General features: G+C 42.0%; 2 protein-coding genes across 2 annotated transcripts; one reads left to right on the top strand and one right to left on the bottom strand.

The window, feature by feature from the left end:
* Positions 1 to 15059: 15059 nt before the first annotated feature.
* Positions 15060 to 41862, top strand: LOC127012656 (MARVEL domain-containing protein 3-like). Its single transcript, XM_050890890.1, is given in 5 exon segments — positions 15060 to 15111; positions 22684 to 22714; positions 23351 to 23506; positions 26972 to 27141; positions 40981 to 41862. Coding segments are annotated over 5 exon segments (1116 nt in total). The 3' UTR covers positions 41688 to 41862.
* A 12741-nt stretch (positions 41863 to 54603) lies between these two features.
* PHLPP1 (PH domain and leucine rich repeat protein phosphatase 1) lies at positions 54604 to 197879 on the bottom strand. The gene is given in 21 exon segments (XM_050890888.1): positions 54604 to 56670; positions 58617 to 58845; positions 61047 to 61241; positions 62181 to 62285; positions 65875 to 66005; positions 70800 to 70962; positions 71974 to 72174; positions 81076 to 81231; positions 85091 to 85186; positions 87104 to 87164; positions 88785 to 88987; positions 91021 to 91251; positions 91806 to 91952; positions 103116 to 103282; positions 117739 to 117864; positions 119907 to 120103; positions 195126 to 195362; positions 195365 to 195403; positions 195406 to 196543; positions 196546 to 196646; positions 197639 to 197879. Coding segments are annotated over 21 exon segments (5292 nt in total). The 3' UTR covers positions 54604 to 55542.
* Between the last annotated feature and the right edge of the window lie 26155 nt (positions 197880 to 224034).

Here is a 224034-nt window from a genome sequence, read left to right as displayed (position 1 = left end):
GCAATGTTTTCAGAGTGCTTCTGTCAGAAGTGGGCATGCTCGTGTAGAGTTCGTATGAAAAATATTTGAAATGGGAGCAACTGAATATTGTGGATTGAGTGTGGGCTTTGGTTTTTTTCAGCTTCCAAGCCGAATTTGTCTGCAGCCAATTTCACAACTGGAATTGGCTGGTATCGAACTAATGTTTCATTTCACAATCTAGTCTTCGTTTCAATTTGTGCCCATATGCCCATTGAAGTTCATGAACTATTAGACCTCAAATTGTTTCAATATTGTTTATTTTATTAAAGGTTTACATTGTCAAAAGTAGTAAAAGAGTAACTATCAATTCCAGTGCTGCTATACTACCAGGATAATTTGAATGGGTTTTATTTTTTAATACCTTCCAATGGCAAAAGTTTTTTAAAGCTGCTTTAGAAATAATATGAAGAAGACGCATGATACACATTTAAATAAATACTGAGGATTTTGTGTTCTGTTGTGTCTACTCACTGGACTTCCCAGTGTATTAGTTAATACCAGACAAAAAGAGGAGTCATGATGACTGTTGATGATTTTATTTTATTAAAGAGCTAATGGAGTTTTCCCATCCTGACTGCAGAATAGTACAGTATTGTGGCTGCATTAGGTATAATGATAGTTGATAATACATTTAAGAAACGTATTAGAAACATTGAATGTATATAAAAGCTTGAACTTCTTTAATAAAATCCTCTCCTCTCACTCCTGCATTTCTTTTGCAATAATTCCTGTCTTTCCTATTCATCATTACACTTTCACATAAGATTTTTTTCCCCATAAAATGCCTTATAGACTTCCATGCTCCAAGACTATGCTTCAGTGAAAATCCATCCTCTGTCACTATGTATGCGCACACAGCTGACCACTCCCAGCATATCCAAGTTGTAAAAGCAAAAAATAAAAAAAGAGGGACACTTCTGAAGTTGGTTAGGTGTGGAAGATCAGAGGACAACAAAGGAAGAGGTCAAGAAGTGGAGGGAAACAAAGAGATTACTGAAATATCTCCTTGGTTAAAGATGACTGTTACCTGGAATTTGTTCATCTCTCATCCTTTCCCTTGAAAAAGGATGATATAAGGGCAGAATAAAAGATTACAGAGACCCCACAATTATTCTTCACTATAAAACTTTGTTAATTCTGAAGGCAGTCTTTTGCAAAACAGGAAATCTGTAGGATTTTAAGAGAAATACTTGATTTTGCTGTATTCAGTTTATTTGTCATTAATTCTTTTTCACTCCATTTATTAAGAAAATAACAAAGGAAAATATTTTTTTCTTTAAAAAAAAAATCTGTAAGATCACCTAAGATCTGTTATAGATCAGTAACTTAGGAACAGATAAAAAAACAAGAAAAAAATTCTGCAAGTTAAGTATTCTGAAATCAGAGCTGACACAGAGGACATTTCTTAATAGAACAAGCACTGGATCCACCAAAGGAGTAATGGGGCTGTCGAGGTAACAGAGAATATACAGATAAGGAAGGGGGCTGGAAGATACGGAGAATGACATTGGTATGTAAGGAAATCTCGAGTTTCATATGATGCAGGAGTTCACCCAAGATGGTCTGAAAATAACTTTTAACTAAAGCCAGCTACAAATGTGTGCACTACATGACTACAATGACTAAAAATTTTCAGTTATCGAATTATTTGTAAATTATTGTAAAATTATCCAGTCGCTAGAAAAGTTCATCGATTTGCTGTTGTGATTGGGGATTACACAGCCTGAGTGGGGTTGCACTAATGAGGAACAATTACGAAAAAAAAAATGTTTCTCTGAAACCAGATGTGCAAAGGAAACATGAAGGTGATGCAGTTCAAAGAATACAGACCCAGTACCCCCAATCCTTGCACGCATGCAGTCTCCCCAGCTGAGGCAGTGGGAGTCAGCTGTACGCAAGGACTGCAGGCTTTGACCCTGAAGCATGACACTGTGCTTAGCTGTGCACCTGCACTCCACTTCACAGACCTAGAAGTCTTATTGATTAAAAGTATAGTGAAGTAGCATGTTTAAAGCCTATCTTTTTTTTTCCTCTATCTTTAAACAAGCTAGCAAAATGATTCATTTGTATTATGAGTTTATGGCTCAGTACTATATGAAAAATTAAACATCTTCTGATTTATGAGTATAAAAATTCTTTCTAATTGCAAAAGCCCAGCTTTGTTTTTCACTCCTATCTCTCTTTCAAACAATGCTAAATACAAGGAAGACAAAAGAGCTAATTTAATCTGTACTTGGTTTAAATCTCACTCCTATAGTAATTTAATGCAGCTTCATCACACAATGAAATCTTTTTCAAAAAGTTATACAGCATTAAGATTTCCACACAAAAACTGTATATTTTTATAATTTAAATAGCATATTTTTTTCTTTTTCTTCTGAATATTTGAATTTTAATTATCACCAGCATAAATGTACATAAGCAGATAACGTTTATCCAGTACCTTTGGATGATGTATGTATGGTAATGTAGTTTGTCAGTTTATCATCATTTAATATGATTATGTTGTTCTTTGTCTTCAAAATGTTATAAGAACATGCTGCCATTAAACTTTCCATGTCTGTCTAGTTAATATTGTGAAAAAATAATAAAGCACACTGTGAGTTACTTGTTTTGCATTTGCATTGTTTAGGATTTGTTGATAAAAAACTGCTCAAACATTTTGAGTGTAATCCCATAAATGAAACATAATGTTTCCTTCCTGATAGTTCTATTGACATGTTCTACTCAATATTGGCCAGTATTCGCCAGCCTTCCTCAAAGGCCTCTGTGCATCAAGATGGAATAACCCAGGTTTGATTGATAAGCTGCTGCTGTGTGAAGTACAGTCGACAGGTGTACCATACGCTTTGGGACCCAAGGACAGTGTCACCCCTTCTGCTGTCCCAGACATCTGATGTCTTGTGCAAAGTGCAGCAAGACTCTTCTATTTATTTGCTAAAACTACTTTTCGTCCTTAGAGAAAGGAGCTGGAAAAGCATATTAGCAAGTTTCAACAGGAGAAAAAGAAGTATTTTTGTTACTGCTGAAGGTTTGTTACAGTTATGATTGGTTTCCAGCAGGTATTTAGGTATTTTGCTTCTTAAAGGCTCGTATTAACTGGCCCTCAAATCACAGTTGTTGCCACATACCTTCTGTGGCTTTAGTTCATGTAGAGCATAGCTAAATGAGCTCAGGTAACGAGTATTTAACTGCCCTAAGAATTTACCCAGCTTCTTGAGTGGGTTTTGCAGCCTAGCATGTGCACTGTGCTGTCATGGATGTACTTGTTGTGAGTGCCTAAGTAGTTTAATGCCTTTCAGGGACAATTCAGACACATGTGCAAAACATCTACCCCTCTGGCTGTGTCCCTGAAGACAGAGAAGGTGAAGGAAGTCAGCCTGAAACTGAAAGAAGAAGGAACAGCAGCAGAACACAACTAATAGACTCTGGGCTCTGGGATTAAACGGTCCAGCAGAGAGCAAGGTTACTAAATCCTTTGCAAGGCAGAAGGCAAGCAAATTTGCAGTTCTGCAAGTACTGCCATTTTCCCCCCGTTATTCTGTGACTGAAAAAAAGAAGAAAAGGACTTGGAGGAAAGTAGCCTCACTACTGTCTTTTTTCTAGCTAAAACCTAACACAGGAAGATGGGATTAAGTTTCCCTAGGGAGGCAAACAGAGTTCAGCAAAAAGGTAAACTAGTTCAGTGATTCTCCTCTTTCTGCCCGGTCAGATGACTCCAGTTTTTCTAAAAAGCTAACCGATTAGCACCCATGATTAAATGCTGACCTTACCACTGGGACCAAGCACAGTGAACAGATGGGGAGAACAGAAGAGGTCTGGATAAAGACAAAATGAACGTTAGACCTGATAACTAAGGTGGGTTTCGGCTATCTGAAAATTAGGTAGGAGGACCTTTAAAACAAGTTTTGCTGAGCCAAAACCAGAAAGCTCCCTTCTCAAAATACACTCAAATGGTTTCAAGCACTGTAAGTCTCCACAGAAGCTGCACTGCTGGCAGTGCGCTGCTGTCCCTCTGCGGCGGCAGGCTCTCAGTCCTGTAGTCCCTATAGCTCCTGCTTTTGTCCCCCTAGCTTATTAAATATTCAATGAGAGACTGCAAATGATACAAAGTGAAATTTATTCCAGTATGAATGGCCAGATAACAATTGCATGCCATTTTAAGTTTTACATAACATCTGACCCTAAGAGGAGTTAGCCGCCTACTTGTAAGTAACTTTTTGCTATCAAGAACTGCCTCTGAGGACATTTTACTCAGGGCAAAAGACCAAGTAGTCAAGATTTGTGCACTGCAAGAAACTGACTTGCACAGATGGACAAACAACAAAGCAGCTCTTCAAGCATCCCATCATAGCCTGTAGTTTACCGCACCCCAATACAATTGGGCGCGAGTACTGAAAATGTTCAGAATGGCTCTCTAAAACCTCAAAGGGATAAAGACGCAAGTCAGTAAAAACCATCAGTGTCTCATTTTTTTCAGGACTCCTTAAGGTGCAGGCATGCTCCTTGCTATCCTGCCATATACTGAAAAGTGTTTCAGGATTAGTTCAACCAGAAGATGCCTCTTCCTTTCCAGTGGGGATACCTATTCTGGTACTGACCTGTGCAACTGATTTTAAATGTACTGAGTTGCCTCTTGGATATCCTGGAGAAATGTATTAGTGTGCCCTCTTCTGCATGTGTCCTCCAGAACTCCCATTACAAGCATGACCACAATGGTGGGAATGCAATGCCTTGATTATAGTGAGAAGTTCTGAAATCTGCACTCAAACTCAAACAAGGTCCTGGTCATGCAGATAAAAATGTGCATCTGGAGCAGACAGTACCGGTGCAAAGCTTTATAAAGCCACAGGTGAGAGAAATAAAAGCCAGCGAACCTATTTATTTGCAGGTGAAACAGAAAAGAAACCTCCTTCCCTTTCTTTGTCCACCTGATAAGCTATAGCCCCTTACCTGCCTATGTGGTCAGAGATGCTGTCCAATGCCCTAGTTAGTAATTTTCTTGAGGTCACCTGGAGTTTCATGCAGGTTTAAATCTCTCCCCACCTGTACATTCCCACTCTAAAAAGATTACTGATCCTCAATATATCCAGTAAGTAAACTTTTCCCTTTCCCACCTGTGCCTTCCAGAATATTACTGTTCTCACATCTCTGGGAACACTAAAGACCCTTTGGCAGATAAGGTGTAATATATGTGGATGATACTATTAGTGGATTATTAGCAATAATGTCCAATGTGCCTATCTTGGGCTACGCTACTGTGATCGTAAGCACCGTGGTGGTCTCTGCATTGCTAGATCACTGAGCTGAGATAGTTTCATCCAGACTATAAAGAGACACCTGATGCCATTTCTGTCAAAGCAGCCACAGCCCATGCTAAGGTGTTTACTCAGGAGGATGGGGGGTGAATGACACCTGATCCAGCATCATCTAGTTAGAATGGCACAAACAGGCTTTATCCCATTCACCTTAAAGTTCTGTGGCAGAAAGTTAACTTACAGTAGGGGAAAAAAATTTGGTCAACTTGACCCAGCAGGGATTACACTGGAGCAGCACTTCGTGTAATGCATTTATGTAAATGCGTGCCACGCAACTACTTCATATTCCTTGAAAAACTGCTCTTTCAGTGAAGTATCATGAATCCCAAAATTGGATTTATTGTACCACTGAAACACAATAAGCTTCATGTCTTATACACATGAACTGACAAGCATATCTAATGCAAACACATAAAAAGTCAATGCACGCAGTCTATTACTGACCACTGACTGAGGCCACAAAGTTACTCATTCACATTGGGGTGGCAACAGCTTTGATAGACCCTTAATCTTTGTCTTTGTTGGGGCAACAAAGAAATTGTGAAAGGAGAAAATGCTGTGTTCAGCACTAAAACAGACAAAAAACTAGACTGTACATTATTGCTGCAGTGGAAATAATCGTCCCTGATTTACTAAAAGCTTACTCAAAAAAACTGAAAACAACTCACTTGTCAAAAAGCTGCTTTCTCTCTTCTAGGGTTCAACCCTCCAAGACACTTCTGTGACAGCACATACCTCTAGTTGTCTGAGCGTGCTTAGCAACATTCAAACTGCACAGCACTTCATAAAATCAGAGAATGGTTTGGGTTGGGAGGGACCTTAAAGATCATCTAGTCCACCCCCCCTGCCATGGGCAGGGACATCTTCCACTAGATCAGGTTGCTCAAAGCCCCACCCAACCTGACCTTGAACACTTCCAATGATGGGACATCCACAAATTCTCTGGGCAATCTGTTCCAGTGTCTCACCACCCTCATCATAAAAAACTTCTTCCTCATGTTCAATCTAAACCTACCCTCTTTCAGTTTGAACCATTGCCCCTTGTCCTGTCACAATCTTATACATCTCAAATCTTAACAGCACCTCAGAACTATTAAAAAAAAAAAAAAATTGGCATTGTGACTCCTGGATATTTTGGAAAGAAAACAGCAAGAGATTGGAAAGTGAACCCGTGAGCCACATGAGAAACCCTAACAGGTGACAAGGCAGTTTGGAAATGCACTTCCTTCAAGACAGTATCACTGGAAAATGCTGAGAGGCATCACGCCTCCATACCTGTTACTATGTGATCCCACAGCACTGCAAACGGCAAATCAAAGTGACTTTGGCTAAACAGCCCCTCTTCCTGACCCGCGCCACATCCACTGCCCCCCTTCCCACCAAACAACCGAGGCACCCACCGGCAGGACCCAGCAACGCAAAACACGTCAACCAACCTCCAACGCGTGTTTTGGCAAGCCCACTTTCGTACCGTAAAGATGCCAGCACCCTGTAACACGCCTGGCAGGCAGAGGAGAAGCCACAGTGCTGCAGTATAATTAATGTTGCTTTTCAGCGGGGAGCCGGGGCGCAGACGGACTCTGTAATGGTTGCAGCAGAGCCCAGCCAGCAGCCTGTGCCGTCTGCTCCACCGCCCAGACGGCGTGGCCTGAAAGGGACTGCTGCCTGCACTGCTCTGTCCTCCGATAATTTTGCTTGAAGCCAAAACTGGCAGCAAACCAAGGTGTTCTCTCATGAGACTGTAAATTAATGTTGCTGAAGGAAACTGGCTAGTAGTTCATGTGGCTCTGGGTTTGCTTTCCATCTGGCGTCGAACTTCCAATTCCCTCTACAGCTAGGAATAAAACAGGTGAGGTGCCTGGGCCACTCAGCACCCCCTACACATTACTAATTTCCTTTCATCCAGGCCTTTAAAAAAAAAATCCCTGATCTTGCTACAGTTTTGAAATGTTACAGGGGTTTTTTTTGCACTTAAAAAAACAGCTGTTATTTCTCTACAGGCTTTGCAAACATTCTTCCCATTAAGTAACTCATTTACTGCTAGCAGCAGGCACAGCTTCCTCCAACACACAGCTCTAAAAGAAGCTGATACATTTTACACTTAAAAACGAGGCCATGGAAAAGAAACAGAGGTATTTTAAACAAAGGTGCTCATGTTCAGCTCCTCCTCAATCCTCCGCCTCACAGACAAGGTATCTAATAAGCCCTTCACTCTAGCCACTGACCACCTAAATCAGCACGATGAATTGTCCCAGTGTTTTCATTAGGGACATAAAATCAATCTTTAACCAAGGACAAATAGCACTGCTTCCAGTTACATCCCAGTCACAGCCTCCAGTTCTGGAATTAGATGTCAATCCTGTCACTTTGCGGCTGCTTCCTTGTTTTCTGCCAAGATGGAGGGGGAAAGGAAGGCTAGTCCAGAGGTCATAAAAGATATTCAGGAAGTATAAAAGGAAAAAAACTATACAGCTACCTCCAACAAGAGATGAGACAGCATCCGAGGTTCAGATAGGTCGAGGCTCCTCTTCACATCACACACTTTTCAAAGCATGCTACCAACTCGAGAACTACTCCCATCACCATCTACTGGGAAACTCTCGTTAATATCAACTGGAGCTAGGAAGAGATATTTTAGTACTTGCACTGGAAGTGGAGCCATTGATAGCTGCAGAACAGCTTTAACGGCTACACAAGGTTATTCAACTACCTGAGAAAAGTATGCATCTTTCTTCAAATATCTTTACTTTTCTTAAGTTCAAGCCGATTGTGGTGGGAAGCTCTGTGGCTGGAAAAAAAATCAGAGAGCCATCCTAAGTACAGCTCATCCCTTATGAGGACAAAACTCCAGCTGTCCCTTTACAATACTTGCAAGCCCCTTTGAAAGCAACACCAAAACCTGTGATACAGTCAGAAAGGTATTAGGAAAATGGAACATGACACACAGCCGCGACATGTATCACAAGTGAGCACAACACGTGCAAACACAGATGTACCCTGGTCTAAGCGGTATCGGTTTCTTTGCTCATTTTGCATGCTTGACAAGTGACATTTTACCTCATGCTTTCCCAAGTCTTTCTGGAAGTAATTTCTCTATGCATCTCCACAATGCCACCAACAAGGACATGATCAAAAAGTCTCCATTCGCTTGCCCTAAGATGTTCAAATTCTCTCCTACGGGAGAAAATTTATTAAAAAAACCAAAGAAGTCCTTGGTTCAATTCTTTTTTTCGATTTCGTAGTTACTTGGAAAGAATTAGAGAGTCAAAAAATATGTCACTTTTGGCAAACAGAAGTATACACACCCACGTAAAAAAAAAAAACCTGTCCTTTATTTTCAACTGTATGTCCACTGCCGAATCATCCTTTTCTTTAATTACAGCTGACAATTGCACAGATGTCTCCAATGCAGTTTGCTCATAAAGACACATTCATTGCAATGAGATACATGACAGACTTCACACTTAACAGTTGTCAACATAACTTCATTAGCGTGTCTTGAGTATCCATTTGCCCACCCCCACCCACTTCAAAACCAAAATTAAAACCCGCTTTTCTTCTGTCATCACATCCTCCAACAACTATCACCACTCACTCAAGTGTTAGGAAAATAAGTCACCGCTTTTTCCATAATCTCCATCAACTAATACCACTTCCAACAAAAGCAGTGTACAAACAAACTCAAAGTCACAAATGAAAGAAGCCATTTTAATTTCCCAAAGACCACATCTATTTATCTTGTTGACCCATCCAATTAAGTGGTATGATTCACCAATGACTGGTAGCACAAACATACATTCATGTCTTAAATTCTGTCAAAACATTACAAAATTAGACAGCACAGAGCAACTACCGTTGTCATTTTAGTGATGTGCCCATGATGACTGTAGCTGGCAAAACAAATGTTCCAGCGTTATATAAGCCCTTTTAATACGTAAAGTATTTCCTATAAAAATAAGCTTGCATACTTAGAAGACAACGGGGTGGTAGAGGTCAATTATAAAAATTATCTTTACTGGGTAGAAGAGACCTAAATGTTCTCGCTTATGAATGTCAGGCAAGCTTATCTTATGCACACGTGGGGCCGCAGCCCCAAATGGAAACAACAAAAGCTATGGGACTCTAAACAGGAAGAATGCCCGTATTTCGTATTTATCTAAACAGGAGCTGAGCACATGATGGAACATGGCTACAGATGGAACCAACTCTCTGAAAACAAGAGATGTTAGCAGATTTCATTTTTCAAGTAAAGACATTTATCAGTCAAAACTACTTGTGACTCATGCTGAGATTAAGTTTTATATTAGAACGATCAATTAAACCAGCTGTTTGTGTCATCATTGAGAAGACCGATAATGAACCTGCACACATGAACTTTGCTGTAAAGGTCTATTGACAGCAATAACCAGGGACTTGGTGACAACACTACTCATTTTTCATACTCTCACAGGAGCAGAAACAAAATCTTCAACTCCGGTACCTCTTTATGATTACTTGAATGGAGGGAGGACTATAACGTAGAGCAAGTTCAAGTAGGATTCAGTAGGTCCTCCCTGCTCATGAGTCCTCCCTACTCATATCAGGCTTTGGATTTTGCAAGACGTTTGCATCTTTAAATCCTAGACGGAGCTAAGGGTGTTGTGAACCTCGTAAGGGTCAAGCCTTTGGTGACCTGCAGAGCCAGGAGAGCACTACAGCCTGAAGGGAGTATCGATGCTAGGAAGTGGGGCACCAGCAGAAGGAAATTTCCCTCCTTATTGGAATTTGGCTTAGGAGGGAATCCCTTTGAATCCTTCCACTGGTGTCTCGCTCTGCTCCTTTGCTGTCTCCTCTCTTTTGCACTGCAGACGTGTGCACATACATAGCTGTAACTTAAGACCCCAGCACCGATGAATGTCCTCCTTATTGTCAGACAGGTCTCCCTGCTGCTGGGCTACATAGAGAGCATTTACCGTCACAGGTTAGTGCCCTCATGAAACAATCAATGTTGTCAGACAACTTTTTCCTTGAGTTTCCCTCTCTCCTCCAGCCTCCCTGACCTTGTTTGATGGGAGGAGAGAACAGGGTAATGGAAGGAAATTGTACAGCTGGAAGTTCCCCAGGAAACCTTGGAATAGTTCTCCGGTGGAAGAAAAACATCCATGGAAGTTATAAAATCACTTCTAAAACTGATATCTCTGTATTGCAGGAAGTATGTGGTGCATCTTTCTTTGTAACTGTGATTTGAATATATGTAGGCAATACAGTAAGACAAATTCAAGTTCTGGCAAATGAAGATTTTCTATTACTATATATACTCTACTAAGTAGAAATTCAAAATTACACACAAGAACATGAGAAAAAAGCAGTTATACTGACAAAAGTGTTTATTTAAAAAAAATCTGTTTATTTTGCCAAAAATTCCATCTAAACGCAAAAGCTTAATATAATGTTAACTATGGTGCTGCTATTCTACCTGTGTAATCAACTTAATGCCTCTGAAGATTTAAAGAATAGTGTAGCAATTATGTGATTGCACCTTAATGCCAGCTTTAAAATGAAGGGAAAAAATAACTTCTGTATGCCTCACAGAAACAAGTAATTGCTTTAAATCCATCTTCCTTGAAATCAAGCTGTAAACTCTCCAATTTCAAAACAGACAGATGAATCTCACGCAATTTGTCTGGTTTCTAATTATTAAGATAATTCATATTAAAAAGCTGGAGGGGGGAGAATTAGGTGCTAGGGAAAGATGTTTGGGCACACAGCAACCACCAAAATGGATAGAGATCAGATGAAAAAGAGAGAACAGAATGGCTGTTAAACTTCTGCCTAGTCTTCACTGGGGCTGTTGTTATAAACTTTGAGTACAGCTGCACTTAATGAGTTTGTGTAAAAGCAGACATCACACAAATGGGAGAAAGTAGGAACTTCATCCAATTAGATAAGAGAATTGGCTGGCAGCCTCCAATGAACTGAAAAGCTCTTCCAACTTTAGGGATGAGAGCTAATTATAACTCTATTTTTGTGTGTGCGCGATGCTACTAAATTACTAAGAAATATTGTCCTGTCAAAAAACTATGTCATATGCACTGACTTGATTATTACAGATAGAGTATTTGCCAGAGACAGGGCTGGAAAGTGATTAGCCTTGATAACAAGAGAAGTCGTTCTGCCATCAAATTTCAGGGTGCAAATGGCTTCCCTTTTTGAGTTTCTCCCAAAACTTGGGCAACGGGGTGGAATAGCAAGAATTTCTATTTCTTCTTCTTGGTAGTGAGGATACAAGGAAGACATATTGACATATATAGTTGTGTGCCTGTTCAAGAAAGGTAGCTCAAGAGATGTTCACTGTTGAAACTAACACACAAACTGGGATATTTTTCTCCTTTTTTTTTTTAACACACAATAAGATGGAGAATCAGAACTGAGCTAGACATGAACGGGCAGAAAGGTTCTCGCTGTTGCTTGATAACAATAAGTACCTTGACCAGGGAGTGGACTAAGCTATAGAGGAAGCAAGAAAATGATTTTCCTTCTCCTCCTCCTTCCTCACCCCCAAGCATGCCTCCTTAACACACTACGCTACAACTACTTTGGGCGTGCAACTCCCAGCAGCCATGGCCCAAACAGCCTTCTTGGCTCCATGGGCAAGTAGGTCCCCCATACACCTCCAGGCAACACTGTCCATCAAGTCAGGCAATTTTCAAGAAACAAATGACATTTTATGTAAGGAGAAAAAAGTGTGAGAGGGCATGTGCTCACTCTGTGAAAGTGCATGCTGAGGGCAGCAGGGAGGGGAAGTGAAATCAGAGAATGTATTAATTGAATATTAGAAATCAGGTTCAAACTCCGGACCCTGCTATTTCGCTTCACTCGTGTCTCTCTTGGAATAAGTGCTTATGACCACTGCCAAACAATGTCACTCCTGATAGCTTAACTCCCAGGTTCTGTGCTCACTGACAACCTGTGCAGACCATCATTGTGAGTATGAAGCACAGCTTGGTTTTCTTTTCAGGACAAGGTAGAGTCACTGGGACTCCCTGAAAGAAGCCAGAAAAACAAGACAAAAAACCGCCCAGAGCAGACAGAGCGCACCAGAAGGCTGAGACTGCTAATGGGACAGCTGTAAACAAGGATGAAAGACTCAAATACGGGATTAAAAAGGACAGTGGGAAGAGTCCAGAAAAGCGGTGTGTTTGAATCTATCCAAGCCATACTTCCAAACTAATATATTTTAATTCAATTATCCTAGAAGCAAATAAACTAATTAATTTAGATTTGTATCATCAGTAACACAACAGAGCCAGTGACATCTCAAGAGACTTACAGCAATCTTTTGAACTTTGAATGAAGGCTACCAGTGCAGCTCCTAAAACTAACACAGGCAAGAGAGAGGTTTAAGGCTTCTAAACACAGATTCAGCATGTCAATTTAGAAATGCTAAATAAAAGCAGTGGTGTCTTATTAAACGAAAAGCAAATCACCAAGAAATCAGCTTTCAGGGATCAGCTGAACTGCCGCATTGTACTCGCATGGAAAATTACCCAGCAGCTTTTTCTGAACCAAGAAACACAAATCAGTTTTGCTTAGTGAATGCAGGAGCCAAACTCTTCTATTGTGAGGGTTTCAATAGATGCTCAAATAACTTTGACAGCGTGGAGGGGGAAGGGTGTCTCTGACCCAGTTTCTGTATTACAGCGTCGCTTGGGTGATGGTGGTACGAGTGTTCACAGCAGAACCTCTTTCGGTAATTTTCCTCTCCTGCTTGCCCACCATCGCTTTGTTTAAATAATCCACAGATGTTATCGTGGGCTCAAGAATAAGATTAATTGAGCTTAATGATTGCTGGCGACTTCTTATACGCATTCAGCTGGTGATGTCTTCAGCACAGAGGCCCTTTACACAGTGAGAGAGGACAATTTGCTATTTTCTTTGGCTTTCTCATTTCATAGCCATTTTGAAAGTAGAGTTCTCATTTCTTCCTGACATCTTTGCCCAAAACCTCTTAACATGCCGCGAGACATTTTGACAGTTAGACCCTCTTCACCCAGTAGAACCTAAATGATTTTTTTCTAGGCTCTCCGCCAAGAAGTTTCTTGCTACTTCTCATGCCACTGATCCGGGAGAAGATGCAACTGCTCCATTCTGTAGAACAACAAAAGCCTACAGAGGCAGGGAACTGGACTACTGAGCAAGGGGATAAATGCCTGAAAGAAAGGTTCCACGTGCACAGGTGGCAGGGAAACCGGGAGTCCACGTGTGCAGGCACGTAAGGGCAGTGTCCCCGCCAGACACCCGGGCAAGAGATGTGACAGATGAACTGGGATGAAAACACTGAAAATCTGAGTAAAGGAGGCGAAATCCAAAGGATGCACGTGAAGCTAAAATGACAGGTTCTTCCCACAGCAAGGGCTGAAACACACTTACGAGTCTGAATATCCACAATAATAATTTTCTCTTTAAAAAGCCCTCACTGCTAGCCATGTTTCAATCTGGTTTTCAACAGATCTTGAATTATTATGAACCCTCGCTTGTCTGCTTTGATATGTCACAAGCCATCACTAACCTGACAGCTCTCTGGCAGACTTCCAAGCATCTTAAAAAATACAAAACCAACCTTGCTTCTAGTGCTTCCCCCACTTTCAGCTCCTAAACCAAAATCTAATTCAGGGGCTTGAAAAGCGCAGAATCAGAAATAGAGCTCACCAATGTCCTGATAAAGAAAGCTGAAACTAAAAAGTTACACTGTCAAAAGCAATAGAATAAAGGGGAAAAGAAAGGCAGGAATAGTTTTATGTCAGCCCGTAGGCTGCACAGCAGTGTATGCCACAGCAGGGGTAACCAGCCCTTGAAGAAGCACACAAATAATTCTGCTATGCATACACTGGGATTACACCAGGTGACTCCCAGCACGGGTGCACAAATTTGGGGGCTACTACGCAATCTGAACCCAAGCAGTGGAAGGAGGTGAGCCAGCAAAAACTGCTAAGGAGATCCCTGTTCGATCCTATCGGACAGTAAAGCAGCCAAAGACCTAAGGAGCTGCTGTTGTCAGCCACAAGACCTCTTCCCAACTCTCCCTCTCTAACTTTTCTTGGCTAAGGAGTGTTGTTCAAAGTGCTGGTGCATGTTTTTTAGGGTTAAGGACACTGGTCACTCTTGCACTAGTCAGTTATACTCAGAAGACAAAAAGAAAAGACTGGAGAGGGGAAAGCCTGAAGAAAAGATGCAATGGAGTTTTTATTTTTCCATCAACAATACATTTGTATTCTCATTCCATTTGAGAAACCAGGTCCCTTTTTTGCTTTCCTCCCCAAAAGGTTTTCTTCCTTTTTTTTCCACTGGGGAAAAAAAGATCGATTGGAACATTTACATTATAAACCTAACTCATTTTGGTTTGAATCCAACAGATTTTAGTTCACTTTCTCAAAATACATGCATTTTCTGCAAGCATTTTGTATCATTTGAAAACTCATGTTTGTTAAGAAAATAGTGATGGTTAAAACTTTTGAGCATTTCTAGTGATTCCTTCTTCAATGAGAATTGTGGCACTTCCCTGGAAAACGTTAGCTAGTACGCTAACTTCAGGACTGTTACGTTCACTCAGGTGACAGAGGCATAATTCCCTCTGCTGCCAGAGACTTCCCTCTTGACTTTGGGCTATTCACTTTGCCTCTACGCTCCTCAAATCCAGCTATAAAACGGGTATTATAGCAACTTGTACCTTACAGAAGCACCATGGGCATAAAACCACTCATTGTGAAGCTCTTGCATACTGTGGAGGAAGAAGGTATAGAATATATAATAACCCACATGAATTACGCTTTAGAAAGATGCTGCAGAGGATGATGGACTTGACTGAACTATGATGTGCAACTGAGGAAAGCAGTGTTATTTCCTGAACTACCAAAGCCTTAAGACACTCTTATTCTTGCAAATAACACCACAAAATCTCTAATAGATTACAGATAGGCAGGACTTCTGTTTCATATCTCAGCCAGAAGACAGGAATGATTCTGCTGCTCAGTGGGCTAAAAACATGCAGTGGGTCAAACAGACCAAAAGGGAAAGCAGCCAGTACCATAGAGTCAAGACCTATGGAATAAACACCATCATTCCTAAAGCACTTTAATTTTACCTCCAGTGGAAAAGCCAGGCTCAGCCTTGCTTTGCTAATGGCATATGAAGAGTTTGCTGCCTGATGTTGATGCCTGTGACGTTGCTCCAACGCTGGACATTTGTAGCTCCCCTCCTGCAACTTAAAGCATGTTTTCTGAACGCAGCCTTAGCTAAAACCCTTTCCCGACAAGAACTGATCTCATTTACTTGTTGGTCTTTGACATCCCTCGTCTAGATTCAGGGTGGTCTATTTGCCTTTCTCTGAAGGCTCCCTCCCTTCACACACCGGAGCTGAGCTGGATGTGGTGAGGCCGGTGGCATCCCGGCGCAGACACATGCTAACAGGGAACGGCCGAGAGCCCAGTGCCCTCCTCCTCCTCCTCCTCCGATTATCAGCAGTACCTGGCATCGGAGCTGGCGGGGAAGGGGAAAAAGAGTGAAGAACTGAGAAAAGTGAACCAGATGATTAAGGAGTAAAGAATGGCAGATGAAACTAAAAATAGTCCCCTCGGCAGTTGTAAAGGAAATTCGTTTGACAGGAGGCTGCTTCTTTTGTCGAGAGTGGTTTGTTATGCAAGAGACGATACCAACACCGGCTCTTCTTATCTTGGTTGTCAGTTTAACTGACAAAAAGGAGCAGGGGTTAACATCACTGGAGCCACAGCCAGTCTTAACATTTGTTTGTTTTCATGCATGTGCATGTTTTAAGAGGCAGCCCAGGGATTAATACTGGCAAGAAACTGTGGTGCAAGCTCAGTTAAGCAATTTCACAAAAATCTTAAGAGTACTCACTCGTTATTGAAGGCAACAATTAAGCCCCTGCCTGCTGCTGGTTTTGTTCCCCTGCCTCCTGCTTCAGCCAGCCCAAGAAGGGGATCATGGTGACTTTCCTGCACAACAGAAAACTTAATGCTCACAAGTTCTTCCACGCACAGGCAGCAGGGGACAACCTTGCCACTACTCTGCTTTTCCAGTTCTCAAGGTAGATCACCCAAAATATGCAGAGCCTTCTGGATACAAGAAAACGCAAAATTAAAATGAACAAAGTTGTTTCATTTTCCCCCCACTCCTTCCTGATGCTGAGCCTCCAATAGCATTTACACCTCTACGTACGAAGGTAAGAAGTAGGAAGGAAGAGGCTTTAAAAGACACCACCTTAACATCTCCTCTCTTACAGAAGAGAAATCACTGTAAAACCAGGAGGAGAAGAGGGAAAAATGAGGCCATCAGCAGGTTCCCTGACAATTGCCCACAGGAGTGCAGGTGAGCCTGTATGTTCCTCATTAATGTGCCTTCTGGCATGACTGCAAGCTTTTAGAGAGCCTGGTGGTCACGGCTGCCAATGTCTGCTGGTGAGGAGGTAAGAAAATCACAGTCTGGCCAAGTTAAACAAGTAAAGGCCAGGACTTTGAAAAACTCCAGAGACACACACACATGCACATACATGGTGTGTGGGAGCGAGCACTCGGGTGTGATGTAGGTGCAAGGGAAAACAACTTTTATTAGTCTTCTCTTCATCAGACTTTCCTGAAACATTCATTTTTAGACCAAGTATGCCGCAGTAAACAGTGGGTTAGTTGAAAACAGGACACTCGCAGTCTCTCCTCTATTCCTCTTTTCTGAGGAAACGTTCAGCAGCACAAAGACAGCAACACAGAAGTCCTGTCTCCTTGGTAGAAAAATAAGCAGCAGAATGTAAGATAAGTTGGTGGAAAGCCCCTGTTGAAAAGTAGATGATAGCAGCTTTGTACTTCAGGATGAAAATGTGTGCCGGGTTGAAATACTGTGGACTTCTTTTGTAAACTAACTTAGAAATAACTTGATCCATTTCCCGCTCGGTGCGGGAAGACCTCGGTGGCGGATTCTGCCCTGCAGCAGACCCACCTGCCATGAACTGCTCGGGCCACAGGATGCCACTGTTGCATTTCTTTTTCAGGAGGTCAAAAGAAACTGCGACAAATTGTTTGCATGAACTGGACACCTAAATTTAATGCCTCTTTTCCCTTCTTAACGCATACAATTGCCAATGTTACAGCCCCAGACAGACTGACCAGATGTAAATAGCTCAGAGCTATGTGTTTTGATCAGGAACAAAATGTTTGGATACCTTTTAAGGCTAGATTACTGAACCCAGCATCTCTGTGCGTTCATAAATTTTCTATGCACAAGAAATCTTTCCAATGACTGCCAGGAGTGTTGACTCCAACCCTGATCGTTTTGACCGCAAAACAAATATCCCCTGTTATTGGATTTTATCTATGTCCAGATGAGAAAAGAAAAACGCTAGATGGGAGAGTAGATTAAATGAGAGAGAAGGCAGACTGCTTGTAATTCCTACCTCTTGTAAAAGAGACAAGAGCTCCTACCATGTTAATAAAACTTCATAAATATTTTACTAATATAAAATGGAACGGAATGTACTCATGCCAGGAGACAGGGAAGCGGCGTGAGCTCCCAGATAGCTCCTCTTGCTGCAATTTTGTGCAATTTGCAAGCTGGCACCCAGAATCGTAAGCCCAGGACTACTGAGACCTCCAGGTCAGTCAAGACAAAGGCACCTCACAAAGGTCCACCAGTGTGAATTTCAGAGCAGTCAAGACTGCAAAGATCTCCACAGGGTCTAAAGGTTCTCTGAAAGCAAATTTCAGTCCTGAAATACTTCTACATTTAAGTGGTAAACTATTATAGAGAACTAAGTATAGGATTGCAGATAGTCTCCAAGATCTACTCAGACAGGGGTTCCCCCAAGCTCAGCACAACACAGATGGAATTTGTGAGAAAGGACTGTTAAGAAATGAGGGAGAGATTTTAATGCTAACAGTTTCTCAGATTTCAAAAGCTGTTTTGGTTTTGCTCATCATTTTAGAAGGGGAAAAATGGCTTCAGCCTACTACAACTCCGCTTAAGAACAGGGAAAAAGAAAATGAATGATAAGGTTTCAGATACGGCTTGGGTGGCCAGCAACGGCAGAACTTGAGGAAAGTCAGCATGAAAGTGACAGCTGTGGTGATGCAGAGCATTACCGAGGCTGGTGTTACAGCTCCGTACTTCAAGCTGATGTAAATACGAAGGGGCCCACAGATAACAGTCTTTTGGGATTCAAGGCTTCAGTAGGAACATCCTCACTGCCTTCAGCCTGTTTTGGATGTCTCCCAGAAGCTGGCTATTTCCCAGCCAGAGTTCAGATTCAGTGTGACAAAATCCTACTTTTCAGAAAACCATGTTGTAAGATCTTTAAATCAGAAGCAGGCAATTGCTCAGAAGATGCTGGGAAGGACCCAGCCTTGGAAAAGAAACAACTACCAACCAATCAATTCACACGTTACCAAAGACAACAATAAAAGAAGCCTAAGGACGGTTTCCATTGCTTTTAAAAGTAAGTATTTGTAACAGCACATACCAAGGATACAATATTAGTATTAAACCAGTCATGATTGTTTACATTTCTTTTGCTGAAGCAGTATTTGGTGTTCTGATGGTTTTTTTTCACTAGGACAGAAAAAATTGACCAACACATAACCAATTACTTAGTTCCCAAACTCAATTTACCTCCCATTCCAAAGACCAGGGATTTCAAAATCCCTGTAAGAAAAGAAAAAAGAAAAAAAAAAAAAGGAAGCCTTCAACCCAAATTCTTTTCTTGTTGTTTATAACAATAAACAACAGATTTCATGTAAAAGCAACACCAAGAGGGTAGAAAAAAAATGTTCCAAAGCTAATTTTAGTCCTGCTGATCTCAGGAGCTTAGTGTTGTCAGACTGAACAGACTCCAGTGGTGCCCTGCCTGCCTGCCTGGCTGGAGAAATCTGTCCCTGGAGGTCTATTTATGGCAACTTGTACCCTACACCTAGATTGGTTTTTAGGGGTTTTTTGTTTTGTTTTGTTACACTGGAGCAAGTATCCAGGACTGTGTTGATCCAAGACACAGATGTGACCTACTCAAGTAAATTACCAGGAAAAAAAAAAATCAAAATGGTTCACACTTCATTTTCTGCAAATCAGTCCCTCTGGACTTCAGCAGCTAGCCAAAATTCAGCCCCAAAAGTTATTTCTATTAAAAGGAGAAATTGATGACAGAATCAGGTGTATCTTTGATACAAACCTGTCTGCTTACATACAACACAGCATCCTTTTACCTGCAACAAGGTAAGAACAAATGATGAGATCTTTTTCCTTGATGGTTCTCATCCAAATTCAGCCATTACCATATCCAAACTCTTCATGAGCTCCTTCTACTTTTTTCTCCTTAGAGACACATTCCTACTGCTACCTCTGGCTGTTTCTCCCTAATCACCATTTTCTGCAGCTTGTTTCACTGCTTCTTATGTCATATATAGGCAACTCCAGCAATCACTACCTCAATGCCTCATGTTTGCTTTATGAGTTCCCAGGGAAAATCCCTTTGGTCACATAGTTAAGTTTTTAATGTAGGTCTCACCATGTGATTCTGGGTCAGTTGCAGCCCCGTTATTTCAACTACCTGGTTCCATAATGACTTCAACCACATTTTGAACACTTACCTTGCCCATCAGCTTCACTGAATTTTACCCAGTCCATAATCGTATCCCTTCAGTTCCACCCAGCCTTCCACCAAACCAAAATGGCCACACCCTAACCCTTTCAGCCCAGAAAGAGAAATGCTTTAACAAAACTACTACTGTAGACGGTGGCTGTCAAGGTACTTTCATATTTCAGCCCCCCCCCCCCTCCCCCCAAGTCTGTTTCCAGCCAGGTCTCCTTGTGATTTTTCTACTGTTTGTATGAAACCTGCCTACCTGAAGGGAGCTGTAATTCCTCATGCCCCCCATCAAGAGCAGACATCCTCTGCTGGAAGCAAATGAAGAATGTATTTCCCAAATGTTTATCATCTAGACAGGAGAACAGAATTCATGCAGGCACCCTGATCTTCTTCAGGGTAAAACCTCTCAAACTTGTCTAAACTACCTTTAAATAGAAACAGTAAGAATTAGAAACAAACAGAACTACAAAGCAGCAGAGCACTCCTGCTGTTAGACTGCCTTTGCTAGCAGGATGATGGCCCCACACTGAGAAGGCGTAGCAACTGATGGGTAGTAGTGCCTCAAACTGCAACTTCACATTAAGGCTTCAGTTACATTCACCACTCGCTGCTGCCAAGAGAGGCAGCCCTCTCCACCCAGCACACATTTGATTGCAGCACAAAGCCAATTCAACTCACTAAAACAGCAGAAGGTAAATTGGTTTTGGCTGGGAAGCAGGCTGAATTGGCTTACTATGTGAGCACCAGGGTTGGTGCAAGACAGAGAGAAGACGAACTGTACAGCTGAAGGCAGGAACAGCAGAAGAGGTCTAGGCGAGGTGAGAACGGTAAACAGCAAAAGAAGCTGTTAACACAGCTCAACCGGAGCAGGGAATCACAGCCTTACCATGGTCCAGCAATTTACAAAACACATCTTGAGTATTCAGTTCCTGTAGATATCTCCTCATTTCAGGGACAGCAGTTCCTCTGATACCTGCATGTTACTTAAAGGGGATTTCAGATTTAGCCCTAGCATGGGACTGCACTAAGTAACTGCACAGTTATGTATCTTAAGCCCAAATTCAAGAGGCACTGGTACCCCAAGTGTGCCGCTGTGTAAGCCCTGGAAAGGAAAGGGATTTTCTGGTCCCAGCTCTTGCGCAGGGTAGTGCCACAGCCTAGGGAAGCTTTCGAAGGCTCAAGATTAGCTGGCATGGCGCCCTGGTAACACCACCGTCCTGCTTCTCAGGCATGGATTGTTTTTGTGTACAGGACTGCACACGGAACAAGTCGTTCGTTGCAGTGCTGGTTCATGGGTCTGCCTCAGGCTCTCTACAAAAATAGATCTATCTCCAACTGAAAGCATCCTGAGGGGACCAGCGCATTGTTCCTCTGTAAGAGAAACATCACAGGCTGGCAGTGAGGAGACAAAGCCCCTGGAGATCCACCACAGGGAGGGCTTTCAGCAGAGCACCAAAAAATGAGACTGCATGCATTCAAATGGTCAATTATCTAAAATGTGCCTTTACACCAGAGGAGAGTTTAGTTGCTTACCTCCCTTTTCAACCCATCTAGCCTAACACGGCCTCTTCCCACCCCCTTGCTCCTGGGGACACGTTTCCCCCATTTTCTTTTATCTTCTATTCCCCGTACATCTTGTACTGCAGGGCTTCCCGCCCCGAGCACTGCGAGTCAATGAAATTGGCTTTTAAAAAACAAAAGGCAACAGGTGGGACCCTTGAATTTTAACTTTATTAACCTTCAAGTTTTATATCCTCTCAGGGCTCCGCTTACCAGATTCTTCCTCAGCACCATGGTGCACGGGGACCTCATTTTATTAAAGAAAAGCCCAGGTTGTCGCACGCTCCCAGACACCAGCTCTCCCCCACGGCCGGGCAGGGCGGGCGGGAGGCAGCACCCCTCCTTCCCCCCGCCACGATCGTCCCCAGGAAGGAGAACAGGCCCCGCCGGCGAGGCCATCCGGCGGGCAGGACACCACCTGCGCCGGAGGCCGGCCCGCCGCAGGAGGGAGGTGCGGCGGAGGTGGGCGGCCTGGGAGGGGAGGGGAGGAGATGAGGGCGGGCCCGGCTGCTCCCCGGAGCTGCTGCTGGGCGGGCCGGAGCTCGGCGCTCCCCTCAGGTGAGGGGCGGCAGGGGCGGAGGGCAGCTGGCCTTCGTCCCCGGGCTGCCGAGGGACGGGGTGTCCTCAGAGGAGCAGGTGGAGGGGAGGCCCGGGGCCGTTGCTGGCCGGCGGGTGGGTAGCGAAGGGCGCAACTCTTTCCCCGGCGGGACGTGGGGAGGTGCCCGGTGTGCGCCGGCCACGGGGCAGCGCCCGCCGCCTCCGGCTCCGAGGCCCCGCCGGCAGGGTCACTCCCGGGGGGTGAAGCGGGTTTCGGCTTGCTGTCGTGGTGCTGAGGCGACGGGACCGACAGCAGAAACCGCCCAGGGGGAAGGGCGCGGGGCTGCTTCTTGCTGAACGGCTTCTGCCCGGAGCAGGGGAGCTGAGCTCCCCCGGAGGAAGGCGCTGTCTCTTTCTTTGTTAGCAGTAAACAAATACAAATTAATTTATTTCTTTAGTGACACCCTAAGGAGATGGAAGAGAAGTCATTAAGCAAGTCCTCAGCTTGATCAGTCAAAATTAAATCGACTGCAGGCACTTCTGCAGTGATGCTGAAGGGCTGTGATGAAGGCAAATGAGAATAAAGATTGCTTAGACGCTTAAACTCTGTGTTTCCGTACTTTACAGGTTTGGGCTTAAGTGTACTGCACTTCAAAGGGTAAAGACGCTTTCGGGAAATAACATCCCTGTAATATTTAATACCAAATTATCAAGGATGTATCTTCTCACCAACTTATTTTTGGCCTAGCACACCTTTGCCTGTACCTAACATTTATCCAAATTACAGGCAACATTTGGTGCTGCATCTGTTTACGCTGATGGGTGCCCTCCTCTTAGAAACTTCCAGGACAAAGGTCAAAGCGTGCGCTTTCATGTTTGCACTGCCATCAGTGGCAGTTGTATGCACGCTCATGCAATGCACTGGTGTTTGCTAGCTTTAATACTTTATGTAAGAGACAACATTAGAGAAGCCAAGATTCATGTTTAGTGGACACCATGCCTTGTCCTTGCAGCAAAGGTAGGAGAGTCAGTAATACAGACCTAGTAAATAAGCTGAGCACAATAAATGTTGAATATAGAAACATTACAATTACTCGATGAATAGGAAAATGTAAAGAAAAACTTCCTTCTTTAATGAAGTTACTTTACTTGTAGTTTAAAGGGTTTTACTTCCTTCACTTCTTAAGGAAGTCTGTACTAAGTCTTGAATTGGCATGAAATGGATGTGAGTGCGGGTCAATGAATAACTTTAAGTAGAGCTATAAAATGAACCAGTTTTATTTCTCTGACTCAGGAAGTTATTTTAGAAAGAAAAAATACATGTAAGAAACAAGATGTCTCATGCTGGGAGACGATACCAAGATAAGCAATACAGGCACCATGAGAACCATGGATCTGATAGATACAAGGAAGACAGAAGAGCAAGAAAACCGTACCCGTACAATGCAAGGTATGTCTTTATCACCTTAAAGAAACATATCACAGCAGGTCTATAATGTCTGTTGTCTTCTTTGTTTGCTTTTAAATACCTTCATATTATAATAGTAAAGAAAGCATTTACTCAGCCTTGAAATCATGAAGCATGGGCATGCCACATTTGGAATCAGTGAGCTATTTTACACTTAGAAATTTAACCTTTTTCTTTGTATTGAGCTCAAGAGGGGGCAGAAAGATAGGCTGTGTGACACAGGCAGAGATGTGAATTTCCTGGGATTATCTGGATCAAATTGGGTCACAGGTAGGTGAAGTGTGGCCATGTGTCTTAGTACAGTTCCTGAAGAGGCTGGTCAGCAAGTGACGGCAAGCCATGGCTTGCCAAATAATCATTGCTTAAATGAGAATGTTACATGACTGAGACCAGCACAGGGACTTACTGAACTCTCAGGTTGCTCTAGGTCAGCTGTGAACAAGTTCATATTAATCTAAAACAAAATTAATTTCAGTAGTTGCCGTCAGTAAATGAGTACTTGTTTAAGTGTCTAAGGCTGTTCGCGGCACTTGATAGTGGGTCAGCCCCTATCACCACAATAAGCAGATCAATAGGTTTGGAGTGACAAATAAACACTTAGGATATTACACTTCTCCTTCCAGCCTGGCCAGCCTACAGCATATTAGACGTGAGCTTAGGCTGTTTTCCTTTAAGGGCATGCCAGTGGCTGCATTGTAGGAGAGAGGTCTGTAGCTCGAAACACCACTGGCAAATTGGCCATGGCAGTAAAGTGTTCATTGCTCCCATTTAGTCTCTAGGGGCATGATTGTAGGGCAATTTAAGAACAGAGCCAAAGAGTGAGAGGAGATAAATATAATTAAGATTATTGAAAAGCTGAAATACTGAAGCACTCCCTGATAATATGCATTTTAGCAAGAAAAACAGGATGAGAATAAAAGCAGCAGTGAAGAGCACTGTGTGGACTAGAAGGAGTACTTATGGCTAAGTATAAAACATTTGGATGGTGGTAATCCTATTGTATTATGAAAATAGCTAATGAATTTTTCTTCTGGCTCTCTTAAATCATGAAAAATTGGAGAGAAATGGGAACAAAGGTCAGCCTAAGAATCACCCTCAGAGGCTGAATGACTACTTAGCAAAAGCAGAGATCAGGAGCATATATAGTTAAATTATCTTGGACATATTAGAAGTGAGAGCAGCAAATGCCAGGAATGTATTAATTGCACTGTGGAGAGAAAAAAAAAAAAAGGATGGGTTTTTGGTTTTTTTGGTGTGGGGTTTTTTTCATATATAGCATAATATAAACAATGTGTGAAAGGGTAGTTATAAATTAAACCACCACTTCTTAATAAAGCGCTTCTCTGGACTTCTTGTTTTTGCTGTTAGTTTTAAATGATTGGACACGTAGACTGAAAATTGGTGGACAGACCGTAAAGGCCAACAGACCATCCCTGTATCCACCAGGGCTTAGAGGAAGGGAAGCTGCAGCTACAGATCTGTAATAGCCATGGAGATAATTCTTAGAGTCAAGCCGAGAATCTGGGGGGCACCAGCCCTCACTACAACTAATCGAAAAACTTTTCCATCAGTTGTTCTGATCAAGTTTGGCTTAACCTAACAGCATTTCCCCTGCTTAGCTCTCACGACAAAACCAGCTGCTTTTGTACGGAAATTTCAGTATTTTGGTGAAGACTTAGGCTGATTGACCAAAAGACCTCCAGATACTATAAGGAGATAGATGGGAAGAGTTTCGTGGAAGCTGTAATTTGGGTGCCTAATGCTTCCATCCCTTACGAGCAAGACTTTCTAGCCAGAGTATTTCTCTTTCCAAATGCATTCCTGTCTGAAGCTCCTGTAGCAAGCTTCTTCTCATTGCTGAGGAGAAAGAGTTGCATTACCCAGAACTGGAAAGTCCTGAAGGAAAACAGGCGCAAAGGTGGCCAGAATAGTCCATTGTGAGAAAAAAAGCATCTAAAAGAAAGAATTTTTTTTTTCCTAATTGTACTCTGTTGCTGAACGTTAGGGGGTTTTTGTTTTGTTTCTTTTGTTTTGTTTTCTGGCAAGTAGCAGGATACAATAGAGAGAAGCAGCTGCATCAGAAGTACCAAAGGGATTGCTTTCAAGTTAACTGGAAGTCTTATAAATCACATAGCTTATTTAATTTATGTGACACAGCTGCGCAGGATGCTTTGGTGGTTGCACAAGACACAGGACAAAGGTCAGAAAAATCAGAAATGTTTCGGCCAAATAGAGCTGTTGGCAACTACACGCGGAGATGTTAGCATTGGTCTTGTTATTGAATGTCTTAATTAAAATGTAAAAACTACAAAGAACATGATTTAATGTGGATGAATGCGATAATACTTGTAAGTTGAATCTGGAATTGGATGAAGATAAACCTTAGTGAAGTGCAGTGATACTAGGAAACAAAACTACAGTTGAAAATGCTGATCTGTGGATAAGAAATTCAAGATAAAACCTGAATAGGAAGAAGACTTTTAAAAATAATAATGCTGAATGAGACTTAAAATACCCTTTAATAACAAATTTAAATCATCCAGCTGTACCTTAAAATAGGCAAGCTCCAATTCTCCTTCAAGTGAGGGAGAACATTTAGATTAGACCAGACACAAAACAATTTACAGCCAATGTTTCTTTTAACCTGAGTGTTAACTCAGTTTAAAAAGGGCAAATTGCACTTTTCCCATAGAATAAATCTCACCAACCTTGAAAATCATAGGGCTTCAGATGTGGAGCTGTATGTCACTGCAGCAAAGTGGACAATTCCGTTTTGAAGTATACGAATGAAGAGTCTAATTGGAGACACGAGAAATTGATTTTTTGGGGTCGATTTTAGATTTCTCTTCAAATATCATCAAAGACCTCAAAAAAAAGATAAATATTTAAATAGGCAATTTTTTCCTCACTTTAAAATCTTCATCTGTTTCTTTTAATAGCTTTCATTCTTTTAAAAGGCATCTTTGTGAGACACGGTAATTGGAAGTAGAAACTTGACAAAACGCTTACCCATGAAATAGTTGTGCTACTTTACACATTTATTATGTGAAAATATTTCTCATTTTTATTCTCTGGGCTGCTATGGACTAGCTAAAAATGTTTGTTTTTCATGAAGAAGCTGTTACTCATTTTTATGGGAACAGGAACTCTCCCCACACCCTCCTCCTCGCTACCTTTTGCAAGTAACCTAAACAATTCAGCCCGCCTACTCAGTGAGTACACAGTTTTCCAAAACAAGAACGATCAAATGCAAATATCCTTGTGAACATGGATTTATGCAAGTATTTGGGATATTTGCTTTCAAAACATGCAAGCAAAAAAGATCAGATACATATGAAGCAGGCTAGCTGGTTCCACTAACAGGAGTGTCTGCCAGTTTCTCATGTTCTAATGTTCAGGAGAGAGCATGATCTAATTAATATACATTACTCGTTTACTCCATTGTAGATCAACAGAAGACATCCGAGGTGGCCAGCACTCAAGGACTTCTACTGTTTGCTCAGACCCTTACTCTAAAACCTCAGGAGCAGCACGGGAATATTTTGGCCCACCACCAGAGTGTTATCCTCCCAAGGAAACCTTCTCAATGAAGTGTTCAAAGGTATGCACAACAAGAGGTATGTGAGATTCTTACTGCCTGCCATCCACCCCTCTCCTTCCAAGGACTTGTCTTGGTTTTGGTTTCTGTGTTTAGAAGCACAACAAAGTAAAGTTAGAGGAATATTAAAAAAAAAACAAACTGGGAGAGTTAAAGTTAATGAACAGCATAACTGCGGGTTACTAGCACGTTTTAGGCATCTAAAGGCAAGATTTATAGAAATATTTAGATACTTGAAAATGCATCTCCAGCATATGCATCCACAGCATCAGAGTGGGTCATGTGTATAATCACCCAGGTTGTGCAGCAAGAGTTAACCTTTGGAATTTAGGAATAAAATAGAGACTCGCATCTGTAGATAATTTAAAGATGGCTGTTGAAGCTTTGATGCTGGTTCGTTTCTCACACATTCTTCTCAGACTTTTTATCAACTCTGGATTCAACCCAGTCATCACTGATACATCTTTATAAAGCAACATTGCGGGAGACAAAACTATTTCCTGGATGTGAATGCAATAAAACAGGTCTTGAGAAGTTTTTTCATAGCCAGAAAGTGACTGCAAGAAGCAGAGAAATGAGCATTAATGTGGGAGGAAATCAGCCTTAACACTTAGTAAACTTGTTCCTGTAAACTGAAAAAAAAAGTCACTAAAATATCTATTACTCCTTTAAAGTTTTCCCTCTTCCAGGACAATGAGCATTCTCACCTTGTTTGTAGGAAAGACCCACTGCAGTCTGAGTTGAAACTTGCAGCTAGGTGCAAAGTCTTTGGCCGAAGTCTATAAACAGCCTTTCAGTGTCCTCCAGTAGAGAGACAAATGAAGAGTTTAGTTGTTGGAAGTAAATTAAAATACGTAATGTTAGATTATTTCTTCACTCCATGAAGGAAAGTTAAATAACACACTCAATTTGCTCTTAATATTTCTCAGTATGTGAATATGTGAACAATTTTAAGAGTGAGCTGAACTATTTTCTCTTCTAAATATGTTCTGTGTATTTGTATGCAGTTTGTTTTTAATCTCGAGATTTAACTCCAACAGTTGGTAGAGCATATTTAATGATAGAGCCATACTGATATTTTATCCGTGATAAAATTGTATCAGCAGTTTCTTCTTCAACAGTACTGAATTATTTTAACTTGTCTGAGAAGCTCTAGAAAACTCCATGCCTTATTTTATCATAGCTTTAGAAAAATGAAGTGGCAAGTTATTTTTAGTTTTCAGTTTCACTGGTTGTTTAGACTTATGGATAGCTTAATGTGACTTGCTGGGGGTTTTTTCCCCCCGCATTTGCTTCTCATTATTTCAGTGCATTAAACATCATTAATGTTTTCAAAATGTCCTAGTTTTGGATGTATCAGTTGACGATGATGATTTCACTCCCACCCCTCCCCCAGGTATTGCTCAGTGTTTTCCAAAAATTTAATGTCTGAGCTTGCAGTGGAGGAAGGAAAAGAGACTGTGTAGAAATAGACCCTTTTATTAGCAGTTTTATTTCAAAAACTGAAAATATATTGGAGGTTGATAAGATTATGAGAATGTTACTCCCCTGTTTAATTTTTGAAAGTACCAAGATTTGGCAGAATTTTCTAGAATTGTTTTGCAGAATTTTGTATTCCCTGCAGTCATAGTAAATGTTATAAATGAAAAGCTACATAAATTGTTTACTAAGAAGTCAGTATATGTGAGCTACAACTTCTTACAGCATGAAAAGTTCCTGTAAATACTTCTTAAACATCTCTTTCTTTTGGCAATGATTTATCAGCACTCTGGTGAAATTCCCCCTTTCCAACCACCATAAATCTAAAACTAGTATCAAACAAGGCCGGGAAATCAAGTGATGTACCACAGTCTTTTCCAAAGCAACAACTGAAATGTGAACCTTAGTTTCTGACCATGCATTACTCTACTTTCACTATGGTTTGGTTTTTCTTTTCTTTTGCCCAGCAAATACACTTATACTCTTTGTGCGTGTTGACCAGTTTGGCAGACTAGAGAGGAATTCTAAACAACCAGAGCCCTGAAAAGTATTTATTTGCTTCACCCAGATACTGCCCTCTTCATCCATGCTTTTCACCAGCAATATCCCAAAAAGCTAAAGCTGAGTTTCAGAAATAGGCAGTTATTTTTGCAGGGATCCTTTGAACACGTTAGCTGCAAGCAGCAGCAGAAAAAAAGGACATCGTTCTCCTGTCTTTGTTATTCCCATCTTCCTTCCCTAATCCCCGCCCCCTTTTTTTTCCTACAACCACATTAAGAAAATAAACCCAACCCAAATATAATGGAAGAAACCACTGATACTGACCCCTTTTGCCGGTAGGAACATTTGATACCATCTAAGAAACTTCAAAACATTCTGCTCCTTTCTAATCCTTTCATCTTGAAAACAGAAGGAAAAAAGTCTGCTAAAATATTATATGAGCAATACCTATTCAAAGCCTTTCAGGAAGCATCATGTAGCTAGCAGTACTGGATCATATGAGGCACCTAATTACGCATCCTCTCAAACAATGTACTAGAGTGCAAATTTAGGAGGACCGTCAGAGTTTGAACCAGTAGAGAGTGAGCTGTCCTCTGGAATACTCTCCAAACTTCAGACTGGTGGAATTTTCTGAGTTGGAAAACTGTACTCACTTCTGTTATGTTTAATACCTCTTTACAGACCTATCAAATTTGTTTAATCCTTTTCTGAATCCCCTTTTGAATGTTTGGCCTCCACATTATCTTATGACAAGGAGTTCCACAGTTTCTTTGTGCCACTTGAAGAAGTACTGTTTTGTTCCTTAAAACGTTTTAAAGAAGGTGTCTCTGATTCTAGTGGTATTCAAAATACCTAACGATAATCTCATATATGCACCTTCTCCATGAGATTGATGATTTTAGAGTGAAGTCTTCGCTTTCTCCCTGTCACTGTGTTCCTATCGCTTCTTTGTAGATTGAAGGATAGTCAGTTCTGTCCCTATCAAGAGCGAAGTCTTTCCAGTTCTGGTTAGCTTGCCAGCCTTATACTTTTTCCAGATCCATCATACCCTTTTGAGTTGGGCTGACCAGAACTGCACTCAGAATTCAAGATAAATTCCCAAAAGAATCAGACATCTGCATAAAGGCTCTGGTTCTGTAGTCCTATCCTAATGCTTCCTAGCTTTTCGTGTGGTGTTTGACTACCAGTGAACACTGAGCTGATGTTTTCAGAGAAGGGTACATGATGTCTTTCCTGAGTGGAAATGATTTGTTTAGAGCCCGTCTGTGTGCTCTGTAGATGGGCGGGGTGGGTACATGCATGAAGTGTGAGGTTGCATATTAAACGCTGATTTCATTAATTTCTCATTCAAGAGCTTGAGCTCCCAGCAGCCTAGCAGTTTTGCAGTTGGCAATCATGAAGAATTTTTTGTGATTATTATTAAAACAGACTTCACCATCTCACTTTTCAATCTTTTCAATTCATTAGTCTGTGCATCTACCATAGTTTTTTGGTGTGTACTTTTGAGCTGAATCTCTTTGGAGTCCCCACTTACAGCTCTTTGGGCCATGTTGCAGAGCAGTCTCAGGATGCACAAATTGTATTTCCTTCGGATAAAACTAAATGAGAGGGTGAGCTGTAACTACTAGCAAGCACTCTGTCCTTTGGACCAAACTAGAGCTAAAATGAAGTACTTACTTCTCTCTCCCCAGAAAATGCCTATCGTGTAGCTCCTAGGTCTTCAGCTCCAACTGTTTGACTCTACAGATCCACTCCCATTGCACTGCTCACAGTGGCATAACTAGTGACAGGCAGCACAAAACAGATGTTTCTCTCTTAACTCTATTTGTCTGAAAACTGGTTGTTTCCTCTTACTCTTTATTTTCTTTTAACCACTACTAACCTGTGAGAGGATCTTTTATCTCATAGGAGCTTGTGTCATTTAAGAGCACTACCACTTGGGTTGCCTTTCTTCATATATCTGCTGATTCTTTCAAATGGCTTCCCTCTAACAAACTTTTGACTCTTCCCTGCTATGCTATCTTTATGTCTAGTTTCTATATGTTTTTTTTCATAGGGATCTCACATTTGTGGATCTGGAGATTACAGATTCAAAAGGCAACAGAAACACAGAAGTCTGCCACCTTCTGTTTCTGTAGTAGTGAAGGAGACTTAAGGAACAGCTTATAGACTGATGTCAAGCTGTCTAGATGCTCTATATAATTATATGGGAATTGGAAATAAACTTTTGTGATAGAGACAAACCTTTCATCAACAAAGGAACTACTGCTTGCAATAACCATTTCTTACAACCTATGCGCAATAGCGCATGCCATTTAAAGCAGCACACGTTGAAAACGACAAGAGTTTTTGGCCTGGGGATACTTACAGCTGAAATTCTTTCAGAAGAAAACATTCAACTTGCTTTTCACAGCGCAGGTAAAATTTCTGTAGTTCTCTCTTTTGTGTAGAAAAACTAAATTAGTAATCATATTTGCCTTTCAAAGGACCCCCCTCGGGTCCTTTGACAATATAACCAGATTCAGTGCTTTTGGTTACCAGAGGGAATGAGAGAAGTGTTCAAGCAAGGCTGGTTGCCATGCTGCTTCCTTCACCTTAGAGAGAGCAAAATCTGAGTCAAACTCAAGAGTGAATTGCTGATCTTAAATTGGTCATAGATATTTGGTCACTTGACCTTAAAAACTTTTCATTTTCTTTTTATTATGTTTATTGGTGTGAAAGAGGTGGAGCAATGCAATTCCAGGATAATACTTCCTTTAGTTTTGCTTGAACAGTGAAGGTAAACTAAGTTTGTCCCATCTTCAGTCAGTATGCGACTCAGGAAAAGCCTGCCCTTTTGCCTTGTATAGAATTGTACTGTGCCGGTCATAATTTCTGAGCTAATAACTTTTTTTTTAATTCTTCAATCCACTTGGCATTTAAGGGAGACAGCACTAAAAAGGTTAGCAAACAGTTTCTGGGGGAGCAAATATAATTGAATCCCTGTTCTTTGCTGCCATGAATACCGCTTTGCACCATGAATAGTGTCAGATTTCTGAAGTATATTGTAGGCACTTCCAAACAATCATGCCTTTAGCCTACATTCTAACATCCACGATATTGTTAAAAACTTCAGACCAATTTCCTCTCAGAAAAAGACAGCATTATGGTTTGTAACAACAAGAAAAGCGTCCAATTTCAAGCATAGCCAGGAGGAAATATCAAACTGAATTTATTTGGAGGAGGAAATAGAATTAGGGAGTAACAATGACTTTCTCCAGGATATATTCATGCATTAACAAGCCAGCGTTAATTCAAATGTAAACATCTATAAGCTTTTGTTTTTACAAAACACAGTCAAATTTTTTTTCCTGTAGCTATGCATGCTGGCAAATACTCACAGACTGGAAAAAATACTGAGATGAAAAGTCACCCTAAACACAGGGTTCACACTAGTAGACATTTGGTTTGAGTTATGCCATTGTTCATAACCATTATACTGCTGCTGTTATGTTGCTTTGTTATATCCTGATACTGTTCTTCCTGGAGTCAGTCATGGGAGCAGGAGGGGAAAAATATTTTGCAGAGCACTTGTATCCCTTCCAGTGCTGTGGAGATGTTGGGGGAGAATAGTGGTCTGTAAGAGGCATTGGACTGAAGTAAAAGACCTCTCTAGCTTCAGTTATGTATGTTCAAAACCACTGAAGGGTCATTAAACATGCACAATGCAGGTAACTTTGTGGATGAAAACGAGCATTTGACAAGTACGTTCAGCAGCACGTTAGATCTTTTCAGCAGTGATCAGCAGGATACTTAAATTTCTGTGGAGGCACCCAATAGGATTAGAAACTGCTGTATTTTTTAGTCACCATCTTCACATTTTGCCCCTACAGTCTGCCATGCTTAGCTCCTTTAAATTGTGCTCAAAGCTGTCATAGACTGTTCCTGTGGCAGTTAATTTCAACATATTTCTGCTGTAAGAAGGGAGGACCAAGGTCCCCTATAGTCTCATTGTAATTAGATGGCTTCCCTCTCCTATCTGTTACGAAGTATATTTTAAATACAGTGTGACTAAAAGACTGAATTTGCCATCAAGTTTTTTAATCTTGTAATTGTGAAGACAGAGGATATTAGTAGTGGGAATTGGACAGAGCTGTACAGATTAAAATAATCCCAGTTATTCAAAATGCTTAATTAAAATTGCACAGTAACAAGATACAGTGGCAGAGCTGCAGGTAACCTTCCTGTTCTGAAGTTAAAAGTGTTTCACTTGGAGGTAAGTCCTGTCTGCTGTGAAATGCAAATAGCCATGAGCAGTTAGCTCTATAAAAACATGCAGGGGAGCTACACTAGTTGCAGATGCCAAATGTTACCTTTAGGAAACTGTTGCCCTGCCAACATATGGGACTTCACTCTGCCCACATCTTTATATCAATTTTTTTTCATCTACCTTTTGGCATTGTGCTAACATGTACACTATTGTTTTTAGAGAGCGGAGAATACAACTGAGAACACTCACTTAAGTTGGCAGGGGAAGATGCTGGCAAAGTTGATGTTAGCTGTTGGGTATGTGTTAGACTCTAGTCTGTGCTTCCTTACTGGGAAATCTTAGTTAAGTCTGCTCTCTACCATTACAGAACAGGAGTTGCACCATCTTTCTGTCAGATGCCTCCCCACATCTGACCCAAATTCTGGCAACCAAGAAAAACTCTTCCCTTTTAAAAAGTGGCTCTCAAAGCTCATTGATACAGCAGACTGACTATCTGTTGAATGTAGCTCTGTTTCTTGAGCAGGTGATCTTAGCTCACTTAAAGGAGAAAAATCCACCCAGTCAGGAATGTTGCTCACCAGGAGTGACAACCTACAATTGGTACAGTGAATGAGAAGCTCAGGTTCACAGGTGCCTCCAACCTGACCTACCTTCAGCCAGGCTATGATTACTTAAAGAGATATAACACCCCAATCTTTGTACTTTCTAAAGGCGGCTCAGTTTCAGTTCAAACAGAGGGAGTGGCTATGGAAAGTTGGCATAAGGAACAAGAGTGTTTCATTGTTTTCTGAACTCTTTTAAAAAAAACCTCCTTCAAGTCTGCTTTGATACCAAGATATTTGTTTACTACTTGAAAGAACTATAGGTACATTAGGAAGAAAAAAGGCCATTTCCTGAAATGCAGAACATGAGGTGACCGTGCAGAGACCTACCAGTGCTACAAATACATGCACAGCCTTTTACAGCTGTTGTATTTAAATCACTATTGCCAAGTGCTACAGTTTAATGCAAGACCTTTTGCTTCCCACCCTCTCCAAAATTGTGGAAGGTTACTCATGCTTGGTTAACAGGAGAGGAATCAAGAACATGCTAGAAGTGATACTTTAAGGAACTACTGGGAACAAGTAAACCCAGGCAGGGGCTGCGTTGTACCGAAACTGTGTCTCAATGACAGGTAAATCTTAGTGTCATACAGGGTTGGGAAACTGTATGGCGATAGAGGCTGATGCAGTAGTTCTACAAATTAAGTCCACCCTTTCCTGTGAAAATTGGACAGTACTGTTTAGAGGATGGGAGGGTATTAAGCAGAAGGAATAGAGCAGGTGGAACAGTAGTTCTTTTAAGGGAAGATGATACACAGCAAAAATAGGACAATACATTTGTATCTGAGCACTGATTGTGAACATAAGGCTTCTCAGAATCATTAAAAACAAGGCTGGCCATCCTTTGAGATTTCCTAATGGAGTGATTATCTTGACTACAGAGGGACAACTTATTAAAAGATAATAATAATGCTTCTTTTTAGAGCACACTTAATTTTCCCAGTTTTTAACTGTTTTTCCATCTGTTTCCAGTAAGATGGGTATCTCAAATGAGCATAAATGAGTTGGGCGCTTACATGCCATTTAAATTCAGTTGGCTCTGAGTATGTGGTTCCCTTGGGTCCTTTGAAAAGCCAAGATTCAGTGAATAACTGTTGGTGTTACATTGCCTAACACTCGTGTTTTAGGGTTGGGTTGTGGTTTCTTCCACCTTTGAACATCATTACTCCATTAGGGAGAGTTTAGCATAACTCAGTGAAAGCTAAATCCCACCACTGGCTGAAGAACACAGAGACCTACAAAAACAATGGTGGGGTGGGGGCTTGGGGGGGATTTGTTGTTTACAACAAAGCTGTGTATTGCCCTGATCCTGGATCAGTGAAGTTGGTTGAATTCTTGTTACTGGTTTCGGTAAGATCTTGCTTTGTACTGGTATACAGAAGGGCAATAATACCGTTAGCAAGATGTTTTAATACTTTGCATCCAGATTTAATATTTTTAATCTGTTGTGACTGTTGTCTCCATTTCATTTCCCTTGTTCAGTTCTCCTCCACTGTTTTGGTTCCTCCCCACTTCTGTCATGTTTTTGTCCCCTTCCAAAAGCAGAACAAAACCCCTCCTTCCTTTGACGTTTTCTCCCCCTTCCCCCTTATCTATTCCTCCCACCAGCGACTCAGTTTAGCAGAGGGGTGACCAAAGCTGCGCATTGAGCTGTGCCTTTACTCTCTGGGGAATGCCAAACCTGCACTGGCAAGTGAAGTTCAGCGTTTGAGATCCTTTTCAGGACTGACTGCTGCTTTTGTAAGTCACTATATATGGTCAAAAGACTTGTCTGCTCCTTTGGAGAAGGGCGGGGTGGTGGAAAAAAAGATTACCTCTGAAAAGCAGAAAGCTACCCAAACTGGGAAAAAAAACAAAAGACAACTTGCAGTGAGAAAGGCTGGGAGAATGATTTTTAATGCGTGTGTTGTAGCCTCTGACTCCTCTCTTCCCTTCTCCTGGAGCGACCCCTAAGGGGATGTGACCCAGGCGCCACCGACCTGTGCGGCTCCTAGCGCTGCTGCCCTGCCGCTGGGGTCCTGGTGTCCCCGGGGGCTGCTGGCTGGGTACCGCTGGTCCTGGTGGTATGTGGCCTGCAAAGGAAGCAGAGGGAGAAAGCAAGCCAGAATGGAGAATGGCAAACATAAAATATCTTAGAAGTACACAGGGATGTTAACTCCAGAGGAAAGAATGATACCAAGAGTCAGGAGAAAGAGTCCATGTGCAGTCAACAGAGGAAAAAAGTAACTACGGTGCCAAGACGCACTGGAGGGAGACACTTTGAAGGCCTCCTCTATTAGTCAGGCCCTCATGGGGTCAGGGGAGTTCAGTAGAAACAGCCAGAACTGACTGTCCTAGAGTTTGATTCTTGTCAGCTGCAGAAATGTAGGAACAAACATGAATTGACCATTTTACTTTATGTACACACGTACATACACACACTGTGATCCTGACACCTGAAGACTGGGGCCGTCCTGCCACGTTGCCTGGATGAAAAAGCCTCTTCACAGCTTCCAACACATGAGACTTGAGCACACAGTTGAGTTACTGGGTACCACACAGTCAGCTGCAGTGTAGTTTTATGAGGCAGAGCATGCAGATTTAACAGCTCACCTCACCTGAAAAGGAGAATTTCTGGTCTTTCGCTGGTCCTGGCTGTGTTATTTTCCCTGCTAAACTCGTGCCAGCATGATTGCTCATCAGATACGCTGTGAGTCACTTCAAGTTGCTAAAGTTGCAGGAAAAAACAGCACCACACAAGAAAAGAGTTGAATCGTTTCCTGGTATTTTAATTTATTAAAACAGCTCTTGGAAGGGCCTAACGCTAGGCCGGAGTTATTAGTGGGCAGGGGAGAAAAATGGTGACTGCCCAGGCAAGGGTAGGAGCCACTAGAGTAAGGTCAGCTGCCTGTGGATCTGTACCCTTAACAGCCTGCCTGGCTGCTTTGGATGTTTGAGCCCACCATTTGACAGAAGACAAAACCATTGATCAATTGGTTAATACCATGGCAATAGCCCGGCATGCACGTGATATAGAAGGGAGAGAAAAAGTGAATAGTAGATTAATAGTATAAATTGGAAGGCTGCTGTTTGTTATAGCAGGAAGCCTACTCACAGCAAAAAAAGACTGGATTCAAACAAAGTTAACGAGTACGATACATTGAAGTTACTATCCATTGCGGATTTAGATTTTATGGAATGAATGAAACAATTCTCTGCAAAGCTCTGGCAACACCTACTGTTTTTTAGATTGCAGCCATTCTCCTCACCTTCAGTGCTGAAAAGCAGTGCAGGAAAGAAGCATGGGAAAGGAAATGGAAATCCAGGAGCCCAGACTTGAGTCTTGTTACTTGCTCGGTATGGAGAGGGTTAGTTCCCAAAGCCAACTGTTCACTGTGCTAATTTTAATACAAATCAGTAACATTTTAGATAGATCCCAAGATTTTGAACTTGAGAAAGGAAAAAATAACCAAACCAGTGGAATTCTGAGATTTTCAGATCTCCTGTCATTTACACTCAAGTCTTGCAGTGTGTTCATTGTTGCATGGGATTAGGGAATAGTTGTAGAGATAAGTAACTTCCCTGTAGGAAGACCTTTCGGCAGTGTAGTTTCTGCAGCTATAACTCTAAGATGACGTAGCTAACCGGCCTGTGAAAGCAGGAATGGCAGCACAGACTCAGAAGCGTGGCTTTTAACTCAGCCCTTTCTGCCAGCAGTACACTGCTCGACATAGGTCACTGCTAGTATGTGTGCGTTAGCATACCTTGACAGAGCTAAGACTCAAAACTTAACTGTCCTTTTATTCCTTATTTCTCAAGTCTGTCTATCCTGTTTATACTAGTATAGTAGTATTGGGTATCAGCTGGTATCTATCACAGATCAAGGTTGCATGAGGCTTTTGGGGTGTCCAGGTCAAGATCTGAGCATGCTGTAGGGCTTAGTATTTCCATCAAAGCCCTGATGATTGTACAAGGCCTTAGGGATTTCCGCTAATTGTCTGCTACTTTCACAAACCCTGTGGGCTCTCATTGTAGACCTGTAATTCACAGCTTCGTTTGACATACTGCATATCATTTTAGGATTTTCTTTAATACAGAAGGCTTTGTTATTGCACTTTTTTTTAAAGTTAATCCATGTGATGCAAATAACTGGTGGAGTAACTGCTAATGAACTTCTCTCCACTGTGTAGTTACTCTAATCAATTCTGCAGCAGGCGTGTGTGAAAGCTGTACAGGTACACACAAAACCTGTCCAACCTGAATGCCCTGTCTAAGGAAATTTTTCAAGCATGCCATTAAAGCATCTACTGTTGCAGTTAAAAATACAGTAGACCTACATTGATCATATTTGTCATCCCATGAGCAAAGAGACATGTTCTGCCAGCCCTAGTGTGATACCAGCAATCAGCTCAGTGAAGTTAAGGGGTTGCATACAGAATTTGTGTGAATACATAGGAAGTTTTGGAGCAGCGTCATTGAGGACTGGGGTCAGTCAAAAATGTGGGGAAGTTAGCAGCAGGTGCTGACTACTTTGACAACAGAAAATTGCCTTTTCTAAAGCTCAGCAAGGTGACGTACGGGAAAAGTTGATGCTCAGCGGGTCAAAGTGCCTCACCAGTCATAGACGAAAAGGAAATTCTGAAGAGAGCAGTAGAAGAAAGCTGACTGGTCATGAATTCCCAACTTCCAGGTTCCCAAACATACTTAAAATTTATGTTTCCCTTAATTAAATGGTCTTTCCTCCCTGTAGACTTGTAAGAACTGCTTCCTGATGGAGCATCTATGAAATCAGTAGTCAGCCCTTAAAAAGGGAAGTGGCATTCTGCATCCAACACTGTCCAGGGGCCCTGAGGACCTAAGTTGACTCCCTGTATTTGGAAGGCATATTGTACCACTCAACTGAGTAGACAAAAAAAATCTGATACAGTTCCAATGAATGTCCTGTACAGCTATTACTCTTTCAAAATATTTTGAATAGTCCTGGTAAAGTGATGACTCTGTACCCATTAAAAATGTTGAGTCTTGGCTGCATTGTTTGAATTTGGTACAAGGAGTTCCAAATCCTGTCTCATGGACCGAGATTTAAATTTCTCTTTACATTTAGCTTCACAAATATTTCCTTTGAAATATTGGAAGCCGCCTGAACAGATTTGATTGATAACCAGCATGTTTATTGTCCTGCTTCACAGAAATGGTTGTGAGGAAGGGTCAAGGAAAAGGCATGTTGTCATGTAGAAATTAGCATGACCTCTGAAGAACACGTACATAGAACCACACGCTTAGTTCCTCCTCAACAAGAGCACTTTTTGTCTTCTCTGCCTGCTCTACCTAATTCTTTTTAGGATATGAAATCTGTATACATATGCACTTCTGTGTGTATGTGTATATATATATATGCATGCATGCATGCAAACTGAAACATACCGAGCCTCAGATATTCTATCCCCAGGTATTGCCACCATTATCACTGCTCCCCTTTGTGCTTCTGGGATGGTTTGCAAGGCCACGATGTGAATGGGCTCAGTACCTACCTACAGCTGCATTAGCAGAAGTGAGGGGACCAGTCTGGGTACAGGTGGAAGCGGGAACTCCTGAAGTGGCCAAAGGCCCTTGTCAAACCATTGCAAGCACCTTTCTGTGAAAAGCAAGCGGCAGCAGGGAGGTGCTCGTTACCTCAGCCCTCTGTGGAGGGAATAAGAACGGGCAGAACGGCAATATCTGATGATCCTTCATGGTGGCTGTCACTGGCTTTCTTCAGTTAGAAGCATCTGGCAACACAAGAGAGGAATTTGTCTAATTCCCTTGCATGCTGCTTCAGCCCTTTCTTTTCAAGCCTCTACAGCCTTGACAGCAACTGAGCCATTGCTCAAGAGGAAAATGCCATGCTGATCAACATTAGCAGCATAAAATGAAAGTCTGTATGCAAATCGCAGATCCCGCCCCACTTTAAAGACAAATATAGGACCACTGTGTCGAGCATCTTATGTTCTTGGCTATGAGACTGCAGTGGAATAATAAGATTCACAATTCTGTAATTAACTTTAGAACTTGAGGAGCAACATGCATGATACACTAGGGGTTTTCATTTCCCGAATAGGCAACTCTAGCTGTGCTATGCTTCAACATCCGTCATGTTTACTAATCTTAGTCTGACCCCTAGTGAGCTGTCACAGAATAATCAAATTTATCTAACAGATGCTGCACCTTCCTGACAGGCAACTACCACAAAAAGAAGTCATTTATCCACTTTTTTTTTTTCTTAAAAAACCTTGGTTACCTTTATCAGTAGCATAACATAAGAAAAACAAGAGAAGAGTCAGCTCAGAAGTCATCAGGCTTTCTTCTAAAGGTGGGGGTGTGGAAGAGAACACATCACCCGGTACCAAATTCACTTAACTTACCTCTGCATATAAGGTGGTTTTTGCCTCCTTTCCCTCCTCCTTTTTTTGTGCAATCAGGAACTGCTTCTTCAGATTTATGAAGAGATTTTTATCTCTGAAGGAGATGAAGTGGAAGTTGCATCTGGTTAGATAATAAGTTTAAATTAACAAACACTTAGAAAGACAAAAAAAGGGTGTAAGTTAAAGCAGCAAACACATTTTTAAGGACCTAAATAACTTGCACAATTTTTTAAGCCATTAGAAGTTTCTAGGTTTTTGTCAGCTTTAACCTCAGCATTTTGTTCATACTGGATATTTCTTGCTCAGTGTGTTTATGCCAAGTAGTTAAGGCCAAAATACAATCACTGTGCGCTTGCCTTGGCAATAAGACAAGCACAGTAAAATTTTTATGGATTTCTTTCCCTGCATGAAGATCCATTTATCAAGCACACTGACAAATTAAAAAAAGTAATTTGCCCAACCTCTGAAATGTACCCACGAGAGCTCGTGCTTCTTCTTTTTTTTTTTTAAGCAGCACTGTAGCTGTAGCCAAGAGGATTCTCTCAGTAATAGTGCTCTCTGTCTATGGTTTTGGTGTACTTCTGTTACCCCCCAGTTTGCACAAGACGTGATTTTGACACCTATTCCCATCTTTCTGCTCCCTACAGGCATTTTGAAGTTTGTGGAAATCACGGTTAACCTCCTGGTGCTGATTTGCGTGGGCGCTGCCCAAGCCTCTGTTGCAGGCTTCACGTCCCTTGGCGGCTTTGGCACTGGATCCTTTAGCCTGAATTCGGCCTATAGCCCCTTTGAGGGCACGGAGCTCCAGGAGGCGAGGGAGCTAGACATGCAGTTCACCCAGATGAGAGCCCCTTGCGTGTATGGCGGAGTAGCCTTCAGCTTAACAGCAGCAGTACTTACCCTTGTCTTCCTTGTTGTGGGGGCAAAACCCATCCAGCAGCTCAGGATGGGGCTGCTGGCAGGCGAATGTGCCTTCAGCCTGCTGGCTGGTGCGGCATACATCGCGGCGGTCGGCCTCTACCTGCATTTTGTCAGCCAGGTGAACTCCACAGAAGTTTGCAAGAGGCGCGAGAGGCTGTATGCGCGTCGTGGTTATACCTCCATGAACTGCGTGGTCCAGGGCGGCGACGCGGCCGTCGGCCTTTTTGGTGTTGCTGCTGCCTGTTTGTACTTTGCCAGCTTTGTGGTCTGCATCCTTGCTATCCGAACTGTCCGAGCCTTCCAGAGCCACGTGGCCAAGGCTCAGCACAGCCCCAAAAGTGGCATTAGAGACAGAAGCATCAGAAACCACCATGCTGTCCACAGGACCTCTGAAAGCTCCCACAACGTCCAGGCTCTTGCCACATTAGTGTGAAGTCAGCTCTGGGACCTTGCCAGAGAGCTGGAGCTTCAGCAAGGGACCGACACTGGGCGTCACATGCTGAACAGGCGACCAGTCCACAACATACTGTCCCACAAGGTGCCGAAGCGTGTATTGAATCACCAAATGTAACAGTACTGCTGTAACATGATGTAATAAAATTGACGTTGAGCGGATGTTTCAACAAGGTTTTTTGCATCAGTCTCTCAAGCTGGACTCCTGCATTTAAAATGTGTTTGATTGATTGATTGTAATATTTTCATCCTGCACAGAGCAACTCCAAACAGCAATGGGCTGTTAACAGGTTGCAACTGCAGTGCTGCCAAACTTGTGCTAACAACCACTTCCTTTCCTCTCCCATGACATAAGGAATTAAACACACAGCTAGGATGGGCAGCCTTCAACAGATCCTGCGCCTGTCGATGCATCCTGTTGCCTTGTGCCACACCGCTCACAAAGCAAAGGACACTCAAGTGCTTTGCGGAATCACAGCCAAAGCTACACTTGTGACCTGTTTCGCTTGGGCTAGTGAAGTGTTTTATCTTTTCAGTCATGGGGGTTGACACATGCCAATCATGTGCTCCCTGAGGAATGCTGCTGGGAGGAACTAGCTGCAATTTCAAAGGCAGCGTTTGGGTCCTCCTCCAGTTTCCTACTACATCTTCCCCATCTCACTGAGCGCAGATCAGAACCTGAGAGGCGGCACAGTGGTCAGCTATCAGCTTAGTAAAGATACTGCTTGCTTCTGTAACCACCTAACCAAGTGTCGTGGTTTAACCCCAGCCGGCAGCTAAGCACCACGCAGCCGCTCGCTCACTGCCCCCCCACCCCTGGGATGGGGGAGAGAATCAGGAAAAAAAACTCGTGAGTTGAGATAAAGACAGTTTAATAAGACAGAAAGGAATGAAAAACAATGATAATGATAATAATAATAATATGACAATAGCAATACTAAAAGAATTAAACTATACAAAGCAAGTGGTGCACAATGCAATTGCTCACCACTCGTTGACCGATGCCCAGTTAGTTCCCGAGCCGCGATCCGCGCCGCCCGGCCAACTCCCCCCTGTTTATATACTGGGCATGACGTTCCATGGTATGGAATACCCCTTTGGCTAGTTCAAGTCAGCTGCCCCGGCTCTGCTGCCTCCCAGCTTCTTGCACACCTGCTTACTGGCAGAGCACGGGAAACTGGAAAGTCCTTGGCTGAAGATAAGTGCTACTTAGCAACAACTAAAACATCAGAGTGTTATCAACATCATTCTCACACTAAATCCAAAACACAGCACTGTAACAGCTACTAAGAAGAAAATTAACTCTGTCCCAGCTGAAACCAGGACACCAAGGTTTGGCTTGCTGACTCCACAGCTGGTGGTGGGCAGAGCCCGAGTCGGGAACACGCTGGCTGCCCTGGAGTTTTCCATGGGAATGCTGTAACAGTGACAGAAAGTACATGTGTCCTTCCAATATCTAAACACATAAGGCATGAGTGAATAGCAGCAATTGTATGCCCCCAGGGTTGAGAAAATAAATTTAAGAGAACATCTTTCAAGAGTCCTTTGTTTGAGGCAGATGAAATAGGTCACCGGTCTTCATAGATGAGGGAGTGAGAAAAAAAGGCCGCTCTTGAAGTACGTAAGATTTGTCAGCTTGAGAGGAGGGGAGAGGCAATTTTGATTCTGGCTGTGCTCACTCTTTTCAGTTTTGTCTGGCTCAGAGTCATTGCCCAGATGAGGCTCTTTTGAACCATAGTAGAGTTTATTCCTTGTATACTTCATATGTATATACACACACACACATAGATCTCAAAGGATTATGTTTGAGGTAATATAAGCCAAACAAGAAAATGTGGTTCTGATGAGAAGTGATTACATGAGCCTTTGCAATAAGTATTTATCATTTGTATAATACCTTAAACATCTCTTTAACACCTTGAACATCAACAAGCTTCATAGCATTATTATGCTTATGAAGAGACAGGAGTGAAGAGTTTTTCCAAACTTGACATGGCTCACAGTAGGGATAGAGTCATGAAATATTAAGACTTCGATTTCTAGCTCTTTGCCCAAACCCAGGCCTTCACTGGTATGATGTAATTGGCTGGGAAGTCTGTTACAGGGATGTCTGACATGCAGCTAAAGCCGCAGCTAGCCACTTTGTTAGGCATTCCTGCCTGCACACTTGTTCCTGTGGTACCTCTACATCTTGCACATTTTGAATGCAGGCTTAGTTACATGATGACACACTGTTATTAACTTACACAAACAACAAAAAGCAGCACCTTGAAGTGACACATTCAAAAGATTAGAAAAGGCTGCAGGTAAGAATGTATAAATCTTAACTCAGTCCTTAAATACGTGTGCAATATGAATTTTAATCTCAGGGCTTCTTACTCTGCCCCATTCATTTTTGAATGCTTGCCTGCCATCACTGTGCAATGGCAACAGTCCTTCGCGAGCATTGATTCTGTCTCTTTTTTCCTTGTGTGTGGGGTAAAGGCCTCATTTGTTGCAAGGTAATTCAGTCTTGAGAAAAAAGTGCACAGAGTTTCCCTGTGGACTATTGCTGTAGTGTTCCTCCCTTGGACACTTGGGTTTCTCACAGTCAATCCATTTTGGGTCCCTTTCCTGTTAACAGGAACAACTTTATGCATTTTATGGGGAGAGTCAAAAAGTAGCTGCTAGTTACAGGTGCTCGGTTGGAGACTCCGGGGTCCTGCTCGCTGCCCCAAGCATCCGGTCAGTCCCAGTCACGTTCTCTCAGCTCCTCACCCAGCTGCCTCCCCGCACTCACCATCCCCTCGTGTTTCTAACCTCCGCAGCCTCAAGTTGATTCCTTCTATCTAATCTAAATCTACCTTCTTTTAGTTTAAAACCGTTACCCCTTGTCCTGTCACTACAGGCTCTGGTAAAGTCTCTCTCCATATTTCTTATCAGCCCATCCACCAGTATCCCCAAGTCCTTCTCCACAGGGCTGCTCTCAATCCATTCATCACCCAGTCTGTACTGATACTGGTGATTGCCCCAGCCCAGGTGCAGGACCTTGCACTTGGCCTTGTCAGAACTTTGGGAGGTTCACGTTGGCCCACTCCTCAAGCCTTGAGACCCTGACAAGGTCCCTCTGGATGGCATCCCTTCCCTCAAGCATACCAGCTGCACCACTCAGCTTGGTGTCATCCACAAACTTGCTGAGGTCCTGAAGCACTACAAGCAGAGGGACCACAAAGAAAGCCAAAGCCCAGTGATTGCCAGCTTCTTGAAAGCTTTGTGCCTCAAATTTGTTTCCTTCCGTGCTACCATGAAGAAAGATCACTAGGAAATCATCGCAAAGAGGAAATAAACATCAGAGCTGTTTCCTCCACTCACCTTCATGGAGGGAAGTGTAGGAGAGGAGAGGGGAAAATCCCAGAAATAATCCTCAGAGGACTAGGGTGGGGAAGAAGCAGCTTTCCTTCCCCTCGGGGTGAAGGGCAGGCCATATACCATCAGAGCAATCCAAACAACCCTGCTTCCCGACTGTAACAAGACCATGCTTGGTATCCTGTAGCCGACTTGAAAATCTTTACTGTGCAAGCTGGGAAGGTGTAATACAAGAGCAGAGATTTTTCTGGCACACACATATGACTGAGGCTGCAACAGGCTGTCATCCCCAGCTGCCGCTGCAGGTGGTCCTACCCTCCGGGCCAGATTAGCCTTCCCACCGTCTGCTGCAGATGGCTGTGCCCCACTGTTACCTCTGCACAGCGACTGCCAGTTAGTACGGGACAATAATCTGCATTTGGACCAGTAAACAAAGGCAGGGCAAATGGCTCCTGTCAGCCCTACCATTTCTTTTAGCCTTTCCCTGCTGCCCGCCCTGGGCATGCATGCGTGCACCGCCTGCATGCAACTTTCAGGGTCAGCACTGAAAATAAACTCACCGGTTTCTTTGACGCAGCCCCTCACAGCCCAGTTTCACCTACAACCCAAGGACTGCACACAGTCATCACTCTCAGTCCCTCTTTGGTGAGAGGGATCCTCAGGGTGTATCCAGCTTGCCCGCTGTGACCACCATCAGCTTATCACCTGCTGCGAGGGAAACAGTGATAGCAAAAGGTCAAATCCGTGCTTCCCTGAGAGGTTGTCTTGTGGGTAGACAGTATGGCCTCTCTCAACCTAAAAGCCTTGGGGGCCCCACCACTGGTGCAGTAGGAAGCCTTCTGGCATGCCAAGCCTATTCTGAACCTTCAACAAGAGGGATAAAATGGCCACCATCCCTGGAGATGGTAGGAAACAGATGCAGGTTGCCGGGTGAACTGGAGCTGCCTGACAGGAGAAAAGCCCCGCTGCAGATGATGGGTCACCGGTGCAAGGTGCTGGGGTGACTTGAGTAGCTCATTTATTTCAGAGTTACCTGCGAGCCTCTCAGCCAGCCCCTTTGGATTTAACCCACCAATTTGCACATCTCCTTCAACGTGGGAGCAAGGAGCTTTAGTCTGAGAGCAAAACCTCCAGCTGAGCTCCCCAGCCATTAACTATCCACAAAGGGACCCCCACCCCACAGAAGAGCCTTGGAGAAAAACAATCTGTCTTTGAAAAAAATGTGTCTCCATGCCCTAATCCGGAGGGGAAAATAAAGGGCATAAGATATTTAGGATGACTATGTTAAAAACAAAACAAAACCAAAAAAAAAAAAAGGGGGGGAGAAAAGAAAAAAATCCACCCCCTTGATCCTGCATCCCACCGCTGATGGGATTTCAAACTACCATGAAAATTTTGTCATGCTGGATTGTGTACCTTTGAGCACTCATTTTCCTGAATGTCTCCTTTATTCAAATAATAGTTCATAGAAGTGGCTCAGTCTGGGGGAAATCTTGTCCAGAACAGAGCAAATCAGCATCCAAAGACACAGGCGTCTTGTTTCAATGTAAAAGGCGAAATTGTGGGGGGTGAGGCCAGAGAGGAGAGAGGATATTTACTCCTCCAAATAGGCTTAACGTAGCCTTTACATTTACCAAATAATTCAGGTATCTGGAACTGTAAATCCAGCACTGCTGGAAGATCTGCATGTGTTAGGGCGTTGCCCTCCTGCTGCTGACCAGCTGTAAGGAGGAGGGACCTTTGTACCCATCTGCAGAAAGGAAATTTTCAGGTAAGCACAAGCAACAAGTTTTCCTATTTTCTTAATGAGTTTAATAAAACTTTCCTAGAATATATTGAATTTTATCACAATTTAAGCTTTTTCCATTAGTTCTTCAGAAGACTTTGAGTGTATCCGATGTAGAGAAACAACCAGAGACACAAACTGGTTGTGCAACAGCAGAAATTGAATTCAAGGCTTAGCGTTAAGAAAAGCTGGGATCTCAGTTTACATGAGAAACTCCTTTAAAGTGATGAGAATACATACAGGGATTAGAGTACCAAAGAACAGTCTGAATAGAAATTGTTCTTTCATAATCCGTGCATTTTACTCCCAGTGCAGATTTGTCTTCATTAAAGCTACTCTTCTGGTAGTTTTCCACCACAATTTACATTCACCTGTAAATTAAGTAAAGCTATAGATACACAACAGACCTTTGGTAACTCCGATCTCTCAATTACAATTTGCAGAACTTGGGTGTCTCCTTTTCTTTTTCAAGACTCAGGTAAGTTATTGAAGAGGACTATGACAACGTTGTCTATGACAGCTGTGACATTTGTCGCCACTCATCTCTTTCACAACGTCCATTTCCAAGAAAAGGTGGCCACTCAGTGTATTGCAGCAGCTTAATGCCAGCATAGCGTAAAAAGTGTCACAGACGCTCACCATCACCTGTCATAAATAAAACATGAGACTCCTTGCAAGGTCCACGGGTTGTCAGGGCATTTGATGTAATTGGTTTTGGCGTGTGACAGTGCAAAATGGGCAACTCACGGGATGCCCTTCATTACTACAAATGGTCTATTGATTTCCAGCGATGCCATTCGCACACAGACCCGCACCTGCTACTGGACTTCCCGAAACCCTCAGGCCGTGTTGAAGAGCTCGAGTGAGGGAAACACACGCACGCGTTTCACACGTAATTAGCTTTTCAGAAGGATGTAGAAAGGCTCATGAGACAGATGCACACAGGTAAGGACCATATGTTTTAAACAGGCTTTAGAAAACTCAGTTATGGTTCGGATATATTACTTTCAATACTACAAGAGAAACTGTATAATGGGGGTGTTTAAGCATGTATAGGTATATGAAAACCTTGACTTTTTGCTATCCCGTACTGACTTCCAAGATAAATATGGATAATGAAAGTGCAGGAAGAAAAAAGGAGGCTTGAATTTGCCCAGCTGTTTAGTGAAAATTGGAATTTCATCAGCTGTGAAGACTCTATGTACATTGCATATACATTACTCATAGGCTTCCCACCATACCCAGATTTATAGATTTAAGCATAGCTTTGTACTATCATCTGCACACCCACACCACTTCTCGCCCACACCACAGCAGCCCGTATCTGCAAGCGTGAAGGACCCACCACAGTGACTTCCAAATATTCAGTATTTTAGGGCAGGATTCTCAGCACAGAACAGTGGAAGCCATGGGACACTGAAAGAGCTCGTGACAGAAAATTAAGGAGTTTAAGACTTTCTAAGTGGAGGTTAGCTAGCATTCCTAGTCGCCATAAGGGGGGGCACAAACAGTAAAAAGGGTGTTTTCCTTCCTTCAGATTGCAAAAATAACTCCCCAACAAGATGGCCCTATGTCCCTGAGCAACTTAAAGGAGATTCAGATTTTTACACTGTTGTGGATCAACTCTGATGGTGAAGATTAGGCAAATTATTGGTCCAAATAAATAAGGCACGCTCTGATCAAGATCTCATTGCCCGTCCGCTAAGATGCCTTGAGAGCTCGCTGAGACCATCATCTTACCTGGCAGCATTGCAGATGCTCTACTGAGCAGTACCAGGTCTAGCTTCCCTGGCTCCCTCAGCCCTCGCATCCTTGTTTAGACTCGCAGCAATCGCTTCCAAGGCTCAGGAGGCTTCAGCGTGCACCAGAGTCCTTGGCCTGTACGAAGCAGCTACCTGCTATGTCAGCGTCGCTGCCTTGCTGCCGTTTGTTCAGCTGAAGGAAGGCTTCTCCGGACCACTGGTGTTCCTGCATGATTTCACCCGACGGTGTGTACACAAGGGTGTAAGATGCACTCGTTTCACTGGCACCCTCCAAGGATGAAGATGCAGCAATGCTGGTCCTGTCCTGCGGTAACACGAGGGGGAGCCCTTGCAGTTTTCAATCAACAGAGACAGCAGCAATACGCCTTTTCCTACCCCAAATACAAAGGCTCGGTTCCTAATCAGAAAAAAACAGGAGGCCTGAAAGCCATTTCTTATCTCCTTCACAAGGAGATTGCTTCTGGTTCAAACAAGTGCACGCCACAGATCACTAGGAGAGAGGAAGGTCACTTGCTACGGATCCCCTCCCCACACGTCCCCATTTCTGAAGAGGGGCCAGGAGGCAGGATGGACTGTGGACACATTTTCCCATGTTCTCATCTAATTTGTCATTTCAAGGCATTCCCGGAACACAGGGGAAAGACTTTGCTGGTACCTGGGTTGACTCTGAATAGCCCTGTGCTCAAATTTTGCCCAACAGAAATGAGAGAATGGGATAATCTCTTTGCCCCTCGTTCAATGACCCTACCACGGGTGACTCGTCAATAGGGCTCACCGAGCTTCCTTCTGGGGAGCTTTGCTGCTTTCAGGAGGACAGCTTTGGCCACTTCGAAAAGACACAGCAGTTTTTGCTCTCCCTCACCACCCAATTTTAAACACATTTGAGCAGAGTACTTCACTATATATTCTATGCATTATTCTGTGCACAATATGTCACTATATATTCTATAATTCCACTTATATATTCTGTTTTTCAGGACCAAGATAAGTACTAACTGGAAGTGCACCTACTGCAAGATTTTTTTTTTTTTTTTTTTTTTTTTTTTTTTTTTTTTTTTTTTTTTTTACACAAAATGCTGGCATCTCTCTCCTTAGGAGGGATTACATGAAAAAGCATCTTATTCACAAGTCACCAAGTTGCATACTTCTGCTACACCAGCCTTCCTTCATAGTTCTGTGTCCCAATTTTCTTTAAAGCATTCAACAGCATATATTTAATTAGCAAAACAATTCCATCTGTTCTGTGAGTCAATACTGACAACTTTACTGTTAAAATGCACGTATTTCTCTTGGTGCAGCTGTGCTTAATCTGACAGGGAGGAGAAGAGCCTGCTGTGCTCAGAGCATCATGTCTAGTGCCCAGGCTCCCATTGCAGGGCTGCAGCCCAGCTGACACCGGGGGCTCCTGAAGGCCTCCACAGCCCCATCCCTGGCCACTGCTGGCCCCTGGGACCCCTAAGTCACCTACATACCCTAAACACAGGCCTCCAAAGGCACTTCCACAGAACCACTGGTAAAAAAATCCCTTTTTTGGTTGTTTGCTTCAGTTTTGGCAGGTGACGCAGAAGCAGCAGCTCAGATGAAAGCATGAAACAGGCGCCAGGGGCTGTGACAAGCAACAGGACACTGGAATTGAGACCCTAATGGGGGACGGGGCATTAAGAGCCAGCTAAACCTCATCCACCAGCAGGCACTACCTCCCAACCTTGGTACTGCCGGCTTCAGCCTCTCCCCCCAGCCTGAGGTGCAGGAAACCACGCTCTCTGGTTCTCCTACAGCAGAAAGCCTCAGGGGCTCATCTACTCCTGGGTCTCCCTGCTGGGGAGCAGACCAGCCCTGCCTGTCCCACGTCTCTGTCACATTGCCATTATTATACCACAGCTTCCTCACCGCCACAGTGCCGTCATGCTCCTGACGAGCTCTTGCAGATTAAGCGTCTCCCTTCAGCTTACAATATTAAGAAAATACGGAAAAAGATGAGATAGTGTCTGCCCCATTCAGATCCTGCCTCAGTCATAACCTAGAGGACAAGCTTAGCTCATTGCGGGAGATAAAAGGTAGGATGAGGTATCCAAGTCAACCGCAGGTGAATCCCAGCTTGTCAGCCTGAGAAAGGACGATCTAAAGGATGAACTGTTGAACTCAACAGGAATGGAAATATAAATAAAAAAGTCTGGGGAAAAGTAGGGACCAATCATTTAAACCAGGGACTTGGAGCAAACACAGGACTTCTTCCCCCACTGATGTCCTAGATAAATGGTACACTGGTTCTGCCCTAGGGCTGCTGTTAATCTATGAAATATTTAGGGTTTTTCTACCCCCACCTTTTGATTGAAATGGATGCGAAGGGTTTTACTTGTTCTCAGGCAGCAGATGAACTTTAACTTTCATCTTCCCATAGAAGCAGCAGTCTTGTTACGTAGGGCATTTGTACACTTACACCATCAGCGTAGGACGCAGCAAACCCCTCACGAAAATGCAAGCAACCAAGAGGAACACATTGGTTCATGCAGCACTCCATGAAATCCTCACCGCAAGCAGTGCAAGCATGCAGGTAATGATTAAATCAATAAGAAACAAATCAATTAATCCAACAATAGTGAAATAAGTTGGCCCTGAAGCAAGCCAATTGAATTAACAAAGCAGGACAGTAAAGCAGGTTAACAGAAAAAAGTAAACGTAGAGTCATTTAACAGACACCAAGACGTCCTGGTTGCAGCTGAGCCCGAAAGCTATTTTTACCAACCTCTGGCCAGGCAGCTCCCCCTGCAGCCAAAGCTCTGAGGGACCTGACCCTACTGCGCTGCTGAGAACTGCTCAGCTTGAGTGCCTTCTCCTCTTAGAAAAGCTCATCTCTTCATCGATGGCAGGCAGTGTCCAGGGAAATCAGGCTGACCAGGCTAAAGTTACTGTTCTGTTTACTCCTTTGAATCCTACTGCTCTGCTTGAATCAATTCAAGCCCTTCTGCACCCCAGATTGATAAACTGTTCCCTAGGTTATCCCAACCAACCCACTCAAGTGAACATTTGCAAGCTCAGACCTGCAAGGTTGAACCCAAAAGATATCATCTATGACTAGGGCAGAGATGCAGAAATTACCTCCAAAGGTGTGTGTAACACTTCATTAACGCCCACCCCCACGTGGATGTGCTTCCAAAGTAGCAAAAGTTATACTTAATAAATATGTACAATTTCCTAGAAAATTACATGTATAAGCATGATGGCTAGTGATCAAGCTGAGATCGCTACAAGGAGACTACTTAAAGGGCAACATATGGGGTGCTGCAGGAGCAACACATTCTCTAGTAGTGAGGGAGACAACCTACATGGACATGGCGCACTCCAAGAGCAGTAAGCCAGAGCAAGGCAATGCCACCACGGCACTGGTTACCAGCAAGAAGATGGTGCCACGCGCTGAAGGCACAAGCAGAACGCCAACAGGTTTTTCATGCACAACAAAACGCCTTGTGAGAGCACTATGGCAGAAAGCCAGAAAAAAGCTTTTATGCCATGAAAAAAGGCTTGCGTATACAAGCACATAAGCAACTCAGTTACTTCTGAACACCATCATAGTTTCCTATCTAAAGTTATTTTCCAGGAAATAATGTAAATATGTTCATTTTTCTGCCACCAGCCATCGACCTCCTCCTGTTCGTGCATTTCTGCTTGTCTCAGATACGGCCATCAGCAAGTTTCAAAGGACACGAAAGGTTTGATTATAAAGGTAATACGGCTCTGCATTTTCCTCAGTTGGAAGCCTTCCTTTCTTTTTAGCCTCCAGTCTTTGCCCCTGCTACAGCTGTCAAGTTCTGCAAACAAATCCACTTCTCTGTTCGAGCCAGATAGTTCCCAGTAGGTCAAAATTGTGTAAAATATACCGTGCACATAATCATAAAATCACGTACGACAGTAATGCACCTAGATGAAATCAGTGACTTCTGCTTCAGTCCTCACGAGATAAGAACATACTAACCCCCTTTTGTAAAAGAGGACAGCGATGTCCAGAGAAGTCACAAGTTGCAAAAACTGTACCTTGTTTTCCAAGTCCCAGTTTAACGCCAGAACAAAATACCCTTTGCCCTTGTTTCAAAATAAATGCTAAACTTTCCAAAGATGCTCCCAGCCACCCAACCTACTGATGTAGTTCAGCACGTTATGGAAAGCCCAGCAGAGGGATGAAGTCGCCCCTATGAATGCATCAATCCTTCACATTATGACTTGTTAAGACAGGCTACTACCACAAATGTCTTCTTCAGGCAGACCAGAAATCCAAAGGTCCAGCTCCTCAGCCAAAATCCTGTCGCTTTGATGCTACAGAAGCCCTGACTCCAGAATGCCGTTAACTTTACAGAAGGTACCACGCTGAAAGTGGCAGGCTTTGGTGGGCTCTTGGTTTTGACCAGCTACGCCTCAAGGTAAGGGCATAAGGAGAGAAACCGCATTGTTGCCTGTAAGCTGCTAATGCCACAGGGGCTGGCAAGTTCTTGGTGTTTGTCTTTCAAGTGAAGGGAACGGAAAGTCTTTATGAAGCCTGTGTGCATATACTCCTGTTCCCATGAGAAAAGGGCACAGCAGGGAGTGTCAATTCTCAGCACGGGGCCAAAGTTTACCTCACGTGAAATGGTTCCCCTTCCACCCCTACCCTGACCTCTGCTCCTCTCTACGGAGTACCACACGTACAGCAAACCAGAGGCACCTTACCATGAATAGAGACCACAGACGGTGGCAGCAAGATTACTCCTCCACAGTAGCAGTGGGTCCTACGTGGAAGAGAATTGCCCTTTTTTTTTTTTTTTTTTTTTTTTTAAGGTACAGAGAATTTTCCAGCTTGCTCAGGAAACCCTAAACTCGTCATCACTTGCCTAGGCCATGGTAGTGTCCTTGCTAGTTATCACCTTCAGACTCAAGCAACATCTGAACAGAAGGAAAAAAAAGATAACACTTTCCAAGGACACCAAGGAAAATGAATCACTCAACAAAATTTGAAATACACAAACTGTTTCCCAAAGAACACCTAAGAGTTACTAGCCAATAAACCATAAACTTTTTTTGTTTAAATACATTATTTAATGAGTTTTCTTTAAGAAAGAGGTATTTTGAAGCTCAAATTACAATAAAGTACAATCCTCTAGATCTACAGTAGACAGTGCTATAAACATTTACCAAACCAGGTATTTTCATGTTTGCTCCTCTGCTGTTATTATTTAAGGAAAAGAAACTCAAAATCTCTTGTTAACAGCAATCCTGTCCTAACTTGGCTATTTCACCCCCTAGAACAGAATAAGGACAACAGCCTGTTACCACAGTCCTCTCCCAAAATACAGACCAAATGTCAAGCAGGAGCCAGACACTGTCATGATCACACAGTAATTCAGCTTTTTAAAGAGTGACAAGTAAAATGGAGCAGTAGGTTGGAGGCAATATTGAAAAAGGGTGTTGCTCCTTTCCCACAGGAATCACAAAAAAATGCCCTTTTGCTACCAAAGTCAAACTGCCATTGAACTCATGTTCGTTCAACACATTCGAGCAAATCTGAGTTTACATAGGTAGCTTTGAGTTCACTTTTCCACCTTCTCCTTATATTTTCCCTCTTCTCTCCGTATCCAATGTTTTCTTTCTCCCCTTTCTTAGCCCGCGTTATCCCTTCATCATTCCTATCGTCAGTTACTCGGTCCCAGTGGGACAGAGCCAGAGCACTGCTCCTCTTCTGTCTTCTGGCATTGTCAATACTGTGGCAAAGGGCAAATCAATAGTGCTGAATTAGTACTGAGAAAGAAAAGAAACAGGTCAATTCCTCAGAGAGTTGTTTCGTATCTTAAAGGCCATTTTGCATGGCCTTTAAATTCTAAAAGTACACGTCAGCTTCTGCAGTTAGTGTAAAAATGTGATCGAGCTGAAAAAGTTTCAACACTTCTTGGTTTAAACTGAGCAGCACGCTGATGAAGCACAGCAAGCTACTGTTTGAAAGCTGCTGCTCAGCTATTCAGACATAAAAGCAGACATCAGGTGTAAATTTCATATTTATTATAACAAAAATTATGACATGTTCATTTGTGCATTCAGCTTTAATATAACTCTTGGTATGTAAATGTTCTACAGCAAATGAGCTCTATACAATCATGCTGGTTGTGGCAGCAGTAAGGAACACAAACAAAACGTGTCTGTAAAAGTAAGGAAAGAAAGAGACCAGAGGAAAAAGTGGGTTTCTTTAAATGGTCTACACCATCCTGGCTCTAGCTAACTTGTACACAGCCACTCAGTCCGTTACGCTCAATGACCATGGCCCAAAGAGTTGCTTAAGAAAAAAGGTCAATTTTTCAGGTTGTGTCCTTAATGCCAAGGCTACAAAACGTGTAAGCATCACTATACAACACTGAGCTATTTACAGGAATTTCCCAATCAACTGTTCTCTCAGAGAAAATTAGTGAATCTCAGTGACTTAAGTCACCTGAAAGAGTAAAGCAACTCCTAGGAGTTAGTCTCCATATTCTACAAATGTCTATCATTTTCAAGACCAAAAAAAGCCTTTTCTCTCAAAGAAATACAGTATTACAATATTACTTAAATCATTTAGCACTGGCTACTGCCCTGCTTTTCAAACAAAACAAACAAGCCATTTTAAAAAATATTACATCATCATCTGTTTCTCAGCAATATATTAAACCTTTTTATTATTTTTTTGTTTTTTGTTTTTACACTTGATATGTTAAGGGAAGGTTAACTATTTTAAACTTTACCGGTCAAGCGTCTCTAGAAGAAAGTCAATGAATATTAAACCTAACAAACCGAAAAGCTGCAGTTATCTGTAGTGGCAGGATAAGGAAAAGGAAGAATATAAAGGAAAAGGATAAGGAAAACCCCTGCTGTAATGCGAGCCCACTGGGTCCCACACTCAAGTCTCCTTGTTTGTTAGTTTATTTCTGAGCAGTAAATAGAGTGGGTCATAGTGGTGTATCGTAATAGTCTGCCAGGTGGTCCATCGGATACTGCCGCTGCTGCTGCTGCTGCTGCTGCTGCTGTTGTTGTTCCTGGTGCTGCTTCATAATCTCCTTGACCTCCTCTTCAAGCTCTGGTGGGATGATGAACTGGTCGTCGGGATCGGGCTGTGCTGGAGCAGCGAAGTAGCCCCCTGTTTTTCTGAGCGGCGCATCCGTCGCAACTTCAATTAAGTTATGGCTCCTCTCTTGTGGCGCCACAGAACCGTTGCCCCGCCGGCGCCCTATTGTGCCCGTGGCAGAATATTCAGCTTTCCTGGGAAGGCCGGGCTCGTCTTCATTGGCACTGATGACGATACCTTCGTCACTGGCTTCCACTGGCACTTGGAGAAGCTGCTTCTCCTTCGCTCGGCTGCAGTGGATGTCCACCTCCACTTCCACGCGGCTGCCGTTGGTGAACACCCCCTCAATCGGCTCCTCGTCGTCGCTGTCAAGGCCGTTGTCGGAGAAGGCGCTGGAGAAGGTGGCGCTGGAGAGCTGCCGCTGGAAAGAATTGGACAGGCAGACGGGGTGCAGCATGCAGCGCTGCTCCCCTGGGTAGGCCGGGCTGTTCTCGTTCATGGCTACCTGGGGAGGCTCGTCGGAGGCCGTGGACCCCACCTCACTGCTCATTTCGGAGGTGGAGATCTCGCTGCTGATCTCTGAAGCCATGCCGCTGCTCGAAGACGGCATCCCAAGCGCATCTGTTGGCCTGTCCTTGATGACCACGTTGACAGACTGGGGGAAAATGCCTGGGCTGGGGGGTGGGACCCCATTAAGTTCACAGCAGCAGAAGCTGTCTTCTGTCACGTTGAGCTGAACCACGACAGCGCTGATACTGTCGTTGCAGCCATAACTCTGGGCCAAAGTGCAAAGCTTCTTCGCGGCTGCGAGTGCATCAGGCACATTTCTGACTGCCTCCACTGCTTCATCCATCGAGAGGCTGTCCCACAGTCCCTTGCTCCCCAGAATGAAGAACTCATCTTGTGGAGTTAAGGTGATGGACTGGACGTGAGGACGTGGCACAACACTTGGGTGAAGGAAGGTATACCCCAAGATTCTTGTTGAATCCGTCACACCATTCACTTTGCCATCCTGAAATTAGAAAGGACAGGAGATTGGAAACAAAGCAGACAAGGGTACATGGCACTTGCATCTCCTTGCATTTTGCTGATGGCTGTTTTTGCAGTACCCTCAACACTACCATTTACAGACAAGAAGATGGAAAAGCAAAGTGACTTGCAAGGAGGTGACAGAGCTGGGATTAGAGCACAGCAATGGCTGGTTTGCAATCCTGCGCTATGCCTCCTACACCCTACTGATTTGTCATCAGCATCACCTATGCACAGACCAACAAAGCAGAACTCTGCAACAAAGAGCCGTCTATGCTGCTCCCGCAGCTGCGAGAGCCAACTGGACTAATGTTTTACCAGTGAGTCAGACTTATCCCTCCTCCGCCCACGATATCTGGCTTTATAGAGGGCAAAGCCACACACAGCTCCATTTGATATAGGGGCAGGTCACTCAGTTATGACTCTTCTCTTGCAGCTGTAACAATCATAGGTTTCATCTTGGCTCATCAGTTCGGAAACAAAAATTCATTTAAAAAAAAAAAAAAGACTTTAAATGAAGCATGCAAGTCAAATGCAGCAGAGAGCAAGTCTGCATTTCTCAGTCAGCTGAGTTGTAGTGAAATGTTTTACATGCCCCAATTACTTACTATGTTTCCACTTAGATATGACATTTCCAAGGGGAGGTGGAGTAATATCTGAAGGGAAATGTCAGTAAAATTGGACATATTTGAGAAGTAAATTCCATGCATGTCCAAATCCCAGGATCCTGTCCTGGTTAGAATCCAAGCTGCCAGAATAAGCAGAGCAAGTGTCTGAAACAGCAAGCCTGGCTACCTGTCAGCCTGCTGGGGATAGCTGCACCCTGCTAATTGCATGTTCGAGAAGAACAACAAAGGTGAGGATTTACACTCATTTGGTCCAGCTGATGACTGCAGTGGTTATTATAAAGCAGATAACCACAGAAAAGTGAACCAAGACTAAAAAAGCTTCCCCTTTAAAACCACTCAGAAGAAAAAAAAACCTTGTCGGCTTGTTAACTTCCCCATTAGAAGGCTGACGGCAGTGATAAGCCATCAACGTGCATGAAATCAGTGAGTCATCTTAAGATTCAGCTCAGAAATTTCCCTTTTCCTCTAAGGAACAACACAACGAGCGTGCCTCGGTGATGCACACTATGTTGGAGTGACTCCCTTCCAACTTGTCACGTTTGAGATCCCAGTCGCCACCTTTCCCTGGCAAGATCAATAGGCACATGACTTATTCAACACACACACACATGCACACCCTGCTCACGGGCATACAGCAGTGAGTTTTCTGCCCATTCCTCCACCATTAGAAGGATTCAATATTTATCTATTCCTATGCATGTGTCACACAAGGCAAAGCAAAACTGACAGCAGTGGCTTCAAGCTTGTAAGAAGGCAACAAATAGTTTCCTCCCCTCTCATGGTTCAGATGAGCACAGGATGGGTTTTCCTTTTGGGCAAGTGCTCTCTTCAAGAGCCGCCTGTCAAAGGGCAGCTCTGGGAATGTAGGAGTTCAGACAGCGAAGTCAGCCTGCCAGGAGCAAGGAGTCTCCTAAGGGAAGGACGGCATTGCTCCAAGTGCTCTGCCCTCTCATCCTTTTCAATTGGAGAGGCTCTTCATGACAGCTCCAGCACAGCAATTCCTCTCCCCATTAGGAGGAGGGTGTCCGCTTTCCTGTTTCAACGCAACACGCTCACAGTTGCTCACTCTCTGAAGCTAACCAAAATCCAGCATGGCAATGGGATGGAAAAGCAACTTGATTGCATGATAACTTGATTGTACGATATGAATCACCTTGAAACAAAAAGTGCAACTCTGGAACCCATACCATTAACACTACCTCTTAGAGGTTGCTAACATCGATATGTAATCTCATGCATTGCTGTGCAAATACTCTCCAAGGAAGCCGCAAGTTGCAACAGTCCCTAGCTGTTCTCTAACCTCTGTGATAATGGCCTTATGCTGCTTGATCCTCTTCAGCTCTTCTTCACAACTCATCACGTAACACCTGGACAAAGGCAGAGGTTTCCCATTCCGGCAGAGAACGGTTTGGCACTTCCCCACGTTTGCTGAGGTTAGCATGAAGCATCCACCAGGGTCCATGGGATCATGTTTTATATGGCAAAGGACAGCAGAGCCTCCAAGTTTTTGTCCAGCTGTTCCGAGTTTCCTGGAATTTAAACAAAACAATGATTGTTCTTTAATTGGAAAACAAGCGTTATGGGTACCATGGAGAAACAGACACTGTTCTGCAGCCACAAGCACTCAGGGCATTGACTCTACTGGATCACTGGGACAGAAACAGAAGTCTCCACTGAAGGCTGTGATGCTGCGGCAGCACTGCAAAGAAATCTCATGCAACTCTCAGGCAGTGTGTTATTTACACATATGCAGATACTCAAATCTGCTCAATTTTAGAACAACAACAAAAAATCTTTGCACTTTTAAGAGTTGCACAGTTGTCTCTCTATATCTTGAAGACGTTTGTTTTAAACGTCAGATTACAGAGGGAAACAGAGAGGATTAGAAAAGTACTGAGGATTATTAAATGAGCTTAAAAAGGGGGTTCATATTATCCAGCTGGTTCTTTGGCTTCTGAAGCTACAGAGTTTATTATAAAAATAATAATTCTAACTGTAAACACTCTATTTTTGAGCAAAAAAAGGCGGCAGAGGTTCACCGTCTTGTGATGTCTTCAGAATAATGCTCTTACAGTATCAAATGATGACCAAAAAAGCACAGTGGCTGTTAACTCCACTGTAAGAAGTCACACTTTTCATTTATCCTGTCAGTTACTAACCTGTTAAATAGGTTCTTAGAAATATTTAAGCCTGCTGTTTTAGCAGGAGTCGTAGTGGGGAAAAAAAAAAAAATCTATGGATAAAACGGAAGTTTTCAGAATCCTGTCATTAGAATGTATATTCATTTCAATACTAGACTGTGAAAAACCATCCATCCTTCCCAGTATCTTGTTTATCAGGGCCTTCTCCTATAGTAATTAAGAGTAATTAGAATGCTAATTATAGAGGTTACTAAAATTTATATTAAGGCTAGGTATAGCTGGCAAGAACTTTTGGTTCAAAATCCTGCGGAGAGAATACACAACTAATTTGTAACCAAGCTTCAATGTGCTTTTTGATTTTATTTTTTAAAAATACACTTCAGGAGTGTTGCATATCACCTGTAATAATCCTCAAAGAATGGTTAAATGCAACTGGAATGAATGCTATTTCTGGTTCTCCAAGAAGTGGTTAGCTTATTTTGACTTGAGAGATTAAAAAAAAAAAAAAAAAAAAAGGCAGCTTTTTGTAGGAATGCCACATTCCTGTGAAATTGCATTAGTAGTAAACAAAACCACTTAATAAGTACTTTTGATACTCAAACTTGTTATTATTTTTTAATATTTTAAGTATATGGTAACCACCTTCTCAGCTACCGGTCTGAGGCACTGTTATAAGCAATTACAGGAAGGAAGCATTCTCTCTCTTGTGTTTGTAAGGTTCAATACCACCCTACTGCTTCTGTATCTTTCCTGATACCAGAACTTCAGTATTTTTCCTTTCCAAAGGTGCAGCAATTGAACAACAAGCAATGCTACTTTTAACTTGATCCATTTCCTCAGTCTCTAAGCTGCTTATTTGCTTTCTCCTTTGTTTCCCTGACCTCTTCATTCTCCTTTGTTCAATTCCCTTCGTACTCCTCCTTCACTCGGTGTCTCCCCAGGCACAATTTCTTCTTCTGTCAAGAACAGCATGCACGCTGGTTTCCAAACCACTACACAGAACTACTATTACACTCACAGCTATCGTATCACAATCTCTTTGGATGGGTCCTGCTCAAATAATATTCTAAGGCCAAAGGGATGACAGGAGATAGACATTTTCAGACTACATGTTTTAAATATTTGTGTAGCCTTAAATAATCTGAATTGGTACAGAGAAACAGAAAGGATCAGCCCAGGCTTTGCAGCCAGTAGTAGTAAGGAAGTTTAAAAGATGATCAAGAGATTCATACCACTGACTTGGTTATGGCCAATTGTGAATCGTAAGACTTAAAGAAGATACCAGAAAGGAGTAAACCTCCACCCACCACTTAGTCACGAGCATTTAGTAACTTTGCAAGTGGTTTGGTTTTTTTTTTTTTTTTGGTTTGGTGGGGAGGTGTTGGGGTTTTTCTCCCCATACCTGAAAGGAACAGAGGGCAATATTCACAAAACAAGCAATAAAAGAAAACATCGTAGCCAGATACCAAGACTTTTTTCCCCTCTCACATTTTTTTGAAGCAAGAAAAGAGCAGGTGTCTGACCTGAAAGCAAACAAACTGCCCAGTGAGCACACACAAGATAAAAAAGGCTTCAGATTCAAGACTCACCTCTGCATAACGATGAAAGTGTTGATCATGTATTCCTCCTCATTTTTTGTTTTCTGCAGCTCTTCTGCTAAGATGTCGCTCATTGTGCACTGCAGCAGATACGGCACTTCCACGTTGCGGTCACCATCAAAAACACCATAAAGTGCCTCCCGGTTGTCGCAGAAGTTATTGGCTGAAAGTGCTGCCACACACAGCCTAGAGAAAAAACAAAGCAGGAGAACATCAAGGTTGTCACCCACTAGTAGTTTCTCATCTTGTCATTCTGACCAGAGAGATGCAGCCTGGTCTGAGAGCTAGTTCTAACGACCTCTGTTCACAAGCATTTCAGGACTGTTTTCTGAGCTGTGGAGAAGAGTCAGGCCCATCAATAGCACTAAGACGTGGAGAGAACTATACTGGAAGTTGAAGCTAAGCCTTAAGGATTCTTCCTCCTTTTCAGCACGTGAACAAGTCCCTTATTTGTAGAAATAGAGGGAAAAGTATCTCTGAAACAACATCAGTTTAAACTGCACTTGCTCCTCCAAAAGCCATCCTTGTGATTTAACATGCTGACGATCAAGTTGTGCGTTTAATCAGTTAACAGTAAGTAAAGGCTTGCTGGCACTTGCTACGGAAACCTAGGTAGCAGAAGATTTCTAAAAAGGTATTTAAGGAACAAAGAAAGATTCATCACATTGCCAGCAACACAGAGACTAGCAGACTCTTGGTACATTATTTGTCAAGTGCTGCCTTAGTCACAGAAGCTCCGCACACTATGAATATTCAGAGTTTTGGCCATTCTGCCTCTTCCTTTAGTATCTCTGATTTGCTTGGTAAACATCCTTTGGTTGAAGATAAAGAAGCTTTGCAAAGAGAAAAATGCTTTTAAACACTCAGATCTTTTGCAAGTACCGGAGTCTTGCATAGACAAAATGTGTCGGTTACACTTGTATCTTAGCAACTTCCCTAACAAAGACGAAAGTGGAGAGCCAGGCAGGGGCCCGGTATACAAATATAGAGTCATGGCATGGCCTCTGCCTTTGTGAGGCCCAAAACGTCCCCAAAACTTTCACTGAAAAAAGGATTTCTTTGTATCAGCATAGAGGCGCTCTGCTGCTAGGATGCTCATATAATAAAAACCACGCCAGGTCGTACTTGTTCTTAACGCCCGACGCTTCTGTGTAACCGTGACTCCACACCGCCGGCGCTCCTGAAGCATCGCCGGCCGAGGGCTGGTCGATCTTGAAGCAACGGATATTGCTGCAAGGAGAAAGGAAAGGGGAAAGATGCAATGGACTGAAGTGCTGACATGATCCAGCTTTAAAATGCGAAGATAAGACCTTTTTTTCCCCTCCCAGTTCTTAGTAACACATTTAATAGAAGAAAATGAAGCAGGACATCCAAACTGGTTACTTCTATGTATCTGTATACAAAGAACAAAAAAACCAGTAAATAACTGAGCCTCTATGAGGGTGTCAGCTGCACTGTTTTGCTTAGCCAGCTTTTCTTTCCCTGCCCTCACCCCTGACCTATTTGTTTCAAACCTGGCCCAGTAGGAATACAAGGCAAATTTGTCACTAGCTTGATGAAAGCCAGTACAGGGGAGTGATTTTTTAACTTATACATCTCTCCCACCCATTTTAACAACAAGTCTCTGGCCTCTTCTCATTGTACTCAAATGAAACCTCCTGTATGACCCACACCATCCCCTAAATGAAAAAAAGAAAAAAAAAAGAAAAAAAAGAAAAAAGGAAAAAAAATTCTTTAGAAACAGCAACGTGCAGTAACAGCCTTCCATGACAATGCCCACAAAACAGAAATTCCCTCCATCCTGGTCCTGCACCAACCTGCAAGAGCCAGCCTGCAGTCCCGACAGCAAGCACAGCCCTTCTGCCTTCCCCAATTGTGCAGTCCCATTTTTACTTAGGCCCTTGATCCTCTACCCTCCAATTTACTACCAACATAGCCTTTAGCCTGAATTTCAAATATCTCACGCAGTGTAGTAAAGACTAAAAAAAGGGCCCAGCCCTCTCTGTTTATACCCTTCTCTTCACAGCCCTGCTTTGCTGGGGAGAGATGACCTTCCCCCTGCTCCCTACCGCTCTCTTCCAAAGGCAGGGAAAGCGAGCTCCTCATACGCTGCAGACACTTCAAAGGCACCCGGAGCTTTCATGAACCAAATGAATCATAAAAGGACACAAGCAGAAAGGTCTAACTGTTCACTCCGAGCATTCATTTTTCTCTATCCAAGCCCCCACCTGACCTGAACACACAGAAAAGTCCTTTCAGCATTGCACAGCCTTCCTCAAATAATCTGAAATAGCCACATCCAGTTCGATTTCTTTTTACGCTAATAGTCAGGATGTACATCAGCGAGGGCAGATTAAAAGCAGACAAATGACATAACATTAGAACCACTGGTGTTTCAAGCCCTTGGTTTTGCAGCCCTCTGTGTGACGAACAGGAGGCAAACATCTCGCCATGAGCATTAGAAAAGATTACCTGACCCCAAATCAAACCGGAAACCTGGATCTCTTCTAAAGTAGCAGAGATTTTAATTCTGTCTGCACCTGCAAAGCACTACACACACAAGCAAACACACTTTCTTCGCAGACTTCTCATACAAGGCACTTATCCTCCAGGGCAGAGGAACTCAGATCAAAAAGGTTTTTCTGTTTGTTTCTCTTTTAACGAGGTTGACTGACCCCTGGTCCTTGGGCAGGTCAAGGACCCAGAGTTGTCTCAAGGCTTCCCAGCAGTGGTGAAAAAAGCTACCATTGCTTTCAGCTTCCGCAGTGGCACCACTACAAATAGACCACGTGCCTGGAAAGGAATTATATCCAGCAGCACATCCTATGCAGGGAATATGGGCTAAGGCTTCTGGACAGCATGGTTTGTTTCCCCCTAATTTAAGATGACTGTTACAATTGAACTAGATGCTCTTTCCTAAAAATCAGAGTAGCAGCATCTTTTTTTTTTTCTTTTTCCTTTTAATTGCTACCAAAAATTCTTACATCCAATAAATCACTTGGCAACATCCTCCTAAGCATGCAAGCCTCCTTTAAGATCTCCATACATATTAAAAAAGCAAGCATGCATGACAGGACTCTTCTTCTCACCGCCACTGAGAATACATATTAACCTACTACCTGCTTGAATCCTGCCAGGGCACAGATGGAGAGCTGCCTTTCACATGCAGAAGGAAGATATAAAAACTACCAAGTGCACAAGTATTTTTGTGCCTGCCATAAAAAAAAACAAGTGAAAGGCGCACCTCCTCCCTCACAGTCAGTTATAGCAGTATACCGTAGAAGTCAGTGTAGTATATCAGCACAGACACTAAGAGACCCCTCAGGAGTCCTGAAACACCTGACTGCGACTAACGAATATTAGGGAAGATAACAGACCTGAAGTCTTAAGAATAACTTATTTAAAAAAAACCCAAATAACCAAACAAAATGCACACACAAGAGGAAAGAAGTTTTCTGTGAATTAAAGACAACGCATATGCCAGTGAAAATACGGCATGTAACTGGGCCACACCACTCTTCTGCTACTTAGGACTTAAATTTGTACAATACTGCTATAGGGCATGATGCCTGAATACTAAAGTGGCAAGAGATTGGTTTGTTCATCTTGTCTGCTGGGTTATACATAAGAAAAGCTGATCTTTCACTTTTAAGTTTTGACACAATTCAATTAGCTTTGCAATATATGTATTTTTTTTTCCCCTATGAACCAGAGCAACATTACACACTGCTTCTTCAGGAAGATTTCCTGTATACAATAAAGCAGCTCTTAAAATACAGGAACGCCCCTTTTTTTCACTGTCTGCTGCAGAACATGGACTCTTGTTTTTATCTGTGAAAACTCATCATTATTCAAATTTCCATTTAAATTTGATAAAAACTGCTGATTCAAGCTAAAAGCAAACTCACACTGTAAGTTTCCCTTGCTTGCACAACACATGAGGTTTACTACTCCACTGTCTGATCTTAACCATTTAAAAGCAAACAACATGAAGCAACTGCTCAACCCTTAAAAAGTAAATCAACCCTTCTTGGAATCATTCAATATTTAAGGATCAAAGAGACTTAGAAGGGATCTCAGAGATGGTGCAGTTCCCTTCAGGACATAAGAAAAGCTCAAGGCAGCACTACTGTCCACAGATGATCTGGTTTAGTGCAACAGTTTCCCAACACACTGAAGAAGGAGGCACAAGGCACTTGGTGAATTTCAGTTATGGATGACACTTAAGTCCCAGGGCAGGAAACAAACAGGTAGACGGGAAGGAAACAGAGGGTCCCAAAGCAAGGGAACTAGCTTTGCTGCAAGCAGAGTGGGAGATGCGAGTCTTCAGGAGAGGTTTAAATATGAAAAATATATATATTTTTCTAGGACAAAAGCAGAGAGGTACGAAGGGTAACAAGAAATAGTATGTGAAGAGGTAAAAAGCAGCACAATGGCAAAGATAGACGCAAGCAGATGAATGTGAGCAAAAAAAATACAGTAAGCAGCTACTGGCATCTCAACAGTGGAATAAAGTATTTTGGTTGCATCTAATGTCAGAAGTAAAATGGAGACCAAACTGGCCCAATAGTGGTTATACCAGACTAGCAGACCCCCTCAGGAGTTACAGCTGAAAGCAATTGCACTGAAGTGAGTAAAATCATCCTCTTCAACGAAGCATCAATTTCTGACCTATCGACATAATCTGTTACTTTCTGATCCACTGACAACAGGGAGCCATACTCCTTAAAAGAGGTTTACACTTCCAAGTATTGTGGTTTTGTCACATCCTAGTGACAGGAGTCATTCTGCCCCCTCCCCACTCTGTAAGGTAACTTACTTCAGCAGCTCTAGGGTTTTGTGATCCAAGGCTAATCTGGGATTTCCAGTCAGGTCCAGCTCTTGTAGTTTTGGAGGCAGGTTTTCAGGCAATGTGACTTCACTCAGTTCATTGCAGCTTAGGTCCACGCACTGCAAAAGGAAAGCAGCCAAATAAGCACGAGAATTCAGCTGTCATCACGATCATACAGATTTTGATTAAATGTAGTAATGCATGTTTCATGAACAATAAAGGCTGCAACTGAGACCTAAGACCGTTCATTTAAGTAAGTGGTTCTTACAAAAGAAATTCATATGGCATTTAGCCAACTTACCAGATGTCTGGGACACCTAGAAATATGTTCCCTTCATTTCCATCTCTGGCCAGGTGTCATCTTGTTACAAAACTAGTAAGTTTTGTCTGCTCTTCACAGAGACAAAGATGGTTAGTGTATTTTCAAGTATTTAAGAAAAAATGTTACCGATGAAACCAGTCTTTTAATAGATAAAGGAAATGGAGATAAATACAGTTGGGGCTTCTAAGCCACTGGCATAGCAGTCCCTCCTCCGAAGTCAGTTTAAACCAGCGTGAGTATGAGCAGGCTCTCAGGAATTCAATATTTACTGAGAGATATTAGAATAAGCAGGGTTATGAATGTGTGTGGAGGGAAGAAGGAGTAGAGGGGGAAAGGAAAAAATATTGGAGCAGTTTTAAACATGGTTTTAATTCTTGTCATCTTAGATGGATTCATATTTAAATATGAAGTCAATAAAATGAGTGAAAAAAACCTAAAGCTTAAATATTTCAGAAAAAATATGATACAAAACAGCAGAGAAACTTGCTGACTATCCACCAGCTAAGCACAAATTAGCTAGAACAAGTGCACTAGAATGACAAAATCCCCAAACAAACATCGTTTAAAGCTGCATATCCAGATGAAAGTCAATACACAGGGAAAAATACCGCATTACAGAACAAAACCAACTCTCCAAACCCTATTACAGGAAGGACCACCAGTGTAGCATGCACCAAAAATTGCAAAAAAAAAAAAAAAAAAAAAAAATTTTTTTTTTTTGGAGAAGACAGAGCAGGCTGGTATTTAACAGAGGATAGAATAACAATCCACATCTTTCAGAAAGACTTTTTTCTACTTTCAACCTGCAAAAAGAGAAAGACTTCAAAAACTTTAATAAAACAGAAAGCTGAAAGGGGTGAGGGGAGCCTTTTCCTAGCTGCACATTTTGACCATTATGTAATTTCCATTGATACAAGCAAGATACTCTCATTTTTGTAGACATATTCAAAGAAATGGGGTCCTGAGCTGGAAGAAGGCATAAGATAACCTAGTAAAATCCGGAAAAGAAAAATCTCCTAACACTTTATTAAATACACGCAATGGAAATAACGAATTTCCGACCCACATCTTGAATCCTGAGGTTGTCTAATATGGAGGCCTTATTATCTATGAAGAACAAACTGCTGACGTTATCTCAGCCTGATAAGGAAATCAGAGTTTAAATCTGTCACGCAAATAAAATAGTAGTCAGCTTAACAGAACAGTTATTCCAGCAAGCTTTTTTCCTCTGCGCAACTCCTTGCTGCTTCCAGAGAGCCAGTAATTACTTTGCAGATTAAAGAAGCTGCCAGCAGGCCTTGCTGTGTTCCACACCTCAATGCCATTACAAATTTGATGGAAGAGCACGCTGGAATAACAAGTACAAAAATCGGTAAAGTAATTTCATCGTTCTCATTAAATGCCCAATACGCCAAAGGTAGCAACACTCTACAGCAGATCCCTTGGTCCCTAGGCACTAGTGAAGATAGCTTATTTATCAGGTCAGGATTTCTTAGATTTTATTTGTACTATTTGAAGAACAGGCTAAGAGGGATTTTCTGCATATCTATGTTAAATTTAGTCCTTATTCTACTCCTCAGGCAAGCAGGAAAGCATATTTCCTAACTGATCCCAGTTTCCTCATGCATTATTTTAATGCAAGCTGGTTTAGCCCCACCCGTGCAGCATCAGAAGAACAACTCCTGCAACTGCACACAGGATTTTGCACTGGACGGGCCAGCTGGAAGACAGGGTTTAATATTCAGCATTTGCTTACACTGCATTTACAGCTTTGTAACTGTTTTGTTCAAGGCTGGAAGGGACTTGAGTTATCTCCAGTTGCGACTGAAGGTGGCCATACCGATACTAACCTATTTAACTAGGAGAAAAACTACCAAAGATCGAGAGTTTCATCTTTAAGATGCTACTGCTACTAGATCTTCACTTATTTCAAATCTCAAGGTAATGCTCCTGTGAAAGATAAGCTTGACCAAAAACTGCATCAAGAAACGTCCATATCGCCCTCACCGCAGCAGCCCAGCAAGACAACCACAAAAGAGAAGCAACTCATCAGTCAACAACAACTGGATGATAAAGTAAAGCCAGGTCCCAGGTGGGAAAAGCAAGCCTGCGTCGCTGAGCTCTGCTCAAGCAGTAAGGACTACTTAACTGGTTGACTGCGAAAGAACACCAGGATGCTGGATAACAACTAAAACAGTAACCTTTTTTATTTTGTAAGGCAAGGAAATTGAAGTCAAACAACGGCTGGAAGGGTCTGCTGGGGCATTGACTCAGGTGTGTGTGCTTCCAGCTGCTCGGCCATTTGCAGAAGACATTTCAATGTGCACAGATAAACCTAACTCTGACAGTACAAATAACTGTCGTAAAATACAATAAAAACCCTAAAAAATGTATTGTATAAGGTATCTCAGAGACATCCACTAGGCTTTTTAACACAGAGGACAACATATAACTTCTGTAGCCTTGACTGTAGTGTGTAAAAAAGGCTTAGAGACAATTGTATCACTAAAATGACCTTGTGTTTGGAAATCCTGGAGTTACTGCAAGTGTAAAAGCATCATCATTTATACTAGTTTTCCTTCTGAAATGATTTCAGACAGCAGAGTAACTGCTGCTACTAACTGTTCCAGTATCACTGACTCTAAAAACATAACATGTCAGCCTCTCAGGCTAATTAAATACAAGCGCAAAACAGCCATTACCTCAGGTAACAGTTTCCCCAAGAAGTTTAGAGTGTTTGAACGCCACCTCAGTTAAAATTAACCATCAAATACGATATAATCACAGAGGTGACATGAGACTCTACAACTTCGTGCTTTGCTACAAGCAAGCTTATTTCACCAACCAACCACATCCATACTTAATCAATAAATTCTGAACTAACTTTGGCACATTTTGAATGTTCTTACGTACCTAAGAAGGAGCTCTGGTTAAGCTAAGTAACGGATACAGGCAGCCAGCACAAGCTTGACCTCCAAACTGACAAACACCAACCCTGACCTAGAGAAGTCACCAAGAGGCCAGAAGAACCCCTATGCCCAACGAGGCACCTTCCCATCTGGTAACTATATGAACTCATCTCACACAAGTCAAAACCAGCCTTGAGTACTGACCAGGCATTTTCTTTCCACAAAGGTGGAGTCCCAGAGCACTGTGCCCTCTTAGATGAAGTCACGCATGCTATCCCTGCAGTCCCAAACCAGTTAGTGACGTCCATGCCTCTTTCTTCTGCTCAAGAGAACTAAATAAACGTAGGGAACGTCCAGCAGGAAGAAACTGCCAGGTCTTCCAAGAGCATTCTTCTGCTAAGTGTTGTGGCAGAGTAGCACTTTAAATACTGATGCTTTTATAAAACATTCAGCTTTCCCCAGAACGCACGAACAAAAGGAAAAAGTTGATTGTTCCCTATCAGTCTGTTTACATTATCCTTTTTTTTTTTTTGTTAACACCACCCTCATATTTTTAAAGAAATGTTTACTGTGCAGAGCCTCGCTCCCCCACCCCAATTCTTCCTCTAAGAAAAAAGGCTTTGCTTCTGATTGATTCTAAATGGCCCTCCGCTTCCTCTGACCATTGTTCCAAAGAGGGAGGAGTATTCAAAAACCCACAAGTTTGTTTGAGATTTCCTGGCTAAAACCACAAAGCTCATCTTTACATGTACTCGCTGTCCAACAGAATTATTGCTCCTGCTGCTTTGCCTGACCCCAGACACTGAGGCACACACAGCAGTCTGGGAACTTAGCCTTTTGACTTTACAGAGCGCCCGAAGGACACTTGAGTTGTTTTGAGTCCGTGAATAGGTAATCAGTTCTCAGCCTCGGAGAACGACAGATTTTCTGCCGTATCACAAGATTTGTACGCTGTGAGTTAGCTGTCTCCCAGCTCTGGCCAGCGGAAACAGCATGCAGCATGAAATATTCTGCACTACAGCCAGGCAAGAAGCAGGAACTCAACTCACAAAAGGTAAAGCAGTAGTGCTCTTCAGCATGGTCAAGCAAAGAACACGTCCCACAAAAAGAAGTGTCAGGAAAAGTACAGAATTACTTCTGGAAACACATACAAGAGACGGATTAAGCATTCCTCCGGTTGTGCAAAATATGACTGCAATTAGGAAAATTAAAGTAGCTTGCCTAAACACTCAAATCCTGTGCTCCTGGAATTTATCTCTGTCCCCAAGGCCTATCCTATTTTGCAGCTTCAGCGGTTTTTAACACGCGCTCTACACAAAGTCCATTCCTACACAATCAACCTATTGCCAAGGCAGCAAGAGTTAATTACGCATAGCTCTTGCCAAATGTTTAAGTTGTATCATAACAGACTGTCACAGGAAGACAATTAACACTTATTTGGCAGAGAAGATAAGATCTAGTGAAGGTGAGTGTAAAATCAGATTTTGAGGCTCTTCTTCCATCCCACTCTGAGGCAGCACAGGGGCGAATATTTTGCATATGTCCTCAGAGGAGGAAGCAGCTGTCAGATCTCCGTAATTTCTGAGAATATGCTATCCTGTAGCAATGAGAGACCTTAGGGGAGAACAGAATTGGTAAAGTCGCATTATACTTGCTTCTTTCAAAGCACATTCATTCCCTACCTTTATTTCAGAAAGCTGCATAACTTCTGGGAAGACTTCGATGCAGTTGGAGTGAGCAATTACAGTATGCATACGTCTGCAGTTCATGATGGTTGTTGGAATGGCTTTCAGTTTGTTCCCACTAATATCAATTTCCTCCAACTCTTCCAGCTTGGCCATTTTGCTATGAAAACAAGAGTTTGAGAATTTTTCTTTCAATACACACGCACATTTTATTTTGAAGTGGTGATAAGGGCAGTGGTTTTCATTATTTTAAGAAAATAAAATCGCAGACTTTGATCCTTGTTCACAGCAGTGCCTGTCACCTCTCCTCACATCAGATGCTAATACAGTTGTGGAACAAAACGTGTGCTGCTTCTGTCAATGTTTTGTTAATGCTACTTTTCAAATGACTTATTTTGCTTACACTCCCCCTGCTCACCAGCTCACTTTCACTCTTTTTCCTCCTTTCTTCCCCTTTCTTTCAACCCTAGTTTCTCACTTCATTCCAAATTTTCCTCTCCACCTTCTAGCATCCCACTCAGCCCTTCCCCCTAATTCATCTCCCTCCCTCCTCCTTGCTGTTGAAGCCCAGCTGCTCAGACCATCACACAAGAACAGAGATGTCTCTTCCTTTATTTATTGGCATCTCTTTTCCAAGGTTGTACCCCATCAGCTTTACAGCACATCTTACACTTGAAAGACTTCTGATTAAAACAGAGTGAATTGAAAGTACAGAAATTGCTGCCAAGGCAGAATCTCCTTCTGGAATGAGAGGATTTTTCCCTAGTGGAGTTTAGTCCACTTCCAGAGGACGTTTCCAGACTGCTATGCTCACAAGTTTCTTGTAAGGAGAAGCCCACCAGGTGTAAGCAAAGTGACCAAGCCAGGGAAAACAGAAGACATCCTTGCTTGACTTCAAAAGCATGCCACAGTCATGCTGAATTAGTCCAGTTGAAAAGAGTTTCAAGTGCAATCAACACACACCAACATGTAGCACTCACTCGTCTGTGTAATGCAAGAGAGGGTAGCAACATGCAAGAGGGCATAGCAGGTGAATCCACCCACTGCAGGATCACTACCTTCAAAATACAGCCTGTGCCACCACATTTCTGTGCAATTTAGTTCTTGCTGCGAAAATGTTTCACGATGCCCACCCGCTGGTGGGCCAGAGGCAGTGAAACCAGTTACTTACCTCGCAGGGAAGCTCTGTAGGCGATTGTAAGCCATGTGCAAGATTTTCAGGTGTGGATGGCCTGTTAACAAGGGTACGCATTTATCTGTGAGGTTGTTATTGGTCAAATACAACTCCTGCAAGATGCTATGGGTTTCTTCAGAAAGAGTGGCTGGAGGAAGCATTTCCAGTTTGTTGGCAGAGGCATTAAGAAATCTCAGGCTGCAAAGAGAAGTTGCATAAGAGAGTTCAGTGAAACATCCTGCAGGTTTTGTCTAGAAGTATAAATGAAATCTCTCTTTTTAAGATTTAAGTTAAGATTGTTATAAAGCAAAGGTCAAAAGCAACAAGTTCACAACAATGGATAGAAAGACCAAAAGTCTAGCATTATATGAACCAAACTTCTGATCATGCTTTTAAATTAATACATTTGTACGAACAAAACATCAGCAAAATGAGTATGTCAGAATGTCTCTATCCCCTTATCAAGACCTCAGTACCTCCAACATTACTACAGATGTACCTACAGGTAACAGCAATAACAAACCACATCATTTCCATATTCATTCCACATAAAAATGAATTCTGAATTCCTCATCAACGAACCATGAGAGTATAGCTGCCCTTCAAGTGACTAAAAGAAGTCATTGGTAAAAAAGCCAGCCAATTTTTCAGTATTTTAAATACTGGCTAGGGTGCAGACGGTATTTTGTTTAAACCTGCAGGCCTGAAAGCAACTACAAAATACGAAAAAGTATTCTTTGAATATTTGGATAACTAAACATGCACCAATCACAAAAATAACCCTGAGACCAAGCAGTAATTTGCCTTTTAGATTTTAAAGAGGGACAGTGCTAACAGTAAATTAAATTTAAAAAGTTATATACTTGCTTGCTGATGTATGCAGCAAGACAGACAGATCTCTATGTAGTTCCTGAGTGCCCTACCCCTACTCCCCACAGTAGCAGAAGCCCTTGTCAGTATTTTCTGCAGTCCCACCACAAGCAGCAAGGACTGAAGAAGCACAGAAATGAAGTTATTCTTTCTGCCTCAAAGCACTTTTTCCAGGATGGGAACAAGACCTGTTGAGGTATAGGCACTGCCCGCTCTTGCCAGTCAAGTTCTGCGGGCAGAGGATTCTTGTTTCTTTAGGGGAGTTTGGTGATCACAGCAGCACTGGAGGAATACACACTGTAGGCATCTTGAGGGCTAGAATTCACACAAGCAATTCCAAAGAAATGGAAAAATAAGGCTATTTATCCTTTAGTAACCAACTCTGGCATGACCATGCCGTTTCAACAGAAATAAGACCTCTCTCTTCCTTCCTCCTCTTTTCAGAAAACACTGCCTTAGAGAACTTGTGATACAGAAGTAAGTGTGTGCCTGCCAGTCTGCAGTGACTGCGTTCAAACCAGGCCGTACTGCTCCTACCAACTAATAGGAATGGACAGCTGCAATGGGCAAAGTTGTATTCAAGAAACAAGACTCAGAAATGAGCTGGCTGAAGCCTACAAAGCCACCGATCAGGACACAAAAGGTAGGTGCGCATCTGTCATCGATCTTCACAGAAAGTGATAAAATATTGATAGCTTCTCCCATGCACGCAGGAATCCACACTGACCTTTAAGGTCTATTAATGAATGAAATGGATTTGCAAGAGCTGCAGCTGCTTGAAACTTGCTCAGCAGCAAATAAGGGTCAGACATGCTACAGGGGAGTCACGTGGAATGCCAAAGGATTAAAAAAACCACTATTTCCATTAGAAGCAAAAATCTCTCAGCGCTGCACAGAACTGAAACTAGGTTAGCTGTTTCACACAGACAGAGGAGTCCACTTCGGAGAAACACAGTGTAATCCTCAGGCTCATTCATTATTCACAAGGGTGGTAAAACTCCAGAGGAGGAAGGGAGGAGAGGGAGGATTAATACAGAGAAGGGAATAAGCAGCTGAAAGGGTTTTTAAAGTTATTTATTTATTCTAAAAAGATGCTGCTCAATTTCACCCTTTAGCTATAAACTAAAAATACATTAAGCTCATTCAAAGCTGGATTATTAAACTGAAGCATACCACATCAACAGTTCCTGTACTTAATTAAACACCAGCAAGCACACTTATTGCTAAAGTACAGGCAACTATTACTTTGGTAACTTCAATCTAACATGTGTGATAGTCTTCCCTCTCCACAAAAAAGGCACTTTGATTAACATTAAAGCCACAGTACCTTTTGTATCACTCATAGTACAAAATGGTCGTCTTCAGCTCAGCCTGGAAAGGCTTAAGTAATAAAAAGGTTTAAGGCTGCTGGGAAAAGTGAACTTTCACAGGAATACAATGGGCATGAGGATGTGGCAGCAAAACATCCCCCAAGAAAGGGCATATTCCACTACCCTGAAGAGGAATCTGTATTTTACTTATGTTCCTGCAAGCTGCAGCACAATAACCTGGAGTGTTTCACAGGTACCTTCTTTTAATAACCAAATAGAGCCAAACAGATAACCTAGAGAGCATCCTATGGCTATGAAGTTCAGAAGAACATAAGTTCACTCAAGTACAGCTAGCCCAAAACACAGCTGAAGGCTTCAAGTAAGAAAAGGTACATTGCTCTCAAAGCTGAAATTAATACAGTCTACTATACTGAAGCCATTTTAAATTCAAAAGAAAAATGCATCAAACAAAAGCTCTTCTGTTTTTAATAAACTTTCAACATTGGTGGAATACAACAAGAAATTTCAAGCTGTTCCCTCACTGGTATTAAAAGTAGTCAGAATCTGCGTATTCCTGCCAAAAAAAAAAGTTTTGATGCATATATTTTCCAATGGGGAGAGAGGAGAGCTATTGCTCTGTACCCCCCGCCCTTTTGCCAAATCTTCCAGAGTGATACAACAGTGTTGGAAATAAATCCCCATCATCCTGACCTACGGTTTAGTGCCTTGATGTGAACAAGGTTTAGATGGCTAGCAAAATCTTGCCAACAGTCTAGACCAGGGACCCTGTGGTAGCAGGGTATCTCACCTACCCGATATGTAACAACTCATGGCTGGGTAGCACTCAACAGTCAGGTTCAGGATAGTCACATACTAATCTCTGTCTGTAGCTGACATCATTAAATTAACTTTTTAGAAAAGAGTATGCTGCTTATTTATGTGTTCCTTTTGACCAGCTGTTACATTAAAATGGTAAACACATTCTGAAATAATAATTCTTTCAAGATATTTTCTGGATTAAAAAAAGGGGGGGGAGGGGACGGACATACAGACGGACAGGACACCATTCTTTGGGCAGAGAACAGAAAAAAACAGCAGATCGCTACTGCCAAAGCTTTGTCAATTCTGTGCTATAATCTTACGGGGGGGGGGGGGGAAATATCTGTACTTGCCCATCAGGTTTTCCCTCACGCTGATTTAACACAGAAGTCCTCCTCCGGGTTATTTCCACTCCCCTATTTCTTCATCCTTGTGCAACACGCCAGCTGCTACCTTAGAAGGCACATCTTACAGCTGCCCTCCAGAGGAGTTGAAATTTACTTGGGCACAACTGTTCCCATCTCTCTTGTGCATGGACTTAAACTGATTCATGTTCCTTGAAGATATCCCACTCATATTGCTTATCAGATGGAAGCAGAATGTCAAGTATTAAAGCTCAGTCCAAAATTAATTGTTTCCCTTTCCAATTCCACCCACACACTATACCACAAGCTCATGAAAAAAGTAAAGCATCACTACAAAGACCTGATTTCAGCAGCCTGCGCACATACCAGAGTATAATATAGCAAGGAGAGCATGAATTAACAAGTACTAAAAGAGTGTTGGAGATTAAGAAAGAAACGAAGGCACTGGCAGGGAGATACCAGAATTCTTCAACTTTGACAAGGTGCAAATTCTCCTCTGGGGTAATAATATAAACATCGATCTCTGGCCGGAATAAGTCACCTTCGGTTTTATGGGGTATTAAAAGTACAATCCCTTGCTGGATTTAAATTCTCCAAGAGACAAAATAGAAAAAACAGACTGTCCCAAAGAATAGGCTAGAATCAAGGACATGGATCTAATTCAACAAAACAGACCTAATACGCAGTCACATGCATTCCCTATTTAAACCCAGAGGATTCTGATGTCAATTTGAACTTCCAAAAGCAGAGGAAGAAAATCTTCTACTGAAAACTTGCAGAAGGTTCGAAATTTTTTAACACCAATGCCTACCTCTAGCGCACAGAAAAGCTGAATATAGACCATTGTGAGAATACACATCTCCCAATTCCTCACCGTTTTCTGAGGTAGCTTGGCAAACTCGGCTTGCTAGTAAGACACAGCCACCACTGAAAAATGTAAGTCCTCCAAAAAGCTCTAGGAATGTTCAACATTAAAAGGAGCAAGAGACAACTGCATCCAATGGCAAAACAGCAGCAAATCAAAACCACTGTGCTTAGCTTGAAAGTACTAATAAGAGTTGGAAAGAATACTGCAGCTGCAAAAAAGAGAGTGTGCAGAGAAATCAAGATCTCCACTTTGGCCTGTGCCCCAAGATCTCCATCAGCACAGAGCAATCAAAATCAAAATTTCTTCTTCAGTCCCTTCTGCAGAGACATGCCCTCAATTTCTGATCGCCTAATCCTAAAATAATTTATGATTGTGGTAGCAGGTGTGTGAGGAAGAATCCTGTAAGCGAAGCGTGTCTGGGGGGAAAAAGAAAGGCGGCGGGGGGCGGGGGGGGATCAAGGCAGTTTTGCCAGCCCGTGCAAAAGAGGGTTTTTCTTCTCCTTCAAAAATAAAATGAAATAAATGAAAGGACGGAAACATTCACGTGAATCCCCTTCCTGTTGATGGGCTGCCAAAAAAACCACTTAACTGCTGCTGTCTCCTCAGCTCTTACTTTCTAACCTATCTTTAGCTGTTTCATTAACTGGGATTTCCCCAGCTTCTAATATATCTGCTTGCAAACCCTAACCTACCAGCAAAGAAACAAATGCAGCTAAGCATTTCTGCAACAAAAGTTATGTGCATCAAACACTCAAATAGCTCTTTTCATTCATTTGACTTTGTTTCCTCCCTCACTTCTCCTGCATCCACAATAGGACTGAATACTTGCAGCAAAAAGAAGCAGCCACATTGGGTGGAAATGGAAAATCTCAAACAAGAACAAGTTTAAATGGGTCACCTTCCAGAACTCCAGCAAAAAGAAAAACCCCAAAACAAATTAAATCAAATCAAAACAAAAAAATAGTAAATCAAAACAGGTAAGAACAGCTGAACAAAGCTGAAAACCAGAGTCATGCAGACAAGAGCCTAGATGGGCTCTGAATAGCTGGCACTGGCTTAGCCACCACAGCTGGCTACTACCAGACACTACAAAACAAAGCCCAAAGTTTAAGCTGTACACATCACAGCTACATATCTTCACCACACGACTGCTTTAAATAGTCCGATGGCTGTTTCAAGGGTTTATACTGAAAACATTCACACTAACTGGAAAGGAAGCTTAGGCAAGAGGCAAACCCTCGCCCTTCACCACTGTGTCTCCATTTTTAAACCTCCCTGACCACTGCCACTGCTTTTCTACCATACCCAGCTAAAGCTCTTGAATGCTTGCTCGTCTTATCCAAAGAGCATTTTGTACAACAGTTTTCATGCCATTAAATGGTACTTTGCTGCAAGCTGGTCAAGGAAGGCAGTAAAAAATCTGTACGAGAATCAGACAGAGCGGGAAAGGCATCACAACAGATGAAGCACTGGATAGAAATGAAAGGCTGCAGGAATGCAGGTGCACAAAAAAAGGTTCAGGACTCAGCTTGGGAGTTTTCCCCATCAGTCGTAGCACACTTGCATGAATTCTCTGTTTTTGCAGCATCTGGTAATGAGAAATGAAGAGATTATCTGGCTGCCTCTGTGGCGCTCATCTTGCCAAGAAAATCCCCACCCTACAAGAGAAATCCTTGCTAACATGATCAAGATGTGCATACTTTCAGTGCAATAAACAGAACCAAGTTCTGTCTTGGTCAGAGAAATGTTTCATAGGCTAGTCCTCAATTTCTCCTCAAGGAACAGTTTAAAATAGAAAATTAATAAAAAAGCAGACCAACAAAATATCCCCAAATTATACTCTTCAGGAGAGAAGGACACCTTTTCATTGGTTTTTGAAGGATTAAGGCAGAAAAGCAATGGTCATTGACTCTTCTATGAAGAGAACAGAGGTTTTTCAGTATTTTTTTCTTTTTTTTTTTGTGAAAGTGATATTCTCTCTTTGTGCACCAATGCACCGATTTCCCTCCCTTCCTCAGATGTTCTAGATGTCAAAGCCTACCAGTGCTTGTGCTGAAGTTCGCCCAAGGCACTTCACACCCACTTTGTCAAATATTCAGGATTGAGAAGGAGAAAGCGTTTATAATTCACAGCATGAGACTTCGTATCCAGACAAGGTATCATCTGTCAGTTGCACAGACCCGAGTACCATTCCAAAGAAATAATCTTTTCAAGGCTGCAAAAGGTAAGTCATTTTATGGAGAGATAAAGGTTTTGTAAGGTAAAGTGATTTGTCCAACATTACACGCTGCGTAGAGACCATGGCAGACCACTCAGGAAACCCAGTTCTCTTGGCACGTCTGGCAGTACAGATTGTGCTTCCCAGGGAATGCTTGGAGAACAGAAGCATTTTACCTTTTTAAAACAAAACAAAACAAACCCCTGAACACCTTTCCCTGGCCCAGACCCATTTCTGTTGACACTTAGCTGCTGACAGATGCAAACATTTGAAAACAAAATAAAAAGAAAGATGTTTCCTGTAGGAAATTCCAAACTTAAAACTCGGCCATTGTGCACTAATCTGCACTGCTGTTTTCCTTCACAGTTACCACTTTTGCAGCAGTCATAGGAGCACCAGCACGGACAAGCCATTTGCAAGCCAAGTCATCTAAACCAGTAAAGGGGTAGGGAACAAGGGGGAAGACCCCACCCAAGCCGACTGCTTCTATTATCATCACAAGCGAGGGAGGCTGCAGCAGCGATGAGGTGCCAGAATGAGTAAGCTCTGTTCACCTCCTGCGACGGTAAGTGACTTTGTTAATGCCCGTAGAAGACGTTGAAAACACGTGCCCTGTACTGCTTGAAAGCTGCAGAGGGGAAAAAATCCCCAAGCCAGAATCAGCCATTTGATGCTGTTATTCAACGTATTTTTTAATTCTACCTCTTCTCAGCACGCTTTTAGCAAACTTCTGGAAATCTACCCCCAGTCTTGGTTTTAGCCTGTACTTGTTCATCTTGGCATTACAAAAAAAAAAAAAAGGGGGGGGGGGGGGAAGCTGTCTACAGTTTTGTAGCTCAGTTTAGAAAGATGAGTTGCAGTACAAAAAATTCAGGTTCTCTCTCACTGCCAAAATTGCACTAATCTACATCCTAAACCTACAACCTGTTTTTTATAGAAATTTCACAAAATTATTTCTCTTTTTGCTTTCAAAGATGCCAGTAGCTTTCTGAAACTTAAAGGTTTCTTTCCTTTCCAAGTTAACAGACAGGAATTTCAACTTGGGACCTGTAAATAGCATTTTTTTTTTTTTGACCTGATTTTGCAACTTCCTGTAAAAAAAGCTTTTTCCAAGGTTTCATTTCTGAATTTCATACAATCTCTAATGTAAAATAGTTTGAAAAGTCATCCACAAGACAATTATAGCTGCTGATGTGAAATATCCTTGCCACATGAACAGGCTATGAATTTCACCACTTTTAAACAGAAATGTGCCAGATAATTGCAATTATTACAGTAGTAACATTGCTAAGTTTCAATGCTTTGATTGCACTTTTATGTAAAGTCTCAACTGAAACAGTAAATTAACATCAGAATAACTTTGTTGATAATTAATTTATTCCAAAGGTGGTACCCTACACAGGCTTGAATGTGGACAGGTATGCAATAGTGTTGTTCAAAAAAAAAAAAAAAAAAAACACAAGTAAGTAAAAATTATTGTAAAGGTTCTTTACAGCAAATCAAGGCTGAAATGTCATACTGGTTTCCAGAACCAAAACCCTGTCCTAGTAAAGTTCACCTTTTGAAAGATAATTTTTAACCTAAATGATAAATTCCTCAGAACATTACTGTTCAAGAGTAAGTCAAGTTAAGAGTTCATTTAGAAACCATCTGAACCACCACCCTAATTCTCCAACTGGCAACACTGTGAATCCCAGCAACTTTAACCAGAGTTTATGACAGAATGAATAACAGTATAAAAGTAGGGGTTTCGCAATACTCTTAATTGGGTGAGGAGCTGTGACAGTGAGATCACCACTACTTTTGCTTCTCCACCTCTCAAGAAACCCAGGAGCTATGCGTTCCTTTTGTCACAGCTAGGATCAGAAATAAAACCCCACAGCACACAATCTCACTGTTAAATTATGCATGGGTTGAGCACTCAGAAATCCCATGACTATACGTGGAAGTGCAGAGGTGCAAGGAACAGACACCAAGCGGAGCAAGCCCATCCACCATCCCCAGACTATGCTACTAACCTCCCATATTTCAATCACAGCCACTTTACAGAATATGTTCATACCCAGGAAGAAAGATTATGAAGACTGAGACTAAAGAAACAGCAGCATAAAAATAAGAATCCAGAAAGCAGATCAAGTGGTGACACCAGCTAAATTAGTGACAAACATTTGAAAAGCATAAAAAAATTCACAAGGCAAGGACAGGGGAATAACTGAGTTATTCTGACAGCCTTATGCACAGATTTTGTTTTGTTTGACAGGTATAAATAAGTTCTAGCCTCTGACTGAAGGGGAAAAAAAAGCTTTCACACTCCATCAAACAAGCCTAAGAAATATGTATTTAAAGAAACTGCCACTAACCCATCTCAGTGTATGTAGTAGAAAATAGCATGTGCTTCACTTTACAGCTAGATTTCAAGAAGTAGGTGTTCAGCAGGAGCTTGGTGGGGAAAAAGAAGCAACCATATAAGGCAACGAAACCAGAATAAAAAGAATGTGTTTTGGTGAGTTGGGCAGACATCTGTTCTTACCACACAAGGCTTGGCAACTTTCAAATTAGGGGAACCTCAGATTACCCTTTCAGCTAGGAAGTAACACACAAAGCAAGGTTCCTCACACACAAGTCGAGATCAAATTTCTTTATATTTACCTGTCTGCTTTCAAAAGCAGGTTAGACGGCAGTTCAAGGAGCTGGTTGTGTTGCACGTCCAGGACCTCCACTTGCGTTCGCTCGAGCCGATCTGGTAGCCTTCCTAACATGTTATGTCCTGCCAGCAGCTTACGCAAGCTACTATTGTAAAACAACCTTAGAGAAATAAAAAACACCAAAAATGAGAAAAATCTAAACTGAAGAGTTGCTTTGAGAATTTAGGTGCAATATCACAGTTCATTACAAGAAAGTGATTCAGCCAACTGATTAGCAGACATGGTATTAATTACGCACAGATCCAAGAATGTCTTCCCACTCTCCACCAACTTCTTGAAAAGGTTGTTCAGAGACAGGGAAGAAGGTTTAAGGATGATTCAGGAGTGAGAGTAGCGAGAAAGGGTTATCTTATTGCACTGTATAAAACATGAATATAGAAACATGACAGTGAAGGAAGTAATTGCTAACAATGGCTGCAGAAAACTGCACATGTGGGATCCCCCTAGCTAATGGAAGAACTTCAGAAGTGTGGGTGAAATCACTAGTCACCCCACAAGCTTCATAGTGCTCTATTCATCATGTGCTGACTCATAATCCAATGCAATTTCCCACCCCTCCATTTTCCTTTTCTGTTAATACCAGACTAACATAAAGCCTCCTTTCCAGTTCTACAGCGAATGAAATTTATCTAATCGGCTTTACTTTCTCGAGCTTTTACAAGCAATAGATGACCTGGAGTCCCATCCCCCTGCACCATTTTGGGGGGAGGGGGGGCTGGCAGAGAAGGGGAAGGGGAGAAGAAGGCAAGGTAAAGAGACAAGAACAAAGAGCTGTTTTGATCAAACAGTAAAGCTAAAATTTGCAGTTTAAACAACGTAATAAGGAGTTTAAAATCTGCACCTAAAGACCTCAAAAATGGAGCAACTCTTGATTTTGAACAGGAATCACTTTCAGCAAATTAAGAAAAAAAGATTATTCTTCATCTGCCACCTGTCTTACATTCCCACTATTGTACTGTTTAATCTGGCGAACCTGTGCATCACGCTGACCTATTTCAACCAAAGACTCTCAAATTACTCAGCATTAAAGCAAAAATCTTCTTCCCTCTGTTACAATGACCCAAATACACATAAAGAGCTTCCCTGCCCCTTCCCTACAGTACATCAGGTCATTGGATTATTGTGCCAAAATAATCAATGAAGTATGCTGAGTATTTTCCCCTTGACAGATACAGTCATACGCCGTATCTGTGTGCCAGTGTTAACAGTTATCTCAGTTGGCTGGATCGTCTGCGTTATGACCGCGGATACAAGTCAACAGCCAGCCGTATCATTCCAGAAGGCTCAACTCAGTGTGAAAAGACTCACCACACAGTGATAAGCGTATCTATTACGTTTTCGTCATTTAACCATTTTTGTTTCACTCCACTTTTACTTGAAAATCTCTCTCAGTTATGGATTTGCCTTTCTATTCTATTTCCTTTCCTAATCAAGACTGGCCAGTATCATCAACACCAAACACTATGGGAAAAAGCAGAATTGGTTGACAACGTCTCCAAAAAAATTTATCACTTTGGGTTTTTTTTTGGTTGGGTGGGGGCAGTGCCATCTTAAAATACAAAAAAGTTCAAATCATGGCAAAAACCTTAGCAATTAGCTTCTCCATGAAAATACATTATAAATAATTCAGAAGAACTGAGTAAGTCTCTGGAGTTTTGTTTGTTTGTTTGTCTTCTCTTATTTTCCAAGTTACACAAGCACCAAAGGAACTGGGCTGCCTGAAGAGAGATTGAATCACCAGCATTTAACTAAGCAAGCTCCTGATGAGCCCGGGACATGGTGGGGAACCAGGATGCTGGGACTCCTCTTCCCTATGGGCAGCTTTCCCACTTGCCCAACTCCCACTGGAAGTTTTGACAGGATCAAGAAGTTCTAAGGACTATCACGTCGCTCAGCATCAGCATCTTCTTAGAAAACATGGTTTGGTGAAAGCATTCAACCAATTCCTTTAGTAAGCAACTGTTCAGGAGAACACATGTTGAATACAAATAGATCTTTTAAAAAAAACAGACAAAAAGGAACAAAAATACATACAGACATTTGTTCACTGGTGGCAGCAAGGTCATTTTGGCAACTCTTAATTGAAGCATTTCCATTTTATTTGGGGAATCTTTGGCAACGTCAGGTTTATGACAATGAATTTGTCCTGCATAGCTAAGACTAAGTACCCTTTTTGTTATTTTTCAGTACTTTTAAAGCAGAAATGGCTGCATTACAGCCCAGTGTACATTGTTCTCATTTTCTTTAATTGAGACAAACGTTAATACACAGTCCTCTATCTCAACTGCTTCAACTCTTTGTCTTCAAGGATTTTTTTTCTGTTTCAAAAGGCAAACGCACACAGCATCAACTGTAGTTTGTTTAGATTAGGTGCAACCTCCAGCCTTCCAGGAAACTGCTGGTCCGTCAAGGCTTGAACATTTGTGGTTAGAGTTGCAAGCATCCTCCTAGGAGAGTCCTGCTCACTCACTTCACAGGTTTCCAGAGTGCTATTCTATGTAGAAGGAAAAGCATACAGCACTGCACATGAACACACTTAATGGGTGCTAGTATTTACCTGATACTTAACAGTAGGTCTATATACCTGAGCCATTTGCATTTGAATCCAGACCCAAATTTCCCTGAAGTTTAACAGACGTTCAAAGCCTGTGTTTTGAACTGGGCCTTAAAACTGATCTGACTTATTAGGAGCTAAGCTATCTAGACACATACTACAAAGAAGAGCTTTCAAAGATAAGCTGTTTCCTGGGGTTAATGATAAGATGGCAGGAGAGACAAGTGGGATGTTGACTGTACCTAATTTCAGCTAATCATTAATCTCCCAAAGATATCTGGTATGCCTTGACAGTCCTTGCTGTTATGAAGTGCAAATGAAAGGCAAATGAACTTTTGCTCCCCACACCTTCTGAGTAGGCGCAGTTTCACTTTGGGTGAAAAAACAGAGGGATTAATAGTCTGCATGTTAGTTTGCTCGGTAAATCTCCTCACATCCTTTTCTGCCCACATTTCTGAAATCTATTCTCTTCCCATTTCTGACACTAAAACTGCCAGTTTACACCATATGGCACATTCATCTGACCCAGACAAAACTATCCTTTTTGGTTTCTGATGCTCTTCTGTGCTGTACAGCTCCGTATGGAAAACATTCAATAGCTCATCACATACTAGCTGTCTACAATCTTCAATGGCTCTGCACATCCCCACGCAATTTCACCCTTTGTGCCTAGTATGTTCTCCCTCTTTCACAACAACTCTTTTGAAGCGTACAGAGCAGCCAAGAATGACAGCTCTCTTCCAGTGAAGTCAGCGACTTAAAAATTCTCAATACCAGCACCTGACCAGTATACTCACCTGGAACGGGTCTCTCTAGAAAAGAAAACTAGTAAGAACCATTCATTATTTAAACTCAACTCCTATTTTCATTCCTGTTCGCTTGCTTTCCTATCATTTGTATTTATCAATTTGAAGTTCAGACTCCTGGAAAAGAGATCATCTTTGTAGTAAAGGCAATTGCTCTACTTGCAGGAGTTCACTTGCTTGATGAGGCTTTATCTTTTCCTCTCAACCCTTTTACACTCAAACAGGGCTGTGAACTGGAGTCTCTAGGCACCACTGAAACTAAGTTACAAGTTCTGGATCTCTAAACTGTCATGCAAAGTTATGGCTGTAAATATTTAATATTCAGTATTAAAAATGAAGGGCTTTCCTGCCTGAACAGCCACATACAGCTTCAAAATTTCCACCTGGAGTTCAAAGTCACTGCTTTCTCTGCATGAAAGTAAAAGAAGAAAGGCTGGGTGGAAGCTTGAGGCATGACGACACCCCACAAGGTAAAAATAAAATCAAACAAAAGATAGAACGGGCCTGACAGTCACTGGAACAAGCTAAACACTGAATCAGCAATTCTTTCCGAATTGCTTATCCTGTTCCACATTGTGCAACTGGTCTGCAAGACTCACCGGGCAGGCAGTTCACGTATCTGATTGTGGCCAACATCCAACACTTCCAGTTTCCTGCTGTCACATACCCACTCAGGCAGGTTTTGCAGGTGATTTCTATGAATAAAGAACACAACAGGTATAACTAAACGATAATCGAGATGCAAAGGCTATTAAGAATACAGCCTCAAGAGAGATACAGATACCTGCAGGAAATAAATCTGCTACATAATATGTTTCCTATGAGACTGCATCACCCTTCCTTCTCTAAGGGCACTACCAGTGCAGTAAGGTCCTGAGTGAGGGGGCAAGAAAGCTAACAGCATTATTATCTCCCTAGATGTGCAGCCACTAAGAAAATGGAAAAAGCTGCTTCCAAATTATTGGGGAAGAAGCATTAAGAGTATCAGAATATTGAGGATGAAGAAGTCTCTCTATGGAGAAGAAAATTTGAGATACTCCTCAGAAGATATTCACACCCTACACAGCTGAAACACACCTCTCTGATCCCCCATAAATTCAATCCTGAAACCCACTCTACCACTCTTCAGCTATCTCATTGAATAGAGCAAAATCTTCTTCGTGTGTATCTTTAAAGTCAAGTGTTTTGCTTTTCTTGCATTTGTCTTCACAGAAACTAACCCTTCTAAAAATTAAGTTCTTAGAGGTAAGTTTTTTCCAAATATTGCACTGAAAACATGCAACAAGGCACAGTGGGGTACCCATGTATTCTGCCTTAAAGAAAAAAATTTAGCAGTACAAAATACATGGAGGAAATTGTGTGCATGTGCATTCACATAACCACTACTTCAGTTATCATACACAGATGCAAAACTGGGCATCAAATAATATTCAGGCACTCACAGACTTGAAGTTCAGGAATAGGACCCTTACACAGCATGAACATAAATCAATGTTCATGCTCATTCATGTACTTTTACCCTATAGTTTATTCACGCAAGAGCCTTTAACGAAAATATGTAATAGCAGCCCAACCCCTCTTACCCTCACATAGCTTCCCGTTCAATCTCAAATGGATTTCCCAAATTCCAAGTGAGCCGAGAAGCTAAAGACACTCTACCCATTTAGTTACAATGCCATCACTGAACTGAGGCACAAAAAGAGTTCTGTGATCAAAATCATGCATTCTGCACCAATTTCATTTACAGCTAAATGGAGAAAACAGCTTTACAAAGAATGCTTTTCAATAAATCACACTTATTTAGTCACACCTGTGTGTTACATTTAGGTGCACAATGCGAGTAACTCATGGTTGATGAAACTTTGAAGCTGATAGCCACTCGCCCAGGTTAACTCACTAATTGTTACGATCACCCTCAACAGCTTAAGAGTGCTTTAAGCAGGCTTTTTAACGAATGAGATTATCACTTCAATATGCAGATGAGTAATTCCTTAAATAAGACAGACATTAAGCACATGTATAAAGTGTTTTCCTGATTCAGTCCTTAAATTGTAAAACAAACTAAACCACCCATTTTCCATTTCTTTCCTTATCCCACCCCCTCGTTAAGGTGAGATTTAAGGATGCATTCAAATGGCAACTGCAGACATCCCTGCAGCAGCCAGGGCTGCGGAGAACAACAATGAGCTGCAGGAGCTGCCGAACTGATGAGTAAACTATCAAACCATCACCTACGCTGGGCTTGTGACACAGACATATCCAGAAAGGAACTTCTGTACATGTCTCATATTGGTTCACGTTTGAATCATCATGTTATATCTCTATAATATAGGAAACCTTTAAATCAGGGAAACTCTTTTCCTTTAACTATAAAGGCACATTTTGCTTTTAGCGCTAAAAAAAAAAATTAAAAAGTAAATCTATAAGAATGAAACGGGGAAGAACTGGCCAGTAGAAAAAAGCCCATCCTCTAACTCTGAAAATCAGTCTTCTCATATCTCAAGGTCCAATTCCTGCCCCTACTCCCTCCCAGTAAAATACCAGTGAATGTCATTTTTCCATAAGCCTCACTGATGTATATTTTACAGGCCCAATAAAAAACATATTCTTACCTAGAAATATCCATATAAGCCAGGCAATTAGGAACTGGATACACATCAAGGTGAACAAGTTCTAGGGGGAAAAATATATAAAAACAAGAGTGGTGATAAAGATTTGCACCTAAAAATGGCTGTTCCATAAGAGTTACTTTAAGCAGCTAACACCCAGAGATTTCAGAACAAGTCAGTAACATAAAAAACTTCTGAGGATCTGGACCTTTGTGAACTGAGTTTTGTTTCTTCACTATGTCTGAGTATATCTGCTATATTACTTTGTACTTGCTATGACAGACACTGCATAACTGATCAGAGAGGGGAAACTGGAGGATTTTAAAAGTTTCATGGCAAATTCTCATTTTTCCATTTTTGTCCCAGAGCTGTAACTTCACCCCTGCCACCCTCTGCCCAGAACAGTCAGTCACAAACCTGCTCTACTTTTTTTCACTGGTCACTAATGGTACCAGCATGGGAAGGGAGACTCCCCACTCTGGAACAGCAAGCTATAGAATACCCCAGAGTCCTCCAGGTCATGGCAAGATCCAGAGTATTTTTCAACACATTACATGAGCCTTTGCATGCCTGTGGAGTTCCTGGTTGCAGGCAGCCTTACGGACTTTTCATAGCATCTCAACTACTGCTAGTAATGTTATATTTTGATTGCTTCAATAATATTTCATATCCTAAGGTTTTTAGGTAGCTAATGGTTAGCATTAAGGTTGAAACAAAACCAGCAGACATTTATTTAAGCCTACAGAAAATCCACTAAAGTGAAAGTGTAACAAGCATGATGGTTCCTTTGGAAGATGAGAGTAAAACAAGGTGGCTGAGGGTGCAAAGAGAGGATAGCCAGAGGAACAGCAAGACCAAACAGGCAGTTGATTGCAAGATACGGGTTGACTTGGGTTCTCAGCTCACATTGCACAGCACATGCTCAGATTATGTTAACTTTTCTCAGCTACAAAGATCCTAGCATGAATACTTAATGAAGGCACAGGCTTGGATATCGTTAAGATGACAGCCTTTTAAAGGCAGTTCAGACTGTTCATCAAATTCACAGCTCTCTGAGCTTGCATTTTGTTTATTCCATACCAAATTACTCCAAACAATAAAAATGGTGGTGAAAACTGAGTATTTTAAGGAATAGCAGCTTCCAGAGACAGATCAAACAAATCCTATTCATGGAACACAGGAGTTATTCAACTGGAAAAGGCTGCACTATTTTTATTATCGAATACAAATGAAGTTACTCATTATAGATTTCATAGCTTTCTGGCCAGAGTAAGCAGCTAGAGGTAGTAGCAAAAATATATATTGTCTCACAAACAGCCACTTGTTCAAACTTTCTCAACTCCATGGAGAAGCAATAAATTCCTTATTTGCCTTAGTAAAGCAACACATTAATACAACCCAAAGAACTGACAATTTCAAGACCCCTCACTGCTGACATAGAGAGGAATTTCAGCCCAAATTCCAAGATTTTCAGTTTTGAGAGCTCCAAATCAGTAGCCCAGTGTTATCTGAAAGTCACTTGACACAGCACATATGAAACTCTTTTATCCAAGGGTCATGTCAAGAGCCTCCTGATTCCTCCCGATTACGAGCACTGCACTCCACAAGCATCCCACAGAGAACCAGGTACGAAACCAGAAGTCAGCTGACAAGACCACAGCTGTCCTGAAAAAAACGCACTTACCATTCGAGGAAGCGTACAGTGCTTTGAGAAAATATCCACTGACTTTTAGGGTTACCAGTTGATTCCGTTCACAGTGTAACACTTCAACGTTGTTAAAAACTGTTGCATCCAACTCCCCAAGTTTGTTGTCTCTGAGATCCAGTTGGGTCACATGGTGCAGAAAATCTATTTCATCGGCCTCCAATCTCCTAATTGAGTTCAATCTTGCAGACAATAAAGGAGATTAAGTGTAGTTACGTGGCAGGCTTCTGCTGACACACCAATGCTCACTCTACAATCAGTTGCACTGGATTAAACTAGCATGCCTCCAGGTTCTGATCAACGTTAATTTTAAATATTTTCCCCTTTGTTATGGTATTTTAAAAGCAGGATGGATCCACTCTGTTGTTTTATCCATCATGACAAAGGAATGATGACACCAGGCTCCTTTCTAAACTACTTTGAAAACTACTGATAAAAAGCTCTGCAAGAAGTTAAGTATTACTGTTATTGTGTCTATAAAAATAAAAGATGATCTGGCTGTTATTTGTGCCCAATAGTTTGGAAAAGAACAAAACCTCTACAGTTCCTGCTGGCTTATCATGAGCATCTGCTGGAAAAGCCTGGCAGATGCGAGTAACCTGCAGATACTGGAGTTTCTTGCCCTATTGAAAAGCCAAATTGAGATTTATGAATTCCCATATATTTGCCTCTCGCATCGCCATGTTCCACAGCAAGCAAATTCAGAGACCTGAAAATGGGTGGTGAAAGAAAACAAAGCAAAAACCCAAGACGAGTGGGTCTCTCACATAAAGAGAACAGGTTTTACACATCTTCACTGCAGTGCATTGACGCTGCCAATACTCAGCAACTTCCCCGAAGTTACAACTAAGATTATAATTCTCATATATAACTATATATAACTATAGCCCAGCCATGTTTGAGACTGTAGAGCACTCCAAAGATTTCAGTTTCAAATTCCCAGCTCTGACCAGAACACTAAAATCAGTACAGTAACTTCTGCTGGCCCATTAAGCCTCCCTAGTGAGGATAAGGGCAAATACCTACAGTTCTGTTGTTGCTCTTGCTTTCAAAGAGTTGCCCTCTGTGTAACAGTTGTGTTTTCAGAGTAGCTACATTTTCCAGTTAAAAGAAAGTGGGTAATAGGTCCCCTCCAACACCACAGCCTACTACTTTTGTTTTCAATTTACAAGCAGTGCTTCCTTCTGATTTTACTGAAGCAAAGCACTTCACTGTGCAGCAAGTACAGTTTACAAACATGTTTGACATTTACGATACCAGGTAGCGTTACAAAGAACCACTGTTCGCTGCTTGGTACAGAAAGGATGCAGCAGACAATGAGAGGGCTGGAACTGCACCGCTGGAACTCATGGCCAGCTCAGCCACAGCATCCCTACTCTGAGGCTAATTTATTTATTTGCTTTTAACATACACACAAACACACAGACATATTTTAACCCCGTCATAAATGCTTCAGAATTCATCCATCATTTTAGCTGTTTTCTTCACTTATGCTGGTCCTTCCTTGATTGCAGAGTCTGACAGCTACACAGCAGTATGGTACACTAAGTTTTAGCTTGAATAGCTTAACTAAATGGTTCCAAAAGTCATCGTTATTTGGACCTCATGGTCCAGGCTCTGAACTGAGCCTTGCCCAGCTGATTGCAGAAGCTGGCTTCCCCAAAGACCGTAAGAATAAAGAACCACCTCGTACCAGAGCCATTTGTAATAAGGATCTGTTTAGACTCTGCTGAGTGCATCAATAAAATAATGTTACTCGTGGTGGACTAGGCTTTTTAACATACCAAGAAATACTAAAATATCTATTTTTGTCTTTCACCTTCACTGCCCTTTTCTTCATCTCGCGCATCTAACATTTCAGACAGAAGCTTTTTGGGTCAGGGACTATCATTTATATTATATTAACACTGCAGCAACAAGAACTGCAGGAATCACCAGCGTCCCAGGCTCTGTTTTGTTTGCTCTTTCGGTGTAAATATTAATTTCCCCCAAAACTAATTTACCTATCTATTGAGCCCCCTAAATGCTACCTCTTCCTCAAAGAAGAGTGCTAAGTCACAGCAAGTGCTGTGAGTTACATAACACTGCCAGAAACACGGTTCAATGGACTAACACAAGAGATTCATACCCGGGGGCTATTCTGACAGCCAAGGAGAAACCGTTTCAACACCAATAATTTAGACCCACTTATTCTTCCCCTTTTCCAAATACCTACCTTAGATCCACATGTTTAATATGAGGCATCCTTTTTAACACCTGTAGGTTCAGGGTATCCATGCAGTTTCCTGACATGCAGAGCTTATCCATGGCAGTCAGCTTCTCCAGCACCCCTGGGATGTCGATGAACTCATTGAAGGACAGACTCACGTAGCTGAGCTGATGCATATGCTCCAATTCATCAGGAAGGGACTGGAGAAAGTTGCCATCCAGCAAAAATGTCTGCAAGCTATTAAAAGCGGGGGAGGGGAAGGGAGAGTGAAGAAAGTGAGTGACCTGTTAAATCACATCTCCTTCCTACAAACACACAAATCTGCTGCAGTTACAGTGACATAAAATATACAAAAGGGCAGAAGAAAGAAAAATGTTAAGGAATAATGCTTCAACATCCGCTACAGAAGATATCAACCAAATAATTAAAAGCCTTGGCAACTACGGAATGTAGGCTGTGTTAGACAGTTGTATGGTATCTTCAAACAGATCCAGAACTGTGACTTGTATGATGGCTGAAGCACATAAGCAAGGAGGTTTAAAGATTTTCTTCACCGTGAAGGTGACCCTTGTGTCAAATGCTGGGGACTGGAAGAGCTTCAAGACACAAAGTGTGCTTCCCCTCCATCCACAGCTCACAACTGCTTCCATACAGATCTACAAGTCGGTCTGCTCTGACAAAACCCAGTAAGTTTAAACTGTTTCTCATAGCAAGATTATGTACAGAGTCATGAAACTGCTTGTTGCCTTTATTATCAGGCTGTGTACATTAAGTTTTAAGAAAGTACTTGCTTGTGCATCTCGCCTACAACTGCTGGAACACTTCTGAGGGCATTGCAGGACACGTTGAGTTCAGTCAGGGTTGGGATACTGCAGACTGCCAGTGGGAAGTCTCCCAGGTTATTATTGGAAAGGTTAAGGCTCTTCAACTTGGTGAATCTACAAGGAGATAAGAAAAAATAAAGGAGACAAATAAGTGGAGCATAAACCACACCAAGTTGCCTTGCAATAATTACTACAAGGTAAGTTTGGTTATGTAAATGCAAATCACAGGCATTTTTAGTTTATGTACTCAGAACCACCAGGGAAACTACTAGACACTCAAGTTCAACACCACTTGCAAGAGTTCACTCACATTATGCTAGCATAGAGAAACAGGCCCTCCTCAACAACACGCTAAATATATTTTCCTCTGAGTGTAACAAAGAACAAAATCCTTGCCATCCTTATGATACATGTTGTTTCTTCTGTGGCATCTCATCCTGTACTAAAGCATTGGATTTTTCTGAACACATTTCTTGCTAGTAAGACTACCCTAGTGACACTAGTTACAAGGTGCAGGAAATTCTCAGCCTATTTGAACACTAAATTTTTGTGGTGCAGCTCAGCTCCATTCATGTGAGTCGATACTGCCTTTCAACCAAAAATTCTCATTAGAATAGGCTGGTTTGAATACAACAGGGAAATGTGCTGAATTAAAGCAGGATTTAGCAAGACTTCTGTAGTGACAGAGGCAAATTCTTATGCTCTTGGTTAAGTATGATGTCAAAGCTCAGACAGATTTCAAAATTTTGTCCTTGACGTATCACGGAACTCTTAAAAGCCCCTTGGTTTATCACATCAGCCAACGAAGCAACTTGCATGTGCTTGCCTTATTAAAGATGACCAAGACCGTTTGAACAAAAAACCCAAGGGGACAATCCAATTAGCCAGCCTGCATGTTCAGCAACATTATTATGGTTGCCTAACAACCACTGGGAGGTATGCCTAAAGGCAAGTAAAAGGCTGAATGAAAAGATTTGTGTCAGGTTCCGATAGATGGGAGGAAGTTTCTTTTCTGGCATGGTTTATACCAGGACATTTTATTTGGACTTCATTTTCCCTTCGTTAAGGCTCAAGTCCTTTATTTGTGCAAGTAGGCTTTTATATAACACAGCGATGGAAGCAAAACTGCACCTATGAACGCTGCTATTCCACACGAAAATAATCTCTGACAGCATGTGCCAGTGCATCCACAGCCTCCGCATTGACCCAGCACATTCTTACCTCAAAGCACTTTGTCCTCCCCCGACCAGAAAACACGGACAGAAAACGCATCAAGCATTAAAAGGTTAAAGATTTTTAACACCAAAGGACTCTTAAAAATCCTTACCAGCTACTGCAATCAACTGGCACACACCTTTAGTACTGCCTAAGTCAAACTCATGTCACTGACTAAAACTCCACAGGAAAATGTAAGCAGCACCTTCGTATTGTATTTTAATGGGGGTTGCAAGTGAAGTGTGGATTTTACCCCAAAAGACAGGCTGTAAATACACCTAACATTTACACAGGCTTTCAGCAAGCAAGGGAATGCTGTATTCTCTATTGGTATTTTGGTGCAAAGATGGCAGAAGAAAAAAAAAATGGAAAAATCATGGCCAGAGTTATCACAGATTTTGAACACCCTGTGCCATGCTGGAGGCAGAAGAAGTTTGGAACAGAGTTAGATGGAGACTAAACGAAATCTTGCAATCAAACTACTGCTGCAGGGAAAAAAGACGCTACTGTGCAGAAACAATGACTAATGTATCTCTAGAGGGAGAACTGTAAAATAAAAAGGAGGCTAGGGTAAGCTAGCTGATGTTAACGAGGGCTGCTAGCCAGAACAATAAATGCACATTTTAAACACTATACCTTCATATTCCTCTATTTTGAGAGAAAGGGCTTAAAAATCTTGAACCTAGAACTGAAATGCACAATCCTGCATTTATCTCGAAGGTAACTGTAGATTTAGGCCACAGATATACTGCCTTGAAATTTGGGGTGATTCTGTGGTGGAACAGCTGTCCCACATCTTCCTCAAAGTCAACTGCAAATACAAACAAGAGTGCTCTAAGTAGTGGACTCCGGGGCCTTTAGAAATTACATTTTTTTTCAGTGTTTAGGTAAGTACAAAAATAGTAGTGAAGACAGGAAGATTAAGTCAAAATAACTAAGCTGCTGGAGAAACATCAAAATGCAACCATTCCCATTTTCAAGTCAGCCACGAAAAAGAACTAACTCATTTAACAATCAACACTGAGGCTACAGCCTTTACCTGTGCCGCTCTGGAGTCTCAGAAGAACAGTCTGAGGGCTTCTGCCCACTAAACAAGTGAAAACTACAATCTGCTAGAAGACCCCAAATACAATCTTGAAATAAAATTACAGAAGATCAAGCTAATACACAGAGGAAAGAGGACTGACGGGGGTGAGGGGGTGGTGAAGGAAGCTAAGAAATACATTAACTAACTCCAATGCAGTGTTCAGCTTCAAGGTTTTCTCCACACATTCGTGTGTATAATTGTCCTAGGTCAAAGGGGCGGAGGGGGGAAGGAAATCACCACACCACCCCCCCAATATATCTGGATTACATCTCTACTACCCTAATGTATGTTTTAATGTGTGTTCCTAAGGACATGAACTGAACTGGTTAACAGGTCTATACAGTATGTAAGGGAGGATGAGTAGTACATCCAGTATTGGATATACTCATAGAGAAGCTGAAAATGCACATGTAAGTGTATGTCAAATAATCCACAGAGGAGAGTTCATTGTTAAATCACATTTAAAGAAAAACTGAAAGACAGACACCATAAGCTTAGTTAAAGTCAAGAGATTAATTTAAGACAACTGGCAGGAAAGAGATATTTTCTTCCTCTTTTGTAAACATGTTCATTTACAAACTGCTGAAGTCACATTTCTTCTCATGGAGCACTGTCAAGCACAGAACATTACTAAGCCAAACCAGCAGGCATTTGCTCAAAGTTAAGATCTAAGTCTACCTCTCATCTTTGGCCACTTGCTTCCCACTATCCACACTGCAAATGGGCTGGTGCACTTCCATTATGGAGCACTGCCATGCCGCACATTTAAAATGCTGAATTGTTTATAACGCTTCCTGTATCTAGATAGATTTACAGTCAGTAGCACCAATATCACTTGTAGCATCAATATAAATAAGGTAGGAAAGAAGTATTTTACAGACTCAAGTTTTTTGTTGCTGCTGAGTTTGCACAGTGTCGGGCTTTAAACACATTTTACAGAGCAACATCTTTGCTGTTTTCTCACACCCAAATCTTTACTCCTACCAGAAGCACGGGCACACATCGATGCTGCCCCCATGGCATTGCTAGAAAGAAGAAAATGCACAACACTGCTAGTTTGAGGCATCACAGTGTAATAACCTCATATCAAGTCCATACATATGCTTTCCTCCTTCTTCTCCCTCCTTCCCTGGTTCTAGACTTTGTTATCTGTTAAAAAAAGTCAACCTGAAGAACAGCATCTCTCAACACGCTATGTGCAGTTAGCTTACTAAGCTTTCTGTTGTAATGACCAATATATAAACACTCATTTCTCTGACCAAAAATAGTCCTACTTTAAGCTAGAGCAAAATGTTGATGTGTCAACTGTTGGGTTTAAACATGCAATATGACTGAACACTAATTGCCATAATTGAGCCAAAAAATGCCCATTTACTTAATCCTGAAGCTGCCACTTCAGGAGTGGTTTAGTTTGACATATGCAAAATGAGGAGAGGGACTAACAAGAGAAGTTTGTATCATGGCAAAGCAATGAACTGACACGCTAATTTCAAATTCAGATCTACCCGATGTGCACAGCAGAGGAATTTCCATTACACAGTACAGCATTTGTGTTCCACTATGTTTGGCGCAGGGAGAATAGTATATTCGAATTGGCCATACACCGTCATTGAAATGCAGCCATAACAGACTCATCTGACAAAACTAGCCTTGCCCTACTCTTAGCAACAGCAATTAAAAAGCAGTATTTTACTACACCCAGAACAGAAGACATGGCTTAATAAGGGACTCAGTTTAAGGAAAACAATCGCCTTCCCAATACTATCTCCAGTATTTGGGCTGTCTCATGACTATGCTGCGGTTGCAGTTGAACATCATTTCAAGCAACAGCACGACCATCCCTCAGCTTCAGCACCATTTCCAAGCAGATCAATAGCACTTGCCTAGCAGCACTGTGGCCCCCAGTGTTGGAACTGAACTACAGCTTGCCACCTTCATGAATGCCTGCTACTTTGGCCACTAACTTACTCATGAAGAGGACTTCCATAAACCGGACACACCAATTTCCTCCTTGGAAATAAAAGGTCCAATTTACTGCCTTTTTGCAGTTGCGTCAGATTCCCCATCCATAGCCTTATCACCTAAGGGAGCAGCTAGTCTAGCACCAGAAATACTGTCATAGCATTTCCCTTCCCAGAAAGATATCATTGTAAAAGCCTTAAATTAGTTAGACAATTAAAATGGGCTGTTCCAGCCCTCCTGCCCTGCTAAATTTGTTGAGACAGCTGAACAGAGGTAGACTGTTTCTGCACCAGCTAGGGAGATTCACTTGGATGCTACAGGTGAAGGCTTTGCCTAACTAAGGTCAACAGCAGCCCTCCCCAGCTGGGGTACAGAAGAGTTTTCAACAGATAATATAGAGAGGAGGAAGGAGGAGCTCTGCTGGTGTTTTCCACTCCGTTTCTCTGGACAAGACTCCTGTTCATCCAGAAACCAAGTAGCTCCCATCACACCGTACAAAAACAGATGGAGTAAAGTAATCTTAGGAAAGAGGGTCACTTAGTTTGAGGGCAAAGATTGATTCTGGTCAAGTCAGAAGAAACTTGAACAAATTCACCCGTTAATCATCAATTTCTCCATCAGCTGAATGAATAAATGAAAACATAGTTTTATCCGAGGTTTTATTTCCTTCCTCCTTTCTTAAATCCCATGGGGGAAAAAAAAAAAGAAAGAAAAAACCAGACTGATAGCTGCAATTTTGGTATCTTCACTACCCTTTATGCCAACACACCAGGAACAGTCATCCTGATATTTCTCCCCTCTACTTGCATTTAAAACTATAAAAGGCACAATTCTGGCATACAGACTTGAGCCTATATGCCAAAATTAATTGGTAGATTGTATTAATAAATAGATAAATAAATAAATAAGAAAACAGACTGCACTGCACAAAAAGGAATAACCTTAAATCTAGGCAGTTACTTTTCAAAATATACAAATAATCACAAATGTTAAGTCAAATTCAGACTACCTCCAAACTTAAGACAACAATAAAGCTTTTATTCTATTACACAGTTCATAAGATGACCATAAAGAAAAACAAAATGTAGGTTTTGTTAGCAGAAATAATCTGAACCTACATTACTATACCTTGCAGTTCTCAATTTCTGCACACACTGCTTCATTAGGGGGGAAACTATCCTCAGAGGAAGAACAAAATTCCTAGGAAAAAAGTGAAAATATATTCTCCTTCTCTATATTGGAAATTTATATTTGAAATACAAAAGCATTAGCTAGGGGTGGGCTTCCAAACTGAAACATACTTAAATACATGAAAAGAAAACCCTTACTTTGGAAGCCATATCAGAAAGCAATACAGAAGTAAATCGGAGTCGGCTGATACACAATAACTGGATTCCATAAATATGTTCGCTACTTTTTTAAGCACCATTTGGAAGAGATACTGCTGTACTTAGCCTAATAGTTCCACTAAACTGAATCCAATTAATAACTGCAATTTCTACTTTTAGACTACACTATTTTTAAAAATGTTATTTTATAGCATATTTCTTAGTGTCATCTATTTTTCTCCTACCACTATTAAGGAGTTCACTGTTCCAATTTAAACAATCCAAAAAATCCAATGTGTTTCAGGCACTAAACCAATTTTGCAATCTTCCCCACTTAGTCACTAGTAGCGACTTGATTTAGCAATTTATTTTTCTTTAATCAGATGTCACCGATTTTTGCTGAGCATTCACATGAGTGTACTTTCGTGACTTCAGAAAGGTACATAGGAGATACACAGAACACAACCAGCCGTGAAGATCTGGAAAGATGCACTAACAAAACCAAACTCTTCCTTCAATGTCTTTACAAGCTGAATAAAACCAAAAGCAGTGAAGTTACATGAACAACATCTTCCAAGTGTCGTCTTTAGTATTATAAATAGCAAACAAATATTCCAAGGCTACAGAGCTGAGAAAAATAAACGTAGCACCAGAATATAGCAAACACTGGATGGAGTGTTACCAGTAGACCTCTGGTTGTCAATATTATGCCAACTTCTTCTTGCCCTAGTGCTTAGATGGCTACGCTTCAGTCTTTGGCTTCAAGTGAAAGAGGAGAAACGAATATAAAAGTAAGGTTCCCTGGCTCTGAGATCATCAGAGCGAGAGAGAGAGCTCCCAGCATCTTCCCACACTGTGGAGCACGCAGTGGCACTTCATTCCTTGTGGTAGCACACTCCCCATGTTAGCTGGATTCATTTAAATAACTTCAGTAACTGTGTGCATTTAAATTCCTTTCCAGAAGAGCATCCTAAAAAAACCCCCCCAAAACCAAAACCAAAAACACCCCCCCACCCCCCCCAAAACAAAAAACCAAAAACCCCCCCAAAAAACCCCAAACCCAAACAAACAAAAAACCACCACCAAAACACAAAAAAAAAAAACCCCAAAAAACCCACCCCCCACCCCAAAAGGAAAAAGCTCAAATCTTTTCCAGTGCATCTACTGGCAGTGCCCTGTGGGGCCTGGCACGGGGGAAGATGTATATTTGGCATGTCATTAATCCATCCGACTTTCTTCGCTAACCTCAGTTTCCTACACTAAAAGCAATAATCACAAGGAGCGCTTCAATGCACTTTGAGACCAACCAAGTGGCAGGCTGGAGACCTTCTTCCCTGCTCCTCAATCTCTAGGATCAAGCTAGGATCAAACTACATCTCACCCCGACTTCCAGCAAGCTTGTCTGCTGGATTCACACCACTTCGGTCGCTAATATTGTTCCTCCCTCGCTGCCTGGGAACCTAAGTGTTCTCTGAGCAATGACTGCATTTCGAATTACCAACTTACTGCACAACGGGTTTGTAAGGAGGGTTTAGCTTGAGGACCCCCCAAATTCTGGGTTTTCAGATAAAAACAGCTATCCTACAGCTGGAAGTAGCAAGGGATTTCAGAAACACTTGCATCAATATCTCAGAGTCCTCTAGCCTTCTCACACCCTACAGATGCAACTTCCAAGTTACTGCCATTAGCCGACAAGAGTTTCAGCTGAGATGCTAGAGAAGACAGTTCATTTCTAAAGAGGCTCTGGGAGAGAAAAGATACCAACTGATCTTAAGATAAAAATCCATATAATCACTGTTAATAATTAACAACCATGATCAGAATAACAACTTGTTCTTCAGATAAAATTGGCAAGCATCATTTTGTTTATCGTTAAAACAAACTTTGTGGCTTATTACATCGCTCCTTTCTTTCTTTCTCCTTTTTCTTTTTTTTTAAATCTGCAACAGGCTTGTACTAAAAATCCCCATACTGATGACTTACTTTTCAATATTAACAAGCAAACAGTGTTCTTGATGCCAAAAGTTTTTTCCAACAGCACTGACTGAAACAATTACGTATAAACATAAAGCATGCTTAGCCCAGTGAAGCAGAGTAACAGTAAATAAAGACTATGTTTTACTCATTTGCTTCAAACCTAGAGCAATAGTACTCTGCAAAACTAGTAAGCCTGAACTCTTGTTTGCATTTCAGAACAAGAGCTGTGAAGCTGCATTGTAGATAAGGGGAACGTGAGGTTTGGGAACACAGTGTATACATAAATCTCAACTTTACGGTTAAAAAAAAAAAAAATCCACCAACCAACATTAAAGGAGTGTAGCAATAAAATTTGTGACAACTTAAGACAACAGAACATCGTCAGTTGCTCCATTTCCAGTATACAGGAGCTAAAACACCAAGGGCTTTAAGGCAAATTCTGACTCAATGGGGATATTATCAGTCACTTCTAATACTGCAACAGCTGGGCAATCTTTCAACTGGGGAACCTCCTCTCTCCCCCAGAAGAAAAACACCCTTTCCTATTATTTTAAAAAAGCTACTGTGAGGGAGAACAAGTACCAAGATTTGCTGTATTTTTTTTTCAACACAGATGAATTTTCAGACTGCCTACTTTTATACATAGTATGAAATATGTATTCCCTGGTAAGTAGGAAAAAAATACAGGTAGCTGTATATACCTTTCAACATTTAGACCGTTCAGTTACAGAAGTTCACAGCTGCAGAGTACCTACAGCAACAGAACTTAAAGTTTGAGTGGACAGTAAAGCAAGTGAAAGTGTAGCTACCTGGGAAAAAAGTGCATCTACACCTCTGTAAACCTTCACACGCTACCAGGAATTTAGTTCCCAAGATGGAGATTTTTCACTTATGCCATGTACTGAGCAGAACTAAATATTTTATTCAGAAATGCAATAAATTACACTATTTTAACAACTGAAAGAAGTAATTACATAAGCAAAAGTAGGAATTCTTGGTTTTTTCCCAATCCACTCCTGACTGTACCTGCCAAGTCAGCGTATATGTCAGCATCTCATTACTATGACCCAGCTGCTTGTAAGTCTACTCAGTGGGTAGCTGAAAAGTTGGTATTTTCTTCTTTGACATACCTCATTTTGAAATCCAGCATTCACAAGCATGTTAAATTACCACCTGAAGTGATTTATTAAGAGGAACCGTTAGCACCAAAGCTGCTTATAGCAAGACAAATTTTCCCAGACTGCCTTGCTAACCAGATTTTAATCAAAAATTGTACCAGGAAGGGTAGGTATATAAATGCCAATGCATTTTGTTCACAACATTCAAGCACATGGTTATTTTGGAGCCTTAAATACTTCTGGGCTTGATTCACTGGTGCTGTGCCCTGTGTGCGGCTGCAATTTAGCAACTGAGAATCTGGTATAAAAGCCAACAGTACCAAATCAGAACAGCAGAGATTTTGTAATTGCTTTGCAGTGGTTTGAAAGAATATGGGTGAACAAAAAAAAAGACTTTTGGTTTATCCAGTCAAGTTTTACCTCGTGTAACCCCCAAAAGATCTGAAAATGGTTTTATGAAATTGGATTAAAAAGAAAAAAAAAGTCATACAAAGAACTACTTGTGTTCCCAGGAGTGACTGAGCTTCCCTTACTTTGCACATGCTTTCATACAGGGATTCACTAATAATTTCAAAAAGATACAGTGTGCCCTTCTTCCTAGATAGTTGTGTATTTACTCACTACAGAAAAGCAGACTTACAGTAGCAGTCGAGCTGGCTCAAAGCTTTTTGGCAGCACAAGTAAAACTCAAGTTTTCCCACCCTAAGGAGGAGAAGCCAGCACTGTGTTTCTTAGGGCAGGAAGGAGCATGGCTTGGGAGAGCACTCCAGGGCCAGGCTTGTGCTTTTGCTGGTGCTTTTGCTGCTTTTGGGAGGCAAAAGATAACCGATGGGCACTGCTCTTCCTAACCCTCAGCAGGAACTACCACCTCACACAGCCCTTTCCACTGGCACAGCAACGGGAACAGCAGCAGCAGCAGCTTCCAGCTACTCACTGCCTGGGTTGGATGAAGATAAGGCTGGAGGACATCAGCAGTGGCAAAGGGAAGGTCAGTGCCAAGGGGCAAGAGTTCATGAGGCACTGGCTCTGATCCACTGAAACAGTGCCGTGTAACCTTCCTAATCATTCATTTTTTTGCTCCAGAAGTTCACAGACCTTCCCCGTGCCTTCTTGACAAGCTCAAAGCAATGGAGGCAGAACAGACTATTATTCACTGACAGAATAGGACCAGCTCTCAGAAGAATGAGACACTTCATCAGTTTTGCACCACCTCAGGTATATGCCACTTCTCCAGATTTTCCTGATGCATAATCTCAGAAAACAGGAGAGTTTTATTTGGTCACTTGAACTCTTTCACTCTTGCATGTTCAGGCTCACATTAGCGAGAAAAATTTTAACAGTTTATTAACTTTCAGCAAGACTCTTCAGCTGTTCCTACAATTGCAGTACCAAGAGAACATTAAACAGACAATGAACATTGCCCATCACATTATTTATAAATTATTTCTAATCCCAAATAGAATTAGCTGTATGAACATGGACAAAATATAATCAAGTATCTCCTGTACACTTTCTGATATTTAAAAAGGAAAAATGATAAAAATTCATTAAAATCAAGACATTCATTATTTGTTCATGTTCATCACCTAACTTATGCTAAAATTCCACTTGCTATCTGGAGACCTATACCGACATTCACAGAACATTTAATCCAGTATTCCTCTCCAGACTGTGTTCATAAGCTCTTGGAATCACTGCCTGCTTTGTTTGTGAAGCAGACCTGCTGGGTTCATTCATCTTCCATTATGCCAAATTTTTTGTTTTTCCAGAATGAAATTGGAATTATATAAAAATACAACAGCCCACATAATCCATCTTGTATTTTTCAGTTGTTTTTCAAAGAGGAAGGGATTTAGAAGTGTGGTTTAAAACATTTAGTTTGAACAGGACCATCCATAAATATAATTCTGAGGTACTCTGCAATTCAGTTACCACTGAAATTAAAATCACAGTTTTATATTCAGTATGGAAACATTCCTCTTTCTGAATACAGAAAACCTGCTGATTCCACAGGACACATACATTAAATCATTCAGATCACTGATCGTGCTGCTGTCTAACCATTTGTTACATTCTCGGATGAGCTACAGTGGAAAGAACTGGAAGGTCACAGTTACTAGGAAAGAAGAATTAGGGTTGAGCAGAGTAGAAAGAGGACAGGAATCAGGCTGAATTTATTAAATCAGGGCTTTCTTTGCTTGGGGGGTAACAAAAAACTTCTAAGTCAAGTCACACACAGTACTGTTCCTACCTAGAATCCATCCCTTTGATGGGCAGCTCACCAACTCATATTCACTCACATGAGTCAAAGACTGAAGAACTACAGTCTGGCCTCAGTAGGTAGATAAAATCAACACATTCTGAAAACTGCATTTTGGATTGAAAATAGTCTTCTATTTAGAAGAAAAACATTAAGTTTCTTATGAAAGCTAGTCTGTTGCTAACACACAGAGTTAACCAATTTCTGAAGCATTACAGCCAGGCCAATCCTCCACAAGAGGAGGCAGTAATTTTTTAGGAAAGTTCCTGCAGACCAGTGCTTACTTTGCTCCAAGGGCAGAGGAAGACCGGTAGAACCATATCACTTTACCTTTGTAATTCACTAAGCGCTCTACTTGTGGATGGGCTAGGGTTTAGCCTCAGGAAGTTCTGCTTTAAATTGAGATGAGTGAGGTCTTGGCTATAAAACAGGTTGGCAGGCAGGTGTTCCAGGCTGCAGCATGAAAGATCCACTGAGCTTATGCGTTGTGATGCAACCTGGAAGTCAAGAGGTACACCAATATGTTAATATTGTAATAAAACAAGAACATTTCCTTCACCCCTACTAGCACAAGATAAACTGTTTTTAAGCACAGCAGAAGTCAGTGTCAGCATATATAGCTGATCTAACACCGTTTACATCGTTGCTGCAAGTCATGCCACGATCTCCTGCTTTGCCTCAGTGCTAAAACCAGGTCCACAGATGGCTAGCAGGGGGAAAAGCACAAAGGTTTGTCAAACTAAGCGAAATGGATTCATTTTCATCAATGAAGTTATGCTATACTCTACAACCAGAAAAAAAAATAAGAGATTTGACATAAACTTTAGTCTTTTAGTTAGCAAGTAACAGCAGCAAAAACATAGCGCAGAATTCTTCTATATTGCTGCATGATTGGTCAGTATACACAAGTGAGTGGAGGCAAGGGCCTAACAGTCATCACCCTATCTTGGTTTCAAGGGTCAAAAGCAGGTATTAAATGGCAGAAGAAAGGGTTATCCCATTTGTATCCTACTGGAGAAAAAAATACCACAGCAGCAAAGCACCGAGCACTCACCTCTTCTCAGTGAATCACAAAACTGTCCAAGAGTGATAAAAATGTGACAAAGGCAAAACTGAGATTTGGGGGCTTAACACTGTTTTCTAGAAAGGGGAAGGTAAAATAAACACAGTCTATAGAGGCTAAAGAAATCATACCACCTAGCACTACATATAGCTAGCATCACTCCACGGAGACCTACAGGCAACAAATTCAAGTAACAGCAACTCTGCCTCTTACCAGATCTTTAGGATACAGCTGGGTGAACTACTTCCTGCTGCTTTACTTATTTACTAGTCTTTATTTTTAAAAAAACCCAAAAACAACACTGCAATGTAGAATTCTTGTATTTTCTGTCCAATACTATTAAAAATATCCTTTCATAAAGTAGAGTTGTGGAGCTAGCTACGTGACAAAGCACCAACACACAGTAGTACAAGGCAGTGCGGATGGTGGGCAAGGAGGAGGGGTCAAATGCTAGAAGGATGAGAGGCGTTTTTGGAGCAGGCATGGCTTAGATCAAAGGAGGAGAAGCAAACAACTTCACCACCGTTTTAGACTTCTGGGTCTGCACAAACAGTGCTCAAACGGTTACATGCTCACACTGTCAGCTGCTCACTGCAAGAGAAGCAATCATTTCATTTTGTCATTGGCACTTTTACTGGCCTCACATGTTACGGTTCTGGAAGTACAAACACCACGTCTAAGGGACAAAAAGAGGAAAAAACCCAACAACTCATAATCAATGTCCAGTGACAGTCTATAAGAGCTTCTGAACTCCGATGAAGGAGACATCACCCAACCTTCTGGGCACAGATACAGCCCTTGCCATAAAGTACCCTGAAACTAGAGACATCAGGCTTTACTGGCATAAGTGAAGTAGCTTGCCACTGAAAGGAAGGGCAAGGAGTATTTTCTTCCTTTTTTCCCCTCTCCAATGCAAGCTACACAGGCCTCAGGATAAGTGGTCTCTATTATAAACACACAGCCATAAGCTTCGAGAGGAACAGACGGTGCAGTGTTTTTCTCTAATGCGACCGTTAATAATCCAGTCCTCCCACATCTATTAAAATGCTCGAATTTTTGTTACTCAATTAGTTCAGTCCTTTTGTTACTGTAGCTACTATTTTTCTTCCCCTTGTAGTATTAGACAAAAATTATTCATAGGCTATTCTGAGCAGTTATTTCTGAAAGCTAGGCATTCAGTCTGTTTATGGTGCCGAACCTGCCCGGTACAGTACAGTTCTCATGACAGTGAAAACACCAGAGATGAAAAAGCACTGACACCCGTTAAATTAAAAAGGAGAATGTGTAATTTTAGGTGTAATGCTTACATACACTGTTGCTCCAACTACTTGTTTGGAATGCAATATGAACAGTAATAAGCAACCCAGCAGTGCTTAGCAAGGCATGTTACTCTAAAAATATCTGAAGTACCAGAACTTGTAACTCTGAGTGTGAACCATGATAAAGCAGCCAAATCCAAATTCTACTCTTGTCTCAAAAAAGGATGCAAATCCTTTCTCAAAATCATGAAGCCCTGTGAAAAAAAAACTACTTAAAAGTAATTTTGTTTTTACAAGTTGTATGTTCTGGTTATTTTTTGTTTGCTTGTTTGTTTTTTCTTTTTTAAAGGAATCACTTTTTTATATGAAGGATTTAATTAAGATTTTCATGCAATTGACATATACTGAATGATGCCTCTACCAGAGAGATAACTGTAAAAGTTAAAACCACATTTTAAAATGTGTTAGTTCTGGAATCAACTGTAATTTTACTGAAGTCTTTTTTGTTAGCAAAACAGTACTCTAAGAATTAACTTCTGAATTGTTACAAGGAATACTCATATAAACACACACAGTTGTTCTCACAGGCAGGAATAAAGACTTTTCTCTTTTCACTGCTCAATACTCTTCTGTATCAAATTCCTAGAGAATAGAGGAACACGACGAAAAACAAAGAAGAGTGATAAAGGAGAACAACATCTTAACAATACTTTCTTTGGTTCACCAGAAACTTTCATCAGTTGTTTTGAAGTTGAGTATTGAAATTCTGAAATTATATTGTTCCCAAATTGAATAATTAAGGGATATTTCAATCTTGCAGTCTTCTTCAATTGACTTAAATGCAGTAAGACTGTGCATGTGTGTGTTTGCTATTGTTTATTAAGAGCAAAGCATTTTTCTAAAAGATGATACAGTTTTTAATAAAGCACTGGGTTTCCTTGACTCACTGTGGGGAATCACTCCAGAGATAAGCTGATAAAGGGTAAGAAAATGCTGACTAGAATATCCCTCAGTCAAAGAATAAAAAGCATCCAGAGGAAGGGACATTATCTGCAGAAAGTAGGGTTTCCACTGGCAGAAAAAAAAAAAAACCAAGACATTCCACTGTAAATAAATACCTCAACAAGTTATCTGGGCTGGGTTCAACAGACCCATGCTCCAACAAAAACAGTGAAAAGAGTCAGTATGGTAGCAATGCTAGAGGGAAAGGCTTTCTAGATACATGTGGAACCTGCATCAAGCGCTCATTATAGCTTGTTTGGTGTTTTCTTTTGGAAAACTTAAAAGTATAACTGTTTTAAATGCTTTACATGCATATATAAAAATAAAAACACCAGCAGCACAGTTCACAACTCCCCAGGCAGAAGAAGCCATTGCCCAGACCAACTCCTCTGGAATGTCTTCTCATCACATCCTAAACTGCATACATCCTTAACACTTGTTTTCACATGAAACCCCTGTTGCATTTCCAGTACTAATAACATGGGGGAAATGGCTGGGGCAATTACCTTCTTGAAAGATGTTGTATGACATCCTCTCAGTTATGGTAGCTACAGTATAACCTGTAGAGTCAACGCCTGTCTTTGCCAGAGAAGCAAGACATGCAACAGTCTGACAGCGGGGTAGCTCAAACACATAGCAAGATCTTGTACTTTTTAAAGTCCACTTTTCAGTTGGGATTTTTAATCATCACAAATACAAAGAAACAAGATGAAACATGTGGCTTTCTCCATTCCCTGGGTATGATTTTTAAACACTTTATGGCCAATCATTGTATTGCAATGTCTCCCATTGTAATACCAGAGGAGTAGTAACGGGGTAAGGCCAAATTCAACTTTGCACATCAAACCGCAAAGTCCAATGGAAGACTTTTTTTCCAGTTCTTACGGAAGAATTTTCCAGTTCCTGTTGCAACCTCAGTTATGCAGCCCTGGCATAGTGTTTTAAGTTCTTTTTTTTTCGGTCTCCATGTGAGTATGGTATACTGAAGTGCAGTTTCAAAGAAGTTGTATACAGCTATAGCACATGCACTATGAAGAGCCCTGGATCTACCCACTGCAAACACCAAAAAGCTGTCTTTTAATTTTCCCCCCAGCAGCAATAAAATGCAGCTTTATTCTGTGAATACCACTACAAATAATGCTGCCAGAGAGTGCTCTCCCTCCCTTGGGCAGTATGTCTTCTGCTACTCCCCACCTAAGAGCTGCACACGTGGCAAAGAACTAGGAGCCTCCCAAATATGAAAACTCACTTTTAAACGTGTTACTTGTGCCACAATAGTACTTACAAGTATAAACAATGATTCACAAAAGCCAGCAGTACCTTAAATAAAAAAGGTTTTGCCAAGGTGTTTCGATTTTAATTTTTTTAATTATTATTTTTAAAAAGGAAACAGTATTTCAAGACTGGTGAAAGTATGGTATGGGTTCACCGTAAATCTTTAGCAGCTGGCAACAAAAATACAGAAAAATACTTGTATCAACCAATATTCTTGCCTATTCTTGCTACACAGGGCTAAAAAATCACTTGGCTTTGTCCATCAGTATAATGCCACCTCTGTCACCAAGCTATGCAACAAGACTGATTACCGTCTTTGTTTTAAAGCCTTGGCTATACTACAAAAATGATCTGTTGCTGACAATGGATGTCAGCAATGGACACAGCTGAACCCAGCTGTATGGACAAACACAAGCCTTGTTTACACAACGACATCTTTTGGTGTGAATTTAAACCGATGTAATTATGCCTTTTTCCTGTTTACCCTCATCCCATTCCCTATAGCTCTATTCAGGTAAGAAATTACTATTTAGGACTTCAACAGAAGACAATTAAAATAACTAAACAGCCCACACTCTACAGGCAGCCAAATTCCCAGTCTGTTTGAACTGAGTTGACGATGTTAAATTACACCTGCTGTAGACATGCTAATGCAAAGGCAGTATAATTTTTCTCCTTTAGGATTTGTTTTTAAACAGTTCGATAATCATCACATCCCACCAATGCCTGCATAAGGCTTAACTAAACAGTGATATATATGCTTGAAATATCTAAACTAATGGCTTAGAGCAAACAGGTTCTCCTCACCTCAGAACTAACCCTGCTTCAAATCCTAATCCTCCTTTCCATTCAAACATCAAAGCCCCGCTTGGCAGAGAGGCCTCTCTCCGCTGAGCTGAGCTCCACAGCCAGGAAACACATCGGTGCCCTCAGCCACAGCCAAGAGCTGAGGAAATGTTCAGACTAGTAAACAAGCTAACACTAAAAATCTTAATGAAGGAGGGGAAAAAAAGAAATAAAAAGGTTTTCTTTTTCTTTAAAGCCATATATTTCCATTTTTAAATGACAGCTTTTAAAACGGGTGCAGTCCAAAGGGTGAAAAGGTAATGGCTTTTCTGGCCTCTCCTTTTTGTTTTCTTTCAAACGTTAAATTAGATGCAGGCTAACTCAAGCTAAGGGCTTTGCAAAGAAAAGGTAAAACTCAGCAGAGGCTTGAAAGCACATCACTCAGATTCACAAACCCAACAGGCAATGCCATAGGTAAGAGCCATAATTGCCTACTAAGACGAAGGGCAGGAGCACACGCTGGTGTGACAGTGTTCACAGGGCACACACTTCTCGCCCCATCTCTCCTCCAAAGGCGATGCAGCCAAAAAGCCTCTGGTACAAACACCTCATGCCAGCGAGACTCGGGGGCACGAATATTATTTAACTTGTCCCTGCTCTCCTCTCCTTAGCTCTAAACAAAGATTTATATAGCATGCAGAAATAGCTCCCTTCTACTTTTGGCCCTTGTGCAAAGCTGTAACAACTTAACTGAAAACAGTAGTAGCAGATGTGTGTGGGGAAGGGGAAACGCGGAGGTAATGAGGCAGAAGTTGCGCTCCTTTACCCTTCATGATAGGATTCCAGAAGAAATTTCGTAGATGTGAAAGTCGGTGTCCCAGGTTTATCATCAAGATCTTGGAAGTGAGAATTTGTCAAAAAGTGACGTTCCTCAGCTGTCATTTGGAAATGTTTGGTACTATCTGCAGTCATTACCAGAAAATGAGTACTTTTGTTCCTCCACATGGAGAAGTGCTGCTCTTTTAGAGATCAGGTACTGGTATCAATATTACACAGGGAGTGATATCAACACTGCTACCTTGGTGGTAGTCACGCTGGGATGTTCACATTGATAAGATCCCTGCAAGGACAAGGCTTAAGATACAACTTGGAGTTAAGGGACAGTAATTAGCTGTAGCATTAAGCTACTTATAATTCAGACATGTGAATCTCCATGTGGTGGAGCAAGGAATATTAACATCCTTAAAACAGCTTGACTGAAAACAATTCATCTGTAAATATTGCAAAACAGGTGACAGTCTCACAAAAATTGAGAAACACCCCTTTTTCTTCCTACAACTTGTGTTAGACTTAATTTTTTACCTTGACAAGGTGCTATACTGCCAGCAAGCAGACTTCGCAATGAGCAGCCCTCCAGCAAAGACTTTCTTTCAGCATTTACTATAGATTTCAGACTCTTGCCAGTGAGACTTCCAATAGATGTTCACTTGTCCAAGTGTCCCCAGTCCCATGTGGAGAGGGTTGTGGGGTTTTGTTTGTTTGTTTTAAATAAGAGGTTATACTAGGTCCCCAGTTTCTGACCTACGTTCTCCTACACAGCTGCATCATATGGATTAATTCTACAGTGAGATGAACTCTTTTCATGCCATTATTTCACAGTAACTCAGAAAGGCCTTCTGACTCAAGTGTTTTATAATATAAACAATCATGAATATAGCTCTACTGGCCCAGGGCCTAAAACTGGTCTCCAGCACTCATTCCCTCTTCTCCCTGGAGACCTTCCTCCTTCTCCACTGACTACAGAAGAAGCCTAAGGAGACCAAATGCCCCTAAAATTAGGTTTTGCTAATAATTCCTCTCCTTTTTTCCTCCCTGATAGACTTTGCTTGGAAAGGTTCTCATTCAGTGTTACAGCCATTCAGTTTCAAGACCAACTCAGTTATCACCTTACACGTACCAAAGTACTGTGCAATATGTCAGTCCCTGCAACCCCCTCCAGTCTCATGGGATCTGCTCACCACAGACACTTAGTTCCCCTGAGCTTCATTAAGAGCAAAGTTACATTCCTCCGCTCACTCCCACCCCTTTACCCCCATAGATTACTGAAAACACTTTGGGATCCTCCTGGATTGAACACAACTTAAAAGGTAACATCTGTAACACCTCACTGAGCTTCTAGCTGTAAGCCATGGCGATACTTCCCTGAATTTATGCAAGAGCTGCAAAAATTCAGCTTCAATAATATCAGAACCTGATTTAGAGGCTTCAAAAGACATTACTTGAAAGCTATTCCAGATGTGTGGGCGATACCTAGTTTTCCGTTCTCACTCTTGGCTGCAATACTTCAATAACTACTGTATTATTAACTGAAGGCAGCAAGTCCAAAACAAGGACCACAGACTCTCTAAATTTCAGCACGGAAAAAGAAAAAAATTAAAATAGTGAAGCTATAGTTTCCTTACAACAGAAATTAAGAGAAAAGCTTGAAGTCACCAATTACACCACTTTGGAATCAGCTGAACTAGTTTGACACGGAAAACTAACCAGCTGAGCCAAAACACCAAGCTTCCCTCCCAAACCATTAAGAGAGACTACACTGAAACACACTCGGAAGTTCATTTCCAAAACATCAACTAACCTCTAACAACAAAAGACGCAAAAGAATAGGTTTTGTGGGGAAAGAGGAGGAGGAACGCTTTCAAGTGTTACCATCAAAAGAGAAACAAAACTGGCTTCAGTTTTGTTTTGCCCGAAGTTTGCTTTGCCCAATCTTCTGCTTTCAGACTTGAGATGGCAAGAAGCCACCCACAGCAAGAATGACCAGATATGACTGCAGAGCAAAGGTCCCAAATACTGAAGATTTCACGCACACACACAAAAAAGGAAGTCAAGTTCCGCATGGAAACCAGAGGTTTGTTTATGTTCGAATACTTGTAATCACCGCCAAAAGGAAGCTGTGGGTTTATTTTTAGGGATCTATTTTTAGAGAAAGCATTATCTCAATATTGTCATTTTATGGTATTAGAGGAAAAAATGGTTTCCTTGTACTAAACTTAGAGTCATCACGTTTCCTGTAAGTAAGGATCAGCTCAAAAAAAAGCCCCACTGAAAAATGAGAAAATCTTTCAGGGTTCTTTTTTCTTCACTAGATGTTGAATCAACAGCTGCAAACAGGCTAATGGCGCTTCTTAGTCTCACAAATGTGAAGAAACCTGGATAGTTGTTATCCTCAAAGAAAACAGGCTTTTTGCAGAGCCTTGGATTTGGTTAAAGGCTATTTTCAAAAGATGCCACTGATGTTGGCATTATACTAAACTAATTTTTAGGTTATACTAGTATAGAGACTCTTTTTCAAGCCTCCAAGTGCTACTGGCATAAGAAACAAACCAACTACAGCATGGTCACCCTCTCAGCGACCAGCACGTGCCTGACCTCCAACCTGTCCCGAACACACACATAAACATGGTTGCCCAGAATCACGATGGTACATTCAAACACATGGACTAAGACTACAAAGTTATAAGCAAACGTCAGAAACTCCTAACTGCAACACAAATAGTGTGTCCGTTGCACACAACAATTCTCTGGAGAATTACCAAAGGTAATAACCAATAGCCAAAGGTAAAACCAAAAATACTCATTTAGAAATTCAGATCTCATGGAAACTAAGGTAAAATTCTCTATAGTTTTCCTCCAGAAGAGGGATATCCATTGCTTAGCAGGCTAAACAGACACCTGGAGAGGAGATACTGCATCCAGTGACTCTAAAGTATGAATTGGCAGCACTATAACCAGTAACATCCCAAATAACTTAAAATAAACTACTTCATCCTTCCATATGATTTTTCCCTACACTTGCCATTGGCACTGCTCTGTGGTCAAGGCTTTCGAAAAAGGTATTCCGAGCTGGTTCTGACCAGTAAGCATTAGAAAAGCCTGTCCTCAACGCCTCCAAAGGCAACTGAGGTTTGGTAATAAAAATTGCTGCAATGATGAACTCTGTAAAGACGTTACAGCTCATTATAGTATCTAGGAACACATAAAAAACAGGTCAATCAGGTAGTGGGCAAGCCAAGGCAAATACAATGTAGGGCTAATTTAACCATGAGACTAGTGACTTCAAGCCTTCTTTACAGGCTGAAGGCTGTATTTTGTATTAAAAAGCTCTGCAAAGTCTGTGTTCCACACTGAAGCTGGAATCTGCACTTTAGTCTTTCTCCTGGTTGACGATGCCTGATATGAGAAAGTCAGACGTTAGCATCTGACATTATCTGAAATAAATATGAAGCTATATGCACAACTGGATATGGCTTATTACCCGTCACTTTAATTAACGAGCATAATCTTCTGCGCTGAAGGAAAAGGCAGTCCCGCAGTTGATTATCTTTCACTAGCTCAAAGGAGAATGAAGCACAGCTGAAAAGCAGGTACATCTCTAGCAGTAACGCTCAATTGTTGCTCACTGCATTTCCTCAGCACCATTCCTGTAAAACGCTTGCACAAGCTGATCATCTTGGTCTCCTATTTTGGAAATATATTTGCAGAACTGCAATCAAGTTCAGGAATTCATTTTTAAATTCCATAGAATTTATTTATATAAATATGGTCTGTAACACGAAGCTCGTGTGCAGTCAGGACTCGGACCTTTTTTCCTCAGCAGAAATAAAAATCGTATTACTAGATTCATACACCAGCTTTGTCCTCTTCACGTGGTTCAGACTCATACTTCACAACACAGTCTTCGAACACACTCATCAAACTTGTACTGAAAAAAATAGCTAGAAGACTGAGGCAGCTGGCCAGAACTAGGTAACTTTAGAGAAAAAAAGCTAAAAGTTAATTTCGCACTGCTACTTCAGGTAGGTCTCTACACAAGTTGAGGAAAGATGGAGACTACTGCTGTAGAGGCTCCTGCATTACTTGTATAGTATAAACTAAATTCAAATCTGTTATTTTCTGCTAGTTTTACAGTGCAAATAAATGTATGAAGAGAGCATTCTGCACTGACATGACAGGAATAAGACCAATATGGCAGCACGCCCTTCTCCCTTGAATTTGCTATTCTTGCTATTTTTAGCTCTTTTTAAACATAATGTACACTGACATCATAATTTAGTCTCTCCTTTTTCACAGCAGACTAGGGTTGTCTGAAACACCACACACATTTCCACTGCAGACTTGAAGACAAAGGTGACTGAAACAGGGAAGGGAAAATACAAAGGCATTCAGGAGAAAACTCTTAAGTTCGATAGTTTTTCAATGAAGGATCTCTTTTTGGATATTCCTCATATTTTAAATGGGAGGATTCTTTTGTGTATAGGTGCAAATCCACCCTGGCACCTAAGCCCCACACAACAGCTTATTCCCCACTAAACATGCTGTCACTACAGCCACAGCTGTGCAACTCAGCCTGGAAGCAGTTGATGGCGTGCACACACATACGGCTGTGTGCCTGTACATCTCTACCTATCTACATGTGTAGTACGGCCATGCACAGGCAGCTTATGTGAGGCAGTCATGCGTTATTTATAGCCCTTGTCTCTCATCGCCTCTCTTCCTCTACCTGCCCGGTTGAACCGAGCACTAAAGCAGGAAATAATTGTCACATGAAGCTGTCGACACACTTCCTGCTCTTCTAAAGCCAAGAGGGGAGAAGTTCTGTGGGGTCAGATAACCCGTCTCAGCATGCCCAGTGATGCACACTATTTCCAAGATGATGAAATTCTGTAATACGTCCCTGCTTAAGCTCTGCAATACTGAATTTCTGAGGCAGACGTTGACATCCCATTTTAATTGTATGTCTTGGAACATGGAGGACTGATAACCCTTTTTACTCCAGAGAAACCATCCATGTCATGAGTTGTGTAGTAGTCAACACTGACACAGCAATTTCACATGCTGAAAAATGTTAAACTAAGTTTAGCCGTTACAAGTGTCAAACAGCAGGAGCTCGCCACCACACCCCAAATATAAGCCTCACAACAGCCACTTCTACCACTCAGTAACACCTCTCTCTCTTCTGCTACATTAAGAGTAGCTTTTTAGGTTTTGGAAGTGACAAACAAGGAAAGCCCTCATTGTGTCCTCTTCCCTGTTAACTGCACAGTCTTTGCCTGTCCTTCCGCATTTAACATTCAAATAGTAAACAGTGGCAGATCAGAATTGCTCTGCAAGTAATTGTGCAGGTTCCAGAACCATCATGCCAACTTTATGTAGACAAAATTCTTTAAAGCCATGAAGATGTCCCTTTCTTCCCTCTCCGCTCCTCCTCCCAGTTGCATAACCTTATTTTTCAACACTTGGCAACAGAATGAACATATCAGATCACAAAGGACCAAATTTGTTGTTGTTCCTTTGGAGCTTCCTTAATTAGGACTCCAGTATTTGGAAAGCAAAAGGAAAGAAATGCACTGTGGTATAGAACTATCAATATTAACAAACAAGCCACATTTCCAGCTTTTAAAAATATTCTGTTTGAGGCTAAATCAGCATATCTAAAAGTGACCTATTTGGAGTAAGTATGTCACCAAGTTTGATATTTAGGTCAGTATTTGTGCAATAATTCCAGTCCATCCTGAAAACAGGAATTCTGTTCCCTTCAGGATACGCACATACAGGAAAACCAATCCTAACACCTATTCACAAATCCCTTCCAAAAATTTACTGGGGCAGAGCACAAGATAGATTTCACTGTTAGAATGAATCAGATTATGCAGCAGTGATGCTCATTTTTAATTAAATTGAGCCCAAGTCTCTGCAAACATGAATTCAAATCTTCTCTAGCATACATATATTTATTGAAAGAGTGATGCGTTAGGATTTGTCTCATTCTGGAACACCACTAAAAAGTCAACATTGCCAATATTCTGTGGGGAGGAAGACTGCAGAGCAAGCATTCTTTGCAAAGTCTCCTTTCAAGATCAAGCTTGTTATTTAAAAGTTAAAATAACATCATCTTCTAGCTCTTTTGAAGGATACAGAAGACAGACATGAAAATTTTTTTCATAGTTAAAAACTGAATTGAGCAATTTTAATGAAATATTTTACCAGGGATCTCCTTCTGCATTAAAATTTATAATTAAAGCTTTCATTACACTTGTAAGTATCAGAAGCCTCAGTTTTCAGCAGCACGCATCAGGAACGTGAAGGACTGCAGAAAAACTACCACTGAACATAAGTTAACACGAATGTCAGTTTCAAAACAAATGCCATTAAATAACATCTATATTTGAAATACAGTCTTAAATATTACTCATAATAATTCACAAAAGTGCAAGTACTATATACAACACCACGACTAAAGAAGAATCTGTAAGCATCATGTGACCTAGCCCATAACAAGCAACTAGAAGCTCAGAGTGAGAGAGCCATAACATCTCCCTTCCTAAATTTGCTTGCCTTTAGACATACAATACTTTACATGGTATTTTCTTGGTTAGCAAGAATATTTCAACTTCTTTGAACTTGAGTAGCTTCCAAACACCTGAGGCAGAGTAACTCATATAAACGTTGGGGTTTTTTTCTGCATGAGAATGCTAGCTTGCCTGAACTACAGAGCTGAAGATTAAACTCCTTCTCATTTATTTGTACATGTAAATCAGGGATGAATGTGCTTACAATGAAGGACTTGGACACGAACAGCGTCAGCTGGAGGAAATTTGAGTTACTTTTGCAGCATTACTAGTTTCTCTGTTTCTGTTCTTCAGAAACAGTGTTACTGCACAGTACTTCCCACACAACTGCCTTGCATACAATCATGCTTGTCTCTGTTTTTCAGTCTAAGGATAGAAAACCCAAACATTAAAAAAGCAACCTGAAGTGGCAAAGTACTGTTTCAAAATCCATGAATCCAGAGCTCTGAGTCTCAGTTTTTGGGGCTGGGGGGTGGGGAGTTGGGGTAAAGGAAGCATCGTTTTTTCCTCTAAGCATGTTTTACCAACAAAAAGAACAGCATAGCGAGTTTCTTCAGTTCTGACAGTCTGAAAAGACACTTGAAACTACCTATTTTCTTTCTACTCTTACATAAGAAAAATGGGAGGTTATCATGAGTGCATGGGGTATGTTCTCATGCTGGCTATCATCCCGATGCTGTTAGTCATTTGGGTGAACCAGAGAGAAAGAGAGAAGCACAGCATGGCACAGAACAAGCTTATGCTGCCAGTAATTCAGAGGGGCTTTCTGGCCATTTATCTCTACTTCTGAAGTTCATTGTTTTCCACTGTTTTTCTCACTCATTAGATTTGCCTTTCATTTATCCGATGTCAAAGCCTCTGGAGATGAAAGGGCACTACTCTCCCAGAGAGAGCCACAAAGCGGCAAGAACTCGAAAACCTGACAGACCATGCCTCACCGTCTCATAAAACATGCCTTGGGGATTTTTACCTTCAGGCTTAACAGACCTGAGCAGGGATGCCAGAACAGCATCTTTAAAAAGAATTTTAAAACTCACTAGAAAAAAACTGAAGGACATTTTAAATGATGCATGTGTTGGGAGGTGCAATAGTTACTGCTCGAAGAAAGTTTGACGTAATAATCAAACCTCTTAAAAAAGCCCACAACCCAGGTTGTACCACTGGCAATAGGCTGGATAATACATTATTGCAATCTAAAAAGACAGAACAGACCTAGTGTGCCATAAATATCTCTAAGTAGTACTACATAAAACCAAGTTGCTTTAACATAGGAAAGAGCATGAACAGACAGCCCTATCAAGTATAAAACTAATGGACATTTTAGGCCCAACTAGAAAGCCAAAGAGAGAGTGCTGACAGCACAGAAAAAGAACTTGCATGTTAAAAATATAAAAATACAATGGTTCAAGACACGTAAATTACTTTAGAGAGGATTTATCAAAAAAGTGGCAGGGATTAAGAGATAAAACAGGTAATTCCAAAAACAACCTTTCAACAACACAAAGTGGAACTGAAGAGTCAAACAAAATAATATAGGACCTAAATTCCCATAATAATTGTGCTCTAAGCACAGTATAAAATTTGGTTTACGAAGGCTTTAGTTAGTAATTATTTTTACTGATATAAAATGATTGCTTATTTAAAAAAACCCCCATCAAATAGTTATAAAACTACAGAAAGATTCAGCAAAATTTCCAAGCAAGAAAAAAATGCTTTAATTCTAGCAATTTAATCTTTAGGCTCTGTGTAAGGAACGAATTAAAAAAATCCAACACTATTTTAGGTTTTATTAACACTGAAACAAAGCTTTTTAAACTGAAATTTTGACAGTTAAATTTGTCATCCTTTTTGTTCTAATGATCTCACTCCATCCGTCCAGCTGGATCAAGATGAGAAAAGGGAGAAAGTCCAGCACAGCACTTTGCTTACAGAACCATGGTAGAAAGAAGTCTCAGTATAAATGCAGAAAAATTCACCTCCCTTATTGTCTGTTACCAAGAGCTCTCAAATTGAGTTTTTTTGTGCAACACTAACAGTAGCAACAGCAGTTCATGACAACGAACCCAGAAGAGGGACTATATTGCTGCATGGAAAAGACAGAACTGGGGGAAACGCTATGAACATCCCATTCAGGCAGGAATTGGCACTATTCTCACCTTTGATGCTTGTCGAAGCCATCGCAAATATTCAGTAAAGTTATCGAAACAAATGTAGTAGGTCTGGCTTTGAGGTCCAGAGGAGCTAAATGCTAAGCAGTGCTGGTGCTTTTTCACTTCTTCCACCTACAGTAGAGACACAAAACTGTTAGTGAACAAGAATCAAAAGCCTCTTTGCAGAACTCCCCATGGCAAAGTTAAAGTGTGCCCAAGACGGGCTCATCAAGTGAGTTGGACTAACCCTCTCAAGCACTCAAGCTGGATCTTGGCTGTCAAATATTCATGAAATCTGCACAAGCAAGGAATGAGAACAGAAGGACGAAGGAACCAAAGGAGAAAAACATCAACAACATCAACATTTTAAGAGAGACTGAGCACCATAAAAGGTTTCCCAGTGAAACACATTTAAGGCTGTCTTTATACAACCTAAAGAAGTACCATTTATACTCCTGGTTATTAAAAACAGGCTTAACAAAATGCTTCTCTTACAGCCCAATTAAATTCTTTGGCATTTCTCAACTTGCTAAAAAACACCCAGAATACATCATTCTGCTACCGTACATGAGAAGTCCCACACAACTTATGGTCTCAATATCTCAGCACTGCATTCTGGAAAGCCTTTGCAAACCAGGAAGTGCAGAGTATTTATGGGGTTCAGGAACAATATTTTTTGAGCGATAATTTAAAAAACACTTAGTTCTGTGCCAACCATCCTCCTCCAAAGCTTTGTCAGCAGAAGCCCTCAGTACATTTTTTTCAGCTTGGTTCTCCTTTTCTTTTAAATTCGTTGTCAACTTTGTGCTTAACACAATCTGCATGTTTTACATTACATGAGGCATTTCTGTGCAAAAACAACTTAGAAATTCCATGTTAAGCAATTAAAAAAAAGTACACAATCTCCTCTCTTTTTAAATTTTTAAAAAAAGAAAAAAAAAAAAAAGAAAAAAATCTTTTTCATCTCAAAAGAGAAGGCCGATGGGGACCTGAATCCTGCCCTCTCCAGTGTGCTACAGCCAGGAATACAATTTACTGTCAGAGTTCACCCACTGCTCCTAAAAGAGGACAATGTCTCTACTTCAGTACCTCCAGGGAAGAGTTGAAGAATCATGTGAAGAATCATGAAAGGAGATAGGAAAAACAGTTCCTAGAAGGCGGCACTACTTTCCACATTGCTAGTACAGAATATTAATCAATCAACTCTAGTCTGCAATATAACATTGCGAAGCTTGTTTCTCTCCCAATGTCTCTTAAGAATCAAACTTATCGGTACGCAAGGTAAAGGAACATTACTTCAGGTCTAAGTTCATCCTCAAGTTAATGATTCTCTTCCCATTACCTTGGCTAATCAAGCCAATAATAGTGTACTGAAACCCTATTTAGGTCGAAATAGTAACGTTGTAACCTCACGGTTTCACAGAATCACAGTATAGTTGAGGTCGGAAGGGACCTCCGGAGGTCACCTGGTCCAATCCCCCTGCTCAAGCAGGGCCACCTACAGCCAGTTGACCAGGACCGTGTCCAGATGGCTTTTAAATATCTCCAAGGAGGGAGACTCCACAACCTCTCTGGGCAACCTGTGCCAGTGCTCGGTCACCCTCACAGTGAAAAAAACCAAATTTTCCTTGCGTTCAGACTGGACCTCCTGGGTTTCAGATATAATCAATCAGAAAAAAGTCCAGTTTCAGCTTTTCACAAGCAAAAGTGTCTGTTGCTGTTAGCTTACAACAGACCACTACTCATACAATGCTAAACACTCAAAAAACCCCCAATGTTCAAAGTAAGCCCATGCCCTTATTGGTTAATTTTCAGATCTTAAGAGTAACCCAGCATGGATAAAACCTCGATGAGGAGGCATGGTACAGATCATACACAATACAGCTTCATGTATCCTTTGGCTGTGTACTATTGCACATATAAAACATTTAACACTGCACACAAGAAAAAAACTGAATGTGTTTCCCTTGCTTTTCTTTAACATTTTAATCCAAACATTGTAAATTGTTAAATATGACTCTGACCATAATCAAAAGTCATTTATATACTTTGATAATCCCATTTACAACCCCATTTAGCTTTTGGGGGGTCAGAATCATCATAATTGAATGCAGTCTTCTCTGTGTTAAGAGACAGGGGTTAAGCAAGCAAATACATAAAATACAATATCTTACTTTTCCACCAATTAAAGGGAGGACATGCATCTTTCCAGTCTGGCTTTCTTTTACTGATGAGACAATTAGGCATGTTCCACAAAGGATAGCTTGGCGTCTTGTCCATCTGTTGACTGGCAAATGTATTTTCCCTTTTCGAACATTGTACATTCCTGAGAGCTGAATTCGTTCGGAGCTGCCAATGCTGTGGGGCTTTCCTGAAATAGAAACAAAAGCATCCACTTAATCACAGAAAATCTTTGCCTCTTTCACTCCAGTCATCCTGAGACTTTATAAGCAAGTTTTCAAGGTACAGACTACAGCGCGACAAATGAAACACAGCTTCAAAACCATGCAAGCAGGTAATTTAGTATCAGCTTCAGTACAGGCTTCTTTCATAGGTAGAAGTATATGACAGGTTGGTATCATGGAGAGCAGACCACATTAAATAATCTGCAATAGTCACAGAAGTACCAATTAATGGTACCAGTCTTCTCTACGGGACCTGGAAATCAAATATTCATCCTCATCAATAAGTAATTGGTTACTGTTGAGCTCACATTGACTGTTTGGTAACTGCAAAAGGGGGTGGTGTACTGCATGCTGACTTGCACCTTTGCACTTTCATGTCTCTTCTGGCTATCCTTAAGGTCATGGTCTGAATAGCTTCAATAGCTTCGCAAAGAATACAGTTCCTACTCTCTCCAGCCCACCCTGTTCAGTCCAAACCCCATAGCAGAGACAGTACACTCAGCCACAATGTAAACAGATGCAACCTAGATGAAACCCCTCAAAGACCCTGCTTCAGTCCCAGTAGAGCTTCAGAAAGAGTGAAGTTTTTTTGTCTGTATTACCATAAATTCGCTATTTATAATAATTCAGATTATTAGCAAGACTACCAACTAGACCAAATCTGTTAAATAACTTTAAATGGCTCAGACTCTACTAATCTAATCTATTAATAAGATTCTACTCTACAGAAACCATCATTAACAATGGCAACACGAAGACAAGCATCTCTTGTCTCTGCTCTTACAGGACCACGTTCTTTTAGGATATAAACGGGAAGAAGCACAATTTACTCATTCTAATCTGAAGTATTTATCCACATCAAGTTACCCTATCAAACCCTAAACAGTCCAGCCCAGATCTGAGTCATTCAAATACATTAAGTCTTCTGCAAACAACAAGAGGTCATCGTTTTCAAGTTAAACCAGTTCCAATTTCTGTAAGAACACCAGTGTTGGTGAAACTTTGGAAGGGAGCTCCCCTGGATAAACGAACCAAAGGCTACATTAATTCCAAGTAGCTTCCCCATCATGATAAAAGATACATCACTCATTTTCTTACACTAATCTTTACCAAAATTCTTAAAAATCAAAGAATTAATAACTAGTTAGGACACCAGAAAAGCAGAGAGTTGATCCTGTCTTCTAACCCTGATGTTTCAGACCAGTGCCAATTACACTGCAGCAGTGACAAGTACTGCACACTATTACTCCAACTTACTATCACTCCTGCTTGTATGACAGCTCATTTGTCTCAATGAGTCTGCTCTTGCCTTCAAATTATCTATGGGAAGATAGAAGACACCTACCACATGGCCTACCTACTGCCGTTCTCTAACCCATGCCTACCCTGCGCCAGTTCTTGCCCTTATCTTTAAAAGCAGACTTCTTCAATCTTCCTGCCAGTTTAATGAGCCAAAACTTGGCATAGCTACCCTCAAGCCTTGCTCTGCTCTAATAAACACTAGCATTTAGGCTACCAATGTCTGCCAGTTTGGATCTGCAGGAACATCGCTGTTGCTTGAAGCTAAAAGACTGAACCTTTAATGCCCACAGGGTATCCACATCTAATACAAAAATAGGTGCCCCAAGAAAGCAGTGATTTCACTGCCAAGCAAATTCAAATCCAACAACAGAAGCTGTGGATAAACACTTTGCCCAACGGAATAGAGGGAAACAGGGGACATCCATTCTATGCAAAGCTACAGAAAGACTGATAGGGAATACAAGCGAGTAAAACAGAGCAACTCAGCCTTAATTAAACACAAAAGCTGAATCAAACTTTACATTTAGAATACGAAAAATGTGGTTGCTAAAGTAACTGATAATTTACCCAGCTTGTGCAGAATGATGGACTCCATGCCACAAAGCATTGATTGAAGAATTAACCACACACAGAAACAATAAAATCTCTGTAACGGAGTAAAAAGTGCCTGGTTAAGTATTAATAGTATGGTTGTGCAAGGAATAGTTGTCAGGGGTGTGGGCAGTTTCACCTCAAAAATGACATTTTACGGTCATCTTCCGGGGCCTGTTTCTGGCTGTATGCCCTCTAACTTCACTGGAAAAGCACAACCCACTGCTGATTGAACCCCTTAGGATTGCAAAGCACAACCTCAATCCCTTGGGAAGCCAAGCTCATTTAGCATTTTAATACGGCCAAATGCTACTTTACCCATCCAGGAACAAAGGGCATAATTCACACTTAATACAGGCAGACTTGTGTCCTGGAAAACACCAAACCTCATAAGTTCTTTGGGATTATGGTGGATAACAAAGAGGACGAGCTCCCGCTACAGTGCTGCAGCCAAGAGGCTTGGCAGGAAACACGACAGCATTCAGGAGCAACAGAGAAGTAGCATTACCCTGCCTAGTCTAGTGGTAAAATGACTACCACACTGGGTGCCCACACTTCACAAGGGGTGCTGAAAAATTAGTTTTCAGAAAAGTTACAGGAAAAGAAAAAAAATCAGAAGCCTGAGAAACCTCCTTTCTAGGACCAGACTCTCTTGGACTAGCTACATGAAGTTAGGCACAGCTGGACCCGCAAAACTACTCAGAAGTCTCTAAAAGATAGTTCTTCAAATTTCATATACATCCACAGAGGTTGTCAGTCACAAGTCACAGTTACAATTAGTATCATCAGTAAATGTTTAGTAGAAAAGCCAGAACAGAGCTATCACTAAAAGTATTCATGCTAGGTACGAACTGTACTTTCTCTCAAACTTCAGATTTGATGGGAAAATGACCATGGTAAGAATCTTCAGTTATTCCTACAAATATAAAAAAACTAAACAACAGCTTCTTCAAATTCTAAGGATTTAAGGTGCTTTTTCCCAGCAAGTACTACCCTTTGCTACGTGAAAGAAGGCTCCTGATGAGAATATACAGAAATAAAATACTGGGCCTATTTCATTAAAGCAAATGGTTTCTCTCTTCCTATTCTTGTCTACTTCACTACATAATCAACCATCTGGTTGGACCAGATGATCTTTCGAGGTCCCTTCCAACCTGGGCTCTTCCACAATTCTATAACTTGCAAAACCCATGTCTAATATTGGATCACATGTTGTTGCCCGAGACACAATCTGCTCGCATATTCAGTTTTCTTCCTGCTAAACGGTTGTAATCATTGAGATTTGATAGTATCACAGTGTTCTATTATCATGCGGGGGGGGGGGGGGGGGGGGGGGGGGGGGGGGAGTCAAAAGCCGCTGGCTTATTTTGATTTTAAGCAGAGGTTATTCAAGGACATACCAACTAGTTGTGGAACCAGACTCCTAAATCCACAGAAGTTTTGCAGGTAACTGTGAGCAAAGGCTGTTTCACAAGAAGCAGCCTTGCCTACTGAAAGATAAGCTTGGACAGACTGCAGCTTTGAAGAGCTCAGATATTGGCTGCCAGGAGAGCACAAGAGCAGGAAAAGTTTAAATGACAGCGCGCTCTGCCACAACAGAAGCAGGATGGGATTTGGAGGCAGCGTGAAGCGATCCTAAGAGTGGCTGTTCCTCACTTGAGGGAGGAAAGCAGCAGGTGGCAGGGTCTCACACCGCCCCACGGCGCAGCTCCTGCAAGAGGGCTCATCCCTGACAGGCTGGGGAGCGGAGGACAAGGGAAGGGCTCAGAAGTGTACACCTGCCTTTTCTATGGCCTGGAAAATAATCAAATAGGAAGGCAAATGACCTTTTTCTTCCAAGTTTACAGGAGGGATGGGGCAACTTGGACTTCACCAGAATGCCTTTAGGCTAAGGATCAAAGGCCACAAATTATGGCATAACCATAGCGTCACCACCAAAAATCAGTTGGTTTTGAGGTAACCTACCACTGCCAGTGGAAGCATCATTTTCAATAAAAGCATCAGCAGTTCTGAAATTACATTCCTCAACCTGTCTCACAGACCTCCTGTTTGAGATTTTGAAGACTGCGTGAGATTCACATTCAGATTTTTCTTCAGTTTTAACTATACCCAAAGGGAGCAGATGAGTTTTCACGGGGGCCTGAGATATTATACTGAAGCCAACAGTCATGCAGGTAAAATGGTAACGATGATCCTTTGTCACTTGAAACACAAATTTGAATCCTGCCAAAAACTTACAAGATAATTATCGTTGCCTTGATCAGAGTGGAGGCAAATATGCCAGCACATCCAGGAGAGTCGCATACCAGAAAATATTTTTCAAATGCAAAGCCCAACCAGAGCAGTTTGAGTATTTTAATAAGAAACCATAAAAAGATTATTTTTCATTCCTGTCAGGACTCCAAGACTACAGCAACTCCTAAGCACCCCCACAACAGGACTTTTGTTTTGTGCAAGGCATTAGAGGAGATGCCTCAAGGAATTATGAGCAGACCACTCATTTGGCTATCTTGACATTCATGGTTGAATTCCTCTCAGTTTTAGCTTGTCCCAAGTCCTGGAGGGAAACTAGTGGTATTTAGAACAAGGACAGAGAAAAGCAGGGAATTTGATTGAAACCGCAGGACTGTCATTGGAACCACGAACCCTACCCTGCTTCGCAGGAAACATGGATGGGACACCAGCAATCTTTCCATGATGTTAAAGAACTAAGACCTCACCATGAGCAGGCCGAGGAAGCTCTGGGTATGCAACATACTGACATCCTGCCTAGTGCAAAGACTTCAAACCTTACTAAATAAATACCCATATCCACTTGCTTTGGATTCTGGAGTAAAGCTCTTTATCCCAGCAATGGAAGGCATATGGAATACATTACCATCAGAAGTTATAAAATACCAGCTCATTATGGGACATAAAAGTACTTGGGAAAAGAAACCTCTCTGCAGCTATACGGCCGATTAAGTTGCAAGTACTTATTATTCCCTCCTGTTTGAAAAGTACAGCCAATAAAGTCTGCCTCTAAAGAACGATTTAAGACATTACCAAAATAAGAGTGCAGAAAAGTGTTGACATAAGAAACGCGTTCACTTCTGTGCAGTGGGTCTTATTTTTATTACTAATATTGGTCTGACGGAATGAAAACTAAAAATTCTGAGACCTGCATGGTGCAGCCAGCCCAGCCAGCTGGAGAGACTGCCCGCCCTGAGCCGTCTCGGGTATTAAGCAGTGGTAAGAGAGGCTTAAGTTATTCAGTAGGAATAATGCCTAAGTTTGAGGCTTTTCAGAAGTGACTGAATGACTCTGAGTGCCTAATTTAGGGATGTCCTTTTCCTGCTACAGCTGGGCCAGCTACAGAGGTCATCATCCTCATCTGCACACTGTTGGGCTCCTGGCCCGAGGCCAGCGTTGCATCAACCCTACTGCATCAGCTGCTCCTCGTAAGCTGTCCCCAAGCCCTTTCAGACAAAACAGGCTGCTTTAATTTCTTGTGTCTCTTTTTGACTGAGAGGCCTTAGGGACAGCTCATGGTGAGTAGTTCAGCATGGAGAGCAGAGGAATGGCACATAGGGGCCAGAGCTGTAACACGGTGGCTGCTGCTGGAGAGGATATGTAATTAAACCCACCCACGGCTTTCAGCAAGCCTTTTCAGAAATAAGATACTTCACACGCTAACATTCTGTGAACATCAAGTCTTCTATGCATTGGAGACAAAGAAAACCCCAAAACTACCAGTCAGTTTTGAAGACACTGGTCTGAATCCACTAAGGAAAGCAGGACTATTTCCTAGCTGACCAGGTGAAATCAGCGGGGTGGGTGGCAGCCTCTCAGTTCACACCTGGAGTACCATCCCCACCATCCCTCTGAATTGAAATCAGGAACACCTCACACCCACCTTACCTGCAAACCTGCAAATCGAGGCTCAGCACTGGTCTGGCCTAAATATAAGTGCAAAGAGGCCTCAATTAGCTCAAAACACTGAAAGCCCTTGAGCATCTTCGCCCACCCTTCGGGAAACTGTGCCACAATAGCTGTTGATGAACCCTTACTGCCAGATCATTCTGCAGATTTCTACTTTTGCCCAAACCCTTTCATTAAATACACATGAAGCTACTGCCTGCAATGTTTTTGAAGCTTCTCAGTCATTTAAGGCTGCTTCCCCTTCCATTCTTGTCAAACTAAGGACAGCAGTGATGACTTCAGGCAAGGCCCAGCACAATGAGATGTATAAAAATAAAGCAGCAAGTTGGATTAGGGGAAGAAAAAAAAAAAAAGAGGGTGGCAAAGGAAGCAGAAAAGCACAAGTAAAAACTCAAACTATTGTACTGCTCTCATTTTTATTTTAAACTTATGAAGAAAGCCTACTTACAGTTACATGTTTATTAGAAGTATTTTCCTTGTGAAGGTCCACACTGTCATAATTTAAGAACAAAGGCACAGAATTAGCAGGTTTTATATTTAACTAAGACCAAGGATTCACCTCGTGGTCTCTACCAGCAACCAACTGAGGATGCTTTTGCAAAGGTAACAGACCAAGTGTATATATAGCAGAATTTCACCTGACAAACCATTCCAAAACCAACAGTTGAATTTTTGCACTCAAATCTACTTAGACTCTTAAAAATTCCTGTAAGATTTAACACAAGGCTGCCGATTGATTCTGTATTGTTCTGTGGAAGAGGGACTCAATCACCATTATGCTGTTCTTATGGGCACGTAACTATTAGCATAGACTTTACTCATTGTACTCCTCATTTTGCTGCACTCTGTATTAATACAGGCGCTGGGGGAAGCTCTGAAGTAGTTAAGTTTCTTTTAGGAATTAGCAGTTCAAGCTCTACTACTTGAAGGCTATTGTTACCTTTTCACCTGAGAAACAAAAGCAGATCACAAATGTTGGATTTCACTGAACTGTGTTAACTCATCTTTTTCTTTAAAGAAATGTTCACTACGAGACAAAACTGGCAGAGTAGAAGACTGACAAGCCTTTAGTCTTTGTGAAACATATTCCTGCTTTCAGGAGGATCATCCTTAAAGGCAAGCATTATCGCTATATGATGTGATACAATAAAACACAGTTACTAGTTTTACAGCAATAATCCTGCCTTCCACTTATATTAAATCCTCACTGGAGGAAAGGTTTGTATGAATTTCATAATGGAGAAAACATCCCTCTTTTTTCCCCCCACTGAGACAGAGTTCAATGTTTGTTCACTTGATCACTCCTTGTATCTTGTTCTCACAAGACTCACCACCTCCACACAAGAGCCCTAAAAACATGGTATCAACACTTAGAAAGATACTGTAGGCAAAATTTAACAAAGATGACTTCTTTTTAAAAGCTTTTTTATCAAGCGTCACATATTTATGAGTGGAAAATGGCTGCAATAGCTTTATTGTCAAAAGCTAAATATCAACCTGCATAAGCAAAAAGCTTCTGAAGAAAAACCTAACAGTGATTCAGCAGAATTCATTTAAGAGTCATTGTTAACCAGCACAACTGCTACACCAGGATGACTTAATAAAGGCAATAGGCTAAAGTAGGTTATGTAGTGGTGAACAGGACACCACTTGCAATTAAAAGCAAGGAAGCACAGTGGAAGTTCATCAGATTACTATGTAGAGGCAGCAAACCCAAAGCCTTGGAATCCAATTGTTCTGACTGTAACTAGTGAATTCCAGATCTAGCTGTACCAATGTATTTTGACAGGTTTTACAGTTGAGTACAGCATGTATAAGCAAAATCTCAGCAACACAGTCACCGGTGTGTTTGTGTCCCCCCGCCCCAACAAACTGAAAACCCACCTGTTCTTAAACTCTTCATCCCATCTATCCCTACAGACTACTCCTGCTGCTGAAACATGGGTCCTTCACATTCAAACTCTCAGCCCTACGCATTTCCATCTGCCTCACTTGTCTGCAGGAAATTCAAGCAAGTTACATGCAGGCAGGTTTGTTTATCTCAGCAAAACAATGAGGCTCTCAAGGCACCCTTGATGTCCTGACTTCTGCTTGCATTAGAAATGCAATGGGGTGCAGGCTGAATTCTGTTGTTATGTCCAAATACTTCATTTTGAAGAAAGCTCATAAAGGGGAGAGAGTCGCCTGCTCTTCAGTAGCAAAACTCAATACCAACTCCTTTGGGAAAGCACCATATGCCACCTCTGCAAGGAAAAATAACTGAAATATCCTGAGAAGGAACCATCAAGAAAAAATGTCATCTTCCTCCTGTGCTGTAACAAAGTTGTAAAAAGCTGCAATATTGGTCTAGAGGCTTCCAGGAAGTACTATCTAAAACAACTTTCTCATCTTGAACTTAGGATTCATTTAAGGAAGCTACTGAAGAAGTTCTTCAGTGAGATCTTTACCAAGTGTTTTTACTCAAAGTAAATTTAAAACAGAATTAGTCTTATACTGAGAAGATGTGTGCTAGTATCTGATCACATCCCTTACTTATATTTCTTAAAAAGAATACTTTAGCAACACATTTCAAATTATCCCTTATTAAGATGGCCTCAAGAAACTCAACTTTCTGAACAGTTTTACAATTGCGTGCACTGATATTAAAGAGGTGAAAATTGAATAGATAGGGCCAAAAAGCTAAGCCTTACAAACTTGCCAGTAGTACCACGACTTGTGTAAGAGCATGTACAGCTTCTGTAGGATGGGACCCAATGAATGCTCAACTGATCTTTCCCCTTTCTCCACAACTCAGCCCCCATAAAGCACAGCTCAACAGAATGCTGGAAATGCACATTTATTTTTGTGAAGTCATGCAAAATTGAATTCTACTTGTTATACTCCCAATGCACAATAAAGCCACAAGCACAGTAAAATCCCTGGCATCCCAAAGGATACTTACCCTCTCTAAAGCAATTGCTGTATTGGCAAAAGCTCTAAGCTAACCAACTGTTTTAGGCAAAGCTGGAGTCTTGATGGAATTCAAGAGCAAAATTGCACTGATGACCACTGAAGTTAACAGCGGCTTTCAGGTTTTATCAGTGTTAGATGCTCAACCTGAAGCACAGCAATGTAAGCTCAAAATAACTACTTGAACGCACGCTCCTCTGAGAAGGAACAATGACAGCCCCTGGCAGAAGTTCATCTGTATGTCTTAGTACTACAACAGAAAGATAGAAACCCGTGCTCCTTACCAGCAAAAGCTGAGCAAACACCACCACCCCCCCCCCCGCCCCGCACCTACCTGCCTTGCCCTGAGGATGGAAGATGTGGGTAGTCAAACGTTTAAAAAAAAGTTACAGAGGAACAAATATGCACACTAGGTCAAGGATTGTTTCATATGAACTTCATATATAACACAAATGCCATCTTCCAATGTATTCTAGACTAAAATTCCACCAACTGCAAGATGACTAAACTATTTTGTGCACCAAATGTATTCAAGTTCCAAGTACAATGATTTTCTCCTTGCTCTTTCATCAGAAGAAAGAAGTCAGGTATTCTACAACATATCTAAAAGCATGTGGTAATCTAAATCCTTGTAAAGGTAAAGCATTTTAAGTATGACACTTCCTACAATAGACTACTGTACCAGCATTCTTGTATAATCAAAATCTAAACTCAAGTTTTATCATAGGACCCAGGTGATAAGCAGCTTATGTCAAAACAATTTGGTACAGTTTTGCAAGGCTATTACTAGCACATCTCAATTAGGTCTAGTTTAAAAAGTCCCAAATAATTGTGATATGGAACAATACTTAAAGATGTACACTGTCTGGTCAAGTCCCTCCAAAGTTTAGCACTGTAAAAAGAAGGCCAGAATGCTGGATTTGGAATTGTCCACACCTACAATAAAAAACTGCATTACCTAATAAATAATTTAAAAAAAAAGGAACTAGTAAGTAAAATTGAGTGACTGCTTTAAGTTGCACAAAGACAGAGAAATACAAAACCCAGAAGAAACAGCACGAGCACATTAGTCAGAATTATCTGTCAGTCTTAAACACTAAACATTTCAAATTCAGCTTCATTAACATGAGATTTCCATGCTATGACTAGAAGGAATTCAGGCTGGGCGATGTCCCTATAAGACAGTCTTACTCCATCATATCAGCCAGTCTGCTCATAACTTGCTAGGTAAGCTTAGTTCATACATTTTTTGTCTATACCTTGGCTGCCTTCCCCACGTAACAGTAGCCAGTATTTGTGTGTGCATGTGATTTTATGTAGTATGTTTATACAAACCTTTTTTTCAAATAGCTAGTCAAAGCAAGAGCCTTTTTAGTTTGCAGCTTTGAGTTCACTAAGCGGCACAGAGTACATCTTCAGCTGAAAGTGAGAGCTGCAATAAGCCAGGAGGACTCTCTCTGGTTGCCTCTTTCCCCCTCTCTCCTACAACTTCGTAGCTAGAGACTGTTCCTAACAACACTCCTAAGAGCCCTTCTTTTTCACTTCTCTCTTATCAGCAAGAGCAGCTTCAAAGAATCACACAGAAGCCTGGATGATGCAAAAGGAGAGACAGGATCAGCAGCTACCTTTGGAAAGCTTCACTATCCCAATTTCTGCCTGCTTATAGCCGACAACCTTGTTTTGTTGCTGAAGAACATGCACCCTTTGATTCGCTCTAAATTGACTTCTGCAATTCAAGTGTTCGCTTTTTTTAAGTTTACATGACAAAGGTTGGATTATGTTGACATACGTTAAACTTCTATGTCAACGCATGAAAACACGCAGCAGTAAAAGGCAACTTGTATCAAAACTCTGTACTTCAGACCGCATTCCTGAGAAAAAAGAAAGACAAGGGAAGGAAAGCTGATTTTATAAAGTGAGAAGAAGGAAACAGTGGGGAGTAAGAGATATGTATCATGAAGAAACATGAAAGGGAACATTTTCCCAATGCCCTTCTACCCTTGGAAACAGAGGCAGAAAAGATTTATCGCGTGCCCACAGATATCAGGTTTGACACCGTTTCTTCTCTTTTCTACCACACAGACTAAAAGTAACTGGATAGCATATGGGAATTGTCTCGGAGTGCACGTCATACGGTTTTATTACAAAGGAGAGGGAAAAAGCAGAAGAGATTGGCTTTTTCCATTCCCTTTTTAAATTAAATCAACTATCACACATCTGAGTCATCCCCAAACCCATCAGTTTTCTGTCCAAAGCACTCCAAGGGTCTGTGAAAGGACAATCACAAGTGCTAGCTCATAAGGCTGACTACACTCTAAGGTTTCTTGTTTCATGCTACACATCCCTGTAAGAAAAATGTTGAAAATTTCCACACCCGTAGCAAGAAGAGAAAAAGCCTGTACAAAGGTCCCGTTTTACAAGTACACAGTCTGATTTAGAGTTCCTGAAGCCTCTTTTAAGTCAGGAAGTTATCTAGGAGAAATCAAACCAAGTTCGTAAATTCAGCTTTGACAGGAAAGTGAGCGTGCTAAAAACAACCCCAGGAACTTGAAAATTCATCAGAGCACCACTTTAACTCTGGTTCATGATAATTTTAGAAAGGGATCCATAAATACCCACCATGAGTACTTTGTACAACACTGGTAGGATCAACTTGAAGCTGGGGCTACTTGTCAAAGCTTTCTCCTCCCAGCGAAAATACCCAGAAGAGTCTGAAGTGCCCATCTACGTATATGAGGACCCCATCCTGAAAGCTGAGCACCTTCTTTACTGGCATTTGAATCCAAGACCTCTTAATACCAAGAGAGAAGAGCAGTCCAGCTGGACAGTGTTCAGTATAATACACAGCACAGGAAAGTCTGTTTAAGTATATTGATTGTGGTCAGACCATAATAGTATTTCATTCTTCTGCCATAGAAATGAATGCTTTCTCTACCATTGGGAAAAATATTGTGGCTATAGAGACATTGTATTTAAACTGTTTACTCTGAAAAAAGCAGAGCAACTGAAACTGTTCCACTCTCCATCCATGTCCAATACTAGCATCTAAAAACAAACAAACAAAAAAACCCAACAAAACCAAAACCACTCCCCCTCCAGTACACATCATTTTAAAGTTCAGCACATCTTAATCTTATTAAAGAACCCTCCACCCTGTAATCAGGGGAAAAACCTAAAATATGCAAGATCTTATTTAAGCAGGCTCTCCATTTTGATCCACCCACTCTAACTGACCAATTGTCTTAAGTGCCTGGGTCCTTACAAAGGAAGGGATCACATCACATTTGTTTTTCTGAAAGCCATTTATCTCACAAGTCACCTCCATGCAGAGGAATGCAAATGGCCCAGACTTTACGACCACATACCCTAATGGCAGAAATCTTCTCCTGTGCTATCTCACTGACTGCTCTACTGAACTGAACAGAGGAGGAACAAGAGAAGGTGGATCAGAATCCCCTCCTTTGCCTCCCCTTTCCAGAGACCTACTGCATGACTGGACACAGCAATATGTCCACAACATAAAGGCGTTCTTCAGAGATCACTGCTAGAGCTGACCTCTCTCAAACACGTATGAAGCTTCACTGTCAGAAAAAAAACCACAGGAAAAGTTTGTGATGCTCTCTCATTCACAAACATTCACAGGATTAAGTTTTAAAAGCATTTCGATAGATTTCTAAAAGAATCCTTCCCAAAATACTATCTTTTTGATTCCTCTGCCCACTCACCCTCCTTTGAGGGAGAACTGAGACTCCTGAAGATATTTTTTTCTTTGACACTATCTATTTATGTTCCAAATATCTTCATCTCCACCCCAGCAAGAAAGGGAAGGAAGAGGTCAAGGATATATTATACTCGCAAGCTGTTTTTTAATCTTCTGTGAATTGTCAGCACTTTAGTTTCATTTATAATATCACAGAAACAAAAATTTGTTCAGTGAAATTTATTATTAGGAGTAAAACAATCATTAATTTTAATCACAAACGAACTATTTACTTTGCACAAGGGAAGCATGTTGGGTACAAAATGCCAAATGTTGCCAACCTCCAAAACAGATATCATTCCATTATACTTCAGATCAGTAGTATTCATATTGATGATGATGGGGTTTTTTTAATGGAAGTTTCATATATGGCATTGCCAAGTTAACTGATTTAATAGATACTCTAATTAATTTCTAGGCATTTTAAGTAGTAGAAGATTTCTAGATAGCTAGACAGATCACATTCAGCTATGTAAAGGACAATGAGACTTAAGCTGAAACACCATAAAATTATTCAATGGAATGCTTTTACCAAAAATAGTGAAAGATGAAAAAAGCAATCAGCTTTATTTTCTCCTATATTTCATTCATATTCTGGATATGCACAAACCTAAAAATGAAGGATATGTGCTTGAAAACAGCTTCCTTTAAATCTTAAGCAAAACCAAGCAGGAATAGAAGAAAACACATTGGCTAGCATACTAAGTGTGAAGGCATATATGAGGAGATGGCACTCTAAGAAAGGACACTGCAAAAACAGGAATCGGACACAATTATTTTATCAGCAGCAATTTAAGTCTGTTGTTCGACAGCTGATGAAACTCACAGCACTCTGCAGGATACAGGGGACTCACGTAAGTCCCCAGAACAGGTCCATTACTCTGTCCTCACAAACCTAAAGTGGTGTTGGTAAACACATCTCAGGGCATTAGGCAACAGGCCAAGTTTGCCGAATCCACCCCCCCACCTCCCTCAATGCCAGTTCGCTAAAGAAAATGGGGAACAGCTGCTCAGTCAGCTATTGCTGCCCAAATAACTGAATCTGTGCTAACTGAGCTGGGACTGCTATTGTCACCATCATATGGGGCTGCGTGCCTGCATACCCACATATGCATGGGCGCTTGTGCTCATGCGTGCGTACGCGGAGAAGGACAAGGTGCTGAAAGCAGGCCTTCTCTGGCTGGAGCACTGAGCAGGGAACCTCTGCTGCTACCACGAGCAGAAGCAGCTCTCCAAGAGCTCGGGGAACCAACCGCTCGGTGACACAGGAAAAAAGCAACTATGGTCATCAACAACTGCTTTCGGCTTCAGGAGACACTGGCATCAGTATTTTGGTTTCGCTATCAAACCTAGATGATGAGAGGAAAGCTTACGAACAGTCATACAGTACGGGAACATCTGCAAAGGTTTAACAAGAAGTAGGGATGAGAGGGAGAATTGCCCCTCCAATGCAGGAAAGTGAAACGCTTCCCCCGATTGCCCCAGTTTATCTTGCTCAAAGTCCTACTCATAAATCTGAGGTTTTGCAGTGGCCTCCTGCTGGTTTTTGAAGCAAAGTAAGCCAGTGACCTGGAATGTAATTAAGGGAAAGGAACTGTGTAGTTTACCTCATCCAATTTGCATTTTGCATACTAACTCATAGTATAAAAAGCTGTTTAGACATACTTTCTCTTGCTGCTCCACTGAACTATTTGTCATTAGAATTGTTACTATAATGTAAGAACACACAAGGTGAGTTTAAAAACATTTTGGTTCAAGTTTCCTCTAATTATTTGTCTTTTTCCTACAAAAGCATACAGTTGTCTTGACTGTTCATAAACAGAGAGGCTTTGAGCAAGCATAGTAGCTGTACTCAAACATTTATACAACTTAGCATTTCAACAAAAATCACTCCTGCAAGTTTCTTGGCCTCTGTTCTTGGGGAGAATGAAATCTTTTTCCTATAATCACTGTTAGTTAATACTTCCCCCCCCCCCCCCCTCCTTGAAATGCTTTTGCTATTCCTTTGCCTCAGGTTTTGTTACTTCCAGGGCAGAACTCACCACTGTCTCCACAAGTTGACTTCAGCAGTGGTTCATGTGTTCCCCAAGGATGAAATGAACAGACCAAAGTCCTGTTAGGAAGGCTTATCATGTAAACCAAGACCACAGTTACTTAATACGGCAGAGATCGTTTCCCTGAAGCTACCTTAAATTCATGGTAAAAATGATACAAAGCACATCATTAGACCAAAGGTCAACCAGGAACCAAGAGTGCCATATCATCAGTCACAGAGGTTTGACAGATTTCTATATCTGAAACAACCAACTGAAAGCTTGTCCTAACAAGCTTTGGAAAAAAAGGCGCTCTAATTTTTAAGACTCCTCTGAGGAAAGCTGGCTAGCATATTCTAATACTCGGAAATACACACAGCAAGCCAACCGGAACTTGCTAAGGAAACAAAAGTGACCACTCTTCTCAAAAAAATGGGCTTTGTTTGAAATTGGACTTGCAGATTTCAGCTCCAAGGAGGCGATGAGTTAGGAGCTGTCACTGGTCTTGTCCTGTCTTACTGAATCATGAAGCAGAGTCTGAGGACTTCACGTAGTTTCAAAATCCTTTGACTATCTTTGGAAAATAAACTCATCAGTCCACCAGAACTTGATCATTAGAGGAAACACTAATAACTTTTTTTTGGATGAACTTCTTTGCTTCTTAATTGAGAAACTTTTTTCTTCAAAGTCTAAGCTGAAAGAGATACTGGTCTTATCAGCTCAATTTGAAACAGCCACATCTACATAACTTTGTAATTTTAAAATAAGAACATAGACCACCCCTGAAAAAATTGTATGGGGATCTTTTTTTTACTAGAAGCACGTACTTCGTAATGAACCCGAAGGTGCTCTTTTCCAAGACTTTTTAAGCTAATGCAAAAAGACATTCTGAATCCACACGTGGTATTAAGTTTTCACCACATAGGATTCAACGCATGGAAAGAGAATTCTCAAGTTCCCTCAGTAAAGTTTGCTTGTGGAGAATATGGAAGTGATCTGAGAGCCCTGTGCTAGGCTTCAGAAAACCGGATTGAAACGTGAACTTCTATCCCCAGCTTTTCTTGCCTTCTGAATTTTATGCTTTGTTTATCATTTCAGTGGAAAAAAAAAAAGAAAGAAAAAAAAGAAAAAACCACATAGACAAAATTACTTTTAAAGCTTTCTATGCAAGCTGCAAGCAGAGCAGCTGTGTTCCTCCAACACTCATTAGGGGAAAAATCTGTTTGGGAGCAAATACAATTCAATACATGAAGTCAGACTTTCTTCAGAATCTATTTGCAAACTTCATAGTCCTAACTAGGTACTGTCACAATGATAACCTCAGTACAGTAGCTCAGGACTACTCTTACATTTCTTGGAAATAGTCGCAACAGATAGTTTCCCTGTGACTAAATATAATCTTCCCAGAGATGCATCAGACAGGCTCATAACTCTTCTGTAAAGGAAGTCTGCTGAAAGGTATAAATGTGACAGCAGCAGTTGTAGAGAGAGATCTGGCCAAAAGATCGCAATGATGAAAAAAGCACATTCAGGAAATCTGTCCTTTCAAAACGCAGGACTCCTTAACAAGTCACCTTCAGCTTTATCTACACAACTCTTAAGCAAATAATAAGATTCCTGTTGAATAAGGCCATTACTTGGTGTACTCTTCTAACTTCTTCCCTAAGCTAAAGGACAGTAATGCTCCAAGGCATTACTAAATTTATTATTTAATGAAAACAAAAGAGGAACAAAACACATTTAAGACACGTTTCTCTGAGGTATGTTACCGAAAGATAAAAGATGCTATGAAGTACAAGACTTATCCAGCATGGCATAGATAGCTTCTTGCTGCAGATGTATCCCTGACAAAAACAAAGGCAATGCCAGGCTGGAAAAACAGGGAACGCTGCAGGCTCTGATGCTGCTGCATGCTTCCCACCTAACCAGAATGTCTGCCTCTGGTATACTGTCTTGTTATAAGGTTTAAAAAAACCTACCCAGCTTCTACAGAAGAAGCATAAACCCACAACATCACTCATATTGACAAAAGGCAGCTTCAATTTATTAAAATTATATAGATATGACCAAGTCCCATACTTTATATAATATGTAAGTTATTTGATTTATTGTCTCCTCTCTTTGAGAGTTAGCCAGCACTGCAGGATAGCACATCAGAAGTAACATTTTAAAGTGGACAAGCCAAGAGCATTACACCAATCTGTGAAGAAAAAAGGGTATTCAGTCTAAGTATCATTAGAGATTCGTCTTCTATGTTACGTGCTGTGCTAGAAGAATAGTACCAGAAATACACACTCAGAAAGGTAAAAGGAGCCTGTGAATCTACCAAATACAAAAATACTCAGTCACTGGACCCCTCAACCTGGAACTAAAGCAGATTTGTCTAGAGTCTGTGAAAACCCAAGTACATTGAAACTTAGGGCTTTTTTTATTAATTCCTTAGTTTACGGGTAAATTATGAAATACTTAAAACTTTTTTCAAGCAAAAGGTGCAAAAACTTTCTACAGGCAGCCATTAGCAGTTTTAGCTGTCCCTCAATACACATCCTGCATCACTATGAGACCCCAGTCCCATTATCCCCCCCCTCTTCTGCATCCACAGATGATGATCCAGATAACATTTTCCAGCCTGCAATTATAATGAAGTTCGGTTGATCTTTTTTTCCCCTCCTTTTTTTCTTTTTATTAATGCATTGCCCCAAGACTTGTCATCCCACTGCTCTGAAACAAAAATAGTACACTTCTGAAGAGAACCTAGCCACTTGTTCTTATAAAAAGATTATCATGCCAGTACAAAGGTTGTTGTTTCTAACCGAGTTACTCAAGCATCCTGCAATAAGCCATTCAGAAGTTCATCGTTACTTGTCCGAATAGATTAGTCATATTAGTGCTGAAGCAATGGCATTATGTAAAAGGCTGCTTCTCTCTGATCTGCTTCATTAGCTTCGAATCATATTTACAAAATGCAACATGCTACTTCAGCATGTCTGCAGCAATCAGCAGTTAAAACAATTTCTTTTACCATCACCCATGCTATATGAACACATGGGTGGCCAAAGTATAGCCCACGGCTGCTAGGCTCAAACAACTGCCTGCTCACTTAGAGCACAAAAGGTAGAGCCGATAGAGACCAGGAGCTCTAGTTCTCATCGCTTCATCTCCATTTTAGTGGGCTTGTGCAGAGGGGTAGCCCACAGACAGACAAAGGCAGCAACAATGTGCTGCTCCATTTTCTAGAAATTGTGGGTCATTTATATCTGCTGATGAAACTGAGCCATTCTCCAGTGGACAGAATTCAGATATTTATTCAACCTGACAGAATCGAGCTATTTAACAATGGGAGGAGAGCAGGGATGAAATAATGGGACTAGGATGTTACGAAGTGGAGAAGAGGTAGAATAAATACTGACATATCCCATTGTAAGTCTTGAGCTGACATTATTGAGTCGGCATTTGGAAACTAGGACAAGTGATCTGAATCATGACAAAAAGGCTTTCAAATATACACTGTCTGCTCTTTGTTTGGATTTGAAGAAAGCAAGCAGCTTCCCTGAGCTGGTGAGTACATTCTCAGAGCTCTTCTGTTGAGAATCATTTTCAATTTACCTATTTAAGATGGAAAGTTTTGCACAGAAAACAAGCAACGAGTTAGCCTCTGGACTTGTTTGCTGTGAGAAACCACACAGGTTATGGATGTGCAGTTAGCAAGATACAGTATGTAGGCCAGACAGAATTGAAAGACTGTTACTGGAAAAAAAAATGCATTATTGTTTATAGGGAGACAGTATCATATCTGGGATCCTAAATCTGGTTCCCATAGCTCACTACATATATATATATAGTGATATATATACCTCACAATAAGTAAATGACAAACTGGCTTTGTGGTTGTTTCACTCCCTGATACTGTAAAGAGGAAAATATGTTCCTGCAACCAGTTAAGAAAATGCGTGGCTCTGGGCCAGACTACACTGACAAATTTAACCAAGTCATTCCCCTCCTTGCCCATTTGCGAAGCAAACAGTATTTTCAAGGTCACTGAAATTTCTGATTCGTAATACCGGCACAAGCCACACGACAGCGGTGGAGCCCCGATGCCTGTCCCTGTTGCTCTGCACACCCCGCACACCGGCTCACTCACGTTCTTCCACAATGAGACTCTCAAAGACAACTGGATTTATTATTTTAAGAGTTTCTTGCATACGTATTTGTGCATATTTAAGTTCAAAGAAGGAGTTGGCAGAACGGCGCAGAAGTTACCACGTCAGTTTGTATTTGAGCACGAATATGTGCTGCTTATTAGAAAAACTCCCTCAAGTCTACCGCATTAGTTGCACAGGAGTTACCCCTGCCAACTCCCTACATCAAGACCACGATGCTTTTTTCGTAGATGCAGAAACAGACAGGAGCCTGCACTGTCAGTAAAGATGTACTTTCCCCAAAGAATCCCTTCCGATGGTGGAGTTAGTTCCACTCTTGTCCAGTACTCAAGAAAGTAATTCCTCCCACTTCAGTCTTTACTGGAGAAAGAAAGTGCTGTTCAAGAGACAAGGCTAGTAAATAGCTAATGGTAAATCACATTTTGGAACAAAGCAATCTTCTTCTAGGGGGTGCCCATCCCTTGAAGCACTAAGTGTTGCTCCCACCATCATCTATACACACAACAGGGTTAGAGGTGCCTAAATGTGCAAGTCAAAAACCCCTGGAAGTAAAGTTCTACCCACAATTCTGTGTCTCCATTTAGCATCCCTGGGATTCTTTTTTAAAAGGACCAAATCCATAAAAGGCAAGCCATGCAGTTTCAGGAATTCCCTACCTGTGATATTGAAACCAGAAATGGGACTCCATACTTAGTGCTTGTTTTGTTCATTTAGGATTAAGAACTTGGGGAGAGAAGAGGTAGCATCAGATTTTGCTGGACAGTCATTCAGGACTACAGGGTGAGTTACTATTTCATTTCACAACCTGCATAAATTTTCCATCCTACCATTAAAGCATAAGATTCCTCAGCTTAAATACTCCTATATACAGACCCTGTCAATTCAGTAACTTCAGCCAGGTTGCTGTACACAGCAAGGAGAAAAACAAAAACAAACTCCAAAAAACCCACTCCAAACCCTGAAACAAACAAAACCCCAAAACACCCCCCACTTTTTTTTTTTTTTTTTTTTTTTTAATTAATAAAAGGGACAGACATACACCAGACAGGCATCTTAAATATCAATTCTCTGACCAGCCTGGCTATTTCTGGATCACTCCTTTTGGTATGTTCTATTCTCACAGCCACATGAAACTATTTTCCACATGCCACAGGACAGAGCCTAGCACCTGAAATACAAATGCTATACCAGGTCACGTGATAGCAAGAAAAAAAAAAGTAATATTACACCAAAACTAATCACAGTGCCATAGACCCTTCCCCACCATCGTCTCCCTCTGTTTCCTTGTTTTCATTTTACTAGCACTAACATGAATTTCCAAGGTCAGCCACTTCAGTGTAAAGTACCATGCAGCTGTCAGGGCTTTAAGATGCTCAAGGTAGATCTAGTCTAAGGATATTGCTTCAGATTTGAAAGTGTTGTGTGAAGTTTCTCTATATATGGTTTACATGGGATTTTTTTTTTTTTTTTTTGATTCTTACCCCGTCTCCTGTACAGTATAAATTTTGCTGTCCAAGATTATGCTGCCATTGTCCTGCAGAGATCACCAGGAGGGCACAAAGCTCTTTCTTGGGAGTGAAGGAGCCAGCAATCCTCCGCCACGCACAATGGGAGATGCATGCCATGATGAGAGAAGTGGCACTCAGACAACAGGTAATGATACCCACATGATTTCAACTATCAGAAAAGCATACAGATGAAGACCTATTTGCAGACTCTGCTCTATGTGGCATACTAATGTGTAACTTCATTCAAGCATATGGAAGTAGGTACTAAACTCTTACAAGCAGGTGACAAGATGAGAAGTCACCTGCTTCAAGATAAAGTTCTCCTTGAGACTGATTGCCTTCATCTCTTGTGAAGCCTACACAAAAAGAAAGAATTACGCAAAGCTAGAAAGCTTAAAGTCAGTTTGCTCGTGTTCATTTCTCAACCAGGAAACGCAAGGAAACAGCTCCTACATCTTACTTGCACACTTACTTTTCTACTTGCTCTGGAAATGCCAGTGAAAGACAGAAGCATTAAACAAAACAGCTCCATGCACAGATGAAAGATGTCTTTACTTCTGACAACACGGATGAGATTCCACAGCACATCTTGTGGTTTTGAGGAACAGAAAGCAAATCTGTCACCTGGAGACAGATAAGCCCGTCTTCTGAAGGGCCTTGATGCTGACAAACTTCTGCAGCTAAAAAACCAGCTCAGATAATGTTTCTTTCCTGAAGTAAGCTACCTCAAAGTTTAGCATGAAGTATGCTTGCAACAGAACTTCAAAGTAGCTGTATAAAAACCAAAAATAAATCACATTTCCTTAGCAAAAAACAGCCTATGTGTAATGCTTACAGTTTTGATGAAAAGGGGAGATGGCTCAACTCATCCCCAAGTTTAGGGATTATATAAGACCACAGCCTCAAAGTCTGGAGCACAGTACTTTATTAAGGACTAGATAAATAAAGCTATTTTAGTTCTGACATAAAACTAAATTTATTCAGTAAAGCATAAGAAAAAGAAACCACCTGCAAATTTGAAGTGTTCCAAATAAAAATCTTTGTCTATGGTTTCCTGAAGACAACATTCTTCTGTAACATTCATAAACCATCATTTTGTCCCCAAATCCCTGTACATTCTTAAGCCAGAAAGAGTAATGAGTCACAGAGTCACAACTTAACACAAGATTCCTAAAACCATGCTGGCAACTTCAAAGTGGTGGATCAACTTCACCACCTTAAAAGGGAAAAAAAACTCCAAAAGCTGAAGGCTGCTGATGTTCAGTATTTTCAGAGCCACCTTAGAAGTGGCATCAGCAAACACTGCCCACGCAGAAATAGCTGATCCACTCAGCAGCAGAGGAAGCAGAGCTCTCAGCTGAGCAGAAATGACAATATTGCTCCTCAAAAATCTCACTTGAATTAACACCTATTGCAGCCAGAGATTACACGAATTGAAATACATACAATCCTTATTTATGTCACAACTGACTGGGAAATAGGCTACTCTGAAGCAAATACAACTAAAATTTTGTTGGTTTGAGTCGCTGCTATCCATTTACCTTTTCTTTGGAATCCTTCCTCAATAACTTGGGTATTTCACACCAGCTTCAGCTTAACTTTAATATTGGGCTTGATGTCAAAGAGACTATAGCTTTCATGGACTGAAAAGACTTAGATGCTGTTTTTAAATGACATGAAATCCCACCCAAGTCCCGTAGCCTGTTGTTTCCTTTTTACAACCTAAATCCAGCAGTGAAACTCCATGATCAGAGGACAGCTTGAGGACTTTCAATCTCTTCGATTTCTCAGGCTTTGTTATTAAAGCAATAAAAGGACTACCGCATGCAAGGACGTTCAGGGTCATATTCACACCACATAAGGGGTACAGGACACCAGGACCAACTTACCAGTGAAGACAAAACCCCACAACTGCATCTCAGCTGCAATTCACTATTTTGTCTAAAATTAAAGCGGGGTTTAAAATACAAGTTTGCTATCCTCCTCTCTCAGCCTTCCTACCAAAGACCTGCCATGTGAAAAATTATAGATGTCTTTTCTTTACTCACCTTCCACAGCTCTTAGTGAGGAATGCAGACAGAAGTAACTCTACAGAAGTGACATCAACATACACCAAATCAGTGGCATTACACAGAGGCAAAGATCAGAAACAATAGTACCAGTGAGACACTTTCTCACAAGATGAGAAAGTTAGGTATGCTTTGTGAACAAGTATCAAGGTGCCAGTAGATTTATCAAGGGTTAGCCAAATTACATGGAAGGAGGAAAAAAAAAAAACCAACCCAAACAAAAACACACAACAAAGTTTTTCTGAATTGTGTTTCATCAGTAGTTTCAGAACAACGGAAAGAGAACTGCAATACTACATTCTTTGTTTAAAGGAAAAAGTTTATTCCACCTTGTCATATAAATTGAAAACTTACAGAAAATATCGTAAAAGTGGGTATAGGATAAAGGAGTAAAGTATAAGGTGTAAATTAGACATTTATTATTCCACCTACCAAACAACAAAAAGTCTGCTCAACAGCTAGTGTTAAACAGTTGTCCTCCTTTGATACAACTGCTAAACATTTTCAGACTCTCAAAAAATACAAATTCACTGGTTTTTGCACTCTGCAGATTGAGTTTGCCCATTTAATTCCCAAGGGCTGTCAACTTTCTCGAGTCTCATTTTTTATAATTAAAACTGCAATAGATCACGCATGCTTAGGATTATACCAGCATTCCTCCACATCCGTACAACAGCTTGCAGCATAAACCACAATACCATCTCGCTTGAACTGAAAGTCACTTTCACTAAGGAGGGGGAAAGAGAACCTCTGTGTCTGACAACGAATTATCAATGTAGCAGCCGAAGAAATTTTTACAGTATAATCAACTTAATTTATCTTCCTATGTAAGGGAAGAAGTTATTTTAGAACTGACATGCGCTTAACACTTTTGAAGCCAACTTTTGAAGCAGTTAACTAATATTTTAAGTAGTTTCACATTAATGCAATATACAGGGAAGCCACTCTTAAAACTCCTACCAGGGATAAGTATTTGCTATGTTCAACATCAGCTAGAGGAGACAGAACAGAAAGTATGCTAGTTACTCAGTACAACATACTTTTCATATTCTAGGAAGAAACAGTGTATGTTTATGCTGTTGCATGCATTAGGCAGTCTAGGTTGCTCTATCACTGCTATGGGGCTGTTTTGTCAACAACGATGAAGCATTATATTAATCTTCTAACAGTATTTCAACAGTAAAGCATGTAAGCTAGGTCTTGGTAGAGCAGCATTAACAATGTTAACATGAGTTTTGGAAATTGCTGCAGCCACTTGTCTTTACGTTCAGGCAAGCAGAGTCACGTGGGCTCTGCAGAGAGGTGACTTATGTCTGGCTCCTTCTCTTCCATACAAGCACTTTAAATTGTTTCACCATAGGGTTGCTATCTCCCAAACTCACCTCTGCAACACTTTCCCCCTGCCTCCCTCCTGTCCCAAAGGATTGCTAACTGAGTGGCTGCTCCTCTTTACACACCTGATCTCTCCGTGAAATGCCCACCCATCAGCTGCACGTTGCTCACCAATCAAAAACTTGAAGCGAATGGTTAACTTTAGCAATACTGAAACAGAACAAGTACAAACAAACATCACACCCCACACCTCCAAAAAAATAAATCTGTTGATTCACTTCCTATACAACCATCTTACACACTGCCTCTACACCCTGAATACAACAGAGCAAGCATTCCCTTAAGGATTCCTCCTCAGACCATAGTTTGTTGACACCATGTGTCCAGTTCAGCAGCAGGATCATCTGAAGCTATTTTCATCCCTTCTACCCCTGCTTCTGCAGTTCATTTCCAGTGTACCCTTCCCTTACCACCCACAGCCGTGACAGTACACTTGTTTGTGAGAACACACAGTTGGTGAGACCATGAAATTATCCTGCTACAAAACACCTTTCTCCTTTGATTTTTTCTAAGCTACTATTGCTCATTGAATCCTTTTACAACTCAACATCTTGCCCGTCTCCTTCCCACCTTGTAACTTCCATGCCCGCTGTTTGCAGGTGACTTCCTCCACATGTAAAAACTCAGACAGATAACAATAGGTCAGGTAGCAATCTCATGAACCAAATACTTTCAATCTAAATCCCCAAACAAACTATAATCACTACACAAAGTTTCATTCCATCCCTCCCACCATACAAAATTATACCGCTGCAATCAGTCTGCAGAAGCGATGGTAACGTGTGGTTTTAAGCGGCAACACTAGGAGACGACACAGGAGAAGCTTCCGTTAACCAGGCATGTAGCAGGAAAACACTCAGGCAAGAAGTTCTGGAGCTACATGTGATTAGTCATACGTTCATTTGCATGTCAACATCCAAATCACAGTCTTCTACATTTGAAGTAATCTTTAAGATCTGGGAACAAACTCAAAGAAGGTAAAGAGTAACAACCAGTTGCATATAATGTACCCAAACCACGTGGGCTAAATCTGAATCTTTCCCATGCCAAAACACCGCTTAGGGCATGTACAATGCACACACTAGTCTCCAAATTACAGCTAGGGAAACTCCCAAGCACTTCCACAAAAGAAATTTTAGATTAAAATGACTTCTCTATAAAAGAGGATCACAAAACTTACATGAGATAGTGCTTCAAAAAGGAAGAAATCAACCACAAGTCTTCATTATATTATAGGCTGTGTTTATTTGGGAAAACTTGTTCAACAAGATGTTTGCCTATGAAACAAGGCATCACTGAATGTAGTAGCATTAAAGCTAGCACATTCCAGACCTTGATTCCAACGCAGGTCCCTATTCCTTAGCAACAGAAGTCTCCATATTACTCTTTTTCAAACAAACAACCCTCCCAGCTAATACACCGCACCATAGCTTGCCGATTTAAATATGTGTCAAACCATTCTCTGAAGTAGAAAGGCTGCTGAGCTGAGAGGCCACTCTGATGAAGTGAACAGCAATGCAGAAAGTTACATTACATGAATGTGCTAAAAGAAGCTCATGCCCTGCTTTTTGAATGCTCTGCGGGCTCCCTGCCCATAGGTTTAGTGCCCTGACAAATGCTGTGCCAGAAAAGTGTGCTATTGTATTAATTGAGTAGGAGAAAAAACAACAACAGCTAGAAAAGTCACTGAAAAGCAAGGTCATGGAAGTTGAATGTAACAGCTTAGTATCTCCATCAGATAGCTCACAGTAGTCTGACACCATTTGGCTCTTTTGAGTAAGTATCAGATATTTAAACTTCAGTTTATATTGGATTAATAAACACACAGATTAACAGATAAAGTTTGTATTGCCTGCATAAGAATGATATAAAGTGAGAGAGTTGCGCAGATATTTCTGCCTAGGCAATGTGTGTCCTGGTGGGGTTATTTTTATGCTGCTGTAAACAGACACATTCCATTCCACCTGCAGGGTCAGCGGTGGCACCTCTGCACTCCCTCGTCCATTTGTTTCTCTTCTAAATTCGCTCCAAGTTGGCTTTTGTTTTAAATACCTTGCAAAGAGTTTAGAGCTTACTGGTCTCAGCACAGAAGCTGATGTGAGGAAAAAAGCAGCAGTCGGATTTCATTGTGTAGCAGCCCCCAAAATGATAGACACCTTGCACTGCAGGCTTGGCATTGGGGTTTTTTGTTTGGTTGGTTTTGTTGTGTTGTTTGGTTTTTAGAATTTATTTATTAAAGTCTTCTAGGGGGCAAACTACAGTCTGCAATTCTATTCAGCAAACTAACATTAGTTTTAGCTTCAGGCTCAAGAGAAGGAACAGTGGCAAGTTTGCTACATGTGTTTGAGTCCAGTTTTCACAATCTGGAGACACGTTATGCTAGATGTGTGTGATATTGTGTGATCCTCTCACAGAGGAAAAAGAAAGGCTAACAAAGAGCAGAAAAAGAACAGCAAAAATATTAAATTCCTTATTTTTCCTGTAACCCCAAAATGGTTTCCTTATTCTCATCTGAGTGGCTAGGTGGTAAGTGTTGCCATGAAAATTAAGTACAGATGAAGCCTTGAGAACTTCCTCCACTGGTATACTCACCTTACTTTGTGTTCACTATTCTGCGTCAATCAGTTTACAGAACCTTTTAAAAGATGCAAGTGTCCAAAGTTTTTGGAGTTTTGAATGTCATATACAAATAAATGAATGCAAGCATTATTCCAATTCATCGTGTTTACCACCTTTTTTTTCCTTTTAAATCTTACAACATCTGGAACAAGTGCCCCCTCTCTTCCATACAGGCTGCAAAACCATGATACCTGGAAAGGTGTCCTTCAAAATCCAAATGAAGGCTTGCTCTTTCACTTAAATAACTCCTTTGTCAACTTGCTGGGATTACGGGAAAAATTCACTGAATTCAGATAAAATTTTAAAATTGTCCCCCAACCCAAAGACAAGGTGTCAAAAAATTTAAAAAAAAAAAAAAAAAAAATCAAGAAACATTAGAACAACTATCCACAGAAAAGCTAGGCTTTCATCCATACTAGCACGCCTCAAGCATGTTACTCCCTTACCCCAACGCTCACAAAATTCTTAAAATATCACTTCTCAACTTGCAATTTATTGTTTGAGCCCCCAGGCTGCTTGCTCTCAAAGTTCTTCTTTGAGCTCCAGAATTAATTCGAAGAGTCAGATGGAACAGCCATAGCTCCCTCGTGGTACATTCCATTCTTGGTTAAGCTCGCTTTTTAATATTTAGCCTAGTGCCAACAGCACAACACACCAGAGATTGCTTTACAGTTGCACTTAGTCTTGGGCCAATTATACTCCTGCAGTCTCTTCCAAGGGGCACAGACTTATCTACACTAAACAGAGTGAGAAAAAGCAAAAATACTGTACCAGGCTTAGCAGTGTTTTCCCTGCCAGAGACTCAGGTATCCTTCACGTACTGAAGGCCTACAGTATTGACTACAACACCCTTTCTACCCTGCAGCAGTCCTGCTTCAGTACAGCCACAGCACACTTCTATGCTGCAAGATGGAGGTGAACCCAATTTGGTACTTTCCCCGAAGACAATATCCCTCCAAAAAACCCTCTCATACGACCACGTATTCATGCACTGTTCATATCCCCTGCCCTCCCATCCTAAGGTACAAGCATGAGAAATAAAAGAAAACCACAAAACTACCAAGGCTCTGAGATTCACAGCTTTGACAGCTAAAACCCTTGCTTCTTCTCAGCTCTAAGCTGCTACCTATAGCATTTGTAGTATATTTTGGACAACTACAAACAGAGTGTTTGAAACAGCCTTCTTTCTTCCATCACTGATCAAGGAGAGACGATGCAACTAGAACACAGAATACAAGATATAGAAATTGCAGGACTGCGAGGTTACACGTAGCAGCCTGCTCCATCCGCTACGCAGTGGAACAAGAAAAGATATTTCTCCCAAAAGCAATAAAACATGGACCAGGTACTTCTCAGTCATTTCAGAGCTGGAAATATTTAATTACCTCAGTGTATCTACACTAAACCCATTCCACCAGCTAGGAAGAAAGTTCCTCTTCAGAGGAGAATTCATCACCTTTGCCCTCCAACACCAGTGAAATCTGTCCTGGAACTTTACCCCTTCCCACTAGTTTTGGAATGAGAGTAAGCCTAGGACACAGAAAAATTACATCAAACCAAGAAGAGAGGCTGACAGAACTTACAAAAAGCTCCCCGTGTATTCTTTGTCTCAGTTCTCAAGCACCAAATCCAAACAAGCAATGGCAGTCACATTCAAGGTAGCTTGCACAAATCCATTTCAAACACTGCTTTAAATGCAACCAGTAGCATAACATCCATAATCTCCCATTTTGGGGGAAAAATAAGGGTCACAAGGATACGTGGTAAGAAGTTTGTCATCTTCAAGGTACTGATAGATGCTATTACTGGAGGCAGACCTTGAATTCCTTAGTTTGAGACATCCTCAATTTACAATCATCATCTTGCCCCTGAGAATTATAGAGGCTCCAACTTCACCTCCCATCAGAAGTGTGTGCATACCATAGTCACATAAAGAGAGAGAAACATCATGCTTGACCCACAAACCTACAGAAAAGCAAATGAGACTAATTATTCTGGCTACTCTGAACAGTTACCTTCTTAGTCAAAAGAAAATAGACTTTGGCTGTTAGAGCCCAATGCAGTCCAAGCAGGCAGGCTTTACTCCTCTGAAGTTCACGGCGTCTGCACCTACAGCAAGTGATTCTGTAGAACTACATATATTGTAACTTACAGATGACAAATATTAGCATCGCTTTTAGAATAAATAAGTTAAATAAGAAAATTACCTTAAGACATTTCAACAGTGATTAGACAACACTTCAGTGACTCATTATAGTAAACCACAGGAGACCAGTGTTCCATCATTAGGAAAGCAATAATGATTCACAGCCACCACAAGAGGGACAACTGTGATTCAGACGTAGGCCCTTCAAAGAAGGGAGGCTCCAGGGGAATCTCCACGTCCTACAGAGCACTGGTACTTCCAGGTTCACTGCTGGTAATGTGGGAGCTAGGTGGGGAGCCAGGAGGGAGGGAAAACTCAATTTCTCTTCCTTCCACACATCATACTGATCAACCTCCCTCAGTTAAAGCAAGTTCTTCAGAAACATCCTTGCCACTAAGCAGCCATTTGCAAAACAGGCAGGGGAGAAGGTATTTATTTTTCAAATATCAAAGAACAAGGGAATGGAGAAAGGGTTGAGGGAGAACCACACGAATAAACAATTGCTTTTCATCACACCAGGAAGTGCATAAGGACAACTTGTAAGTGGTATAATCACTGCCTCTGCTTCTCATAAAGGATTAGTTTTTCTAATTACTGCAAATATTTTTATTGCCACAGCTCACACTGAAGAGTAAACAAAGCTGGGGAAACAGCTCTCACAGTCTAAAGGACAGAAGTAGCGTATCTTGTAGCGCAGTCATTTCAGACTGCAAGGAAGTCACTGGCCTCGTGAGTTAGCCTGACCCTCGCTCTCCTTCCTCCTCCAGCCCTCCCTCTAACAGACTGAGAGGCCATGGCTTGGTTCATAATGCCAGACGTGATTTCTCCCCCGCTCTTTCCAAATCAAGCTCCTCCATAACCAACCGCAACACTACTCCCGCCCTTCCCTCCCGCTCCCCTGCAACTCGCCTTCACCTCTTGCCATTAAGTTAATCCACACTTAATCAAGACCAGAAAGCAGAGCAGCTGCCTAACAAACACGCCTGCCCCAATACATTTACCACTCTGCTTGTTTATGCTTGCTTGAGCTACCTTGGTTTTGTCTTGCCTATACACAGATCTCAAGGGCAGGAATTAATACTTTGTACAATGCCTAACATTGCGGGAACCCAATCCCAATTACTCACAAGCACTTCTGTAGCATATGTTATTAAATGTCAGCTTGCCCATGTACCAATTTTATTGCTATTAACAGTTTGGCAGAAGCAAAATTCCTGACTGGTTATTGAAAAAGCCAGCTTACACTTTGAAGCTTAAAAAAAAACACAACAGAGAATAAAAAGGAAAAAAAAAACCCAAAACATCACCTCCCCAAAAACCCCACAAAACCTCCCACCACCATACCAAAAAACCCCCACACACCTTTTCTCCTCCAAAAAATTAATACCCTTGCTCTGAAGGTTCTTCCACCTCACTCCCATCTTACAGCTATTGCTTATTTCAATGCTATTGAATTAGAAGAAATTAAAGGAAAAAAAAAAAAATCAGGAAAGCTCTGCGGCACTGGAAGAAAGCCATGCTTTTACCCAAGTGAACCAGATAATTTAAGGCCTTCCAGGCTGAAACAAAGTGTCCAAACCTACTGTTTTAAGAGATGGTAAAATAAGCCCATTCACACCAAATCAACACGTTTTTAACCAAAATAAATGTAAACTCCTTGCTCTAGAAACACTGATCTTTTGCAAGTGTAGTTGAAAATGGTAATTCTGCTAAAGAATGACTTCCAGCAGGCTGTTGATAGATAGTTTCTTCATACTGTGCAGTAAGACAGCATCAAATCAACTGGTCAGCAGACCATAAAAGATGCAGAAAACTCATGGTGAGCAAGTCTAGCAAGGGCCAGTAGGGACGGTTTCAGCGACCAGAATAAGAGGAGAGAAGTTGGAGGGAGTAGCAAATAACTAAAAGGACTGGTCATCAATACAGAGTCAACTGGATTAGCTACAGAGGACAAAACCATATGGCTGTCAATGCCTAAAATGTGAAGCCATAAATGATCATGCAGGTTCAGGTGACAAACCATCTAACCCCTTTGACAGGCATCAGAGCCCAGTACACAGAGGACAAGCGTAATGCATCTGGTTAACTTGTAGGCCATTACCTTCCCAGCAACTACTACCACTGCCTCGGTTGGTGACTGTCAGTCTTGTGGGTGGTGTTTCTAGTGGAACATTACTATAAATCCACAAAGAGGCGTAAGGGAAGTGATCTTTGTAAAGACCTGAAGAGAGTTCAGCCAAAGAGAGAGATGTGGTGCCAATGGAAGATCTAACCAGGTGGAGGCGGGGGGGGGATTTGTTTCTAGCATGGTAAGTTTTCAAGTAGTTGAAACAGATAATTCTGCAAAAATAACAGACCCTGGCTTCCAGAAAACTATTAACAGGCCTAGATGAAATTCAGATCTTTCTGGCTAAGGAGCAATGGCCAGTCATCAGCCAGTATGTGAAATATTTTGAAGCTATTTAATTCAGAAAGACCTCGATTTACTTCCAGACAGCTGGAGGGGAAAAACAAACAAACAAACAAACAAACATGCAGAACGTACTTGCAGTAGCTAACCTCAGAGACACATGGTGGTCTTGACCACAGGTCAGACTTGACATCCCTGTATAACCATTTCAGGCACATGAATCTGGTCTGTTTTCCCACCTGAATCAGAAAAGCTCCATGCTGCTAGGTCAAAGGGGCTGACTTTATCCTTGAGAATATAAATAGACAATAGCAAATAGGATTAAAAGTGTTGCGTTACTGGTGCAACTGCTAGTGAAATACTATGGCCAGGTCTGAAATTCACAACTCAAAGACTGAAATGAGATCTGATTCAAGAAAAAAATGCAAAAATAAAAAGATTGAAGATCCATCTTTAAGTGAAATTCATGAGCAGTTTGATCTATTTAGCCTATTAAAAGGCAAGTGGGGCAACTCAGTCCAAGTGTCCTTTATGCTAAATGAAAAATTCAAGAACTCTCTTCCAGTCTGGGAAATATGTAACAATATACAGTGATAGAAGTTGAAATTATGCATATTTAGACTACAAGGCAAAGCAAAATATGTGCTTTCTTAATGGTGAAATTACCTAAAATCCCAAGACAGAAGTACATTTTACACACACACACTCACACATGCTGCAATTTTGGTTGGGTACTAGGAACTTTTCTAAAAGAAAAAGTCTTTCCAAACAAAACTTCATGTAAAGGAGTAGTACAGCTTAAACAAGAAGCTAGACTAGCTCATAGTAAGTTTCTTCTACCATGCAGTTGACCATTTGTTCTTGCAGTCTCATGGCAGAGAAGCTTGCTTATCAGCAGGGACCTGAGAATATGTGAAGTCTTGTTAAAGCAAATGTGGTGTTCAAGTCCAGGTGCTCTGCAGATCTTCACAGGCTGGGGTCTCAAAAACACCCCATCTCAACCTAAAAGTCATTATCAACCAAAGCAACAGTTTAAGTTGTTACAATGATTTCTAACACAGATGCTAAAAAGATTCACCATATAGAGAAGTGCATTCTCCCAGGTGTGTAACACCTTAACACCAAAGCATACGGTTGCTCTAACAACATTAGAAGTACAAGAATCCAGATATGCTTTGCTAATAAACGTTTCCTTTCAGGAATCTACACCATTCGAAACTGTAATGACAACAGTTGCCAGGTACCACTTAAAGCAACTGAAAGGAACCAATCTAGGAGGTAATTCTGAAATTTGGAAACAGTTAATAGTATCTGTCCTACCTGCATGGCTGATTCTGATTTTGCACTTCAAAATTTTTCTCCACTACACTCAGATTTGAACCTAATACTCCACCTAAATAAAAAGCTGATACCAGTTTTTAATGTTTCCCCCTTTCAGTTTTTAAAAAAATATACAGATTAAAATCTTTATGGACAAGATAACACACACAGGTATGTTGTTAGAATTTAAAACACTTAATCTCCTTATCAACCTTCTTATCTAAGCAGCATACAGTGCCCTTTCTGTTTCTTGCTCCAGCAAGTAAAAGATAGCATTATCCCCTCTGCTTTCACACCAGACTGGACTGCTGCAAGAACAAACCCAGTCCCTCCCAGATACTAGCAAAGCAATGTTTTCTTCTGTTTATTCAAGTGAAGGACATTGTGTGGGACTGCTCCCCTGCAGACTCCCTTTTATTTTTTGAGAATCCGAATTAGAAAAGGAAAAACAGCCTTAGTGAGCAAAGAAATACAGAGCAGCAGAGCCAGGTAGCCCAGACAATGTACAATTAGTGCTGAAGCTGCCATCAGCTGTCACAGAACATTCCAGGTAACAATTAATCCAAAATTAGTATATTGACTTCCCTTACCATCATGGAACTTATGTTCAGTCTCCCCTCCTTACATCAAGTATGTTGTAAGTTAAGAGCATGCAAGAATGCCAGGAACCTAGAAGAAACCCAAAACAGCTCAAAGGAAGTCTCACACCTTTCCATGTGGTTTTGTGAAGCTAAGAAACAACACTCTTTGCCACAGGGACTAAAATCCATTGATTTTCTTTACATGGATAGGCCATTCTTGAAAACTGCTGTGATTGTGAAAGGAAGGTCAACAGGGTTTAGAAGGATGTACTTTCTACACGCAGAATCCCAGAGAATTAAATGACTTCAAATGAGTCATTGCAGACCAGCTCAGAACCCTTCTGATCTCTTTAGAGAAGCAAAAAAGGAAAAAGCCACATTCCAGCAAGATATGATTAAAGATATTTCACTACTCTTATCCACCGTGCTCTCACCACATTGCTGATGCCTCCTCTGTTCTCAACAGTTCTCATCTAAGCCATCTGCTTCAACTGTTTCTATGTACTTATTTCGCTTTGTAACACCTAGGAATCCTCGTCATAGCACAGGAACCCACTATGCTAGGTGATATCCAAATACAGGCAGCAAACTTACACCCACAAAAACAAAAAACCCAAGGCACACGTGCACACACAAAACACAAGCCTTTCCCAAATGGCTTACTTCTACCAAGGCCACCTCTTCCCTGAATGCCTCCATGTTCCTGTGAAGAACATGACAAAATTGGATCTTCGTGTATAATACAACTAACAAATCAATCGTCAGACAAAGTGAATCTAGTTTGTAGTTACTGTTGTTATACTCTCTGACCTCAGTCACACTCCAAATGCACTCTCAGAAATCCAGAGTGGAAGGGAAGCACACAACCCGCTTCACACTTTCCACTACATTACATACAAGTGTTATCCACCTTTTCACATGTTCTCAGAAAACAAGACTTTTTCCCAACAAGTACAACTTTCTGAATTTGCTAAGGAAGAGATCTTGGCACAAGTAAATTGCCTTTTTTAGGATCTGGAAGTTGGATTCATATTAGGAATATACTATGAAGCTGGTGTGGACTACTGTCTGAGTTACTTGTTTCCCTGAAAACAGTTTTGAAAACATTCATTTTAATTTCTGGTCAGAGCATTGTAATGAGAATTGCCAAAGCAGCAGCCACTCAAAAGAAGTTCTAGATCAACTCTGTCAATACTAAGAGCAACTGCAAGGAAAAAGTTTCCTACTACCCAGATGTCAGGAGGACTCAATACATGAAGAAACAGTAAGGCTCTTCTCACCATGCCTCGCATGTGGCATACGGTTCCTTCCTTTCACAAGCATTATAGCCATCATCTCCCGTTATTCAACCATCTTACTGTGCTATGTGGTCAATGAGAGCTCACAAGCTCAAGCTTGCTCACAAGCTTTGCTAAGTATCAGCAGAAGTCACTGGACTTGCAAATATTACCATGACCTCTCAGATTAAAAGCACCACGTGCTATATTGAGTAGTAGTTAACACATTGAGGCTGCATCAACTCAGGCCTTCAAAGTTCTTAAAATTATCAGCTAAAACTTAACACAAGTACACAAGGGAGAGATTAGAAAAGAAAGGCTGCACTGCAAGAGTCTTCCACTCTGCAAAAAAAGCATTCACACCTCTGAAAGAGGGAGTTTACTTGTGTAAAGCACTAACCTCAGAAAAGGGGGATCTTGCTCTGGAAATGAGACAAAATTATTTTATCTTCTTCTAGTTAGCAGCCTCTGCCTTATTTACTCCTCAGATGCACTGAACACTTCATTTCTCCAATACCACATTAACTATCTCACATGCTACCAATTACCACCATGAGACAAGTATCATCATCATCATTCTGCAGATGGTTAAGATGAGAGACAGCCTTGCCTCAGGCCACAATGAGTCAGTGGTAGAAGCAGGATCTCATCTCTCGTTCCTCAGCTCCTTCCTTCAGACAGCAAAGTTTTGCTACTCCCACTGTTTTAAAAATTGATATCTTGACTTGCTAAAGTGCATCTAATTAAAAAGAAAGATCTAGAAAGCAAGAAACAAACAACTGCAAAAAACTGTGGTTTAAGTAACTCAGTGCGTGCCTTGACAGAAAATAAGGACATAAAAGAATTTGTTCCTATGAAACTAACTACAAAGCCACTCTCTTGCCTGCAGTCCCAGCTTTAGCTATCACTGCATCTCTAACTTCTATCACAAATAAAGCATCAACTTAACAAACTGTCCCCTTGACATTACAAGCCTGATTTGTGCACAGAAAGCCTTCTACGCTGCCTGCAAAAGGCGGACAATCATAATGCACACACCCTCCACAAAAAATGGGTATTAGCTTCCCTTTCAGTTTTCCAAGTACTGACTGCAACAGTATTATTTTTAGTATAACTTATTTAATAATTGGGTGAAACTTGGGCATTTCAGGACTCGGTGACAGCAATGATTTCTTTCTGGTGACAATTTACATGCAAGTCTGTTTCTGCAGTTCTTGCACTTCTAGAATTCATTTGCAGTGGAGAAACAGGAGACTAAAAAACAAAGCAGCAAAGCCTAGCTCTAGACAACACTGCACATTTAAAATGAAGTTTTCTTTTTAAAAATGTAAAATATGCTATTATTGAAAAAATGCTTCCAACTCTTCGAAGATGACACTCCAACACACATTAAGATGTCAATTGCTTTGCATATGACTGGATTGAGAAGGCTTGCAGTATTGATGCAGCACTAGAGCTTTTACCAACTGATTTACAGCTTTAATGTGGCTCATCAGACTTCATAAGCTACCCTGACACAGTGCAACATCTCTGCTGACAGAAATAGCAAGAGTCCCTTCAGCTGCAGACTTTGGCTGGTCCATTTTAAACTGCAGTCTCCATGGTAGGATTTTCTCATCAGCATCAGGCTGTTCTGCTGGCAGCGATCGAAGAAGTGCTTAAAGGGGATATCATACACAATATTTAAAGCAGTGCACACTGGACTACTTCCCTCTTGAAGTAACAGCATTGAAAATAAGTAACAATTGCTTTCATTGTCTCCAGAATAAGAGGAGAAAGGCTTCATCTATTTTTCTCATCAAGCAAAATATTACAACTTAGATGGGACAAAGGACAAGCTAAATTAAAACAGTATTAATAAATACTGCCTTGAAATAGTAACAGTTGCTTTCATAGTCTGTGTGGCTCCTGTGCTATGGGAATTGTGTACCTTTAGTGCAACTAGAGGAAAAGAAAAAAAAAAAAAACAAAAAAACCCTCTCAGCAATTTGTATGCTTAGGGATATTTTCCTTTTCTTCTTTCCTGTCTGTTCTCTTCCATACCCTTCATTGCAGTTTTCCTGCTTTCTAGAGTCCCAGCTGCTATAAGAGAAACACCAGAAGTTACTCTAGTCTTCCAGTTACGACTGTCAACCTTTGTTTTACCCATCTGCTATGAGTACAGCACCCTGTGCGCTGAAGAACATTGATTGTCTTACAGAACAGAGTTTGACTTGCGAATCCTGCTACTTCTCTAACATAGAAGTTTGTTATTTGCAACAGATGAAGTCAAACTATACGTGTTTATAAGCCAGTAAGCTACACAAAAAGTCAGCTGCATTGCTCCAATGCTGATTTGCCTTTATATAGTCTATAAAGTTTCTCCTTCATTAAAAGCTGCCCTACAGGACACAGTGGGCATACCAGCCACAATTTCCCAGAGGGCTGATGGCATTATTAAGGAGTTTGTTTCTTCCCCTCAGCTTTGCCCATGATGATACATCACTCGCAACTCAAGAGTGCAAACACACACACACGCAGAGAAACATGTCTCCTCCTATTTGCCAAAAAGCCAACACAGCCCCGCACAGAAAGCCAGTGGGGTAATGGTAATCAGCCTGCTCCTCACTAAGAGAGATTTCTGTAGAAGTAATTGAAGCTTTGCTACTCCAGGATCCCAGATGAAAACGGCTCTAAGAGGGGTGTGGGCGCCGATGAAGAGGAGACTCCCCAGATTAGTAAATACCACTAGCAGTTCCTTCATACTGTCCCCTTAAAAGGCTGGCAGCCATTCCAAGTGTGCCTGCTACATGCTAGTGGCCAGTTTTATAATTATGAAAATCTATGTGCTGTATTACTTTAAGAGCAAGCAGGTGACATTCAGACTGAAGCCTTTTACAGGAGGCCACAGAAGGTTTCCTACTAACTGATTTCATGACTTACATAAAAAAAAAATCTGTCACCCAATCAAGCAATCCAGATGGATTACCAGAGAACAGAAGCCTCTATTAAAAGTTAATATTAGAAATGTCAATGAGACCCACTATTGAATAATTCAAAGCAAGAAAAGGTCTCTCTCACCTCTTGTCACCTGCTTTGAGCAATCCTTCCGCAAGATGTAACAATCAGATCCAGAAACGATGGCTGGGCTGAATACAGAATGAAGATGCATATAGAAAATAAAAAAAAAAGGGGGGGGGCGGGGGGAGAAGCTTAGCTGCACAAGGCCTATGAACTCTATGGCTTGAACAAGAGGAAGCCATCTTTAGCCACCGTGTCTGAAAAACTCCGTGTACAATGGGAAGAGGACTAGCAAACAGCACAATCCTCCACCTTCACAATGTTCCTCCGCCTTACTCAAGAAGTTCAAAGTTTTAGAAATGAGAAATGAATGTGGGTCTTTTTTTGGACAAAAGCAGAGTTTGCTTAGAACAACAAGCAAGCTCTGGCATATTTTCATCATCCCTTCTGTCTATAAGTGAAATATACTTGATATTCCTCTTTCACTTTACAATTATAAGCATCTATTTATGTCCCAACATTTTCAGGCCTGAAAAAAGTTATTCTTTCAACTTTCCAACCCTGGTCAGCTCACTATAGTTTTTTCCTTCTCAATATCAGCAGTCTCTCCAGCAAGTAACAGAAAACAAACCAAGGAACAGCTTAGGAATTTGCCCAATATTGGCTTAGTTACATTGGCAAGTTCAGTAAAATCTGGTCTTCATATTGTGTCGTAACAAAAGCTGAAGCAACCATTCGATATGGACTGAAAACTGATCTTAAATCTAACAACAGGGAGCAAATTAGGAGTTCTCTCAGATTTTCTCCACTCCCTGCTAAAGATTTTGCTGAGACCCATCCAAGTTTCTCTCACCCTCCTCATAAAACACAATCTTGAGGACTCTGCATAGCAGTCAAGACGTCATTGTTGGCAAAACTTCATCTTGTATGAGAGAAACCACTATCCCAGCAGTTCGTGGTACTAAAGAGTTCGTTAAGAACATTCAGACGTGGGTTTGCAATTAAATTTAAAAACCTGTCATCAGTCTTTGCAAGCCTAAATAGAAAAGGTACCAATTACTAGAATTCCCCATCATTCTGTATACTGCTAACTTAGCAAGAGCACGCACTAGTAAGAATTCCCAGGGACAGCGAATACTGTTCTTTTCTCACTGAAGAGCTGCAGAGAAGCTGAAAGGAGTGATGTTTCCCTGCATTCCTTCTCTTTTCCATGATTTCATGACTCAATTTCTCAAAGCAATCCTATTCCATTTTTTTAAATCATAGCAGCTACATCTGAAGAGAAACCACACAATTATTTAACAAAAACAGAACCATATAATCTGTTCATTTTGCGTGTCACGGGGAGTGCAGTTACTTTCTGAAGTGTAATCCACTCACTCTGTGGTTAAGACACTAGCATTTTTCCAGGTTTGTGTACAAAGAAAATGACTTCTGGAAGTTCTGCTGAGTACTACACTATAAACAACACAGCAAAACCACACTATATGTTCATCAGGCCCACCTGTCTTATAGAGGGCTGGAATCAACTGCTCTGTGCCTGAATCGTTAAATTTGTTTGAAAGATTTGAGACAGCAAGACAATTCCTCCTCTTCCCTCCAAATCTCAAGACACTTTCACAGTCTAAAAATCTCTACAGGAGATTCTTTAGATATAAATGAGGGGTCTCAATTTGAAACTCTAGCAGCAATAAAAACCCAAGAATAGCCTAGCTGAAACAGCCTAACTTAGGAAAAAATCTTGTTAAAAATTCATTCATCTGAAGCCTGCAACTGACTTTCTTTTTTTGTGGTAAAGAAAACTAGACTTAAATTCCAGTCTTTAATAATAAATACCAGGGTAGCCTCTCCCACAATAAACACATGTCAAGCTCACTCATTTTGTAAGACTGCATTAAATATTTGGCCAGAAATCATGCAGCGACTCCTCCTCTTGTTTTAGGATGAAACATTCATTACTCTATGGAGCCCAACAGCTGTAGCATGAGAAAGTTTATCACTGGCACACCGTCTGAAGCCTACATGAAGCATAAGTCATTGCCTAAACCTAAAATATGCATGAAAGTTAGTGAGATTCCAATATGGGCAAAACACAGTACTGAAGACATTTCATCCAAGGAAATTGGTTACACCTCAAAGCCTTTGCTGAACACTCAAGTAAAGATGAAAATACAGGGACAGGACATATACATTTGGGAAATGAAGATCTACAACCTGCCAAACAGTCCAGCAATGGAACACCAGCCACAGAAATATAATGTATGTCTAAAAAGCCTCTAATTTAGAGGCAATACCAAGATGGTTTCTCATTCCCTTTTGCAAGCAAGTCAAACTTGTAACCCCCAATATTGCCTTTGAAAAAGTTAAAAAAAAAAAAAAAAAAAAGAAGAGGATATCCTTGTTTTCACTTGCATCCTATGCAAAAGCAGCACTTTCTGTATCCTATATGCAGTTGGAGAAACCCTCTTAGCATCTCAGGGGGGCCAGAAGCTCAATGTTTCACACAGCTGCTATCTTCCAAGAACTCAGTTTCCAAACTACATTTCCTCCAAATATGTGTACAGTAAGATTTTCAGTTGCTTGAAAAGTGATACAGAAGTTTGAAAATTTTCACTGAAGGAGTAAAATACACACCGTCTGGCAAATTTTTATTTCCCCAGAATACAGAAGTGCTAAAGCTGTTAACACTCCTCCCCTCACCATACACACATACAGCCCTACCTCTTCCACAGGAACAAAATTTAATTGCCTTAATCTTTCCTGAAAGTAGTTTAAATATTTTTCTTGAGGTTTTCTAAGAATAATTCAGAATAAAGCAGACACTCTGTATGGAAAATATAAGCCCAAACAATCTGGCCATCTTACCAGCAACTGCACGACTCTCTCTTATAGTGGAAAGCTGTCTGACAAACAAAAGCAGGATCACTACCAGTTTTGACTGTATTGTACAAGCCATAAAATGGAAAAGTTTTAGTCCTTTAATTGCTTCAAAGACCCCATTTTTTTCTTTGCCGCCTTAGCTATTTGCTGCAGAGGATGTAAATCCAGATATCATGGTCTGTGTTTTATTAAAAAGCCTTCTCCGTTTCTTTTTTTAACTTACAGAATGAAATAAATCAAAACAGAAAAAAGTACTTATGAATCACATGCCCTAAAGAGAGGGTCAGCCTTTAACTACCTAAAATAAAAGCAGAAGCATCTTTAGAGACAGCAATTGCAGCTCTTATACACCAGTACCACTATGGACATCCCAGCTGCCTCTAACACGGATCACGAAAAGCTGAGTAGCACAATCTCTACAGGAGAGATCAGAACAGAACTGCCCTAACGTGACACCCTCAACTCCTCTCGGAAGGGACTTCAAACAACTTGACAGTGCCAGCCCATGGGAAGGGAACAGACCTTATCCAGCACTGTCCCCCCCCATGCTCTCCATCACAGCTCTTTCACAGTGCTCAGTGACAGGGAGAACATTCTACAGTGCCTGTTCCTGTCAGCACCCTCATAGGAGAGCAAAGATGCTTCCCTGCACTTGGATGTCTGGAAAAAGTAGGGACCTATGTATGAAAAATGAGCCACTGTCCCTGTCAATCCTTGCATTTCTCCTGTTTTAGAAGGAAGGCAGAAGAAAATATTCTAAACCACCAGAGGACTGACTTGAGGGTCTATGACCACCTATCAAAACAGTCTAGTTTTGTAAGCCTTCAAATTCCCTACTAGCAGAGACCAGAAATTCTTTTAACCCTGCTTTGCTAAAATCACATTCATTCCTGAAGGAACAGGGTTTCCAACCCTATGGTCAATAACTTCTTCTCAGGATAACTAATCAGCATTTTAGTGCTGCTGTGATTAGAGACCACTGCCAGGGAGTGCACTGTCAGTGCTCTCACCCTGTCACAAAGTAGTCTGACAAGGAAGATGTTATTTATTTCCAGGAACATTTCAGGATGAAGAAAAAAAACAACAACCAAGCAAACTAACAAACAAACAAAAAAAGCCCACTCAACACCCCACCACAACAAACCTCTTTTACCTTTAAGTTAGCTGCTAGGTTGCCAAAGCCTGCAAATAACTAACATCAAAAACCTAAGCGGTAAGGTTAGATATTCCCAGTAACTAAGCATCATTTTAGAATTGGATCCACAGCTTATCCTGACCACCCCAGACTGGTGAGTAAGAACTAGATTACCCCAGGTTGTCAGCTGCAGAGTCTGAAGCCCAAGCCCTCTCTCCCTCAAAGAGACAAACACTTGAAAGCTGTGATATTCTCAGAAAGCTGAGCTACTTGCTCTAAAAAAGCTGCTTAGTAGACTACACATTATCTTTTGGGAGGCGTGATGAAATATTCATTTCTGGTCTAAGGCATCCGTCGTGCCATATGGATGCCCATTAGTTCCTGCACAGAGTAACAGCTAAGGAAAAAAACATAGCACTGGAATGGAGAAACCCAAATTCCCCGCTATTACATAGCTGTTGTGAATGCTATCAAGAACTATTCTCCCCCTCGCCCCATACCACACTCACTACCTTTCAACTCAAAGTACTACACAAATGAATGCCCAAGATTTAAGGTAACAAAGGAATGTATGTACTGAACACCTTGACTGCTTCTGGGAAGACAGATCCATCATGCTGTTGCACACAGTTACTGAGGAAACAGTGACTAGCAACATCCATTGAAAATCAGGAGCCCAAAGTCTTGACGCTTAACTGTCCCGATGCAGAACTCTTCCAGATGAAACGACACATCAACAAGGAAGACACAGGGACAGAATCATTCAGACAGGAATACGTACTCAGTCAGTCCCAGGCCACAGCAGGAGTTAAAATATAGCTTTCTTATTGGCATGTTACATGCCGCTTTCCGCCCCACACACCTCCCCAAAACCAACAACAAAACACGAACTTGCATGAGGTCCAATTACACGAAGGTCTCTGCTAGACAAATTGAGAAGAGTAGACTGGAATAAACCTGTATCATACTCTTCTGCATGAAGTGACAACACAAGCTCTCTCTACAGCCTGGATGACTGTTACCCAGGAAAGCAGCAGAAAATGGCTTACTTTAAGAATTCAAGTGTCCTCTTTTACCCCAGAGTAATTACAGAACACAGCAGACATTCATTCTGGAGAGCAGAGTACAATAGCTGTTTGTTACCATCAGTGTTACAATCTAGCATTTATCTAAGCCTATCACACACAGAACAGGCAGCACAAAAATGCTCAAGACAGAACTCAAAGTACTATCCATAAGAAATTATAGGCAAAAAACCAAGCACCACTACTGAGGCTCAGCCCACAACTCACAATTTAACCACCCAGGAATCTATCTATTGAGCGTATCTTTATCCAAGCTTCATCTAAGAAGCATTAGGCATAGCTGGTCAGAGAATAAGCAGCAGAAAAATATTTAAATCATTGTAATCTACTGCTAGTAAGGAAAGTTGCATCTTGCACAGCAGAGGCACAGGCTTGGTGAAGAGGAAAAGTGCCCATACATGTTTATCATTAGAAACAAGTTTTTGTTATGAACTCAGAAGTCCGTAACCAACAGAAACAAAGATGTAAAAGTCTGCATTTACACAAGAATCTTTTTTTCTGCTTGAGTACCCCACAAATTCCTCCACATTGAAGCCTAATCTCAAATTTAAAAAAGCACAAGGTGTTACCTTCCCACATCCTTCCCAGGTGAGAAGTTCAGATTCCTTTAGTCCCCATGCATCCTACAGCAGTCCTATTTAGACTTCCTTAAATCACAGACTTTCCACACACTCACACAAATCCTGCCCCAACGTCCACTTTATTTTAAAAACACCACCAGATTCACCCACACTAGAGTTCAAATTGAGAAAACTGTTATCCAACATTGCCAGACAGGATTTTAGAAAGCATCAAACTCAATCTTCTAAAACAGCATGTAGCATTTTAAAAGCTACCTTGTTTACATCAAGAGCAAAATTGAAAAGCACTAGTTAGACTGGTGTGAGCTGCCAGCCCCCTCATTACTTGCATGCCTAAGCTTCTGTGAAGGAGAGCAGTCCAACAACACTGAGATACTGCATGGGAAATATGAAAAAGCAGCATCTATCCCATGCGACAAAGACTCCTGTCCCATCTTCAGAGGACAACAGAAACCACAGGATTTCAGAAATATCTACTCTATACATCCCTGGGTAACTTCCCACCCAGAGACAGTAAGAAACTCAAACTCAAATAACATGAATAAATACTTCACCCTTTCCTCTATTACAGAAACATGCATAACATTCATAAGCATTTTTTCTAAACATATTCTGTTCCTAATGAGGAGACTAACTGTTCCACTTAATTTACTGTGGTAAGTATATTTAAGTCTCTAATCTTTATTTTTTAAAGATTGCACATTGGCTGAAGGAATGCAATCAGCTGAATACAAATACTTGTTTGGACTCTTGCAGAACAGCAACACATACTTTTCCAGAAGGGCACACTGAATTGAGCATGTAATTACAAGCTCAACCTTAACAGCACAAATAGACTAAACAAGCACTGTTCAAGTTACTTATGCTCAGCTTAGAAAGTTTGACCCCTGAAGCCAGAAGCACATTCACAAAGGAGAACCAATTTTTCCAAAGTCAGAAATACAAACACAAGTTTAAGCAAGCTTACAAATCCTGAATAATCAGAGTACCCTTAGTCAAGGCTAATTTCTCTATCTCAAAAGTTTCAGCTCAGGCATAGAAAAAAAAAGTTGTATTTCCCTTTCCAGTGCTTATACTTCTCAGTAGACTACTATAACAACTGCACCGCTAACAGACAATTGTTCCATTTTATCTGCATCACTAAAAATATATTTTATTTTTACGTGGAAGTCAGACTTCCTGAGTGAGTTCCCTTCCTCCAAAAATCCCAAGCTCTCATAACTCTCTTCTCTCACCACTTTCTGCCAGAGAACACTCATAGCTTCAGGAGACAATTGTCTGTATTTTGGTTCTTCCTATAAAGAAATACACTTAGAGCCAAACCACCTGCAGCTACAGCTCTTACTAAGACCTTCTGCAAAACAGGTACAATTTCCATATTGTACTTTTATCTAGGACAAGCTAGCATTTGCAGCAGCATATGAACATAAAAGACCTTTAGTCAAGTCCACTCTCTATATGTTTTATTGTAGGTTCAAAACAAACTACTTCTGTACTTAGCAATAATTCAGCTCCAGCAGTTTTATGAGAGAACTATGGCTCCATACTAAATCTGTGCAAGGTTTATCTCCCCAGTGAACCAAAACACCACTAAAATTAGACACCCAAGACAAGACTTCTGCTACTCCGGAGTCAGCTCTCAGAGAAGAAACTGAGCCTAAAAAGTGTCTGAGTAAGGCACCACACACATGAAACAATGCTCCGATCTGGAGGCTAGAAAGGCCAGTTCTTCAGAAGTTCTAGGTGCCAGCGGCTTAAACTGCAATAGGGAACCCCAGGTTCACTGGCAATCCTGCTGGTATAAAATCACAGACATGTTGGTTGGAGCAGAGCTCTGGAGGTCGTTAGCCCCCCCATCCTCTTTGGATGGCAAATATCATGCCCATCTGCAAGAAGCAGGATCTGGGGTCAGTCAGCACCACCCAAGTCGCTACAGAGCCAATCTTCCTGGAAGCCATTTCTGGGCACGTGAAGGACAAGGCTGTGACTGGGAACAGCCAGCACGAGGTTAGACTACACTCAACCACCCTGATTGTATTCTAGGACATGAGGAGGGTCTGTACAGGCAAAGGGAGAGCAGTGAATGCTATTTACTGCCGTTTTAGCAATACTTTCACTTTGTCTCCCGTGGCATCCTCAGTTACTTTGTTGAGAGATGGACTGAATAAGTGGACAATACCATCAGGCTCAAGGCTTGTGATCAGTGGTATGAAGTTCAACTGCAGGTTGTCCCATTTCCATGGAAATAATTCCAAACTTCACTAGGCAAAACCTTGAACAACCTAATCTAACCGGACCTGATTCGCTCTGAGTGGGAAGTGGGACCAGCTGAGGCCCAGAGGTCCCTTCTGACCTAATTCCACAATTCCATGATATCTTCTTTGTTTGTTTTTTTTAATAAATAAAAACAAAAGGTCTGTTGCAGTCTGGGTTTGCTTTAGGTCATGCTTCTGCCACCCTGCTGGTTTCAGCAGATAAAATGGACTAAGAGCCACAACAGAAAAAGAAGTACTGTGGAAAAGGACAGTAATTGTTCTGCTTAAAAGATTCACAAGTCATTCTGAAACAAGCCTCAATATTGTATTCTCAAATCAAGAATCTCACAACTTGGTTTATAGTGGGGATTAACAACAACAACAAAAAAGCCCCAAACAAAACCCCCAAACACCTCATCCCCACACACCTGCAGCTGAAGTGCTGAGAGGAGAGATAGTACTAAGTTCATTACTGGACTCTTCAACAAACCCATTTTGTTAAATATGTCATATACATTTAGGCTGTGAAGAATAAAAAAAAAAAAAAAAAAGAGAGTGCCTGGTTTGCAGTCAAGACCCAACAGTAGAAAGGACCCAAAACAGAGCTCATGCATAAAAACAACAACAAAAACCAAACACAAAAAAAGCCACCACAAAAAAACCCCACCCTTGACTGTCTGCATACCCAACAGAGATAAGCAAGCACCCTGAAAGGGCACAGATAAAAATGTTTCCATGTTACATTTTAAACTGACAGCAATGTCTTATCGAGGCAGCTAAAACTGAACAGATACCACTTCAGTCCGTCCCATCCCCCCTGCCCCGTTTGCATTAATTCCTGCAGAAGGACTCTAGTATAAGATTTTAAGCACCAGAAGTAAGAGAAGTCATGGCATCATTTGCTGGATGGAGGCCAGGATCTCATATATCCACTCGAGCTTGTATCTCTGGAGACACTGTTTGCTCCTACCATAATAGAGTTATGTTCTGCGCAATGAGAAGGTGAATCAATTATGTTCACCACTAAACAGACAAGCTTAAGTATTCTCTCAAGAGCTTAAAATCTGTGCAATGACACCTTCAAAATACTGTTTGCTGCTCTTTTTTAAATAAAAAACACCACTTCGATTCAATCTCTTCTCTTCCTGGAAATTCCTGAGCTCACAAACCAGTGAAGTGCATTCAAGTTTTAACCCATTAGGGCCAGGCAGCTGGGACTCCCAAGGTCACAGTAAGTTTCTGATGGAGTAATTTAGGTTACAGGCAGCATCAGATAAAACTGACATCTAAGCCTTTGCTAAGACGTTAAGGAAATTCAAGCAGCAAACAATCATAATCTCAGACATTAGAGTCCAATTTAAAAGGAAGATTCTAATCATGTGTATAAAGACAAGTATTAATACTGTAAATTCAATGGATTTATCGTATTTTAGAGGTTAATCCTCCATGTTTGCTGTAATATTGTCTTACTACTTTGGAATATAGCTACAAATTGAACGAAACCACTGCAGCAGGACTTTAGGTGGCTTTCACTAGGTGTCACTCTTCTGTACTTCTTCAAATGGGATACACAGGTTACCTTACTCAGAAAATAAAAAGCCAAATTAAAGATAGATTTCTGTACTTAATCATATATCACAATTAAAATCGATTTTTGTTTAGTCACAGAAGTCAGTGAGCACCTATCTTAGAGTGTTTCCTGACACAGTCCCACAGATGTAAAGTCAGTCATGTGCACTGCAAGACAAAAGATACAGGTAGGCATATTTTTGGGCCAGCTCTTCAGCTAGAGAAAGCAGGCACACAAGCCCTTCAAGCTACGCATTTTCAAGTGTTGGGTTTTGGGGGTTTTTTGTAAATAAAGACTGAACTCACCTGTATTTAGATGAAACATCGTTATTATCAAAACTATCAAAGTCAAGTCAGTATCGTTTCTATTGCAGTGAATACCCAATTTTGTCAACTGATGAAAACAGGACCAGTTTATCTAAGATGTAATTACCACAGCTCACTGAGGAAAGTGTGCTTACTCATGTTATCCAAGGTAAGATAAACCCTAGACAGGTCCTTATAAAGATTAAATAACCCCTTATTAAGAGTTGTGTAAGCTGTTTTAAACAACGTACAGAACATTTGTAAGTGAACAAAAAAGGAGGAAATAGATACTATAATCTCAGTCCATACTGATTTAACCTCCATTTCTGACAAGGATACTATTCACAGAATTGAAAGTCATCAAAATAAATGGCAATTCCCTACCAATCTTATGTATTAAAAAGTACCTGAACAGGTCATCTAGAGCAGTCATGTCAGATGCAGTGCCTTCTGTGAGAATGCAAAGTTACTTGTCTAGATTCTCCTGTTAAAGCTTCTGTTATTAAAACCTATCTCCTGTGTATATTTTTAAGTAGTAAAAACGGAGAACGAGCTCTACAGGAGATGCCGCTATGGATAAAGCCATGGTGAACTTCAATATACAAATGACTCACTGCATACCTCTCAACTCCCTTACTTCAATAAAACAGCTGCAGAATAAGAGAGGACCTACAACAGTCATGTGCTGGAGAATGAGCTCTGCAGTTCAAATCATTGCTGCAAAAGCAGCAGAATGCTTTTGCAAGGTTTGCCAATGTTCCACAAAGTTACTTCAAATCTCTTTGGGATACTGGTTCTTGAACTCTGAAATAGTTAATTTCTTTTAAAGGCAGAACACCATATTCTAAAAATATCAAGAAATGAATCCACTAACATAGAAAGCTTTACTTAAAACAGCTTGAAAGAAATTTTGCACAAACACGTATGTACTAACTTGGACGAGAGAATATATTTCCGTGCAGAAATGCTAATGAATCTTAACTTTTAATTCACAAGAGACTTAATTTCTAATTCAGCAATACAAACATAATTACCTGGAAGGAGATTTTTCTTTCTAATATGCAGCTTTCACAATTTAAGTTAAGAGTTTTCTTGTTATTACTACATAGCACTTATATGTATAAACCAGGGTAGAAGACCCACCACTGGCCAGTACTTCTTAGAACTCTAAGGACACCTTGTAGCTAGATCTGTTTAATCCAGCATCCTGCTTTCCCTCAGCTCCACACACACAAATGGTATTCCTCTTGCTTTCTATTCTTGGAAGAGCCTCAAAACACTCTGTCCAATTCTGCCTCCAATTCTTTCTGCACTATATTCAGCCAACTTCCATATACACACAGAGCTCATTTGTGAGGAGTCACTTGAGAAGTATTTTCAAAAACCCAAGTATCATACCCATTTGCTTTTGCTGTGCAGTACCCCTTCTATATAAACTTTGATTAGAATAACTTACTTCCTTCTAACTCCTGAGCTTTTCATGCAGCCTCTACACAGTAAACTCATCCCTTCAACTGGCCAAAGTCATCACTCATCCACCAACTCATTTCCTCCCTCTTAAAGTAATCTTTTAGGAAAGTAACAGAAATTTAGAATCCAGTTGGAAACATTTCTGAGTCCATGCCTGAACTGATAGCCTCAAGGATGCATCTGCCCTGTCATACTGGTAACAAAGGATAACTTTTTAAGCATGGAATAAATCCAGCAGAAACAAGACAGTAAAATGTATTTCACTTTATTCCATCTTTGAACAAAAATTCAAGAGCCTCATTAGAGAGAGTTTTACTGCAAGATATCTGCTAGCTCCAACTATACCTGTAACTATCCAGAGATCCTTAGAAGTCTTTCAGATTATTTTATCTTTCTAGGAGAGTATCCAGGCACCATCCCCCATCCCCCCACCACAATGACTCAGGGTGGACAAGAGGACTGAAACAGCCCTAGACATCTTTCCTGCAAGCAAGTTTTTAAGGCAAGAGATGACCCTTGCTGGAAGATCCCAAGTCTCAAAGCCTGTCTGGCTTCCCCAGCTAAGCTACGAAAAGTTCAGGCACTGTGTTCATAGCACTACAGAAGTATAGACTCATACTGCATGAAGCCTTTGAGATCAGGAAAGAGGGAAAAAAAAAAAAAAAAGGGCAGAAAGAGAGCCTGCTTACTCCTAATGAAAGAAACACACAAGTTTAATGCTAATAGTGATAAAACACCTATGTAACCTCTGTTCAAAAACAACTAGAAAGGCACAGTTACACCAAGAAGCACAGCAGACCTGGCTCACCAGAACAAGGAAGATCCACTGCTATATAAAGACTTCTTTTGGTTTTTCCAGTCTTGCCTTCTTGCAGCACACCATTTTCTACATTTACAAACAGCCTCTGCAAGGGTATATTCCACCAACAAGTATCTGGAACATCCAGGTTAAAAAGAAACAAGCTTCTAGAAGAAGGAAGCACTTGGTCCTTGACTGGCTTGAAGGCAGAGAACATTCTGCATGATGATACATAAATCCTGATGCTGTTAAATGCTTGACCCACCACAGAACAGAGGACAGAAAAAGGAAAGAGAAGGGAAAATGAAACTGAGTGTAGAAAGCACTTCCAGCTTTGCCAGACCAGTTTGATGCCACACATTATCTGAAGACTCTGGCCTGGCATTGCTTCATTCCCTGAGTTAAGGCCATTCTCTTCTGCGTCGGGCTGAGACAGCTGAACCTTCACCTTTGTTCATAAGAGAAATAACACTCTCTATCTGTAGACAACATATTTGTCTATGTCACTGTGCCGGTTTTGGCTGTGATGGAGTTAATTTTCTTCACAGTAGCTACTATGGGGCTATGTTTTGGATTTGTGCTGGAAACAGTGTTGATAATAAGGGATGTTTTCGTTATTGCTGAGCAGTGCTTACACAGAGTCAAGGCCTTTGCTGCTCTTCACACAACCCCACCAGCGAGGAGGCTGGGGGTGCACAAGAAGTTGGGAGGGGACACAGCTGGGACAGCTGACCCCAGCTGACCCAAAGGGATATTCCATACCATACGATGTCATGCTCAGCATATAAAGCTAGAGGAAGAAGAAGGAAGGGGGGAACATTCAGAGTGATGGCATTTGTCTTCCCAAGTAACGGTTACACATGATGGAGCCCTGCTTTCCTGGAGATGGCTGAACACCTGCCTGCTGATGGGAAGTGGTGAATGAATTCATTGTTTTGCTTTGCTTGTGCATGCGGCTTTTGCTTTAACGATTAAACTGTCTTTATCTCAACCCATGAGTTTTCTCACTTTTACTCTTCTGATTCTGTCTCTCATCCCAACTGGGGGGAGTGAGCGAGCAGCTGTGCGGTGCTTAGTTGCCAGCTGGGGTTAAACCATGACAGTCACCAAACCTATTACCCTCTACAGATAGCAGACACCTAGATAAAAAAGGTCAAAGAAACTAGACAAACCATGGTATAAAAGGCAGAAACCACATAAAGTATTAACACCTATAGAAGTATTTATGAAAATGAACCTTTGCCCCTAGGTACCCTCACTGTAAGTCTAATGTCCAAGGTATCCCAAGTGCCTCTTTATCTATATGACTTACTCATAAAAGGCTGTCTCTGAAGCAACAGAAGAATTGTGTGTTCCTGGGTACCTCAAAAAGGTCAGAGACCTAAGCATTAGTAAGGCAACTAAACTTATCTGATTTTAACATCATAGTTTAAGAATTGTATTTTTGCTCCTCCATAGACATATATATACACAATTTTTATTTATCTTTTTTTTTTTTTTTTACTACAGTAGCAGAGCGCTACACATTCCCCCCTCTATTACTAAATTTCAGGTAGTCGCCCAATTCTCCCTCCCAGCACAGTTCTGGTACACTTCAATGACCTTAGACACTGTACAAGAAACCAAAACCCTGCTACTGATACCAATGCAGTAGACAGCCTTGAGCTTTTTGCCCCCACAACACTCACATGTTAAGGCATTTTGTACACTGCCAACCATTGAAAATGGTAAGGCTGAACAAAGGCTGCAAGCCAATCAAGATCAATGTTTTTTAAAAAACAAAACAAACAAAAAAACAAACCACAAAACAAACAAACAAAAAAAACCCACACACCAAAAAAGCACTGTTACACAAGAGGCAAACTACACTGGGGGATAGGGGAGAGAGGAGTAAGCAAAACATGAAATCAGTCACCAATTACTTCCTGTAGATACGGCAAAAAGAAACAGAGCAGAAGTGAACTACTACATCCATGTAGTAAATCTACAACAGTAGCTAGAAGTTAAAGAGAAATATTCTACAAGCAAATCTGATATTGCAATGCTTTCAGTGCTGTTTCTTCAGAGCTATCGGAAACACCCACAAAAGAACTCAGATACAAAATCTGACTTCCCAGGTTCAGTCACTCCAGGGAAGTTTCAATACACACGTTCCTATCATTTACCCGCTTAATCTGCTGTTCCCCAAAGAAGAGCTGACTGCTTACAGCAATCAACAGCAACTGTGGTTGTGGTGACCATGAAACACTGGAGTTCAAGATCCTGAAGGCAGTGAGGAAGGAGAGCAGCAGAGTACAGACTCTAGACTTCAAGAAAGCAGACTCTGGCTTATTCAAGAAGCCTGTAGGTGGAATCCCCTGGCGGGCAGCTCTGAAGGGCAGAGTTGCTCAGGAAAGCTGGCAGGGCTTTAACAGCAGCACCCTCCAAGCACAAGCACAGTCCATCCCCATACTCAGGAAAACAAGCAGATGTAACAAATAAAAAAAAAAAAAGAAAGCTGGGGAGGAGGGGTGTTTAAGCAAGGAAGTCCTGAACAAAGCTCCAAAGGAGGAATTCAGAAACACTGCCCAGGCTTGTAGGGATGGTGTTAGGAAAGCCAAAGCTCAGCTGGAACTGAGGTTGCAAGGGACATGAAGGGCAACAAATACAGTTCTAGTGCTACGTAACTTGCAAAAGACTGACCAAGGAAAACATGGGACTATGGCTGAACACAGCAAGTAATTCAGTGGGAGCACAACCATAAGGCAGAGGTAGCCTATGCCCCAGTGCCTTTGCTTCAGTCTTCAGTGTGGAGGTATTCGACTCCTGTGCTTGGCAAAGGAGTATGTCCTCCTGTGAAGAAAGTCTTTTTTTCAAGAAAGAGTTTGCTAATCCCTACCTGATAATCAAGCTACATTTAATGGGGTAAAACTCATCCCACTGACAGCAGAGTAACGTCAGATTCATTTCTTCTCTAGTAGAAAAAACTTGAAAACCATGTTTTTAAATGGGAAAGATCTTAAATGCTAAGAAGTAGTGCAGCACAGAGAGGACATTAGCATCTACGGGAGAGTATAACATGCTCAAATTAATGTCTACTTTTCTCCTGCACAGCTCATTTGTCTCCAAGGCAGGCTAATTCTGAAAATCTCATTACAAGAAGTAGCTGAGAAACTTTGCAACAGACATACTCCTAACAAATGTTCACTTACCTCAGAGACAAATCACATTTATTTTGCTTACATTTCAGTTCAGTTCACAGTTCAGAGATGGCTAAAACAACATTGTGTTAGACGGGATGAAAGCACTTGGAGTTTTGGATTGTACTCACCCCCAAGCATTTAGGTTTAGATCAAATCCTCCCCAACCTCCATTTTGCTAGCATCTAAAGTAACCACCCCCCCACCCCCCCCCAAACTTTGTAAATGCCTGTCTCAATGACCTGAAGTGTTCCTTTTCTACAACAGTGTTCGCATTCAAGGAGGAGGACTCGGAACTAGCACTATATGCAGTACTTCTGAGGGGATCAGTACAACACGTTTCTTTTCCCTTGTTATACATAAACACCTTAACCAGTACTGTCTTAGGAGAGTGTTTCCTTCTAATCTTTGCAATAGAGCTCATCATGGAGATGAGTGAGGATAAAGGGACAATGCAACACACACATCCCTTTTTCTTTTCTCCCTTCCCCCCACCCCCCCCCAGTCTTTATGCTCAAACACTTTTCTTCCTTAGCAATAGAATCTTAGCATAAGAACAAACAGGTAACAGCCACCAATTCATTTTGCCTACAGTCTGAAGGTGAGTTTCAGGGAGGGCAACGGACTTCGGGAGCAATGCTTTAAACAAACCAACCCAGCTTCTTTCAAAACAGTGTCTGAATACATACGATCCTCCTATTAAAATGCTGCCCAAGCTACCCTGTTGCCCTGCTAGCCAAATAGGCTGTTCTCTGTCTAACCATGCTTCTGGAAGAACACACAGCACAGAATATATCCAACAGTGCTGTGTAAGTGCCCCAACGTACTTCCCACTACAATGCAGACAGAGAAAGAAGAAAAACCTTCAATCTCTCAGGATACATCTGCCTTAAATTTGAGCAAGCACATCTGATTAGTGTAACAACCACCCATTTTTAATTTATGTTTTAAAATTTGCATTTGACAGCCAATGCTTTCTACTCTGGAAGTCAACTCTCTGTGTATTTCATCTGCATGTCAACAAAACTGCTGCAAAAGGGGTTACATAGTTATTTTATACAGCAACACTACTTAGTAACCAGTCAACTTCCACAAGCTGATGAATTTAGACAAGCCTCAGCAAGGTAATACTGACCGAAATAAGGCTCTTTTAATGCCTCCCCAAAAAATCCCTATGCCACAAATACCACCCAGATACCTAGCAGAAATATGGACTCCGAAAGATCTAACAGAGATTACTTCTTCCTGCAGAACAATTTTCTATCTGGTGCTCTGCTTTCTTTTTCAGCAAGGCAGGCCAGAAGAACCTTTTTTATCAAAGGGTCTGCCAGGAAAAACAAACACACACCACAACGCAAAAGGACTTCCTCCAAACATTTCAGCCATTTGCACAGTGGAGAAACCGAGTGAAAAAAACCAAGTACAGGCAGCAGTGCAAAATGCTTAGTTTTAATCAACCTGCTAATAACATACCTATTTCTCCTACCTTTGAGTCTTTTCTACTGACCTCTGGATCCAGAGGATGCCAGTAGGTATGTCAACGTGATACTACCACTACTGTGCAAGTTACCCTAAAGCAATTCTCTAATCTGCACCAAGTGCTACTTTGGAGGAGAGCAGGATGGATTGTTTTGTTTATGCCTGGAGCTTAAGTCTTTAAAAGTTATGCAAGTTAGGGCATCCAGGCTTAACCTTCAATTTTGTGTTTAGAAGTGCAGTCTTCTTTATTTCAAATTCCTCCACATCACTAGTTCATTTTTAATTGTCATTTAAGAATTTTGAAAATGTTTTCTTTAGCTGTAACTCATCATGCAATACTCTATAGTAAGAAAGCCTTCTGCAGAGTTAAACATATTTCAAAACACTAATTACACAACTAGCAAACCTTCTGTGCAAGGCAACAACCCAGCACCTGGAAGGAGAAGAAAAGAGAAGATCAACTTTCTCCTTGATGAGTTTCTTAAAAATAGGAAGACAAGTTCCTTTTATCCATCATACTGATGCAGTTCCCTTTGTTTTAGAAATGAAGTTTTATATAGGCAACCTTTATACACATTTTATGATTCCTATACGAAAAACCCTAGCTGACAGAAGGGTCTCAAACTTCAAGAGGCAAAGACACTATGAATTTTGTGTTCTAGCTTTGTCCCTTTGTATCCCTACAAGAGCTAGTCACTGAACTGCATGCAACTTGTCTTTTTTCAGCATCCAGACATTAAAATTAACAAAGGTGAAGATGCGAGTTTAAAGTTTTTGATTCATTAGTGCTAAAGTCACATTATTATCATACCTAATATAGAATAACTGCACAGGTTCAATATATTGCTATGGCCTGCAATATGTGGATTGGATGGTATGCAGCAGGAGATGTGGGAGGACACTCACTGAAAAAGGTATCATGTAAATATTTACACATTTATTTTTAAGAAGGCTTAAGTTAGAAGCCTGTGAGAATTCAACAACTGCTAGAGACAGAGGCAAACTCCTCACTTAAGATACTTCAAAAATAAGATTTAAGATGTTTTAAAAACAATGTCACATCAGTACCATCTGATTTAGCAGTCCCCATTACACAGAACCTTTTTAATAACAAAATGCACACACACAAGAGGGCACAGTTAGACATCACTACTCCTTCTTCAGCTATGCAAAAGACGTCCACAGGCACAGGTAATGGTACTGACAGTCACCTACCTTATTTTAAGGCTTCTCTGTAGCCCCCAAGTACCAACACTGCAAAAAGGAGATGACGCACTGCTTCCTGAACACCAACATCTGACCCCGCAAAACATGCTTTTCAGACTCAGTGTCTTACAGACATTAGGATGGAAGAACTTGCCTATGGAAGGCAACCCTACAAGTGGCATGCCCTAGTGAGCAGCATCAGGCCCATGCAAACATGTAAAATAACTGCACCGAGCTCAACAACAGGCACCATTTCTAGGCGATTCTGAAGCAAGGTCTTGTTACTGCAACTGAAGATAAGGAATAAAGAGGGGAAAAAAAAAAAAAAGATTCCTTGATACAAAATTCTGCTATTGTCCATTATAAAGATTGGCCAATCTTGGAAAAAAATACTGCATATTAGTCCACAGTGGGGGGGGGGAAAGACTACGCTAACAGAGCACAGAGTTGTTACATATACCACCACAGTAAAAACCAAGCCAGCATCACCACATACACCCACTCAGACAAAGCAAGATCCCTCTTTCAGAAGGCTTATCCAATTCCCACGTATTTCTACAGGCTGAAAGAAATAACAAACAAAAATAAGATTCTTCAAGTTACAGATCACATACATTTTACTTAACCATGCCCAGCAGTCTAGTAAGCACAAGACAGCGTGTTCTCCTTTTAACGGATATCCAGAAGAGTTGAGCAAAAAGCCCCACCTAAACCCAGGCCTTAGGAAAGCGGCTGCTTCAAGAAGTTTTCTAGAAGAAATGTAACAGAGCGCTGTCTTCAGTACAGAAATCCCTTGAAAGGAAACAGATTTCATTCTCATTCAGCCCAGACCAGCCCTTTGGCAATCAAGGGTCAGATTTCCTCGAAGCTGTGCAAACAGTGACAGACTCCCCAGAGCCTCCAAGAGCAGCGGTTCAGGACAGCACACAAGATCTCTTCAAAAACAATTAAAAAAAAAAAAAAAATCAAGAACCCTTCCCTTGCTGTAAACCAAGCTGCATTATTAAAAAAAAATGATCTGCTCTTCTATTTAATTAAAAATGAGTAATTTTTAACAGACAATAGGGCAATGGAGATGGCAGAGCAGCCTGCACCGCCTCCCCCCCCAGGAAATTCTGTATTTGCTCTCTGCATCCCCCCCTTGTCTGCCCCTAAAACCGCTACAACGGCAATGCCCTTGCCTATGACTGCATTTTTTTCTTCTGCAGTAGAAAGTAGACACAGCCAAAAAAAGCTGTGGTAAAATTCCAACAATCACAAATATTTAATCTCAGTAATCTAGATAATTGCCTCTGAGCATGAAAGCAACGCTCTGAAGTCTGATTAAGGTTTAAAGTGTACAAAAATTAGAATAACATACTTGATCAGTAGTGTTTACCTAGCCTGTTATGAAGCTAGGCAGAAATAAAGCTTAAAGATGTTAAAAGACGACTTATTTTCTTTCCCTTTTATTAGGGACCTGAAGCAATTTCTGCCTTTCAAATCTCTCCATTTTTTCTTCTAAATTTTACATTTAGAATCTTTAAGTTCCCAAATCTAAATTTTTTTCAGGTAGAAGTGAAGGGAAAGAAAGAGCTGAGTCCTTCAAGCAACAACTTGATTCCTCAGCAAATTAAGACTCTGGAAAAGCACTCTAATGATTTCTTGCAACTAATCCCACACTGGATTAGAAGCTAACAGGAGGTTTTATTAAAACAAGAGATTTGTGGCAACTGAAGTTCTAGATGATTTAGCCTAGCAACTTGCTAATGCAAACTATTATAAGTTCCAGCATCAGGGCCACATCAAACATCTGTGTTAATACTCACAACCCGAACGCAGCTCTGGACCGATGTCAGTTAAAATGGAAGAATGCTTGACTGCTTTAGACAACCATGCAGCAGCACAGCATAGCACCCAGCCAATCTGGAAGGTGTCCTTGGAAGACAGGTGAGTGCTGTTCCTTGCAGCACTGCCCACCCGCACACTGCAGAAACGAAAAGGCTGCTGCTCTTGTGACTTTCTGTCACGTCAGTCATACCACAGTAGGGCGATGGGGGGGGAAGAATAATCTCCACCTCACAAGTGTTCGCTCCTCCAACTTCCAAGACAGAACTCCCCACAGAAGGACATGAGCCCAGAGGTTTCCGAATGCGCTACAGAAAACCCAGCCAGGAGAAGCCTGTGGAGAGCTCAAGGGCAGCAGGAGCAGTGATGCAACAGGCGGCTGCACTGAACATGATGCAAGGACACCCCCATGCAAATACTGCTTGCAAAGGGCAAGTCAGCTGAGGACTAACATGCTTCTACTACATGTTTTCCTTCTTTTTACGTGCAGCGAGGAAATTAGCTTTCTGTTAGTATTCCTGTGACTTGCAGGAATCCTTGTACTAGAAGATGCAGAAAGACACATCATAGATACATTGAGTGAAAAGCTTCAGTACAGAATGAACTTTGCACTCGAGCACTCTTGGGACAAAGGATTTCAGTGCTTTTATTTGCAGCAAACAAAGTTGAACGGCATGCATAGCCTAGAGATACTATTCTCTCATCGCACTCATGCTTTACTAACCCCATCTGGAATCTACCTTGCTTGTGGCTGCCACTGCTCTGTCAAACCATCATGTTTCCTCTTTCATAGGCAGCCACTGAAAAACACTACCTTGTCACCTCATTTTTTCTACTATTCAATTGCTCAAGAAGATAGCATTACCTCTTTTTTTATTCTGAGGAATGCTTACTGCTAGAGATGAAATAACAAAATGAAAGAGAACAGAAAAAAAGCAATTCACCATTTCCTCCCATAGTTTTAAGAGCAGAACTATGGAAGAAATGTGTGTGCTAAAACAATGTTGCTCACAATTTTCAGCAATATGGAGGGGAAAGGACCAGGCGCCACAAATTTCGCCATCTAGCCCAAAGCTTTCCTAAAAAATTTCTCATCTCAAAATACTTCAGCAAAAGTTAAATGTAATTTAAAAAAAAAAAAAAAGAAATAAAAGCAGACGACATGGTGCGTCTGCTAGAGTTGCCTACACAGGTTTTTTTCCCCACAAAAATATGTAGACCAAAAGAAGAACACAGCACTGTTGCATCAGTAAGATTATACAGTTAAGTTTTAGCCTGTATGGACACAAGAATCCTAGGAGAAGTTAGAGTCCCAGCTAAATCAGTGTCTTTTATACTCATTATAAAATGCAAACACTGAAGACCAGTAAATGAATATATGCCTGTAATACTGTTCTTTCCAACTTTCAAGGTTTGAAGTAGAAATACTAAAACATTTTCCAAAAAGGTGCTACACAACAACCACAACAGTTTTTAAACTCACAAGGAAACTGAAGAAGCGATGGAAATGTGCCAGATGACAGAACATAACAACTTAACCTCCATCTGACTGTCCTGATTTGCACCAACTGCTACTGGTTTGCACATTATGCTCTTGCAAAGGACAGTGCAACATTGACATTAAAAGTAAAACAGTGGCAGATAACCATTATCACCATAATAAAAGTGTGTCTAAGAGTTGACTACGTTAAACAGGACCAGAGGGAAATTCCAAAGCCTAATTTTACCCTCTTAAGTATCTAGATATATAGACATGTTTACAGAAATATTTTCCATTCCCATGATGGCTACAGCATTAATTACTATCTTACAACATTCTGCTAAACACACACACACAAACAAGTTTAATCTTACAAAGGCATATGTTTCAACAGAGCAAATCCTACACTGATAGTGGGGAAAGGAGACATGTAAGAAGTGGCTTTCATTAAAAACCAAGACATTTTTATGCGTAAAGCTCATCCATGCAGTAAGTCTTTGACTGCTAGTTTACCTGTGTGATGGGTCCCTAATACTGGATTAGAAAGGCAGAGGGAACAATCCTATGGAGACTGGTACTTGGTAGTATCTTGCACGAAGCATCTTGTGGCAAATGCTCAACTCGCTTATATAAGCCAGAAGCTAAACAAAAAGACTTGGCATTACAGGAGAAAGGGTGACTCTTGAGCATTCGTCTACTCACAACTCTTAGAGCTAGGAGGAGCAATGGTGTAATTACATGCGTTCGAACACCCCATTTCGTAACAGCAGTCATTAACTCACCACAACATGCTATAATAATAAAAAAGGGAAGGGAATTACACTTCCACTGTAGCCCAGCTCTCTTCTTACTCACAATACAGTTCGACTTTCAAAGATAGTTACCTTCTCTTTAATATTTTGTATTCTGGAAGCAGAAACAAGCTCATTTAAAAACAGTCAAGTTTCTCTTCATTTTCTCTGTTTCTCCATTGTCCACTCTGCTCCAACATCAACCCATAATTTGCTCTCATTTCTGAGTGATGCCAACTCACTTCTTGGGCTGCCTGGCAATAGTTTTAACTTGTAAACCTTCCCTCAACTGACATACTCCCCTCCTCCACTACTCAAGAATGTGTGGAATAGCTGATGCTATTTATCTTCATTTTGCTGAAGACTTTCACAAGCAGTTAAAAAAAATACCAGAAAACCAACCTTGAAGCAAATGTGTGCTTCCATACACTTTTTAGTCTCGTCAGGAAACTGGGTTCACAAACTAAGTTTAAGTAATGACCTTCTAAACTCTGAAGAGATTAAAAACTTATATATGATTTTATACATACAGGCAAGCAGAAGGTTTTTAATATAAATCTGTAAAAAGCAAAGCTGTCAGTACTTTTATAGCTTAAAATGGTAAGCTGTTTTAAAAGGAAAAAGCTGCCATAGATATTCAGCACCATTACTTGTAATACAAAACAGAAATCAAAACTCATAGTTCTGAAGAAAAAAAATGAGCAATATGAAGAAGCTATCCAACGGCAGTAATTTTACACTCGTTTCCTTGGTTTTGCTAGAACAATCCAGACATTTGGCATTACTTTCACACAGTTGCACGTGTGGTAACACGTGCCATAATCCATACGTAAATGTTCTTAACAGACCGCGATTCCAGAAACTATGGCACCTTAAGAAAACTACTTCATTCACAACACTTTTAATCTCATGAAGAGGAATTCAGATTGATCTCTAAAACTTGCAAGCTAGAGGATGGAAAGAGAAAAGGGCAAAAAAGAGCCCAAACACTCACTGTCAGAGTATAAGAGCGATGCTTTTCCTTATAGAAACTACAAAGGAAAGGAATGCAACTCAAAAACCCACTTCAGTTTCCAGGAGAACAGGAAGTTGTAGGACAACATCACAATAGCAAATTAAGTCTCATAGCAGGGGAATCATTAGGTCCTATGCACACCAGGATCCCAACAAAGGTGGAATCTTACAGAAGTGATTACTTAGCCTTAAGGTAATCTAAGTTTAAAACATTATTTGTAAGGGTACATTGGCTTGCAAGTTTTATACCCCAGCATAAAAACGTGTACTTCAGTGCATCCTATGAGCCAGAGAGATAACTTCGGGTTCCCCATCTCCAATTCAGTTTCCAGATGGAACATGTTAGATATAGCTCACCCTGTCTACATAAAAAGGTTTTCAGCTATAGACTTCCCTGCTCATTCACAGTTACCAAATGGTGTATACCCACTGTTCTGTCAAGCACTTCTCTTTCCATTTTGCAACAGAGGATCCAGACACAGAAGTTTACAAGTGAACACCTACTCTGCAGGAGACTCTCTGCTACCCCAATTCTGTTTGTTTTGGTGAAAATGCAACTTGTCTAATACCTGCTATACTCACCCTAGATAGCTGCACACTTCCCACAACACGTCAGTTGTACCAGCAGAAAATCCACACTGAGAAGTCACTTTCCTTCCTCCTATGCACTTTACATACGTCAATTATGTCTATCACTGTGGTATCTAGTTATAAAGATTAGATACCACAGATTAGAGATGTGGGACAGTTCCTGGGAAGTGAAATGAATGTTTAAGTTTGCAGAGCATTTTGTACTTCCTGTCTACTCACTTTGATTTAGTCATTGCTTTCTCAGTTTTGTTTCACCTTCTTGTCCTCTCTGTCTCTACCCTTCCCTTGAACCAAAGGAAAGTCACTGTTACCAGCTTCCCCCTCAGCAGGCAGCAAACACACTTCCTCGTCCCCTTCTTGAGAGAGCATTAGTAACAGTCTGTAAAAGACGACAAACGTACTGGCTGCAGCGTTAAAACTCAAGTAGAGAACGAATTATTTAACTTGAGCAAGTTAAGTATAAGCAGCCAGCTACCACATGCCAGAGTAAAGTTTTCCTCATCAAACTCAGTACTTCAGAATATATAAGATTACATGTGCTAACAAAAAAGTACTGGTCTATCCCTGTTCAGACAAATCCTAACATACCAAAGTATTCAGCTATCTTGGGGCTGCGGACTGTGAACTTCTCATGATTCTTTGCTCTTTCTCAAGAGCTGCCAAGTGTATAAACTGTTCCCATTATTTACTCACAGATTAACAGTTGGTAGATTGGTCCCAAGGAATCGCTGAAGAATTTTCCTTATAACCATTTCCCTTGCTTTAAAAAAAAAAAAAAAAAAAAAAAAAAAAAAAAAAAGCCAACCACACAACGCCTTCCACCCCCACCCCCCCACAACCCTGAATGAATGTGAGAACTTCCTGCACTCAGAACAGCATGAATAGACCTGGCAAGTAGTCAGGGAGATAGTACAGGCCCATGAATGCTCTGAATTCAGCTTCTGTGCTGCCGCTAAATTAAAGGAATTCAGGAGCCTCACAAAGGCTTGGTTATTTAATTATATTATAAAATAAAAGGCTGAATTTATTAGACAGCATACGAAAGAAACCCTTTCCCGAGTGCCTGTGCAGAACAAGCAGCCCCAGTGACTCTGCCTAACCTTCTCCCTCTCCTCGGGGTGATGTCACCACCATGCTTCTGCTACCACCCAGCAGAGCTGGTGACGGTGGCAGAGCACTGCTCTACCTGCAGGCGAGAGTCTTCACCAGCTAGTTTGAGACAAACCATGCTTCTTTACCACATCATTTTTTTACCTTTGCTCTTCATCCACCGCAAAACTCATGACACTTGCAAGCAAGCTACAACTGTATTTACCTCTGTACCTTCAACCCCTGACTAGATGCACTCTCATGTCAGCATTCAAATCCTCTTTTCACTTCAACTGCCTTCAGTAAAAATTAAAGCACACACACTAATAAGAGTAACTACAGCCAGCAAACAGTGAGATGACAAAACCTCTACTTTTTTCCAGTCATGTCCTACCTTCCCTCCCTTTATAACTAGCAAAGAATGAATGCACTCAGCAATTTGCCTTACAGATCATTAGGAAACAAAATCAAAGCAGCTTCCTTTTATTGAGGACTCTGCTGCTCACCAAATCTCTCAACAGCCTCACATACATGCAAGAAAATGGACAGGGTGAGAATAGCACATAGCGGGAAAGATTAAAGTGATGCACAGCACAGTGCACTCATTTTTACAGTTCAGATAGCCCTGCTTATGATTCGGGAACTCAGCCTGTGACATCTCTACTGATGTGACATGTGACACCTCTACTGATACCGGCACCTCATCCTTGTGCCTTGCCAGAAAGGTGATAGCCCTCCATCAATTCAAATCACAGTGAAATGCTCAGATTAGTGACCATGCCGACATGGCTTAATGAGACCTATAACTAGCTACCACCATGCTTTTCACTAACAAGAAGGGAAGCAAACAAATATTCACATTCAAAGAAAAGAAGCCAGGCATGCCTGCCTGCAGACAGTCCCATGCGGGTATATTCTCCTAAGCATGAGTTGCCAAAAGGACAACAGTAACTCCAGTGCGGAGAAGCAAATGCTCAAGAGAATCCGAAAAGACAAAATGGGATGTTTATATATAAATGACAAGACAAGGTTTGCCTAATCTTTCATTAGGGAAATAAGGATATTGCACTGTTTCCCTGCTACTGTGGATGAAGATACCGCTATATTCAGACATTTCTGCTACGAAAAGGTTAGTGGGTATTAACTTTATGCCACAGTATTTGTTTTGGTATGGACAGCATCTACATTAGGTATGAAGGTTAGACGTTAGTCTCTGACCATCTTTGAACAACTACACATTTTGCTGCAAAGCAGTATAGCCATGTCTTTGGAGGAAGTTTCAAAGGATTTTCAACTGAGTACATACCCTACACGTTTAGAAAAATTAGTGGATATGAGCAATAAAGAGCTGAGCAAAAGCGAAACGTGAATGTGAAAAAAGCCAGTGCAACCAAAAGCCCAGAGTGCCAAGGCACAATGGCCAAAGGACCTATTGAAGAGAGTGTCAAATAACATCTCTGATTAAGGCTTGCCAATACACACAGCATCCGAGCAAACTTGAAGTAACAATACCATGTCTGGAAAGGCAATTCACCAATTCTTTAAGTGCGATATGGTTAAGAACCTCACAGAACGAGGACAATGTATAGGCGCAAGAATAGTGCATCCCTATCAAAATTACAGCTGTTGTTGCATTTACCAGTGATCAGTACACATACACAATCGATTCTCTCCTGGACAGAAGTCTGCACGCTGAGTTCCCAAAACGTGCTTACCAGGAATCCATCCTTTTTCAGAGCTAGAAGAGACTAGTCTTGCCCTGTACCATACTCTTTAGCAGTGCCTTCCTTCACAATTCAGAAAGGACAGTGATTGCTAACTGCATTTTTTTTAACTTGACCAGTTGACCATGCCTAGCTTAGCTGGTGACAGCAAGCAAGAAAGCAGTGCCAAATGCTCAATCTCCTCCACGTTTGCTGTACACATTCCTAAAAAGCATAAGCCTTACGGATGTGCCGCATGTAGTACCACTGTTCACAAGTCAGTATAACATCAAAGGTTCAGTACATCCAATTTTAGGTTCAAAGGCTATAACAGCATGAACTCTTCTACTGTCAGCCATAATTCTTACTATGCAAGATTAACCTTTTTTCTTCCTTTCACAACCAGTTTACAAATTCCTCTTATAGACAAGCACTTTGAGAACATTACGCAGGCCACAACCTTTGCCTCTTAAACTCCTACATTTGCAAGAGATGCGCTGCTGGGTGAAGAACACACGTGACAGGATTTTTTATTTAAACAAAAAACAACCCAAAAACTTTTCACATGCTTTTTTCTGTAATATAAAGGTTCAATGCCTGATCCTACATCGTTAACATACACAGACACAGAAATCTGTTGTAGCTATGTGCTGTGACTTTCTGGAAAGAATTTTGCTTATTTTTTTTTGCAGCCCTATGTTAGCCATGCTAGAATGAATGCTCTTCTCCACGAGTAACATAGTGGTACTGTTTCATACATAGCCTTATAGATGGCGGGGGGGGTGGGGGCGGGAAGGAACACACAAAGTCATACTGATAAATGGGCATTGCAGAGAAAACCCCAAAAATCTTCAAGAAGAGGACTAAAACTGTACAAAATGGATGAGTTGGCAAATGCAGCCAAGAATGCCCAAAAACATCCTGTAGAAAAAAGGAGGAAAAAAAAAAAGGGAGAAAAAAAGAAAAAAGGAAAAAAAAAGAGTTTAGCTGCATATTCTAGGCTAAAAGGATCTACAGCTGATCTATGCTTTGCGATCAGCTGACAGACTCACAACAGTGCTGTTCACAACTAAGGTGACAAATCTGCATTCCCCCGTTTCCACAGTGTAAGTAATATCAGTTATTTGCCAGGAACTCAAAATACACCTCCTATTAACGCAAAACTGAAGCAGCAAGAGGTGCTGAAACTGCTCACACTCAGTGGAACACTATACAAAGGATCACACCCCACCCAGTGTTGCAAATTAAATATAATATATGCCCCAGGCTCTAGTAGACCATTTTCTCCAAACACTTATTCTGACGCCGACAGAAGGAATATGACTTAGTCCACTGCAGGCTACAAAGTGTCTTAACCTTTATACTACAATATCTAGCAATACTGATCAACATATTTTGGTTCTAGGTTTCAGTTATGAAGGAAAAAGCTGGAATTTGCAAAATAAACTAGGATCTTTTATGACATGGATTCAAAAAACGTTCCGAAACATTTATCTTACAAGAGACACTTCCAAGATGGAATCTGTAAAGCAAAATAAAGTAAAATAATTTAATGTACTCTTCTCGTATTAGCAGGAATTAAAGCTGTCATTCAATTAAGAAGATTAAAGAGACACAAACCAAGCAGTTCACAGGGCTGTAGTCTAATCTTAAGGGGAATGAATATACTTATACGGATGATACCATTGTTCTGGAAGTCATGAAATGGAAATACTTTCTGTATTTAATAGTCTGAAGTGTATCACATTAATCTTCGTTTTATTCACAGGGAATATACAGACTACAGATTCTACTTTGGTTGACACAGACAAGGGACATGATTTTCATACCACAAAAAAAAAAAAAAAAAAAAAAAAAGACACATCCACAGCTACTTCACAAAGCTTGGACACCTCAAAGAGTTCAGATTCCCATTTTGAGCCAGTCCTTTCTTTTATTAGCTAGGACACCCAAGACAAAAAAAAGTTAACTGCTTGCTCTGAAAGGATATAAACCCTTTCATATAATTACACATTACACAGCTTTCAACGAGCTGCTGTTGGCATTTCTGAAATGTTAAATTGCATCTCCCACATATACGTGATTAACTTCACTTTGAGAAACATCCTGTTTGCAACCTGCAAACCATCTTGCCTTTGTGTTTGTAGGCATTATTACTTGTACCAGAAGAAACCAAGAGCTCCTAGCCTGTTAACTTCAGTACATTATACATGCTAACCTTCTTCCAGGTGTTCCACCTCTTCATTCATAACAGTTTTTGTCATTAACTTTTTTATTCCAACAGGCAAGCTTTATAGCATGAAAGCAAATATACGTAAATGCAGAAAGCCAGTAGTGACATACAATATTAGGTTGTCTCAGATATAATTAAGTTTCATAAATAAAATGACTGCTAACAGAGACCGTTTTCCCCTAGAGGTCTGTCCGTCCCACTAAGTAACACACAATAGAAGGAAAAATACGTTCCTCCATCCCTTACAATCTGACTCAATAATCATAAAATAACTGCTGATAAGAAGTCACTGGTAGATCTGACCAATCATCTTATGAGCAAGTAGATTGCATATATAGTTAGCTTTGCTGCTTGCAGGACTCCTATCACAAACCCAGTGCTACTACTTATTATCTGCTTTAAAAAAAGGTTAGAGAGGATCAGACAGGAAGAAAAAGCAAGTGTTTGACTGAGAACAACAAAATGTCATTGTATGCAATTCTGATCAGAAAATTCACCATCCACTTAGAAACTTACTAGTTTCAAGGCAGCTTTAAAACCGATGAGAGCTGCTTAGATAAAGACCATCTATGGCTTATATAAAAGCAAAACCGTTGCTAGTAAGAACTTTAAGCTTTTCTGTACCATTTGTTTTAAAGCAAATAATAGGTTGAACTAGGCATAGTTATTGTTTAAAGAAGCATGCAGCTTTTTCAAAGGAAAGGAGTTGGTATTATTCTCATCAACTGAAAGTGCCTGAATCATATGTTTTGTTCTACCCTTAATGCTGCATCTAAAATTCTCTCCTCACCAGAACACGCATTCAGAAAAGGAGTGGCCTGCTACTTATCTTAATTACAGGTCTTACTATCTCTTTCTCTTTGGACACAAAGCTTCATAAATCGAACAAACAGGAAGAGAAACTGCATTCAGATTACATAATGAGGTTTATGTAAATCACACCTACAGCCTAGGGTCCTGAACTTCAAAGGCATTCCAGCTCCTCGTTACCCCTTGGACCAAGGCCCATTGTTTTGTCTTTATTTAAATAAGTTGGCATGGCACTTGGAGTGCTTGCAGATGAGAGGAACCGGTTCAAGTGGCTATTACGGGTTTTTGAGAATTATGAATACAATTCAGAGCCTAGTGAAGTTGGTTTGAAGATTCCCGTTGCCATTGGACAAGAGCAGGAACAATTAATACCCTGCAGAGGGCCAAATTTACCTCTGGCCCACAAAAAATGTTGAGTTAAACTTTAAAAATCTTCTCCACTTACACAATTTCATTTTCCTTCTACACCGAGAACTAAGCTAGATAAAATGGGAGAGAAAAATCCCCTGAAACTCAGTATTTTACATCAATATGTAAATAGTTATCCTTAGCTGTCAAATCACGGAACACACAGTTAGTTGGGCAATGAGTATTTTCAGCATCCCTCCAAATAAGTCAAAGCCAGATGGAAGAAATTTTACTTCCCCATCGACAGAAAAAGCTTCAAAGAATAGTATGCTATGTTGTGAAATTAAATGACTCTTCACTCCAGGAGGTCTTTCTTCCTGATTTAACAGTTGTCATTTTTAAATGCAATGTTCTTCAAAGAACAAGTTTTGCTCTCTAAATATTGGGAGGGGGGGGCGGGGGGCAAAAAACCCAAGAGATTCTGCAATGTTCCCACTCTTCCACATATTTTAACCACAACCACAGGAGCAGAAAGCCTCAGCCATCAGACCCAAATTGTCAGGACTAGCTAGTTAGCTCAACAGGGAAGCAAGAGGAATCCTGATTGTGTCAACTGGCATAAAGAATTTGGACTATCAACTTACGTAACTAAATGATTTTATGTGACAGTGGCAGAGGGTATGGAGGGGGTGACCACAGCCGTGGTAACTTACAGACAGGACTCCAAATGGCAATTACTGACAGTGCTTTTTTTAAAAAAAGCAAACACCAAAGTGGGTGTGCCAGCATGGACACCACAGAAAACTGGTTTTACTATTAATTTTGCCTACCTGAAATCCTGAATAGAATTTCAGCAGGACACAATATTGTTACTCATTTACAACCCACATACATCCCTCTGTGCTGTTAGGACAGCTGCTGCATTCCAACAGGCAAGTGATGTCTGTTCTTTGCATGCAACATTTTATCATATAGCACACATACGATAAAAATTAAGAGTCAATTAAAATGTATCATAAATAAAAAGACTTAAGTTTAAAATTCTCCAATACCTAAGATGGCTTCAGTATTTAACAGCAATCAGGGGGAAAATGTTCAATTAGAATTTGCCACTAGTTATTTTTGGAAAATGATATCTATGTTAAGACAGCATACTGGACAAATGCAGCTTAATTGGAAAAAAATTATTCTACAACAAATACAAGCTATTTTATAGTGAAAAATGTAAAAATTATTCTCTCCAAAAAGGTAATGCTGCAGCTAACTCAACTGCCCACAAAAGCTATGCGAAGGACAAAAGTTGCAAAGGATAAAACAAGGAACTTGAGTGAAGCATGAAGCTGAAAATCTAGAATTTTCACAGAAACTTTCTGACATAAAATTTGTAGAGCTTAACTACCTCAAATCTATACAAAACTCTGTCATTACCATGCAGTTGGAATTTTAACTTAGGTTTCCAATCTGACAGATGATTATCATAAGCAAGACATTATTGATTATTTTTAAAATGACAACATTGTCTTCCTGTGAAGTTTCTTAAATATCTTGTGAAGAGCTTAGTGTTTCAGAATCCCTGTCTTGGAGCCAAATCTAGAAAAAGTTAAAACACATTCATTTTTCAGTGAGTTTAAATCTTTTTAGTTGTTTACAAAGGTTGGTTGCATTTCTCTTAAACATCTTTGAGAAGGAAAAAATAAGCTGGACTCGCATGGCCAAGACAGTGAAGCTTACAAAACAAAAGAGACTTTAGTACACCCCACCCCATCCCTTTTACTTGAGTTAGTTTCCCCACACAAACTGCAACTGACTCCAAGCATCAAAGTCTGTTCTATTTGAATCCACACCAAAAAAAAAAAAAAGACACAAAACCAAACAAAACCAGAGACCTTACCAAAAAAAACCCCAAAGGTAAATGCAACATTCAGTTCTCCGGGTCAAAGAGTAAAGTTATTACAAGGCTATTTCAGACATAGAGCTTCCCAGAGAGCAAATCCTCATTTGAGCAAAAGTTCTAAAATAGAGCAATAAAATTGAGTCAAGGGAAGCTGAAAACAAGTACACGCACAGATTTATCTGATCTAAAATGCCAGTGTGCCCCATTCCACAAGCAGTGAAATAATGAAACACTGAAGACTAAGTCAAAGTGTCTTTGCTTCTACTGTCCAAGGCAAATAGAAAATCAGTCTTTGGTTTATTTTCCTTTTTTTTTTTTTCCTAAATCAAGATACTAATAGCTTAAACTGTTAATTCAAAATGACCACCCCTTAAACACAGAGGGAAATACAGCTGTAAGCATGCGAGGTACAGGTTCCCTCCAAATTAAAAAGCTGAGTGTAACAAGTAGCACTCTTCAGGATTTCTATCTCTAAGCTCCTATTCTATGGAATTCTGTATGCAAATACTTTTCAAACTGACCTTCCCAGACACGGTGTTTTATACTTGCTTCTTTTCCAGAGGATCACTCAGCTAACAAAGAAATCTCTCTTTATATTGTTTTATAAAACTACAAAGTAGTTTTTGGTAGTTAAGAAGCACACACCAGTTGCTAACAGTGTTTTGAATGAATGTTTCTTTTTTTGTACTATTAAGTAGTATCTTCCCAAGAACCATGTAGTGCTTTAGATGCATAGCAGTCTGTCAGTGTCCTAACAGAACAGATGGATGTTTTAATTGCACAAGGGCTTTTAGGTCTATCAGCAGTTCCATCATCAAGAGGATGTTTATGAACAGTTTCAAAAAAAAAATTTTTTTTTAAGGAAATAGCTGGTGAGATACGGAAAGAGGGATAGTATCAAAATACGTAAAGAGAAAAGTTGGGGCGGGGGGAAGAGAATGCTGCATTCCGTGCTGCAGCAGTGAGGAAATTCAGCTCCTGGATGTACCAATTCAGGTACTACATATTTAGTATATGTAGTAACTCTTATGTACATCACACTGAAATCTCCCATGTTGGTACTTCACGCGTACTTAAATTATGGATGCTAGCCAGGAGTACAACAGAATTTAAAAGTTGCAGAAACCATTGTACTTAACAGCTGTCACATACCAAAGCTCAGCTGCGGTTTCACCAGCATTCCAGCATTATCTGCACGGCTCCTCCTGCGCGGAGGCCGCTGCGCCCTCAGAGCTCCCAAAATCTGCCTACCTTAGAAAGACCCCATTCCAACTGCGAGGAGATAAGCAATCGGCTATGCACATGAACAGGTGGAGCAAGCCAAAGGCACTGCAGTCATTTTTAACTTTCCTGCAGAGCAGGACTAGAAATTTCACTACTTTAGTCCTGCCAAGGACCAAGCTTGGATTTAAACACACTATGTAATTGAAATGAGATAGTTTCCCAAAGTGGTAAGTTTTAGGTATTACTTCTCTTTGCAGGAGATGCCAACACATAAATGATTACAAGGTAAAAGAATATACATCCAAGTCACATTAGGAAGAAAAACAATCAAGATCATGGCAGCCCTAGGCAGAGGTTGTTTTTCCTTTCAGTTTCACACAAGTTCACAGAGACCTCTCCTGTCCAATCACATCTGTAAAAAAACATCCATTCACATTAATGTGAATTAATTTCCTCCATGTTAATAAGACACTGCATTTCAGAACTAAGTCAGTGCTCCAAAGGCAGCTCTTTACGGCACAGCTGTTCACGTACCCTCAGTTAAGAAGCAGGTCTGTCTTTGGCACGTTTTCTCCCCTTAAATGGCACTTAGTCATCTTAAATTGAGTTTACCAATGTATTAAATAGCTGAACTGAGTTATTCACCAAGTAGTGCAACAAGCAGCTAGCGATTCAATACATGTCCCATTCCACAAAGCTCAGCATTGCCAGGCCTACGGTGTTTTCATGTAAGAGTAAGCATCTACATCCATATAGCTGGAAGTCTTAGTGTGACCCTAACTATCAAGTGTACTTTTCTTAAAAAAACAACCAAACTATTGCTTAGATCACTGCAGCTGATCCTGACTCTAGCTCTTCCCACCCTTATCTTCATACTGGACAGACCAACACTTCTTGTAATGAACTTTAAGACAAAGCTGGATTTGTTTCTCCTCACAGCTTTCTAAAAGGTCACATAAGCAAAAAGCACCTCTTCCCAAATAAAATCTGAAAGCCAGTTGCAAAATTAACATCCCTAATAACATCTGGCATCTCTTAATATTCTGCCTATAGGCAATCATCTACCGAAAAGCGATATATTTGATGACACCAGCAGGTGCAGAAGCCCTACGCCACATCAAGGAGCAGTGAATTTAATAGTGGCCAAGTGCCAGAATCACAAACAACATCACCTTTCAGTAGTGAAACAAAAAAAGCCTCAAACATCCATTGTACTGAACCAGTCTTCAAGACCAAGATCATGTTACTCACGCTCCTTGCCATGCAGATGCTCCAGTACACAGAACTGACTCCATGCTTATTTTTGATCTAAAGTCTCAAAACAAATAAGCAGTTTTGCAGTTCTCAAATGACGAGATTGGTGCATTAGTCTGTTTTTCGTTCTACATGGAAATTATAGAGAAGTCAAGGCCACTGGGACAACTATGTTTTACAAAGATTATTTTTACAGAGCAATAAGGAATACTATAACTTGTTTGCGAGAAGCCTTCTGGATCACATCCACTCTTATGGTTTTAGGAATAGTTTAGTAAGTCTGACCTAATCGGTCTCCCAGCGACAATATCATGACTGTAATTGCACTATGGATTCTTATACAGTTCCATAACTCAGTAATGTAATATCTCAGCGGAAAGCTATTTAACCATATCCTTTTAAATAGAGATTAAGTATTTCAAACTTTGAGGACAGTATCTTTTGTTGACATAGATTTCAACAGAGAGAAAAGTTGACATGCATGACCAGTCACTAATGCCCAATTCTGCTCAAACTGATGTCACAGGGAGTAGGATCAGACCCTTAAAGCTGTAAGGGATTTTGTTTCAGCAACGGCGTTATCTGTTTGATGCTTGGAGTCAAGAGACTGAAGACATCAACCACAGTAACGCTCTAAGTAAGAAAAGGAGAGGAGATACCAAAATAAAGACGCACTAACCACATTCTGAAACAAACCAAGGCCAGGTACAGGAAGCACTTTTACCTTCCTAGTGTCACATTTTGGTTTGGGGGGCTTTTAAATTTGGAACTCTGCATTAAAAGAACAGATACTTCATTTACAGAATGTTTGTGGACTGCTACTTATTAAGAAAGCTGTTATGTCACAGTAAAAAATCCTGATTCTCTGCAATTCTCCTAGCATTTTTTTTTTAAATCTGTAATTCCAGATTCCACAGCTAAAGAAATTACCATTCTACAGTAATCACTAAAATCATTGGCTGTATCACCTTATTTGGAATTTGTAATGTTAAGTTTCGGCATACTAATCTTCCAGTCTTAAAACTGTCTCTCCCCAGAAATAAAAAAGCCTGAAAGTCACCACTGTGCTCTCTTCTTCTCTCCCCACTCCAAGGGGATTAGGTGAAAGAATTCTTTTTAGAAGCGATGCAATAAATCCAGCCTAGGTTTATGCCATTTTACATCAGTACAAGACCAGGATCGCCAAATCCTACTGAGACAGCTTGCAGGAAATTACAGGGATAGAGATGCTAGTGGTTCTCTATCCATTGGGACAAGCCAGGCTGCTTAAACCAATGAAGTCCCAGGCAAACAGGAAATCACTGCTTTAAAGCTTTCCTTAGGGTATGATCCTGGAGGATCATTTATAAAAAAGGTACTTCTCCTAAGCAAAACACCCTAACTTTGGGGCCAAAACCCACTCCCCTTTCCACTTTAATTTGATGTGTATTCTTTTTAAGTGTCTCTCCTTCCCCCCTTTCATCTTGGGGGGGGGGGGGAAGGACATAAAATAAGGAAGCAGAGATAACTTGCCAAGACAGTTACATAAAATCAGTATGATTGCATGTCAGTAATATTTTCTTAGATGTTTTTGGCTGGTCTGGTACATTAGATGCTGCAACCATTCTGCTACAAGCACCTGATCACAAGTGTTTTAGATGTTGATCACAGATCCTCTCAAAGAGATAAGGATTTCAAAAAACACTGCACTTTTGAAGTACAGAGGCATACTTCTTAGCATATGAGCTTGCCTAAGAAATTTGCATTAATTTAATCCTATGTATGCTTATAGAAATACATTTCTATTTAGTAGTTTTGTACAAGGAAGTCCAAAATGTACGAGCTACGTTAGCAATCAAGTTGAGACACTGAAATAAAACAGAGTTGGAACATCCGCAATTAGCATACAGAATTAATCATTTAACGCATAAAAACTAAATGCAAACAGGCTTAACTGTGTGTAAGACTTAGCTACGTTTTCTGATTGTGTTTTCTTTAGAACACATCCTGTTAGGAAAGGAGGCACACGGTTGTCCCATTTTAAAACATGTCTGTGCATCCCCATTTAATGGTGGGACTGGAAATAAAGGAAGCAACATCCCTTCCAGCATCACTTGCTGACTTCCACCCTCAACAGCGCAGCAGAGAAACACGCAGACCACCATCACCTGAAAAAAATATTTTAGCTCCTTTCTAACCCCAACTTATCTAACCTATTTCTGTCAATCTCTTGAACGAATACTACTTCTGCACTCGTTATGCCGGGGTCATTATAAAACCGACCAAGAAATCCGAAGAAAAGCTGAACTGACCACTCGCCACCACTCCCACATTCTCTTCTGAATAAAGAAGGGCACTTATCTAGCGTACTGCTCTCCTTCCCACCCTGCCATTACCGCCTCTATTTGACATTCAACGGAATTCAATCGAGAGAAGAATCTCCATATTTTTCAGAGTTAAAGCACTGAATTCTCACGGTTCAGTGAAGGACCGCTCCGCTCAGCCAACCTGGCAAGGGGATGGATGGCATTTGCTACCTTGCTAGCATGACCTTATCTTTGGATACCACATTTACATATTTCACGGGAAAACTCACTACGTATTTGAACGCTAACTTGGACATTAAACAATTTCTCCTTCTTGGAGAGATGGACAGCACAGTTAAAATCTAAGGAGTTCCAAGATTACAGTAACTATTTTATATAAATCAATTCAACCGACACACAAGGTATTTTTAAACCTCTCTCAAACTGCAGAAGGTTGCATAATTACAACGTGGGAGCTAACTTTTCCACCCAGTACTCCCCAAATTCTGTACTGTAAGTTGTAACAGCAGAGCTGCATTAAAAAGCTTCTGCCTTTTCATTATAAAGGTTTTGACTACCCTGTTTTCAAAGGCTATGTCCTGTACTTGCGTACTTTCCTCGCTTACTGCCTCAGCGTCTCAATGAAGTCCCGCTACTCTAACAAATGGGAAAATTGATCGCAAGTGCTAACAACACCGAAAGCCAAGTACAGGATTTTGTTTGCAGGAATGCACCGTTCTCGGCTCAGGAATCTGCGCGCCCTGCACAGTTGCAAGCTATTTCAGGAGCAAAACTGCGCAGAGCTTCTCCCTTCTGAACAAGCCCGCCTTGCCCTCGGCTCCGTTATTAGGCGGTCTCAGAGCACGCCGGAGCACACAGCTCAGCTAAACCGTGCCGGCATCCTGCAAACACCTGAAACAGCCTTCGACCTTCCATCCTCAGCAGCGGCACCGATGCATTTCTCGTCACTAGGGAAAGCAGTAGATTAAGGCTGATTTAACCTCGAACGCCCAGTGCCGCTGCTGCAAACGGAAAACAACAGAAGAGCGACCTCCATTACCCACGCGTTGAAGGGAGGGGAGGCTGCCCTGGCACAGCGTCAGCTTTGGGGCTGCCCGGAGCTTCCGAGCGCCGCTAAACACCCCGGCTTCCCCCGGCAGCCGGCTCGGGGCAGCCCTGCCCGCCGCCGCCGCCGCCGGGGATCTCCTCGCACGGCCCCTCCCCGGCGCGGCGCGGAGACACCCGCGGGCCACCTTCCCCGTGAGAGCAGGCAGCCCCGGGGCCGGGGGCCGGCCCCGGCGGAGGGGCAGCGCCCAGCCGCCCGCACGCCCTGCCCTCACCCCGGCGCCCGCCGGATCAAGGGCCGGGGCGGCCGGGGGGGGGGGGGGGAGAAGGGCCCGGGCCCGCCGCCCCAACGGTCGCCCCCCTCCCCAGGGCCGCCGCCCCGCCCCCGCCCCGCTCACCGGCGTAGAAGCGGATGAGGCAGCCGGTCTCCGAGTCCATGCCCTCCTCCTGCACCCGCCACAGGTCCCGGAAGCCCAGCTGGGAGAGGTAGTCGTTCTGGATCTGCAGCGGCTTCTCGTGGGCCTCCAGCCGCCGGCTGGTCTCCCCGTGGAGCTGCACGTACAGGGCGGGCGGCCCCGGCGGCGCGGCCCCCGCCGACAGCTCCCGCCCGCCGGCCGCGCCCGCCGGCGCCCCCCTGACCGCCCCGGGGGCAGCTCCCCTGGGCAGGGGGGGCCCGGCCCGGCCCCGCACCTGCTTCCACCCCGTCGGGGGGCACCGGCTCCACCTCCAGCTCCTCCGAGGAGGACGAGCCGCCGCCGCCGCCGCTGCTGTAGGGATCCAGCCGGTCGGAGACGCTCTCGGCGCTGGGGCTGAAGCTCTCGGTGTCGGAGCCGGCGGGCCCCAGCTCCCCCAGGAGGGAGGGGCAGGAGAGCGGCGGCCCCGCCAGGTACAGCTCGGCCGGCGGCGCCCCGGGGCTGAAGTCGGAGGGCGCCGGGCTCGGCCGGCCGCCGGCCAAGTCACTCTCCTCGGCGCTGCCGCCCAGCGGCAAGCGGCCGGGCCGCGCCGCTTCCCCGCAGTCTCCTCCGGCCAGCCCGCTCCGCGTCCCCCGCCGGCTCCTCGGCCTCTCCTCCGGCTGCGGCCGCTGCCCCTCCGCCGCGGGCTCGGGCGGCGCCTCGGCGGGGGCCGCCGCCGGCTCCGGCAGGGACTGCGGCGGCGCGCCCGCCTTGCCCAGCACCCGCACCACGCTGCTGCCGCCCCGGTGGCCGAGCTGCTGCAGCCGGGCGGCCACCTCGGCCGCCGTGGTCTCCAGGGTGCAGAGCACCGGGCGCAGGTAGCAGTTCATGTGGCGCTCGTAGACGTGGACGCAGCCCCGCTGCAGGTCCCGCCGCACCCAGTCCCGCTCCGGGGGCTGCAGCGGCTGCAGCTGCCGGGGCGGCTTCAGGAGCAGCGCTTTCCTGTCCAGGCTGCGGGTGCCCAGCGAGGCGGCGGGGGCAGCGGCGGGCGAGGAGGCGGCGGCGGAGAGGTTCCTCTTCAGCCTCCCCCGCCGCACGAGCAGGGAGTTGGCGTTGCCGGCCCCGCCGGGGGCCGCCGGAGTCCCGCTGGCCGCCAGCGCGGCGGGGGGAGCGAAGCCGCCGGCTACCCCTCGCCTCCGCCGCGGGCCGCCGGCTCCTTTGCCGTCCAGCTGCCCGCCGCCGCCCGACGGCTCCACGCCGCCGCCCGCTGCCTGACTCCTCCTGCCCGGGGAGCTGCTCTCCGGCTCCCCCCGCCCGCCGCCCGCCGCCGCGGCTTCTCTCGCTCGCTGTTGCGCGGGCTCCATTGCCCGCGGGGCCGGGGATGCCGCCACCGTCGCCCTGCTGGGAGCGCCGCTCGGCGGCCCGGCGCGGCGCGGGGGGGGGCGAGCGAGGCGCGGCGCCGCGTCCCGGGGGGGATTACGTAGCAGCGGGGAGCATTCCGCCGGTGCCCTCGCGCCGCGCGCCCGGCTCAGCCCCGCTCCCCAGCTGTCGCGAGCGCCATTAGGGAGGCAGAGAGCGAGTGAGCCAGCCGCCGCTCGCCGCGCGCCCGCCCGTTCCCCGCGCCTCATGAATATTAAGCAGCCCCCGCCTCGTCGCTGACAAGGGCCGCCAAGCGAGGGAGGCTCGCGCGGGTGACGCCACCGCTCGCGCGGCGGGGTGGGGCGGGGCCTCGCCGATAAACACAACGTGACGGCGCCTGGGGCTGGAAAAGGGGGTGGGGGCCGCGGGCCGCGCGGGGGCCGCTGGGAAGTGTGGTCCCGAGGCGGGCGGCGGCCGCCCGCCGACTACAAGTTCCGGCAGCACCTGCTCCCCGCCGCTCGGTTTCCCGCCGCGCCGGGCGGTTCCGCCGTTGGCCGCGGCGGGGGCCGGCGCGCCCTCCCTCCCCTCAGACGGGCGCTCCCGGCGCGGCCGTGCCACAGCCTTCTTCCCGGCAGGCAGGCAGGCAGGCAGGGGGTAGGGGGGTGTCGCTGCTTTGCGTGTCTGAGGCCCGCCCGGTGGGGTCGGCTGGCCGAGCACGCAGCGCAGCGCCGCGCCGTCCCGCCGTAACGGCCGCCGCCCGCGCTGGTGCGGAGCCCCTGCGGGCAGCTCCGCGCGGCCTGCGCCCCGTAGTGAGCTACGGCCCTGCCGGTGATCCACCGGCCAGCTTCCCTTCTCCCCCCCGCCGTCTCTAAGGGCCGCGCAGCCCCTGGTGCGAGAGCCCGCTGACCGGCCAAGCGTAAGGGCGGGAGCCCAGAACATGCTGGAAGTCACACCGCTTCCCCTCGCTGACCCCGGGGAGGCGTGGTGTGCCGCCACTCCTTACGGCACGGGGCTGAATCCCTTTTAAAATTATTCCCAGGACTTTGTCCCACGCTCGGTGGTTATATTCCTTAAGTCTTAGCAGAAGGTTTTACAGAAACAGCTGATGAAGAGAAACTGTAGGGCCTGGAGTGCAGATAATGAGACCTGTGTACAGCCACCTTTGTGCTGCACCTCATTGGGAACATCAGTGCTTAGCAGTAATTGCTGGCTAATAGCCACCTGGCAGCATGCACGAAACGATTTTACAGGTTCAGTGACCGTATCCATTCCACTCTTTCCAATCATCTGACATGTTCCCCCCGTTGGCTGTCTCAGCGCAGAACCCAAGCACTGAGCCCGGGCAATCTTCTCGTCCGAGGAGGGAGATGATTTCTTCAGATCCAAGATGGAGAGAGACATGGAAATGTGGGTGGGAAATATATATATATATATACATACACACACATACAAAGAAAGAGCTGCTTTGTGAGTAGATTCAGAGAGAAAGTTTCAGTGCTATTAGTCTGTCACTGTATTTCAGGGACTAAAATTACTGAAAACTCTTACTTCTTGAAAATTGCTTAGAAGCAGCCATTAAATAGCAACATTTTTCTCCCCAATGTGATTTTAAATTAATTACTGAAAAGGAAAATTACAATCAGATAAATTCAATTCAATTAGAAGTGTGAAAGCGTGAGTTTTCATACTGTAAGGACACCATACTACGGTATTTATTCAGAGAAATCTTTTACGCTCCTGGGCATGTTTTAGCTGAGTAATGCCGATTACATTAATGAAGAATGAACTTTGATAAAACCGAGCGAAGCGCAGTAGTGATGGAACCAGAACTGACCACAGCATGTAACAATCCAACGCTATACACCATCCTCCTGCTGCGCCCGATGTCACCCGCCTGCCGCACCGCACCGAAGCCCGATCCTGCTCTGCCGACCGAGCGGACTTTGCACCATCTCTCCTGCCCAGCCAGACTGTTACGACAGATGGAGCCCAAAGTCATGGACTGCATGAACTTAACAGACATTTGATAGAGATGGCCCACAGACTGTGGGAATGACATCTGTGTGTATACACTGAAAGACAGGAGAAGTGGTGGTGATTAATTGGAATTGTGTCGGAAAGCGTGGGGTCTGGGCATGACGTAAATGGTATAGTATAAGGGGTGGATATTGTCCTGGTTTCGACTGGGATAGAGTTAATTTTCTTCTTAGTAGCTGGTACAGTGCTGTGTTTTGGATTTAGTGTGAGAATAATGTTGATTGATAACACACTGATGTTTTAGTTGTTGCTAAGTAGCGCTTATCCTAAGTCAAGGACTTTTCAGTTTCCCATGCTCTGCCAGCAAGCAGGTGTGCAAGAAGCTGGCAGCGAGCATAGCTGGGGCAGCTGACCCGAACTAGCCAAAGGGGTATTCCATACCATGGAACGTCATGCCCAGTATATAAACAGGGGGGAATTGGCCGGGAGGCGCGGATCGCGGCTCGGGAACTAACTGGGCATCGGTCAGCGGGTGGTGAGCAATTGCATTGTGCATCACTTGTCTTTTCTTGGGTGTTATTTCTTTTTTTTTCTTTTTTTTAATATTCCTTTTCATTACTATTATTATTATTTATTATTGTTAGTATTATATTTTATTTTACTTTAGTTATTAAACCATTTTTATCTCAACCTACTAGTTTTACTTTTTTTTTTCGATTGTCCTCCCCATCCCACTGGGAGCGGCTGTGTGGTGCTTAGTTGCTGGCTGGGGTTAAACCATGACAGGCTGTAACTGCCTGCGATCTTCCCTTTTTAATACACTTTGTAAAATCACAGTGAAACATCTTGCCAGATATTCATCAAAAATGCTATAGACTGCAATAAAGTGGGAGTTCTGGGCAATTAACTGGTTACAGCAATGTTAGGGGAGATAAATCATCACTGAGAACGCTGAGATAAACTCTTAGTGAAACATTATTTTTACTTGCTGGGTTTTTTTAGTGCATACATATAATATATGAACCATAAATAAACCAGAACCATAATAAAACTAAAGTTTACCTCTCCTAATAAAACATTCCTCCAGACCTCCACGTTACTGTCTTCATACCCCGTACAAGCAGGTGAAACACATCACAGAAAATAGAGGTACTCCCCAAGGAACTTGCAATGGAAATAGGTGACTACCTTTTAAAAGTTTTTGCAACAACGAAGCTGATGTTTTACCTTTATATGGAAACCACCCACTTTCTGAACAGAACAATCTGTAAATTAGTTACGGTCTGACCGTGCGGTTCGCTGGCCCGTATCTGGAGTTGCAATCACCAGCAAGAGCGTCTTTGGAATTCCTGCTGCGTGAGAGAGCCAGGACCACGTCCAGAGCACAGACTGACAGCAGATGACAGCAGCTCTTGGCCATTAAAGGCTTAAACTGGTGCCCCAAACCTCCTCTGACAGTAGCAGCACACAGCAGAAGTGCAGCACTGAGTATATTGAGGTCTGGTTCTGGCTGCTTCGTACGTTCCGGTTTATTTCTACTGCTCTGCGCCCAACCCTCATGCCACCTACTTCATGAAGGTTACTCCAGGTCTCCTGATATAAATGTGTGAGAGAATACTCCACGTGCAAACACACACACACACAGACACACTCAGAAGAAGGAGACGGCAAGCTCTAGGGACATTATTGTTAACAGTAATACTTGAAATAAAAGAGAGTTGCTAGAAAACAGTTTCCAGCCCTTCTCTTCTTTGGAGGGAGCGGCGAGAGAGAAGCTCTACTTTTCCCAGATTGTTCAAATACCTGAATGTTCATGCACACACAGAAAAAGTCCAGAACACAGAGATTCTCCAATGTTCCTTAGGAACACGGAACCGAAGAGAGGTCTCCTGGGACATCCAGTTTTCTCCCTTGTGACTGGAGATACCCCATCCTGCATGTTCGTGAGGTCCCCCTAACATGGTAGATAAACAAGCTGAAGTGATTTTGAAGTGAGCTGAGCTGATTTGTCCTCCACTCTAACTGGAAGACTGTCCCAGGGCCACCCTGCCCTCACTGGTGGGAACTTCCTTCCAATTTTCGGTCTGAATTTTACACACGGGTAGTCTATACCCATTTGCTCACATGCCAGCATTGCATTGCCCTTTGACTCAAATACCTGGGTTTGTTTTTTTTTTAAACTCCAGAGTGTTTACCCCCAAGGTACTTACAGGCAGCAACAGTACCCCCTGGCAGACTTTGTATTCTCTCTTCGATAGACTAAACACGCTCTTTTTGTCTCCTCTGGTGAGATAGCCCACACGGTGTAGGAACACGCAGTTAAGGTCATTTAAACAGCCTTGGGTCAGATCCTCCGTGGGGTGGACTGGTGTAGCTCCAGCTCCGGATTTACGCCGCAGCTCTCTGAGTCCGCACAGAGCAGCCGCCAGCTGCGATACAACTCGGAGAAGTGGCCGGGGACTGAGCTGACCTCGCTCTCCCTCTTGCAGGGCTAACTCACCACTGCCAGCGGCCTTACTAATGAAGGGCTTTATGCAATTAAACAACAAAGTAGCGGTACTGAGGTCCTGAGGGTGGAAAAATTGTTGGATTTATCGCTGCCCTGTGAAACTTGTTCAGGAGCAGAAGGCTGCGATGAGGCTCCCAGCATCCTGCGAGCCCTGAGTTGCCCCATGAGGAAAAAAGGGACCGCGCTGTCACTCTTCGTAGTTTCCTGAATATGAAGGTGGCAGTTTCTGTAGTGACCCAGCATCTCCAAATGTTAGTGGTCCCAAGCCTGGTTATTTTTGCTTTATGCAGGGAAGTGCACTTGAAATCTGTAAGTATATGCAGATTTAAATTGAACTCTCAGGCTTATGAGAAAACTATGCTATTCTCCGTTTCCCAGTAACGGATAGATACTCTTAAACTCTCCTGGAACTGTGAATTTTGATAGGGATTAACTGCTGTTGTGAGACATGGGAACGGAGCTTATGGAATCGATGTTTGTCAGGAGGAAGTGGAAGGGTGAAATACACATTTCCCTTTTCTAAAGTTCGATTGATGACGGCTGGTTGGAAGACAGGTAAAATGAAACAGGATGGTTTGCAATCTGCAGATTTCCGACCAGAATCTGGCAACCTTGAAGAAGAGTTTTCTGATTATAGGAGCTGTCAACAAAAATTGAGGGAATAAAAAGCAATTTATCGCTGCTTACTATAAATGACTCCATACCGAAACTCTTTATACTGAATGAACAAATTGTACACTCCCACGGACAGTGGCAGGTAAATGCCAGGAGGTCTTGAAACCACAAGATGACTTTTGTGGACGATGCTATATCCAGAGTTATCAGAGCCAGAGGGTCCCCTGAGCAAGAGAGCAGACCAAAGCTTAGCTGAAATCCTTGCAGAGGCCGGAGCTGTTGTGATCTTTACGGCCCACATCTCTGCTGGCAGCTACCACAGCTACGGCAGGAGGCACCAGGCTGCCGTACGCAACCGTGGAGCTGGCTGAGTAACTGCAGTGGTGCTTGGAGTATGTTAACTCCCGTTCAGCTTCTTCTGAAATCTGCCTCCCCCGATTCTCACCAATTCCTGTAAAGCCCTCGGGGATACACTGCGCTGTGATTAGATGTTTCTACAAGGGAAGGGACAGATTGTGGGCATCAGCTGATGCCTGTGGTTTTCCTTACTCTTTCATTGTGAATGTAGAAGAGAGGACCAGGTCCAGCTTCGATTCATATTACTGCCAGTTCTGTTGTGTTCTTTGTTAGCATTATGCCACTTCATTTCGTGTAACCCCTTGGTTTGGCTACAATTAATGTTTTGCTGGGCAATTCAATGATGGCTTATTGGTACTGTCTAATTTTTCTGAAATGTCTGCTGCCATGGGATAGTAAAACCAGCACACAGCCTTTGTAGACTCAGTTTTACCATGAACTATACTCAAAGAGAATTTTTTAATTGTACCAAATATGCAATGATTACCCAGTTTGGTTTTTGTTTTCAAAGATATTTCAGAATAGTAAGCCCTCATTAAACAGGAATTGCTTAATCCCCAGTCCTTGACTACAGAAAACTTGACTGACAAGTCAGTTCTGGATCAAAAGCTAGGATGAGCGCTGAGAAATACTAGTGTGGGAAAGATTATATTTATACTTTCTCTGCTAAAGTCATCATCCATGGTGCTGTTAAACGTTCATCTGTGTTTTAAGAAGGTATGAATCGCTATAGTGATTCCAGTTAACATGTGAAGGTGGGGAGGAAGCTTAGAAAGAAGGAATTTAATGTCCTTCAACCGTGCAGAATGTTAGGGAGCTTACTCGGCTCTCTTCTTTAGTAGCCTGTTTTTCTAGTAAGGGAGAATTTCCCTACAGGTGAGGAAGCAAGAGACTTATTTCAATGTCAAAATGCTGAAGCAAAAGACAAAACATTTGCCATTGTACAAGTAATTCAAAGACCAGGAGATGGATGAGCAAAGGGACCATTTCAAACTAAACAATATAATAATATCCTTCTTTGTAAAGAGAAATTGAATGTTATCATATGGAATCTGTTCTCAAAATAGTACTTAATTTTATCAGTAGGGATTAATTTCATTTTTAAAAATGCTAGGTATGCACCTGTATCCCTCATCCCTATGTGCAATTGTCACAACTGTAGGAGCAAATTGGATATGCAGATAACAGGGAACTGAGAATTTATGTTGATTGCTGCTCCAGCTGTGAGCTTGAGCACAACAGTGTGTATATGTTCCATGCTAGTTGTGCTCATCTTGGCGTGTTAGGCCTTCAGTGTAGTAAAGCATTTCAGATGGTGCTTATTCAAGGAAACTCTTAAGTTTAAATGTGTTCTTAGATTGAGCATATGATTAAGAACTATTCTTGAACTGGGAAGTTTCCATTAATTGATGCCTGAAATAGCATTAGGCTGTAAATTATCTTACAGTTGCCCTTGTGTTTATATATTCAGGAACACTGGACTCGCATTACCCGGAAGGTTATTTGTACCTACAGCCCCCTAAATAATTTTCAGCAAGGCTTGATCTGTATTTCTGATTCCAAAACCACTTACATGCAAGTAATATCGGCACTACTACATGTTCTTCAGCAGTGCACCTCAAAGCACTTCACAAATGTGAGTAAGTGTAATTATTTCCATAACACAGAGAGAGGAGAAAAGAGGCAAGTACCTTCTTGGTTGCACATTAAGCCCCTCTCAAGACGATGGGCAGAAGTCAGGTCCCCGTGTGCCGAAAGCGGAGCACCAGGCTGCGAAGCTCCCTTCTTGCTGAACGAAAGTCCTGTCCCAGCTCCTTCTGGGCAGAGGGGCTGGAGCCGGGTGCAGAATCCCGCCATTAGGTTGTTCGACTGACACACAGCGTTACTCGCTAGCAGTACGTGGCCACTTGAATTTCAGTTTCTTGTACAGCTAACCTGCATTGTTTTCAGCAAGGTAAGGTTTTCCCAAGCCATCGTCAGCGGCGTGATGTGGAGATCCTTCGGTTGCACAAATGTTTCCCGTTGTGACACACACAGGCTGAGTTGTGTTAACATTGCAGTTAACCAGCTGGGAGGTGCAGCTTCCTTTTAGCAAATTTTGGAATTTCTTCTCCAGCAAAGACTTCTTGTTCCCATCACATCTGAAGAAGGTAATTTACAGAAGTAAATAGTAGCATCTCCATTGCTGTTCAAGGTAACGAGCAGCTGACACTGAGTTAACCACACAGCTGAAAGCCACGCGCAGAGGAAACAAATTTGAGAAAAAGAAACACCAGCTTTGTTACCCGGATTGATTACAGGTCTATGCTATATATTCTAGTGTTATATTAAATACTGTATTAAAATTAAAGCAGTATTTTACAGATTTTTTTTTTCAATTTGTGTTGATACTAATTGCAAAGCCAGGCCTTGTAATTGCCAGTAGACTCAGCACCCCCTATACACTAATCCTCTTACTGTGTCTTCGGCTCTTCCATTTTAAGCTACATGTTTCATTTATTTGTTTTTAAAAGAAAAAGAGTTTCATTGCCTGTTAGATATTCATGCACTAAAAGATTCTCTTCCAGAACTTTATAAATCCTTCCTTGTAATTATTTCTTTTTATCTTTCGTGCTCATATGGAGTCTTAAGCCCTTTTTGTTTTAGAGCCCTACAACTCCTCGAGGTACAATATTCATCACTACTGATAGAGATGGATTAATGTGGATTCATTAAGCTGCAGCCAACACAGTGACTTGAGTGCAATGGTTTTACATAATATATAGCCCTAAATAGCATGACTGGCATATTTGAAGTGACCCAAGAGATTCAGATATTTTTGGTATCAGCTTTTCATGATGTTAGTCGTCTCCCATTAATTCCCTTGTAGATATCTTAGAGGGTACTGTCTGTTGTTAAAAGGCTGTACATAAAGGCCTTTCATGCAAGACAGAGGATATGTTTCTGCCAAACAGCAGGTTTGGCAGTAAAGTTGGCTTAGAAAGTTCACGCCCCTACTCACTTGTATTTGCTGCTTCGCCGTGGTGTGTCGCCCGCTCCAGTGTGCCAGTACGACTGGAGCTGCATGGTCAGCCAAGTAATGGAAATGCTCTGCATTAAGATGAATTATGCCTTAAGAATCTCAGGTATTGCTTTAATACAGTAAGAATCTATCACATAAATAAATGTTATTTATTTGTGAATGGCATAAGCACCAAAGTGAGAATAGCACAGTGGAAGCTAAACTCTCAAAGTATGTGTTACTGATGATTTATCCTAGTTCAGAGTGCTATCAACAGCTGCATCTACAGTAATTTACTGGAAGTATAAACAAAGATGCACATTATGCCCTTTGAAGGAGCCTTTTTAACTTTATTTCTTCAACACCAAAGGTGTATCTGGTTAAGAGTAAACATAGAAATCCTCCAAGGAGATTAATAAAATAAAGCCTTATACAATTAAAATATTGGCAGGATCAACCTAGAAGTTAATACTAAAATAGCTCATTGTCACATCTGCAGCTACCCAAGCAGCCCTCTCAGAAGGGCTTTCAGGAAATCGGTAGGGAACATATCTGAGCTGTCTTTGGTGAAAAGGACCAGAAGGAGTTAAATCTAGGAACGCAGGGATTTTTTTTTTTCATTAGCTACTACAGTGACAAAATGCCCATTGACTTCTAGGCAGGTGGCCGTGCACTTGTGTGCAGAATTGCCCTCCCGTGCCATGTCAGCGGCACGTGAGCGTGCCTACCAAAGATGCCTTGGCTTAAGATCTCCACCCCTCCCTTGCTCACTTGCTCGGCCATTTCAGCTATGACCGCGTAGTCACAGGGCTGTGTTGCGCTGTTGCATGAGATTAAGAGAGCTCTTAGTAGTACACTGGAATGGTGGGAATGAGCTCAGTATTCATGGGCGAGGCTAAACAAAACTTCCAGGAAAATGAGTCCACCATTTCACCGATAGATCATATGGCTCCCCACACAGTAACCCAGGTCGCTGTAAGGCCCCTGCTCTGTGCTCTCTGTCAGTCTGTGCAGAAACTGGCCTGGGACTGGGGGGAAGGGAAGCCATAGGAAACAGGGAACAGCTAATATTTTAGCATCCCGATTTCGCTGAGGTGAAAACCTGCATCATTAGCTTTGCAGATGTTGGCCAGAGCACAGCAAACTGCAGTCACGTGTATTTATTTGACATCCAAACTGTTTCAGAGGCAGCATCATCCTGCTTTTGGCTTTCCAAAGGTGTCCTCTGCTGTTCTGTAAGTGCCAAGAACAGAGCTGAATGCCCTGTGAGACTCCACTTACTCCGATCAGAGCAAGGATAAACCAGGTTCTCCAAACTGATGTGAATTCTCATTGCTAGAGCAGAATAAGGTCTTAGTTTTCCCAAGCACATAAATGCCCAGGTACTGACACTGCTAGCACACTCTCCAGGGTATTCAGTGCCTCTGATCTACCTGTTCCGCAGATCAAGACATGCCTTGTGGTTAAAATATTCATCGGCCTCTTGAGAAGACAGGCGATGAACATGTGAAAACCCATCAGTGGCCCCTGCACGGTTGGGAAATGCCGTGCTTTGAAAGTCAGCTGGATTTTTAGGAACATTGCTTCTGCCAACAGATACCAATAAGAGGTTTTCATAATTGTGTCACAAACTTCAGCTTCCAGCTGCCTGAGACATTTCTTTGCCACACCAAACAGATCAGTCCTGCACTGGTAGTGGGTCTGGGATTCAGTACTGCCTGGAACTGAAGCTTTCAAGCATGCGTTTTCTGACAAAAGTGTCTCCTGGAGCACATGGTGAAGGTTTTCCTTGCAGAGTTGAAGAGGCAGAGGGAGGGAGCTAGCTTGGTACCTGTGACTGTGAGCAATCAGGCTTTTAAAAGCCCCCCAACAGTGGTGATGTTTTCTACATACAGTTGGTCTATAGTATAGCAAATAACACCTAGCCGTAGAACTCTTCTCCACAACATTTGCAGACGGGCTGCTGGCAGGGCTCACATCCGTCATGACTTAGCACAGCTGGGTTGCATGCTTTTCTGTGTGATAGCCAAATATTTTGTGTCCTACCATTCTTGGCTGCCCTTTTATATTTTCTCCTATCAGATACCACGGTGTACAAGGAACCTACAATGGATTCTTAGGTGACTGGTGGAAAACCATTTACCACATCATTCCCCGACATGGTGGCATTGCTTGCAAAACGTATCCGCTCATTCCCAGTGTGTGACGCTTTGTTTTCAGGTGCTTTAGCCAGAGCTATGCTGCCTTGAGGGAGCATTTACCTTCAGGCATGCCTGCTCTTCATCGCTTACTCTGAGGATGAATGCTCTTCCAACTCAGACGGACCATGTAGCTCGCCAAAACCAGCAGCCAGACTCAGGAGCTCTCAGGGGAGCTGTGCAGGAACATGCAGAAAGCATCGGCTAGAAAGGCTCTGCTGACTCTCCTCCTGTCGTCAGTGCTGTGGACCCGCTGTCAAAGGAAGCGGTCACACTGCTCCGGCGTCACCGTGGAGTGACGGAGGCCAGGCAGATACAAAGGCAGGCTGCTCCATGACCAATGTGTAGCCCTGAAGGGATGCATGGACTGAAGGAAGCCAAGGAATTCGGAAGGCCTCTATATGAGACTTACAATGAACACATCTCATTGCAGAGGGGAAGTATTGATAAGTAAGGTGCATTACGGTGGATGACCTCTGGACCTCCTCTGGAGGTCATCCTTCTTGGAGCAGGGTGAATGTCAAAGTGAGATCACATCGCCCAGGGCCTCATCATGCACAAAACCTAAGTGAGGCAAGACGTGACAGGCTGACGTTAGCAGTCTGAGTCATGCGGCAAGAAATTGTTTGTCAATGTGGTCACTGTTGAACGAGTGTAACGACAGATTGTCAAATACCTAACCAACGGCTCTTCTCTTGCAAGAGTAGAGATACAGAAATTATTTGTAAATAATTTGTAAGATTCCCTACCTACATCTTTTCAGGAATATAAGTGGATTAGACTACTGGTCCTTCTAGATAGTGTCCTGCTGCAAAGTGGTTGTTACCACACACTTCAAGGAAAGATGCAAGGAGCATGACGGTAGATGGTGTGGGATAACCAGCCTCAGAAACCTTTTCCCAAAACTGCAGTGGCTGGATGCTGGCTTCTCCCCAGAAGCACGAGGGTATAAATCCCTTCCAAAGCTCTTGTTTATTTTTATGTATGTATTACCAGTCCTCTTTCGACTCCTCCTAAGATTTTGGTTGTGAGGATACTAGGAAGGAAGGGATTCGGCTGAGTAATTGCATGTTGTGCAAAAAAATTATTTCCTTTTTATCAGTCTTAAATGTGTCCTTTTTCAACTTAATTGAATATTCCCTTGTGTTTATATTGTGGAAGGGAAACTAGCAGCATGTATTTATGAGCGGATTGGCTGGACAGGGGCTGGGATTGGCTTCCCACTGCTTCTAACCAGAGGAAATCACAACAGAGCAGAATAAGCAAATTAAGGGTTCTGGTTAATCAAACTCAATAGTAATTTGCAACAAAAGGAAAATCTTTAACAATTTCTTAGGAAAGTTAGTCCTTATAACATACCAATGATTTTTTTTCTATCCCCCCTGCCCTATTTTCCTTCCAGGAACTAATGATGCAATACAATTTCTTACTATAAGGCAAAAATCAAGCAAACATCCTATCCCTAACCCTTTGTTCCAGCTGTAAAACAGACACAAGAGCATCCCGTATTAAAGGGGCTAATTAAGTACATGATCCCTTTTTCCTTCTTGTAACAGTTATTGGAAAGCAACCCAAACAATATCTTTATTAAAGTTTTGCTGGGAAAGCTCCTTCTTTGGCAGGGGAAGGGTAACTGATAGCAAGCTTCTTCGGTTCCCAAATTCCCTGATGTGCTGGGGTCATGTCACATGTTTACACTCTGCTTTAGCAAGGAATAACAACACGGACAGAAGTGCTTATTTTTGGTGTCACTACATTTGAGCAGATGTTATAGGCTCAATTATCCTGGTACTTCAGCTGTAACGTTGCATTGTTCTCTAAGCTCCATTTGTTTGGCTGAAACCGTTTTGTTGGAAGACACTGCTTTCTGTAAGCTGGTGCTTCTGCTCCTCCATGTAGTAGAGCCTGGCAGCTACCTTCAGTAAGCAAATTTATCTTTTTGGATTGCTTCTGCACTGTAGCTACAAATCACGTTGAACGTACAGCTGAACAATAAGCATTTTATAATACGGAGTATCTGCCCATTATAAGAATATCCAGCGTTTTAACACAGCATCATTAGTCACCAGGAGTAAACTGATGAATTATCAAGTTCTGCATATTTCGGTCAGTGTTCAAATAAACCACACTTGTGTAACGCAGGAATATTCTAGGTTCAGCATCCACACAGTATAGGTGAGTATCTCCATATATAACAACATTGTGAAACAGAAAGACACATCCTGCAGCTCCTGAATCACAGCTTTGAAATGCAGCATGACAATTATTTCATTTTGAGGCCAATGGTGATAAGCTCTGTCAGCGTGGTGAGTAATTATAAGAAATAGGGATCACTTGACTCATTTTTTCTTCCTGCCTTTGCCAAGTCTTTAAACATACCATTTTCACCATCTAAAGCCTACTCTGTTCATTTACAGCATCACCTTGTGCTGGAATTATGTTTATGAAGGGGACTCTGCATTTTTAATTCAAAGGGTTTTTTCTCTTTGCAACAACATAAACATTTTAAAAACTTTCCAAAGAGGATATGTAATTTAGAATGCATAAATGAAGTTGAAAATGACTGAAAATAATGAGTCAAGCCAATAAAACTGGCAGAGGAATTGGCCAAATGGTAGCTCAAACAAGGTAAATCGGATACTTAAAAAAGAGCTGAATAATTTTCTTTTAAAATCCAGGTGAACATGCAAATCCTTATTTCTGTCACCCAATATCTGCCACATCTTCTGCTTTATGAACGCACGTACGCTTTGCTTGATAAAAAGGCAGAATCTTTCACTACAATGTATAGCAAGATGAGGCAGCTTTGCACTATTTCGGAAATTCAGTAGGATTATAACGAGAGGGGACTTGTTAAAATTTTATTATTTTAGTAGCAGTGTTCTCCAGAGAAAATACTAATACATTTCCTACACTGTGACTGTCTAAACAGATTATCCGACAATTACATATTAATTATTAATCACCCAGCGATTCAGAAGCCACCCCGTGGCTCTTGAGTGCAGGAACTCCACAGCTTTTGCAACCTAATGATATGATTTTCCCAGTTGCGGTGTTGCAATGCTCAACCAGACGGAAGGCTAATGGCAGAGGGAGCGATGAAGTTATAGGGATGCCTAAGGTTATACCTCGCCTTGCTTGGAGGTTATGAAAAAGTAACCTGAACAAATTCAGCAGGCAAAATACAGAAAACTAGTTAGATGATAGATTATAACTAGAATTGGAGTAGGATAGTGTTTTAAATGGTCTATATAGGGATTAATGGAAATACCTGAAAATAAACAAATAGGTAAGAAGATCTTTTTCTCATGCGTTCCCCAAGAACACCTTTTCCGACTCGATGTTTAAGTGGCAAGCCTGAGAGCTGTGATTTGCATTATCTGTGCGCATTCTTGGCTGTACATGTTTACCACGCAGGAAAACAAGATTGATTTCTCATTCTTAAGCACATTTATAATGTCTGTGCAAATGAATGTAGGGCATATCCCTGCTAGATCAATATTTATGCAGCCTACTTTAGAAAGAGCAAGGGAGTTGCTTCAGAGCAGCAGGGGATCTTGTCATTTCTTTTCCTATGGTTTCCTCTTTTCCCCATTTTCAGTGAAATTCGTTTGCATAATACTCCATGCTCGCTGCCAATTAGCGGGAGTTTTAATGAAAGGAGCCCCCCTCGTCCCTCTGAAGGGGGAGAGCTGCTGCCGGGACCAGCAGCCGGAGGCAGTGCCCGCGATTCGGGAGCCGCTGGGGCGGAGGAAGGTGTGTGTGAGCTCGGGAAGCTGCGGGCCAGGCCTGGCTCGGCAGGTTGGCCTGAGGAGCGTGCGGTCACAGCGAGCTGTGTGAAGGCAGCGGTGATTTATGCCACCCTCCGCGGCGAGGGGAGCTCTCCTCGCCGGCCCGCGGTGGAGCTGGTGGCTTCCTCCCCATCCCTCCAGCCCCATCAAGCCACTTGTCTTTGGCCTGTGGCTTTGTACACTTCATTCCACTTGCCAAAGAGCAACAATTAATTATCCTAATTAAATCCAACTGCAGAATATCGAATACTGTGGTTTATTTTATACTTTAAAGGTTCACCTCTTTCGTGCATGCTTTCCCCATACTGCTTGTCACAGCTAATCTCTTTCATTCATTTTGAAACAGAGAGGGGAGAGAGAATGGTACGTGCAATAAATCAGAAGGCAGTAGCAAAACATTAAAAAGAGCCAACCTCCCAGCAGTATGCCAGCATCCATGTTTAAAAGGATCCTCCTAAACAGCCGTTTTCTCACAGCTCGGCTTTCATTTTCTTGATGCTTAGGAGGAGGCAACTTCACCGACCCACAGACAGAAGGTGGCCTCTGTGAATAACCTTTACTCTTTCTTCTGCTCTATTTACCAGAAATTTCCTTTTTTACCCTGACTTGAATAAACTCAGGGGCCTTCAAATGCCCCTGGTGGTGTACGTTCCTGCACAGCAGTGCATGTCTTTAGAAATAAATTGGGAGCTGAAGATCAGTAACTTTACAGTATCGGTGTCCTCTGATTCACTACGTCAATTTAATTCTCCATCCAATAAAATACACTTTACATATATAAAATATTCCCTGCAAGCATTATTTTTTTTCTAAAGGGGCTCCACCATGATTCAAACATGACAAACTCTAGGCTATTAAGGCATCTTGATTTCCATGGCCATACTGCTGAAATGCAGCATTAGCAAATACAATATATTGAATGCCTCTGTTGTAAATAGTTCAATCTGTCTGAGTAACTAACTAGGCAATAAGAACCCTGTCACTTCTGTGTTGACAAAGTATCTTAGTTACTGAGTAACTATAGAGATGTTTCCCTTATGCTTGACGTAATTATCAAAATGCCTTTCATTAGCTGGTGGAACCGTTAAGGCTCAAAGCATACTTCCTAGAATGTAGTTCGCTGTTTGTAGTGGCATACAAATCAGAGCAGCACAGGCCAGCTATGCACCCACAGCTAAAAAGATTTTCAATTTATTTCTTCCTGCCAGCAGCCCCTTAGAAGCAAACTGGAGCATCTGAGGCCGCCCTCCAAATCAAGTTTCAAATTTGGGCTGCCCCGGGCACACAGGCAGGAGAAGAGACAACCGCAGATATGTCCAGCAGCCACAGCTACGGCACGAGTCACAAATTACTTTGTCTCTCTTAAAGCTCCAGCTCCTGGAGTCCTGTGATTAGGTAAGGACTTAAACTCCATGCTTGCTCGTTCAGAAAGGGGGATGCATTTGAAAGTGTGTGCAAAGCTTGCCCTAAGAGCTCCAAACCCAAAACGATACCTGTTTTGCTACCTCCCTGATCTGTAGGCAAACCTTTCTCCAGCATCCCTGGCCTGTGCTGCTTTAGTACTCAGGGGTGGTTCAGATTTTGCCCTGCTGCAGTTCACTCTCTGCAGATCTTGACTTGTTGGAGCCTCTGACAGACACCCCAAAGCAGGATGTCCTGTGGCCTGGAGAGCACAGGCTAGTGCACTGCAGTGGGGGATACTTCCCACTTGGCATTCATGCTGCGCTCTGTGTGGGTGATTTTTCTCCTACAAACAATGTGTAACGTGTAGAATTTCAGCCTGAGCTGTGCTCAGTAAAGAACGCAGGCTGGAAGGGACCCCACTGGGATATTTACTGTCTCTTACTGACGTGGGGTATTAAATATACCCTATAAAAATATTACTTATAGTATATTGTAAATAATAATATATGAACTGCACCTACATTGTTCCAACAGATTGTCTTTGAAGATATGCAGTGACGGAGGCTCCACCACCTCCATCGCTGTCATCTGTCCTCTGCCTCGCTGCCCTTACCAGCTATAATTATTTCCCAGTGACTAACCAGAAACCTCCTTGCCGTCCCACAGGCAGAGAGTAGAGTAATTCCCTTCTGCTTTGCAGCCCCACATGTTGAAATACTCTTCTTTCCTTCTTCAGGCAGAACAACTGCAATGCATTTGGTCTTTCCTCATAGCTGATGTTCTCCAGGCCCCCTGTCAGCCCTGTGGCTGCCCCCCACACCGTGTCTGACCGGGGTGCGCTCCTTCTTGGGGTGCCATACCCCAAAACTGACTGCCTGACCTTCAGCTGCAACTCTGCCCCTGCAGGGTAGAGGAAGAGGGCTTCTGCCGGCGCCTTGTAAGCTATATCCTTGTTTGTACATCCCAGCATGGCATTTGCCTTTGTCTCAGAAACACGGTGCTCCCAGGCTTTAGCTTGCAAGCCAGGGTCCTGCCCAGCCATCTGCCAGCCAGGCCATTGCCCAGCTGAATTTGTCCGTCGCTCCTGCCTGATAGCACCATCTCGTATGAACTTGCCCCTGCTCTGAATTGCACCCTCTGTTTCTCCCCATCCCACCCCACGGGGTGGGGGTGCAGACCAGCATAGTGTCCCTGCTGCCCTCGGCGGCACCAGCGACGATGCTGAGCGGTGCCAGCCCTGGCACCAGCCTGCCCTGTTGTTCCTGGTACATCTCGCCACCGCCCGCTGCCGCTCACGCTCTTGCTACGGTTTTCCGACGAGCATTGTGTCACCCTCTCGTAAATCTCTCTTTTGAGCTTACTTATGATGAGAATGACATCAGAGACACTGTCAAAAGTACTTGGAAGCCAAGATACATGATATTTGCTGCCTGTCTCCTTTCTGTAAGACTGGTGACTGGCTGGAAAAGGAAATAAATTTGCTTTCGCTCATTTAGTGCTTGTTCCTTTTATCACCAAGTGTGAACTAGTCCATTGCTCCAATATTTTCCTGGGCATTGAAATTAAGTTGGCCAGTTTTCTCCTTTCCCCCCAGTTTTAAAGGCAGCCACCCTATTTGTCCTTCTCGACTGTCACAGTTTGACTCATCCTCCATCAAGCTTACGGACAACTAACTACTCATGGCCCAGAGGTGTCATTAGCCAGGTCTTCAAATACCTGAGGTCAAAGTATAGCTGCCATTTTGCAACTTCTGCATGAACTCTTTCCCCTGTCCCTTCCTTATTAGAGGCACCTATCTTACCCTTTGGCACTGCTGGTATTTGCATTATCCACCCACATGCAACTGGTGTTTTGGGGAAGAGAAGTAGAAACTAAAAGGCACTAAACGCTTCTCCTACAGAAAGGAAAGTGATGAAAGCTTTCTTATTTCAGTGTGTAGAGATCTGCACCCACAGAATGATACCTGGCCTTCCTGGTGTCCCTTGCTAATCCCATCTTGGCTTATGCCTCGGCCCTTTCTTGCCCCTGCACGCTGGGGCGATGCTTTGTACACGCTGCCTGTTGGCTTGCCAAGTCTCCTCTTCCCGGGCACTTCCCTCTCGTGCTGGGAATGGAAGACAACAACAATTAAAGAATAAAAGGTGGAGCTTTTAGAGAGCAAATAAGTGAATCATGCCCTGGGACCTGTCACTGTAAATAAAATAAAGCAATAAATCAGCAGGTTTCACGGAAACAGCACGGCCCAGGCTTTGCTCACAGAGCCCACACAACAGATACATGCTTCCACAGATCCGCACAAATGCGGTTGTCCCAGGTGTGCGATGTCCACCCTAGCTCGCGCAGCTGACAAGGCTGATTTTTCACAGTGCCGTTTGCATTGAAAGGAGTCGGTTCAGAGTGAAAAACACTCTTCTATGGCAGTGTAAATCAGAGTCCCAGTTTCGGCTGGGAGAGAGTTAATTCTCTTCTTAGTAGCTGGTACAGTGCTGGGTTTTGGATTTAGTGTGAGAATAATGTTGATTGATAACACTCTGATGTTTTAGTTGTTGCTAAGTAGCGCTTATCTTAAGCCAAGGACTTTTCATTTCCCATGCTCTGCCAGCAAGCAGGTGTGCAAGAAGCTGGGAGGGAGCACAGCCAGGGCAGCTGACCTGAACTAGCCAAAGAGATATTCCATACCATAGAATGTCATGCTCAGTATATAAACTGGGGGGAGTTGGCCGGGAGGGGTGGACCGCTGCTGGGCCGTTGGTCAGCAGGTGGTGAGCAATTGCAGTGTGCATCACTTGTCTTTTCTTGGGTGTTATTTCTTTTTTTTTTGTTATATTCCTTTTCATTACAATTATTATAATAATATTATTATTATTATTAGTTAGTAGTATATTTTATTTTACTTTAGTTATTAAACTGTTCTCATCTCAACCCACGAGTTTTACCTTTTTTTTCCTCCTCCCCATCCCACTGGGAGGGGGGAGGGGGAAGCGGCTGCATGGTGCTTAGTTGCTGGCTGGGTTAAACCACGACAATCAGCCCTAAGGAAACTCGGTTCTCAGCCATATGATTAACGCCAGAGCTGTTGTGCTGTTTCAAACTGGGGAGCAGGGACATCCCCGAGGCAGCACAGGGAGAGACGGGGAGCGGGTAACAGGAATGCCAACGTACAGGTATTTGACAGCATCTTTGGAAAAAGCCAGTGGCTGCATTTTGCCACTTACCCACCATTTCTTTCTTCTCTTTGGCTGACAAAAAACCCCTAACCAACCGCGTTTTGTTAATAACGAAGAAAAATGGCTCTTTGCTGACGGATCCGCAGCTACCCGTCCCCAGATGTGCCGTGAGCGGCTCCGCTCAGGAGACCTACGCTTGATTAAACTGAACCCTGGCTTCTGAAATACTGGAGCAAGGGCTGTTGTGGGGCTTCATCCAATATAACTGTGGGTTATTTTTTATTGCTCCTCATCTGTTTTCCCTGATTTTGACAAGGTCAGAGAGCACCCTGGCTCAGTGATCTCTGCTCTCAGCGGTACGAGGAGAACCGTGCATCGACGGACCTTACTGAGGTGCCTGTCACATAAAAACCCTCCTGCCATCTGGAGTCCTGCCTGCACCCCCTTTTCTCTCTCCTTCATGAATATTTATGGTGGCAAAACTAGAAATACTCTGAATTAGTACGGAATTTTAGAATTTTGCAATGAGGAATTTCATATGAAATTCAGTTCCTCTGCAATTCTTCTGTATATTTGTATCAATAAAATTCATGCACGTGCAGTTCCCAGGGTGAAATCCAAATTTTTTTTAGGAGGGGATAGAAAATTAATGTGATTCTCCATACACTTTCATAACCAGACATTGCTGGTTTCCTCTCTATTGTAAACTGGTGATAGTGTCCTGCCACTCAATTTATATTTTCCTTTGCCCACACATTATTTTCCTTTTCCTAGGGTTGTCTCTGTTTTACATTCCTTTTTTGTATCTATCTCCTTTTTTTTCATTCCTCACATCTAAGATCATTGTTTTGTCATGAGACACTGTCTTCCTCAAAATGCATCAATAACAGAGAAAAATGGAGCAGCCAGTCAATGCCATGGTAGGCGACAGGGGTAAAGTAGGTTAGGCAGTTAGCATTCATCAAATATTTAATAAGCGATACAAACAGAGGCCAGCTATACGGGACCCTGATATGTTTTCGCTTTGTGCAACTTGGTTAATCCATCGCGCAAGTCCCTGCAGAGCACCCCAGGACTTACCCGTGGCCCTGACCTACATTTTGCACGGCGTGTGCGCCCATCTTTCCCCGAACGGCAAAGCCAGGTTTTGAAGAGGGTTTCGCTCCCGTTGCAAGGCGCCCGCAGCCGCGCGCAAGCAGAAACCCGGCAGTCGGCCCCCGCTCGCCTTGGCTGTGCCGTGGGCTGGTGCACGCGCTGCTGCTGTAGGTAAACGTTCGTAAGCTCTTACTGTAAAACGGTCTGTGTGTTTTCTCTTTTCTTATTCCACCCTTTCCTTATTCTATTTTTTCCTCTTATAGCAGGCACCGCTCTGGGAGGAGCCAGTGTTTCCCAGTGGTAAGATCAGCTGAGCCAGCGTAATTTTCCTAAGCTGCAGTGCTGGAGGGTTGGCTTTGGTTGGGTTTGGTTTATGTTGGGTTTTTTTTTCCCCCAAAGCACCTGGAAACATGCTAAGGAAATATCCTATAAAGGCCAGGGAATGGCCTATCAATTCGAAAAGGCGTTAAGATTCCCAGGGACGTGAAGCCAGCGAGCGCTGCGTCACGCCGGGCTGTGTCATGCCACCCCCAGCAAGCCGCAGCACGCTCGCGGCTTGCCGTGCCTCCCCACAGTGCCCACCACAGACGGGGCCAGGTCCCTTCTTACACTGGGCTGTGCTATAATGCAAAGACCTGTGCCTGTCCTGAACCCATAGATACAAGGACCTGGGACAAACCAACTGCCTTGCCTCATCCCTTAAACCGTGCAGTGTACCCTTTCCACTGCGAGGCTTTTTTCCCCAGCATCCTAGGCGTAGGTGAACTGCTTTACTCGACGGCTGCTTGCTGGCATGTGGATTCCTCTTTCTTTACAGCGAGGCTGGGGCTCCCGACGGCTCCCGCAGTTTGTCTTCATGGCCCTATTCCCCCCTCATCGAACTGCCTGCCAGGAACCCGCACACCTTTTGGCTCCCACAGCCCAAACTCGTGGGGTCTTGCACAACAGGCACCCACCGAGTGCATCCTTTTGCTTTCATTTTTGTTTATGAGGATCCCTGTGTACTGCAGCTGTCTGCCAGGCGGTTCCCTACGTGTAGGGCAGATCATGAAACCACGAGGCAGCGGGATAAGCAGTGAGGCATGGGCTCAGAAACGTGCTCCGATTTGCTAAAATTGCCTGGTGAAGCTTAGAGCAATGACTTCAGGCATTTGCAAAGCACGTAAGAGAAGCAGCACCTTTAGGCAAACATAACCCTAATTTCTCCACTTAATAATTAAAAGGGCAAATTTAGGGGAAAATATTAATCCCTGTCCATAGAAGACTTGCTTTTCTCTTTTACTCCAGGCTACAAGTATCAATGGAGTTAAACATTTATTGACGCTTGCGCAAGCCCAGCCAGAGCAAGAGAGCTGAGTAAAGGCAAACCTTTTCAAAAAAGAAGCCGGACCACACTGACGCTGGCAAGAAGATGTAGGGTTCGAAGGAAACAAAGATGAGTGAGATTGCGAAACTGGGATGCCTGCGCTTGCAAATTGCTTGTAATGGGTCCAGAAATGACTTGTCTAGTGCTGTTGTTTTACCTTTTACCTACCACTAGGTATGCAGCTAAACTCATTAAAGGGCTGTATCGAGTCATATAATTTGTTTACAGCTAGTTATTTTCTATTATAATAACAATAGCATGATACATGCAAAAGCACGCTGGCGTTTTGGTGGTTGTATGCAGGCGTGCCTTCTGACGGCAGTTTATCGCTTGCCGAGAGCCCGGTTGCAAAACACTGTTTAGTCCTATTAGGAGTAATTTCGGGGGCAGACTGGGGAGCACGAGTCCTCCCTTTGCCACTCACAAACACGCACAGTTTAAACTTTTTTCCTTCCTAATTGCAGGTGAGCAAAGCACAGGCGCTTTTCTTTCCATCTGGGTTATTTAGGGTTTGAAAAGAAGAAGATGAGGGAGACAAGAAATTATAACACGAGGGTTTTTACCTTCTTCCACATACACTGTAGCCATGCAACAAGCGCCGTTTGAAAGCAGTTTTCTAACCTCTCTATCCCAGTTGTAACACATGCAATCGTATAACTTCATTTGTAGCAGGAGCGATGCTTCCCACTCCTGGCTGAACAGCCTAAGCCGTTCCTCTGGGTATCAGCTCAGAGAGTTACTGCTTTCGTTTGGCCACAAGCCTTAAGCTGACCCGGTGTGCGGGGATGACAGAGGCGGTGAATCAGCTCAAAAAAAAGGACAAAAAGGAAAACAAGAATCGTATTGCTGGCTGAACCTCAAGTGCTAATGGGAATTTGGCCTGCCTGAGGCAGAGCGCAGATTTAGACTGGTACGTTGTAAAGCCTGGTAACGTCCTCCTCTGGCACTTGGTGCTTCTTCTAAAAAAAGTTCAGATCTCGGGATTTGGAAAGGGTTTTTGCAGAGTTTTTTAAGAAAAGTTAAAAAAAACCGCAGGGAAGTAAAAGCGATTTGAAGCATTAACAAAATATGCAGAAAACTATTTCTTTTGACTGGCTTTAGTAAGTACAGCCAGGTTCTGACTGAGGGGCATAAGCACTCTTTTTTGGAATAGAAACATTCTTCCTAGTAATTTATTATTCTCTGAGCTTGTCACGAGGCACAGAGCAACTGTCAGTAATGTGCCCCGTGAACACAAAAATCCCTCAGCTAACATCTTCTATTGCAAGATTTTGCCTTTCAAATGTTCCTCATTTCAGTGAGCACTGTGTTTACCAAAAAACAAAAGATATAAAGAGAACAGGTTCTTTTTGGTACAGTAATATATCTAGAACAATTATTTCATGGTTACGGAAAAACCCTTGCTATTTTCACTGTATATCTTGAGAAAAATTCTTTCTTGCCAAGGCATTTTTTGAAAAGCTCAGGCTGTCCTATAAAACCATGCTGTATTCTTAATTTAATCACAGAGAGCTGATATAAAACGCACAGACTGTAAACAAGAGGTGAAATCTCACGACTTCATGTGAATCTTCTCTTGTGACGGAGGACAACTCCTGACTTTGGCTTTTACTGGGGTAATGCATAAGTCCTGACACACATTTTCAATTAATAATATCTGCACAAGTTTCATGCTACAGCTCCAGGGGCAAATAAACCTCGTATCACACCAGTGGACTTCCCCATCTTCATGAACCTCACCTCCTTAGCAGGGCATTTGGTGGCTGAAGGCTTCACCTGGGAGCGTGGCCTCTTTCTTGGTCATTTTTCCCACCTGACGACTCCAGTGCCAAGCTCTCCCTGCCTTCCCATGTACGGCAGAAATCATTTTCTGATTTTCCTGGAGTAGTCAGTAACTTGGGTCTCTGTAGTAACCCTACCTTTGTTTTTCAGGTGTGGGGGGTTTTTTTGCTATATCGCCAAATCTCTATTTGCCACCAGTGCTGCCTTGCAGGGGTGTTTCTGCAGCAAGGGGAGAGGCTGCCAACACTGACTGTGGCAGCTACGGTGCATTTGCTAAAAGCCTTGCAATGTGTGTTATGCAGAGAAAAGTCTTCAGCTCTCCTAGTCCGGTCTTGTGGCGCTCCCAGCTGAATCTAGGTGTCTCTGCCTGGAGATGGTTGTCCCCTAGGAGAGGGTCTACTGGGGACACATCAGAAGATGGCAACCTCATCTGTCTAACAGAAATAACCAAGATGCTGCAACTGCAAGGGATTTACAGCAGGATTTTTCTAGAAGCAATGGGAAAAGGATTCAAAGCCAGAGCTCACCAGGGTGCTTCTTCTAAAATGTCCCTCTTTCTGTAAGCCAGATAAATAGGAGCAGCTAACATTTTTTAGTTTTGGTTTGGTTGGTTTTTTTTTTTTTTGCCTAGGACATGCTCCAGTGGCAGCATGAGTGGCCCTGGATATGTCTGATGTATCTTGGGGAAGCCAGGTTTGACAGGGATTGCTTCCCCTGGCTATTCAAAGTGGGAAATTTAGGCTTCACTGTGACCACATGTAAAGGGTGCTTTGTCAAGGTGTCACCATCATCTGATGCACTTAGCCAGGATTTTGCTGCTGCTTCGACTTTTTATCCCTATTGCTCATAGATGGGGCCTCCATGAAAGGCCATTAGACACCTTGCATTCACCACTGTAGTAGACACCAAGTATTAGTTCAGAGGTTCCCTCAATTATGCCAAGCACGCTAATCTTGATACAAAGCAAATTAAAATGTTGTAATCTATGTCAGGACAGTTTCTGGGGCAGGTGGTGTATGTAATGTACAAAGTCTCCAGTGTCTACGGCATGCTTTGTTAACTGAAATCAATTAGTCGGAGTTTCTTGATCTCTAGTGCAGGATCCAACCATTGTGTAACTCTGGAAAAACCTTCTGTTGTTACACAATATTATTTGGTGTCACCTCCATCTGCGATACAACTGTGCAATCAAAGCTGTATTGCGAGCACGAGTGTATTTGTACACCATACATACCTCTCCCTGCCTGCCTGTGTACAGATACACATACCAAACACCGCTTGCTTGTTTGGGCAATCAGGGAACAATCCTCTTTTTCTCTGCAAAGCATGAGGAAAATGAGGTCAGAAGCTGAAACAGGTCTGTGACCACCTTGATTTTGTATTTGAACTCCACGGGTGGATGCCATTTTACACACACGAAGGACGACCAGCCCTTGCCCTGAAGTACCGAAACCCCACGCGTCCTGTGCCCAAAATGAGTCTTGCAAAAGAAAATACGAATTGCCTGTTGGGTCTGCGACTTCTGGGCTGGCTCTGCTTTCCTCTCCCGACTTTTTCCACCTGGGATTCATAAACCCTGGGTCGTTCCCATTTATGTCACATCAAAGAGGAGGAGAAAACCCGCTCCTGCTGCCCCCACACATTCACTGGCCAACCTTTGTACCCAGGGTCAGCAGAGGTATAGCCACGCAAGATGTTTTGCTCTGTCTGGAGAAGGGAGTGAGTCAGGCACCGCTGTACAAAAGCACGTGGGGGTCGCCAGCACTGCCTCGGGCTGCGGGACCGAGTGAGTGGCAACTTTGCTGTGGCCTTTGGTGGCAGTGGGAACATGCAGTCTGATATTATGAGGTTTTTTTTTTTTATTCTAGTCAAGCTTAGCTCAACATTATTTCTTTTTTTTTTTTTTTTTTGGAAAAAAAAGGAGGGGACACCTAATTTATGTACCTCCTCTCACGTGTGCTGTGGACGCGCACGCGAGGACGTGGAGCCGTGCACAGAGCGGGGCTGTGCGTGCCGGGGACGGGCGCTGCTGCTGGCAGCTCCCGGCAGGCTCAGGGCGCCGGCACCAGTCACACAACACAACAAAGCATTTCAGCCTCGCTGCAGCCCTTGGTTGCACCTCACCATAGCCCACCCAGGATCGTTAAGACCGATGTTGCTCTTCACAGCCACAGACCTGAAGCTGTGGTTGGTAACGCCGGACGCAGCCGAAGTGGGGACGCCAGCACGTGGCGACTCGACTCCTTATAACGTCCCTCAGAGAAGAGCAATAAAGATCACAGCTCATCATTTTACAAGCACGTAGGGACCAGTCCTCGTCCCAGAGCTCTTGAAACATCTCAAAGGTGAGCAGGCAGCAATGAAAGAGAGAAAACTGAGCAAACCTGTCTTCTAACGGTATTTAAGTCCTCAGCTCCCACTGAAAGTGGAAGGCAGAAGTTAGCCTGGAAGATCTGGCTTAAATGAAGCAGGAGGTGGTCACACCGCACGTTGCACGGTGGTAGAGAAGACAGTAATCCTAAAGTCTCCTGAGACCCAGCCTTATGCTCTTTCTTCCTAAGTTCATGCCAGAATGCTTAATCTTTGAGGAGCTTATGCTAAGATTTCCCTGTTTGTTTAAGGTTTTAAAATGAAACCTAATCACCTACAGGGAATCCTACACTGCCATTTTTATTATTTTTTTTTTTAATCGCAGATGCAAAACAACCCTAAACCTGCTCTGCAGATCTGCTGACACAGAAGAAATGAAATATGATTTTGTTGTTTTTTTAAATGCCTTATTGATTTTTTTCCTGGGTTCATGAAGGGTTCACAAGTGAGAGCGATGGTCTTTCAGGTATGACTGTCTGTTTTAAGTGCCTCCCTCTGCATTAAAGCGTTAGAGGACAGGCTGCAAAAAGAACAATATGGACAGTTGTGCCAGAGGGCTTGCTCATGCCCTGGAGCCCCACCAGCTTCATCTGAAGTATGGTTTTCACCTGATGTAGTTAAAGCAGCACAGAGAGGGCTGTGTGGAGGTCATAGCCGTTTTAACCAAGCGTGGTGCAGTGGAGTTCAAAGAGCAGTGAATTCAGAGCGATTGGCCTTCTGCGGGTGGCAGAGGGGAAGGACCTACTTCCTTTTGGACCTGCTGTCCCATCTTAGTTCGTAATTGCCCGATTGATCTTCTTGACACCAAGAGGTTGGACTCTGTCCCTGGTGTGCAGATACAGAGCCACCGTGCGAGCCACAGGCATCCTCTGGGCACCAGACCCTGGGGGCCGGGGCCAGATTTTGGAGGTGGTGGAGCAGGGCTCCCACCAACACTAGCTGGTACTCAGAAACACCCGCACATGGCTGTGGGTGCCACCCTCCAGAAAAGAGGGCCACTACAGAAAGGAGACCCAGGAGCTGAGCTCAAGCGTGGACCTTGATCATCCGCATAGCTGGAGCGTCAGTCATCTGATAACCCTGTAAGCCACATCTGCTGGAGATGCCGCCTGGTTTCCAAGCCGCCACCTGGCTCTTGGTCATGACTTTTTCAGAAATCTTGTTCTTTGAAATGGTTAGAGCACGTAAACTGGAACGGCAAAGCAAAAGAGGTGAACGTACTGAAAGAAAAGATGCCATGCAAAGAGCTTCTCTGACAATTTCCACCTAAAACGAATGCTGTCTGGTAACATTACAAGAAAGTGAAAATGGGGTCTTATTATGGGAGGTGTTGGACAACGGTGGTCACACTCGTAGTTGCCTGAACTACAGGTATACATATAAATGAAAAAATAAAATCAGGTGTTCCTATAAACAAAACATAGAATCACACAATAACTAAGGTTGGAAGGGACTGTCTGGCCCAGTCCCTGTCTAAGACACACTCAGCTTCAAAGTCAGAGCAAGCCTTTGTCTGGGAGAGTTTTGCACATCTCTGCAGGAGATGGTTTGACCACCATCCCTGTGAAAATTGTTTCCTAATGTCTAATTGGGATTTCCTTGTATGTAACTTCTGTTTGGTGCCCCTCATCCTTTCACTGTGCACTTCCAAGATGACCCTGGCTCTGTATTTCCTATAAGGTAGTTGCAGACAGCAGTAAGGTCTCCTTTCAGCCTTCTCTTCTTCAGGCTGGACAAACCCAGCTCTCTTGTCCTCTCCTGGTACGCCACATCCTTCTGTTGGACTTGCTCCGGTGTGTCAATGCTCCTCTTGTACCAAGGAACCTACAACTGGACACTGGACACTTAGATGTGGCTTCACAAATACTATGCATTTTCTTCCAGAGAGGCCAATAGCTTGTTTGGTTTGGTTATATTCTAACTT

The sequence above is a fragment of the Gymnogyps californianus genome, chromosome 2, assembly GCF_018139145.2.
Source record: "Gymnogyps californianus isolate 813 chromosome 2, ASM1813914v2, whole genome shotgun sequence".
NCBI classification, from domain to species: Eukaryota; Metazoa; Chordata; class Aves; order Accipitriformes; family Cathartidae; genus Gymnogyps; species Gymnogyps californianus.
The sequence above is the reverse complement of the archived record's forward strand: the minus strand, read 5'-3'. Positions and strand labels throughout refer to the sequence as shown.